The 253502-nt window shown below is 46.0% G+C and overlaps 2 protein-coding genes and 2 long non-coding RNA genes across 4 annotated transcripts in view; 2 read left to right on the top strand and 2 right to left on the bottom strand.

Annotated features, from left to right (window-relative positions):
• Positions 1 to 11757: 11757 nt before the first annotated feature.
• Positions 11758 to 83470, top strand: LOC105094277 (uncharacterized). The gene is made up of 6 exons (XR_004133823.2): positions 11758 to 11992; positions 14001 to 14117; positions 23129 to 23275; positions 76617 to 76775; positions 79891 to 80042; positions 80964 to 83470. It is a non-coding gene; the product is annotated as an uncharacterized LOC105094277 (long non-coding RNA).
• BARX2 (BARX homeobox 2) lies at positions 74671 to 138951 on the bottom strand. Its single transcript, XM_010986276.3, has 4 exons — positions 138743 to 138951; positions 86845 to 87142; positions 83466 to 83550; positions 74671 to 75623 (listed from the first exon to the last, which is right to left on the bottom strand). The coding sequence occupies exons 1-4, from the start codon at positions 138927 to 138929 to the stop codon at positions 75357 to 75359; spliced, it is 837 nt and encodes a 278-aa protein (XP_010984578.3). The 5' UTR covers positions 138930 to 138951; the 3' UTR covers positions 74671 to 75356.
• A 60966-nt stretch (positions 138952 to 199917) lies between these two features.
• LOC116150123 (uncharacterized) lies at positions 199918 to 201890 on the bottom strand. The gene is made up of 3 exons (XR_010379003.1): positions 201614 to 201890; positions 200350 to 200442; positions 199918 to 200203 (listed from the first exon to the last, which is right to left on the bottom strand). It is a non-coding gene; the product is annotated as an uncharacterized LOC116150123 (long non-coding RNA).
• Positions 201891 to 202207: 317 nt separating this feature from the next.
• Positions 202208 to 253502, top strand: part of ARHGAP32 (Rho GTPase activating protein 32) — a 174967-nt gene continuing 123672 nt past the window's right edge. Inside the window, exon 1 of the mRNA XM_064482217.1 lies at positions 202208 to 202590. The gene's annotated coding sequence lies outside the window, so the exon portion shown is untranslated. The remainder of the gene's footprint in view (positions 202591 to 253502) is intronic.

Below are 253502 nucleotides of genomic sequence, written 5' to 3'. Positions count from 1 at the left end.
AGTGTTGGAGCAGGAAGGTCTGCTGACATCATCTCAACAACCCTAATTTTGGGAGGTGATATGAGCTGTGATCAATTTTTATTCATCCTGAGGCCATCTTTTTCCTTCAATAATTAATCCAAAGAGAATCTGTTAAATGCACAAATTGAGAACCAAAGCAGATGAAATAAACAGATGTGTCACCTTCCCTCTACAAGTTTAAATTAGCATGTATAATTAAATTATAATAAGAGTCTATAGTTAAGTTAAAGAACACATACTCACAATGGGGAAATAAACCCTGGATGGCCTTAAAGAGCCCTGGGGCCAGAGTTGATACTGATTGTATCCGGGCCTCAGGTCAGGGGGCTTTGGGTGTGCTCAGGGTGGGGTGAGGACTGTGGGATTAGATACGGGGCAGTGCTCTCAGCAGGAAGGATCACGATGCCCTGTCAGTCAGTCGGGAAAGTTTCCATGCTGGGGGGAACTCTAGGAAGTCAGCAGGTTGACATGGCAACTTGGGAGAAGAGGTGGTGCTGTGGAGCAAAGAAATAGCTCTTTAACTTGTAGGAACTAACTACTCACTCTGTTTGGAGCCTTTTTTTTTTTTTAATTGGAAAGTCATTTCTCCATTAGAGAAATCAATTCAGTGTAGCTGCAAAAGGATCACTTCTGGACTCAGGGCCAACCTAGTGATGTGTGTTAGTGAGTCTGGCTGTACTTCCAGGCCAGGAACAAAGCATTCTTGACACTGTGAAACAACATAATACGATGAAATGATGGGAGTTTCAGTACAAACAATGGTTAGATTGTGCATGTTAAAAGCAAATTTTCAAATCTTTTTTTGGGGGGGAGGTAATTACACTGATTGATTGATTGATTGGAGGTACTGGGGATTGAACCCAGGACCTCGTGTATGCTAAGCATGCATTCTACCACTGAGCTATTACTCTCCCCACCAAAAGCAAATTTTTTTTAAAAAGCATGCCATTAAGCAGCAGTTTAGAAAGTAAAACACAGAATTCAAGCGACCAATTATTTGTTGCTTTGTACATTTGCTGACTGCAAGCAAATTTGTGCAAACAACTTGGCAGCAGAAGCATACATCCCTGGATTTCTTTCTCAAAATCATCACAAGCCCCTAAGTTTCCTCAAAGTTCTACTGAAAGATTCTTATCAGAAGGAACGCTAAGATTCCTTAGAAAAATGCAATTCTGCTTTCTACCCATTGTCAAACATATAACGAAAATCATTAAAAGATAGAAATGGTTTAATTGGGTCTTGCATTGCAGTGGTGGGCTTCTGTATTCTTCTGTGTTGCCCTGTTGGGCATCTGTACATTTCATAAGGCTTCATACTGACTTGCGTACAGGTACATCATTTGCATTTAGTTAGCTGTGGCATTTGTGTCATTTTCTATAAAAAGTTGGTCATTTTCTGCTGGTAATCATGTGGGTTAGTTTCTACTGGAAAATCTGATTCACCTTACAACATTTTGACTTATAGCATCCTTGCCGGGAATGGAATCTGAGTGTGCAAGACTGCCCTGTTTTCCGCCAGGTCTGTAGAGGCCTGTTGGTTTTAATGGGTTACGTGTAGGACACAAGGATGTGACTCACCTCTCCACTTAGCTGTCATAAAGAAGTACACAGACAACTCATTTTCGGTCATAACACTCGTCGTGCAGACCACATGGAATGTGCATTTCCAGTTAGTTGTTGTGCCTTTAGAGGAAAATGGGCATTGGTGCCCAGTGAACATGCAAAATGTCTTTAATTCAATATCATCAATGCCATTAACGTAGCTGTTTTCAGTAGTCCTAGGACAGACGTGCTGAACTGTAGGCTGTCACCCGGACGTCTCTGACATCCCCTACTGATGTCTCCCTGCTTTGTAGAAAGAGAAGCTGGTAGCTGCATTTCCTGGAACCCCTTCTCTGTGTCGTTCCAGGAGAGAGCATCCAGTGAAAGGCACTTACATGAGGAAGTGGGAAGAGAAGGAGGGGCCATTATTCTCCAGAGGCAGATGGAGGCAGATACAGAGAGAAATGCAAGGTTCCAACAGCGGTAGACTTTTTGAGAGTCACCTATGTTGTGCTGCAGGCTGAGATGGTTGGTGGAAGCATCTCAGAGATTCGTAAGTTGTGTAGTTTCCCAGGTGAGCTCTTCGGGATCGCAGGCCTCAGTGCTGCAGGCTGAGAGCAGCAGCGATGGCTTTCTTGACCTTTGCTTCCCCAGTGGTTGCATAAGTCTTCCTTTCCCATCTTAAAACTCTTAGCGCTTGGAGTATACAGAGTGGCTTCTAAGTTCCTGATAAACCCTTGATTAATACAATAAGTAATTGTTTAAAAATTTAATACAAGATTAGGAAGAACAATGCAGAATGGATGAGAGAATTATGTTGTGTTATAGGAACACCTGTAAGGGGAATCTAGTCCAGAATCGGGGGATGAGGGGGAGAGAGACTTCCTGGGAAAGTGGCCTCCAGACTGAGACTTGAAGGATCAAAGTGGGTTAGGTAGTCAAAGTGCATGGCGTGGAGGAGACAGGCTGTCTTCAGTTTGTACAAAGACTCAGAAGCCAGAGGGGGCTCAGAGAGCGTTTTGATAGGCGCCCCATTGGTGGGGGTGGAGGTAGGTGGTAAACACTGAGAGCAATGGAGAGATACTACAGAGTTTTTAATTGTACAGTTTAGGATTTCAGATGATCACTCTGGCTGTAGGATTGAGAATAGATTTCAAGAGAGCAAGATTAAATGTAGGGAGACCAACTAGGAGGCTGTGGTGAGGGTCCACCACAGGAGATGTCGGCAGCCTGGACTTGGGTCCTGGCAGTGGGGACGGAGAGATGTAGCAGAGACAAGAAACATTTAGGAGATGACTGGTAAGAGGTTAAAGAAAGGGAGAAGTCAAGGATGACTCATTTCGCATATGCGGAAACTGAAGCTCAGCGGGATTACACAGCTCACCTGAGGTCACGTAGCTCTGAAGCAGGATTCAGACCTCAGTTTGTCTAACTCAGAGCCTTTGTTGAACTCTAAGCCCTGGAGCACACAAGTAAGAACATCGTCTTAGATACTCAATTTTTAAAAAATAATGAGAATGAGGTCCTCACGCACACACGCTTACCATTTTATATGAGGATGACACATTTTTCTTCTGGGCTTCCTTTGTCTCTTAGTCTAATCTACATTATTCCCTAGTTGACTGAATTTATTTTCATTAGTCTTTCCTCTATATTTTAAAATGTTGCAATTAAAGGAAAAGGAAGGAGTAAAGAAGATTTCTCTCCCTCGCTGAAATTTCCATTTTAACTAAAGTAAAACCAAAAGGCATTTCTGTCTCATTTTTTGAAGTACATACGTCTGTAATCTCGAAACTTCCAGAGGCTAAAAACCATAACCAGCTGTTCTGTTTGCCAAAATGACTAAGATAATGTGTACAGTTGGTAAAGCAGTAAAATAATTATCCCCTATTGCTCCCAAACGCCCACCTCTTCTGTTGTGTTTGAGATGTGTTCAACAGGTCCGGAACAGTAGGAAGCAAATACTGACTTGCCCGTAGGTCTGACTCCCAACTCTTTGCTGCTGAGTCTTGAACCTCCATCTCCGGGTCAGACCCCTTTGCTGAGCCCCAGATACCGGGGGACGCTCTCAGCCAATGACTCGGGCTCCTTAAACTCTCCTTGTTCCAACCATCTCACCCCGCCCCCGCCATCCTGCTTTTCTTCCTGAAATTTTATTCATTGGAGGCCTCTTCAGAAATGCCAACAGCACGCAGCTGCATAGCCTTAAATACATGTAGAGAGAGCAAAAATGTACAGAATTATGAGGAAAAATTCAGAAATCTATAATCATGTTGGGAAGTTTAGAACAGTGTGAGTAATGAGTTTGATCTAAACAAAAGAACTTGGTTCCCAACAATTAGAGAACAATTAGAGAACAATCTAATTGTTTCAAACATTCTGGAGTATTTATAAAATGTTATCACATCTTATGTCATAAAGCAATTAGGAAAGTGAAAATTAAAGTAACAATGAAATTTTATTTCAGGCCATTGGTTTAAAAAATTTAGTCTCATTATGTTAAATGTTGATAAGAATTTTTTTTTGGAAATCGGAAGGTTTTATTCTTTGCTGGTGGTGGCATATATTGGTTCAACCCATTTGGAGAACAACTCAGCAAAGGTAAAGGTGAAGATGCCCAAACCCTGTGACGCAGTCACCCCCTTCTGGGGATCTCCTCTTGGGAGCCACTTGCCCAAGTGCCCAAGGAGACATGTACAGCATGTAACACAGAGGCATTGTTAGGAAGAGAAAAAAACTAGAAACAATCCATTTGCCTCACATCAGGGAACTGTCCACGGTTTTACCAGGGTAAGGCTTGGAGGTTAGATTGGAGAACCAGCACTGAAGTGTCACGGGGTGCCCCAGTAGGAGTTCCTATGGGACCCAAAGGAGGGAGTGATCACATCTTCCTGCTGGAGTTGGGGTCGGGGGCACTCATTAAAGAAGATGGCAGTAGTGTGTTTTGAAGTATGAACAGGTATTCAAAAGTCAGAAGAAAGACAAGACAATCAAAATAAAAAGAGGGGGGACCAGGCAGAGGGAGACGGCCTGGCACATGGGGACTGTGGGAGTGTAGCCGTGGCAGGAAAGAGAGGGAGGTGATGGCTTGTTGGTGACAGCACAGTACAGAGAGTGGGGGCCAGACAGTGATACCTAAGATGTTGTGCAAAGAAGTTGGGACCTTCCTACACCATAAATGAAAATGAGCCAAAAATGGATCAAAGACCTAAACGTAAGAGTTAAAACTATAAAACTCTTAGAAGAAAACAGAGGAAAACCTTCATGAAATTGATTTAGCAATAATTTCATGGATGTGACACCAAAGCACAAACAACACAAAAGAAAAAAAGGGTTAATCATACTATGTCAAAAGCAAAACTTTTTTTTAATAAGTAAGGCAAATCATCATTTATTTTAAGGATGAACATTTCTTTTTTTTTAATGTTGTATTTTATTTATTTATTTATTTATTTATTAACACTTTTTATTGATTTATAATCATTTTACAATGTGTCAAATTTCAGTGTAGAGCACAATTTTTCAGCTATAAGGATGAACATTTCTTAATTTTGGAGATTTAAATTTTCTCGTATCATTTTCCAAGCTACTGTCATTTATCAGTCATCAATATTTTAGCCTTGAACATTAAGAATCAAATTAATGTGTAGAATTGAAATAAACCTTAGGAATAAAAATATCTAGAAAAATATGGGACCTTAATCCTGTAGATTAGCAATTCTCAAACTTTTTGGCTCTAAGACTCCTTTACACTTTTCACAATTATTGAGGATTCAAAGGATTTTGTGTTTATGTGAATTATACATGTTGATATTAATTATATCGAACACTGAAATGAAGAATGTTTAATATTTTGTTAATCATTAAAAATAATAAACCCATTACATATTAGCATGAATAACACATTTGTATCGTCTAAGACAAAAAAGTTGTAAGAAATATCTGCTTTAGTAAAAGATAGCTGGATTCTCATATATGTGTCCAAGTTTTTACAATATGTTGCTTTGGTCAAGTATATGAAGAAAATCTTGCTTCACACAGGTGTGTAGTTGGAAAAGAAAGAAATATTTTAATAGCCTTTTTAGAGAATTATGAATATTCTTTGACACCACACTGCAATTTGACACGTGGCAGTTTCTTAAAGGTCAGTTGCATTGCGGAATCTGAAGCCATATTAATGAACATTATAAATTGTTACATTAAAACCCACTGGTCCATCCTGCACTTGAATAGATCTTTTTTTCACTTATGCATGGTTTGTAACATCAACCACTGGCCATTTGGAAAATATTGACTTACTGAGTTATGTAATTCTTCTGAATGTTGACACATCTCATTACACAAGATCCAAGACAAACCCCATATATTTGTTAACATCACCATTAATCTCATCAGAAAAGTCATTAAGTATTGGGAAGCTGTCATGCTCACAGTGGCAGATGGAGGTTTTCCAAAACTCTAATGTTTGCTTGAAAGATCCAATTTTTTTCATTGGTCACAAACTGTCAGATATTTTTCTTAAAAGTGACAAGCTCACTTCATTAATTTTTAAGAACATGTGCCAAATACAACAGCTTGTTCATCAGTCCTGCTTTCATGTAAAAATGGAGTTAAGTGAGGTGGGGAGGCTAGTTTAGCTTGCAACTCAAATGATCTCACCGGCGCTTTTCTCTGAAACAACCGTCATACGTTGGTACATAGCAGAATGGCTTTCTGTGTACTTTTGCCCCATCAGTGCAAATAGCAACATGGTGAAAAAGGTAAATGATGTCTTACTATTGCAATGAACATAGTTTTGACCTTGTAGACCTCCTGAAAGCTTCTTGGGGTCTCTTACTAAGAACTGCTGCTAGAGAATGGAAAATCCTGGGGAGGAACATGGTCAAATATGCAATTTGGGAAGACCACTCTGACAGCAGCATGCACGGTGAGCCGGATGGGGGCAGCCTGGAGGCAAGGAGACAATGGCAGTGTTCCAGGAGAGAAGATGAGGGCCCTGAACTGGGACAGAGGCTGGATAAGAAAAGTCGTGAGTCCAGGATGACGCTCAGCGTCCATGACTGCATGGCAGGATTCCCTGCGGTGGGAAACTTGGGAGAAGGAGAGTGTGGGAGCACAGCACCTAGAGTCCAGCTTTGGGTAGGGGGACCCTGAGGTGCTGTCCACAGGGAGATGCCTGGAGAGAGCTGACTGTACGGATGAGATATGTATTTGGAAACTAAAACCAGAGGAAAAGATAACGTCTTGGAGGATAAGTCTAGAGCCGAGAACACAACCTACCTAAAGGCAGGCTTTAGTGACAAGGTAGAAAGAGGAATGCACACAGGAGACTGAACGGGGAGGGTACAGCTCAGTGGTAGAGCGCCTGCTCGGTGTGCACGAGGTCCTGGGTTCAGTCCCTGGTACCTCTATTAAAAAAATAAATAGGGCACAAAGGAGACTGAGAGGGAATAATTTAAAAAAGGAGAATCACAGGAGCCTGGTCATGGAAATCAAGAGAGTGTTTCCAGATGACAAAGCTCAACGGTGGCAAATGCTATAGAGACCTGAGAACTAAAAAGAGCCCCTGAAACCGAGACTCTGGGAAAGCCTGTCTATCACTGTATCTGTGGGCCTGGAGCAGCGCCTGGTTCCAAGGAGATACAAACACAGTCTTGTTGACTGAATAAATGAGTGAGTCCACTGGATATGGCCATTGAAGGCTGTCGGTCACCTTTATCATAGTGGTGCTATGGGTGCAGAGACATGAGTCTGGCAGCTGTGGATGGAAAGTGAATGAAAGGAGAGGGTGAATGCGCATTATTTTGGAGGGGGGACTTGGTTATCAAAGGAAGGGAAGCGATAAAGGAAGAGTTCGCAACTATCACAGGGTGAGGGGAGGCTTATATTTAAGTTGGGTCAAATTTCTTTTTTCAAGGATGAAGGAGACTTTTGAGTATGTTTTATAAGCTCTGGGGAAAGAGCCTTGAGGAAGGGAAAGGTTGACAATCATGATGAACCTGATCCTTTATTCGCAACTCCGTCTTCTGCAACCTCCTTAGTCCTCAAAGCCACAAATGTCTTGAAGAAAGTTTCTCCTTGATTCAAAGCGCATCTTGGGCGAACTTTTGGCTGCGCCTATCACCCACAAGGCAGGCACTGCTGAGAAATTATGTCCCCTACTGTCCCCTCCTGTGCTCACACCAGACTGTAACTGCTCTCCATCCTTCGCAGCCTGGGCCTCTCTGCCTCCCACCTGGATTTCAGGGCATCCCACCCAAGACGCAGACCAATGTCTAGCCTGAGTCCAGGCACAGGGACTACTTCCGGCTGTTGGGGAGTGCCTTCCTCTCTCTCACCCCCAGGCTCCGCTTCATCTCAGCCGGCTGAGCTTTCCACGCAGGTGTCCTTCCCTCCCTGTGCCTCCTGTATCAGCACATCCATCACAGTAGTTCCTGAATTCCTATGCACCACCCTGGCTTCCGCCACTAGGCTAGGGGCTCTGTCAAGGTAGGTGCTGCGTCTTGCTCCCCGGTATTCCCAGCGTCTAACACGTAGTAAGGCTAACTAAATGTGAGTTTCACAAATGAATGAATGAATGGGTATATTCCTTATCCTTTGTCATCCTGACTCTTCACGGAGGAAGAAGACCCAGGCAAAGCAGCAGACTCAGAACCCAAAGCTCCACTCTAGGTTGTGTGCCACTTCCCTCCAGGGTCCTCTTCTCCAGCTGCAGATTCAGGCTGCGAGCAGCCTGCAGACTTGGAGGCAGCGAAGACTACATCATAATAACCGTCTATTAAACTTCAAAGGGGGAAAAATTTAAAACATGAATGGAGCTAATTGCTGGCTGCCACAAATTGGTTCCTGGGCATTATAAATGGTTTAATAGTTGGTCTAGATAGCACTGTGAGGTCGGTGCCGTGTATAAATACAAACACAGAGAGACGCAGAGATAACTGACTGGAGGCTGTGACCTCATCAGGTCATGGCTCTACAGCCTAAAGGGAAGAATTTTAACTGTTCTGTGTGTTTGGCATAATTATCTGTCACAAAGTAGCCAAAAATTACTCTCTTGTTTAACAACTACGTTACCTAAAGACTGGAGTCAAGGTGAAACAGATGAAACAATTACTATCCTGGGCTGGGTGTCAGGATGCCTGCGGGTCAGGCCAGGCTCTGCACCCAGCTGTGTGCCCACAGTCACCTGTCTCTTTTACTCAGTACGCTTGGGTTCGTGCATTCACTTATTCGTTAATTTAATACTTATTATGAAGCACTCCCTGTATTTCTGGCACCACGCTACGGTACGGGGGATACCAAGAGAAATAAGGCTGAGCCCCTGATCTGTCGCAGTCCACTCGAAGGGAAACGCAGAGAGCCTGAGGAATACGGCGTGACGGTGCTGCTGAGGTCTGTCCAGGCGCGAGGTGGGGGGCAGGAAGGGGTACATGGAGCTGCTGGAGAAGACAGGTGGAATCTTGAGGGGGGAGGTCTTTGAAGAAGGCATTGAATGATTAGCAGGAGCTTGTCAGGCAGAGAAGAGAAGAAATGTCATTCAAAATAACAGGAACATGGAATCAAAAGTATCTGAAAAGTGCTGAGGGCACAGTGAGTGTTAGATGGGAGTAGTTAGACTGTGAGGGACCGCCTGGGGTCACTTAGTCGTGGAGAGGTGTCTGGGTGGCCTCTCCGAGGCTATAAGGCAGTGGGTCTCAAACTGGAGGGAGCACCAGCATTACCTGGAGGGCTTGTTAACACAGATTGCTGGGCCCTTCCCCCAGATGGGGCAGGTCCAGGGAGGGCCTGAGGACTGGTGTCTCTAATAAGCTCTCGGGTACCAAAGATGACCTAGAAGGGACGGTGGGTTCAAACCCAGACTGTGCCATACCCTGACGGCATGATATTACCCAAGTCACTTCATCTCCCTGAGCTTAGTCTCAGTTTCCTCCCCGGTGAAATTGGGGTTATTGAAACCTGCCAGGCAGCGTTTCTTCTGGTGGCTGAATTAAGGGAGAGAATGTGTGCATGAGCTCTTGGGATACAGTAAGTGCGAAGCAGAAGTGCTGAAGATCTGTACATGCACACCTACAGACACACCTGTTAGCACTTCCAGTAGCACCAACACCCTGTAAGACTCTTAATGAATCCAAGAGGCTTGTCCAGCCTGTTGAGTGGTTGCTATGCATGTGTGAGAGACAGGGAGAGTGAGACAGAATATATGAGTGGCAAAAGGAGGCTGAAGTTAATTCCACTTTTACCTGTGAGTTTTGTTCTCATTTCTGATAATATTTTAGAAGGTTTCTAAATTAAAACAGATCAGAGGTTAGAGACATTTTGTTAGGGATTTCTCCTCGCTATCAAAAATCTTTCCTGGGGCCTTTAGGGACTTCTGGGGTTCTCTGTGGAATATTTGCACCGCTTTCCACAAGCCCAGAAACAGGCAGGATTGATCAGGCTCGGACTGAATGCATCCAAGTCCTCTAAACCAAATGAATGTCTAGCCAGTTCTAGGAAACTTTTTCTTAACCTTGGTTTAATTCTCCACCTCCAGGGTATTGCCAGGCCCGTTTAAAGAGCTCTTTTAACTGAATATGATTGAAGTTTTCCTCTCATCAGGAAGGGCCGCAGAGGCTGTAACGTGCTATTCTGGAGAGCGCTGGCAGGCACTGCCTGGAACGGCAGGCTATCGGCTTACCCACACGTGAACAATTGCCCGCGTGGCGTGCTTAATCGCAGCAGCTTCACCGCGGAAAAAGAGAAACAGTACCCTTCCCGTCTTGTCCCAAGGAAAAGAAAGGAGACATCCACCAATTTGTAAGAGGGTAATTTCCTAATTAACCCCATGAAGGTTGTTATTTCTGGTGGGTCCTTAAAGCAGGTGAAATTTGATCCTCTCTTTAGTGATGAGAAATGTTAGTGTAGGATCAGGTTTTCACAGAGTGTCTCCCTCTACAGCTGAAGGAGGCATCCGCTAATCTCCTCCAGGCATCCGTGGAGGCAGCTGGCGTGGGCAGAGGAAGGTCCCCGAGTGGAGAGCCCAGAGCTGGAGCACTTCAGGTTGATCACAACGGGGTTGTTTAATTACTTGGAAAACCTTCCTCCTGAGTGCGAGGAGGCCCCAGCAGAACACATGACTCATAGCATACTAACTTCTGAATATTTTAGAAATGAAAGTTGCCTCAGTTTTCAGCTACCATTAAATTCCCCTCAAGGCGTCTTGTGAAAACAGGAGGGGTGTTCTGGTAGTGATTACCAAATCACAACCAGTCCTCAGCCACACTTGGGGCACTCCCAGAATGTTGCCTGCTCCTCAGGAAAAGAAACTAACTTTTCCAGAGGACCCACCACGTGGCGTGTACCAGAGTTTTTCCTTCCACTACCTCCCTGACTCTTCACAACAACCCCATGAAGCAGGTGCAACAGCTACTATTTTAAAGTGGGGAAAGTGAAGCTCAGGGTCTAACTACCCCAACTGAGGAGCTGAGGAACAGTGCTCAGTCTCACCCCATCACAGCGTTTGCTTCCACAAGGGGGAGGCCACCATAGCAGCGCGCTCCAGGCAGAGCCCCGATCCTCCGCTTTCCTGTTTTCCCCTCCATCTTACAGCTGTGGGTCAGCAAGCAGGAGACGGGGAAACAGAGCGGCCAAGGGGAGAAGGTTTAAAACTGGGAGCAGGGAAGAAAACTCGGTACCACCTGGATGTGGAGAAGGCTTGGCCTTGGAGGGAGAGCCAGGACTGGTACCAAGAAGAGCCAAGCAGGTGAGATGCGGCTTTGTTCTCCACGCTACACCAGTTCCAGAATGCCCTTCCGCCAGCCCCGGGATCCGGTCATTAACTCAGCAACTATTCCCTAAGCACCTTCTAAGTACCAGGAACGCTGCTGTGCACTGGGGAGATCGCAGCGAACAACCGCACGCAAATCCTCCCTCAAGGAGCCGCCATTCTAGGGGCTTCTATCCAGCCGCTTCAGGCCATCTTAGGAGGCCTAGGGGCCCCTATTAGGGCGTCCCCTTCCGGGTTCTATTTAGACGCACTCGCGCGCCCTGCCCGCCGCCTCGCAGCCCCTTCTCGTGCTCACGCACACAGGGGCTCGGATACGCGCTCAGCACGCACACGTGCGCACAGCGCCCCGCCCGCCGCCTGGCAGCCGCCTCTCGTGCTCACGCGCACACACGCGTACGCACACGGGCTCATATACGCGCTCACGCGCACGCCCTGCCGGGCGCGCAGGTGCGGGCGGCGCTCCCTGGCGGGGTGGAGGGCAGGAGGCCGGCGCGGGGCTCGCCTGCGCTCGCACAGCTGCACTTTGCGCCGACGTGCCGCGCGGGTCCGCCCGGGGCGAGCGCGGGCAGGCGGGGCAGCGTCCCCGCACCGCAGGGGCCTCGCCGGGCTGCCGGCTCCCTTCTCGGCGATTCCGTCCGGGCGGCCGGATGGGAGGAGCGGGCAGGTGCGCAGAGCGCGGGGCTGGGCCAGGCGGGGGGGGGGGGGGGGGGGGGGACAATGATCAAGCACTTTGGGAACAGCCTCGGCCCTGGGTCTGTGGCCGAAACTTGGGCTCAGGGCCCTGAAACGAGGCCGAGGGCCCGGCCCTCGGGGCTGTGGGTTAGCGCCTCTTCCAGGGCGTTTCAGGCGGCTGTCTGCGCGTTCCCACGGAGCCGCCGCCGCCTCTGCCCCCAAACAGGCTCGGTTCTTGCTGGAGCGCCTCTCAACTGCGCTCGGATCTGGGGCGGCTCCCTCCCCGCCAGCTTGGTTTCCTTGGGCCAGTCAGTACTTCTGAGCAGTTGCCCTTAGGCCGTTCTCATCTCCCTGTCCTGCCGAGGAGAGAGACGAGAGTGGCTAGGCAGCAGGGGGTCCCCGTCCTTGGTCAGGATCCCTGGCTCAGTTCAGAAAGCCCGGCTCCGAAGGGCCCGGTCCATGTGGAGGGTATCCGTTCTGTCCCCAAGCGATCGGGGTAGTCGTGCTTTTGGGGTAGGGGGTGTGGGTGGGGAGAGGCAGGCTTCTCAGGCACCCCCCGTGGATCAGTGTCTGCAGCTGGACAAAGAGAACTCAGGTGAACCTGAGCGGGGAGCCACGGACCCGGCACCTGGGAGAATTTCCCGCATCACCTGTCTGTTGGTGCCGGTTCCTCGGACTCTCCTCACGCAGAGACTTCCCACAGTGACTGTGTTAGACGTGTATTGCCATCCTCGTTTCACGGGAGGAGAGCGACTCTCAGAGGGGTTAAGTGACTTGATAAAGTTCGTGTATAGCTAACGTGGGAGGCGAAATAGGACAAGCCAGACCACCTTCAACTAGCTTTAATTACCAGGAGGAATTCATTCTCCTGGTTCTTGCAAAGCAGGATAAGTTTGGGAATTAGGATGCACTTTCTCTGCTCCAGACTTGCCGCTTTCGCCTCTGCCCTATAAACAGGCCTTCTACCCCCTGGATTTCTCTCAGAGCTTCTCTAACTTGGAATGCTGCCCCCCGTGCGACTCCTACACACCCGTCAGGGCCCAGCTGACAGACCTCTTCCCGCACGAGCCTTTTCTTCTCCCTCAAGCCTTCCTCCATCGCCTTTTACTCTACTCCAGCGCTTACATTCTGTGCCTTAAGCTCTAACCCTGCACTGTACGGCTGCCTCTTCTCATTCTCTCATTCATTCACGTTCATCTGTCTTATTCCAACAGACTGACCTCCATAAGGGCAGGGACCATGGCAAAGGGATTTCCCTTTTTTACCCCATGGTTTCCAGCTCGGTGCTAGGCACCAAGTCGCTCTCAGTGTCTTTCGTTTGGCTGATTGACCAGACACATTCTCAATCAGGCCTAATATGGGTCATGAGTTTTTGCTACCAGACTTGAGGGGTGGTACTATTGGGCTTACAGCTATTAATCAGCTAGCAGCAGCTCCCCCTCACTGGGTGGCTTGCCCGCCTGGTTCCTCCGGACTGTCAGGAAAGATTGCACCTGGATTCCCCGGGAAGGAGAGACAGAGCCCCATTGTGTTCTCTGTTCACGCGAAGACACTCAAGGACTGCTCAGCTCAGGGGCTGCTGCTTTAACCGTGCCCATGGTGTGCGGTGATGGAGGGGGCCTCAGTGAAATGCAGACAGCTAGATACACAATGTGAAAGATCTGGTCTGAAACTGGAAGAGAACGGACAAACAGAAGGTGAATGAAACCCTTTTGGAGGAGTAGTTTTGTGTTTTGTGTTGAGGGTTTTGAGTTGGTTCAGATCCATCATCTGAAGCCAGGTCTTTTCCCCGTCACCTCAGCATACGTAGTGTTCCTCTCAACCTGGCAGCTTATGACGTGCTTGCACATTCATCACCTCATTTACTCCTCACAAAACTGTGAGAGGGAATAATAGCAATAACAACAATGTTTATGAAATAATCTATTTAATAACCAGTATGTCCTAGGCGCCCTTCTGAGGACTTTACGTTAAGTCATTTGTTCCTTCCCGTTTTACAGGTGCAGAAACAGACACTGAGTGCCAGCGGTGTGTGCTGGTGGGGATGTCCCCAAGGCAGGCGTGAATCCAGATTCTTTAATGATGAGAGCGCCCTGGAAAAGAAGAAGATGCGCTGAGTAAGGAAGCCAGCGTTGACCACCTGCTCTGCCTGGTAGTCAGGCAGCTTTGTGAGCTCACCTCTTCTTCACAATAACCTTTAAGCTTTCAGTGATAGTTATTGTTGCAGCTGTCAGGTGGGTGGTTTGTACCCAGAATGGATTTTAAGGATGAAGGAAAAGTTTATGGTTAGAAAAGGGGAACTTTTGAAAGCATGGCAGAGGCACCCCTTCACTGCCCCTTTTTCTCACCTAATCTTCACGATAACCTTTAAAGTTATTGTGTTGTGACCTGCCCCCACATTTGGAGAAACTCAGTCTCACTGGGTCAGCTGGCTGCCACAGGCACCCAGCTACTGTGTGGCTGAGCCAGGATCCAAAGCCAGGTCTGTGGGTTCACATGCCTATGCTCTCCACGCGCTGCGCAGAGTGCCTGGGATGGCTTAGCCTCCTCTGGCTCTTTGTTTCTCCTTGGGGTGGGGGAGGCAACGTTTATTTCACTGGCTGGGCAGGTGAGATCTTTATCGCCCTTAAAAAACAAGTATTAAATCTCTGATTGTATGTGGTACCGAGCAGAGCACTGAACTATTCTGTATACAAAAGTAATTGTCAAGTGCACAGAGTCTCTGCCCTCTGGGAGCAAAGGCTCCCCAATGCGTGAAGGGGGCAGGATGGCCTGAAGAGCAAGGGCCCCAGAGTGCTCCCTCCTTGACAGAGGTGTGTCCCGGCTGACAGGGGGAGGTGGTCCGGGGTGTGGGAGCAAAACGCTCCCAAATCCGTACCCACTTCTGGCCAGTGCCTTTGAGCGGTTAAGACTAGAGGCAGGTGGAGTGGGTTTGAAGCCTTCTTAGTAGCTGTGTAGGCCTGGGCGAGTTCCAGACCCGCTCTAGGCGTCATTGCCCACCTGTGGGATCGGACTGAACCCGAGCCACCCTGTTAAATGAGATACGCTTAGTGTCCTTAGTACAGCGCCCAACATACACTGAGTTCTTAGCCATTGGTAGTTACTGTTACAGCTGTTTGGGTAGGTGGTTTGTACCCAGAATGGATTTTAAGGATGGAGGAAAGGTTTGTGGTTAGGAAAGGGGGACTTCTGACTGCATGGCAGAGGTACCCCTTCACTGCCCCGTGGCTTGGTGGCTGTCCCAGGCAGTGAGGCCCTGTGTTTCCTACCCACTCCTCCTGAGATGGTCAGCGGCTTGGCCGTTCTGGAACAGCCCCTCAAATGTCTGTCTCATATTCAGTGACTGGCCTTTGGTTCTTTCTTTCTTTTTTAAACGGAGGTGCTGGGGATTGAACCTAGGACCTCGTGCATGCTAAGCATGTGCTCTGCCACTGAGCTAAACTCACCCCCCAGCCCTGGCCTTTAGTTCTTTGTTCTGGAGAGGTGTGGGGCTCTAGAAGGCAGGAGACACGGGGGAGAGGTGACAGGCAGCACCCCGAGCCCAGGTGAACGGCACACGGTAGGAGTTCGGTACGTGCTGCTGGGCTGGGGTGTCCGGGGCCCCGTCCCCCCAGACCCACCGAGGGGGCTGCCGTCCTGGCAGTACATGCTGCGGAGCTAAGGGCAGAGCCGCAAACCACATCTGGGTGTGGATGGGCTGCACGGCAGGTGGAACGCTCCAAGGTGTGCCTCTCAGCCTGGGAGAGTCCCCGGAACACGCACCCTCTGCTCGCCCGAAGCTGGACGGGGAGTGACCCAGGGCACACGCTGCGGAAACTCAATTTTGTTTCCTCTTGGCCGAGCCCCTGTGCAACACAGACTTCGTGCTTAATGGCCTGGTGGGGGTGCAGGGGGGGATCTGCAGAACTAAGAAGGAAAAGATTAAACTCATAATAAAACCAAACCCAAGCATCACCGCCCTCCCTCTCCTTACATACGCCAGCCCTTACATATGCCCGTGAGCTGACTCCCAGCCAGTTCCCCTCCCAGGCAAATAATATTTATTCCAAAAGGCCCTGACACACCGGGCCAGAACTAGACAATGCTTGATTGTTCCTTCCTTCCCCCTGCGGCAAACGACGGACTGGAGAAAAGGGAAAGGAGCAGCAGGCCTCTCTCCCCGTGGGACCGGCTCCGGGAGCTGTCAAAACAAGCCAGATAGGGGCAGGGGAGGGCGGCGGGCCCGGATTAGCGCTGCTGCTGCTCCCCGACCTGCTCGGAAAGTTTCGCTCTTTTACCCAAGTTCCTGGCAGCTGTGGCCACTTAAACGGCTTTTACTTCCATTAAAGAGGAGAGTCATGAAGTCACGGAGCTTAATGAGGCTCTGAAGGGCCTGGTAGTCACTCCTCATTGAAAAGTGCCAATTCATTGCCTGGTGGATAAAACCCCAGGAGATTCTAAGTCACAGGTGAGGTGCCCTGTGGCTGGGGATTGACGGCTGACCCCCGCGTGACCCCAGGCCGAACAGCAGGCTGTGTGAGTGAAGACTCCAGCACTTCTGATGCGGGGGGGAGGGGGGTGACCACCCCGAGAGGGTTGCTTTGCTGGCCTCCCAGATTCTCGGCTGCTTTCTGGGCTCCAAAGATCCAGAAAGTTCTCTCCGTCATCGGTCCTTCTCAGTCAGATGTTTGTTGAAGGCCAAGTCCGTGCGTGCTGTCCCGAAGTGTGTCCCTCCTGAGCCAGGCGGCCGCCGCCGCGGGCTGGGCCAAGCAGTTAGCTCTGCTGTCCCCCCTCGACGTGAGGGGGTTTGTTCGTTGCTCCTTTGAACAGTGCCTGGCCCGGTGCTTGTAGAATCAGAAGAAAGAGGAGAAGGGCCCGAGAGCCTGTCCCTGGCCTGTTTCACGGAGGCTAGAAGGCAGTCAGGAGAAGGGTGGAGAGGTCGGGCTGAGGCCGTTCTCAGCAAAGGAGTGCTTTCCTTCCTTCAACCAGCAGTTTCACTCTTGTCTCCGGGCTGGACTGGGGGATGGGCTGCATCTGCCCAGAACCGTGAGCACGAAGACATGGGAACTGGAGCGGGGCAGTTGCCTAAGAAGGGCATTTAGAGGACGAGTGGCAGCTCCCGGGGGTGCTCGGCTCCCTGTGTGTAACCCCGTGGTGGGGGCCGTGAGCCTCACGGCTGCCCCGTGGATGGCCAGCCTCCTAGAAACACTGCTCCTTACAAGAATTGGGACTGGCTCTGTGATCTGGGACCCTGGCTGGGAAAGTTGGATAACTGACAGTCTGGCTTATCCCGTGGGGATTACTCAGCCTGTAAAAGCCCTATTTGTTAAGGGAGGGGCAGATCCCTAACCCATCTGTTGACACCTGGACCGCAGAGCAGAGGGAGCTGCACCTCTTTGCCCATCCCAGCACCCCCTGTGGCACTCCCTGCCAAGCTGCTGTAGTTGCTGGGAAGAACACCTGGTGGGCGAGGGACGGGAGAGCCGCCCGCCGGCAGCTGCCACCTCTGCCCAGAGCCATGATCGTCACTCGGAACGGAAGGCCCAGACAGGAGGCCTGAGAACTCTGCGCCAGACACGTCTTCCTCAGAGGCCTGCCCCCGAGTGGGCCTGACCGTGTCGGTGAGACCAGGCGTATCCGCTCCCAGAAGCTGGCTCTCCAAGAACCTCTCTGAGATTTCCCAGCATTTCTGTCCATGGCTGTGTTAATTTTGGCTCCAAGACCAAATGAGTCGAAGATTCGGGGGTTTTGAGTCTTACGTTACAGGTCTGAGCCGGGCGCACCACCCCTTCTCTCCTGGTGTCGGAGGATAGGAGAGCAGAGCGGAGAAGCTGGCTAATGTTTGAGTTGGTGCTTTACCTCATTTCAAGGTGCCGTCAAAGAACAGATAGTTATTGTAAGAATGTCTGGCATTGGGAAAGAGTAGGGTCAGTGCTTAAGAGATGCAGGCTCCAGTGCTCACTCTGGCATGAACCAGCTGTGTGACCTTGAGCAGCGAGTTAGTCTTTCTGAGCCTCCATTTCCCCACCAGGAGACAGGAAACTGGGCTGACGTCTCCCAGAGCCCCTTCCAACGCCAACATTTTACAATTACACAGCTACTAACCTCAGTACTGACATCCTTCATTTGCAAAGAAAATGCCACTCGCAGCCCCCGGGAGGACGTGTGCTGTGAGAAGTTCTTCCTGCTGTGTGGACGGATCTGCGGAGCCCCCCCCCCCCCCCCCCGCCAGCCCGAGCCCTCTGTCCGCCTCATTCCTCCTGCTGTCCTCTGCAGTCTCTGGGAGGGGGCCATCCAGTGGCCGCGCCAGGCTGGGAGGGCTGGGGCTCCGTTCCGACCTCAGGAGCTGACGTGCCAGGTGGCTGCAGGCCGACCTGGCTTCCCTGAGCCTCACCAGCTAATGGCACAAAGAGCCCTCCCTGGCAAAGTGCTTCGGACGCTTCAGCGGAGGAAGCAAGAGGAGCCTGAAGCAGCCTCGCTGTGGAGGCCGAGTATGGAAGTCCCGCAGCCTTTGGGGGCCAGCGGACCTCTACCAATGGGCCACACGCTCAGTGGGGCTTAGCCTCCCAGTGTGCATGGAACTCAGGCCGCCCGGGAGGCGCTGGGCGACTTGCCCGCGTGCATTGTGAGCTGGGATCAGGACGCCCTCTTCTCGGATTAGTTCTGGGCCCATTTGGCAGCATCTTGCTGGGACGGTAAATGGCTCTGCAGTGCCTTTCAGTGAGTTCTTTACAACCTCACGCATCAGGCCTTGGAGAGCTCTGCTTCTGTCAGCTGACTCGGTGTGGCTGCCTTGCTGGCAGCTGCTGGGTCACACAGGCAAGGCCCATTACCAGCTGGATGGCTTTCCTGGACCCACCTTTCCGGGTTAATGAACTCACAGGTTTAATCCGAGAGCTCCTGCCTCCTCTTGTGCCTTCACTTCCTTCCCATGCCACCCCCCGGCTTCTGGTCCTCAGGCTGGAGCTCTTGAGCTGGGAAGCAGTTAGCCAGCTCACATTTCAAGACTCTTCCTAGAACAAGTCAAGCAGTGGCCTGATAAGCCAGGAATGAAGGGGTCCCTCTCTGCAAGAAACCCTTGAAAGGACATGAGTATTAATGGGGAGGCTCCTTGAGAGTCATTTAGAATTACCTGTAAGTTACCAAATCTGCTGAGTTCTCTCCAGCCTCTGTGGTATCAAGTGGGCGTTTCCTCTGCCCAGAATCTTCTTCCATTCCCACCTGCCTGGTTAATTCTTACCTGGTCTTTAAGATTCACTTCCTCCAGGAAGTGAACCATTCATTAAGTGTTCATTAAACACCTAAGGGGCATCAGGAACGATTCTAGCAGGATACAATATCCAAAATTCCAGCCTTCGTAGAGATTACCGTGAAGCAAGGGCAGACAGACCACATAAAGTATCAGCTGGTGATATGTGCAGTGAAGAAAAATAAAGCCAGTTAAGAGGACAGGAGGAGGGGTAAAGGAGTGGGATTTTGGTCAAGAAAGCTCCCTGAGGCAGCAACATTTAAGCAGGGGCCTTAATGAAGGTAAGGAGGAGCCATGTGGCTATCGAAGAACTTCAGGTAGAAGAAGCAGTAAGTGCAAAGACCCTGAGGCAGAAGTGGGTTTGGTATGTTTAGGGAAAGCAAGGATGGAGCTGGAGGTGAGTGAGTGAAGGGCAGGCAGAAAGTTGAGAGAAGTAATGGCGACAAGGTCACATGGGGCCTCCTTGACCCCTGGAAGGACTCTGACTTCCTCTGAGAAGCCATCTGATGTTTTTAAACAGAGGGGTGACATAATCAGACTCGGGCTTTAATAAGATCATTCTGGGTGCTTTACAGAGAACAGACCACAGGGAACTTGGGTGGAAGCAGGCAGATCAGCCAGGAGGCAGCGTCAGTCATCCAGGCTGAAGACAGTCATGGCTTCAGCTAGGGCAGCGGCTATGGAGATGAAAAGGGGTGGTTAGAATCTGGAAATACTCTTATGAGCCAGCAGGATGCTAAGAGATGCAGGAAAAACAGAAGAGGGAAGGATGGCACTAAAGTACTTGGTTAGAATAATCGAGAATGGAGTTGCATCAACTGAGATAAAGATGATTAGGAGTGAAGCAGGTTTGGGGGCTGGGGAAGATCAGAAGTTCAGTTTTGGATAAGTGAGGTTTGAAATGCCTGTTAGATATCCAAGTGGACAGTAGACAGAAGGTGAGCCAGTCTGGGAGTGGTCAGACTTGGCGATGTGAATGTGGGGTTGCTGATACATGGATTGTATTTAAACAGGAAGGATGGATAAGATCGCCCAGGGAACAAAAGCAGTCCAAAGACTGAAGTTTGGGGGCCTCAACTCCTAGAGGTCAAAGGAGTCAGGAAGATGCTGAAGGAGACTGTGCAAGGTTAGCAAGTGATGTCCTGGAAGTGACGTGGAGAAAGTGTGTCTTGGAGGAGAGGTGATTGTCAAGTGTAGCTGAGATGTCAAGGACTAGGGGTTGACTGTTGAATCTGACAGCTCAGAGGGCGCTGGTGGTCGTGTCCAGAGCAGTTTCAGTGGTTCAGGAGAGACCTGCAGAGAGAAAATTCATACGAACCACTCTTGAGGGATCTTGCTGGAAAGGTGATCAGAGAGATAGGTCACAAGATGGAGGAAAATGTGGGTCAGGGCAGTTTTTTAAATGAATGGAATTAACTTATTAATTAGTTAAGGAACTATGGGGCCATTGACATGAATTTTGAGAGCTTAGCCTAGGGCTAGGAGAGGAGATTGGGATAAGTTTTTCCATCTTTTCCCCGCAACTCCCGTCACCCAGTTTTGTCTTCTGTCTTTCACTGAATGGTGAGCGATGTGTTCATTTTTGTATCAACTTCTTATGCAGATTTCTAGTCTCTCTGGTATTGAGCAGACCAAGGAGACCAGCTGCCGCTCTATATTGGCTGCATATGTAGCATGCCACGTCATCTCTTCTCTGGAAGACTGACATTTGGCCATCTAAATCATTGGACGCATTGATGATGCCTGGTTCATGTATTATAATGTAATCTGATAATTATATGGTGAAGTGATGCATCAGTTCCAGGGGAGGCATAATATGGTTTACAGTATTTTACAGTAATCAATAAATATGTTGCTTCAAGGAACCATTTAGTCTTTAAGTGTCAGATTCTTAACCTTTTTGTGAATATTCATACAGTGACTAATGTATGATGGAGCGCGCACCAGAAGACATGCCTTCTCCACTCCTTAGAACCCATACAAATGCCTGATCGTGTATTATAAACTTGAGGCGAATTCTAGAAGAGTGTACTGGTCACCCACAACATCAGTACCATAAATAGTAACATTAACGTGGGAAGGGCTCATGTTAGAACTGACTGGAGATGATTTTTCTTCTCGTAACAAGACCCATGGTTTCCCTTCAGAACCTCTCAACAACAGCACACAAATAGGCATCACTTTCCCCTTTGCATCTTGGTAGAGTAGCGGAAAAAAAACAAACCCCACGAGCTTTGGGGTCAGTCAGATCTGTATTAAAATCCTTAGTTTGCTGTTTGCTAACTGAGACCGTAAACAAGTTACTTCTGTGAGCTTTGGTTTCCTCACCTGTAGAACAGGGATGGTAACCCCGACATCACAGTGTTGTTATGAAGTGCGACTTAAGTAGAGGATCAGTGTCAGCTGCCTGGCGTGGGGTCTGTCATGGGACAGATGACAGTAGCGCTGAGTGTAGTTGGCAGTGTGCACTGTGGTGGCCAGGGTGGCAGCAGAGCTGGCAGTGATGGGTGCGTAGCCTTCCCGGGGTGACAGTGTTGATACTTCCTCTGTGCCCTAATCCTACCGGCAGATGGAAACGGGCGTGTCCCTCGTCCGTGTCGTTCATCCATGTTGGCTTCGTGCCTTCCTTTAATAATTTTTTTATTGAGAGCCTTGAAAGTTCCAAGCAACGAAGTCCCTGCCCTCTCAGGGCTTATGTACTGGTGAATTTTGGGAAAAGCTCTGTGTCACCCCAGATTTAATAGAGTTCTTTCTTATTCTCCATCTTTGTTGCTTTAAATGACCACCCAGACTCTAGCCAGACCTGCTCCAGGTAGGAAGAAACTGAGGCAGCTTGAGTCGTTTATAGCCACACACCAGCCACTAGGGACTTCCTTCCTGTGCCAGGAGCCAGCCAGCTTGGACTCCGATTTCCTCCAAGGCGATTTTCCTTTTTCTCTGAGTGGGAGGAATGTTCCCCCCGATGAAGGTATGAATTCAGGTCTCTCTTCCGTGTAACCGGGATTTGGGGCAGACTGAGAATCACCACTTTGGGCTGAAGTTGTCACATAACTCAATGCTTTGTTGTCGACTTTTACAGGAAAAATAAAAAAGAGGAAAAAGCTAGGCGCCTCTGCGGCAGAGAGTGGGGAGGAGGCCGGGCCAGGGGACGGGGACAGAAAGGTGGACCCGTAGAGCGTGGGCTCCGTTTGAAGTCCCTGTGCTCCTGGAAATGGATCATGACAGTATTTCATAAAAAGTTAACCGTGTAGTTGCAGGTGATCGCAGCCAGGTGTTTCTCTGCTCAGGTCTCAGACCCGAGTGCGTGTCCCCTGGCTGTCAGCGTGAGCGGAGTCAAACTGCAGCCCTGTCAGTGTGCGCAGTGACGAGGTGGCAGGAACTGGTTTGACACCACCATGAACCCTTCACCTAGAACTCAACTCAACCCTAGGGATTTCTGAGCTGTCGAAGGAAGTTTGATGACTTTCTTTGCTTAATCGGGCCCTGTTAAGCTCCCTTGAGGCTAAGGAGGGAAGAAGGGGCGATGGATTTTGTGTCTTTCTGTGGGAAGGTAAATTTCCAAAAGCAACAGCCCTTCCTCCAAATAAATGTGTAATTACAAAATAAATACGGTGTTCTCTCTTTGTAAAACTCGTGTCAGAATGCCCTCCGGAGTGCCTTCTTCCAACTAAAACATTGACCCTCCTTTATAGAAATTCTGGAATCTAGCAAAGTAACAATATTCACAGTAGTTTAAATATACGTGTTAAATCAAATTAGGTTTCCCTGGTTCTGCCTCCTCATTTCTTTGTTACCTGTCATTTACTTCCAGTATGCACTGGTGGCTGCTAGGCACTCAGGGAAGATCTGTCCCAGTGCCCGTAAAATAGCGGCTCTGTTTCTCTGACTTGGTGCCCACAGGGACGTCAGAACAGGAAGGTACATCTTTAACTGAACACCAGTGATGAAGGACTCAGCGAGCTCTCTGTTTCGCCAGCCCTTAAGTCAACAGTCTCCTCATTCTTCGGCACGCGGTCTCCTGAGTGATAACTGCTGCTCTTCCCACAGGTAAGTTTTTCTAGGGAAAAAATAGTTCAGTATTCAGTAACTTTGGTCAGACAAAGAGCACCTCAGGCCCTTCCCCCTACCCGATTCCAGGGTAAACTGCAAATCAGTTCCACCGGAACAGAAAGTCATTGTATTAAAATCAAGGTGATTACGTCCCCTTCCCCCGAAAGGAATAGCATTCTGTCATATATGGAGGTATTACCAGGTGGTGGTTAAAATCCTGGACTCTGGAGTCGGACCTGGATTTGGATCCCTGCTTTGGGCCGGTCACTACCCACGTGACCTTGACCATGTAGTGTGGCTGCTGTACGCCTGCCTCAGGGGGCGTTGCTAGACTTGTGTGAATGAGACAGTATGTTGCAGTGTTTTGATGATAGCTAGTGCTCGGTGGTTTAAAAGAAAACTATGTTGATGGTGGTGATTATAGCTGACATCAATATGAGCAGCCAGCAGGGATTCACACAGAGAATAAGAATTTTCTGCTCTAGGGAAAGAGAAAAAAAATCGGTTCCCATCACAAAAGACCACGTATTATATGACTGCGTTTACCTGTGTATGAAATGTCCAGAGCAGACAAATCCGCAGAGACAGAGAGTGGATTAGTGGTTGCCTACGGCTGGGGGGTGGGGTATGGGGAGATATGGGGGAGTGACTGCTAATGGGTACAGAGTTTCTTTTCGGAGTGATGAGAGCTTAAATTGGTTTGTGGTGATGGTTACACAACTCTGAATACACTAAAAACCGCTGGATTGTAGACCTCACGTGGGTGAATTGTATGGGAAATGATTGATGTCTCAATAAGGCTGTTATTAAAAAATATATTAGCTCCCATTTATTGCTCAGTTAACCTTTGTAATAGCTCATGGTTTTACACTACAGTCAAGAAAACTGAGTTTAAGATGTGTTAAGCAGCTTAACCTGGCCCATGTGAGCGGCATGCAATGGACCCAGGATTTGCCATTGATTGATTTGACTGGATCTTAGTTTGAGAGAATCAGATTGATCGTAATCATTGGTTCATGGCACGTTATTCCCTTTGGTCCACCGAAGGCCATCTTTTCTTTCACTTGATTTTAGGTATGTCTGCATGCTGAATGATGGACATGTCTGACCCCCGCCGCCCAAGCCAAGGCCAGAGCGTTACCAGTAACTTACAGCTCCCTTTGTGTTTTCTTTCCACCGTGGTCTTCTCCCCTGAGATAAGCGCTACCCTGAACATTGTGCTTAGCGTTTCCCTGCTGCTTTTTAGAAGCTTTTCTTTTCTTTTTTTTAATAGCAATTGTGCTTGCCTAAATGGCCTATTATTTAGTTTGGCTTAGGTTTAGTTTTAATTTTGCATAGTTTTTGAACTTCATAAAAAGTCTGTCAGGTTAGATGTGGTCTTTTGGGACTTGCATTTTTTCGTTCAGTATGGATTCATCCATGTGGAAGAGGGCCTCTGTGGTTCTCTTGTTTTCATGCCACATTTTCATTCCATTTTCTGAGCATACTGTGGTTTATTTACACATTCTTCTTTCAGGGGGTATTGAGATTGTTTCCAGTGTTTTGCTGTTTTGATAAGTTCAACTATGATTGTTTTTTTTTTGTGTATGTGTCTTCTTATTAAGTTTTCTCTTGGGTTTAACCTCACAGAAATTGGGGGTGTGCCTAATAGATTAGCTGGGTATACACACATTCAGCCTTGAAAGAAGACGTTAAATGGTTTCTTAGTTCCCACCAGCAATGTGTGTGGGACCATGTTGATATCCAACACTTGGTATTCTGAGCTTTGTCAATCATATGGGTGCAAACTGGCATTTCATGGGGACAAAGTGTTTCTGGCCTCTTCCTCATCATTGGTGAGGTGAACACCTCTTTATAAGTTTATTGATCATATGTGTTTCTTCTTCTAAAAGATAAATAGGAAACTCAACTTTTACTTAAAACTTCAGCAAACCCCAAATGTTGCTTCATTTTCTCTCATTAGCTCCTCCGTGTCTACAGGCTGCCCTGGCTGGTTCCATATGTGTTTCTTGTTCTACGAGTTGTTTCTTTATGGGTTTTGCCCATTTTTGCCCTGAGTTGAGTTTTTCTTATTTGTAGGAGGGCTTTAGATATTTTTGAAAGTAATCTTTTGCTGCCTGTGTGTATTTAAAATATTTTCTTCAAGTTTGTAGCTTGAATTTTTACTTTAACTGGAAACTATCCTGACAAACAGAAATTCTTAGTGTTGTAATCAAGTTTATGTATCTTGTATAATTAGTAATGTTTGTGTCTTGATTAAGAAACCTCTTCTTATTCCAGGCTCATTAAGATAATATTCACTGTGTATTTCTTCTGAAAGTTTTCATATTTTTCCTTGATGTTTGTATTCTTGATCTGTTTGGTGTTGATTTTTGATGGTGTGAGACAGGGATCCTTTCTCATTATCTCCACGTAAAATGCCACCTTCTTCCAGTGAAGGGGGGATTTAAACCTAGACTTACCCAACTTGAAAGCCCATGCTCTTAATCACTTTGCTGTCCCAGGGAAATAACGGTGACATTAGACTCTCTGATAAATGAGGGGGCCCTGGGGAGGGAGGAGGAGCAAGGCCCCCAGTATCAGGAGCTGAGGGCTGAATTGGGTCTTTCTTTCAAATGATTTCTTCTCCTTCTAAGTTTCATGGTAACATATTCCAGGTCATCTTTTGGCATTGGCAGCTCCACAGGGGGGTTCCCATGGGAAGCTCTGGGTTCCACTTTTTTTTTTTTTAATTTTATTTTTTAAACTGAAGTAGAGTTGGTGTGCAGTATTACGTAAGTCACAGGGGTACAACCTGGTGATTCATATTTTTTAAAGGTTATACTCCATTCATAGTTATTACAAAACACTGGCTATAGTCCCTGTGTTGTACAATACATCCTTGTAGCTTATTTTATACCTAATAGTTTGGACCTCTTCATCCTCTACTCCCATATTCCCCCCTTCCCTCTCCCCTCTGATAACCACTAGTTTGTTCTCTGTATCTATGAGTCAGCTTTTTTTTTGTTATACTCACTAGTTTGTTGTATGTTTTAGGTTCCAAGTATAAATGATATCATACAGTATTTGTCTTTCTCTGTCTGACTTATTTCACTTGGCCTAATGCCCTCCAAGTCCATCCATGTTGCCACGGACAGCAGAATTTCACTCTTTTTCATAGCTAGTACTATTTCATTGTGTGTATATACAGATTCATTGCTATACCTATCAAGATACTAATGGCATTTTTCATAGAACTAGAACAAATAATTTTAAAATTTGTATGGAAACACAAAAGACCCTGAATAGCCAAAAGAATCTTGAGAAAGAAGAACAGAGCTGGAGGAGTCATGCTCCTTGACTTCAGACTATACCCTAGAGCCACAGTAATCAAAACAGTGTGGTACTGGCACAAAACAGACACATACATCAATGGAACAGAATAGAAAGCCCAGAAGTAAACCCACACACTATAGTCAATTAATCTACAACAAAGGAGGTAAGAATATACAATGTAGAAAAGACAGTCTCTTCAGCAAGTGGTGCTGGGAAAACTGGACAGCTCCATGTAAAAGAATAAAATTAGAGCATTTTCAGGGGATGGAGGCCTATAGCTCAGTGGTAGAGCACGTGCTTGGCGTGCATGAGGTCCTGGGTTCCATCCCCAGTGCCTCCGTTAAGGGGGGAAAATATTCTCTGACACCATATACAAGAATAAAGTCAAACTGGACTAAAGACCTAAGTGTAAGACTGGATACTGTAAAGGTCCTGGAGGAAAACACAGGCAGAACACTCTCTGACGTAGACTGTAGCAGTGTTTTTAGGGATCCATCTCTGAAAGCAAAGGAAATAAAAGCAAAAATAAATAAATGGGACCTAATTAAACTTAAAAGCTTTTGCACAGCAAAGGAAACCATCAACAAGACGAAAAGACAACCTACGGAATGGGAGATATTTGCAAGTGATATGACCAACAAGGGGTTAATATCCAACATATATAAACAGCCCATACAACTGAACATCAGAGAAATAAAAAACTCGATTAAAAAATGGGCAGAAGAACTGAAAAGACATTTTTCCAAAGAGGAAATGCAGATGGCCAACATCGCTGATCATCAGAGAACTGTGATTTACCACAGTGAGATATCACCTCACACTGCTCAGAATGACTATCATCAAAAAGAACACAAAAAAATGTTGATGAGGATGTGGTTAAAAGGGACCCTTCGTACACTGTTGGAGGGAATGTAAATTGGTGTAGCCATTGTGGAAAACAGTATGGAGGTTTCTCAAAAAACTAAAAATAGAATTACCGTATGACCCACTCCTGGGTATATATACGGAAAAAACAAAAACAAACTAATTCAAAAAGATACATTCACCCCAGTGTTCATAGCAGCACTATTTACAATTGCCAAGACGTGGAAGCAACCTAAGTGTCCATCAACAGATGACTGGATAGACCAGATGGGTTCCACTTCCTTATTGTTTCCTTCGTTTCCCAGAGGTTAAAGTGACGTGGTGGGAGAGAGCACAAGGCTGAGAGCCACACAGACCTGGTTTCAAGGCTCAGTTCAACCACGCGTAACCTTGGGGAAGGTAAACCTTTTTGAAGCTCAGTCTCTGCCCTGTGTGTCCCCACTCAGAACGCAGATCCTCTGTAGGAAGGTTTAGCGCCCTCATTCATTCCTCTGTGGGGGTGAGGGCACAGGAGATGGTGATGGCCAGCCCCTCCAGGGCCATCTGCTCTGGGGAAGGGTGGCGCCCCTTTGGGCTGACAGTAATGACAGATGTCCACTGCTGCCTCCCGGGACACTACCCTGTCTTGTCTTCTTTCCCTCTACTTGATTAGAGGATCTTGTCACTGTGGGCGGCCCTCAGCCTTCAGCTTCTTCCAGGGACCTCCCGCACAGTGCTGTGTGCACAGCAGCGCCTTCGTCAGTGACCTCTGCTGAATTAAGAGGAAAAGAGACCCTGCCCTCAAGCCTTTTGGTTTTGTTTGCATTTGGTTTCCCAGTAAAAACAAAAACAAAAGCCAAAAGCTGGCCATCAAAACAGAGGAGAGAGAGGCCTTTCTCCCCAGGCTTCCCCAGGTGCCAAGCACTGCTCTGAGGAGCCCGGGTGTGACATGCGGCCTCCCACTCCGTCCCTCACTGACCCCACCACCTGCTGGAGTGTTTAGCGTGGGTGCCTCTCACCCCTTGGCAGGGAGGACTCTGCGGTCCAGCACCCGCAGCAGGAGGGAGAGGGAACAGCCCCACGGCGCCCTGGGCGCCAACCCCGCCTCCACCTCCCATGTGCTCTGCGTGCAGCCTGGTAATTAATCAGCAAGCGCTGAGGCCTAGGAGCATCACTAGGTCCTGTCGCTGCCCAGGGCACTTTGCATTGTCACTGCATACATTTTTCAGCCAAGCTAAATAGAGGGCTGGGTGGGGTGCTGTTTCTTTCATTGTTTATAGGCCCCTGGGATTTTTCCTCATCCCTGAGGACCGCCAAGGGAACAGGCTGACTTCAGCAATTTCTGCGGTGAGGTCATAGGGCCCTCGGAGGGTTCCCTGAGTCTTGGAGACCGTGCCCAGGGCCGCCGATAGGGATGGGGTTCGCAAGAAAGAAGTGCAGGAATACGGAATTCAGTTCAGCGAAATCTAAGACTCACTTGAAGTGTCTTTGGTAAGTTTCCAATCGTGCTTCTCAGCAGAGCAAAGTCTCACAGCGTTCCCAGTGTAAACGCTGGAAAGGGGCTACGGATGAAAACGACCAGGTGACAGCGAAAGCCAGAAAGAAGCCAAAATTGGTCTTCAATATTGAACTGCCTCAGGCTAAGTGGAGTCTGAGTGATCAGCCTGCTGGAATCAACATCAGGTTTCCTCTCACCGACACAGAAAACTCTAGAACTTGACATTAGGGAACCTGGGCTTCCGTCCCAGGGGCACTGCCTGCTGGTGACGCGGTCCTGGGCTGGTGGCTTAGCCTGTCAGTGCCAACTGCCAGCACCTGTAAAATGGGTGGGTCCAGCCTGGCTCCCTCAAAGGCTCCTGTGGGTTCAGAACGCGCTTGTGTGAACGGGTCTCCCTGGAGCTGGCGCCTCATGGGGTCCGGGCGGCTCCCACACACGCCGTGGTCCCTGTCTTATCTCTCCCAAGAGCTTTGCCTTTACTCCCTCTCCAGGGGCTTCTTTTTGAGATTCCTCTCCTCCCATTCTAGGCCTTGCTTGGGTTTTCCAAAGGTATTTCATGGATTGCCAGACCCCCAGTGGCCCACGACCAGAGGGGGTTCTGAGGACAAATGAGTTTGGAAACAGTGAGCTGTGTAACCTGCTTCAGAAAGTCATGGTTCTGCTCAGGGCAGTGAGGAGTCTTGCGGGAAGGAACCTCGTCGACCTTTGCCCCTTCACCCCTTAGCATTTCCCCCACGAATCTGACCCCAGAACCCATGCTTCAGATTGTGCCTGGTCACAGCCCCACCCCCTCAAGCACAGCTCGGGACGTGTCTCAGATGATGCGATTTAACAGTGATGCCCGTTGGTTGGAGGCTTATGACATGTCAGGCGCCCTGGCAGCTGTTTGTCAGCATCCGACTCCCAAACAGCCCAGTGGGGCAGGCACGTTGCTCACAGCTGGAAAGCGGGGCTGTGACTACGACACTGGCCTTGGTGTCTCTGTTTTACAAATAAGGCAAATGAGTTTCAAGGAAGGTCAGCATCTTGCCCAAAGTCACAGAACGAGTGAGCGGTGGACGGGGGCCGTGACCCAGGCCTTGCCTCCAGGTGTGTCCAGCTGTAAAGGGCCCGCCATCACTGCACATGTGGGCCTGGCCTGATGGGTGAACCTTCAGACTGGAGCGGTGGCCGAGGCCTGCCCACGGAGTCCACGCGATGGAAGATGGATTTGGGTTGGCGGGCAACCAGCAGCCCTGGGGCCCGAAACGGGGCAGCCACCCACTCTCACCGTGCGGGAGGGAAGCCCAGGCGCAGGAGGCGGAGTGGCTAGGCCCGGCAGGCGTCCGGAGCGCTCCGAAGTCCGTGCCGCCCGCGGACCTCACCCCGCCCCCCGCGCTCTGGGCCCCGGAGCCATCCTCCCGTGTTCGTGGTGCCTGGGCTGCCCGGCTGCTCCTCGCTAATTGGAACCTCAGGGTGCTGTTGTGGTGCCTGTTGCTATAAACACTGCCAATTTGCATAAGTATGTGACATTGTAAAAGTTCCTGAAAGATCTTATCCACATGGCTGGCACCCGGCCCAAGGAAAAGCCAGGTAGAAAGACAATGGGTGTGTTATTTAAAAAAAAAAAAAAAGGTTGTTTTTGTTCCCTGTGCAGGTGAACAGGATAGGAATTGGAAAATGTATCCAGTGCAAGGCAGCGCCCGCAGCTTGCTTTGTTTTGTTTTGAAATTGCTTGAGAGAGATTTTCCTTGTACCTCCTAAGCTGCCTCCTGTCATGTTTGAAAAGCCGGAATGGGACTGTTGAGATTCCGTAAATGAATTTATGTTTTGGAACACCGGGTTCTTTGCAGGGCGGGAAGGGACTTGAGCGATCACCAAGTCCCACGTGTCGTTTACAGACGTGCAGACGGAAGCCCGCGACCGGGGCAAGGTGGCCGCAGGGCCAGCCGTGCGTGGAGCCGGGGCTCGTGACTTCCATCCCAGGCTCGCTCGCTCTCTCTCTCCAGAACACTCCAGAGCCAGCCAGCTCACACTCACTTTAAGCAGAAGGAAACTCGATTCGATGCATCAAAGACAGAACTGACTCCTTCCCAAGCCTCGGAGCCCCTGCCAGGCCTCCCTGACCTCTCCGTTCGTGGTTGGGGCCAGCCCCAAGCACCAGCCCTGGGCCTGGAGGACACCTGCTCCTTACAGCCTTCACCCCGGGACTCCTCCAGGGGATGGGTGTGGTTGTCTCTGCATTTCAGTGTGGAAATCAAGGCCCAGAGAGGCTGGCGAGCCTCGGTTACACGCTGGGAAGTGCGACTGTGATCACAACCCAGCGCTGGCTGGCGGGCGCTTCCTAGGGCTGTGGAAGAGAGTCAGAAAAAGCGTCCACAGAGCCGTGGTGCAGTGCCCTGCACACAGTGGGTGCCTCCAGGGCACTGGGTCCCACCCCCGGCGTCTTCTCCGAGTCCTCTTCCACCATCTTTCAGATCCTGTAGAAACAAGAGTCTCGAACACGCAGATTTATTGCCTCCTGGTTCACCTAAATGACCTGCTCTTGTAAATGACCCAGCTCAGTGGGTTCACTCCAGTAGCCCCCCAAACACTCATTTCCAGAGTGCTGAAGCTTGCTGGCTGGCACTTGAGGGGGTAGAAGATGGTAGTTTGCAACCAAGAGGCTAAGAAGCTGTTAAACCGTCAACACTTAAGACAGCCTAAATGTCCATCAACAGGTGACTGGATAAAGAAGATGTGGTATATTTATACAATGGAATACTACTCAGCCATAAAAACTGACAACATAATGCCATTTGCAGCAACATGGATGCTCCTGGAGAATGTCATTCTAAGTGAAGTAAGCCAGAAAGAGAAAGAAAAATACCATATGAGATCGCTCATATGTGGAATCTAAAAAACAAAAACAAACAAACAAAAACAAAGCGTAAATACAGGACAGAAATAGACTCACAGACAGAGAATACAAACTTGTGGTTACCGGGGGGTGGAGGGTGGGAAGGGATAGCCTGGGATTTCAAAATTGTAGAATAGATAAACAAGATTACACTGTATAGCACAGGGAAATATACACAAAATGTTATGATAACTCACAGAGAAATAAATGTGACAATGAGTGTGTATATGTCCATGAATGACTGAAAAATTGTGCTGAACACTGGAATTTGACACACTGTAAAATGATTATAAATCAATAAAAAATGTTAAAAAAAAAAAAGATTCACAAGGAGGACTGTTCCTCCGGCCCGTCTCTTAGCCAGGAATGCAAATGCGCATCTTGTCTCTCCATGCAAAGCTCTCGGCATGGTTGCTTGAGCCCTACCAGCTAGTCTCCCTGGACATAGTTTTGGAGGCCTCCTGTTGAACAATTACGCAGCACTACTTAGCGTGTGAGACAGCTGGGGGAGAAGAAATAAGGAGCTCAAGAAGCCCAGGGAGCCAAGGGTTTGGGCCGAGGAGGGGTCGCTCCCCGGAGGGCTGGGAGGGTCAGCTTGTGTCTTCCCGCTGGACGTGTGGGCCTTTCTGCACCTCACCCCACGCAGGGGAGCAGATTTGTCCTGCCGCCCCTGGGGCTCACATCCCTAGAGCCTAGTAGAATGGTGCTCATCTGTCAGGAGAGCCGATTTGTCCCCCTGCCTCTCCCCTCCCGGCCCCCAAGCCCACCCTGCAGTTATTCCAGGGCAGGATGCCACAGCCTGGAAGAACAGTGTCCAGAGGTGGAGGGAGGAGACTCAGGGAGGAGCTGCAGCCATAGGACCACAGAGGTGGTGTGGAAGGAAGAAGATGTGGCGGGAACCAGTGTTTACTGAGCACATACCGCATGCCAAGAACTTGACACGTGTAGTCTTCTTTAATCCCCACAGAAATCCTGTGAGTTAGGAGCTGCTATCCTCTTTGTGCCAGTGAGGATATAGAGGGTCAGCAAGGTTAGGTAACTTGCCTGAGGTCACATGACTACTGAGGTGGAGCCAGAATTTGAGTGCAGGTCCTCTGATTCCAAATCCTGGGTTCTTTCCACGAGCACAAGTACCCCGTGAGCTCAGTTCCAAAGTGCTGACTGCCACTTGTCCATGCTACCCTGTGAACTTGGGCAAGCTGCTTAACTTCTCAGCTTCCTGGTCTGCAAAATGGGGACCCCACGAGGACCTGCCTCGTGGAGTTGCTTAAGGGGCAGGTGAGCCGTGCGTGTCGAACACGGGGAAGCGGTACTCCGCGGGTGGGGGCTCCTGGAGGGGCAGCCCCTGCGTTTACTTCACCGCTGGTGCTGCTGTCCCTGCTGCCTTGGGAGAGGCACGCGCCCTCTGTGCCTCAGTTTTCTCATCTGTGTAGTGAGTGGCTGGGACTGGATGATGCCTGATCTTTCGGCTAGACGGGGTTTTCCCACCCAGCCCGCCTCCCTCTCCAAACTCCCCGCTGGGGTTCCTTAGCTCTTACCATCGCACCCCCAGCCTGGCAGCAGGCGGGGTTTGGCCCCCGCCTGATCCCTTCAAGCCTTCACTCCTGCTCTTTGCCCTTCTTTGATTATCCTTGCTCTCCTCTGCCAATTTGAATTCTATACTTCTTTCAAGGCCCAGATTAAAACTCAACTCTTCCATGAAACTGTTTCTGGCAAACCCCACCCTGAGATGACTTCCCCTTCGTTTAAAATTCCCTCAGCTATTATGCCCACAGTCTGAGTCACACTGACTCCAGATGGTTTATATTGTCTCATTTAAGTCTGTTTGATTTGCCCAATTCCCTAAAAGTAAACTCCCCAAGGGCAAGGCCCTTGTTTTCTGCTTTGGTGTAGCCTCCGTGATGCTGGCACCGTCCTGGGTACCCGTTTGGTGAATTAGCAGCCCCTGTGTCGGTCCTCGCCTCCTGTACCCCTGCTGCTGGGGAGGGGACTGTCTGCAGGATGCTTAGGACTGTGAGGACTGCAGAGGGATCACCTCTGCCCTCGAGGAGTTGCGGAGGAAGAGAGGCAGGTGTCAGTGCAGTGCGGTTTCGTGGGTTGCAGGGATGCAGGGAAGGGGAGGCTTCTGAAGAGGAGGACCTCAAGGATGATCAAGGGCCAGCAGAGAGAGGAGGGGAGGGCACTGCCCAGGGCCTAGCCAGTGGGGAGACGGGCTCCACTCTGGCTTGTTGAGGTGGATTAAAAGGCATATTTTAGGGGAGGGAAGCAGACCAGGGACAGTGGTAGGAACCGAAACTGGAAATGCAGTTTTCAGTTATTCAAAGGCAAATGCAGAGACCCCCGGGGGTCTTTATGCCCTGGGTCCAAATGAGGACTGTGCCAAAAAGAGAAAATTAAGAGCCATGAAAATAATTTATTTGGCATTTGAAGTGCCCTTTTTAGTAAAAGAAACCATGGTGATAGCTGTTTGGTTTTTTTATTTTGTTTTGTTTTGTTTTAGTGTCTTGACTTGACAAAATAAAGATCTGGCAATTCTATGCCAGAAGGGATGTTTCCAGGTCCAGATTCTTGGAGCTATGGCTAGAGAGTCACTGAGATAAATGGAGATAAGGAGCAAGTGCAGTGTTGATTTAGCTCCTAGGAGGACAGACAGATTTAGAGCCTCTGCATAATTTGTGCTGATGAGGATGGCAGACGTAGCGATGCCATAGGGAGGCCGAGGGTAGACACGGTTTGATTTGTCTTGATGGCTTTAATCCCTGCTCTCTCTCTCGTGAGAGGTGTGAGCTATTTGAGAGCCTCCCCGCATCCTCCTTTGCTTTGTGCCCCTCCCTGCTCCCCGGGAGGGTCTAGAACTTGTCCATACCCTGCGTGCGGCTCAGACGCTATCGTCCATCTTCCTGCCTTTCAAAGCAAGGACTGACAACTGTGATTTCTCATCTCCAGGTGCAGAGGAAATTGCCCCTTGTAAGTGTCTGCACATTGCAGGGCCCCGTCCCCCAGGGTTGCTTCAGTGCCTGTCAGTTGAATTTGCACTCATGAGATTAAAGTAGGTGTGTTGGAACGTTAAAAACTTTTTGCCCAGATCAGTCCCAAATTCCTAAGATGAGAACTTGCCTAAATCAATATTGTAATTTCAAATCTTGAGCTGTCCCTTTTGGGGCATTTCAGTCATTTCATGGAAAGAAGAGAGCAATTGGGGGGCCCTACAAACAAAGACGTGTGAAGACGGATGTGGAGTGGGGGCAGGGTAGGCTGCTCAGGTGGGGAGGGGGTTTCAAGTCCTCTATGGCCACATTCAGTTTGCTCGATGATTTCTTATTCTGGTTAGGATTTTACTCCACAGATGGCTTGCCCAAGGCCTCACGGCAGTTTTGGTTGACAAAGCAAGCAATCATGACAGAAGGAAGAGGGGGTCCCAGAGTGCAAGTGAGAAGATGCAGCGGGGGGTGGGGTGGGGGGTGGGCCTGGCAGGGGCTGATGACAGAGGGCTGCTCCTGACCTGCGTTTTCAGATCTTCAGCCCCAGGAGGGAAACAAGGCAGAGTTACTGAGTCAGTTGGAAGTCCTGGATGGAGGCTGGCGAGGAGGGCACAGATGAGAATCCGTTGCTAAAGCAGCCATAGCTTGGAGAAGCACCTGAGGCTTGAGGAAACAGCAGAGACCTGAGTTCTCATCCTAGGTCCACTGTGTGACCTTGGGGAAGTTGTGCCATCCTCCTGGACCTCAGTTTCCTCAGAATATAGTTAGGGCAGAGCACCACTGAGGTTCCTTCCAGCTGTGTCCTCTTCAGAGACTCGAAGCAAGAGTCCTGCTTCCTACCTCTGCTCCCCTCCGCTGTGAGCTCCCCAGGGAGCTCCAGACTCCTAGGGAGCAGGGCCCTGGGGGGCGGCAGCAAGGGGCCCAGCGGCAGACGCACTGATGACAGACAGCTCACCAGAGGACCAAGAGCAGCCCAGGTGACGGGCAGCATCCTGCAGGCCAGCACTCCAGAGCAGGCGGTGCCCAGAGGCAGCCCCTTGTGCTGGACACACGAACAGGTGACATTTGGGACGCTCAGCTAGCCGTGGAAGGATTCTCCCCGTCACTCAGATGCACACACACCACACACCGGTCTCCGTTCCTGTTCTCCTGTGGGTGAGCGCCTCCCGTTTGCCCCTCAGCCTCTTCCAATTTCACTCCCAGACAGAGGCCCTAACCCCTCGTTCAGGGCCCTTTTTCTTGTGTTGATGGCTGTTGTGGATAAAGCAGAGACAAGTTATGTGCCTCCCTGTGTCCTCTCCCCACTACATGGAATGACCTCCTCGTCTGGATAAACAGTTATTCATTGTCTCCCCAAGTGGCAGGATGTTGGGTGAAAATCAGAAGGAAATCCTGGCGCGTTACAACACGGATGAGCCTTGAAGACATTATGCTAAGTGGAGTAAGCCAGTCACTCAAGGACAGATATTGTTGACTGTACGAACATGAGGTCCCTAGAACAGTTAAATTCATAAAGACGGACAATCTAACAGGTGCCCAGGGGCTGGTGGCGGACACGGCAAGCGGGGAGTCAGTGTTTCATGGGGACAGAGTCTCTGAGAAGATGGAGAGGTTCTGGAGAGGCTGGTGGTGATAGTTGCACAACAATGGGAATGTATGTACCTTATGCTTTAAAATGGTGAATTTTATGTGTATTTCATGCTACACAAAGTGGCGGGCTGGTCCCTGCCCCAAGGAGCCTGGTTTTGTCCTCCGCTGGGCTTCTTCAGTTCTGAAAGTCTACTGACCTTTTATTTCTTGTGTTTACCACCAGGTCCTCCCATTTGCTTGTTAGTTAACAGGATGTGCTGACACTTGCTTGGTTTTGAATTTTTGATGCTTTTTTGTATGGTGGCCATCCCTAGGTCCCTGATACCTGTCACCACACACAGCAGTGCCTTGCCCACCAGCATGGGAAGGCGGTCGTGGCTCAGTGATACAGGAGGTGGATTTGGAGGGTGCAGTGAGAGGACAGAAGTGATTGGGATTGATGGAAGTGTGAAGCCGTGCTCTAATGGCTGAGGAAGGGAAACTGCTGTGGGAAAAAGGGACAGGGAAACAGGAGTTAAGGATGCCTGTGTAGGTGGTGGGCACACCTTGTTGGAGGCAGCCAGTTCTAAATGTGAGTGACTCGTATTTGCCATCCACAGTGCTGGAATTCCATCAGAACCAAGGTTCACTGAGACCTTGGGAAGATGACGCTGTCTTACTCCTTTACTCTCTGTCTCTGATTCCTGTCCCTCCGTGCCCTTTCCCATCATCCCTTTTCGTTGGCCCGAGGAAGCTTGCCAGGGGCACCCTGCTAATTCATTACCTGTGAGCACAGGTGTGGTTTCGTCAGGATTCCTAAGATCTGGGGAAAAACCAGTTTTCGGCTGTGGTGGCATCCCTGCTGGTCCTGGTTCCAAGAGCCTTTCTGCCTAAGGACTTTGCTGGGGTGTCAGATAACTGTGCCGTCATTTCATTTAGTGTTTATTGGACACCTCACTTCAGAGCAAGAAGTGACCTTGGAAGTCATCTAATCCAGCGCTCCTGAAACGTCAGCGTGCTTGTAAGCCGCTGGGAGAGCTTGTTAAAACACAGCTTCTGATTCAGTAGGTCTTGGGCGAGGCAGGGCCCGAGGTTTGGTGGCTCTGACACTCCCAGGTGAGGTCGAGGCTGCCAATCCCTGAGCCACACTCCAAGCAGCAAGAATCTTGCCCAGCGATTCTCAGCCCTGACGCCACACTAGTATCACCTGCTGAGCTTTTGAAAAATATGGGTGCCTGGGCTTCACGCCCAGGTCTTACTATTTAATTGGTCTGATACAGCCAGTCTTTATGGTTTAAAGAGCTCCCCAGTTGATTCTAGTGAGTAGCAAGTATTGAAAACCATATCTCTGATCAATTACCTTGGTCAATTATGTGATCAATTACCTTTCTTATTGAAATTATCAGAAAAAAATCCCACCTTCCCTGCCCCGCCTGTCCCTCCATTCGACCTGGGGTTTAACTTCCCATTGTGAGTAATACCATACAATAATGAAACATAACAGCTATTGAGTGTTTATTGAGTATATACTATATGGTAGGCATCCTGTTAAGTACTTTAAATCTCCTAATAGTCCATGAGATAGATAACTATGATAATCATCCTCATCTTTTTTATAGATGTGAAAACTGAGGCACAGAGAAGTAAAGTAACTTGCTGTAGGTCACACAGCCAGTTAGTAACAGAGCCAGGACTAGAACTCAGGAGGTCTGCTCCCTGGGAGACTCTCTTAGCCATTACATCCCTGAGTCCCCTGTGCAGTGCCAAAGATAGCAGCAGTGCTGGACAAGGATGAATGAAATGTGTTCTTTTCAATTAAATCCTGGGGGGGGGTTTGATATGCTTTTTTTTTCAGTCTGAGTTTTTGTTGTTTCTATGGATCAAGTTCATTTCAGTTTCAGAAATCAACAGCGATGCAGAGCTGTGTGTGTGTGTGCGTGCACAGGTGTGTGTCCCCTTTCTGTCTTCTGTTCCATCTGTCCGTTCAGCAGCCCTTGCGCCAGAGAGGTGTGCAGCAGGAATACATGAATGGGAGCCTGACCCAGGTCCAGGACAGTGTTCTGAGCAGGATTTCAAGCTGCATCTTCCCCTCCCACAGGGTTTGAAGAATCCCACAGTTTCCAGTCTGGCGAGACTTATTTCTCAGGTAGCCTCCGGCATGATCTGGCTCATGCGTCCCAGCGATCCCTTCACATACACCTCTCTTAAACAGAGACATTCCCCTTAGCTCATCATTCGTCCCAGCTCAGATCCCTCTCAGACTCTGAGCTATGTGGCTTGGTTGCCAGAAGTGCCAGGAGGTCTTCCTGTTAGCAGGTCATCTGTTTCTTGTAATATCTCACGCAGTGTGGTATCCACTGGAGCAGGAAAAACCTTCAGACGACTAGTCTAAATAAAGCACCATGAGATGCCCCCAAACCAGACATCCAGTAAGATAAAAATCCAGTTTGTACGGCAAATTGCTGTAAGTTTGGATGTTATGTGTGATTATGCTGCTTCTTTGGTGCAGATGACCAAGAACTGACTGGAGAATTCTCAATTTTAAGAGGTCTTACTGGCCAGAGAGGGGAATGGTGGCAATTTCATGTGGTTCAACCAGAATAGGTTCGGAGAATTTCAAAGTTGGAAGCCTGGGGTCCAGATCAGTCCCTACCTTCCTTGTGCCCATCAGTCAGCCCAGTGCTGCCTCCGTTCCAGGAGCCAGCACCAGCACGTGCCACCTCTGCCGCCATGGAGGTCTGGGGTAGCTCAGATGTTTGATCACCCAAACTCAGGTAAGAGGTATGTCCAGTCTCTCCAAGGGAATTCCTTTAATTCCCCAGGCCAGGACACACACGCTTTAAAGGAATCTCTTGCCCTACAGAAGACACACAGGAGATGCTGCACTGGCTAATATTAAGGATCCTTTTGAATCCAGAAGATAAGGACAAGACAAAAATTAACATCTAAAAATTGCTGCCTGTATGAGACCTTGGCCAGCCCCCCTGCTTTGAAGCCATCTGACCCCTCTGTATTCTTTTGACAACTTACGTGTCTCTTGGGGTGCACTTATATCATTCTACTTTATAGTGGAAATAAAATCCATTTTGATTTGTGTCTGGCATGCTTTAGTGGGAAAAAAAAAATACCTTGGAGGTAAACAAAGAAGCTGAGTTCAGATCCTGGCTCTGTAACTAGCCTGCTATGACTTCGGGCAAGTTAAAATCTCAGAGCCTCAGTTTCTTCATTCTCAAAATAGGAACACTAAAGAAGAAGTAAAACTGTTACTGTCTGCAGATGACATGATACCATACATAGAAAACCCCAAAGAGGCTACCAGAAAACCACTAGAGCTCATCAATGAATTCCGTAAAGTTGCAGGATACAAAATTAATATACAGAAATCAGTTGCATTTCTACACACTAACAATGAAATGAGAGAAAAATAAGGTAACAGTCCCATTTACCATTGCATCAAAAAGAATAAAATACCTAAGAATAAACCTAACTAAGGAGGCAAAGGACCTGTACTCTGAAAACTGAGACACTGATAACAGAAATTGAAGAAGACATAAACAGATGGAATGATGTATCATGTTCTCAGATTGGAAGAATCATTACTTTAAAAATGTCCATACTATTCAAGGTAATACACAGACACAGTGTAATCCTGTCAGATTACCAATGACATTTTTCACAGAACTGGAACAAAAAATTTTTAAATTTGTATGGAAACACAGAAGACCCCCAAATAGCCAAAAGAATCTTGAGAAAGAAGAACAGAGCTGGAGGAATCATGCTCTCTGACTTCAGACTATGCTACCAAGCTACAGTGATCAAAAGAGTGTGGTACTGGCACATAACAGACACATACATCAATGGAACAGGATAGAAAAGTCCAGAAATAAACCCACGCACTTATGGTCAATTAATCTATGACAAAGGAGGCAAGAATATACAATGAAGAAAAGACAGTCTCTTCAATAAGTGGTGCTGGGAAAACTGGACTGCTCCATTGAGAAGAATGAAATTAGAGCATTCTCGGGCACCATGTACAAAAATAAACTCAAAATGGAAAGATCTAATGTAAGACCAGGTACTGTAAATCTCCTAGAGGAAAATATAAGCAGAACAGTCTTTGACATAAATTGCACCAATTTTTTTTTTTTCAAACCAGCTTCTAGAGTAATGGGAATAAAAGCAAAAATAAACAAATGGGGCCTGATTAAACTAAAAGCTTTTGCCCAGCAAAGGAAACCATAAACAAAATGAGAAGACAGCCTACTGAATGGGAGAAAATATTTGCAAATGATGTGACTGATAAGAGTCTAATTTCCAAAATATACAAACAGCTCATACAGCTTAATATCCAAAAAAACAAACTACCCAATCAAAAAGTGGGCAGAAGATGTAAATAGACACTTCTCCAAAGAAGACATCCAGATGGCACAGGAAAAAAAGGTGCTCAATATTGCTAATTATTAGAGAAATGCAAATCAAAACTACAGTGAGGTATCACCTCACACCAGTCAGAATGGCCATCATTAAAAAGTCTACAAGTAATAAATGCTGGAGAGGGTGTGGGGGAAAAGGAACCCTCCTACATTGTTGGTCAGAATGTAAATATTACCTTGGATAGTAGGGACATTTTAAAAATAATGATTCTTCCAATCTGAGAACATGATACATCTTTCCATCTGTTTATGTCATCTTGGAGGACAGTATAGAGGTTCCTCAAAAAACTAAAAGTAGACTTGCCATATGACCCAGCAATCCCACTCCTGGGCATATATCCAGAGAAAACTAATTTGAAAAGGCACATGGACCCCAATGTTCACAGCAGCACTATTTACAATAGGCAAGACGCAGAAACAAAGTAAATGTCCATTGACAGATGACTGGGTAGAGAAGCTGTGGTGTGTGTATGTGTATATATACAGAGTGGAATATTACAGCCATAAAAAAGAATGAAATAATGCCATTTGTAGCAACATGGATGGACCGAGAGATTATCCTACTTAAGTAAGTCAGGCAGAGAAAGGCAGTTATCATACGATATTATTTACAGGTAGAATCTAAAAAAAATGATACAGATTTTATTTACAAACCACGAACAGACTCACGGACATAGAAAACAATGGTAACCAAAGGGGAAAGTGTAGGGAAGGGATGTATTAGAAAAAAATTAAATAAAAATGGGAACACTGAAACCTCGCCGGGAGGTTGGGGTGACAGGGAAGCTGACAGACACAGGGCCCTCGGCACCTGGCACCGGGGTAGTCCACTCGCTGGAGACTGTCATTATTGTCATCATCTCTGACTGGGTCCCTTCCTGACTGTAAGCTCCCCGACGGGCTGACTGCACCCCAGCTACCCACGTACCGTCCCAGTGCTTACGTGCTTCTGAGCACAAGTGTAATTGTCACTAACACTGAATGAGAGTAATTTTGTTAAAGTGAATTGATAGTGGGCTTTTCAGGAAGAAAGTCAGCATTTCTGCCTTCAGCTCAGGCTGCTGGATTCGGAGTCCTTGAACTTTTCTGTTGGTGACCTGCACGCGGGTTTGTGCAGGGTCCACGTTTGCTTTTTATTTGGGGTTGGGCGTCCTCCTAGGCCAATGCCAGGGCGGCGCAAAGAGAGGAAACTAAGGTAGGAAGTGAGGCAGAGGACCTGCGGCAGCAAAATTTATGCAGAATATAAAAATATTTTCTTCCTTGTGAAGCACCCGCAGACTCCTGAAGTCTCCTTTGGCGCCGTCAGGGGCGGCGCAGGGCTGCTGTTGAGGCGGGAAGCCCCATAAAAAGACCTGCAGGACCCCTAGGCAGGGATGCTGCTCTCCTCTTAGAACCGTCCGGTTCCCTGGCCCAGAGGCTCTATCTTACTTTTTGCCTCTAAAGCGGCTAACTTACACCTAGAATTCTATTGGTTCCCTGAGCTCACTTCTGAATGGTTATTTCCTTCACTCCTGATTGGTTATTACTCTCACTTCTGATTGGCCCACTTCCCTAACTCTGACTGGTCCATTTGTAGTACTTCATTTGCATGGAACTGACTCCTGATTGGCCTATTTCTACAAAACTTGTTCCTGGTTGGTCAACTTCTGTTGTACTTTATTTGCATATGATGTTGCAAAGTGTAAAACTGGCAGCCTATAAAAGACCTGTGTAAGCCTGTAGATGGGGTCCAGAGCTTGAAGTGTTAACTTGTCTAGGCCTGGTGGGGTAATGAAGCTGAGTTCCGCAATCCTGCGAGTGCTGCTTGGTCTGTCGCCCGGATTCACTGAGCTGTAACACCAAGCTGTAACACGTTTTTTCACAACATTTTGACCTGCAAGGCGGCTGCACGGTGGCCCCGTGCACACCGCTCACCTTGGTGGTGTTCAGACAAGCCAGTGTTTTCTGATGGTTTCTTGTGGACTAACAGCTATTAAGGACATTGGAGCTAAGTCAGGGGTGGCTCTTGGTCTTCAAGCATATGCAGTGTGTTGAGAAGACTAGACTTCCAAGCACAAAGTGACTAAAGGAGTAAGAAAATTCATCATCTGGCAGGCTTTCCCCGAATCCTTTGATTTGGATAAGTTCCTTTGTTGTCTGCGCTCACATGCTCCTCGCTTCCCCGTCTTAACTCTCCTACTTGGAATTCTTTGTTTACTTTGTGTTCCCTGCTCTCGTCACCTCCGTGAGGCTGGCCCACGTCTCCCTTCCTCTCTTGGTCGCCAGCACCCGCTGCCCTGGTTAGGCGCTCACTCAGCCCTGCACACATGGAGCCATTGGTCTGGATCTAGAGTGTGAAGTTCAGCCTCTTTCTGACTCTGTGCCAGAGGAAATTGTTAGAGAATTAAGGGAGGGCTTCCCTGAGCAGCAGACTCAATCGAGGATGGAGTTGAGAAAGGGGAAGGCAGATGTGCAGAGGTGAGGGAGGATGCTGTCCCTGTGGGAACAGGAGCTGCTGGCACTGGGCCTTGGGCGTAAGGCGGACTTTCTGTGTTCAGCCTGGAGACAGTTCATTGAAGTCTGTAAGGGAAGAGCGGATGAGGCGAGGGTGCTCCATTCAGTCTCCTCGCTGTCTCTCACACCCGGTCACCCCCCTGGAGGCCACTCTGAGGTCCCGCCGAGGCCCCACACTGGGAGTCCAGCTCAGCTTGTGGCTCCTGCTCACGGGACAGCCTGCGTCTGGCCTGGAGCAGCAAGGAAAGCCGCAGGAGACCGTCTGGCAGGGTTGGCATCTTTGTTTGCTGGCAAAGGGAGGGCTGACATAGTAATTTGTCTCGTTACTGGAGAACCTCATGGCAAGAAAATGCGAAAGCCATCAGCTTAGCTAGTGGGGAATCAGGTCCCACAGAGAAAGCTCCCCTTTTTGTCAGCTTCCTCCGTCTGTGACTTGGCACCCCTGCCTGCTCACCTGTGCTTTGTCCAAAATCACCATCCCAGCCACATAAAGCAGCCAGCCCAGTGCAGCGTCACCCTGGCAAAGCTGTCTGCTCTCCTCGGCTCCGCGGCTGGTCAGGTGTGTGGCCTTGGGCAGATGACAGCCTTTAGTCCTGTGCCTGAGAGAGAGGAAACACTCAATCAATGTGACTGTTACTGTTGATAATAATGGCATTGTTATTATCATAGACAGCTCTAGAAAGACAGGCAACAGAGGCACAGGACAGATAACTTTTGTTAACTTTCTGTATCTGTGTTTATTTCTCTATCCTGACAAAAGCTCTCTGGGTCAGAGAAGGGACCTTTTATTTCTAAATCTATCTGTTGACAACCATGAATTCATACCCGTACTTCCATTTCAGGCTGACACCACAGGGTTTATTCTGTTTTTCTCCCTTCCCTTGTTTGTAACTGCCTTCTACAACAGTGAAAAACTCATTCCTGTTGTACTTAATACATTTGCTTATTTGGCCAGTCCCGCTGCATCCAGCCAGCCTCCAGGTGCGGCCCCTTCTTCCCCTCCCGTGCAGGTGTCCTTACCCACCTCGGACTCGGACAGCCTTGCTGGGTCACCCCTTCCCCACATGGACACCTCCTTATCCTGCTCAGCCTGACTCTGCTCTGGGCCGCTGCGGCTCCCTCGTGCCTGCCCCACGCCCCTGCATTGATGCCTGACCCTGCTCAGCCCTCTTGATGGCTTTAGTACTGACTTGCTCAGAAAAAAGAAACAGGAAAGGAAGAGCCCTGAGTCAATGAGACACACGCACCCCTGCCCCAGATTTTCCAAGGACCCAGAATAGAAAGCAAGCCAGTGAGGGGAACAAAAACCAGCTACTTACCAACAGGCAAAGCCAGTTAATGGTGGTCAAAGTCAAGACACCTTTAGAGAGGGAGGAAGACTCTGAAATGGCCCAGGGTGGGTTCTGGGCTGCCAGTAATGTTCTATAACGTAGTTGCCGTTGGCAGATAAGGTCCTGATGAGGCTGGATTGCCAGTGTCCTCTCGTGGAGAGAATGGTGTTGCAAATAACGATGAATGATGTGTGAGGACAGGTTGAGGCAGGAGAGACCAAGGCTTTCCCACTTAGCCGCACGTGAAGTCTGTGATAAAATCATGGTTGCACCTGGGACCCGTGTAGCCATTTACAACTGAGGAAACTGAGGCCAGAGAAACGTAATGATTATTCAGCCTCATGCAGATGGGAGCTCAGACTTCCTGACCGCTAAACGGGACTCCTTCCACTGTAGTTCCAAAACCAATACTTCTTTTCCCTTAAACTTTTCCCGTCTGTCCTTCATTTGACTTTACACTTTATTCTCACCCTTCTCCCTTGTAACATGCTGTCCTGGAAAAGTATGGTTTTTGGAGTCAGACAGACGAGCCTGAATCCTGGCTCTGCCGTTTACTTGGGAGACGCACCCGAGTTCACCATCCCAGATGCTGAACAAAGACGGCAGACTTGGCCTCTCCCAGCTGTTACAGGGAGTGAGTGGTCCCGTCTGCCCACAGCACCTGGCTGAGCCTGGCGACTTCCTTCCCGCTGCGTACGTTGGAACCTGTTCACTGTGCCAGCGCCCCCTCGTCCCCCACTTCCTCCCGCCCCTTCAGTCCTTCCTTCCTGCTGCCCCGCTCAGATTTGTGGGGAAGGACTCCGAGGTTCTGGCCTCGTTGTGCCGCACACCTGGCAGCAGGACCTTGAGCAAGGCCCTCGCTGTCCCTGAGCTGCAGTTTCTCCACCTGTAGAAGAAGGCGCTGCAGCGGGCGACCTCCGAGGCCCCGTTCCCCCGAGACACGCGGCGGGGAGAGGCGTTCCGAGGTCGCGTCTCCTCCGCAGAGACTTCTCAGCTGCTGAGAACAGTGGCACTTCTCTCCCCTTCACCTGCATTCCGCTGCCTTGTCTGAACACGTCCCTTCTGTTTTATTTCTGCTTTTTGCACTAAAAATGCTTATCCGTAGGATTTGTGTCAGAATGGCTGGGGGCCGGGTGGTGAGGTCATTTCTGCATGCCGATAGGGAGGGTCTTAGCTCTGCAAGAACAGAAGTGCTGCCCTCGAGGGAAAGCAGGCTTGTGGAGCTTGTGTCCTCTGCGCCCCCAGCCTCACAGGAGCCTGAAGACAGTGCTTAGCTGAGTTCCTGACACAGCGAACCACCCCGAGTCCTCTCCCTTCCTTCCTTCCTTCCTTTTTCTTTCTGTTCTTCCTTCCTCAGTGTAGGCTCACAAGAAATACACAAAAGTATTTTGCCAAAATTCAACTCTGTAGGTTCAGTTTGATCTATTTATATGTTAATGCATTCTTTCTTTCACTTAAGAAATTGTTACTGAACATGTGTTATGTGTGAGACCCTGTGCTGGGCTTCAAGGCTTAAACATGAATAAGACATAGTTCTTGCCTTCCAGGAACTTAACTGTCTACTTAATTTATTCATTTAACAGATGTTTTATTATAGTATGTCATGCTGGGTTCTCTGGAAGCAGTCAGTGAGGCAGAGTTTGGAGTGTGAGATGTTTAGTAGGGACCGAACTCTGCTAGAGGAGGAAGAAAGAAAAGTTGAACATGATTCAGGCCCGACAGAACCTCAGGCACCAGCGGAGAACTCTGCAGTGGGAGCCCCTCAGTGGCCATGCGACAGTGGCCCAGATGGAGCCCTTTATGCCCCCGTGTCTTCATTTCCTAGGGGTGCCGTGGCCAGTGGCAGCAACAGAATTTATTCCCTCAGTTCATGAGGCCACAAGTCCGACAGCAAGGCGTCAGCAGGGCTGTGCCCGCCTCCCCAGCGCTCCGGGGGAGCACCTTTCCTCACCTCCTTCAGCTTCTGGAGGCGCCAGGTGTTCCCTGACTTGTGGCTGCATCACGCCAGCCTCTGCCTCTGTCTTCGCGGGGCTTCTCCTCTGTGTCTCAATCTCAAGTCTCCCTCTGCTTTTTTCTTATAAGGACATCTGTCACTGGATTTAAGGCCCACTCTAAATCCAAAATGACTTCATTTCAAAATCCTTAACTTAATTGCATCCTTATTTCCAAATAAGGTCTCATTCACAAGTTCTGGGGGGTTAAGGCATCATCTTTTGGGGGCCACCATTCAATCCACCACCTCCTGTTTCACTCAGTCACCAAATGTGAACTGCCCCCTGTGAAAGGTATGACCTTCAGAGACGCTGCTCTCGGCAGCCGAGGTGGACCCTGAAGTTGCTGACAGCTGGAGGCTGTCTGCTGTCTGTGTTCCCCTTGAAAGGGGTCCGGGTGGCGCATCTTGTCTGTTCCCTATAGTGAAACTCTACACCAGGAATCAAAGACAGAGTAGTGACAGAACCGGGGGGCTTGCCTGCCCTGACCACGTTGCCGTCTAGCAAGGGAGGCAGGTAGTCACTCATCACGTAGCTCCCGGTAAAACCCCTGTGGTGGTTAGTGCTGCCAAGAAGAGGCGCGAGTTACTGTAAGAACATGTAGAGGGGGGACCTGATGCTGTTTGACTGCAGAGCGGAAAACAGTTACTAGAAGGCATTTGCTCATGACGTCTTTTGTTTTCGTCCTGCGTTATGTGGATTCTCACTTCTGGAGAAGTGAAGACGCTGCAGTGGCAACGCCGCACCATCTCCCTGAGGGCCAGTGCTTCCTCGGCCACTCTGGTAGGCCAGCTTGGCCTGGAGCAGCCTCACAGGTGGAGTTTGAGGGCTAGTCTCACACTTGGGCCCCCTTGCGCTTTGTGAAATGCACTGGGGGAGGGACGTCGATGGAACACAGAGATGGGCATTTGATCCTGGGGGACTAGCCCCTTTGCCCGGCATCCTAACGCCTTTTCGTCCAGTCTTTCTTGCCTCCACATGCTGCTTTCTCCAGGACCCATGTGGGCTCTTACTGGACTAGCACAGAACTAAGTGTCAAAGGACCCAAGTTCCAGTTCACGTTCTGTCACTGACAAGCTAGTGATCGTAGGCAGTTCACTTAACATCCTTGCCTTTAGTTCCTAATAAGAAAAATGAGAAATTTGGGCTCCACTGAAAAATCTCCCCAATGGAAATAGCGTACGACTTACTGTAAAGTTTCCGGCCTGTCAGACTCTCGCCAGCCTTCCACACGAGCGTGCTTGCTTTCTCCAGTTTGTTTTTCTACCTTCTGTCCCTCACTGGGCAGTTACTCCTCCTTCCCATCCCCACCTCACCACTGGCTTATCCCCAATCGTAACAGGTGAGCCACTCGAGGGCGGGGTAACATCTGGATAGAATCTGCAGATTAATAAGTGATTATCATTATTGTAATAACAATTACACCTTTGTTTTCACCCTGATCCTTTGAGATCAAGTTAATCCTGCCCTGCCCTCCTGAGTCGACAAGCAAGCAGTTGCTCGGACTCTCTTCGTCAGGGGGTTGTGTTTCCCAGGAGTCTCACGCTGCCCGTGACACCTCGTCGGTATCCTCCCTAGTTCACTGAGGAGGTGACAGGCCCCTGTGAGGGAAGAGGGTTTTTCAGGGCCTTGCAGGGATTCAGTAACTCCTCCCTGCTCCTCTTTGGCTGTCACAGGAGGCCACGAACGGCCTGGAAGGAGGATTTGACTGGGTTTTGGTGGTTCTCAGCTTGGTTTTGCGGGAATATCTTGGTGTCCTTGGGCAAGTCACGTCATTTCTCCAAGCCTCACTGTCTTCATCTGTTGTAAGAAGGGAGGAGACCAGGTGACTGGTAAGCGTGGACCTTGGAGTCACACAGATTGCAGCAGATCTGGGCTCTGCCACTTTGGCAGCTGCATAGCTGTGGGGTCATTAGCCGCTCTTTGGCACGTTTCCTCCATTTCCTAACTGTCCAGCCTAGGTTAGATCTTTGGCTAAATATTTGTGTCTTAATTCACTCTACCTCATCTCTGTCACAGCGAACTCACTCTTCTCCCACCCTCACTCACCATTCTTCCTTTCCCCCCTCCTCCCCGTCCCTCCTGCTTACCGCCCCACACCTGTTCTCACACCCCTTGGAGTCACACAGACTCTGGCTTAAAGCTCACCAGGGCAGCCATCCTTCCTCATATGCCCAACGTCAGCACCAAGAAAGTATACAGCCAACTAGTAGTAACCACCCCCCTCCACCAGCAGACTTCGTGAATGACCGTCCAGTGATAAGAAGCACACAGCTGCTGAACCAGCCTCTGCCGTTTTCGGTCACTTCTCTCTCCATCTTGTCTGCTCCTTTCAGTGGACTAGCTTTTGCCATGTGCTGAAAAACATGCCCTTTTAGTATTTCATCCTATAGCTTCACCTGCAAGAGAGGAGACGGCTTTAATTATCTGGATCTGAATTATTGTTAAGTCTTGAAGAAGATAATTGCATTAATAATAATCTTGGAGAATAATATATTAATACTATTAATATAGTCTTGGAGGAGAAGACAGTTGTCCTCGCTGGGTCAGGTGAGAACATGACAGCTCCTGGAATAGCCGTACAGATGGGATGAGGATGTGTTTGCCAGGAGAAGGAGGGCAAGCTTGGCTGATCGAGGGGAGTTGTATTTTTCAGGGGTGTTCATTCTAAAGTCACACAAAATGCAAAAATTAAATATAGCATTGATCACCCTTGGAAATCCCTTAAGGATTCACTACTGTATTAGGGAATGGAAGCCAGTGTCTTTGTAAGTCCAAGGTCCCCAGTGCCTCCTCCCGTGTTGGGACCTATTGCTGCTTCCTTGGTAGATGATTCCCGTGGGTTATGTCTAGTGACCATGTGCTGTAAAACAAAACAAAAACAAACAAACAGAACCTTGAAGCAGGGATCTGCATTTGTCTCGCCAAGATGCTGTGTGGGGGACACATGTAGGCTGATTGCTGCTCAGTGGAAATCACTCAGGACTGCTTGTGCCAGTGGAACAGCAATTCTCCATTGCTCCCTCCTTCATTCTTTTTTTTAAATTTTTTTTTTTATTGAAATATAGTCAGTTTGCGATGTGTCAATTTCTGGTGTATAGCACAGTGTTTCAATTATATATACATATATATATATATATTCCTTTTCATACTCTTTCATTATAGGTTATCACAAGGTATTGAATATAGCTCCCTGTGCTGTACAGTAGGACCTTGTTGTTTATCTATTTTATATATGGTAGTGTGTATCTGCTAATCCCAAACTGCCAATTTATCCCTACGCTCCCCCTTTTCCTCCAGTAACCATAAGTTTCTTTTCCATGTCAGTAAGTCTGTTTCTGTTTTGTAAATAAGTCCATTTGGGTCATTTTTTTAGTTCCCACATATAAGTGATAGCATATGATATTAGTCTTACCCTTTCTGACTTACTTCACTTTAGTATGACAATCTCCAAGTTCATCCATGTTGCTGCAAATGGCATTATTTTCTTCTTCTTTATGGCTGAGTAGTGCTCCATCGCATACATGCACCACAGCCTCTTTGTCCAGCCCTCTGTGAGGGAAGTGCAGGTTGCTTGCATGTCCTGGCTGTTGTTTGTGGTGCTGCTGTGAACATGGGGGTGCACGAATCTTACAGTTTTAAATGTTTACGTCTTAAATGGTTATATAAGTACCTAGTTAATAGCCTCAGTTTCGCCTCTCAGCCATCCCTCCCTCATTCTTTCTCTCTCTTTAACGTGGTCTTACAGTTGAATTCATGCAAATTAAAAACATGGAGAAGGCCTTTCCGCTCTACCTCTGCAAGCCCCTCCAAAGAGCCTGCAGCCTGATCCAGAAGACAGATGTGGGCAGTGGGGTAGTTCCCACCGTGGAAGCAAGTAGAGATCATGGGGGGCCACTGGAGAGGTGCCCAACCCAGTACAGGAGGGTCAGGGGAGTGCCCAGAAGAAAGGACAACCCACCTGAGACCCAAAGGACAGCTGAGAGTCAGCCAGAGTAGGGAAAGTGACGGCCCAGGCAGAATGTACCACGTCCCGCATGTCACGCTGGCTCAGGATGGGCTTTGCCTGCTGGGGGAACATGGGAGAAGCAGCGGCCTGATGATGCTGGAGAGCCTTGAATGCTGTGCTCAGGAGTTTGCAAATCAGTCTAAGAGCAACAGGGAGCCATTGAAGCAGGGAAGAAACATGCTCAAGTTGTGCAGTAGAAAGGAAATTCTGGTTGTGATTTGCAAGTGAAGTTGAAGAACATCAATGTGTTAGAGCAAGAGATCAGTTAAGACCATCGCAGCAGCCCAGGCAGGAGGCTACAGTGGCCTGGACCCCTCTGCCGTGGCCGCAGAGGGCATGAGGGAAAGGGATCGGTGACGCTGATCAGTGATGCCCAGCGTCTGGCTTGAACAACCGAACGAATGGTGGTCCGTTTACTTACGTAAAGAATATGAGTAGTTTCCCAGTTTCCAACTGGTTCCAAATTACTTTTCCTGTTTCCTTTCCAGTCATCTCTTTTCTTCTTCCTTCTCCCCAGTTCCAAGTGATGGAGACCAGGACAGCGAAGGCTTTCCTGCCTTCGTTGTGGAGAAGCCTGGACAAAAAGACCTCAAAAAGAAACTTCTAGTTTCAGGGCCTCTGGTTTCTTTATCTCTGCAGTGGTGACGGGGTGGAGGCAGAGAGAGGGTGGGGCGTGATGGGACACGGAGAGAAACCTGCCGATGGAGCGGAGGGTATCACCTGGATAACAGCCAAGGAGCAACTGCTCTCCCGCCTTTTCCCGTGGTGCCTCAAGTCCTGCCCTGCCGGTTTCCCTGCAGTTCCCAGTCTGTCCACGTCATGGCTTTCCTGGTGGTGGCCCTCCTTGGCCACGGTTGTCAGAGCCTAGAAGGCCTCCTGCCCTTCACAGGAGGTTGCCACACAAAGAGCCATTGAGAAAAGTCTAACAGGTGAGGCCTTGCACACCATGGCTTCCTCCTGACCCTCCCCTTTCTGGTGATAGACAAGGGAGCACACAGGGTCCCAGCTCTTAGGATTAAGAGATTACCTTTAGAAAGAGAAAGAAAAATAGACAGTGTTAATTAGTTTTTGTTTGTGGCCTCCGCCCTCTTCCCACTCTCTGTCCCTCCTTTGTCTGGTCCCAGGGAGAACCAGTGGGAGAGGGACTGACGGCGGCTGCTGTGAGCTGCTCTGCCTGGCCCCCCCCCCCAGCCCCACCCCGGCTCTTACACAGCAGCCAAGCAGGCAGGTGGGGAGTCAGGCTCGTGTTTTTCTTTCTGAGCTCCCAGGCTCCTCAAAGAACCCCTTTGTTAGTGAATGTCAGCCTCTCCCCAAAGGCCTGAGGTGACGGCCAAGGAGGCCAAGCCCAGAGCAGGCAGAGGCTTCCGTGAGGGCCGCCAGGTGGCTGGGGACGTGCTGGTGGCCCCTGGGGGAGCCTTGGCATGTCTGTGTTATCCTGGGTGAGCGTCCTTGGTAAGACTCACCTCCTGAAGGAAGCCCTCCCGATTACTCCCATTCCCGCTCCAGCTGCGTCTGCACTGGGGCGCTCGCAGGCTGGTGTGCACGTGGCCCCTCTTCCTGAGGCACTTGAACCATTGAAAGGGAAAACTGAGGCCACTGAAACAGGAGGAAAAAGGCACGTGGTTGGGTCAGAGACAAATTCAAAGCTAAGGTTCAACCAAATCCTGTGCCCTTTCTGCCACACCGAGCTCTCTGGTCCGCTCAATACTCCGGAAGCAATTATTTAGCTTCAGATGCCCGAGGGAGAGGTCAAGGCCACGTGCAGGCCTTGCAGTGCTCAGGGCTCCCTCATGGCTTGAAGTCTGTCAGACATGGTGGATTCTGTCTTTCTGGAAGCCTGGGGTGTTTTAGGAGCATTTGGGTGGAGGCCCTCACTGCTCTTGGCCACAGCACCTTTCTGATTTTATCATTCCTTCTTTATTTATTAGTCTTAATAATTCTGTAAGAGATTCTCCCCCTAGTTGACTCTCGGGTTAATTTGAGGCACAGTTACTGTGAGGAAGGCAAGATAAGTGCTTGGTACTTCACCTTTATTTGCCAGTGTTCCAAATAATGATTTGGTCCACTAGCATCCTCCAAGTGCACCAGTAAGATTTTTTAAAAATTTGCTTGTTTCATTAAGAATGTGTGGGTTTAGTGGGGTGGGAAGGAGCACAGAGGCAGAGCGCGCACGAGATCCTGGGTTCAGTCCCCAGTAGCTCCGTCAGATAAATATATAGATAAATCTAATCACACCCCCCCCCACAAATAAATAAAAATCTTAACATTAAAAAAATAAGTTTGAAAAAAGTGAAACTTTAATACTGAGTTGGCCGTTGTTTTGAGGGCCTTCTGGTGGACAGAGCTATTTTAAGAGAAAATACATCACAGTTCATACTCGTGTTTCCAGTGCAAATTCGGACGATACTTTCTTGTCTAGTGTAATGACGTATGGTCTGTCGGAGCAACTGTTTCACTGAAAACAACTATGAAACTTGGATTTAAAAGGAACAAAGCAGCTTTGTGGCGCTGGAGGAAAACAAAGTCAGCCGTAACTCAGGAGCCGCACTTCCGAGACCAGGAACACACCGGTGTGAATCAGATATTTGCCAGCAGCTTTGCCCCTCCGGACATTTGCTGCGAAGGAAACAGAATCCTGGATGTTTTGTTGCCTCATGGAGGACACACCTGGTGTCAGAGGTTCTCTAGTCATTTTGTCTTCAGATTTCATCCTCGAGCAGATTCCTCAGGGAGGCCACTGGAATATTCCCTGCGTTCTTGCATGTTGATCGCAGTTTGTCTGAAGCCTTAATGTTTAAAAGTGTGCTTGACTGGATGTGAAATCCTTGACTCATACTTTCTTTCCTTAAGTGTCTTCAATGTGTTACTCCTTTGTCTTCAGGTATAAAGAACCACTGTCAAAAATTGTAGCAACAATCACTGCGCCTGTCAGAGTCTTTAGAGGCAAACAGCAGAAGCTGTTCTGGCACTTTAAGCTAAAAATATGGTTTAAGAATTTTAGGTAACTCATCTAATCTGGAGGCCAAAAGAGCCAGACCCTGAAGGTGGGCAGCAGCACCCAGTTTACACCAGTTTACACCCAGGAACCAGCACTGTTGCTGCAGAAGATCTGGAGTCTTCTGCTGCTGCACCTGCTTGAAGAATGGCTGCTCTCGTGTAGCCGTCTCCCCCTTCTTCTTACTTCTGAACACACGTCTCATGAGCATGTGTCTGTTTGCCAGAACGTAGGTCATGTGACTACACTGTAGCTGGGTGCGGCATGCAGTTGTGACGCTTTTCTGGTATCTACCTTGGAAAGAGAGGATTCGTAATATGGTAAATTATCAAAATGTCAGGAGGAATTGAAAGTTGTAGGATGATCACAAATAATTAATGTCCACTATACTATGCGATAATTAATATTACATATCCATTTGCAATCACTGTTACCCTAGTGCACACTTACGAGTTAATATATACATGGACACACAATTTCAGTTGCCCAAAGATCTCTGAGATTTGGGGATCAGTAGGGGCCTCAATTTATATTTTTTAATCCAAATGCTACTTTCCTCCAGTAAAATGGAAATGCAGGTGATACAAAGAAGCCAAGTTAGCAGACAGTGCAGTCTTGCCTGAAACAGGAGGGAAGACGTGGTGCCGAGAATGTCCCTCCCTCCTTGAAACTCCATCAGCAGAGGAACCAGTGTGCAAGACTGCAGCCAGGGTCACTGAGGCATGCTGCTTATGAAGCAGAATTTCTGGGTGGAAGAGCCTCGGTGAATATCAGGCTACCTCTGTGCCAAGACAGGATGAGGGTTCTCTGCGTCTTGATCATACCAATTGCTCCCAGAAGAGATGGAGGCAGGCTATGGCTTAAATGACAGTGTCCAGCCCCACCTGACCCCAAGTGGCCAGCCCGTCACGCCTGCTTTTGGGACAGCTAATGTTCCCTGCCCCTTGTGGGGAGCAGGTGGCCGGGGACTGCGGCCAGGGCTCTTCTGCACGGTGATGTGGACTCCGGGGCTTGCAGCAGAAGCAGCTTCACCTGGGATTAAAGGATTGCTGCGTCTTTAAATCTGAGCTCTCTAAGTTATTAGTAGGCTGTTCTTTGGCCCATTTTTTTCTACCCTCAGTCATTCAGGATTATAATCTGAGCCGGAGAAATAGATCTCTGGGTTCAAGAGGATCGTTTCAAGCTAGAGGGTATTTTGGGAGGATCATCATCAGCAAGACGAATCCAGTACCTTATTCCCAGGTGCTCTGCCAGGACCCCACCCAGGGAGGAGCAGGAGGCACACCCCCTGCCTGGGGGGCTTATCCTCCGTGCAGACGTGCAGACGTGGGGACTTGGGCCGGTCTGTGAAGGACAGACATGTGGTGAAGAAGAGCAGGGAGCCGCTGACTCGTGGCCAGCCCACAAAACACGGGGCCGACGTCAACCCCACTGCTCTTCACCTCCTTGCAGGTCCTCACTGCCTCCCCCCAGAGCAGCCTCCCCACCGTGTCTCCAGCTTCAGCAGTCCCTTCCTCACTTCGCCCCGAGAGTCCGTGACTCTTCTGCTCAGAAGCCCCCAGGACTGCCCGGTCATATTGTAATTGTTTCTGCTGGGCAGAAACTCTTAAGCTCAATGTCCCATTTGTTGTTTTTTGCTTTTCTTGTTGGTGCTTGTGTTTGTGTCATACCCCAAAAAATCATTGCCAAGACCAGTGTCAAGGGCTTCTTCCCTCTGTCTTCTTCTAGGAGTTTGATGGTATCAGGTCTCACGTTTAAGTCTCTGATCTGTCTCGAGTTCCACCTTTGTGAATGGTGTAAGACAGGGATCCAGCTTCCATGTTCTGCATATGGTTGTCCTGTTTTCCCAACACCTTTTGTTGAAGACACTGCCCTTTCCCCACTGGGCGTTCTTGGTGCTCATGTTGAATGTCAGCTGACTGTGTATCTTACAAGATGACCCCTGCCTGGGGGGTCTACAGCCTGGGAAAGGTGGGAGGGGCACGGGTGAGAGTCATCAGCTAAGGGACAGTTGAGGTCTGTTTCGGTGCTGGGGAAGATTGGAGCAGGAGGTGGCTCTGCAAGGCCAGGGCTTTACGGAGAAGTGGAACTTGGCTTTGTCCTGTGAATGGGAACCCAAGAGGGGAGAGGAGGGAGCTGCCGTGACAGCAAGGCGGCAGCCTCGTTGAGCATTACCAGCCCACAGAGCCTTGTCTCCTCAAGAGAGAACTTATCTAGCCTTGCCCCCCAAAAGAACTTAACTAACCCAGTGAGGAGGGAGTGAAAGGCAGGTGTGTGCAGAGCTCTGGACCTGGGCTCCATAGCTCTGCCGTGTGTCCGCAGCTTAGCAACCTACGTGCAGTCTGTGCAAGTGGAGCAAGAACCCGGGGGCCTGGACTCGGCAGCCAGCGCTGCTGGGGCAGCTCGCGTGACTCCACTGAGCCTCGCTTTCCTTATCTTTATCTGAGTGACAGCAGTCACATCTGCCTCACAGAACAGATACGACTTATCAGAACAGATAATAAGTGACTCAGCTCGGCCGTCATACTTTCTAAACTTCTCTCTTCTCAACCTCCTGGTCCCCCGGTTAGAAATAACCACTCCACCCTTTGTGCTCCGTTGTACTTTGTAGAGATTTCTGACACTTTTTTTTTTTTAACGTGTTTGTATTCCTCTACAAGACTAAGAGCTCCTTGAGGAGAGAATTGAATCTTACTCAGGTTAAGTTCCAGTGCCTAATGCGCTGCCTCTTACAACTGAAAACTCAGTAAATATCGGCTGAAAGACAGAAGGAATGAATACGCTTTATAATATAGAGAGGTATAATGTATGTATAAATATAAAATATGTAATGGGTATATTATATAATATATAGTATAAAGCATTATAAAAATGGTAGAAACTGCTTCCATTCCATCTTTGAGCTTCCCCCTTTTGCAGTATTTCTTGTGCTACTAATGGCCAGGTGGTATAATGACCAAGTTTTCACATGACAAAGGAATTTGATAAAAGAGAATTCAGGGTAAGGACTGAAACTTTAAAGCCCCCCTCCCTTAAAGCCCCTTGAATCTTTGGGGTAGTGAGAGAGAATCTTTTTGTGAGACTCCCTGATGTCCTGTAATTAAGGGTTAGTATAAAGACTGCTGTATTAAGGCAGCTACCACTCAGACCATGACATTAATGCCGTAACGATTCAACAAAGGCTAGTAATTAGCAAGCGTATTCGCTGTGCTTTAGTTTATGTTTTCATCACCAGAGGCAGTTATTCACTTAAGTAAATATTTTGGCCTGATTATAATAATAATACACAAAAGTGTACTCACATGTCCTCAATATATCTGAAATTCACGAATCTACCCAAACATTTGTTATCACCTCTAATCACAGTAAAAGCCTTACCTAAACAGCTAATTGGCCTTAAGAATAGAAGGGCAAATGGGACCAAGATTTGTGAATGTGTTAATTATCTTTTCTTGCTATGGCTATTAGGTGACCTGCAGTTTTCTCTGAAGCTGGAAGACGCCTCAAAGATAATCTAGTGCAACTTTCTACCCGATACGTAACCACCTCCGCTCTATCAGGTGGACGGTGATCTGGCCCCGAGAACTTCCAGTGACAGGGTGCTCCCCTTTTCAGATAGCTGTCGTCATTATGAAAACCATCCTTGATTTGGCAGAGACTGGCTAAATGTCAGCAAACCCATTTCCTCTTCTTCCCAGGAACCAGCAAGACTCTGTTTCCTGGGTTTGCTTCAGTTAGACACAGCATGTGACTAAGTTCTAGCCTCTCCAGGCAAAGGGTTGTATTCGATTTGCAGGCCTGGAACTTCCACTGTGTTCTCTGCCCCTCATTTGCCCTCCTGATGCAGAGGATTCAGAGAGGCATTAAGAGAAGACAGAGCCCCTGGAATGAGGTCCCTGGGGGTCAACTTGGAGGCTCCATCAGTATATATAGTCTACCTAGGCTAGGTGGTGAGTTTATGAATATTGATTATGTTTTATAATTTACATAAGTGTTACATTTTAATTATATGCACATACCTTGGTTAATAATAATACTTAGTCAAGAACACACTACCATCATTGGTTCATACAATTCATTTCTTAAAAAAAGATTAAGAGGTCTGGTGCCAGGGTCCATGCTGGATTGAAAAAGGAGAGCTAGTGGAAGCAGGATACCGCCAGGAAGGCCAAGAAAACAGTCCAAGTGAGAGAGGACGAGGGTCAGACCCAGAGCAGCAGCCCCGGGAATGAGAATGTTGGTGGGTATGAGAGTCAGGACCTCGAAAACATGCAGAAAATGTTCATGCTTGATGATCAGACTCACAATAGCAAATCCTGAAGTCTTTGTTGTAGTTGATGAATGGCTAAAGAAATTTAATCAAAGCTCATTCTGTACTTCTACAACCCTAGAGAACTGTTCTTGAACATTAATTGTCAACTCATTGAGTTAGTTGATATTAATGACAGATCAAATCACCACATCTATTGCCTAACTACCCTCTAAAACACTTCTCTAGTACGTGGAACAACAACTTCTACTTCAGATGTGATACTGAAAAGCCTATTTTAAAAATAAATATGATAATAAATAAATAATACCAAAAATACAATCATAGAAGCTCTCATTTAAATATTTATGCTCAAAATTTAAAACTGACTTAGGGCACAACCACTAACCACATCTTTAGAATTTCAAGTCCACAAAAATAGCCAGCTTTATTCTATGGTATGAAAAATTCAACATTTTCTCACATTACTCCAGTTGTATTTTGTTGAATAATTTCAACCTAGAGTTCTACCATCAAATAAAAAATAAAGCATATCCTTCTCTGGGGAACTTCTTAGTTTGAGGACTTAAGAAATATTGATGTTAAAGAAAAACCACTGAAAAATATTTTTAAAAAGTGATTTATATATATGAATGTATAGTCTTTATAAGTGACACCAGATTCTCATAAGGACACAAAAAAAGTGAAATTAACATTTGACTGGAAAATCTATGTTAGACAAATAGTTTCTTATTAATTGCACATACAATATTTCTAAAAATTGATAACTCGTATACTGCAGAGCAAATCTTAACAAATATCAAAAGAATTGATATGACAAAACCGTGTTCTCTGACCATAGTGAAAGTATTTTTTTAATATTTAAAACATACTCCTGAGTACTTCACGTGTCAAAGAAAAAACAAAGATTGAAATTATAAAATAATTAAAACTAAATCATAAGGAAAATAGGATAAGAACTTACAGGATGCTGATAAAGCAGTAGTTACAGGAAAGCTCATAGCCTAACATGTATATATGATAGTGAAAGATATTCTAAATGTTAATAAGGTAAATAGACAAATAAATAAACAAAATAAAAGCTTGGCCAAAATTAACAATTTTCCAGGAAAATAGGATTTTTAAAAAACTGATTCAAGAAAAAAAGAACATGAATCAACCCGTAGTCATTAAAATTGATTCAGTAGGAAGAAAGAAGGGAGATCGGAAAGGATAAAACAAAACTGCTGTTGTTTTCCAGGAGATATAATTGTTTATTTGGAATACTTGAGCCTACAATCCCGATATTAGTACTAATGAAAGAATTTTAGAAACATTGTATATAAAATCAATATGTAAAAATCATTACTGTTCTTACTGACCAAAAATTATCAAATGGGAAGTATAATCCTGTAAAGAGATTCCATTTGCAACATCAGCAAAAACTGTCAAGTACCTAGGAATAATTCTAACAATGATGCATAAGACATTTGTAGAGAAAAGTATTTTTAAAATTATTAAAAGGAACTTAAAGAAATTTAAAGAACTTTAACATAACTTTAAATAGACTATATATCTTCCAAATTAAACTTCAATGCAAAAAATAAAATTACTGGTAAGTTTTTTTTTTCCCACATGATTTGTCAGGTCATCTAATTCTAAATTTAATGTTTAAAAATATCCAAAGCAATTGTATAGATGAAGAGACGATGGAGAAGAATTAATCTTACCAGATAGACTCACTAGAAAGTAAAGTAATTAAATGAGCACGGGACTGTAACATGGATATGCAAAGACAAACAAAGAGAACAGAGAACCCAGACAGAGATCCAGGTATGTGTATCCCTCAGCTCGGTGTCATGACAAGTCAGTGGAAAATGGCTACTTAAGGAACGATGCCTATCTGAATGGGAGGAAGGCTGGATCCCTATTCTAAATAATACACAAAAAAGGTATAATCCAGAGGTATTAATTTTTTGAAAAGAAACATTCAAAACTTAGAAGAAAATATAGAGAACATTAGAAACACAAAGTGAAGAGAAAAGCTATTCAGTGGGAAAAGACTTTTGTAACACATTATAACTAAAAAAGGATTAATATCTATCATACATAAACAACTATGCAAATTAGTAAGAAAAATGAACAAAGGATATTTTTACAAGCAATTCACAAAGAAATGAATCTGAACAATAAATATGTGGAAATATGCCCCACCTCACTAATAAATAGAAAAATGCAAATTAAAATGATAATTAAATATCATTCACAACAATTAGATTGTGAAACAGCAAGTGTGATTACACTCCCACTCACTGCTGTCAGTGGGTATACACAGGAGAGCGATGTGGCAATATCTGCTAATCCGGTGATGTGCAGTCTAGCAGACACCGGCAGTTCTAGGTGTCTGTTCTAGAGACACTCGCAAACATGCTCCAGGAAACATACGCAAGCACCTTTCCTGTGTTTTTGATGTTCCAGGCTTTCATGACCGTTGTCTTGATGTGGGTCTTTTTTTCATTCATGTTCTGAGCGTATGGTAGGCTTTCTTCATCTAGAAATTAATGTACTTAAATTCTTGGAAATATGACCACATTTATTTCTTTGATAAATTCTTTCACTCCCAACAATATACAAACATAGTTTCCCCCCAGAAGAGTTCAAGTCCATGCCTGGAAACCCTACAGTAAATAAAGCCGACTGGCTGATAACCCTACCCGCAGTTTCCATCAACTACATGATACATTGTTTCCACGGTCAGGCAGGGATTATGGATGAGGATGGTCTCCAACATGAAAGACAGAGACAAAGCAAACGAAGAAAAGAAGGCAGAAGAAAACAGACAATGCAGGGCAGGCAAACAAGCTCTTCCCCTGCAGCGTGTGAATCAGGAGCTGTAGTGGGACTTGGCATCAGTGTTGCACAGGGTTCTCCAGATAAACAGAACCAATAGAAGGTACAGATGATCCGTGGGTAGCAATGATAGAGAGATGAACTGGTTCGTACAGTCGTGGGGCTGGCAGGTCCTAAATCTGTCAGGCAGGCTGCTGGGCTGGAAGTTCCAGCAGGAGCTGATGCAGTTTGGCATCTGGAGGAATTTCTTCCCTTTTGGGGGCCTCAGTGTTTTTACTTAAAGCCTTCAACTAATTGGGTGGAGCCCACCCACATGATGGAGGATAATCCACTTTACTCAAAGTTGGCTGCTGATTGAAAATGGGTTATTTTTTTCCTGTAGTTTGCCTACTTAAGATTTCTTTTTATTGAGATAGAATTGACACGTGACATTGTTAGTTTCAGGTGTGCAGCATAATGATCGGATACTTGTATATACTGCAAAATGATCACGGCAGTAAATCTTATTAACCACCATCACCGTACATAGGCACAAAATTTTTTTCTTGTGATGGGAACTTTTAAGACTATTTCAGCAACTTTCGAATATGCAATATGGTATTATTAACTGTAGTTACCATGCTGTACGTCACATCCCCAGGACTTATTTTACAACTGGAAGTTTGTACCTTTTGGCCACGTGCACCCATTTTTACCACTCTTACCCTCCACCTCCAACAACCACCAGTCTGTTCTTTGTAACCATGAGCTGGCTGTTTTTTGTTTTTTGGGGTGGTTATTTTAAATTCCACATATAAGTGAGATCATATGATCTTTGTTCTCCTGTCCGACTTATTTCACTTGGTGGCTGAATTATATTTTAAAATATTTCACATTTTCTTTATTCATCCATCCGTCAGTGGGCACTTAGGTTGCTTCCGTATCTTGGCTAATGTGAATAATCCTGCAGTGACTGTGGGGGTGCAGGTATCTTTTATGAGTTAGTGTTCTTGTTTTCTTCAGATAAATACCCAGAAGTGGAATTTCTGGACCCTTTGGTAGTTCTGTTTTATTTCTTTAAGCAAACTTCATACAGTTTTCCAATGATTGTTAAATGTTAATCACACCTAAATATATTCACAGTAGCAATGACCAACCAACCGAGCACCGAAGCTTAGCTAAGTTGACACGTGAAGTACATCATTACAGGGTCTCACTGCTGTTTGTGCTCCACGTATCAGTCACATAGCCCTTACTCTGCACTGGGCACTCGTCCGAGCCCTTTCCACATCCTCATAACAGTCAGCAAGGTATTTACTGTCATTATCCCACTTTTCAGATGTAGAAACTGATGTGCAGAGCGTTAGGTTGTACAGCTGGGTGTGCCAAAGTTCCGTCTCCTCCTTCTCCTCTCTTCTTCTCAACCCCTTTAAAACAATAAAGCCATTCTTAGCTTGTGATCTGTACAAAAAAGCAGATGTCCAGGCCTCACCTTCCAAAGATGTTAGTCTTCAGATGTGGGTACCCGACTGTGACATGCGCTTTCCACTTGCTCCCTGGTGACTCTGGACCATGCTGAAAGGTGCGTGGCAGCAGGCTGTCGTTCCTTCCTTCAGTCATTCAGCATGTGTTTATTGAGCTCCTATTTGGGAGACACAAATGTGGGCAAGGCAGACATGGCCTCTGCCTGGCGGAGCGTATAGCCCAGCCGGAGAGACAGACCAACCTGTGCTTTAAGTTCATGGAGGCCTGGAGGGCCTCGGTCAGGGACTAGGCCTGGAGCTTCCGGGGAAGGGAGTCTTGGCCCAAGCAGGCTGCACCTCTAAGGTGCGAAGGTCATCTCTGGGCCAAAGGGATATCCTGTCTTCGTGTTCTCCGCACGTGGACCCTTCCGGCTTTATGCTGGTCTCCCACCGGCTTCACAGCAATTTGAATCTACTATTTTAATACATTTTCCCTTTTCAGCTCTGCTGTTCAGCCTAATCTCAATTTCAAACCTGCCTTAAGCCTGGAAGTATCATGGCATGATTTTAAAAGAATTCACTAGGGAGGAAAAGTAGTGGAATGGCTGACCTGGGAAAATCATAGAACGTGTAGAACTTAGACTGGGAAAGGGCTCGTGGCTCCTCCTGCCGCTGTGTGCACCTCTGCACCTCTTTGAAAGTCCTTATATTCTCATCCCTTTCCTTTTAGTTCTGAACAAACCAGGTGAAAAGACACACCGCAGAGCTTGGGGCAGGTCTCACAGACGGGTGTCCAAGCAGGGTAAAGCAGTACCCAGGGTTGTGAGTTTCCGAAGCCCTGCTTCACCCAGTCTGACGCTGGGGTCTCTGGAGGCCAGCTCTGAAAATGCCCTGCTCCTCTTTTATAACGTGTGTGTTAATTACAATCACGTCTCAGTCTCAGCTTCTTTCATTTTACTTCTTCACGTTAACAAATGTGGAAAGTGAGGCCCCAGAGGGATGAAGGATGCCCTTACGTGGCTGGGTACGTTTCCTCAAGGGCTGTGTGCAAGTCAGGTTTTTCTCAACGAGGTGTTATTTTTCCCTTGAGTGTTGGGCTTACCTCATCCCTTTACGTTAGTGTAAAATCCGTCAGTGGCAATGACTCAGGACGGCCCAGCGGGTCGTGGTCACCTGGCTCTGTTTGGTTATCTCTGTAACCTGACCCTGTGTGCTTTCATCTGCCGCGTTCTTCTGGCCATTAGTCAGAAAGGACAACCCCGGGGAAGGTAGCCAGCGGCGAACGGGTGACACACGACAACTCTAGCCTGCCGCTCACCGGACACGCTCTGCCGCCGGCCGTCTGGGCGTGGAGGGAGGAGCCTGGGTTTCCTTCCCCGCAGCCTTGCTGTTTCCACAACAAACAGCAGCAGGCAACTCTGTGCGTCTTTGCTCTCCGCCACCAATTTGTCTTCCAAGAACTGTTGGCTCTTCTTCCACACGAGCTGCTCATTTTAATGTTTTCTCCATCTTTTACCGTGACTGCCATCACCTCCTTTTCTCAGATTCCTTTACAGGTCTCCTTCTGAAGCCACTTTCTCTAGGTTCAAGCAGCGTCTTTCTCTTGCCTTAGCCATCCTCTTACCTTCTGCAGAAAAAAATGAAACTTTTATCCATGCATGAGTATCTCCTCTCCTTCTTTATTCTTCTGATTCCCTCGACTTTCTAAGCTGTTCATACCTGAGCCTCATTTATTCCTTCTATGTTTCCAACTCCTCACTACAGAAACACAAACTACTGGAGCTTGAAGAGAGTTAAAGGAATGCCTGTTTCAACCCTTTTCTTTTACAAATGAGGAATCTGAGGCCCCGAAATAGTTCATGACAAGCGTGGTTTGGGGCAGGTGATTGGTGGAAGCAGGACAAAAATTTGGTGTGTGCCTGATGGCTCCTTGGCCCCCTGAGTGACTGGGTCTGGAAGGGCAGGATGCACTGAGTAAGGGCAGGACGCTCTCTCCACACGCTCTTCCCACACCTCTGCCCAAAATAATTGACCATCTCTCGTTTTACATCAGCACCACTTTTCTCTTTACTAAAAGGTGTCACTGTCACCCTGTCCCATTCATTCACTCAACAGACATTTCCAGGTACCAAGATAGGCTCCCAGGAAACAAAGACGAATGTGGAAAGTGGCTCCTACCCGTCTCAAGGCTTCATAGTCTTGGTGGGGATGTGGGATGCGGTGGGCACAGACATGTAAACGAGTAATTAGAAAACATAGTGGAGCCCAGCAGGTGGGCAGGGCAAGCCAGGTATCTTAAGAATCAGAAACCGAGAAGCAACTTAGACCTGAAACTCCAGAGAGGGTTCCGGGAACTGCAGGCATTTTAACGTGGCTGAAGAGTGGGGTTCTTGACGGGTGGGCGAGTTTGGAGAAGTATGTGAACCTGGGACCCAGAAGGAGGGCTTGTGAAGGCCTGGTGGGGCAAGCTAGACATTATCTCTCAGGATATCAGGGGCCTTACAGGCGTTTAAGCTCTGGAGTTACATGTCCAGATACGTGTTTTAGAAAGATTACTTTTAGGGCAGAGTAAAGAATGAGTAGGAAGGAAGGAAGACAGGAGGCCAGGAGATGGATTAACAAGCTGTTGCAGCAGTGAAAGATGATAAGGGCCTGGGCCAGGTGGATGTGACAATCAGCAACTGAAGATACATTTAAGAGCGACTGACAGAACTTGGTAGCTGTTTGGACGTGGGAGCATAAAGCAGAGAGAGGAGCTGAGGGGAGCTCCCAGGGTTTTGATAAGAGTGGTTGTGGTCTGTTTATCAGAAAGCACAGAAAAAAGAACAAGTTCAAATTAGGAGGAGAGAGGAAGGGGAAAAAAATTGATGTCAAGTTTGAAATACCGATAGGGCATCTAGCTGATGGCATCCTGTTGGCAAGTGGAGGTAGAGGCTCTCAAGAAAATGACCCTGACTGAAGGTGGCGGTTTGAGAAACCTGTAATATAGGTCATAACTGAAGCCATGGAGCAGGATGAGCCTGCCCGGTGCAGAGAGGCCTGAGGCCGGTCCTGGAGAACGTCAACGTGAATGCACTGATGGAGGGAGAGAGTGTGAGGAGGAGATGGAGAAGTTGTTCAGGAGTGCAGGGGAGAAGCAGGACATGGAGACCACAGAGGAGGAGCCTCAGGGGAGAGAGGGTGGCTGATGATGTGGGGCCCGTGGAGAGGCCATCAGAGAGTCACGTGTAGCCAGCAAGAATGGAGGAGTGCCAGCAGAAGACCACGCGCGGTAGATTTGGGAGTGGATGGGAAGAGACGATGTGGAGACAGTGAGTCTAGACAGCTCAAGAAACCCAACCATGAGAAGAAGAAATGAGAACAGTGGCTGAAGGAGCATCCAGGCTGGGTCAGCAACTGCTTCTTGAGGCAAAACCCATACTCAGTGGCCCAGAGAAATTGCCCTGAGGTCTGCAGTCCCCCAGATCACAACTAATGGTAAAGACAACTGTGCTCTCCCAGCACCAGCTGTAATGGGACATCGCAGATCTCTGAAAAGCACTAGTAGCCTCGAAAAGCCTCATAAACGTCCAATGCTTGAAATTCCCCTTTAAAATTTTATCTTTGTCTTTTAAAAAAAAAAAAACTTACTCCAACTTGATTTATAGATTCAATGCAATCCCAATCAAAATCCCAGCAAGTCATTTTCTAACTATCAACAGACTGATTCTGAAGTGTATATGGGAGAGGCAGAAAACCCAGGGTAGCCAAGGCAATGTTGAAAGAGAAGAAAAAATTCAGAGGACTAATACTGCGCGATTTCAAGACTTATTATGAAGCTTACAGTAATTAAGACAGTATGGTATTGGCCAAAGAACTGACAAATAGATAAATGGAGCAGAATAGGGAGAAATAGTTCCATACAGATATAAGCAACTGATTTTTGGCAAAGGAGCCAAGGCCGTGCAGTAGAGAAAGGACAAGTCTTTCTGTCAAGTGGATCAACTGGGTATCCATGTGCTGGAAAAAAAAAAAGGCATCTAGACACAGAACCTTAGCCTTTATAGAAATTAACTCAAAATGGAGCAGAGACCTAAATGTAAAATGCAAAACGGTAAAACTCCCAGAAGGTAACAGGAGAACATCTCGATGACCTTGGGTTTGGTGGTGAATTTTTAGATACAACACTGACGTCATGATCCATGAAAGAAATAATCGATAAGCTGGACTTCATTAAGATCAAAACGTCTTCTTTACAAAAGGCCTGACCAAGAGAATGTGAATACAAGCCACAGACTATGAGAAAATATTTGTAAAACACGTATCTGATAAGGGATTGCTGTCCAAGATATATAAGAAACACTTAAAACTCAACAATAAGAAAACAAACAACTTGATTAAAAATGGGACAGAGGCCTTAACAGACACCTCACCAAAAAAGATACACAGAGAGCCAGTTACTATTCTGACCAGTACTCGCATTATCCCACTTTTAGTCAGTGGACACCTCTTCAAGTTGGTTTCTATGTCCCTTACATCCTTTTAACATGGCCTGGTGGTGTTTAATATTTTCACTGCCTTCCAATGCAAGCAGACATCCCAAGACAACCTTATGGAATTCCTTCCCCAGACCCGGAATGAGCCATTTCCAAGATTCCTGGTTTTCTTTTAGTGGGAAAAAAAAATGTGGGAGCCATCATCTAGGTGTCCAGAGTTTCCACTGCCACTGGGTTAATCCTTGTTTCTTGGTCTTTTCTGAAGGCTGAGCTAGGAATACTTTTTTTAAAAGATAAAATATGTCATGGATTCATACTGATGTCAATCTCTTTAATGTGTAGAAACAAAACATCCAATTGGCAAGTGGGAAAAAAGATGAAAGAGAGACCATTTTATAGATATAAAAAGACTTAAGGGACATACCATCCCTTAAACTTGGACTAATAGCCTCGGCTCTGGTCAAAAAACAGCTATACTTCCCTAACCCCATCTTCCAGAATCGAGACAGCTGCTTCTTGAAGTCTGGAATGGCAATAAAAGAAATTAAAAAATCCTTACCAAATCTACTAAATTTTACCCCTTAATTTTATCGACACAAATATGATTCATAAAATATTGAGAATCCTTAATCTGATTGGTTTGAGGAACATCTGAGGGGTTTAACTGGACAGTGGGTGCAGTGCTAACTCTGGCAAATGGAATTTCTCGTCCAAGACTGAAGAGAGATGTAGACATATTAAGTGTGGCTTGGGAAATATACACACCCAAAACTCCACTTCGGAAGTGAAAAGAAAAGATTTTTACCTTCCTCTAGAGTGAAAGAATAGAACGTGGAAAGGAGACTCAGCTTTCACTTTGGTTCAGTCTAGATGGCTGTAAGATAATCAGAGAGGATGGAAAGCTTCCGGGCTCTGTCTGTGTGTGCAGCAGCAGGAACCTCGCTTCTGCTGTGAACCTGCTTCATGTTGTTTCAGCAGCTCTGGTTTGGTGCCGGCTTACTCTGGGCAAACGTTTCCATTGATAAGCCTTCCCTGTTCTCGTGGAGCTACATTGTTTTCTCTGGGGTTTTGCATTTGACTTGCTGAAAGTAATTGACCTGTGCCAGGGTAATGATGGGCTGGAAACTACCCCAGACCCAGGCTAATTACTAAATCTTGCTTATAAGCCAAGAAGGTTACAAGCTGGGCATTTCCCTTTACACATTTCGATTCCCCAGAAGAGAGTCAGATTCCTCTAACTACAAAAATATGGCCCCAAATAACTTTAAATTTAGTACTTTTTATTTCAGCATGTGTAGAATAATATATAAAAATTTAAAAGGTCCATTGAGCATTTTTTGTAAATCTTGAAAGAAGTGAAAAATGAGATAAATTCAACATTAGACACTCACCTGAATTGAGCTCACAAAAATTCTCTTATGCTATTTTTGTAATTACTTTTTCTCACTTTTCTGTATGCATAAAGCTAGCTTTGAAGCACAGTGTGTGTGTCGGCCAGTGTTTTAAATAGTTAGAACTTGACACTCAGTCTAAAACAGGCTCGATTCTGCAAAGCAAGTCTTGTACGGTTGCCGCTGTGTTTGCCTTTTTTTTGTAAAAGAAATAGGTACTCCTCGAATGCTTTGATTGCCATGACTGGACCCTGTTCCGGGGCCCAGACAGGCACAGTAGCCTTGGTAACAAAAGCAAATATTTGCCATCCTTAGAAAGCGGTACAAAAAATACAGTCAGCTTCAGCACAGCTCAGGCTTTTGGATGTGTAAGTGAGTACTCCTTCTTGCTTCATATTTGCTTGTTGAACATCTGCTTTGATTATATGTTGTATCTGTGAACCTTGCTTTGGTTCATAGTGACTTTCTCATATTACGGAATTTACTTGCACTGAACATACACTGCAAGTAAGAAGAAAGAAAGGCTGCAGGAGCAGCCTGGAGTGGAGGACAGGGAGGAGCAGGTAAAGGAAGGCTGGCTCTGGGGCTGGGGGGCTGAGGGGTGATGATCTGGGTCCAGAACTGGAGCTCCTGGGCTGACCTGGACCTCAGTGGTCACCCAGGACGGCTGAGACGGGGCAGCACCCGCGTCAGAGCTAGAACAGAGGACTCGGCACTCCAGGCAGTCCTGCTGAGGGTCCGCCAGCTCCTACTGTGACCCTCCCGCGTTGGGGTAGAGCCGGTGTCCCCAGCACTGCTGGTAGTTCTGTGGTGAGGACACTGGCTGTTACTCTGCTTCAGACACGACCCCTCCCACCGAGCTTCCTCCAGACGTGAGACCCCCTTTCCAGGGCACTGCAGGTGACCACACAGCCCAACACGAGGACTATTCCCAGACTCTGGGGGCGCAGTAGAGGGGGTGGGGCAGGACTGCTGCAGGTCCGGGCGGGCGGGTGGAGGGCTTGATCGCTCACACTCGAAGGGCAGACCGAGATCTGCTCTCTGCACCCCACACTGTGAGGGCAGGTGTGAAAGGTGCCCCAGTTACAGCTGTGTGGGAGCAGGGGCCTAGGCCCTGCAGGGGATGCTGAGGGACACAGGGGTCTGCCAGCCTCAGATCAGGCTGTCCCCTCAGCTTCCTTAGAAGGGAATGCAGGCCGGTTTGGGGTCATTAGGGAGCAGTGCCAGTCACTTCGCCGTTGTCTCAGCTTCACCCCTGCTGCGCGGAGATAGTAACAGTGCGGCCGTGTTCGTGGCTGCCCAGGTGGTTAGATGGGATGATGTAAATGGTCCTCATGGCGAGGCCTGGCATAGGGTCAGGGACGGAGACCCGGGACCAGGGTCTGCTCTCTCGGCAGAGCTACGTGTGGGTGTGTGTAAGGGGCCCCCAGGTGTCTGGGAAGAAATGCCACCTGGAGGAGGGGAGCCCTGGCCGAACCGGGAGGGTTCGGATCACAGCACACGGACTGAGGACTCCCTGACAGGCCTTGGGGTTCTGGGCCACCACCTACAGCAGGTGCACACAGCCAGGACAAAGGAGTGAACTCTAGACCCCGCCATCCTGCAGGTGGGATGACACATGTCTTGACAGACAGGGTGAACTCGAGGCGGCGCCAAGGCCGTGATGACATTCTTGAGCGGCAGGAGAGGCGCCCCTTGAGTTTCGGTTGTTCCTGGCCCCCTCACTGCCCTGGGGCGCTATTTCCCTGTCCTCTCCTTCCCCCGTCCCTCCCCACCTTCTTCTTAAAAAATGTTTGAAGGGTTTTGTCAGTGAATGATCTTATTCATGAAGCAGGCGTGATGACAGTTTGCAGAGCTAAATGGGCACTTAGCTGTGTGTCTAATAAATCTGTAACCAAAATAAACAGAAGGGAAGAGGGTTTGGGAAGGAAAGGAGGTCAGGTATGAAAGGAGCCTGTCACGGAGACTTGCCAGCGCTCTCAGCAGGCAGGGTGCGCCCCGCTCCCTGGTGGCCCCTGCTGACCTGGAGGAAGGACGCACACCCAGTGGCCGCTGCCCTCTGGCCAGGCGAGTGCGGGACGCAGGGAGGCCAAAACAGGCTGGCGCCGAGCCCTGTCCTTCCCGGGATCCGCACCCGGATTTCGGGGGCTGTTACCGGGACCTTTCTGCTGCCCTAAACCACCCTCTGCCCAGGATTTGGGCGACGGTCTGGGATTAGAGGTGTATTCAGGCAAACTGATCAAACACCTGTTGTCCCAGTGGTACCCACCCTCCCGGATGCACAGGGGGCCTGCCTGGGAGACTCACCCTCTCTTAGCGGCTCAGCCTGCTGAGGACGTGTGTGGAGACGTGTCTTCCACGAGTCACCTTCCCTGCCTTGGAAGGACGCCATCTCACAGGCTAGGGGCAGGTGTACCCACCACAACACTCGCCCTCGAATCCCTGCCCTTGCTCTGAAACTCACTGACGTGTAAGGTCAGCAAGATGTTGTCTTATTTGAGGGCAGAGACGTGTCCCCTGCGCCCCGCCCCCAGCCTCCGTGCCCTGAGCACTAGCACAGGGTGGGCACCGGGGAAATGCCTGCCGACTTGAATCTGGGAGGATGCCACTTGGGCCCCTCAAGGCCCCGGGCACCCTGCTTTCTGAGGGCAGAGGACTGCGCTGGCTTCTGACCTGGCTGGCTGGGCCCTCTCTCAAGGGGCTGCCGTCTCTCCCAGATGCCCCCTCTGCAGGGGGAAAGGATGTGTCTGGTGCTACCCGTCCCAAGATGCTCAGAGCTTGGCCCCAGGGGCAGCTGTCACCTTCCCACCATTGCTGCCCCTCGTCCCCCTCATCCTCCAGAACGCCTCATCCCCCTTCAGCCACCTTTGAACTTTGCTTCGTGAGCCAGGTCACACTGCCTCCCAACCCACCACCAGCTACAGATAGGGATTGGGTCTAGACAGGACTTTAATTTTGTTTGAGACAAACATCTTGGTAAACGTCTTCCTCCCAGACTGCTGGCTGCAACCCCACCTGTGATCTCCTTGGGGAAAATCTTCCAAGGGCATCCTCCCCAGAGCCCCGTCAACACCTTTTCCCCAGAAGAGTTGGCAAGATGGGGTGTGAACTGACCCCTGGCCTTGCAGGCCACCAAGTGGGGGCCCCTGTCGCCCCCCACCCTCTGCCCCTGTGGAAGCAGCCTGGCACTGCTTCCCGTGGGTGGTGGGAATGTATCTACAAATGACAGAGATGCTTTGCTGTTCTTTTCCTCTCATCTCCCAGCCCTGCAGCCAGTGAGCTGGCACCAGCAGTGGTCAGTGACAGGAGAGTTGCTTTGTGGCCGGGAGCTGGACCCGCCCTTCTGCTGAGAACTCAAAAGCTCTGGGCCAGGAACCATGTCAGCAGGAGGCCACAGTCTCCGTGCAGAAAGAGAGACTCAGAACATAGAAACTGAAAAACAGCCTCAAGGAATTTACACTCTATCAGGGAGACAAAACAAATCCGTGTTCTCTCTGGAACTATGGCAGGACCACAGTGATGATGACAAAGGATGCATTACCAGGAAGCAGCGAGAGAGGAATGAACAGGTTAGGCTGGGGCAGAGGTGAGGTTAATGAAGGGACAGGAAGAGGTAGCTTCAGACTCCTATGCTGAGAAGGGAGAGGGAGAGGGACCGGGGCAGGAAGGAAGAGGACGTTGTCTCCTGGGCACAGGCAAGGCCGGGGAGCAGCCTCCCCGAGCCAGACGGGAAGGTTCAGAAGAGGAGAGAGAAGCCTGGATGAGGCAGCGCTTGGCAAGGGCAGCGGAGGGGTGTGTGTGTGTGTGTGTGTGTGTGTGTGTGTGTGTGTGTGTGTGTGTGTGTGTGTCTGCACGCAGAGCAGTGCTTCCCACCCTTCAGTGGATCCGTCACATGTGACATGTGATGGGGACGAGACTGAGGTGGTGTCTGTGGAAAACGGCCAGGGATCAGGCAGGAGTGTGCTGCTGGGGGAACCCGGGGACAGTCTGGCTTGCTCCTGCGAAGTCCCTGCTCATTTGCTGCCGAGTGGACGGCACGTGCCCAGGCTGACGAGCACGGCTTGTTGAGGAGAGCGCTTCGTGCCCGGCAGTCCAGCGCCAGCCCGGGCCTGGCCCAGGTGTGGGGCGAGGCCGGGTGGATGGAGTGGAAAGGCTCTGAGAAGGGCAGGGGAACCCTCAGGGCAAGTCACTGACGTCCCCAGAGCCCCCTCTCTAAGATGATTCTAGAACTGACCAGTCTCTGAGACAAACTTCCGGTTGGTTCTGAGAGATCTGTTCAGCCTAGTTCAGGGCTGGAAGCTCGCAGTGTGACCCCCCTGGGGACTGAGTCCAGCCAGGTGAGTGTTGTCTCAGCAAACCTTGTTCATGATGGAGACGCAAGTCGGGGGAGCCGTGCCCCAGACACGCACGCATTGTTGGGCCAGCACCGAGGGCCCAGGACCTGCCCCAGGAATCCAGGCGGTGGGAGCAGAAGCAGCTGTCCCCGGCTGCCGCCCCGTGTCACTGGCAAGGGCCCCTTCTGAACCTGGCATCAGGGCAAAGCTGAGGGCAGGGAGACTGCTGCTAGAAGCCTCCCCCGTCCCCCTGTCCCCCCATCCCCAGAAAAGGTGCAGACTGGTTTCCAAGGCCGGAGGGAGGGCACGCGAAGCTCCCGGGCTTGGCTCTCAGCCCCGAGGGGGCAGCATCAGCTAGAAGTGCTGGTAAAGAGCCCGCCGGTCCTCACAGGGAGAGACGGTGCGAGAGTCAGGAGGCTGAAGCCTCGCGTGGTCACTTCCTCATGTGGTCAGATTGCCTCGGTGTCTCCCTTCTTCTGGGAAACAGAAAGCAGCAGGTGACCAGACTGCAAAATAAGACTGACCCCTCAGGGTCACCATCCCAGATGCCGGAGAAGGGAGGGAATGTGTTTGCTCAGCAGGGTCCTCAGAGGTAGATGACTTGAGGGGGACCTGGCCCTCGAGAAGGAGGCAGAGAAAGTAAGGAAGTGGCACCCCAGAAGAAATCCGTGGGGCTGGTTCTGGGTGCCGGGCACAAGGCTTGGGAACTGGAGGGAGAAGGGAAGGATGGAGGCGGAGGTGGAGCAGGGCTCGGCCCCAAATCAGTGCCCACTTGCATTGGGAAGGCCCAGCCCTGGCCCACCTTTGAGCCCCAGGGCCGAGCTGTGCTGAGCTGAGGCCAGAGGACAAGCCCTGGGCCTGTCAGTGGAGGTGACCTTGGGCTCGGGGCTTCCAAAACAGGAGGGGAGATAATCCAAGCTCTTAAGTTCCCCACTGATCCCTTCAACCCTTAGGCTCCAGAAACAATACGAGAGATGGCAGGCCAGGGGCTCAGGGCTGGGGTTCAGAAACAGCGCCCAGCACCCAGGCTCGGGAAGGCCAGGTGTGTGTACCTGCGCGGTGCCAGTCACGGTACACACGCAGGAGGCGGCCAGTACGAGAGACCAGGGCCAGAGACCGAGAACCATTATAGGAGAACAGCGTCCGGACGAAGGCCTTCCTGGGGTGGGGAACGGGGCAGAACAGTTCCTCAGGAGGGACCACGCTGGCACAGACTCACCTGCTCACACTGGCCGCTGGGACGCCGCCTGGCAGGCAGACCATGAAGCTGCGTGGGGTGGGCTGGAGCTGAGGGAGGCAGCTTCCCGCGGGCCCAGAGCAAGACACTCTGCAGACGGCTGGGTGCGGTCTGCACAGACTGGTTCTCAGAGGCCAGATCCTTACCTCCTTTGTCTATTCAGAGAGTTAAGAAAGAGACTTTTCTCTCTGTTGCTCCCAACGGCCAAGGGAAGGCAGGCACAGCCTTGGCCAAGTCCAAACTGTCCACGTTAATGGAGGGAAGCCAGCAGCCAGGTTACTGAAAACAAGCAGCTCCTTCCTGCTTAACTGTGAAGGGAATATGATTTGTTCTACAGAACGCGGGACAGGTGTGACTTCCCAGGTGAGGCCATTATTAAAGTCAGTTTCTATTTCCCAAGCCCACACTTGGGAGTTCCTGTGTAATTGCTAGTTGGCGGCCCACAAGATGGGCACCTGCCCCACGGACGTCACAAATGCACACATCAGGGGAACTGTGACAAAGACCCCCTGTGGGATGGAGCCTCTGGGCCGGTCTGTGGGACAGTGGAACAAGACACAGGGTCAGAGTTCTCACTTTAGGAGTCTGGAAGCTACCTCTTTCCTGGCCTTATTGAAAGTGGGACATCATTTTAAGTTCAGAATCCTAGAGCACGTGTAGCCAAGTAGTTCTCAAATTCTCCTTTGTTAAGAGTTGCAGCCATCATCCTAATGGCTGCTTAATACAGAAAAAGCCACAAAACCCAATAAAGGTGGTTCCCTGCAGGGGATGTGGGGATTGGGTAGAGGGGCAGGAGGGAAGCAAGACTTTTTATATAGCCTGATTTTTGAAGCCTATGAATTTATCACCTCTTTGAAGAAGCTTTTAAAGCTGGACGCTCCAGCAGGGCCCCAGCTCCCCTGCCTCTTGGGGCTGCTTTGGTTGCTCTGTATTTGGACGCCAGTGGCCTGGCCCAGTCGTAAGTGTTCTTGCTTGGGAAATTAAAGCCCAGGGGGCTAGGCCATCTCTGGGTCTCTCTTCCCTTAGGACATATTCAAGAAGGGCTAAATACACTCCCCAGAAGAAACAACACACCCAATCCTTTTGAAAGATTTATTTTTAATTAAAAAATAAAAGTCATCTTAACATTGCAGTTATCTGCATTGCAGCTTCAGGGATGGCAACTTAATGAAGCAAGAAAAACAAGGTTTATCAAGTTCTTGGGTCACCTGACCATCTTATAATGGGTACAAAGGCACGCGTGTCTTCAAACAAACAAACTTTATTCTATTAACTCAGAACTCCCTTCCCCCAAATCCTATTTCCCCACCCTCACCAACCCCCCCCCGCCAAAAAAAGCCAACAACAACCAAAAACATTAAATTCTGTTTGAAAACGACAGAAGTAAGTGCTGAGTCAGCAGGGAACCCGGGCGTGCTGCCCAGGCCTCCGTCTCTTTCTGCTTTGACGACCGGCTGCCCAGAGGATGGAGGGGAGAGCAGACAGCACCCTCCACCGCGCCGGGGGGGGCTTGGACCCCGGCAGCCCCGCGGCTTCCCCCCAGCTGGGGCAGGCAGTTCCAAGGCACTGTCTCCCTTAGTCGGGGGCATCCGGGGCTAAAGTCTTCCCCAGATGCTCACGCGAGACCTGTGGGGAGGAAGCCGGGAGCCCGCGGTGTCGTCTCCCCCAGGCCACCCGGCTCCTGGAAGCTTTCCTCCCCCCGTTCTCCCTGCCTTCTCTCTTTCCCTTCTTCCCAGTCCCCTTCTCCCCAAAAGGAGCTTTATCTTAGCTTGATGGTGGGGGTTCTGAAGAGGCTACCGGCAACTCCTGGGGCTGGCTGGGGGGCTCGGCCACTTCTAAGGGGACACCGCATGCTTTCGGTTCCTGCGTGTCACAGATCCCCTCCTGGCCCTGGGAGGGCTCCCTGGGCTCCTGGCTCTGGGCCTGGCTGTTCAGCTTCTCCTCAGCTTCGATCTCTTCTGATGTGGGGATGGAGTTCTTTTTAGGACGACCTTTGGGTTTTGTGGGCGCTTCCTGTCCACCTTTAAGAACCTACATGGAGAAAAACAGTCATCAGATCTAAGAAATAACTCCTTCCTGCCACTTTCCCACTCACGGGGCACCTAAACCATCCCTCCCCAGCAGTGAAGTCACAAGGTTTGGCAGAAAGTATTCTCCACAGGTCACCTCCAGTCTGCAAAGTCAGCTTCATCGTTTAAAGGCTCAGTGCACTTTTTAAATCAATACCACATCTATTGGCATTAAATACAGTGATCATAAACACATTGAAAAATCCAACTTCAACAACAGGGAAAGACATGGAAACTAAAGTAGGAATGTGATAGCAAGTTGACAGGTTTAAAGACAATATTTGTAACAAACAGGAAAACACTCACATGCTAGTGTGAAAGTATAATTGGTTACAGCTTTTCCAAAGACAATCTGAGAATTTAAATCAGGTCTTAAAATGTGCACTCTTTGGCACAGAAATTGCACTTTTAACAGCTTAGCCTGCGGAAGTCATCAAAGATTGAGACAATGATTGATGTACAAAAATGTTCATCACAAAATTGGTTATAATAACACAAATTTGGAGAAACACACCTAAAGCTCCACCATGTGATTGGGCACATAATTGTAAGGTGGAGAGAGGACATGATAACCACTAGTCATCACATAGGAGAGTGTGAAGTGACACTAATGTATTTTCGTGCAAAACGGGTTCTGAACCAGCATAATTCAATTTGGAGGCTAGGCAGCTACATACCACCCTGTCTGCAGTCTCAGGATCGTGAATAACTAAACAGTTTTTTAAAATATTTTTTCTAATTTTTCAACAACGATCACGTATGAGTGTTTCTGTACTCAGAAAAAAGACGGTATAAAACATGGTTTTGTATCCTTCGAAGGAGCAGCGGCGCTTGGGAGAGTGTTCTTGCTCTAAAAGTTACTTATCCACTTTGTCTTTGGGAGAGTCCTTTAAACGCCGAGCAGTTTACAGTTTCCTAGTCTGTAAAATGGAGATGATCATACTTTATTGCACAGGGCGACGGTGAAGGAGACCAACAAGTAAGGTGCAGGAAAGGGCCAGGAGCGTCTCTGGCAGACTGCCTCTCCTGAGCGTGCCTCCCACCCTGCTCGCCGGGTTCACTCAGCTTAGACGGTGCTTCTCCTGGGGACCTTCCCTGGCCTCCCACGTCTAAGGTAAGTGCCCTCCGCAGTATGCCCTGTGAGCGCCCCGTACTCCCGCCAGCGGAGCACTTTCATCAGCGACTGTCACTCTGTGTTTCCTTGCCTGGCGCTCTCACTCAGTCCCTGCACACAGCAGGCATTCAACAACTGTCACTGAATGAACTAACCTCTCTCAACATGCCTGTCCATAGACTTCAGGAAGGATATAAAGTAAGCAAAATAATAGTAACCCGATGGCTTTCTCTGACTTCAAAGGACTTGCACACTTGCTGTCCCAATGTGTGACGCAAACAAGAGCCCCATGAGGTAGGCAGGGGCAGTATTTTAAATATGTACATGTTACTCTGGGTATAACAGACACTCTGTGTCCTCCACTGGCTCTGAACTCTAGCCGGCGTAGCTGCTGGTTTTCTAAGCAGCTGGTGAGAATGGCTTCAGGGGGACAAGGACGGGCACAGGTGGTTACGAGTGGGATCTGTTTTTGCTACTTACGCACCTGTTGTGATCTTCGCTTCTTCATTTGAACAGAAGCTCCTAGAAGGTAAATCCTGCATCTGCGCCTTGCTTTGTGCTCCAAGCATCGGACTTCCAACTCACTCTCTATGCGGCCACGAAGTACTTACTGACTGCATCTCTCTCCTCTGAGCGGCAGAGGACGGCCAAGTGCTGACTTACAACAATGAATGTAGTAACTCGATAAACCATAAATTCTCTTTTTAAATAGCTTTATTGAGATACAGTTCACATACCACGCATTTCACTCATTTATAGTGCACAACTTAGTGGTTTTTAGTAAGTCACAGAATTGTGCAGCTGTCATCAGAATCCAGTTTTAGAACATTTTCATCATTCCCAAAAGAAACCCCGTACTCATTAGTGGCCCCTGCCCGCTTCTCCCCTGCCCCTCAACCCGAGGCAACCACAAATCTGCTTTCTGCTTTTACAGGTTTGTGTGTCCTGGACGTTTCATAGGATCATAACAATGTGTCGTCCTTTGTGACTGGCTGCTTTCATTTTTGCATCCAGGGTTCATCTGTGTTGTAGCACACGTAGGTTTTTCATTCCTTTTAAGGCCAAGCGACCTCCATTGTACGGATAAACCGCATCCTGCTTACCCGCTCATTAGCTGATGGCCACTTGGGTTGCTTCTATCTTTGGGTTACGGTATGGTGAGTAATGCTACTGTGAACTTGGGTGTGCAGATATCTTTTTGCTTTCACTCCTTTTGGGTGTATAACCAGAAGGGGAAGTTCTGGGTCATACGGTGACTCTGTGTTGAACATTTTGAGGAATTTCCAGACTGTTTTCTGAAGCAGCTGCACCATGTTCCACTCCACTCAGCAGTATCTAAGGGCCCTGGCTCTCCACGGCCTCGCCACACTTGGTATTTCTTCCTCGTTCTGGCCATCCCGGTGGGCGTGAAGTGGCATCTCATTGTGTTTCTCACTTGCACGTCCCCGACAACTAATGAAGTTGAGCGTCTCTTCATGTGCCTGCGGGCCAGCTGTACATCTTCTTTGGCGATAAGTTTGTTCAAATCATTTGCCCATTTAAAAAGTGGTTGCCTTTTTTAGTATTGAGTTATAAGAGTTCTCTACCTACTTTGGATAAAAGTCCCTTTTCAGGTATAAGACTTGCAAGTATGTTCTCCCATTCTGTGTGTTGCCTCTTCACTCTCTCGATGGTGTCCTTCATAGCACAGAAGTTTTTAATTTTGATGAAGTCCAATTTTTTCGTTGTTATGGTTGTTTGTGATTTTGGCGTCATATCTAAGAAGGTTTTGCCTAACCCCAGGTCATAAACATTTACTCTAAGAGTAAATATTTTCTTCTACGAGTTCTATAGTTTTAATGTTTACATTTAGGTGTATGATTCATTTTGAGTTAACTTTTGTAAGTGGTGTAAGAAAAACCGTAAGTTCTCAATGAGCACCTCCTTTTAGCTGGGAATCTGCTCAGCCACTGTACTTTCAACCCAAACAGCCAACACACAGATGTGAAGGGGACCTCTAACAAGGTATGGATGCTGACAGAATCCACCACCGGGGAGAAGACATCCCTATGTTCCTTTTCATTTAAGTCAGGATCTGATTTTGATTTCAGTCTGAGCACAGGCTGTTGAAAGCACCCATATGTGCCAAGTTGGAACTGACATGTTGAAAGCAACTCTGCTCGGTATGAAAGAGGTTATACAAAACCGAGTTGCCCCATGTAGTAATCAGGTTATAAAAGGGCAGGTCTAAAGAAGCCACCTAATTGGCAAAAGAAAGTCCAGCCCAGCAATTAGAGAACACCACCCACACGGCTTGGACAGACCCCACCTGGCTGTTTTTCTACCCCGTGAAAAAAAATCAAAACAATCAGACCATTTTCTAAATGGAATAAAACATTCCAGCACAAGCAGCAATTAGGAGATAACTACCCTCTTGGCTGCTCTCCGCACTCGGCCCCTGGCCCCCTGCCTGCCAGCACACCTGGGACATGCAATTATCTCACGATCACCCCACACCGGGAGCTGCACATTCACATGTACCCTGTGACCCTTCTCCCGGCACCCCTCCTCCCCAGTTATCCCCAGAGCCAGCGCAGTCCCCTTGGTCCAGAGAGACAGACAACCCGTGAGGTCACATACCTCTCGGAAAGAACACCAAGCACACCGCCTAGTTTTAGCAGCCGGGCCCGCTGGCCGCCCTCCTCTGAGCTCTAAAACTAGGGACTCCAGTGTCCTGCGGCTGGGGAGTCAGGGCCAGGCCTCTGCGTCCTTCCCGGGGTGCACAGGTGGGTGGGGGACAGGCAGCCTGACTGGAGAGCCTGGACGTCAGCAGACAGACAAGCCTTCTACCTCCCCGTTTCTCAGGCAGGAAACAGCAGGCAGAAATGGTCGGTGGTGGGGGAAGAGCCAGCCAAGGCAGAGCTGGGATCTGAGCACAGCGCCCCGACCATTCGAATCTAACACTCTCACCGGTGGGTGTTTCATTGTGTAGAACGGGCAGGGGTTACATAAACCCTGCACTGTTACCTCTGACGCCAGTATTTATCTACAGTTACCCGACCTCCCAGCAGACCCTAGACCGCAGACTCATTAACTCAGTGCTTTTTCTGCCCCCTTCTTCTCTCTCTCTCTGCAGCTCTGTGGAACAGTGAGAGCCACGCCAATGACGATCTTCCCACGAAGCTAAGAAGCTCGCTGTCTCTAGCACAGGCCTCTCCCCAGCACGCTGTTGAGCAGATTTTCCATCTGAAGGGGAATGTTCCACTCAGCTCATGCCCAAACGCTAAGGTACTGACCCGGGGAGGCTGGCGGGTGGGGAACAAGGAAGCAGAGACACCCAGGGTGGCCTTCCCCCGCCTCCCTGAAACCTGCAGAATTCATTTTTGGGTTCTTTCTCCTGGCCTCCAGAAGTTTAGACTTTTGTGGAGAGGTAAATAATGTTAAAATAATAATGAGAAAAGTAACAGCTAAACTTTCTTGGCCCTGAGTCCTGCAGGGACTGGCTCAGTTACTGCATCCACATCCCTAATCAGGTGTCCATTAGGCACGTACTGACGAGGAAACAGGCACACAGAGGTTAGGTAGGTAACCTGCCCACGATGACACAGAGCAACCGGTAGCAGTTTCACAGAAGCGGGGACGAGCTGGAGACTTTCTGTGTGAAGGATGCCGGCGTCCAAGGTGGGTGGCCCACCCAGCTCTGTGACTGGGAGGGGAGGGCGTGGTCCATCTGGACCCTGGTACTTTAGAGCTGAAAAGTAACCCCGAGTGATGGGGAACTTCCGGCCCACTGCAAAGCCCTGTGGACCTACTGGAACCCCAGGCAAGCAGAAACTGAAGGAGGGTGCAAGTCCCATCGAACGCGTGCGGTCCCATTTACCCAGCCTGCTGTGGGTCACAGGTGCTGACCGGGAAAGCCCAGTCAGCGGTGCTCTCTAGGTCTGGCAGCGCTGTCCCTGGCAGCCGGGTGAATAGCTCTGCGACTCAAGTGCTAATCTGTTTCCAGTTCCAGTGAGGTTACTTGCCTGGAGACCTCTTTATTACCCAATTATCGTCTTCTTTTCCTCCCTACTTCCCCAAAGAGATGGCCCTGAAGGAGCTTTACCAGGGAAAACGAGCAGCAAGCGGGACCCCAACAGGGCCGTGCGGCTCCGGGGAGGTCAGAATGGGACCCCAATCCGAGGCGCTTTGCTCTTATTTTCGCTGCAGCCGTTCTGAGGTCCTCCCAGCGCCCCACGTGCTTCTGTACCTTCCTCCTGCCTGTGACACCCTTGCCACCTTCACCTGGCACGTCTGTTCACCTGCTAAACCCAGTTTAGATGGCGCCTCTTCTGGGAAGCCCTCCCTTCTCTACATTGACCCAGAGCCTCATAAGTCCTTCCACAGTTGCCCTGATCACGCTGTAGAATTACTGGTTCACAGGTCTGTCTCCCCACTGGACTGAGTACTTTGATTTTTATTTTTTAACAGATGGGTTTGTGTCTTATTGTATCTCCATTGCTTGGTGAGAGTGAGTACTCACCAGACAAGGTGAGGTGGACTCTTGTTTCCCAAAGGGGCCCGCATGCGGCTGGCCGGTGGAATGCTCTCAGAGGTGAAGTCTGCAGCGTTACCTCCATTTTGTCTCCCACGACACTGAGAGCCGTGGGTCCCGGCCCTCGGCTGCGCCCGCGGCGCGCGCCGTGGCTGGTGGAAAACAAGTGGCGTCAGCGGCAGAGGCGCACGCGCCCCCTGGGGCCCTGGGCGGTGCTGGCGGAGACGGCAGGCTGTCGGCTCGCTCATCACCTGACTCATGAAAAGATCGCTGATAACCAATTTAAACAATGCCTCTGCCGCTCGGGAGACATCGATTTCCACGACGATGATTGACGAGGAAGGAGGTGGGTGGTGAAAGTTGCACAGAAAGCGGTGAAGAGACTTGCCCAAAACCAGCTGGGAGGGGCAGGCCTGGGAACGCTGCCCAGTGCTTCCAGCTCCCGAAGCTGGTTCTTTTCGACATCAGCCCCCCGAAAGGCCCACGGGCTTCTTAGCATTCTAGGCATTTGGGAGCGACGATGCATTGAACTGAGCCTTACTTACACTTCAGCTCCTCCCTGCAACCTTTCCTGATACCTCTCCTCCAAGCTCTCCCAGGGTTCCATCTATAAGCAGAGAACCAGCGCTCAACTACAGCGTGCTCCCCAGCTGCCTCCTGGACCTCGGTTCTCCAACCAGATCCATGGAGACAGGGTTATATGTTGTTCCGTTACTTCCTATGGTGCCCAGGACCACGCGTGGTTCTCAGAGACACTGAGTACGCATCTGCTGATGTGTGGGCCGTTTGTGTGTCTGTACGTGTGCCGGCACCGCCACCTCACCAGGAGCATGTTCACGGGCCAGGCCGCCTCTCTCCCAAAACCCTTCCATCTCGGGGGCAGGGACCTGCCCCCTCTGCCGAGGGAATTAGCAGATTTGCCCAGGAACTTTTTTCTGGGAATGTAATCATTGCTGCCTTGACGGCTTTCTTCTAATCTCCCCATTACTATGCATTTGTAATCTGTTTATTTTTCTCATTCCTAGAAGGCAATATAGCAAGAACTAAAGTTTTCAGGAAAAAATATTGGCCAAAAACACAAAATTGAGAAAATGCCTCAAAATCTGTTATCAAAAAATACCTTTTTTTTCCCCTGAAAACTAGGCAGTGGAGGGACCTTAGTTTTTTGGCAATTGTGAAAAAAAGCCATATTCCAGCCCTTGAGACACCGGGGAACATGGCTTGTGACCAGATGGCTTAGCAGATCAGAAGTCATCCAGGTGGGCCCGCACCGCCCGGTCCTCGTGAGGGGAGGGCGGGCCTGTAGGGCTCCGCGAGGAGGTGTAGAGGCCTGGGTGCCAGCCCACGGTGCACTTGGTCTCTGAAGAATGAGAGCAAGGCTTCTTCCCAGCCTCCTCCCAACCCTCCTCTTTGCTCTGGGCTTTGATCTTATCCCCTGGGGTTTACAAAACTGGAGGTGAAACTCAAGTACTTTGAAAAATTTGGATTTAACTGTACTTTTCAAAAAAAGAGGGGTGGTAAACCATTATGAACTAGAGTTCCTCAAAACGTAGAGATGCTTGTTGTTATTTTTTTAGAGCTGTTTACAAAGTTCATTAAAAAAGCAAATGTGGAACAATTAATCAACGAGGCACGTGAACAGTATTAGGGAAACCAGTCATTGTACCACGTGCGTCAGAGGAACCTGGGGGCTGGTTAACACGTCCTGTCCTGGGACAGGGAACCAGAATCCTGGGAGAGGCCTGGAGTTCTGCCTTTGTACCTGCTGCCCAGGTTACTCTGATGCCCCCTAGTTTGAGAATCACTGCATTAGGGGACACACAGCTGTGCCCGGTATGTCCCACAAACAAAGAGTACTGACTTCTATTCTTAGCTGTGTGTGGGACATGGAAGGAAGTTCTTTGAAAGGGCAAGCAGGTGGGGTTAAAACCAGCCACTGAGGAGCCTGGGGGCTCTTTTTCTTTTATTTCTGATTCGACTGTGGAAAAGAACATCCCTCCGGCCAGGAGGAATGGCTGATCCTTTTGTTCAGACAGCTTCTCTCTCAGCATCTTAAAAGGCCCTCCAGTCTCTGGAGCTCAAACCACCAGAGGGTCCTCCCTGCCTTCCCACCAGCTCTGCTGTAAGAATTCTTCTCGTCACACTGGGCCTCTGGGAAGACTTCCTCTCTTTCTTACCATTTTCTTCCACTTCATCCTGCGGTTCTGATACCAGGTCTTCACCTGCAGTTGAGTGAGTCCCAGAGACTGGGCCAAGTCCAACCTGGAAGGCACAAGACACAGAGGGAGGATGAGGCAGACGGGAAGGGACGGTGGAGACGGGGTCCCGCTGACGAGCCCCGGGCTCCGCTCCAGAGCAAGGGCCTCCCCTTTAAACCCGTTCCTCCCCAGGAAGCTCCGCTTTCCTTCCGAGAATCCTGTGGATGAAACTCTGGGAGGCTAAGAAGTAGGTGCCCACGCCCAAGGGCTATCCACACTGGGCCTGAAAAGGACTTGAGCCTTCACTGCCGAGTCCTCTTCCTGACCCCCGGCCTCTTTACTCTGATCCTGAACAAAACGCAGACTGTGACCCAAGATCCAAACTGAGGAGAAAAGGTAAAGCCTTATCTTCCTCATCAGAATCCCACTCATCACTCAGATCCGACTCAAGCACCCGCTTCCCATGGGCGCCCCCCCAGTGCAGGTTGCCTCCACCACGGGGGTCAGGCGGCTCCACGTTCTCAGGAGCGTGGCCTCTGCTTCACCCGAGTTACTTCTGCCTCCCTAACTCAGCGGCCAGAGCGGTGGGTGCCTTCTGCTTCTGTTGCAATCACGAGAGCGCCTATCTCAGTCTAAATCCAGAACAAGGACCCCAAAATACCTCCCGGCAGAGAGATGCGGCCACTGTGGCTGCCCCCACCTGCCATAACGCCAGATTCCGGAAGAAACACCGCATCGTAGCAGCCCCTCCTGCTTCCCAGTCCTGCGGGTCTCCGTAGCCTCCCAACAAGCCCCGAGGGTCGGAGCCGTCCCGGGAAGCGTGCAGCCGGAGCACGGTCCAGCAACGCTGTTTCCTGAGCCCCGCTGCATCCCGGGCTGTGTGCTCGGCCCCTGGCACGCGCCCCCTCACGCGTCCCTTTCTTAGCCATTCCTTCCGGCTGTGAAGGAGGTGCCATCACTCCCGTCTTACAGACGAGAGTCTGGAGCTCAGGCTCCCATCTCCTGGCAACCGTGGCCAAACCCTGTCCACTACCTGCTTCTGTAAATAAAGCTTTACTGGCACACAGACCCGCTCCCTCGTTTCCACACTGTCTCTGGCCGCTTTCACGCTACGGCCTCAGAGCTGAGTGGTTGTGACAGGCCATTTGGCCCCCAGACCCTGCGCAATGACCCTCTGGCCCTGCACAGGAGACTAGCAGGTGGGCCTAGAGGAAGAGGCAGGATTCAGGTCTGCCCGAGCCCTCCTCCCGCACAGGGGCTCACGCCTCTCACCGTATTTTGTACAAGTTGGAGCTGTCGAAGGGACGCCCTTGCTCAGGCTCTTGCGGAGAAAATTTGGGGATGCTACCTCCCGGGGAGCAGCAGCCTGAGCGGAGCACGTGGAGTGGGAGGGGTCCTGGCTTCCCACCTCAGGCCCGGGGGCTGCTGCTCCACGTGCTGACCTGTGTTCATGGGTAAGCGCTCCAGGTCCACCGAGCGCCAGCTGCACGGACCCCCCCCTCGCTGGAAGGAGCCCACACCAGCTGCCTCCCCGCGTCCCAGCAGCTTGGGATGAGCACCCCTGACGCAGCCTGAGCGGCGACCACCACTTCTGGAGGCCCCCAGGCCACCCGAGGAGCAGTGAGCAACCTGTCACGGCCAGGAAGGCCAGCAGGTGCAGGCAGCGAAGGTTCCAGGTGCTGTAACTCTCGGCCCTCCAGCTGCAGCTGCCCAGCGCCCCCCCCCCCCACCCCGCTTTGACTGGAGTGCCCAATTAAAGTCTCCAATAAGAAAAACCGAGTTTTCCTTCAAGGAACTTTGGAACCTGGCTTAAATCTGCATTCACACACACGTGGTTGTCCCAGCAAGAGGGCTACTGGAAGCTGACAGTTTTACTGAAAGTGATTAGCAGACTGAAGCTAATAAATCCCCAGTGCACGGCCGCTTACCCTCCCCATGAACAGGGGCGCCCACTGCATGGCGGCGGGGAGGGGGCATCCCATGGACTCCTGGTCTCCCACGCCTCCCTGCACTCCGCAGGCTCTCCTGTGCCCTCCCGCCCAGTTCACCTGAGGCCATCAGGTGCATTAGTCAGTGGAAGGTTGGATGCACAACTCTGCACAGGGTGAGCTCACTTGGGAAAAATGCGCCCCTGACTCACTCTGGCTACAGAAACAGGCCTCCCTGTCATCAGCTTTCTCTCATTACCTGCCACCGTTACAAATTCTCACTTCCCTGAATATTCACTTAAACAGGGTCACCTAGGAGACAGGGAAACAAACAGAGGGGAAGAGGGAGGGAGCCGTGGGAGGAGGGAGTGCTCATGGCCCCGGTCACGTACAGGGTGAGGAGCAGCTGAGCGCGCCCATGCCAGCCAGATGGTGTCCTCCTCCCCAGGCGAGTGAATCAAGCCTGCGTGGGTCACCTGAGAGGTGCCCGGGCAGGTATTAGGAAGCCCCACGGGGGTTACTTGGAACGCACGTTTCTGTGAAAGTTTCCGACTTCTAAAGTGAGCCTGCAGTGCTACTTGAGCACGCCGAAGCCCTCTCTGCACCGCCACCACGCGACTCATGAACCAGGATGCCCACTCCACCTGGGCGCCCAGCACGTGGGGCTCTCCGGTACAGGCCGGGCCTTCAGAAGAGCCATTTGATTCCTGAGAGCCCATCAGTTGGTCCCCAGTTCACAGACCTGTCTCCACAGGAGGGGCGGGGGGGGGGCACCCGAGAGCCTGAAGGCACCCCAGATGGCTCACGTCCAAACAGAAGGCACTGTTGCCCCACCAAACCTGCTCTATCCTCAGCCTCTGTTAGTGCTTGTCCCCATTTACCTGGTGGCTCATCCCGGGAACCAGAATCCTCAACTCTCGTCTCTTCCTCACGCCGACGTCAGCTCTATTCCGTTTTCAAAACTGTTCTCCCATCTCCTCTCTCCTCTCTGCTCCCACATCACCACCTTCACTCCGGTCTCCAGAGATGCTGCCTGGACTCTCTCCTACCTGGACTCTCTGCTCCACCTCTCCCCTCTGTGATCAGTCATTTATGGTGCCACCAATGCGAGGATTCTCAAATCTAAATCACGTTGCTTCTGGCTCTTAATGGCTGCTGACCATTTGCTAAACTTCACCTCACTTGTTGTTAACTTAAAACATGGAGACACAGTGAGGAGTACAAATTCAGCAGCGGTCGTGTCCCCGGGGCTAGGCGTGCTGCATCCCCGCAGGTGGGCAGCAAGGCTGAGATGACCTGAGCCAAGGGCGGAGCCAAGGGGTGTCCGCATCTCTAAAACCCTGAAACCCTCCTCGTGGCTCTCCGTCCCACCCCGAGAGCAAAAGGAGCCCCCACCGCACCTGCGGACAGTCCCCTCCCCGCATCCGCACCTGTCTGGGGTGGACAAGTACTTCTGCTTCTGGAACTTCTTCTCCAGGCCCATGAGCTGCAGCTCGGTGAAGATGGTGCGGCTCCGGCGGGGCTTCTTCTGCCGGGGCGTGGGCTGCTCTGCCTCTGACTCGCTGCTGCCCACGTTCTCACCGGGGGCCTCCGCGGAGGTGGCCTCGGTGGCTGGGTGGCGGGACAGAGCCTGGGCGATTCCCGGGGCAGCGGGGACCAGGTGGGAGATGACTGTGGGCTGCCGGGTGATCACCGACAGCAGAGGGTATGCCCGAAGGGAAGCGGGGCCTGGAAGACAACAAACGGGAAGCAGGTCACCCGGGAGCAGGCGCGCAAGGAGGCCAGGGTGCCAGAGGCCCCGTGCTGAGACCTGCCGGTCTGGCGGGGCCTCCTGTTCACAAGGTGTACGTAGAGGAACAGAAAGAAGGAACCCCAGACCCATAACGGCCGAGTGGGCAAGACACGTGCAGATCTGCTCAGCTTGGGGTGCGAGAACATTCAAAATCCCACGGCCAAGAAGACAGTCCCGCAGTTCTTCTGTTTTGGTTTTTTAAAATTTTTTAAACACTTTTTTTTGAGTTATAGTCATTTTACAATGTTGTGTGAAATTCCAGTGTAGAGCACAATTTTTTCAGTTACACATGAACATACATGTATTCACTGTCACATCTTTAATTTAATTTAATTTTTTTCACTGTGCAGTTCCTCTGGTTTTAAGTGAATCTTTCCCCATCTCTCCCTTCCGAATCCCTAAATTCTGGTTTCGGAGATACGGTCAATAGGACTGAGCAGATGGAAAGAAGTAGTCAGATAAAGCTAGAAACACATACTTAAGAAATCCAAAACAGATGTGTAATAGACAAAGTGCCTGCAAACCACCTCGGGTCTTTATCAAAATACATGGTTGTAACTAAATTCTTCTGAGAAGTCTGTACCTTGAATCATCGCATTTTTCATAGCTGGAAGGATGCGCAAAAATCACTTAATTCAACTCCCTCACTTCAGAGACAAGTAAACAGTCCCAGAAGGGTTCAGGGACTCGATCATGTCACAGACCCAACAGCAGGTTCTGGAGTCAAACCAAGTTCTTCTGGCTTGAAGTCCACGGCTGTCACCCCATCATGAATCCCATGGATGCATCATTTAGAAGAGGGGGCCCAGAAGATTTTAATTCACATGAAGACCCAGATCCAGTACACCCCGCTGCCCCCAGCACTAAGATCAGGAGGATTCCGAGCCCCACTGCAGAGTGAGCTGCGATTGATTAGCAATGTATGCCAGGGGCAGGCAGGGGTGGTGGGGTCCACACTAGGTCTTTTCCTCTTCTGCTTTAGGAATTTCAAGGCAAGAATCTGTTATATTTCTAAAGTTCAAGTGAAAAAGCTCTTCCCCTTCACTGTTCCACAGTATCAGGTTTATTTTTTTGTTTGTATTGCAGTAGAGTTGGTTTACAGTGCTGTGTCAATAATTTCTGGTGTACAGCACAGTGCTTCGGTTAAGCATAAACATACTCCTTTTCATATTCTTTTTAATTACAGGCCATTACAAGATAGTGAATACAGTTCCCTGTGCTCTACAGTAGTACAGTAGGGGGCTTAAAATGCCATGACTGTTACCTTTATAAATCATTGTATCCCTCTGGGCCTCAGTTTTGTCCTTCAGTACAGTGAGTAAGAGTAGGTAATTCTGAAGAAAGTTTCAAACCCCAATATGCTGATGTCATAAAAGCACCTTTCACCCCAAGCCCACCTTGAAGCCTAATGAGCACAGAGAAGATACCGAGTCCTGCCCTCCGGGACTCGGCCCAGCCCTGACAGCTCACTGCAGGGCAAGGCGAGTGTCTGAGCCAAACAGCACTAGCCTCGTCCTGGGCTAAACCCGCCGCCATCACAGAAGCGCCCAGGTGACGTGTGTTCTCTCTCTCCTCTGCGCTGGCATTTCTCTTCTTACTCATTTCCATGCTTCTGCCGTGGACCCCAGTCACAGTTATTAAAGCAGAAAACGTCTCTTGTTCTTTGACCACACATCCAGTGAGGCCCAGCAGAAACCACAGATTTGTTAAACAATAAATCACCAAGGGCTTCGACTTCCATTAACTCTCCAGCCAACGGCTAACACTTGAGGCTTTGTGCTGTGGATTCTTTCAAGAAAGAAAAAACGAATCTGGGAGGGGTATTTTAAAGGAAGAACGTCAGGACGCCTGGGACAAGGGTCTTGGATCTGCGCACGTGATGAAATGCTGCTGCTTCAAAGGCGTCTCTAAAAGCTACTCTTACGGGCATAAGATGCTGCTCATCTCAGATCACTGTACTCCCTTCGTTCTTTATTAAACAGGCTTACGATCTAGACACCTCGGAGCTCGTCAGTATAGGAAGTGGCCGGTCGCCTCCCCCTCAGTAAGGCTTTGAATCACCAAAGTTGCAGCTTTCTCTCTTTTGTAAGAGAGTTAACTGTTTTTGTGCCTGACATTAAAAAACACCTCAGAAGGGTGGTAACACCTGGTGTGGGCCAGGATGCAGAGGAGGGGTGCTCATGTGTTGTTGCTGAGAGCATAAAACAGTATGATCTTTTAGAAGCACAAACCAAGCAGCATCAATCAAATTACTGACCAGGCCCTTCCATTATTTGAGTCCTGTCTGCCTGCCGCACCGAGGTCTGCGTACGGACGTGTTCAGGGCAGCAGTGTGGATGATGGTGACGCAGGGGAAACACCCCAAGTATCTATGAACAAGAAAATGGCTAAAGAAATTGTGGTACCTCCGATCCATAGTAGGGACTACACTGTGACTGTTAAAAAAGTGTCTATTTTAAAAATACCTAAAAGTATATAAACTGACAGGTGAACTACATATAAACTAACATGGGACCCTATCGAAAATATATGTCGATAGTGAATAATTTTATGGTTACCAGGGAAGGGGGGTGGGAAGGGATAATTTTGGGAGTTTGAAATTTACAAATGTTAGCCACTATATATATAAAAATGGATTTTTTGAAAAAGTTTCTTCTGTAGATAAACAAGATTGTACTGTGTAGCACAGGGAAATACATACAGGCTATTGTGGTGGCTCACAGCGAAAGAGAATGTGACAATGAATGTATGTATGTTCCTGTATAACTGAAAATTGTGCTCTACACTGGAATTTGACACAACATTGTAAAATGACTATAACTCAATAAAATGTTTAAAATAAAATAAATGCAAAAAAAAAAGTTTCTTCTGTATAGCACAGGGAACTATGTTCAGTATCTTGTAATAAATTTTAATGAAAAAAATATGAAAATGAATATATGTATGTATATGCATGACTGGGACACTGCTGTGCACCAGAAATGGACACACTGTAATTGACTGTATTTCAATTAAAAAGAAAAAAGAAAACACGTCGAGAGGAAATTAAGGTATAGACACATTTGCATTATCATTGAAAAAATCTGTGCGTGTGTCTGCATTTACAACTGCATTTTTAAAAGAAGTCCGGGTAGTTAGTCACCAAACTATTAACACTGATGACGTGTGGAGAAGGCGTGGGCGGGGGAGAGGGTGAGATGGAAGGCCCCCGTGTTAGTCCAGCCCTGCGTTCCATCCTGCCATCCGTGTGTACGGAGCACCTACTGTGGGCTGCACTCTGGTCTTGAAGCTGAGGTCAGAGCTTGCGTTCCTCTCGGGGAGATAGACGGTGAACAAATAAATAAACAAATAATGCCAGGTAGTGATAAAGTCTCTGAAGAAAACGGCAGATTGTGAAGGCGGGGCCGTGAGGAGGGCAGGAATTTTACGCGGGGGAGTCAAGGAAAGGCCTCTGTGCCAGAGGTGACATTTCAGCAGGTTAGTGACTCAAGGGAGAGGCGTGTGCCCGCAGGGAACCAGCTCCTGCAAAGCCCAGAAGAGGGAAGGAGCTGTGTACAAAGAGAGAAAAGGTAGAGCAAACAAGGAGGGAGGCCACAGGAAATAAAACCTTGGAAAATCTGCTGCAGCCAGATCACGTAGGCGCTCGTCAGCCAGACCAAATAATTTGGATTTTATTCAGAATGTGATAAAACCATTGACGAGAGGTGAGCTGGGGAAGGACCTGCTCTGATTTAGGATTCCCCTCGCTGCTGTAGGGGGGTACCGACTGCATGCACGGGTGAGCGCAGGAGCGGAGAATTAGGTTTTGTTCTGCAAAGGATACCGTTAAAACAAAAAGATAAGCTACAGACTGAAAGACAGCACAGACCTCACACCTGACAAATGATCCGTATCCAGAATACATGATGAAAGGAAGAACGAAAGGACTCTCAACATTCAACAATTTAAAAATAACCCCATACGTAAAGGAGCAGAAGTTCTGAACAGACATTTCACATGCAAAGATGCTTTTATGATTAGTCATTAGGAAAATGCAACTTAGGGCTGTAATACTCCTCCACGTGTGTCAGGATGGTCTGAAACATTTTATAAGCTGATAGCATCATGTGCTGATGAGGTTGTAGACCAGCTGGAACTCACAGCATCCTGGTGGGAATGCAGAAGGGTGCAGCCTCTTTGTAACAAACTGCCCGGCTGCTTTCCGAAGTTAAACATACAGCTTTCATATAATCCAACAATCCGCTTCCTAGGTGTTAATCCAGGTGAAAAGGACACAAAAACTTCCATGCACATGTTTACAGGAGCAGTGTTAGTGCAGTCCTCCCTCGGTGTCCGAAGGCCACTGGTTCCAGGAACGCCCCGCCCCCACCCCACCAAAATCTGGGGATGCCCAGGTCCCTGAGATAAAATGGTGTAGTATTTGCATATAACCTACACATCCTCCTGTACACTTTAAATCATCTCTAATACTTCTAATACTGGATACAATGTAAACACTCCATAAACAGTCTCCAGTACACGGCAAATTCAAGTTTTCCTTTTTTGGAACTTCCTGGAATTTTTCCCCTCAAATTTTCCATCTATGGTTGTGTTGGTTGCATCCACGGATGCAGAACCTGGGATTATGGAGAGCCGACTGTAATGATCAAAAGCTGGAATCAATCCAAATACCCCTCAGCCGAGGATGGGGAAATACACTGTGGCACGTACATACAAGGCAATACTACTCAGGAGTAAGAGGGGAACAAGCTTGAAACACGCAGCAACGCGGGTGAACCGCAGATGAATTTTCCTAAGGGAAAGAAGCTGGACTCAAAGGGTTGTATGATTCCACCTGCATGACATTCTGGGAAAGGCAGAGCTAGAGATGGAGAGCAGACGAGTGACTGCCAGAGGTCAAGGGTAGGGGAAGAATGTGGCTACAGAGGAGTAACGTGAGGGAATTGGCGGGGCGACGGGTAACATGATGAGACTGTTCTGTATCTTGATTGTGGTAGTGGTTATACAACTTAATGCATTTGTCTAAACTCATAACCGTACACTAAAATAGTGAATTCTTACTGAATACAAATCAAAAACAAATTAAAAACAAGTAACAGTGAATATTTTAACTGCTCTTTTGTTTTTTTGTTAAAAAAACCCAATTTGTTAAAAAAAAAAATTTAAAACAATTTAGAAATATATAAAATAGAGGTCTCCCCTCAGTTTTCAACCCCAAATCTTAGAAATAAACTTCAGTAATTGTTGCTATGTATCTACAAACATGCCCATGTTCCAGATCTAGCAATATGCACTCTAATCTACTGAAACACATAGTTACAAAGTGTTTTGTAAAATACAAATATGTCATTTTATTTTTTCTAAATGTATAGCCAACAATCCCAAAACCCGACATTGACTAATCTATGACTTAAAATGCCAGCTTTAAGATACATTAAGTTCCCAAAGAGATGACATTGGTAATTTTTGTTTATCAGAATTCTGAGAATTTCCTGCTTTCTAGGAAATCTGTCAAACTGGGACCAGAGCCACCCTTCCTGAAGGCTGTCCTCTGTGGGGTTGGTTACAAATAGGGAACACAGTTGTGGTGCAGGTACGTGAGGGTGGGGGGTGCGCGGAAGGAGCGGGGGCGGGGAGGTGAGAGCTCGGAAACCAGGTGGATCAGAGAGAGGGGCAGAGTTGTTTGAAGCTGCCATGAGTTTGCAACTTTGGGGAGAGGGAAAGCTGCTTTGAGAGGACTTCTGAAACACATTTTGGGGGTGTACTGGGTAAAATCCAGAATACATTCCTTTAAGAAGTAAAGATCTTCCTGTTCAAGGCTTCTGTAATCAGATTTCTGTTGTCTTTGAGTCTAATTCTACAGTTACACTGGGCCACATGGGGCTCTAGGAATAGCTGGGGTATATTATGTATTTGCATGTCTGTTTTTGGACTCTGAACTAATATATGATCCTATTTTAGGACCTTCCCACTCTTACTACAGTGGGTTTTTAGGGAGTTTTAGTATCTGGTAGAACAAATTTCCCCTTTTGATTCTTTCTACAAAATTCTCTTGGCTATTATCATTGATTTTTCCAGCTGAATTTTAGAAACAACTTGTGTTAGTTTCTAAAAAAGCAAATCCCACTAAAAATTTATTAGACATACACTGACCTCACAGATTCATACAGGGGAAGGTAATTCTTTTGGTGATCCTATTCTCTGATGGTTTGAAAGCAATTGCTGTTACTGCTAAATGGCTTTTATGCAATTTGGTTCCATAAAGTTTAAGACCTAATGAAAACCTTCCTTGGAAAAACAAACACAAAAAAACCTCTGAAGAATGGTAGTGACTGAAGGCAACATCTTAATCACCAAAATCCACAGTTTCAGGAATCCTGACGCAGTGTTCCGGTGCAAATTCAGTGACAAAACTGCACGGTGCCCCAGTGGTTGAGAGCACTGATGTCAGAGACGCGCACACGAGGCCACGGTGATGCTGAAATGTCTGGGGGTTCAGGAGGACCCTCACTGTAAATAAATACACCTTCAGTGAGGCCCTGAGTTTGCTAGGAACAAGGTTAGGGAGGAATGAGCATGGCTGGAATGGGACGCAGGGTGAGTACTGTGTGTGCAGCAAAGTCCCCTGAGAGGCAAACCCACGGGAGCAGAAAAGTGAGACCAGATACACATTGGCCAGCTGCTTGCTGTCTTTCCTTGTTTTAATATATGACCCGATTTCCAACAAAATTGCATTGGCCCAGAGCTTTAATTTCACAAAGGACTCGCACACCCCCATTTCATATCCTCATGAAAGTACTGTGAGATAGTCCAGCCATGTATTTATATTTTGGCTAAACATCAATTTTGGGTTTTAAAAACAGAGGGAAAATACGTTGTGGGGGGCACTCTGGTTACTGAGAAGGCAGATGATGTGTAACTCTACGTATGAAGTAGGCCTTTCTCTTTTCCTGAGAATTATCACTATGTGAAGCTGTTGACTGAAGACAGCTGCCCTGCTACCCTGGCTCATTTACATCCACTTGTGAAATTCAAGCACATTATCTGCTACTGAGAGGGAGGAATGCCTCTAATAAACCAAAGACACTGTTTAAACAAACACATTTCTAGCTGACAAAGGAGTGTAAACATGACCGCAATGAATGCATCTTCAAATAGGTGTTTTCCTTCAACCCCTCCCCCAACCAAGGCTTTGCTGCAGGGTGGGTATCACATAACTGTGTGCCGTACACCTGGACAAATGTTTGAGAATCTGTTCTGGGACTAGAAAACCTGAGTGTATTCGTGGTAGGCTGATGCCAGGGGACGCTCCAGGGAGCCTGGGGAGATGAGGACATTTGGGAGGCTAACAGGGGATGGTCTGTTGCGTTGATTCTGCAGACTCAGTGCAGTCCGTGCACATGAACACGTGTGGGCCAAGCACAGGCTCGAGGCAGGGCGGCTGATTCTAGGCACATTTCGCCCGGCGAAGTCCTCCCTCCCAGTGGAAGCCAGTCCCCTCCGGCTACAGCTGGACTTGAACCCCAGAGCAGAATCCCCAAGGAACAGTGTCTGCTCCTACACATCTCCTGTGGCTCCCCTTCCATTCCTCCAGCATACCAGTCCCCAGACTGGCTCTCCACTCCCACACTTCCGGTTGACACAAGCGAGGGCCGAAGGTCTGAGTGGGTAAGAATCTCTAAGCTGCCTGCTTGACTGATTTATGTCCTGGGAATGTGTGACCTGTAGCCGCAGAAGGCTTCAGAGGCGCACAGGCAGCGCACACAGGCCCGGGAGGGACGTATCCAGTTAATCTGAAAGGGAGACTCGGTGGAACAACTAGGTAGCTCGGGCTGAGCTTCCTGGGGAAAAAAATCATACAACCACCCACACGGAAATTGTCCCCAGAAGCCACAGCCAGACCAATCGGCTGGCAATTTGGGGCAGCGGGAAGAGCAGGACCTCACTGAGCCGGTTATCAAAACCTCCCTAGTTTCCAGTTCCTCTTCCGTAAGTAGGGCTACTCACGGTCGCCCTGGTAGATTGCCGTGAAGACTAAATGCACCTGCGTCTGCGATGCGACTCACCCGGAGGGCACCTCCTTGCTGTTGGTCCCCTTTTCTCTCTTTCCACGTTGGTGGCTGGATGCTCTATGAACGAGCCAAATTAAAGTAGACGGGTTTTTTTCTTACCAAGAAAGCAGACCCAGTGGGGGGTGGGAGGGTAGAGCTCAGTGGTAGTGTATCCTTAGCGTGCACAAGGTCCTGGGTTCAATCCCCAGTGCCTCCACTAAGAAATAACTAAACAAACTAATTACCTCTCCCCAACCCCCTCTCAAAAAAAAAAAAAAAAAAAAAAAAAGAAAGCAGCCGCTGGTGAACTACTCGGGTGTATCTTCATAGCCTCTGTGCATTTGTAGGCAAAGCAAGATTCAGCCACGCTGGAATCTGCCTGCTTCCCTTTGCCAAGTGGCGGTCTTTACCCCGGCCTCCTGAGGCTGACAGCAACCAGGGAGCTGAAGGAAATGAGTGACAAGGCTAACCTGGCCAGCCACCCACCTCAAATCATCGAGGCTCCAGAAATAACTATGGTGGTTTTGCAGAGCTGTGCAGAACAGTCCCAGCCCTCCCCAAGGTTAGTCTTAGGCAAAGAAGGATGAAGTTGGTGGGACACAAGATGGCACCAAAGTCAGTTTCTAAGAACTGCAGGGATAACGGAGATGGGGTGACAGAGGTGGGGTGGTCAAAATTAACGTGCCTCGTCTTACACTGAATGGGACTAAGGAAAGGCTGAGCTGAGGGTAAGTGGCAACCAGACGTGGAAGTTCAGTACTTGTCTGTATGGATAACCTGTGAGCAAGGAGGGGAGGAAAGGAAATATAAAGAGGCTCTGCTTTGCCTTTTAATTTGCGACACACTGAGTTTCTAGCCCAGCGAGAATTCATGGAACAGATGCTCCCTTTACAAGTTGTGGCTTTGTATGACTAAAGGAAAAAGAAAATGTTTTAAGAGGCCAACTCAAAGGCTGAAAAAACATCTTGGCCATTAACGACCTCATTAAAAAAAAAAAAGCTGGTGGGCATTTTGATGAGTTAAGTGTAAATGAATTAGAAACATGTGGAATACATTTATTCCAAAATCCTCATGCACCTGCCAGAATGTAGACTCTGGAAGAAGCATCTCATTAAATCGAAACCTTAAGCAAGTTCACAAAGGTTGAAACACAAAGGGATGGAGTGGGGAGAAAACATTTTAGAGACTTGGGAAAATGAAGATTGGGGAAATAAAGGACACAGCGCAGCCCTGGTTGGCTGGACTGCATCACGCCATCTTTTCAGATCCCTGATTCTGCAGAGAGACAGGCCCAGTCTCATTACATTCAACCTGTAATGTCATCACAACTACAGATGCCCACAGAGCGCTGGGCTGCACCGGGAGCTGCGTGAAATCAATGAAGCTGGAGGTTTACAGACCTGCCCGCCCTGCCTAAGATGGTCATCGTCCACCCAGTGTGGTCACTGTCCACCCTCTAGCCAGCACTGCCCCGCATCTCCGTCAGCCGAAGAACACACCGGGAAGGGCGCTGTCTTTGCGCTCCTGGTCATTCCGCCGTTACCTTCACCTACCTGCTTTTGGCCCTGCCTCCCAGTCTCTCGTGGAGGGAAGGCCTCCCTGAGCAGCTGCTGTTTGACAAAGACCGAGTTAATCACTCCCGCCTCCACGCACCCACAGCTTTTTGTGTGTCCTTATTCAGCCTTACTTAGTTCATTTGTTTCCCCATCTTATTATTTCTCAGCTAGACTGCAGACTTCCTTAGGACAGAATTAATAAGTGTGCCTTCCTAGAGTTCCATACCTTACCTGAACTGATTTTACCCAATCGGAAGATTGGGGCTGGAGACATGGTGCTGACACCTCTGGGCTCTGCGGCCTTGGTCAGACCACAGTTCCCAAGCTTCCACTTTCTCTTCTATCAAATGGCAATAGTAGTACTCCTGCCAAGCTTGCTGAAGGATAACACTGGATCATGAGTATAAAAAACTTCCATAAACAATGAAGACCCACACCAAAGAAGGCAGGCACTTCTTCCAATGGTCAAAAAGCACGCATTTTCCATGTGTTGGAGATGCCTCGGTTCACTAAGAAGTCTACACTGCTCTCCTGTGCTGACCGAGCCCTCCCCGCCTTTGTCTCGTGGCTTGTACGTCATCTTTTCTGGTTGAGGTCCTGCTGTCACAGGGACAGAGTCCGCACAGAGCTGACCAGGAGGAGTCCTCTGATTTGCTGTCGCCATCAATGCTGAATTCTACCGAACGGCTGCTCAGCTCTGAGCCAACTGCTAGAGAAGGAGAGACAATTCCCCATCTCTGCCCTCAGAAGCTGATTATCTAACTGGGGAAATGAGACGTTAAAATAAGAGGCAAATAAGAAAACAAAGAACCGCGTGGCAAATGCTGAGTGGCCCAAGAGCCACGGGCCTTCGGGACGGAGCCAACAGTGCTGGTGCTGAGAAGAGGGGGAGCCAGCTTACGAAGGGAAAGGGAGGAACAGACTCCCGTCACTGCCGAGGCACATCCAACAGGACCTGGAGACCCCCGAGGTGGGGTGGGAGACGAGGGCAGGCATCCAGATGTGGCAGAAGACTCAGACTCCAGCGGTAACTGCTGGAATCGGGGCACCTCGGCCTCTGCCAGGTGAGAACCTTTCGGTAGAAAGGATAAGGCTCGCAGAGGCTTAGTTTGAGGTAAAAGCAGATGCTGAAGTGATGGTTCCTAGATGAGTCCCGAAGGACTCGAGATGGGTGTGTGGATTTTACCCAGAACAAGAGTTGAAGGGTTGAAAGTAGAATTCCTCTCCCAAGAAGGAAGATTTAAGACCAACAGAGGATGGAGGATGGGGCCTTGGGTTTGGTACATTTTCATCAATGGAGCCAAAAAGAAAACAGAATCAGCAAACGAGACAGACCCTGTAACCTATGAAGCAAGCAGCAGCAGCAAGAGAACCAGGCCAGTGAAAAGGGCCAGAGGGTTTCAAGAATGAGATGCTTTCAACATGTTTGTTCACTAGAAACTCTTCTGACATAGATTTTGAAAATGACCCCCCTTCTCTGATGCTTCCAGGGCACCAGGCAGTTTCAAGGAAAAGCCACAGGAGGTGACTTTCTGCAAGTGGCCCCATGGGTCACAGGACGAGAACTGTCTGCCAAGCTCAGAACAGCTTATGTGAAAATGTAAATTTCTAAGTCCAATTTAATTTCCCTCTTCTCCCTATGCATTCTAATCCCAGCTTAAATATATTCTCTATAGTTTGCCTTTAGTTGCAAAGAGTTAGAAACAATGTGGGCTACAAGAGAGTGAAATTCAATTCAATTTAACAAGTTTTGGAATACCTAGTGGAGATACCGTGCCAAGAACTGGGAATAAACAGTACACAAGGCAGATCAGGTCTCTGCCCACCAGCTGATGGTCAAGATGGCAGACAGTTGAGAAGCAAGTAATTCAGGGTGTCTGAGGAGCATTCAGCAAGAGGATTAACCCAGGGTGAGGCAGTCGGCATCTCCCCGTAACAGTGTCATTTAAACTGAAAGATGAGGATGGCATTAGCTGAGATTCCATTCAGAGACAAACAGTGGATAAAAAGAACCAGGTAAAGTATACAGATTTGCCAAATAGTAACTGTAAAAAATTTTTTTCTTTAAAACAAAACAAAAAAAACACAGGCTAAAAAGGCATTTGGACCTTACTGAAGATTACCTAAAGAGTTTCTGATATCAAAATTGGTTCTGCTGATTGTGGGCAAGTGGGGAGAGTTCTTTGCTGGAACAGAAAGGCAGAACATTAAACTGGAACCTCTCAAATAACCCAGTGTCTGCGAAGGCCCCCCCAGTCCAGTCAGGAACCAGAACATTTCCCTCTGCCGTGATGATAGGCAGAAAACAGGCATTTCCATCAGGATGCCACGATGTCATGCAGACGGTCATGTGACGTCTACGGAAAGCTCTCCTCTTCCTGGGATCCCATTGTTTTCTGATAAAAGTGGACCCCTTAAAACTTACGCAGCTAACGTGGCCCAGGGACACAGAACTACACTGCAAAAAGGATGCAAGCTTTGGAGGAGTCTACCCATTGAAGAGAGGAGGAAAAAAGCTCTGTATTTGGTGGAAGGCTCTTGTTGGAGAGAATGAAAAAGTTCCCCTCCGTTTTATTCAAGGTGTTAAGATCAAATGGCAGCCGTGTACCCCCAAAATTAGCGGGAAAATTATACAACAGACACCCATATTTACTCGTGTTTGAGCCTTGCTCTTGTACGTAACAAGGGAAAACAGTGTAAGGAGTAATAGTGAGGTGGGAAGCCCCATGAAAAAGGCAGGGCCCCCAGGCAGGGTCACTACTCTACTGCCAGCACCATCTGGTTCCCTGGCCTAGTGGCATTATCTTGCTTTTTAAACTCTGAAACAGCTTACTTCTAGGAAAGCGGATCTTATCCCTAAGATTCTATTGGTTCCCTGAGCTAACTCCTGATTGGTCCATTTGTGGAGCTTCATTTGCATGGAGCTCACTCCTGATTGGTCCATTACTACAAAGCTTGTTCCTAATTAGTCACCTTTGTTATACCTCATTTGCATACAATGTTACAAAATGTTGCAAGGTCTAAACTGGTAGCCTATAAAAGCCTGTGTAAACCTACAGACAGGGGTCCAGAGCTTGGAGTGTTAACTCCTCTGGGCCTGCTGGTGTAATAAACCTGAGTTCTCCATTCTCCAACCCTCCGAGTGCTGCTTGGTCTCTCACGCAGATCCAGGTTGCTGTCACAACTGAGCTATAACATTGAGCTGTAACACGCTTTTCTGCAACAATAGTAGGAACCACAGCAGTAAGGTTCTACAACACAATCACGTGGAGCACAGTACCCAACTGGCCAACCAGGACCAAAGCTGCTCCCTGTACGGGGCCACATCCTGTCTTTTTAAGATGCAACTCTACCCTCAACAGTGCCGTTAGGCTTGCCTGAGCCTCAGTCCGCACTGAGGCCTCTCTTTCTCTGAATTCTCATCTGTAAATGGGGGAGTTGGCTGGTTTTTAAGGTCCCTTCTGGTACCAAGATGGAACGACTTTATGAGCACCCTCAGAGCCAGTGAGTGTCTCCTACATTTCTCACCTCAGTCATAAAGTCTTTGTCTTATACTTCTGTTTCCTACAATGTACTTCCCATACTTTGCAAAGGATACCCAGTAAACAGACGCCAGCTGAATTAAATGATGGGCTAAGAGCGAGAATATTAATGCATGCAGGGAACTTCTTCGGCTCTACTAAATCTTGTCAGTTCACGAGGGAGTGGAGTGATAAACTCTTCACTCATCCGATAGCCTCATAGGTCACACAGATCATAACTATAAAAGGCAAAAGACTCCCTTTGCATAAATCTCACCATGCACAATTAAGACTTGGAGGCTATGTGATTTATAGCGAGTGACACACTGAATAACAACACACAGAGATTGCTCTTTTCTAACCCAGCCTTTGATGGGATCAGGTGTTAAAGTCACACAGAAAGTCGACGTCTGAACTAGGACCAGCGCTCAGATCTCCAGGGGAACAGGAACAAATGCTCCGTCCACGTCACTGTGTGCCTGTCTAGGCAAGAGCCACCAAAATGCTGAGTATTGTTTGGCCTCAGATATTTCTTTTTCCTCATTCGTGTGATCCATGTTTTTTTGTGGTTAACTCTTTTATCCTGCAACCCAGTGTTAAAAGCACCACAATTTTAACAGTCTGAGAAGACATGGTAAACATTACCTTGGAAGTTTCTGGGCTTTTGCAATTTCTTCTTTTCTTTTCTTTTCTTTCCAGCTTTACTAAAGTATGACTGGTGAATAAAAACTGTATATATTAACAGGTGTACAACCTGATGATGTGACCTATGTATACACTGGGAAATGATTACCACAATCCAGCCAATTAGCACACCCATCACCTCACATGGTTACCTTCTCGGTGCCTGGTACGAACTCTTAAGAGCTACTCTCTTCACAAATTTCAAGTATACAATACATTATTGTTACCTAGAGCTCCCATGCTGTGCATTAGGTCTCCAGAAAATACTCATCTTGTAAGTGAACGTTTGTACCCTTTGACCAGCATCTCCCTGTTTTCCCCAGCCATCAGCTCCCCATGACTACTCTTCTATGACTTGTACTATTTTAGACTGCACCCTTACGGGAGATCATGTAGCATTTGCCTTTCTCTGTCTGACTCAGCACAGTGTCCTCCAGGTTCGTCCATGTTGTCACAGAAAAAGTTCATCTTTTTCAAGGCTGAATAATATTCCATTATATATGGAATGTATATGTAGATATTTATCTCACATTTTCTTCATCCATTTATCTGTCGGTGAACACTTGGGTTGCTTCCATGTCTTGGCTGTTGTGAATAATGTTGCATTGAACATGAGTGTGCAGCTGTCTCTTCAAGAGAGTGATTTTATTTCCATTGGATACATACCCAGAAGTGGGACTCTTGGATCATAGGGTAGTCCTATTTTTAACTTTTTTAGGAACTTCCATACTGTTTTCTATAATGGCTGTAATCATGTGATCCATTTTTTAAGGAAGCTTGTGTGTATCAGAGGTGAACAGCTAGTTATATGATACTTCTGCCAGCCAATCTGAAAGACTTCTGCTTGAAAATTTTCTCCTAAATGGGGCTAGTACAAGTTTAGGGAGAAAGGAGGAAGTAAGGGTAGACCTTTGATTATGTTACAACTTTGACTGTATTATATATGATTATACTATACAACTCGATGTCTTGCAACAAACATTTTGTTCATTAAAAAAAAACAAAAACAAAAAAACACCTCCCCTTATGGTAAGGCTCTTAGAAAGGGTCAATCTCTTCAAAAGAAAAGAGACTCAACAAGCTGCTAAATCAATCTCACGTCCCTTCAGTTCCACCCACAATGTCAAGGCAAGGGATGGACGGGCACAAAGGAAGGACAGTGTACTGAGCATCACCGTGGGCCAGACCCTGCACACACACCTCTCTCCTACTGCTCACAAAGATTATCTGATAACGAGGGCAAGTATCTGGAACCTGACCAGAAACCTGTTTCGCTCATGGCCATGCGCACAGTCATATGCTACCTTCCAAAATTCGAAACTACAAGTTCCCAGGGACTTGCCTTTCTGACCGTCTGGTGTTGCAGACAGTGGAGGTCCGTTCGTGCCCCCTGAACACCCTCTGCCTCTTCCAGGGTGTACTCTTGAGTTAGGCGCAGGCATTGGTTCACGCTGCGTAAGAACAGTTAATACTTATCTCAAGGCCCCGGAATTTTCATGACACGGGGCCTCCTCCTCCCAAAAAAGACAGGCAGAGGATACAGCATTTTTGTTTCTTCTTAAATCACATTAATTTTTTCCCAATAGGAAGCAACATGCTTCAGTGTAGAAAATTTAAATCTACAGAGATAAAGACACCAAAAAAAAGTTACGTCTACTCCCTCACACAGAGAAAGCGTGGCTCACAGATTTCTGAAAGGTCTAGGTGGTCCTAACTGGAGAGGCTCTGCTCTGCCTGGAAGAAAGATGGCGCCATGGTTTCAGTCCAGCCAAGAACAGAGCATAAACAGTTGTGTTTCCTGGGCAATAGCTTGGGTTGAAACAACACAGGACCTTCTGAAACCCATCTAACACAGAAATAACGAGCCGATTACCGAGACCAAAGAACTGCGCCACGCCGTACACACGGGCAGAGCACTTGGATCTGTAGCCAGATGCCCAGGAATTTTCTCATTTTCCATGAGCCATGTCCCCACTGACCATGTGAAAAGTAGAGACACATTTTTATGGAACCTGCAACCATTATTCCTAGAGATCAATATCCACCCTGCTTTTGGTTTCCCCTAATTAGTCAAATTTATTTCCCCAGCTGGTAACAAGTTAACAAACGCTGCAGAGAAGTTGTGAGGACACAAATAAATTCTCTCTCTCTCATTGCTAGATTCTGAGTTCAGGACTGTTGGTTCAAAAGTTGTCATTCTATTGACAGAAAAAAAAGTAAGGTCAATACAACGCAGGGTAGAATTTGACCAAGATTATTTAAAAGCACAGATTCTTTATTTTTTAACTGAAGTATATCAATTTATAAAAACAGGTTTTTAAAGTAAGTACATATTTTTAAAATTTAGGATTTCTTTTGCCTATTTAATAAGATGAATATCAGAATAAGGCTTTGACAAATATATGTATGTATATGCATGACGGGGACGTTGCGCTGTGCACCAGAGATGACTGACATATGGTAACTGACTATATATACCTCAATTTAAGAAAAAAAAAAAGGTTTAGAAATTTAATCAGAAAATGGAAAATCAGACAAGTGTCAGTGTAATAACTGATACATTTCACTTTATGTAAAGTGTTAGAAACTGGAAAGGGCGGTACCAGTGTGGCTGCGGGTCTTATCCGACGGGGGCCCCGGCCAAGCACAGTCCACCGTCCGGAGCATCTCCCCTCTTGCTGTCAATGTCACAGAGCCCGGTTTCCCCGGGCACAGCTAACCACCAGCACCTGTAATCCTGTACCAGGCCCACCTCCCTCCAACAACTGCAAGGTATTTATCTCTGCTCTTTAGATTTGGCACAAAAAAGAGGATTTCTGATAAAAGCAACGTTCCGGCCTCAGTGAGTAGAGCACACACACAGCTGGCCCTGCAGGCAGGAGCTCCGCTCACCGGCCTCAGCGCCCGCTGCCCGCCCAGGGCCTTTCAGGCCAGACCCGGCCCTCCCCTCTCGTCACACATCTGAGAGCCCGCGATGAGAGCTGCCCCAGTGGGAGTGTCTGTCTCCCCATCACGGGAGCGAGGCCGAGAGGGAGTCCGGGCCCAGCGGGGTCCCTCTCACATCTGCTGTGTCCTCATTATGGTCCCACGACTCAGCAGAGGACTGGCGGATGGCAGGAGTGTTTAATGTCGTTTCAAGTACAAAGACCTTGGACAGATATACTCCTCGGACACTGCAAAAGCCTCCAAAAATAGCCCCCAGCAGCAGCCAGGCGGCACCCCAGCAGCGAGCGTCCGTTCACGAAGGAGCGGGAGGGCACAGTCAGGCTTTTCCGTTTTCAGGCCCATGGTGACGTTTACTGGACTCAGGGTCAAGCGTCACCTTTCTAAGGAATTCACTAAATACAAACTAGTGGTGACCACTGGTTAACCCGCTCACTTGCTGCTCAGGGCTTCTGGCTGGTCAGAGCTCAAAGGGGGGATAATCAGCCCCAAGACACCAGCGCCAGGAGCTGACAGACCCCTCAAGTTCTCCTTTACCAGCAAGGACCTAGACCATCCTCGGTTTCAAACTCTGTGGGTGTCACAGTCAAAGAAATTGTTCAGAAACACTGAGCCAGCTCACTTCTCCTAAGGAATCTCTTTCTTTTTAAAAAATTTTTATTATTACTTTTTTATGGAGGTACTGGGGATTGAACCCAGGACCTCGTGCATGCTAACGTTGCGCTCTACCACTGAGCTACACCCACCCCCCCATCCTAAGGAATTTTGTGTAGGAAAAGCCTGTCCTGCCAAACTTCTCCGTCCCCCAGCACTGTTCCTCCTGCTCTGCACACTCACATTTGCTGCTCTTTCTTAACCAATGTTCCCACCTCCACCCCAACCTCACCCTCCTCTCTCCACAACCACCACCAGCGTCACCATCAGTCAAGGACACAGACACGGCATGACACCCAAGCGCTGACACAACTCAGAGTCACAGGTAAGGATTTAAGAAGCACCTGCAGCCTTATCCTTCCTCTGTGCCAGCCCCGGCCCGGAACCCGCCTGCAGACCAGATGGGAAGGCCTTACACTGGGGTGTCCACACAGAGGTCAGCCACCTCGTCTCATCCGATCCTTCCCACAGAAGGTGAAACAAGGGAGCTTTCTAAAAGTCCCACACCCCCGACCCCGGACAGGTCTCTCTGAGTGTGGACTCTCAGAAGCCTAAGAAGGGAGCCCAGGGGATGCTGGAGCTCAGAGGAAGCGGTCTCAAGAAACAGTATCGCTGAAGTTTCAGGGAAAGCGGTGGGACTTCAGCCACACTTTGAATTTAGAAACATCTAGGGTCAGCTACCGCTTCAGAGAAGACCTAAAATGGCATGTTGGTCTCTTTTCTGCAGGAGGAGGAGAACAAAGGAGAGTTGGGGTGAAGGAAGAGGAGTTTATTAAGCCAAGTCTTGATAAATGTCTCATCTAAACATATCTTGCACAATGAAGGACGAGTTTGCTCCTCAGTTTACGACTCTGAACAGTTTCATTGTAATAAGGAGCCAGAAGGGTCCAGAACCTGATGCCCTATGATCTGGGACATGGTCTGGCAGCATCTGGTCTTTCCTGATGAGAGAGGAGAGATGCTGAAGGTGATGGGAGAGGCATATAATATACAAGTTGTAACAAATGGGCTCCACAGAGCAACCAGCATCGCTTGTCTGAAATCTCGGGGCAGCTGGAGGAAGGCAGGCTTGCTGCCTGGAATAGTTCTGGGAGGGCATTTCCTAGGACATCTTGGAGGCTCAGCTACAAAAATAAGGTGCAAGGCTTTTCCTGATGCTTTTGGATCTAAAAGGGGAAAAGGGCCACAAGGGGGAACAACTGGCCGGCCGGCCACACACCATGAAGTCACGGAAGCATCAAAGGGTCTGTCTGACGAGGCGATGCTAGCACTTAAAACATCGTTCTCATTGCCACCATCAAAACACGTATCAGGAGCCCAGTTACGAGGCCTGTCCCGGGGAAGGAAAGGAGAAAGTCACAAAGCACCAAAACCCCTCCTTCTCCTAAGGTTCATCGTGGGGCGGGCGGCGGGGGCAGAATCATCTAACTTTGTAATTAAAATAAAAGGCTTGATATTAAATTAAAATTAGAAGTAAATCAAAAGTAAAATCACTAGCAAATATAGGTATAAAGTAACTAGTAAACACAGGTACACATGAGCAATGCTGCACTAGTCATCATGAAACGCCGGCGCCCACAGGAGCAATGCGTCTGTTCATCAGTTTCTATCTCGTTATTCCAGAGCCTGGTTGACAGCTCTATTGTTCACGCTAATTATTTTTGGCCCAAACATGTTAGCCCTTATGAAAATCATTAGTAATATGCATTTGAATTTCCCACACCTCGTTCAGGTAGCATTTTCACACACCCAGGATACTCGTAATCAAGGTGCTGGGTCTTTCTTAAGCCAGTGCCGGACACAGTCACAGGAGAGCCCCAAGCAGACCTCGACCCGTCCCCTGCTTTTCTCTGCGGTCACTCCACCCAGGCTAACACAGGACTCGAAGACACATGTATTGACACGGCACACGGAAGCCCAAGAAACGATCAGGAGAAGTTTCCTATCCAAGACTCGGAGAAGGTCTCATTCAGTAGAGAAAAGTCTTGGGTTTTTAAGGAAAGATCTGGACCCAAGCTAGGAGCTGTAATTAATATTAAAGAAAAGAAAACAGGGAACTTGGGCTTATTGGCAGCTGAGAAATATGACCAGAGTCCTGCTTCAGAATGAAAGGTTGAACTTACATAATTCCTTTATCTCAGAAGCTCTGAGATGAGCCATGCAAAGGAGCTTAGTCACAGGTCTGAATTAAATACTATCCAGAACTGAACTGAATGAATCGAAGGTCATACAAGCTTCACGGGCTGAGAGCTAGTTTACATAAAAGGTAAACAATTTCAGAAAAATTGCCATTGGCCTTTTTCTTCAAAGAAGGAAGCACATTCTCAGCTCCGAAGCCCCCCCACCTCAGTGCAGCGTAAGGAAATTCAGACTCTGATCAAACCAAAATAGCCGCTGAGGTATTTATTGTCCAGTCCTACAGGCCCTGCCATCCTTGGGCATAAAGCACAGTCCTTCTCCGAAGTGCCTTCCACCCTCCCACCCTTCCCCTCCGTCACCGACCTTGTGCGGGCAGGCGCCTCCGCCTTCACATCACCGAGACGCCTTGTGAACCCGTATCCACGTCTTCAGCTTTTAGGTCTTCCTAAAAAATGCTCTTTATCCTTGCACTCCCTGCCTCCAAACCCTTCAAGGACTTCTCTGGGTCCAGATACAAAGTTAAATTTCACGTAATGGCCATCAAAACCCCTGATCAACTGAACTGGGTGCCCTTTCCCACCGTTCCCATCAAAGATCTACTTGGCCTGACCTGCTACTCACTCAACGTGCTAGAAATAAATACACTTGGCCCATTCTGGCCTCCCTCTGGTCACGCAGGTCCCAAAGATGGTGGGTGTAAGGCCAGCTCGAGAACCACACCACTCATACAACCACTGCATACCTTGTGTCACCTGTGACAAATGACTTTAACCTCGATAAGCCTTGGTTTTGCCACCTGCAAAAGACAGAATAATAGCATGTAGCTCAGCAGTCACCGCGAGGACCGAACGAGATAATTCACGTCAAGTGCTGAGCATGGGGACTGGGAAGAAGCATGTCCTCGTTTGCCTTTTAAATTATAAAACCGAAATTAATTCTCTGCAATTCTCTAAGGCAAAACTCAGATTCCACCTGCAACTAGAAACTGTTTCCAAATATATGTAAGGATACAGCTCCAGACTCTTAGAAGGGCTTAAATTCCCAATCATAATTTAGCAGCCAATAGCTCTCTGGTTTTTTCAGACTTGTTTTTTTTGTTTTCCTCTGCCTGAAACAGAAGTTTCTGGTGTGTCACTCTCTGTTTCTCCTCCAGCGATCTTTTTCTCCCCTCTCCCATTCCGTGATGGTTGGTTAAATGCTCCTCCTTTGTGACTGTGTAACATCCTGCAAGCATTTCCATCACAGCACGGTCACACTCTGCTGGTAATTTCTGTTTAATTATGTGTCTTTCCTACTAGACTGAGCTCAATTTCAAAACTGCATCTTAGTCCAGCACGGTATGTGTTAGAAAGCACTCCTAGTAGACTGCTGAAAATTCAGGAGGTACTCACAACTGACTGAGTGACTAAATGACTTCAATACACACAGCACAGAAAACACCTGGTTTAACCGCTGTCTGTGGAGTGAGGATGGGGGAAAGGTGGGATGGGGGAAAGGTGGGATGTGGGTTGATAACAGTTCAAAGAGCCAACGCAAGTGCAGGCTTGGCTCACAGAAGCACAAAGCACAGACTGTGCAGGGATTGCTGGGACCTGTTGCTGAAACCAGCCTTTAAGTGGGCCTTGACTCTCCAGGAAAGAGTGACAGGGACAGAGTAACCAGAAACAGCCTGACATCAAGAACTGTGGACTGAATTAGACTATGAACTCCTAGAGGGAAAAAGCCGTGTCTTGCTCTCTTTTGTATCCCCAGCAAATAGCATTCTACACAAAAGGTGCTCCGTTTACATTCACAGCTTTGCTCAGTGAAGACACAGAGAGCTGGCCCAATGTGACTCAGCAGGGGTACAAGAAGGGCCTTCACCTGGAAAGTTAGGTTTACAGCGTGTGGCCCCAGAGAGTGAAATGAGAACCAGGAACGGGCTGCCGGGTTCCTCCTCCCCCGGGCCGTGCGCAGGCAGAGCTGGACCCCCGTGGGGACTCTGCGGAGGAAGGAAGGCCCTACAGCGTGTGCGAGGCTGAACCACGTGGCTCTCAGGTCCCATCCCTCAAGCTCCCGGACTCAGAGAGTCCACCCTCAAACGTGAGAAAGAACGGATCGCTGTGCCCAGAAAATCCTAGAACATCCTTTTGACGAACCACTGTCAATTTTTCTCATTAGAGGCCCACCCAGTGCTTCCTTCGTGTTTCTTGGATACTTGGAAACAACAGAAACTCACAGTCACATTTTTTTACCTGACTTTAACAAATTCTTGCAGACGCTACTTCTTTAGTCTCTCCCATGGTCTCCCTGTCTCTCCATCTCCCTCTCATCATCTATTTTATGCATTTTACAGACTACCTATATCACCTGAGAAACACAAGAATCCCAACACGTAGGGGAAATGCCACTGTTTACCATGAAACGCAGACGAAGGCGAACTAAGACCTTCAGAAGGGAGAGGCATAGATTCAGTCATGGCTGAGAACCCCGCGTCCGCCCGGCTCGCAGCCCCCCTTGGACACCGGCCCCGCCAGCCCCCTGCTCCCCAGCCTGGCGGGCACTCCCCCCCCCCACCGAGCCCATCTCACCGCAGGGCAGCTGCACCTACATACTGTCTCTCCTGTGGCCAGCAAGCTCCTGAGAAGCAGAAACAGGTCTTCACTCCCCTTGTCTCGAGGGACAGCACAGCCAGAAATACGAATGAGGGGCTTTGGAGTCAGGCTCCACCACTAACCAGTTGCATGGTCCTGGACGAATTCCTTAATCTCCCTGGGCCCCGTCTCCCTAAACTGTGAAATGAGGACAAAAGTAATGCCACCGCCATAGGATGATTGTGAGAAGTAAGTGACACTTTTGTGATTTTTATTAATGAGGCGCTCCTAAAACATAAAATAAATAAGCTGCAAGGATATTATTGCGCAGCACAGGAAAACACAGGCATTGTTAGATAATAACTTTAAATGGAGGATCATCTATAAAAATACTGAATCACTAGGCTGTACACCTACAACTAATATAAAACTATAAATCAATTCTACTCCAATGAAAAAAATAATGGGCACAAAGAGAGAGAAAGACAAATACTGTGTGGTGTCACTTATAGGTGGAATCTAAAAAAAAAAAAAGTCAGGTTCATAGAAACAGAAAGTAGACTGGTGGTTGCCAGGGGCTGGGAGGTGGGGAAAATGCGGAGACGTTGGCCAAAGGGCACAGACTTTCAGTTATCAGATGAATAAGGTCCGAGGCTGTGACACATAACACGGCGGGTACAACTGCCGACGTCGTATCGTGTAACTGAAACTTGCTGAGAAAGTAGAACGTAAATGTTCCTACTGGAAAAAAAAAAAGGTAAATATATGAGGTGATGGATGTGTTCACTAACTGGATGGGCGGAATCCTTTCACAACATATACATGTATCAACTCATCACGCTGTACGCTTTAAATCTCTTATGGTTTTATTTGTCAACAATACCGGTACGTTGGAAAAAGAAAGAGTGGGCACAAGGGACAGATACTAGGTGAATGTGTGGCCACCATGGTTGGTACCAGCCATTTGCTTTTTAAAGTATTTATGTAGAAGTTACCTTATGCTGGGCACTATGCCATGCTCTGTAGGTAACAAATACTTTGAAGGAAAAAAAAGACTCATCAACAGACAACTGGTTTAAGAAGATGTTGTGTGTGTGTGTGTGTGTGGTGCACGCGTGTGCGTGTGTGCGTGCGTGTGTGTACAGTATGTATGTATACAATGGGATACTACTCAGCCATAAAAAGGATGAAATAATGCCATTTTCAGCCACACAGACGGACCTAGAGATGATCATACTAAGTGAAGTCAGGCAGGCAGAGAAAGACAAACAAACAATACCACTTACGGGTGGGACCTGAAAACCAACAGAAATGAATCTATATACAAAACAGAGATAGACTCAGAAACAAAACAAACTTACGGTCCCCAAAGGGGGAGGGAGGGGGAGGAAGGACAAACCAGGAGTTTGGGATTAACAGACGCAAACTACTAAACGTAAGACAGATAAACGACAAGGATTCACTGTGTAGGAAACTATACTCAATATATTGTAATAACCTATAATGGAAAAGAATCTGAATATAAACATAACCAAATCACTTTGCTGTCCACCCTAAATGATACAAACACAGTATTGTAAATCAACTTATAAGTCAACAAAAAATAGAATAAATGAAATTAAAACCCTTTGTCCTGGAAGTCATAGTCTAGTAGGGAGACAGGGAAGAAATATACAAAGGTAGCTGTTAAGCCAGGCACGCAATGAAACGTGGACTAAGGATTCTAAGGATGCTGGAAATTCAGAAAGGGGAGTGTACACTTCTGCCTGGAACGTTCGGGGAAGGAGACGCCATGAGCTGCTCTGATTAAGAGAGGATTCTGATGGGCAGGAGGAAGGAACGCAGGCATCCAGGCAGAGGGAGCTGTGTGACAGAGACACAAAGGCAAAAGCCTACAGGACAGGTCAGGGAGGAAGGGCCATGGAAGGTACCCAGACACTAGCCTTAGACTGTGACACGGTTTCCAAGAGTTGAACCTCTGCTGTCTCGGGAAAGTCACTGTTTCTCCTCTGTTCTCCCAAGAGTCCACAGGGTAACGTGTGTGCTTTCCACCCTGTCGTATTTCGTATTGTCATCCAAACAATTTTATCGTCTTTAAACATGAAGTTATAGTTGCAGTTAGGAAACAGTTTCCTTAGTCCTGGTCAGCGGCCTGAACTAAGAGTGTCCATGAAGAGACAGACAAAAGAGAAAGCTGATGGAGACTGGTCAGAGGTCAGGAGACAAAATTCAGGACCCTCCAGAGCTTCGTGCCTGTGAGCTGGCAAATGGTGCACCATTAAATAAATGACAGCTATCAAAAGAAAGACCTGTTTGGGAGGGAGGGGCACAGGACTTAAGCGTAAAGTCATCACCTCTACTAGACAATCATCCGTCTCCTACCCGCCAGAGGGTGAGGAGCCTACCGCAAGCACACGAAAGAGGGCTGTTTTATTACACTCGGAATTATTAGAGTTGGAATGTCTCAGAACTGCTGTGTGTCCAGGGGAGAGAAATGCTTCTGCCCAAATGCTCTGAGGCCTTAAACCCCTCGAAGCATTAAGGGACTGGCTTTTACTGCATCCGATGGAAATCTCTCTCAGATCAAGCGATGGTCACAGGGATGCAAAATGCAGATCAAGAGGATATACGTACGAATGTATATATAACCCACGGATTTTTTTTTTTTTTGCCTACTTCCCAATTGCATTGTTTATGCAGCTGTTCACAAACTCGGCTTCTCTGTTTATTTTTGTCCTTAGAGGAAACAGAGAAGAGGGTTCTGCCTATTAGGCAAGGGAGATCAAAGAGTCCCCTCCCCAGCCTGAGAGGGGAGCCCGCTAAAGCCTTCCATCTGAGCAGAGATCAAAACAAGCCTGGTGCCCTCCGAATGCCTCCTCCACCAGAAGGCTCCCAACGGCACCTGTCGGAAGCCTCCTCTCACTGCTCACACCAAATGGACAGGCCTTCTGTGTTCCTGGGGAGGAGACGCGAAATACCAGCGAGGTTCTCCAAAGAGAAGGGCATTTCCCACCAGCTTCATTAAGACAACATCACTCTCGCTGAGCAGGTAGCCTCTCTGCTGTTTCTGAGCCCAGCGGGAGAAGGGCCCCAACAGGTCAAGCTGACAAGCTAAAGGTGTCTAGCGGTGTGCAAGGGGACTCGGGAGGCCGGCAAATGGCAAACCCTTGCTTTCTCTCTTGGGCCAAGGGGGGGAAATGGGCGCCCTCTGTGTCGTCCTTCCTGGTCTCTGCTGTGCGTCACCCTCTCAACTGGTTCTAATCGCCTGGAGCAAGGCAAGAGGAGTGACATCTATTCCTGGCACCATCTTGGCTGGCACACGAGACAGGCCTGCCCTTGCAGCCCGTGAGTGGGGCATTGTTCCCGAGACGGCCTGCGGCCTCCCGCGATGACCTCTCCCAGCTGCCTGCGCTCACTTCAGGATGTGGCAACAGCTCTCAGAACTGTGACAAGCACGGCGCTGTCAGCATGCGTGGCTGTGGGTCTCCAGGGTTCTCCTTCTCAAAGACTTCAGGGTGAATGGATACTAGGTGATCTCTCACGGAAGCTTTGATCAAGTCGTTACTGAGAACGGGCATCTGGTCCAGCAGCCCAGCCCTCGCTCTGGCGCTGGCCTTACCCCTCCTGAGCTTCCTGTGCCTTCAGAAAAGCTCAAGTTGCCATGTGATTCCTAAACCCACTTTGCAGGGGAAGCAATCAAGAGCGATCGAGCAAGAAACAGGCGAGGAGGCTAAGCTACTGCTCTCACGTTCAGGCCCCCACGGTCCGACACCAGATCCCCAGCAGAAAATGCCAGTCGGTTGTATGGGAAACACAAGAACCAGACGTGGCAGCAGAGACAGGCCTCCCACGTCACCACCGGCTAGGGACAGTCTTGTGCCCGTGAGCACGGTGGCTAAAGGTGGACAGCATGTCAGGAAACGTGGTCCAGGGTGGAGGCTGCCGCTGGAAGGATGAAGGCTGAGACACTAGCAGCCGCCTCACAGGTGAACTGGGCCTCACATCCAGAGGCAGATGCAAACGTCACGCCACCTTTAAGTACATCCAAGAATTGATGCAGAAAGCCCCCAGCTGCCGTGATACAAATTAAGTTTGCAACACTGCCCTGTTACATCCACTTCTGTCTCTCCCACCATCTACCCTGTAGGCAAGAAGTAGTGGAAAGGGAGATTTCGAGGTAAGCGACCAATGGTGATGACCACCCCAAACCCACTCACTCCTGACAAGAACCGTAAGGAGGCTGAGGAAGCCCCGGGGCTCAGAGCTTGGTGACGCCCGGAGCTGCCAGGGAAGCCGTGGCAGCTCAAGGATGTGGCCACTCCACGGACCCCGCTGGTCCTTGCTGATGCCAATTTCTCCAAATATGGTGCCCCTACACGAAGAAGTGATTTGCAAATGCTCTCCGCCTGCTCTGAACAACTTTTTTACCCTGAACGGTTTGAGCTCCTGACTTGGCCAGAATCACCTTCTCCCTGGACTGTCTTGTCTCTGTCCAACATGAAGCTCTTCATGGATTTTTGTGGTTGTTTGCTTGTTTGTTTTGGGTCTCCCTCAGCATCGAGAATGTTCTCTCACATAGTTTGACATTCAATTAGCAATTGTTGACTGATTGATTGATTTCTCCTTTAGAGGATCTACTGGAAAATTGTCACAAAAGGAGGTAATCAACCGGTTAATCCTCTGACCACTGAACTCTCAGTATTTACAAACATTGTGACATGTTTCCGGTAACGTCTGAAACGTTAAACTTCATAAAAGCGTTTCATAAATAGCTTGTTTTTCTCTTTATAAAATCCTAGAAATGACAGGGCACTACAGACGGCAGCATTCCAGTATCAAACAGCCTGCCGAGCCCGGGCTGATTTTTACACCGACTCCCTCATTCCTTCAAACAGCTGTTGTATCACGTCTGCTTGGACACCACACCCAGGAGTTTACACACACACTTTCTCATTTAATTGCTGGGTTAAATTGCCATAGTGGGTATTATTAAGCCTTTTCTAGAAATGAGGAAACGAATGCCAAGTGTGTCTGAATAACTTGCCCCAAGTGACACGCTTCATGGTGAGGGACTTGGACTTCAAACCAGATCTGTGCCTTAAAAAGCTGTAGGCTTTTATTAACACACAATGTATTATTAACACACAAGGTTTCCCAAAGAATCCTTGAAAATCCAGAACTAAACTCCAAGCCTCAGGACCTCAGAGGAGCAACCATTTCACTTCATCCCACACACAATCATTTACATTTGTTCAAACACTTCTATGGAAGGATCTGTCTTTCACATATTTGCTTTTTCTTTTTCTACCTCCTTATCATAAACCTCAATCTTCTTACTCTCCTTTAAGCCAAAAAACAGGTGCTCAAGTCTTCACCATGCTAAAAAACAAAAGCGTCTTCCTGACTCATGTCTGTCTCTAACAATGTCTCTTTTCTAGCTTAGCCAAGTTTCTCGCAAGAGGATATTACCTCCACTTCCTCGTTTTACGTTAACTCCCAAATTGTCTGCCGTGTTGATTCTGCCCCAGCCGTTCCCATGAAAGCCACGTGTCCAGGTCATCAGCGATCGTCTCCACATCCAGACTGTGTCTCTGGCACTGCTGGGCCACAGACCACTGCTCTGGAAACCTTTCAGCCTTTAGTCCATTGGATCCCTCAACTGCATTCAACACTGCTGATCACCCATTCCTTTTGAAATTCTCTCCCTGACACTGATTTTTCTTTTCTCTCTCTGACTAGGGCTTTGCTTAGATTCCTGACTTTCTCCTGCCCATGAGATGCTGGGTTCCCCCTGGGCTCCATCCTTGGCCTCTCCTACCACTGCCTGAGTTCTTTACCTCATCCCCTGCATGATGTCAACAGCTTCCTAACTGGTCCTCCTGCCTTCAGGCTTGTCCCTGTCAAGGTCACCCTCCATGATGATTCTCCCCCAACCCAAATCCAATCGTTATTCCCTTGCCAAGACCCCTGCCACCAGGGGTCTCCACAGCCAATAGAACCAATCTCCCGGCACGGGCCCCTCCTTTCCAACCCCTCCTCTCAGCACCTGCTCTCTGCAGTCATATCCTATTCCTACTGAGCTGCCCACGGTTCCCAGACACATCCCGTGCTGTCTCAAGCCACTTCATCTCTGGGCATATTTCTCCTCACCCCAGGATGCCCCCAGCCTCGCCCTAGGAGTCTTGTTCCCCTGGCGAATTCTTATTCATCCTTTAAGATTCAGCTTGGGTTTTCTCATTTATAAGACCTTCGCCAGCCTCTGCTGCCTCCTACACAGACTGGGCTGAATCCCTTGCTTTGTGCTCCCGCGGTGACTCCGCACTGATCGTCCACAGCCCTCTCCACAATGTTTGCACTGACTTGTAATACGTTACTACTCGGTAAGCTCTTTAGGGGGACAACGCATTGTTGTAGCTGCTCCCTCAGCCTGGCAAAGAGTAGGTGCTCGTTGAATGTCTTCTGCCCTGACTCAGACCTCTGTTTCTCCTCTGCTAAATAAAGATGCTTTGGATGACCAGCATGAGTACATTTCGGCCTATGATTCTAATCCCAGAACCACAGACTCTCCAGATCCAGGAGAAGCGGCAGCTGGCTTAGAGTTGAATTTGTTCTCTTGGCTCCAGAATCACTCGTCCCCTCACTTCACCCTTCCGGTCGATCGGAAAGTCTCTGCGCGAGAACAGAAATCCAAATGACGAGCCGTCTGATTAACTGCACTCCCAGAGAGCCTGCAGCGCGGAGGCGCCACGTGTCACAAACGCGGTGCTGATGGGCTCATCTACCAGGTGGGCGTGAGCTGGCCCCCGGACCAGCACAGAGGTGGTCTGTACGATGTTCCCTGAATGGCTATCGACAAAAGCAGTTATGGTTTTTGTCTTTCTGAAAACATTCTTGGGGTTGAACTGCAACCCAGAATGGCAGATTGTCGGGGGAGGGCACAGTACAGGGGTAGAGAACATGCTTAGCATGTGCAAGGTCCTGGGTTCAATCCCCAGTACCTCCTCTAAAAGTAAATAAATAAATAAGCCTAATTACCTCCCCCCTCCCCAAAATTAAAAAAAGAAAAGCTAGGTTAAGGAGTTAAAGTAATCCAGCCTGATTTTATCTGAGCCACTGTGTTTCTTTGAAAACACAGTTATCCTTTCTGAGGACAAGAAAACTCAGAGTTACACAGCCCCCTTCACCTACAAACCCTACCACAGCCACTTGGCTCTCTTCAGGTTTCATAAGGCAAGTATCTGAAATGAAATCAAACTCAGCTTTTGCAAATGGTGCTGAACTGTGTTCTGTACAAAGCAGACTAACACATTCCTGATCTCGCATGCAGACTCTGATGAACTTAGCCAACCAAATGATGGCTACACCAGAATCGAACATACTCACGCGTGAAGCTCTGAAATTCCAATGAGAACAGCAGTGCTATATTTTTTCACCTGTTGCAATCAGGATTTCAATATTTTACAATGAACTGTGAATGGTTAAATTCTCAATTAAATTTACCTCAGGAAAACCTTTACTGGGCATCTGCTTGGAGCAGGCAAACATTTGTACATATTAACCATACTTTGCATTTTCCTCAGTTTCCTATGTTATATTTAAGAAGCTCCAAGTACTTCACCAATGAGCATAGTATCTCTGCTGGAAAGGAAAAGAGTTCAAAAGAAGTGAAACAACTCACCCTTGTCCCTCTGGGGGCTCATCACAAAATTAAAAGTAGACTCAGTACATCAAATGAACCTCCACTCTTGGTAAAACACAGAGCCCCACCTTCACCAAGAGACATGGATACTATCCTAACCCTCCAAGGCAATAAAGAGGAAAAGGGGAAGAACAAAAGAAAACGGTAATTCACCCGAATGGTCTGCACTGTCCTTCCACGACACAAGTGTGAGGCTGAGTTCATGCAAGTTTATTTTTAAAACACAACTTTCTTTTTAATTGTAGTTGATGAACAACGTTGTGTTAGTTTCAGGTGGACAGCAGACTGATTCAGTTATACATATGTATGTATGTTCTTTTTCATATTCTTCTCCATTATGGTTTATTGCAGGGTATTGCATATAGTTCCCTGTGCTACACAGTCAGACCTTGTTGCTTATCTACCTTCTATACAGCAGTTTGTATCAGCTAATCCCAAACTCCCAGTTTATCCCTCCCCCCACCCCTCCCCCTTTGGTGACCATGAGTTTGCTTTCCATAAAGCACAACTTCTAAAGAGGCACTGTAGACAGTGTTGCTGTTAATATTCTACTAATTTGATTTGACATCTACATTTTATACAGACTGGTGATAAAAATAGTCACCCTGAAGGTCGTAAGATTTAACCAGCAAAAAAAAAATGTGCAGTTATATTCATGACTTCAGGACAATGAACTCATTTTAGAAACGTGCTGGCTGTGCGAGAACACTGCCCTCAGCCTGCCTCTCCAACCTGCGGTCTGCCCTAATTGCTACCCCTGTCCTGGCCTAAGTTAGGTGCCCCTCAGCACACCCACCTCCAGCATCATGGAATGTGTTGCGCTGGTCACTTCACAAGTATTCAGCTGCCTCTCCCTCCCACAACCACGAGGGTAGAACCTTGATGCTTGGTCACCATCATAAGGACACTCCTAGCACAACACCTGGGGGTAAGTGCTCATTAATTTTTTTTATTAATGCACTCTAGTTGAAACAGTAAGTGCTGTTAGATTTTCTTTGTTTTAGTCAGAAAGTGTATAGTGTGAATCACTCCATCATTTAAGCGTTAGATTTAACTCACTAAGGTTTTTAATGCAGGCACTAAGTTTTTGATAAACTTACTTAGAATCAGATTTTGTATAAAATCCCCCCAAAATCACAGCCATCTGTACAATTTCCTGTGCACAAAAAAGAAGCGATTCATTAATAATTTTTATTTCCAAATGGGTCCGCACTCTTAAATGATGCTATAAACATTTTTAGGGCATTTTTCGACATCCACTAGCTTCAACCAGATTCTCTCATGAAAAGATGTTTGATACCAGTTATGTGCACCAGGTGACTTAACTTCTTTCAGTTTCTTACCACTTTTTATCTCTGAACATTTTGAGAGGTTCTGCAGTTATTCCAATCATCAGCTTTATGGTTCAGGAAGGTGGCAAGTCTATGTGTCTCTACCATATGGAACTTCAACTGCGGAAGAAAGGAACGGGTGTGGTGTGACAACGGAGAGCAACGTTCCCCGAGCTGTGCAGGAGCCTTGCTGGTAATCCCACCAGCCTTTCTCCTGGGGCACCGAGGGGCTGAAGGCTCGGGGGCTCTGGTCTTTGGAAGCGCAGCCATTGTCTACAACTGCAAGTTCCATCCCGTGTCCTGCAGCACTCCGCGTCCTCGTCAAATTCCAGCATATTCTATTACTCCGACTTCTTTTTCATGTTTAAGCCGTTGTGAGGAGTTGCTATGCACTGTTTAACAGCTGCCGTTGAACTCTGGTCCCCCACCAACTAGGTTACACTTTAGTCTCGTAGATTAACTTGAAATGAACCGTTATCCCTCGTGGTGAAGTACAGTCAGCACAAACTCAGAGAATTAAAAAAAAACAGTGGATAGTTAATATAGATAAATAAGGCCTTCAATTTAAGGATTCTCCGGACAGAACAGACCATTCCAGATAATACAGTCTATTAGCTAAGTGTGGCGAGCTGCAGATTATAAATTCTTAAGACCCAAAACAACCACCACCACAAAAGTGGGTGTGGGAGGAGCAACACCTGGAAACTGCAGGTGTAGCATCGGGGTGGTTCCTGGACGGGAGCAGGTTCAACTCTGTGGAGGAAGCACGGAAAGCTGAGAAACAGAGCAACACATTCTAACAGTAAGGCAAATGAGTAAAGACACGCTGGGCAGGCTGTGACTCCAGCCATCGCTGTATCTCCGGCTTTTCACAGATGTGTTCCTGGCTTTCTGATGCAGAGACATGAGGAAATGTAGGATTCATTTTTTCTCTTTTTTTCAATTTTTTTCCCTTCCTTTTTTTTTTTTTTTAATGGAGATATAATTGACATACAGCACTGTATTTGGGGGGAGGGGGTAATTAAGATTGATTGATAGATTTAATGGAGGGACTGGGCCCAGGACCTCGTGTTTGCTAGGCACACACTCCACGGCTGAACTATATACCCTCTTCCTGGATTCTTTTTTCTTTTCTTTTCTTTTCTTTTTTCTCTTTTTTCTTAAATATATTTCAGAGGTGAAGTCCTGTGCCCATATAAGATCCAGGAGATCTAGCCCATTCGACCTCCATGGCAAACCCACGAGCTTCGTGTTTTTACACCTACTTCCCCACGGAAAAGGAGAGGCCCAGCAAAGCACAGGGCTGCTCCCAAGTCACCGGGACAGTAGCAGCGCTGCGAACTCCGAACTCAGCCTCCACGACGCGGCCCCGCGGCCCGTGCCGTTCCCATCAGGTTTTTCAATCCGACTCCTAAGCTTTCAGAGATTCTCCTTAAAGGCGGAGAGTCAGAGCCCACCCCCGGCACACGCGGAGCTGGCCCGCTCCCGAGGATGAGGCTGCATTTCTTCCGCGCCGAAGCAGGGCTATTTCAGGCCGTTCAGGCCGGCCGGGCGGACGGGGAGATTCCAGGGACATGAAAAGCCTCACACCCAGCCCCAAACGCATGGCCTAATCCCAGTGACCTCATTAAGGTCGCCCCTGCAAAGCTGCCGCTTCCTGCGGAGGGAAAGCCCAGGGCCGCCCGGGGCACCAGCCGCCACCGCCCCGCGCGCGCGGCCACCCCTGTCCCCACGACCCACGACAGCAGGGCCCCGAGCAGCGCCGCGCGGCCGCGGGTCGCAGGCAGGAGGCCTCGTCCCCGCCGGGCAGCAGGCGCCGCGGGCCAGTCCCTGCAGGTCGGCGCGGTGCGCAGGGTGCGGACAAGCCACGGCAGGAAATCAAACCCCAAATGCTGTGGTAGAGTGTATTAAAGGTCTTTTTTAAAGGACGCTAAATAATTGAAGACACTGAAGCCAAAAAAAAAAAAAAAAAACCAAAAAAAACCATTATGAAAAGTAGCTGTGGCTTCTCATTTGGAAACGAAACTAGAGATTCATAGAGCTATTTTAAAGAATTTGAATTTCAAAGGCATGGCACATGAAAAAGAATAAAATAATGCCATTTGCAGCAACACAGGTGGACCTGGAGGTTGTCATACTAAGTGATGTAAGCCAGACAAAGAAAGACAAAAACTGTATAGTACCGCTTATATGTGGAATCTTAAAAAAAAATGACACAAATGAACTTATTTACAAAACAGAAACAGACTCACAGACATGGTTACCGGGGAGAAAAGGGAGTGGGGAGGTGGAAATTAGGAGTTTAGGATTAGCAGATACACATTACTGTATATAAAATATACGAACAAGTTTATATTGTAGAGCACAGGGAACTGTATTCAATACCTTATAATGGCCTCTAATGGAAAATAACGTGAAAAGGAATCTATATGTGTATAACTGAATCACTATGCTGTACACCAGAAATTACCACAACACTGTAAACAGGCTACCAGTCAATAAAAAAAAAAAAAATTAACGCGTGGAAGGCACGGCAGGTCTCTGTGACTGCGGTTACGTGATCGAATTACTCTGAGTTTTGGTCTTCTTCCCAGTCAAAACCAGCTGGGTGGATCTGGAGCCTTACCTGCTTTAAACCTTTGTGCCTTGGCACAACTCTGTAAATGATTTCAAATGCTTTCCAAGGCCTATCTTTTTAAGTTGAAATTTTTTTTAAAATTTATTTTCTAGACTACAAATAATCAGGAGTGGGCAAAGACCATCTTACCTACATAATGCAATACTGCTTGTTGCTCTGGATGACAAAAGCTTACTTAATGTTTAATTTAGAGAAGAAAGTACTTCACATTCAAATGAAAATTAGTATTTTCAATTTTGTTTATCAAAATATTTGCAAAACCTTCATTGTAAAATTGGGCAGAGTTCTTTTCTTTTCCAGTGATTTTTTTTTTTTTTTACAATAAATGCTTTGATTCACTTAGGGAAAAAAATATATACATCATTGTCAATTCTGGAAAAAAATTTAACCCTAAAAGCAATGAAAAATAAACCCATTTAATAGGTAGTGTGTGCCCCCAAATGAAAACTGTATCTGTGCAAGGAATAGTTATTCATTTTCATTTAGCTCTAAGACTATGCTTTTTCACAGAAAAACTAATTAAATGAGTCCTCCTGATCACTGGTTTTAAAAACGAATTTAACAAGCACTGTTGAAGCAGCAATATCTATAATAACTGGAAACAACCCAGAAGCCCATTAAAGGAGTGGGTACAGAGACTGAGGAGTATTTATGGCCTGGATGCGATACTGGAGCGAACGTGAGTGAGCTGTAGCCACGCATCCCAGAGAGGACTCTTGAAATCTTTGTGATTCCAAATCTTGGATGCAACGTGAAAAAACAAGTCACAAAAATACACGCAGTGCGGTAACATTCAGATAAAGTTCAAAACCCAGCAAAGCTAAGCAGTCTGTGATTTAGGGATACGAACATGGTAAAACTACAGAGAAAAGCAGGGTGTGGACTGAGAACAGAGATGCTGGTACCTCTAACGGACAGAGCCGGGACGGCGCCAGGGAGGGGCACGGGCAGACCAAACGTCCTTTCTCTTAACCTGAGTGGTGGGCACACAGGTGTTCGTGTACTGTTATTCTTTATAGCTTACACATATTACATAAATATTTTTATCTACCTAACATTTAATTTTTTAAAAATAGTTTACCAGTCAGGTAAAATTTACTTAAATCATACCTAGCCTGCAACAATAGCTAAGGCAGCGGAGCATGGCAGATAATAAAACAGTGAACTGCGTCCATCCTCAACTCACTTGGCAAATCTGGGCACTGACACACTCCCTAGGGCCTCAGCTCTGCAAGAACTTGACTGTTTCCTGGAAAGAAACATGTCCTCATCATTCTAGGGGTGTTTTTATAGCCTAGAAATAAGGAACTAGGTAAGGAAGGTCAAGTGAGTTGTAATGTAAGAAATTTTTTTTTAATGTTACTGAAGATCTATTCTGTACCCAGCACCATTCTTTTGAAAATAAGAAGTTCTTCAGGCATCTAAGCTCCAAATGAGGTAACAACATGTCCCTATGTGTGACAAGGTTTGCATTTCTCCTCTGCTCTTCCTCCCATATTTTTTGAGAAGGGTTTTTGTCTTTCTATTAGCATCACAGAAATCAGAGATTATCCCTTAATGTACTCAGTCTCTATACAACCAAGAATCTTCCTTCCTCTCCTCTTCCTACTGTCCCACCCAAGAAGAGGTCTCTCTCCCTGCTTCTTTCCATCTGCTTCTTCATCTATTAAATGAAAGAATAGCATCTCACATGATCATGGTGGGAATTAAATACGTTAATTCACAGAAGGCATTCAGAGCAGTGCCTGGTATGTGGTAAGTATCATGTGAGTGTTTGCTGTGATGTTCATTTGTTTTTATATTTATGTTGTTTATCATTATTATTGTCATTTTGTGAACTTCAACTCCGATGTGGAGTAAGGAAATTAGATGCAGCGTGGACCACATGTACACCTCTTCCAGGGAGAATTTTTACCAGCAACATCAATCATCTCCTCCTCTGAAGTGACTCCACCTTCTACTTGTCCTCACCCTTCTCCACTTCATCCCAATGTCAGGGGCAAAATCCAAGTTGCTGGAGAAACCCAACAATGACTAGGAAGCTAGCACCGAATCAGATTCATTTCAGTGTCCCGCTTGCCAAGGGCTTCACTACTCCGGGCTGCTCTGGAAAACTGAAGCCTCACCCGGACCTAAGTGCCTTAACCAAAGTGAGGGTGGACTGAGGCCCCGAGAGAACCATGCTTCATACTTCCTGAAAGGCCTGGCAGCCCGGACTGAGAGCTGACAGTTCCCAGAGGCACCTATAGATGTGCATTTGCACAGCAATTAAGTGCTTTATCCAGCTATGCAAACCCTTCCGGGTGGGGCTGTGCAAACGTGATTGCATAATGTTTGCTATTATCACTATTATTTCAAAAGACTGGCAACAAATTAAAGTCAAACGAGAAGCCTATAAAAGTCACCCAAACCTCAAACTAGAAAACGTCAGGAACTGTGATGCTCCCAGCCTCTCAGAAGCTGTCGTTCTCAAATTTCCTTTGGGAAAACCAGAGAGGCTTAGGACCATGAAGAAAAGTCCCCCAAATTCAGTGGCACCACAGCCACTTTACTGCAAATATTTCTGACCCCTCTCTCTGTGCGGAAAAATCGAGTGTTGTTTCTAGAAAGGTTTGGAAATGTGTCCGTTTTGCTAAGGGCTGACCTCAGTCTAAGAGAGTCCTTGCAGAACTCTGCACGACGCTCCCGCGTTCAGGTCTCCCGCGTCACAGGGTAACACAACCGCGGTCTGGGGTTTTGCGCCCCGGAATGACATCATACTGCGTGGATCAGGAGCAACTTCATTTCACAGCCCAGGAACCCTGCTGCCAATAGTCCTGATCAAGAGTTTGCAAACTTGTCCTGTGAAGGGCCTGAGAGAAAATATTTTAGGTTCTGCAGGCCACTCTCTCTCTCTGGCAAAACGACTCAATATGGACACAAATGGGAGGGACTGTGGGCCAGTAGAACTTTAGGGACACCAATATCTGGACTTCACAGATGTCTCACCTGTCATGAAATGTTATTCTTCTGATTTCTTTCCTCCCACGCACAGGTGTGAAAACCACTCTTAGCTCATGGCAGAAAGAAGACAGAGGAGGTCCAAATTCGGCCCCCAGTCTGGTTGCCCAGAGAGCGCAGTGATGCCCGGGACGGCCCCGAGACTGCTCAGCTCCCTCCCGTGAAGTCTGCTCGTTCACTGCCGTTCATCTTTGCAGGGCATTAAGTTGAGACTCCCTAGTTAATCACTCTTCCCCAAAACAACACCGGGGAGGCGGGCGTGTTTTATCAGCAGCAGAAAGTGAGGCCATGAGTGGGAGGAGGGCCGAGAGGGAGGCTTTCTAACAGGATTTCCACCTTGAACTCTGCTCTCACGCTGCCTTCTCCCCTCTCGAGTGCACGTGACTTCCTGCACGAACACTGTGACTGCATTGTAATGTAGTAACCACCGGGATGCTGAAACTCTGGAGTGCATCATTAACATCTATATGATAATTAGGCAGCCTGGGCAGCTGGGCAGGCCGTTGCCCCATCCCAAGGCATCAGCCACTGTCAGTTATGAGGAACGCCTCTGATAATAAGCATGTACTCATGAGGCAATTTCCAAAATGAAGTGTTCCATTCTCATTTTCAAATCTGTTTTCCCACTGCGGACAAGAAATGCTGAACAAGCATGTCAGGATCCCGTGTTGCAGGACAATGACTTGCTTCCTTCCCCACCTCCCCTCCCAGATACCTGCCGGCTCCCCCTCCTGCTGGAATGTAAATGCTTTGCCTCTCTGAGTTCACCAGGTGAGCAGAATATTCTCAGCAAGCTGCCAAACACCCACATCTCCAACTGAGTCCAATTTCCACGACGGTTCTGAGGCGTCTAGGGGACCCGTCAGTGTTCTCTCCACAAAGCACTGTGATGACAAGTCCACCTGTCCTGCCCCCACCTGCCCTGAACCTGGATGACGTCACTAGAGACTGCTCGTAGGAACCCTCACTATACACAGGGGATGGGGGTACTGCCCTGGTCCCTGGGGCTTCCTCCACACCATGAGGGGGGCTTCCTTTGCCTCATCAAAAGAATTTTTCTAAAGGGGGTGGGAGGGGATAAATTTGGGAGGTTGAGATTTACAAATGTTAGCCACTATACATAAAAGTAGATTTTTAAAAAAAGTTTCTTTTGTATAGCACAGGGAACTATGCTCAGTATCTTGTAATAACCTTTAATGGAAAAAAATGGAAACGAATATACGTATGTATATGCAAGACTGGGACACTGGGCTGTACACCAGAGATTGACACATTGTAACTGACTGTACTTCGATCAAAATTTTAAAAAAATATATCACTCCTAAAAAATAAAAAGAACTTTTCTCTCCCTGTGGAGGGGAGTCACCAATGCAAGCATTTCATCAGCAGATACTTGGCTTCCTAAGACACTAGTGACTAGTTCAACACAACTCCAGGAAAACAGCCGTGCAGAACCCTGCGCGTGCAGCCCTGCACGGTGGCCAGAACGCAACCGTAAACAAGCCACGCCAGCACCTGCAAGTTGTCATACAGGGGCTTCCTTCGCAGCTCCCTCTGAATCACTGGGACGCTAACATACTAGGACGATGGGCACCGCCCCACCCCGCTGCCTCTCTCCACACCACCCGTTAGAAAAGCAGGTGCCAAGTGAACTCCTTTTCTCTCTCAGCACTTGAGATAAAGGGATGAAACTACTCGTATCCTCCCCCCGAAGAAAAGACCGTCCCTCTCGCTACTCTTCAAAGAAAAAGACAAAACTAACCGTGCTGAGACGTTCTGCCACTTTTCTTCGACGGTTCTCGAGATGCACAGCAGTGTGATGACACAGCTCCTGGGGTGCCTGATCCCGGGCTAGTCTTGTGAAAAACGAAGTAACAAAGCACGTTCTGCGATGCCACAGTGCCTGGCCTGCTTGTGCCCTCATGTGCGAATCTACAACCTTCTGAATTCACATCATAGAATAGAAAGGTGGGGGGAATAAAACATACCTATTCATGAAGACGTGAACGTAAACATCTCACAGACCACCCAGGTTGCAAGAAGCCTTAAAAGGCATCCAGTCCAGTGGCAGAACCCACAAGAATGCCCCAGGGTGAAAGGGTTGGTTTTTTTTTAAGGACATTTAATTTTTCTTGAGCTTCATTCACCAAGAATAGTCATCTTTCTCTGAAGGGCTGTGCTTCAGCCAACTGAGATGAGGTTATTATTATAAGGTAATTATTGGTAATAGAAGCTACCAATTACTGAGCACTTGCGTGCCAGGAACTAAGCTAAATGCTTTACACATCATCTCACTTAACCTACATTGCTAACCCTCTTAGGTAGTTATTACCAAGTTCCTTTTATAGATGAGGAAACAGTGTCAGAAAGGCGAAATGACTTGCCTAAGGTCACACAGATAATAAAACACAAACACCACCAGGATCACCTGACTCAAAGTCCACCCACTAGAATGACTTTACTAATGGCTTCATATATTTGAGTCACAGGATGTACTCCCTCAATCTTACCTGTAAGCTGTCATCGACACTATAGTGATTCCCAAAGCTGACTTTTCATTTTCATCTTTTTAAAAATAGAGACTCACAGAACCCACACCAGCCCAACTAGACACGTGAAAACAATTAATTCCTTATGCTTTTGTTTTAAGTGATACCCAACTAATGGCCAGACTTTTTCCCCACTGAACCTAATAATGAGTATTTCATGAAAAATATTCCAAGTCTTAACTGTCAAAGCAAATGGCTGGTATTTAGTGGTTAAGCATTTTTTCTCTGTTCACAAGAATGAATGAATGAATGAATGAACGGGAATCCCACTCTTGACTTCCACAGAAAAGTTTTCTTCAGTAACCACAACCCATGGAAGCACCGTGACCACAGGAGCCTTGAGACGCCACCCAGCCACGGACACTGACGTCGGAGGCAATGGGTGAGCTCACGGTCACCCAGGGGATGGCAACAGGTCTCCAATCCTCCAGCCACTCACTTCCTCCAAAGAAAGCACTGCTGCTGGGGGAGGGTAGAGCTCAGTGGCAGAGCGCGTGCTTAGCATGCACGATGTCCTGGGTTCAATCCCCAGTACCTCCATTAAAGTAAATAAATACACAAATAAGTAAACCTAATTACCATCCAGACCCCCCGAAAAGACAGCAGTGCTGCTTAGGATTCGTATGGAATTGCTCAGAACCCAAATAAACACAGGACATGAAAGACACACTGGCACACAGAAAATGGTCATGAATACGTGTAAAGGAGTTAATGGGTTCTACGTGAATCCGTAGGGAGCTGGCACACTCACTGCACCTCTCTTTACATAAAGCAAGGAGCCCCCATGGAAGGAGACAGACTTGACTTCTAATCGACACCCCTCCGTGTGATTATGTAGAGGATGGAGCTTTGTATGGAAAGAGACAGACCTGAGTTCCAGTGTCAGCACTGCCACCTCCTCACGTGACTGTGTTGCCATTTTCTTAACCTCCCAAGGTTCCCTTTCCTCACCCGAAAAGCAGTGATGATAATAACCATTTCTGACAGGCCCTCCATTTAGTTTACAAGACTTCATGCAGACAAGCACCCAGTGCCTGGCACACCGTTACCCTTTGTAACTGTTGTTATTTTTATTTTGCAGTCCCCTAAAAAGTGGCACATGTTCTGTGTATGCAGCTAACTGTGCTAACTACCAAGGCTCAATGTCCCAGTAAAAAAAAAAACCAGCCCTCCACCAGGGTCTTCCTTTCTGCCTCCTCTGAACTGAGGGCTGAAAGCGTGCTTCCCAGATACGCAGCTGTCTCGCATGCTAAGAGCAATAATGCGTTGCTGAAATATCCAGGAATAACAAAATTAACAACATCCTCCCCCCAGAAAACCATCCTCTGGGCTGATTCACCAATCATTTCAATAAAATGTTCAGTTGTGAAAAAAGAAAAGACGTGGAACTTTATTAAAAATACGTCCCTTTCCCACAGGGAAACGTGTTCAAAGCTGCCCTAAATATCCCACATCCTCATTTGTCCTTTCCCAAGTAGTTCCAAAGACAAGATCCAAGGTGCACCTGTCAAACGGGTCGCCAGTGAGCTGACTGCAGAGCAGCAGGCTTGCGGCCAGATTTTATCTTGGACAGACAGCCGCAGCCCTTTGGAACATGTCTCTCGATGGTGTTCACTCTGTTCACAGCCTTGAGCCTGGCCAGCCCACTTCATGAGGGCTAAGATTTCACTGGAGGGACCCAGGAGGGGGACAGAGAAAGACACAAATGAAGTTCCAGTCTGTTTGAGTCACCATGGCCATCCTGTGTGTCCATCCAGGGAAGATAAAATGCAGAGGGCCTCGCTCCTGCCACCCTTCCTGAAGGTCTGTTCACTGGCAGCAAATCTGATAGGTCCACCAGCCCTTCAGTCACGTCCAAGTCGGCCACCCGCCTCTAGAAGCGATCGTCAGCCCCTGCTGACCACAGCCGCCCTGCCCAGTACCCAGGAAAGCACAGCGACCCTGGCCACCGGCGGCTGGGGTGGGACATGGCCCTGAGCGCTGGGAATCTCTTGCTTCCCTGTTCCTGTGTGTACTCAGACAGAGAGAGGTGGTCTTGGAGGGGGAAACGCTTTGGCAGCCTCCTGGCTACACACACTGTTTCATTCACACCAAGGAGTCCCTTCCCTATGGAGGGACACAGAAAGTTGGTGCTCCCGAAGGGCCAGACTTTTGTTAAAATATCTTAAAGCAACATTTATCAACTGGAAGTATTTTGCAGAGAAAAGACGAATGTCTTGGCTATTAAGACACGCTGAACAAAGCACCTGCCACCACAGATGTCCCTGGAGAGTAATGTGGTCCAGGTTAACCTCTCCAAAGCACAGGACCACCGCTTACCATCCCTGATAGACAGCGCGCTGTGTGGTTACCACGGTAACGGTTCTCCTCCCTTCCTACCAATCCTTGACACCACACATCGAAGTTTTAAAGTCAAATCATGGTTACAGAAAAATAAAAAGAACTCAGGCAGCTTATATGCCAATATGGACATGACTGGTCCCTGCTAAGAAGCTACATTTTAACATTTTTTGATTCTTTGGTATTCACAGATGTCCCTAGACAATGTTTTAAGTTAAACTGTCAACAGTAATGACCACTGGTCAAAAGCCAAGGCTGGTTTATCACATGAGCAGATAGGTATAAAAGCAAGTGCAACCAAAGGCAATTAATTGTGTAAATGAATATGTGTATGTACATGCATGACTGGGACACTGCTGTACACAGCGATGGGCATATTGTAACTGACCGAACATCAACTTAAATAAATAAATATTAAAATAAACATACATAGGGTTATACATTTTTGCTATTGTAGCCATCTACTTACTGTTATACATTTATTTTCAATAAAAAGTAAATTCTTTAAAAAAAAAAAAAAGGCAATTTACTGTGACTTTAAACATCATTAAGAAGAAAGGAAAAAACCTAACAACTCTGTGTGCATGTGTGTGTTCCAATAAAACTTTACTTACAAAAGCAGGCTGCAGGCAGGATGCGGCCTCTGCTCTGGAACAGGAGCTGGAAAACTGGCACTCGGGCCACATCTGGTCTGAGGTCTTGTTTTTGTTTCTGTTTTTGTTTTTAAATTGAAGTCTAGTCAGTTTACAATGTTGTATCAATTTCTGGTGCACAGAATAATGTTTCAGTCATCCATGTACATGCATATATTCCTTTTCATTACAGGCTACTGCAAGATACTGAATATAGTTCCCAGTGCTAGACAGAAGAAACTTGTTTATCTATTTTATATACAGTAGTTAGTATCTGCAAATCTTGAACTCTCAATTTATCCCTCCCTACCCTCTTCCCCTCTGGTGACTGTAAGTTTGCTTTTTATGTCTATGAGTCTAAAACTAACAAGTCTTGCTTGCATGATCATCGATGTGTATTTGGGGAAAACAAACACCACACACACTTCACCAGCAATTCCTTCCAGCCCTAGCACGCAGCGCGGAGCCCGTTTATTCACATGCCAAAGCATTACTTGGGGGAAGAGCGGTTACCGTGGTGATAAATGATGTCCCCGCCCAGTCGGGGAGGTGAGTGAGATCCAAAGCCAATTTCAGAAGCTGCAGTGGTGGTTTTAGGGTGAGCTGGACACATGTGTCTAATTAAGTTCTTCTTTCGCCACTGTGAGACTGTGCACAGGAATCTCTGGAGCTAAAAGCTTCTGTTTCACGATAGAAAGCTATTATGCAAGCCCTCAAAAGTCCCCCAAGATCAAGTCTCACAGATATGTGGGGTCTCCTGTGCCATTGTTTTGATGTTTGTATTCTAGAAAATATCAAACATACAGAAAAATACAAAGAATAATGAAATAAACATCTGTGTAACCATGAACAAGCTTTGTCAAATCTTAATTTGACTTACATTAGGCCTTTTCTCTTCCTTAATAAATAAATTATTACACAGAAAAGTAAAAATCTATGTGTAGCCCTCCCAGTCCCATGCCCTGGCCTCTCTAAACAATACACAGTATTAGTCTGCATGTTTTCAAGCATTATGTAAATGGTATTAGACTGTTAAGTATCAATCTACAACTTTTTTTTTCCCCTCAGCCTTGTATTCCTTAATCTTATCAGTATTAATACAAGTAGATCTGGTTCATTCATACTCATCACTGCACGGAATTTCACTGCATGAATTAACACGTATGATTCCATTGTTTTCCCTCCGAAGGGCAGTTAGACAGCCAGAGATCTTCCACTATCATCAGCAGCGCAGAAACGGGCGTCCCTCCCCCAGGGCCCTTTGCACACGTGCAGGGATGGCCGAGGCACCAGCACGGGCGGGGCTGCTGAGCGGGCAGCACACGTGTTTCTGCAGCTTCGAGGTGTTGCCAGGCTGCTCCCTGGAGCAGCTGTACCAAACCACACTCTCACCGTCAGCAAACGACCAAGTCTGTCAGCCAGACTCTTTCTAGTTTATCTGTCTGATGGTTCTGATGAGATGGTACCTCATTTTCACTTGTGTTTTCCTGACGACCGGGGAGGCTGAACATCCTTTCACGTTCACGGGACACCTAGGTCTTCATTTCTGTGAACTGCCAACCTGTCTTCTTGCCTTTCTTCACGTGGTTTTGTAAAAGACCTTCATATACGCTGTGACTTTGGGAAAGTTACTTAACTTCTCTGCTTTCCACTAATAAAATGAAGAATTCATAAAAAATAATTGGAAACCGATCATAACACACCTAGTCCAGGGCCTGTTACATGCTGAGCACTCAAAAGAAAGTCACTATTTCTATTACTGTGATGAGTATGAAGAAGGTTCGGGGTACAGAGTACGTGCTTCTTGCATTTCTCCCCACTTCATAGCTCCCTTTGGGATAAAAGCTCAGGACTCAGGAGCTCTCGGCAACTCTCCCGGCTCCGCTTTCTCCGCCAGAGTCAGAGTATCAGGACTCTGCTGTTTATAAGCCACCATCAGGAGAACGTGCAAAGTCGATGCTCCTGGGTATTGCTTCATCTAAACATCGAAGTTTCACATCCTTCAGTCTAGGCTGTGACCTTGTCTGTGAAGTGACCACGATCCTGAATTTCAACAATGGTCATGTCACTGGGTGAAAGGGATTCTGGAAAGAGGGAAGCCTGGCAGGTAAACCGGTGTTAGGGACCTGCTGGGTATTCCTGGGGTGGAAATACAGCCATGACTTGATGAGATGCCACCAGGCCCAAGACCGCCGCAGATCACCACAGGTCGTAAGTGACCCTCGAGTAAGTGAAGGGACAACCATCACGTCACTACTGCACACAGAAGTGTTTTCTAAATAATGATCAAACGCGCACTGACATCACCTTGGTGGCAGGCACGCTGTGGAAATACTTATCTATCCCAAATATCCAGAAGACCGTGTTCCCAAGGGCACCGTGGGCAGTAAGCTAGAGAGATGCAGTAAACATGAATCACGTAAGCTCTGCCTGGACTCTTAACAGATTCAGTTTCATGCTGAGATCCTCCCAACTTGGCTTCTACTCAGTTGCGTCCGGCCTCTCCCTGGAGAAAGGCCATGCTCATCTTTACGAACACCCCCCGTGCATCAGGAAGCATAGAGCTGACCCCCAGGCCTAGCGGGAGTCCTGACTTTGGCCTCCGTCAGTGGCTGGCAGGGCCCTTTTCAGATGCACCTGCACATCACCTCTCACGCAGATTACCTCCCTCCATATTCAGTTTCAACCAGCGCTAAAGAAACCAGAGACTTTCCCTGTTGACTCTCCTCCTGTCTTCCGCGGAGCACTCGTGTGTTAAGAGTCAACTCCAGCCCAAATATAATTAGACCATCGTCTGGTATCTATCCAGGTGCACTGCTTTCTTCCTTAAATGTGTGCCAAGTTTCCACTTTCAAGAACTTAAATTGCCATATAAAAACGTCCTGGTGATGATAAGTAATTAGACGCTGTAATGGAAAATTAACTGTGTTTTTATTTAGAGCATTAATTGTAACAAGACATCTCTTTTTCTAACTGTTATTAAGCTACAATAAAAATAAATTCAATCCTGAGGGTCTGCAAAGGTTTTCTGGTTTGAAAAATAAACAAACAAAACAAAACAAAACCTCCCTTCCTGGAAACAGAGTATTTGTTATTTTGTTAATACCACCGAGCTGGTTCAAGGTCCTTGCCCAAACCTTGTTATTAATAAGTTCTAGCGCCAATTCTCATTCTGTCATCTGTGCCCTGGAAGGAGGAACAACCCTTCCAAACTCACAGCAGCTGAAACACTGCCAGGCGGGGCAGAGGGGCCTCGCCACATATGGGGAGTCTCTGCCCACATGTTCTCAATCCTTCTCTTTTTTCTCTTTGTCATGCTCCTTCCAAGAGAAACGTACCACCTGCAGCAGGGTGGGTCCCATCAGTCCAGTGAGCACCCATGGGCTTTGGAAAGTTCTGGATGAGAAAGCAACTCATCAGCTGTGAGTGGGGTCCACTCTGATACCACAGTAAAAACCCCGCATCCACAGGACCCGAATGGAAAACAGCATCTCCAAGAGTGGATGCAAAATGAGGCTTCGATCTGTACCTCTCCTCTAGGGTCCACAGCCCTCTAACCCGGTCCAGCTACGAGCTCATCACTGGGTTAGCCACAGGACCAGTGCAAGCAGGGCCCGGCAGGCCCCGTGACACCCACAGACGATCACAGACTTCATACAAATGGGGGAGCCTCAGGTGGCGTGGACCTGACTTCCACCTCTGCTCCTCTTCCTCCTGACCTCAAAACAAAGTCCAAACAGCACCTGAAAATGCTTCTGCATTAACACTGACTCAGTCCTCTGAGGCGAAAGCTAAATGCTGGGTGGGCCCGGCCTCTTCCCTCAAGGGACCCAGCAGGTGTCCCAGTAAAATCAACTTGAGTCATTTACTATCTGTGCATGAACAGAAGTTTCAGAAGCCACCTTTGGTTTGCCCCTCCGGCCATTGTGAAGGGCACCACGCTACCTGCAAGGCACAATCTAGTGGTTTCAAGAGTTTCCAAGAAACCCACTCTTTCTTTTCCCTATTCCTTCCCTTTTTTCATTGTAATCTCTCTTTACAATCTAAACAAACTTTAACTGTCCTGTCCTTCCTGCTCTTCATACAGATTCCTGGGATGTACACACCCAACAGGCTTTTCACTTAGACTCCTGGCGTCTGTTACCACTGGCAACTTCACACTGTCCCCTGGTATCACAAGTTCTATTTTGGATCCAGAGGCACAACCGACACGAGCCCAGCTGCAGGAGACGGGTTTCACAGAAGATTTACTACGGATACCATTTCAACTGAGTGGTCCTGAAGGAGGGTAATATGGCAGTTTGGGTGCTGATAATACCTTTAGGTGGAGTTCAAAGAGAAAATTCCAGATTGAAAAGGATTAAACTGTCATGACGCTCCCCATCCGAATTCCACGTTGCCCACATAGACTCCGGAGGACGACAGAGAACTTGGCAATGGTTCTCCAGATGCGTCAGAGAAAAGTTTCAAATACATTAGTCAAGATTAAGATTAAACTTACATGTAATGGCGGTGCCACCACCAAGCAAGCATAAATATGTGTTGAATTAAACTGTTATTGAATCAAATGGGACTGAAGATCACAGACCTTTGGAAAGGCATTTTAACTTGCCAAGTTTCAGCACATTTTCCCATCTGCTATTAGAACCGTCAGAACCAGCGAAGAAACTGCTGGCAAACTACTCACTAGTTAAAACTGACCGCGAAGGAAGCCCAGCACCTCTGCTCAGCAAAGGCGCTAGAAGACTGAAGGAGTAAGGGGCAACAGCTGAAGAGTCCAGAAAAGCTCAGCTCTAAATACATCCTGACCCTGCTGAGTCCTATACCCTGTGCACCCCTCAATTTATGTGCCCTCAGAATGGGAACAGGAGAAGCAGTTACGAGTAATGGCTAATAAAAGCCTATTTGCCCCTGGCAGAAACCCAAATGCTTGTCGATAATGCTCATTTTCCCAGGCCCCCAGTTTATATTTCTCCATTAACATTCCAGGGCCCGACTCTCAGGTTCTCAAAGCCTACGGGGTTTGGTCCCCAACTAAAAGACCAAGCTAAGATTTGGAGAATCACTGGAGTCAACTCGTGAATCAGCAGCCGGCTCCCTAACTCCCATAGAAGTCATCACACACGTCCACACCTCATTTCATTTTTCACCGGAATGACACCCAATTTTTGTGATAAAAATGAACCAAAGGACACCACCCCAAAGAACTTGTTTCGCTTGGACCCACCAAAGAATGAAATGTTCTCAAAGCCACCTCCTTTCCCACATGCCCCTTTTAATTGGCTGGTTGACTGTCCCTTGGGTGTGACTGCACGGATTCATCCTGGGTGTGTAACCGAGTTGGGGCAGCCTTCTTGATTTCTGAGCACCCTAGTAAGAAGGGCAGCGCTGTGCAGTGTGGACTGAAACTGCATTTAAGCGCTGACGTGACCCTAGCACATCACAAAAGAAAGCGTGTTCTACCTGGGGAGGTTGGTCTTGATCTCTATAACCCCTTCCAGCTCCAAAATTCAGCAGTCAGCTCCATGAGACTGGCCACTGGAGGTCACGGAGAAAGATTCAACAGAATCCTTCTGCCCGAGAAGAGGGAAGGAATCAGACTACAGGTGTTAGTGAAATGACTAAAGTCGTGTACTGGTCACGGGTTGCAAAACGTACGAATATCCATGTTCACCTCCCCCTAAACGTGCATGTTTAAGTCTCGTGTAATTCTAGGTTATAAGGAGAAGAAATTTTAGTAAGTTATAAGTAATCATGCACAGCAGGTTGGTTTCTCAGTATCCTCATATGAACACTCTTAGGATCAATGTTTTTGTGAAGCAAGCTACTGGTGTTTTCCAAATGCCCGTCAAATTCAGAAACTCTGCCTGTTTCTGAAGACCAAACTGAAAGAGAGATCCTTCAAAAGTAACCCGTGCGGATATCTCTGCAGTCTGTTCCGTCCTGAGAAGCCAGTTCCAGTGACTCTTCCACCAAGAAACATTAATCACAACCAGAAAAATAAAACAGCGCACCCAAGAGTTAAATAGTATTTATGATCTCATAGACTGCACCTCATTTTCGGCTTTCAATCACTGTCAACGTTCCAATGTTTACGAGAGATCATCACTGCCTTCTGAACAGCAATATGTTTCCATTCTGAAGGAGGATTGCTATTATAAGATTTTAAAATAAAATTATAGCCAACATGCTATAAACTAAATTAATTCTAAACGTGTTTCACACCTCGTCAATGGTCTGAATGACAAATTTTTATTTTTCCAAATGGAGGCTCTTTTCAGGCTTAGTTTGGTTTTTTTTTTTAAGTTTTATTTAAAATTTAATGCCAATTGTTCCTTTAGTTTGGCTTTAAGAAAAGGATCCCCTTTCTCAGTGACGTAGGATATCCACTGGGAAACACATCAATTTAGAGAGCTTCTGAAAACTAAAATTACTGTATTTTAATAAGAAAGGGCCTGCTCATATAATAATTTTTTGGAAGATGAGTATTTCATCAAAGTTAGAGTGTCTAATAACCAATTACTGTCACGTGATCATCCCCCTGATGAAAATGTTTCCATTTCTCAGCTTACTTGAATACATGCTCTTCTGCCCGAGGAGATCAGTATCATAACCTGACATCTGGATTACTAAATCTAAACACGGATTGCTTAATTATGCAGATGCTTTTTAAACACTGGAGCTGTTTTTTCCACAACAGTGTTATGTACTTATTGTGCAGGGGGTTCACTTTTTTATCTTAGTTTTCATTATTTTATCTGATGAAACTCACTTTTGTTAGTTATTTAAATCTTAAAACGGCAAACCAAAGGGTGAGAAAGTTCACTAACTTTAATTCCAGTGCACACCTTTCACTTGATTTGGACATTTTATGCGTTGGTTCCACGGAAAGTGCTAAATATTTATGTCTATCCAGAAAAAAAATTTATATATATATATATACATATACATATACATATGTAGTTTCGTTATGGATGCCAGCAACATATTGCTGTTTTTTAAATTAATCAAGTTCATCCAATCTAAGATTCTTGATCCTGAACGTAACTGTTGAAAGCAACCAAAATGCTTTGAAAGCATGTTATTTGCAAAACCTCTGAGAAGTCACTAATGGGGCTCCCATGATCTAATACACGTAAGGCTTTAACTGTAATCGTAAACCCCACTGCAAGCTTATGGTCTGAAAGTGTGGACGATTGTAGCCAGTATTTATGAGTTTAATTCCACTGGAAAATCCCAGTTTCTATATTTTAAATCTCAACGAGAGCAAAATCCCAACACATTTTCAAAAGAGCAATCTAAAGAAATCAAGCTTGGGGAGGGGGCGGACAGGGCAAGAGCACCAGGGCTGGTACCGCCCTCACCCACAAGCCGGCAGAGAATGGCAAAAGCACAGACTTTCAGTTCATGAAGTACACGCAGCTCACTTTCAACACTCACAAAAGTACATATGAATCATTTTATTTTCCTCTGATTTATGTCCCACACAAGGTTCAATAAAACACAGAACCTACTCAGCCTCGACTGATGACTGGATCATTGTCTTCTGAGGCTATTTATTACTCTTTCTCTGGCATGATTTCTTCTCTGATCCAATTCTGTGACTGCTAAAAGCCAGGAAAAGCTGCCTGCAAGTCGATGTGTGGCACAAGGTCACTACAAAGTTTGCCGGCATCAGGCAAGGTGTTGAGAAGAAGGTCTTCTGCTTTGTCTAGGAGCCCCCTTCGCGGGGTGCACAGAGGCTTTCTGACTAAAGCAGATCCTCTCTTCTTCCTTTAAGGGACTTGAGTTCTTGTCGCAAATGATTATTTATGCTCAAAACAAGATTCAGCCTATCTCCCCTCTCCAAGATCTGTGTAGACAACTCACCCCAGGCTTAACGCATGGCAGACACACACATATAAAGGCATCAACGTCAAGAACATCCTTCTGGTTTCTTGTTTTGCATACTCCTTGGCTTTGAAATTACAAGTCTTACTGTGGGCGATCAGGCCTAACGCCACGTTACAGACAAAATCCAGTTCACAAAGAAGCAACTGGAGATAATATTCATTTCATTACCAAATACATGTAGGAACAACGTGGTTGTAAAAGAACTTTACTGAATGTACTTCTACACATATTTACTGATTGTCCGAGAGAGACTAACAGTGGAACCAACGGAACACACAGTATCGCAAGCTCTGGGGACTAGCAGCTCTGGGCCCGAACAGTCCCAAAACATCTTCCAGGAACACTGCCAGCTCTTCACTGTACTTTTTCAACGTAAGCCAAATCAAATTAATTTACTTCATGCCACCCATGCAACAAACATAACCCCAAAGGGTCTTTTGGTTTGGAAATCCTCAATTTTTACCTTTAGTTGAAAGTACAGTCAATAACTTTTTTAATAAAAAATGCTCTTTTTTTGACTATACCCACATTTGGATCACCTAAATCCTAATAATGCCAGGGCACTATGAAACTGGGAGTTTCTCTTAATGCACTCACAGGTTTCAAAAAATACCTTTGGATTTATTTTCTACATAAACCTACGGCTTTCTTCAATATATTTATTCAGCGCTCTTTAACTTTACTACGGGTCGGAGCTCTGGTGGTGCAGGGAAACCAGACTTGAGGAATGTTTTTATTGTGAGCCCTGTTTTTCAGTTACTTAAAACTAACTGGGCTGACCTCTGGGCTTGCGCCGCGACGCGAGACATTCCAGGACTGCTTCCCCAGAAAGAGATTCTTTTAATAAAGTTCAGTGAATTCAGGGTTTTGCTGGGAACCTCAGGACACCGACTGACTTGTAAAATTCCCAGTGGAGACACGAGGAGGCTGGACGAGGCACCTCAAAGTGGTGAAGCAACGCCACTTCCTGAAACAATGATTTAGGTGCCGAATCAGGTCAAGGGTTTGAACTTTCTGACTGAAAACCACAGCGGCGCTGGGGAGGAGGAAGGCTCTCCCGCCCGCGGAGCACGGGCGCTGCGGGGCGGCCGGCTGGCCGCGGGGCTTCCTGCCCTCGGCATCGCCCACCGCGCCGTCCGCACCCGGCCCTGCCTCCCCGCGCCGCAGACGCCGCCGCCAACGCCGGCCGCGGACGGGCCTGGACCCCTTGCAGGGCACAGGCGTGGCCCCGGGGCCCTTCCTCGAGCCCTCGGGTGGGAGCACAGAGGCGGTAGCGCGCCCGACACCCCCGCCAAAGCTACCGCACCCATCCGCCCCCGGCGGCCTGTCTTACCGGTACAGGAGTGCAGGGGCTTGGGTCGCACGACCAGCGACGGGCACACGGAGTAGAGGGAAAGTTTCTCAAAGTAGTCGCAGGTCTCTTTGGAGAGGATCTCGTCGATCATGAAAGTCTTGTAGCGCCGCCTGGCTGCTTTGAGCTGGCCGGGCGAGCTCAGCCTCAGCTCCGCGTGGCAGTGCATGGTGAGCCGGGGCGAGCGCCCGCCGGCCCGGGCCTCAGCCCGGCTCCTCCGCGGCCGGGAGGCGGTGGGGCTCGGGAGGCGCGCGGCGGGGAGCGGGCACCGGGCGCGCCGGTCGCGCGTCTAGACCCACCCGCGGAGCAGCATCTTCGCCGATCCTTTTGGGGCCGGCGCAGCTGTCAATCAGCGCGCGCTTCCTGCACGGCCGGCGGCGGAGCCGCGCGGAGAGTCGGCCGCCGAGGGGCGTCGGCGCCCACCCCGCCCAGCCCGCCTGTGCCACCCCGGCGCGGACCTGCGCGCCTCGTGCCCGCCGCTCTCGCTCGCCTCCTCCCGCCTCTCAGTGGCTCGCGCTCCTCTGCCTGCCTATTTTAAGACTCTCGCTTTGGCTCTCCTCCCCGCCCCCCTCCTGGGACGAGCTCCAGGTGTGTGTGCTGAGTGTGCGCGCCCGTGTGTGCGCGCCGTGCGGGGAGCGCGCGCCGCCCCCGCCAATTAGGCCCTCCCGGGCCGCTGCCCCGGCGGAGCCCCCGCAGCGCCCTGACACCGGGCAGGCCGCGCTCCCGGCCCGGCTCCCACCGCCGGCACCTGGCGGGCGGGCACGTCCAGGTCTCTTGCTAGAAAGAAGTCAAGTCCTCCCAGAACCTCCCGAGGCTGCGGCCTCCCGGGCCGGCGCCCTCAGAGGACCCGGCTGCCTTCCTCCCTCCCCGCGTCGACCCCTGCGGGCCGTTTCCCGAGGACGGCGGCCTCGCTCGCAGCCCGCGCGCTCCGGCACCCGGCGTGTGCGCGGAGGTGGAGAACTTTACGGCCCCCGGGAGATCACAGACTGTCGACCCTTGCCCAGTCCTTTATTCCAAAAGTAAGCGGGGATTTTTTTTTAAAAGGAATCAACAAAAGCATGTGTTCTTTTTTATTCTTTAAGTCTGTCTATAAACTTGTTTTCATCGCTGAAAGGGCCGGCGCGGCGCGACTGCTGGGTTCGGCCGGCCCTCGGGCAGTCACCCCTGTCGCGATTTCTGGCGCCGGATACTGGGGCACCACGGCTTTCGTGCCCCAGGCTCCTGACGACGCATAGGGGTCCAGGGGCCGCGAAGACACGTTTTTTTTAGGTGGTTTAATTTTCTGCTTCCTAGACATGTAGCCTCCGAGTCTGATCCAGTCAGTATCTGAACGAACTTTCGTTTTCAGTCGGAATTTTTGGTTGAGGAGACCCCCACCCAGCCTCGGCGCCGACACCGTCCCGCAGTGCGCGTCCTGCCCCGCGCCCCGGGTCGGCGGAAACTGCCAGGTGCGGCTGGTTTCGCGCGATTTGGTCTGGGAACCCGTGTGCGCGGGACGGGAAGGGAAACGCACGGTAGGGAGACTGAGAATTGCAGACGCGATGGCCTTCTCCAAGACCGAGTCTGGGGCTGGTGACATCTTTCCGCCCCAGGTCGCCGCAGGCTTGCTGCGGAGCTGCTCGCCCTGGAGCCCGAGTCGCCGCGGACACAAGTGGACGCGCGCGCCTGGGCCCGTGTTTCAACTCAGAAGGGACCCACCTGGAGAACTAATAATTGGGCACTTAGAGAAAATAGTAATAAACCGAATCAGAGCCAAGCATTAGACGTGGTCTGCGACGCGCCTTTGAGGAACTTCGTTCCCGAGGTGTTTGCGTGCGCCCTGGCTCCTCGCCTCTCCTCTCCATTTAGAATAGTTTTCGTTTACCATGTAGAGCGGTTTTAATTTGTTCTCATTTTATCTCTTTGGGCTAATTCTCTTCCCGCGAGAGCTGCGGCCAGGTGTCCCGGTGGTGGCGCGCATCCCGCCGCAGGGCCCGGAGGTCGCCGCGCTGGGCCTGGGCGCGCCCCCCGCCGTGGCGGCGGCTCCCACGGCCTGTTCGCCGCCCGGCGCCGGGCCGAGGAAGCTCCGGGCTCAGCCCGGCAGCGCAGCCCGGCGCCACGAACGGGAGGTCCTCCTGGGTGAGAGAAGAGCAAAGACCCGCTGCGCCACGAGCCGGGGACCGTCCCAGGGGCGCGGCGTTCGCGTGGAGGACATGGTAGGTTGGGGAGTTACATTTCCCTCTGGGAAGTGCAGCGCCCTAGGCATAGCTGGGAAACTAAGTGTTGGGAGGTGTGGATTGGAGGGCGCGGCGTGGGAGCGACCCCTGGATCTCTGCGTCGCATCCGGCGACCCTGGGGAGGGACTGAGCGTTAGCCGTTTGGACACTGTCGGGCCCTCACGGGATGCGCGCACCCCGTTTGCTGTTAAGGCCTGGCCTTGCCCCACCTGCCTCTTCCTCCTCTAGATTTCCTCTTCCTCTTTCTCCTCTAGATGTATCCCCCACCCCAGGCTCTTCCCGTTCCTTTTTCACCGCCACTAGCCCTTTCCCTCCTCTTTCGCCGGTTTCTCCTTCCCCAGCCCAATTGGCGGCCTCCTCTGCTCGGTCGAACTGCCCCATCTCTCCTTCTCCTCATCTTCCATCCTGGTTTCTCTTTTTCTTTCTTTCCTTTCTTCTTTCCCTCTCTTCAGACCCGGATCTAGAGCCGCACTCCTGCGCCCCGGAGTCGCGGCGCTGCCACCCGGACCGCCGCAGGCAGCTCGCAGGCGGGGACCGCGCCGAAGCCCCAGCCACCGGCCGGCGGGAACCGGCCTCGCCTCCACCCGCCGCGCCCTCCGGCCTTCTCTTCTCCTCGCGTCCACGCAACCACAGGCACCGCAGTCGCTCAGACTCCCCCGCAACTGGCCTTTTGGTTTGAAATCTGCGGTGTTTTAAATATCTGAATAACAAGTTAAACAACAGCTTCTTGGATTTTGCATCTGTCCTAGTTCCTACCATAGAGGCAAGAAATCTCAGAGGGCCAAGTCCCCCAGCAACCGCGGAGGGAGATCCCGACCTTGGAGCCTGCAGCCTCCGGTTCTCTGTCGCTTATGATCAAAGCTGAGCCTCAGTTTTTTTCTTTGCAAAGGATAATCATAAAACCTACTTCACAAGTTTGGTCTTTCACAATCCATGCCTTTACACAGCTCTTGCCTTCAGTGGGAAGGCCCACTGCACCCCATCCTCTCCCTCCTTCGCTGCCTGAAAAACTAATTCAAGGCCCATCTCAAATGTCACCTCCTCTGGGAGAAATGTCCCCATTCCCCAAGTCTGTTAATGCTGTCCCTACCTCTATCTTAGCGGCCCCTTTACTGTATTGTTTCTTTCACCCTCTGGGCAATGCCTGCTGAATCTGCATAGCGCCTGGCATAGTAGGTTCTCAGTAAGTGTGTCATGAAGGAATTAATGCACCGGAGCTGGGATACCTATGTGGTGTGTGTGAACGACCCAGGCCCGTGGTGGGAATCCAGATCTTCCCTAGCTGTGCTGAGTTTGTCTCTCTACTTAAATGAATCTCTCCTTCCTTTATACTTTTGGTTTTTCAGCATCTAGCCCAATTCCCATTTTGCTCCCATGTCTCTCTCTTTTCACGCCCTCTCTCCTGATCTCAGACTGCACAGGGCGTCTGTGGGAGGAAGCACACCCCAGCTGTCAGTCATGAAGCGGGGCTTTGGTGAGGAACAGTCAGGGGTTTAGTTTCCAACATTAATGAAGTGGCTGGAACAGCAAACATCTGCCAAAGAGCCTCAAACCTTATCCAGCTGCTGGAGACCCACAGACACTTCCCAGTCTCCTGTGACTGTACCAGGCAGCGTCTGCCCCTCTACTGGGAGGAACACACACGGAGAGGAAAAGACCCGGCTGCACCCAGCCGCACTTGCTCGGGCAGGCATGGAAGGGGATGAAAATTCACAGCCCCTGGAGGCTTCAGGAGATCAGTCCCCCACACCCCAATCTGGCACCTGATTCCTGGGGGTAGCGCCCAGCCAGAAAGAAGGGGGCACGGACACCTGGGCAAAGTTAAAAGGTTCTGACGACGAGAAACCAGAGAATCCTCTTTCCCGTTCCAGCTCACACCCAGTATCTCCACACGACTGAAACGCATGACACGTAATGAGACAGAATGGTACTTAAACGTCCTAGGGTGGCATTTAAACAGCATTCAGGATCTAACCCCAGATGAGTGAACTCAGCTTCATTTTAACTCTCCTTTTATCATCTTGGGCTACCTGTCAATGCAGATGCCCTAAGCAGACAGGGTGTAAGTCTTAAAAGCACACAAATTCATTCCCAAACATCTTTTCTCCAAGTGGGGGGAGGGGAGCGAAGGCGTTCCTTACACTCCAGTAGAGTGTGTTTAATAACCTGTACTTCAGTCGCTAAGTTTTGAAATAGTTTCAGACATGTAAAAGCAAAATAGGGAAAGCCTTGTAAGTTAATATTCCCCTGGGCCCCAGGGCCAGACCAAAACTGCTGCCCTCGGAGCCCAGCCTGGCCGCCTTGCACAAGAAGTCAGAGGAGGGGGACAAGGAAACCGGCTTCTTTTTAATGATGATATTAATTTACAAAAACTGCTCTCATCCACTGTAGAGTATCTTTTTAAAGAGAGGGCACAAATGTAGTCCACTTGACAGATGGGCTTGGAAATGTCTGAATAGGTCCTGCTTTCTCAAAATATCTGGAGGAAAAGTTTAAACTGGGGGAAAAAAAAAGAAAGATAATGGCTGTACCTACAGAGCTCTCAGCCTTTACGTGAAGAGTGACACTGCGGTGAATCATCCAAATGTTTGCAAATTTTGAGAAGCTTGGTACACAGATTAAAACCATGTGTTAAAAAAATGAAACGATTTGCTGTGCTGATTACCTACCTTTTTAAATTGTGCCATCCTGACATTAAACAGCCTGATTTTTGCCCATGTGCCTCAGTTATCCCACCTGGTAACAGACAGGAAAATAAAATGTGATCACTCCCATCTTTTTCATAATATTATAGAAATAGATATGCATGTTTGCAGCATCACTGCTTTAGGCTTTTTTTTTTTTTTTGTATATGATACCCCTTACTAATGAGAAAGCTGTCATAAGACAGGAGAATCACTTTTTTTTTTAGAGAACGGCTTTGTTTGTTTTTTATCTGTTTTTTTTTTATATAGTGGTTAACATTTGCAAATCTCAAACCCCCAAATTTATACAGAATGGGTTTTTAAAAATTCTTTTTAAAATAACTTTAACCTCTTTTATTTTTTGTTTGTGTTTTTTTTTTGTTTGTTTGTTTTGGAAGGGGGAAATTAGTTTTGTTTGTTTGTTTTTATTTGATGGAGGTACTGGGGGTTGAACCCAGGACCTTGTGCATGCCAAGCAACCACTGAGCTCTACACCCCACTACTTTTAAATTTGTAATGGAGTGATGGCCTGGTTGTCTGGGGTAAGTGGAAAGAACTTTTGAGTCAGGCAAACCTGTTTTCCATTCCCAGCCCAATCACTTAGTAACTTCCCTGCCCTCTGGTCTTCAGCCATAACCCGGCGTGAGGATGGCCAGCTCAGGTTTGCTGGAGGACTCCACGGAGGATGGTGTGCCCCACGCTAACTCATGAAATGCCGGTCTTCTCGCTGCCTTTATTTTGACCTCAATAAATTATGCAATTTGCTATCAAAAGCCATTACAAAAGGAAACTGCATTAAAAAAAAAAAGCATCAGAGCGCTACTGTTTCATGCATGTTTGAGGTTGGGTTTTGCTCCACTTTCAGAACCCAGAAACCACCGAGATACAAAGAGTGGGAGGAGCTAGCAGCAGAGTGAGGGACTGCTGTTAACTTAAGGAAACAGCCCTGGCCACCAAGAGTCCCTAAGTGCTCCTTAACATCTGGCACCTGCGGCCACGGACTCAGCACATCTGCAGGCGTCAATCATCCCAACAACACTTCACAAGAGACGGGCGCGTTTATAGTTGTCATGTGGTGGTGTCTGCAGGAAAAAAATGCCATGATCCTGCCCCCACTGGGTGACATCACAGCCAACTCATCCCATGAAGTATTTTTATTCTGTCCTCGGCCTCAAGCAGGCCTCGGTTAGGTTTCATGTGAGTTCTCAGTAATCTTCCCTAACGCAGGGCCGGCCAGCAACCTACCCAGCGAGGCAGGATTTCAAAAGAACAAGCGGTCGGTTGGCCATTATCAAGGACGAGAAGGTTCCTGTGTCACCCGGCAAAGGGAGAGACTCGTGGAGCCAGTCTGCCTTCTGCCCACATGAAGGGGCACAGGGCTGGCCTGCGGAGCGCTCTGAATGACTAACCTGCTGACCTGACTGTTGTTAGATGCTTGCACAGAACCTCATTTACCGAGAACACTGGGTGCAGAGTGCCAGTCAGAGGACGCAATGGTCTCTGCTCTCCAAGTCCCTAAGGAAGAGGAAGTTTGCACAAACTCCTGGATCCAAGTGCTAATCACCTGTCTGGGTCTAAAGGAGCTGTTGTGTGTTTGCACACCTGCCTGTGCCCAGATTCTGTAAACTTACTTTTTCAATATTGGAATGAAGAGATGGGTAGGAAAGGAGAATGAAAAAAAGGAGGGGAAATAAAAGAAGAGACATTTGAAAACCTGTTTACTAAACAAAGTCAAGAGGAATCCTCAACCTTAGAAGAGGGGAGAAAAATGAAGCTGAGTCTTCCAGCCCAAAGTCTGACATTTGTTGTATCTTTGCGTCCTGTGCTCAGCCTAGGTTAGCAGGCTTTTAGGCGTGGAAAGACATGGAGCCTGCTTCCTTTTCTAAGGAATAAACCGTAATTTGAAACATTTCTTCTGGTGATAGGCTTATTAAAGGAAAGTTGACCTCTGTGACTTATTTATAATGAGTATTTTCATCATCATTAGCAATTAGAACACAGCAAATGTTTGCTCAAGGCAAAAAAAAAAAAAAAAAAAGAGAGAGAACCAAAAAATAACATGGAAAACTCTGGTATTAAGCATTCCCATAGAAAACACTCAAAAACTTAAGAAAAATGCAAAGGTATCATTTTCTAGATAATCTGAATGAAACGAAATTCTGCTCCAGTCTTTCCATCTGGGGGCTTTTATGCGGAGAGTGACTTCATCGTGCCTTCAGCAGATAGCCTCACAGAGCATTCTCATAGAGCTTGGATGCTGAAGCTTTTCCTTCAGAATTACAGGGATGCTCAGATCAAAACAGGCTATAAATTACCAAAGTAAATGAATGAGATGGTGCCAGAGTCTATGCATTTCAATTACACAAGCAGCCTGCCTTTTAAAAAGGGATTTGAAGTCATCACAGAACAGAGAATCCCCAGTTCTATTGCCAGTCCACATCCTGATACGTTTACTTTAGTCAATTACTGGGTCTCTTAGATTATGTCTACATAAGCCGCCAAAACATCTGGTCATTTCAATCAGTTCAATAAAAGATTCTGCCAAGCCAGGGGGAAAAAATTAGTCAAATTAGTCATTTGTGCAGCAGAACAATGGGTTGTTTTCTCAGGGTAGACAGTAAGTGGATATAGCTCAAAAGGTTTTGGTTTTCTTCTCTGAAACCAGTTCCTGAAAGAGGCTGTGATTTTTATCAGTTAATGTTTGGAAGGTGTTCTGACAGATCTTCAGTCCAAAATGTCACGGGGATGGAGATGGCTTAGCCGTGTTTCTGAGGCAATTCTGTGCTCGCTTGAATTCCACGTTCACAAGGTTGGGACCACGCCAGAATTAAGCCAGACTGGTGTTTGCTAAATGTTGAAAAATAAAAGCAGCAGTGCTAGAAATCGCCGAGCAGTGTTTATTCCCCAGGAATTTACTAGCATTCCTGTTGGTCTGTGTCCTCACTTTAAGGAAATCTGATACATTACTTGAAAGACCAAATGTAGGTGAATACAGCTTTTTCCTCTGAATCGCTGTTGCACAGAATGCTTCTCTATAAAATCAAAGCAATACAATCCTTTCATTTTTTTCAGTCTAATATGAAATCATCAATGAATATTTGAAATTTCAAATCACTGTTTTTCTGGATCGCATAGAGACAACCTCAAGGAGAAAGAAACGCTCCGAGAAGGGAAGAGAAATTTTCCGATCCCAGACCAACGTGCTGCTCATATTAACCCGTTTTCCTTTCGCATTCATGTTCTCACTCATGGACTAAAAATCCTCTGATCCAAAACAATTTATAAAATGATTTGGTTCAGAAAACTGCATTAGATCGCAAGCTGTCACTCGCATAGATGCGATGGAAAGAGAAAACACTTTCATATTCTTTTCGGCGACATGAAATACAGATAATCTACCTCTGTCTAACTTTACATCGCTCTATTCTCTGCGCAGAGATTTGCAAGGTTTTTTTTGAAAAAGACACAGACAATTAGAAATAATTATTGTCATAACTGAATAATGTAAACTTTATATCAAGTCCGCGATGACTCACCCTCCTACTGAATATTTCACAGTACGTGATCTCTCAGGCTGATGTCTGTGTGTAACTTGTGAAATGTCTGTAGCTCAACTGCTAAAGGTTCGTTGTTGAAGAATTGGTTTTTTTCCAAAAAGTCTCTCTGTCTCCTTTAGGAGAGAAAATAGCTCTTTACTTCAAGGATGAAGGAATTCAGAGAAATCCAGCTTGTTACGTAGGAGGAAGATGGTTTTCAAAAAAGAGTTTTATTTAGAACTTTAGTAGGAGGAGAATCTTGCTTTATAAAATTTGGGGTCCAGGGAAGGAAAGATGTTCACGCAGTCAAGAGGGAGGATTTTCGTTTTGACATGGGGAGACTGGAAGTTGGTAGGATGGAGACTTTTGGGGGAATTCAGTCGGACTCTGGCTTAAGACTAGGATAAATTAGGGAAATCAGACAGTGAGTGGAGGGCGGGTTATAGCTGACTTCTTGTGGAAAGAACCAGAGTTTGTTTTCTACCTAGAAGTACTAATTATGCAGAGTTTATACCATTTGTCCACTCTAATTTTAGAAAAGTAGGTTTTACAGCCCTGAAGATAGTAGCTTGGAGACCAGAAAGGAATGGCACGTGAGGGAAGGTGCTAAAGAGATGGGAGAGAAAGAGACAGTGGCACTGAGCAGAATGCACAGACAGGGGCCTGAACCTCAGAGTAATGAACACACTTGAGGAAAAGTGCTCAACCTCAGATTCAAACTTGAGCTCACACGCACGCGCACGCTAAATAGCCTATGAGTAGGTTGCTGTCCCGATGACAAACTAGGAAGCCATCTACAAGGTAATATTGTGGAATACAGAGAGATCCAAACCAAAGAGCCTAAATTAGTCACACACAATTTGTAGCAATGTAAACTGGTTGACATTTCTGGAGTGCAGTTTGGCCTTATGTCTCAAATTCAACATCGACCCAGCAATCCCAACCTAAGAATTTAAACCGGGGTTGTGGTTCTTAAACACGATCATGCACATAACAACCTCCAGGAAGAGCTTGTTTAAAAATTTCCAGCTCCTAAGTCTCTTCCCCAGAGACCTGTAGGTGTGAGAACTGACATTTTAAAACAAGCAGCCCTCTTGCTTTGGCTACTAACAAGCAGGGTGCTAAAGAGATCGTAACAGAAGTAGGAAAAGCCATAAGCAGAAGCAAATATGTTAGTTGTAAGATTTCTTAAAATTGCAGGAAATTGTAAAGCCTGTTATTTTAGCTCTCTGAACCTCCGTTCCCTGTCTTTACAATAAAAGTACATACCCAAGGGGGGAGGGTACAGCTCAGTGGTAGACTGCCTGCTCAGCATGCGCAGCGTCCTGGGTTCAGTCCCCAGGACCTCCATTCAAACAAGTAAATAATTACCTACCCCCTAAAAAAAAAATTTTTTTTTTAAAGTACATACTGGATGCCACTGCTGTGATATTAAAGAAGGATTGGCTTAAAAGGCTTAGACAATGCCTGACACATTGTTAAAGACCAGTAAATGTTAGCTATCATGCAATGTCGAGCGGGAGGAAAAAAGCATTTAAATACTAGACTGTATCATATAATTTAATTTTTGAAACATTATGTATGTATGCTAGTTGATAGTGGATATGCACATACAGAGTTGTGTGAAGCCATGTTCAAATAGTAACAGTGACACTTTCTTGATAGCAGAATTCTGAAGGACTCACTTTCCTTTCTGTCCTTTTGAGTATTGTTTGCAGTGCCTTACAATGAACATTTATCATTTTCCCTCAAAAACATTGCATTTAAGTTCAAAACTATAAAGTGCATTTCAATATCTTACATGTGCAGAACACTTCCATTTACAGAAAATGTCCAAGCGCCTGACGTTACGGGAGGCCGACAAAAGTCCTGTGAGGGAAGAAGGGCGTCTCATCACTTATGTTTCACAGAGGAGGAAACAGGGTAAGTGGTTCACAGCCCATGAGGTTTCAGATCCTAGTCTCAGACCCAGGTCTTCTGAGTCCAAGTTCGCCATACCTTCTGCTGGACAATGATTCCTCCCTGACCCCAGTTATAGTTGTCAAGAAACAAAAAGGTGGGGGGGGGGTGTTACGGTTTTAGAAGGGTCTGTTTTTCATTTCTCCCCCACATTTAAAAAAAAATGCTCAGCACTTGATAGAACCGAGATAAATCAATATGAAGAAGGCTGATATGAAAACATACTAAGGTCAGGAAATATCTAAGGTCCGGGAGGGTAACCCTAACCATCTCATGTGTCCTGTGGCTTTGGTTACTCTAAATATAGACAGTCCCAATCACCTGTCAAAAGTTAACAGAAGTTTCATGAGCAAGGGAAGTGAGTCGATAATCACGTAGAGTGTAGATGGCCAACAGGCCTTCTCTGCGTTCTCCCGAGTTTTTCACCTCCTAGCCGTCGAGCCCGGCGCCTGACGGAGCTTTAGGGCCAAGCCGGCTTGGCTTTGGAGCGACCCTGCCCGGAGTCAGGAGCAGATTCTCCGGGAGCCGCGCTGTCTCGGGCCGGCGGTGTGGCCGGCACTGCCCCCTGCCGGACCAAAGGCAGAGCTGCGTCTACGCTGTGGAGTCACGTCTCCCCCTAGTGGCAGGAGAAAGTCCGCGCGGTCTCAGAGCATCACCTGGGCACAGACGAGCTCCCGCTGCTGTTCAATGCACACGTTTAAGGAATTCCCCTCAGTGGCTAACAAGTTCCCCTCTGCTCCGCCCCGGGGGCTCCTTGACCCCAATTCTGTGTCAGAAGTGTCTCTAGTTGCTACTTTTTCCTGAAATAGTAAAGCAGATAGAGGGACAGTTTTTTTCTTTGCTGATCCTAAACTCTAGTTTTAGTCCTAATAGTCTCTCCAGGATTTGAATTCTCCATCTAAAATAATTTTAGAATAGATAAACAAGTTTATACTGTACAACACAGGGAACCATATTCGGTATCTTGTAGCAACCTATGGTGAAGAGTATGAGAACGAATGTATGTATGTTCCTACGTGACTGACGTATTGTGCTGTGCACCAGAATTGACACAACATTGTAAACTGACTGTACTTCAATAAAAATATATTTAAAAAATAAAGTAATTTTAGACACCTTAATTCCACTTCTAGTTAATCAGGGCATTCAGCAAAGGAGGATATAAAAATAGCTCTTATTACAAGCAGAAAGTCCATGCACAATTCCAAGATCCAGGACTGAGCTGCACACGGTGGGTTAAGAGAGAGTGCAGCTCTGTCCAGCCTCAGACTGGGGACCTCAGCCATAGGTAAACGGCCCACTTTCCCAAGTTAGTTTGTCTCAGAGATCAATTAGCTTACGGTGGTAGACATGTCGTATATTCAGCAATGTGTACTGCTGGTACTTTTACATTTTAATTACCTGTATTTGTCTATGTTAGACCATATTTTAAAATATCCAGCTTTTATGGGTGGGGCGCACTTACAGTACTCAGAATTTATAAATGACACCCGGTCTTCTTTAACTGAGGTTGTAAACATTCTTTTAAAAAAAAAGATTAGAGGGTCTGACTGAACAAGGAACACGTAAGAGGTAAAATATTAATCACAGGATGAACGTAATGGAAGAGAAGTACTTTATTCATCTACGGTGTCTGGCTTCTGTCACTGGAAATTTTGTCTGGAATTCAAGCATGTTGCCTACCTGGCAGTTGTTACTGATCTGTTGCTGTGTTGTATGAATGTAACACCTTTTATTTATCCATTCTCTAGCTGATGACTATTTTGGGCTGTTTCCAGTTTTTGACTATCACATATAAGGCTGCTAGGTTACATTCATATGTAAGATTTTGTATGATCGTATATTTTCAATTTTACTGGGTGTGTTCTTAGAAGTAGAATTTCTGATTCCATTTCTACTGTTTTTGAGAAGAGGCTAAACTAACCTATAGTGACATAAATCAGAATCCTGTCTAACGTCGGCACATGGTACTGCCTGGGCAGTGGAGGAGGGAGCGTTCTGAGGCGCTGGACGTGTTCTCTGCCCTGACCTGGGGGGAGTTACATGGGTTTGCAGCTTTATAAACGTCCAGGGAGCCACACACGTAAGATCTGTGTACTCTGTGTGTGTGATAGCTCAATTTTCAAAAATGTTTTCAACATGTGGAATCTAAAAATAATACAAACAAATGTATATGCGAATGAGAAACAGAGCCACAGATACAGAGAACAATCTAGTGGTTACCAAAGGGGAGGGGGAGGTGGGGGCGGAACCAGGGATATGAAACTAAGAGATATAAACTATTATGTATAGAATAAATAAGCAACAAGGATATATTGTAGCACAGGGAATCATAGCCACTATCTTTTTATAACTTTTAATGGAGTATAATCTGTAAAACTATTGAATCACTATGCTGCACACCTGAAACTAACATAATACTGTAAACCAACTACACTTCAATTTTAAAAATAAATAAATAAAATGTTTTCAAATGCCCTGAGAAGTTAATAACTGGCTTATTTAGGCAAATTACAGAATGAGTGAAATACCCTAGGGGACTTGGGGGAGCCAGCTTCAGTTTTGCCTACTGTGGACCGTACAGATGGTCACTGTAAATTGTTGTCTTTGCTCAGGCATCCATGACATTATGCCATAACCTGGGTAGACTGCACAATGGGAATTTGTTTCTCACAGTTCTGGAGCCTAGAAGTCCAAGATCAAGGTACCAGCAGGGTCCATGCCTAGTGACAGCTCTCGCCTTGGGTTGCAGATGGCTTCCTTCTTGCTGCGTCCTTACATGGCCTTTCCTTGGTGTGTGAGGATGGAGAGAGAGCAAGCAAGCTCTTTGGTGTCTCTTCTTATAAGGGTATTAATTCCATCATGAGGGGCCCATCCTCAAGACTTGCAGAGGCCCCATCTCCAAATACTATCATATTAGGTGTTAGGGCTTCAATGTATGAATGGGGGAGGGGAGCACAACTCAGTCCACAGCAACAGTGCCAACACTGCTCCCAAAACAGAGGAGTCTAAAAACAGCCTGGGGAAAAAATGAAAGAAACAGATAATCTTCATCATATAAATTCAGGGATATTTACCAAAGGACACAAAAATGTAAAATAATCTTTGGCAAGTGTGATAGAATTCTAAGATGTCCCCAAGATTGCTGCCCCCTGGTATACACACCCTGAATAGTGCCTGGCACTGTGATTATGATGGCATATCAACTCTGGGATTACATGGCAAGAGCAATTTTGCAGATATAATTAAGTTCCTAAATCAGCTGACCTTAAGATAAGGAGATAATCTGGTGGGCCTGGCCTGATCACATGAAGCTTTAAATTGGGGCCAAAAGTCAGAGTCAGAGACTTGAAACACAAGAAGAGTTCAGTGCATTCTTGCTGGCTTGATGACTGAGAGGGCTCTGCAGCCAGGAGCGTGGGCAGCCTGCACAGCTGAGATCAGCCCCTGCATGGTTGCCAGCAGGGAGTCCGGGACCTCAGATCTACAGCTGCAAGGAACAGAATTCTGGAAACCACAAGACTGAGCTCAGAAGCAAATTTTCCACCAGAGCCTCCAGATAAGAATGCATTGCCACCTTGATGTCAGCTTTCTGATAACTTGAATGGCGTCTACAGCCTTGGCGTGCTGTACTTCTGACCTACGGAACCACAAGCTGAGACACAGATGCTGTTCTAAGTGGCTGCGTTTGTGGAAATGTGGTACACAGCCAAAGAAGACGGATCCAGCAAAGTCGTCAGAGGTTTAGAAAATGCATACGTCAAGCACCAGTACAGTGACGGCACCCCGGAGTGGTGGCTGTGATCACCAGGAGAACTGACGATTCCAAGGAAGGACAAAGACTGTCAGGGAGGTAGGCTTCCACAAGGTGCGCTGGGGAGAGGAGGGGTCCTAAATCCTCCTGGGGAATTCGTGAGACGTTCCCTTTAGAAAGTCGAGTTGAGATTGATGAAGGAGTCAATGTGTGTAAGTCATCTTGGCCTGAGTTGTCAGGAAGACACAAAGAACTGGAAGCTCTGTATTTGTGGGGCATCAGGTGAAAAGTGTTCCTAAGGAAGAAAAAGCAGGAGACGTAGATGATCAGGTGTTCAGGGTCCAGCTCTTCCCTGCTTCAAGCTGTCCCCTGGAATAAAACGCATACCCCTCGGGCACTACCAGAGCTGGTTAGTGCTCTCACCTCCCACCTCACCATCTGCCCCGTTCTCTTCAAGTGCTGTTGTAGATTGCATGATTGGCCCCCAAGCTTTCTTTTTATTGAAATATAGTTGATTTACAGTGTTGTGTTAGTCCCAGGTGTACAGCAAAATGATTCACTTATGCATATGTATGTATATATTCTTTTCCAGTATTCCAAGATACTGAATATAGTTCCCTGTGCTATACAGTAGGACTTTGTCGTTTATCTATTTTATATATAGTAGTTTGTATCTGCTAATTTTAAACTCCTAATTTATCCCTCCCCCACCCCCTTTCCCCTTTGGTAACCATTAGTTTGTTTTCTATGTCTGAGAGTCTGTTTCTGTTTTGCAAATAAGATCGTTTATATCATGTTTAAGATTCCGCATATCGGTGATACCATATGGTATTTGTCTTTCTCTGTCTGACTTACGTCACTTAGTATGACAATCTCCAGGTCCATCCATGTTGCAAATGGCATTATTTTATTATTTTTTATGACTGAGTATTATTCCACCGTGTACATATGCCACATCTTCTCTATCCAGTCATCTGTCGATGGACATTTAGGTTGCTCCCATGTCTTGGCTATTGTAAATAGTGCTGCTATGAATATTGGGGTGCATGTGTCTTTTTGAATTAGAGTTTTTTCCAGATATATGATTGGCCCCCAATCTTGACCTTCCCTGTATCCCTGCCACTTGTCACGTACTTTTTCAGCATCTTTCCTGTCAGTGATGTGACTTGTTTGGCCAACAGAATGACGCAGAAGCAACGGGTCTGTCTGGACTCGAGACCGTTCCCGTTTCTACTTGTGCTCCTTCGCCTCTGGTCTCACCTGAGAAGAGCAGGCCTGTCCGGGGCACTGCTCCCAGAAGGAGGGTGGGGGCCGTGCAGGGGAGAACCAACTACCCAGCCACGTTCAGCCAGGATCCACCAACCTGCCAATCCACGTGCATGGCTGATTGCTGTTTTAAGCCACTGGGTTTTGGGGTGCCACCTGTGACAACAGCTGGTGAGAAAAGGAACAGAGGACTGAGACTTATGAGCCATAGGATTTCCTAGGTGCAGTGGTCACAGATTCTTTGCTGTTTCTCTGGTCAAGAAGCTGAGTCTATTTCCTTTCTGCCATGAACCGAGTTGCCTTTGACCCACTGTGACAGAGCGCAGCGGCACAAGTGCCCCCGGGACCCACTGTGACAGAGCGCAGTGGCAGAAGTGCCCCCGTGGCAGCACTGGGCTGGCACTCGAGAACCGGCAAGTCCACTGGTTCTCTCTGGAAGCCCCTCACCACGTAAGAAGTCCGGCCACCCTGACAGACCCCAGGGCCGTGAGGAGACCCAGATCAGCCGTGTGGCGAGAGCGTGGCCGCCTGGAGGGGCCCCAAGGAGCCGGGCACGTGAAGGAAACCCCTGTGAATTATCGGCCCAGCCCCGCCAGTGACCTCCCAGCATGGAGACGTCCGCGGAGCGGCTGAACCGCCGGCCAGGCCCTGCCTGCGCTCGCAGCCCTCAGGAACTGGGCAGAGCAGGGCACGGTTGTGAACCGCTGATTCCGGGTCGCTGCCCGCACAGCGGCAGGTGGCCGGGGACACGCGGTTCCGCGCGGCGCAGGCCGGGCCCGCAGACGCCGCTCCCGTCCTGCGCTGGCAGCCGCGCTGCGGGCCCGGGTTACACTTCAGTCGCGCAGCTGAGACTGCGTTCGAGGCGCGTAGCTCAGGGTGTGTCATCGCCTGGCGTCCCGCAGTCGGACACCCGTCTCTGCCCAGGCCCAGCGGCAAGCTGGCCGTATTCTCAAAAAGAGAATGCTTGTTGGCAGCGGAGAGCGTGGCGCTGCCCTGCGGGAGCCGGCCGGAGGTTGCGCACGGCATCCCGCCTGCCAGAGACACCACGGCTTGAGGTCGGCTGGATCTTACAGTGAAACTGGTGGGACAGTAGGAAACGAAGCCGGCGCCTCCGCCAGGACGCCTCGTTTGGGCCCCGCTCACGATCGGCGGCCCCGAGGCCCGCCTGTGCACGCGCCGGGGCAGCGCAGGAGGCGCCAGCCGTGACTGCAGGGCCCAGAGGCCCGCAGACGAGCGCGCTTCCTTTGAGGAGAGCAGCGCCAGGCGCCTCGCTTAACAGGGACGCGCCAACGCGCCCCGGGCCACAGAGCCCCGGGGACTCGGTGCAACAGGCGCTTTTGCGAGCCCAGCCTCCAGCGCGCGTGCGTCTTACCAGAGTGCTTTCTAATTCTTTCTTCCAGGTGCGACTAGAAAAATGCCATCGAGGCCAAGGGCCAGCGTGCTGTCCTGCGGGAGAGCAGGATGATGGAGTTCTTCTAGGCTACCTTGTGCCAGAGAACAGGAGACTGGACATGGCCCCGAGACAGGACCGTAAGGTAATCCTTTATTCCTCCCACTGGAGGACAAACTGCTTCTGCTTACTTTTCTGACAGGAGTGGAGGTGTGGGTGGGGTGCTTGGTCAGTGGTTGCCAACCAGCAACCAAGAAGCCGCGCTGACTTGCTCCAGGAAGGACGCTGTGTCCAGAAGCGCAGCTCTGTTCAGCATCACTACTTGACTAAGTTTGCCTCATCTATAATCATTCTCAACGATTCATTTGGCTCTTGTACAAACTAAGCATGCAAGTTGGACAAGGATATGGAAACGGGAAAGGTTATGTAATGACAGCCTAGTGTTTCACTCTGAGTCCCCACATGGAAGCAGAAAGAGTAACCAATAGGAAGACCAAACTGATGGACAGCATTTGCAGGGAAACTAAGTGACAAGGTAGCCCCATGAACTACCAAGTGCAAGCACTGAGGGCGACCCAGCCACAGCACAAGACCTGCAGGGCACTGGCGTGTATGCAGGGGGAAGCAAGGGGCTATCTGACGAGTTGGCCAAAGGTGAACCCCCAAACAGCAATTGGTACTCCCTGACAAGTGCAATGGTCTAACTTAAGAACAGCACGCAAACCTGAGAAGTTTTAACCCCAAGGTGGTACCGTTTACATGGATAATAGTTTAGCCCAACAGTAGGTGAGGGAAAGGAGTCCAAGGGAGAAATGGCAAGGTCTGGAGAGCCCAGCCTCTGGAGCCCTCAGAACTGACCCTCCAAGACTCCCTTCCAGAATAGGACCCACACTAAGGAGACAGTCTCAAGAGTGAAATCAAAATTTCACAGGACAGGGATAATAAAGACAAAGGAAGAGAAGGCCAAGATAAAGTAGAGGGGAAGGAAGAGAGAAAGGAAACCTCAGAAAGCAAGCCACCACATTTGCTAACACCGCTGTGAAGCCAGAAAGCCACTCTCAACTGAGCCTCCTGAAAACTTAGGAGAACTAACTTCACATTAAAAAATAGCAACAGAAAAGCATCAAGGTCAAATCCCATGGAAATTCTTACAAGATTAAAAAAAAAAAAGAATAAGGAACAAAATAACATCCCTACAGATAAGAAAGCACAGCAAAGTCTTATCCACGAAGAGAACTGTGCATTTCTATTTCAAAATAAGTTTCAATACACTTTTTAAATAATATAAGCTTACTTCCTTCTTAAATAACTCAACAGAAGAGCTACCAGGCAGGCCCAAGCAAAGGAGGAGGTTGGGCAGAGAGGTGGTGTAGCAGGTGGTTGAGGACAGAGTGAGGAAGGTGGCCAAGTGGGACCCAGGGGGTGAAAAGATTGGTTGCACAGGATATTTGAGCAAATAAGCGAAAATATTGAGGATACTGGGAATCACAGTTTTCATTGTCAGAGAAGGGAATCTTAAATTTTAAAAGAGGGAAAGCTCCAAGGGATACCCTGTTGTTGGATTGGAATTGGGGGTTTATTTCCCACAGTTCTAGAGACTGGGAAGTCCAAGATCAAGGTGCTGGGCTATTCAGTTCCTGGTGAGAGCTATCCTCCTGGCTTGCAGAAAATCACCTTCTTACTGTGGGGGAGAGAGTGAGAGGGAGAGACAGATCTCTTCCTCTTCTTAAAGCCACTAATCTCATCACAAGGTCCCCACCAGCATGACCTCATCTAACTGCTTTCCAAGGCCCCATCTCCACATACCATCACACCTGGGGTTAGTTCAACATATGAATTCAATTCAACATATGGATTTAGGATGGACTCAATTTGTTGCGGGAAAATGGGGTTCGAGATGATGGTCGTGTCCTAGGTCTTGGGCAAGTCCCTGGGATGCACTCTGCCAACTGAGGGTCCTTGGCTTTGTGCAGAAAAAATTCAGGAGCCAGCCACAGTAAAGTGAAAGTAGATTTATTCGGGGACATACACACTCCACAGAGTGCAGAACATCTCAGAAGGCCAGAGAGGCCACAAGGCGTGGGGCTGTTTAGTTTCAGTGGGCTCAGTAATTTCATCTGCTAACACACAAGAGGACTATTCTGACTGTTTTGGGGAAGGGACGGGTTTCCAGGAATTGGGCCACTGCCCACCTTTTGGCCCTTTATGGCCAGCCTTGGAACTTTCATGGCAGCTGTGGGAGTGCCATTCAGCAGCTACTGTATGACAATGAGCGTGTAATGAGGCTTAAGGTCCACTGGGAGTCCAGTCCTCTGCCATCTTGGGCCTGGTTGGTTCTAACCAGTTTAAGTCCCACCCTCAATTGCTGTGTCATTCTTTTAATGGTTGTGCTCTGCCCCTTTCCCTCCTGTCTCAAATTCAGTCCATAGCAGTATGTGTGTGTGGATATACATATAACTTCTAGCTTTGTCTACTAAGACTGCTTTAGGGAAGCAAGACCTCAAAAGCAATGAGCCCGCTTAACGTACCCAGACCTTGGCTTCCAAATACCATTCCCCATGTAAAGGAGAAGTGGCTAATTCTAGGGCTGGGGCAGACAAAGTACAAGATGAGCCTGGAGCATCCTGTAGCAACTAAAACACCCATGGGGGCGTGTCAAAGGGCTCAGGGGCCAGCAGGGAGGGGCTTCTGCTAGACAACAGTGGGACAAATTGAAAGCCAAAATAAACAGTAAAAACTTACATCCCACTGCATAGAATGAAACTGGATGTCTACCTTATTCCCTACACAAAAATCAACCCAAAATGGATTAAAGACTTGATTATAAGACCTGAAGCCATAAAACTCCTGGAGGAAAACTTAAGGGGCAAGCTTCTGGACAGGTCTCAGCAAAGATTTTCTGGCTTTGACACCAAAAGCAAAGGCAACCAAAGAGACATAAATGAGTGGGGACTGCGCCAGACTAAAAAGCTTCTGCACAGCACAGGACACCATCCACACGATTAAGAGATAGGCTACAGAATGGGAGAGAATGCTTGCCTATCATCTATCTGACAAGGGGTTAATATCCAAAATATATAAAGGACTCATGTACCTCAACGGCAAAAACCAGTCTGATTTAAAAAATGGATGGAAGAACCGAATAGACATTTTTCATAAGTAAATAAATCTAACAGTCACTAAAAAAAATAAAAATAAAAGTAGAACTGCCATGAGATCCAGCAATCCCACTTCTGGGTAAATACCGGCAGGAATGAAAGCAGAGCACGGAAGGGGCAGCTGCACCTCCCCGGGGTTTATTATTCACAACAATGATCATTCAAAATAGCAGAGACATAGAAGCAACCGAAGTGTCCATCCATGGGCGGATGGATAAAGAAGTTGTGAGATATGTAATACATATGTAGATATATATATAATTTAGCCATGAGAAAGAAGGAAACTGTGCCATTTGCTGCGAAATGAGGGCGTTGAGTCTGACGGAAAAAGACAAATACTGCATGGTATCACTTATATGTGGAATCTTAAAAAAAAAAAAAAAAAAAAGGTCAATCTCATTCTTACAGAAACAGAGAGTAGAAAGAGGCTGCCCGGGGTGGGGGCTGGGGAAACAGGGCGACATTGTTAATAGGTACCTCTTCCTGTTACTGTCATTTGCATAGCTGTCTGTCTAATTTTATTCCTGTCTTGTTCAGGGTTGCATCATGATTGTTGTGGCTCCTAGGCATTTTTGCTTTCACAGACGTCTTCCTCCATAAAAATACCAAAAAGTCTGCTTTTAAAATATTAAAATTGTATTAAAAATTTGCATTGGCATAAAGCTGAATCTATTAATTTTACAGAGTAAACATTTTCTTCCACCTAACAGTTCATTTTTTGTTCTGATTTTCAAAGAAATTAAAACATTTTCATGGGTCCCTAGAAGTACCGTGGCCTCCAGGCCTCCAGGCACCCCTGGATTAAGCCAGCCCCAGTCTTTCCGTCTCTGTACTCAGTTCCCGGTATTGAGCACAATCAATAATCAATACATTTTTGTTGATGAGGTTAATGGTGTAGACCAGCCTACTCCAAAATCTTGCGTGAGAATCCAATGAGGAAGTAGTTTCAGCAGATATTTCTAAACCACGAGTTCTGTGCAAATAAGGGGAACTTGGAAAAGGGAGAGGGAGGTTAATTTGGTGAATGGAATTCAAGTTTTCATCCGGAAGAGGGGAGCACCAAGCTGCTGGCACCGCTGAAAGGCAAAGCAGGAGAAAATCGAAGACAGTTTTCTGCCTCCTGCAGTATTTTGCAAAGGCCTGGGCCTGCATGGATCTCGCCCCTGGATTTGGACAGCTGTCAGGAAAATCAGCGGGAGTCGGGAGCAAACATATGTCAAGACACGGGCAACATCAGCGGATGAAAGCCGGCCCACGGGCCCCGCTCCACCAGATGGCAGTGTGTCAACGGGGAGTCAGGGCGAGCGCTTCTCAGAGGCCCCATGAAACGCCCCTGGGTTGATGCCAAAGTAGGGGTGCTGTTTGCTTGGATTATTATTGATAATTTTCCTCTTTACTATCTCATGAGGATTTCTTTAATCAACATCAAAGAATACATAAAGGAGTACATGGTAGTCCTTGCCAACCATAAGACTACAATCAAGATAGTTAGAGACACAACATTTTAAAATGACTATAACTCAATAAAAAAATGTTTTAAAAAAAGATCGTTAAAGACATGCAAATAAACCAGCAATATTTATCGAGAATCCGCACACACAAATTAAATCCCCATTATGATCCATTACAAAATACTGTTGGTATCAGCTTTTCATTGGGCTGACATCGGTGAAACTCTCTGCGAGCCTTGTGGATGGAAATTGATTTGTGGGGGCGAGGCTGTCCACTGTGTGGGCACAGCCCAGGATGATACTCATTCCAAGAGTGGTCCAGGGCTGGAGGGGGGCCGTGGGGTCAGAGGCCTCTGCCTGTGCCAAGCTCAGGCCCCAGCCTTCCCTCCACAGCTGAGGACTTGCAGAGAACTCCTCCCTGGCACCCTGGCCTCATCCTACTAACCCGCAGGGGCGGTTCTGAGAGCATGGGCCTCACGGCTGGGACATCTGTGTTCGTTTGCTGGGGTGGCCATAACAACCTCCCACAGCCTGGGCAACTCACACAACAGAAATTTGTTATCTCACTGTTCTGGAAGCTACAAGTCCAAGATCAAGGTATCAACAGGTTGATACCTCTCTGCTTGGCTTGGAGATGGCCATCTTCTCCCTGTGTCTTCACATGGCCTTCCCTCCGCAGTTATCTGTGTCCAGTATCCTCTTCTTACACAGAGGCCAGTGAGATGGGATTAGGGCCCACACCACTGACCTCCTTTTAACTTAATCACCTCTTTAAAGAGCCGAATACAGACACATTCTAAGGTCTTGGGGGCTAGGATTTCAACTTACGAATTTGGGGGTATAAAACTCAGCCTGTCCTCATCCTGGCCCTTCCACTAACTAACTGGGTGATGTAGTAACGCCGAGCGAGTCACTCTCTGGGCCGCAGGCTTTTGGCTATAAAGTGAGGTTCTGGGATTATGTCATCTCTGTGGTCAGAAAGTCTGTGATCACTACAATCAATACAAGTCTGAACTTTGCAAGACCAGGATCGGGATGATTTCCAAACCAACCACAAAGGACAATTGTTCCTTTGCATGGAAACTGGCATGTGTGTGCACACAGACGTTTCTGTATACTCCTGTGCGTAGAAAGACAGCTTTCATCGACTTACAGAGGCCACCTTCCACATACACACATGTCCTTCAGGACAACATCAGAACAAAACACAGTAAGAATATGTTTTCTCCAAGTAAGTTGGTAATTTTCCCTTTTTGCATCTTTGGAAGACAAAAATGCATTTAAGGATCCTACAAGTAATCAGTTGACAGTTAGTTTCCCAGTCACCCCATCCTGTTTCAAGAGTCTTTGTTTATGCATGTGGTATCTCTCTGCATGGATTACCCTCTCCCGTACCTACCCCTGCCCTGTTTCTGCCAGGCAAACAACTATATCAAGACTCAGCTCAAATGTCACCTCCATAAAACCTTCCAGACCTCCCCAGAATCATCCGCTCTGTCTTCTTTGCCCATAAAGCACATGGTATATTCATCTGTAATAATAACAACAGTTGCCAACACATACATAGCACTTACTCTGTGCCAGGCAGAGGGCTCCATGCTCCATGTATAACCCACGCAGTCCTTGCACCTGCCCTATGAGGAAGAATGATACCATTATTATACCCGTGTAACAGATGAGGAAACTGAGGCACAAGGAGGTTAATGAACATCCTCTCCAGGTTTTCTCAGAAAGTGATGGAACTAGGATTTGAAGCCACACAGTCCACCTCTAGAGGCTGAGCGAGCCTTTTAATACTAGATTCTACACCACGTTGTTCTGTAATTAGTATGTATTTACCTTTCTGTCTCTCGTTAGACAGAAAGTTTCTGGGGACAAGGACCATTTCTTATTCATCTTCTTTCTTACAGCCTAGCACAGGACCTGGCCCATGGTAGATAGTTTAAAAGAGAATCAGTGTATTTGCCACTCAGTCACTCTGCCCTTTACTGAGCACGTGGTCCCTGGCACCTGCCCTCCTCACTATGTCTCCCCAGTTCCCACTCTCGTCCTCACACTGCATCCACTATTGCCTCTTTTCTCCAGAGTCCTCAACTCCAAACATACAGTCAAGTGCATCTATCTACCGCTGGGGTCGTCCACAGGATAAGAGATGGGTCCAGGTGACTTCTAATAAATGCAGTACCTAATTCGCATGTCTCAGCTTCAGGTTTAGAAGTGCCCCCTCCTTTCCCTGTTCTTTTTGGTCCTCCGTCTGCTCACTGTCACTATCACCACAAGCTGTTTTCCTAAAATTATCAGAATAGAGGAGGGGAACAAATAGATAAGTGAGACACTTATCCAAGGGGCCATTCATACCAAAGGAACCCCACCCAAATGGAAAGTCTTGTCCCACAGCCCTAAAAATACACATTTCAAACATGTGGTTTTGTTAAAGAGTTAAATGCCCTAAGCTTTACACACAGAAAATGCTGACATGGCTTTGGCAACACATATCCTGTTTCTCTTACTGTAATAAGCAGCTCCATTTAACTGATGTCCAACCACTGCATTAAAGCCTCTACGTGCATTATCTTCTCTAATTTTCATGAAAATGAATAAGGAAGCCTCTCTGTTTATCTTCGTTTACCAGTAAGAAGCCACACACTCGGAGAGCTTAGGTAATTTGCTGGGGATTCCACAGCTAGCAAAGGTCAAGCCCAGGGTCTGAGCCCCCAGTCCAGAGCCCAAGTGCGCAACACGTCTCTCTGCAGCCTCCTCGGTCACTCTCGGTTTGCTCCGAATTTTTCTGTCTGTATTTCATCTACATGAGAGAGAAACACAGGGAAAGAGCAAAGAGTGATGGACAGGAGGAATAGGAACCAAAGGAGGGGGAGCAGATGAAGATGGAAGGGAGAGAAAGGGAGATAAGAGAGAAGACATGGGAAGAAAAAGAAGAAACAGCAGATGGCTATGGCGGCACCTCTGACTTGCAGTAAAGTCCAATGTCAAGCGTGGGAGTGGGTGTGGCTCAAGTGGTGGAGCGCCTGCTCAGCATCCGCAAGGTCCTGGGTTCAATCCCCAGCACCTCCTCTAAAAATAGGTAAGTAAACCTAACTACCTCCACCCCCCTCCCAAAAAAAAGAATGACAATGTCAAGTGGGAAACCACCAGGCAAGGCTTTTTCCATTGGGTTTTTTTTTTTTTTTAGGGGGAGGTAATTAGGTTTACTTATTTAGCTTTTTTTTTAGAAGAGGTGCTGGGGATTGAACCCAGGACCTTGTGTGTGCTGAGCATGCGCTCTACCACTTGAGCTATACCCTCCCCCTCCACTGATTTTTAAATCACAAAATTCTGTGACTGAACCGCTGTGAGGCTGTGACCCACAGGAGCCAAGGCTGTCCCTGCAGACGTGCCCCGTGGGCAGGAGGGAATCCCAGACTCAGGGAACCAGAGACACTAACCAGCAAGGTGGATGAGGTCATTCCTCCTAAATTTCCTTCCCCTCTATTCTCTCTCTTTTAATGTGACTGCGTGGAAGTGTAAAATTGAGTCATTAGTTATCAAAAGTAGAATTAATTTATGTAATCTTCTGTGTAGACCTGCAGGGTTAGATCAACAAATGTATACTGGTATCAAAAACAAAAGACAAAAACCCTGCAGTCACTACACTAGTGTTTAGGGCAACACAATATATCCAGTCAGAACCTGGTCCCAGTAACAAAGAACCAGAAATGACCACTCAGGGCTGCACGCTTCCGTTCTGTCCCCAAGGCTAGCCTTGCTTCATTTCAGAATATGCCAAGGAAGTTACTTTAAAGGTAGGTCAGCGCCCTACCTTCTCTGGGGGGTACATGGAACCAGCACTGCATTCATTCGTCCAGGGGAATCAAATTAAAAACACGACGGTCTCATTCCGCACTATCCTTGCTCTCCCCTACCCGGACGAGAACATCAGACAGACGTCCCAGGGAACAGCCGGACAGAAAGCATAACCAGATGCAAACCAGCCTGCTCTGCACCCATCTTGTGCTTTTCTCCCGGGTGTCCTCCGCGCCAGTATCCCCCAGCTGACGGGGATGCTGTGGCAGAGAAAGGCCCTGAAGTCCAGGCTCTGTGCGGTCTTCACAGTCGTCACAGAAGAGGCAGAGTTGCTGTTCATTCAAAGTGTGTACATCTGTGACACTCAGGGCAGGCCACCCTGGAGCTCTGAGGAGAGACAAAGGACTGGGAGTTCTGGCACCGAAGACAAATTACACAAACAAACGTCGAAAGTCCATGACAAGGCAATGCGACATTCTCTAGAGGACCAGCAGCTGCCCAGCAATTAGCTGTGTGACTGCAAGCAAGTCAGCAACCCCTCTGGTCCTTTCATCTGCCATAAAATAAAGGTTGAACTCTATGACCACCAAGATACTCATCTAGCCTGGAAGCCTGGTTCTGCTAATCCATCCCAAGGAAGTTTTTCTGAAGAAAGAGAAATTTTCAAGACAAAGGAATGGAAAGAGGGAACTGAAGCCTAACTGCTTTCTCTTGATGGAAAGAGGCCAGATTCACAGCAAATTATCCTACCAGCTGACCAGGAATAGAAATATAGATATAAGCCAGTTATGTATAGCTCAGCCTTTTGCTAGTGAAAATACTTGCTTGTTTTAATTGAATTGAAGACTGAATTTGCTTAATAGGCTGGCATTAGAATAAAAGATCTAACATGCATCTCTGTAATTTATCGTTTTTTATTCTGAATTCAATCATACATTTTGTATAAGTGCAAATGTAAAACATTTTGAGGCAAAATTCATAGAACAGAAGCCTGTTAAAATCAAATTAAAATGGAATCTTTTTCTTTGACAGCTACACTCAATAACTTTAGCCTCAAATTTAGTTTAGAAGCTGCTATTTGAAAGAATTTTAAGCACTGGGCTATGGGTCAATTGAGGAAGAACTGTGAGCAAGGGAAAGATGATCTTCTGCACCCCTCCCTTCCCTGCCACACCCCACGCCTTCCCTCTTAGTCACCCGGCTTGAATGACGTCTCCAGGCACCCCCTGCTCCTATTTTGTCCTTGCTTGGGGGATCCCTTCCATTTCCCCGTTTCTCCACCTAGGATAACTCCCAGCTTGGCTTTGCCTTTCCCCCTAAACCTCCAGTTCCCCTGAGAGTTCTCCATCCTGCTTTCATCAAAACTCGGCCACCGGTCCTCCATCACCCGAGGGCTGCATTCCTGAGAATCCGCAGTCTGCTGTGGCGGCCTCCCCAAGATCTGAGTACCCTGCAGGTGCGTCAGTAGAAAACAAGAAAGCAGGAGACAAAGGAAGTGATTACCCCTGCTAGTCTGTCCAGGCGAACCTGCCCTCAAGCCCGAGGCCAATTCCTAGTGCCCACCTTAAAGGGGTTATCAATAAACAGGAGGGGTTTCAGGGCAGAGTGCTCAGACATTAATACAAACAAATAATCAAAGAGAGAACACTAAGAAAGCTTGTCACCTAAGAGAAAATTCAAGGAATTAGGAGTGTTTCTCATGCGAAAGAAGAAACTTGGAAAACCAAAGATGACACAGGAAGAGGTATTTGATTCGCGGGGTTAACCCCAGTGGGTGAAGTTGGGGGAACATCTGAAAGTCATAGAAAGGCAGATTTTGATCCCGTGTAAGAAGAGTCTCCAAAGGAACTGGAAGTGTCTGTTAGTGGAAAAGGCTAGTCTGCGAGGTCAGACACTTGCCCGGTGCTGCAGATAATCAGGTAGGGTGAACCAGTCACACTGACGAATTATTTCTGAGGATGAAAACTTGTTCATTCATTGAATATTTTCTATGGTCAAGCACCGGGCTACCTTCTAGGGAGGTAAAGCTAAATGTGCTACGGTCTTAGTGCGACAGAGAAGAGGCATCAACAAGTAACAGCAAGACGAGTAACTTACGCTTTCCTGGCCTCACTGGCCTGGGACAGCAGAGCGAGAGCCGCTTCCTTTTTATATACTAACCTTGTTTCAGCACCCCCCCCCCACCTGCTTAAATTCCAGAAATAAGCCCCCTTTAAAGTGTCTCTCCAGCTGTTTCTCAGTCTCCCAGGATAAAGCCATCTTATCTGGCCAACCAGGAAAAGGAGGCTGAAGGACAGAAAACCGTGGCCATCATTACAGAGCAAGCTAGGGAGCTACAACCACAGCAGGAGAGGGAGCTTGTTTGGGAAATTGGTGTGGAATCGGAGGCCACTGGGTGAGGCCAAGCAGGATACTTGGAGGGTAGGGAAGAAAGCTGCAGAATTTAGTGGCTGAGTGGATGCAGGTTACCTGAATCCCAACCCTAAAGGACCTGGTTTACCCAGAAAACTGGGCCCAGAATGTTGGAAGCACAGGGGAGGAGGGTGGGCGGGAGGAAGGCACCCGGGTGTGGTAAGCTTTGTGTAGCAGACCACTTCCAAGTCAAGGGCGGCCACTCATCTGTCTGTTCGACCTGCAGATTTCTCCCTTTCTTGTGCACTTTTCACGGCCAATGGAGCAGAAATGTGTTGAAGACACCATCCTGCTGTGGAAGAAGAAGAGAGCAGACCAGGTCAGAAGGCTGGAGACTAATGAGGACCAAACTCTGACCGTAGAGGGTGGAGCTGCCCAGAGCCCGGGCCAGGGAGCCTGCCCCCACGGGTCGCCCCTCGCTGCTCCGCCACGTCCGTCAACAACTGAATTTTCTGCAGAATTGCCTGGAGGCCTTCCTTGCGGCATGAGAGTGACTTGCCCAGACTCAGGGGAGGGAGACCGGCCAGGGCCGCCCACTCCAAGCTCCTGAATCTCGGCCGTTAACGGGATTTTCTCGCCTCGGGCCCTCCCTGCGCCGCTCTTCCTGGCATTTACCCACATCACAACTCAAACGTGAAGCTGTAGAGTCAGCACGGCCTCTGCCAGTCCAGTTTCCCTTCCCAGTCCCGACGCGTCTCCTGGGTCAGGATGCCGACCGGGACAGACGGGATTCCTTCAGCAGAAGTGACCCCGAGGCTCCGTTGTGATCCTGAGGGGGGCTTTCGTTTTACTGTTTGCAGAGCAAACAGGATGCCACCTTCTTCAAGGACAACAGAATAATAAACCTCACAGAAATGCCAAGAAGGCCTCGAGGCGGGGAAATAGCCTTGATTCTGGAGAAAAGGAAAAATTGTAATAAGAATCATATACTACCCCCAGAGAAACCACTTAGAGAAGTCAGATGATTTTCTAACGCAGAGAGGCTGAAGTAAAACAGCACGAACTAGAAGGGAGGCCAAAAAGGAGGTCTCTTGAAAGAGTCAGTATTGCAACATTAATATCCAGATGGCTCCCTCTGGGGCATGCAAGTTCTGCCGGAGAAAGAAGTGGGTAGGAGGGAGGGTGAGAACGGCAGTGTTCACACCAGGCACGGAAAGGGAAACACGAATTCAATTTTAACCCATCCTCCCTGGTTCCCCACTGCTTGAGCCTCCCAGAGAACAGGGCAAGGGGAAGGAGCAACACCGTGGGCTGGTGTGTGTGTGTCCAAGGATCTCTGTCTACACGGTTCCCACGTGTTACGAGGGCGGTGGATTCCAGAGGGATCCTGGGGAACACCAGCTCTTCTTCTTTGAGATGTTAATCTGTGTTATCACTGGGGGATGAAGGGGAGGGATGTCCTGTGATCAAACCATTTCGGAAATACTGGATTTATCAGCATTTTAAGTGTTTGTTTACTGCAGGGTTCGTGGACTGATTTAACCAGTTAATGGACATCATGATTTTCCGAATGGGAAATGTGTGGCATTTCTCAAATATAGAGGATGAATGGATACTTCTCGAGGAGAGCTTCCTGGACCTAGCGTTCTAGAAAATGCTGCCTTGGAGCATTTCAAAAGCAATCTCTTACCCCTGTCTCTGATCTGTCATTCAGTCTTGAGAGCTGTCTCATGGCCATGCCCCTCCTCCCTTCCCCTGATCCCAGCAGCAGCCTCCGGGCTGGGCTCCCTGGGCCAGGTTCTTCAACTCAATTCTACCCTGTCCACTACCCACCACCTCATCTGACCGAGCCCAGTCTAACTCCCCCATCTGCCTTTGAGATCCCACAAAATCGGCAGCAATTTGCCTTTGGTCTCACCCGAAATAAGAATGAACATTTCCTGAGAGCTTTGTGCACAGAACTGTTCTCACTTTACTTCCATTAGCTCATTCAATCCTCCCACGGCCTCTTTTGAAACCTGACAAGTGGGAAAACCCAGATATAGAGAAGTTCAGTAAGGAGCCCAAGGTCACGCGGCTCGGCGGCAGCAGAGCCCAGAAGGAACTTCTGCAGTCCAGCTGCAGAGCCAAGACCCGTCCGCTGCCTCCGCCACGCCTCCCTCCGCACCCACCGGCCTCGTCTCTGTTTTCCCAGGAAGCCTCCCCTGTCTGGAGGGCCCTCGCTCCGGCCTCCTTCCTCATTCCACTGCAGATGGGGGATGAGACTGGCTCAGACCTCCAGGCTCTCCTAAGCCCTGCTGAGGGGTTTGGACTCTGTCCTGAGGGCAACAGGAAGCCACCTGAGGATTTGGGAAGGAAAGAGACAGGCTGTTGCTCTCCAGAGAGAGAGGGCAGAGTAGACTGGGCAGATTGACAAAGTCCAAAAAGGGGAGAGAGTAAGGCTAATTAATACACTTGGCCCATAAATGAATGAATTGATTCAATTCTCGCAGCCTTACAAGGCCAGGGTGCTGTCCTCATCACCCCCATTTTATAAATGAAGGCATCAAGGTACAGACAGATCAAGGAACTTCCCCAACATCACCTAGTTACCGAGCCAAAAAGTGCGAGAACCAGGATTTGCGCTGAACCTGTTTCTTCCTAAAGTGATACTCAAAATTTCCACAGTGAGCCTTACTGCCTCTCCTGAGAGTTTTTACACTATTCTTTAAACTTTTCTCCGGGCTCAAAGTATTCCGTAACTGTTTTTAAGTGGATCAGAAGAGGGCAGGTTGGCTGCGGAGAATCTGGGAGGAGCTGTCGCTGGTGAGTCCCCTAGGGGCATCCTCATGGGGTCCTCAGCTCAGGCAGAGGCTGGGAAGACGCGGACAAGTGAACAGACTTGAGAACAAACCAGGAGGGAGACCCCACAGGCACTGGGGTTGAATGAGGTATGAGGAATAAGGGAGAAGGAGGAAAGACTCAAGCCCTGTGTTCAGGTTGGAAAATTGGGGGCCACTCAGTTCTCGTTGCCCCGTGCAGGGATTCGTACAGCGACCTGCCGGCTGGGCCACCTGGCTCCCGTTTCTTCAACAGAAGTTCTCTTCTGCGTACAACTGACAGCCTTTTCTTTACCAAATGATGAGTCAACTGGGAGTATTTACAAAGCACCTATTATTTTTAACAGAAAGGAGGCTAATATTGTCTGCCATGCACAATACTGGGGACTAGAGTGGGTGGATGTAGACGTAGATAAAAGTACTCAAAAAACAATTCTGCTCTATTGATAGCCTGGAAGGTCGACGGGAGACATGGCTGCTACCATGGAGTTTTCTCTGTCGCCAAATATCCCCTACTGATGCCTAAACCCCCCATTTGAGTCCACAGAACCTCCAAACAGGAGACCTTGCAGCTCACATAGTCAAAGGTTCTAATTCTTCATCTGAGGAAACTGGACCCAGAGAGATTACGTGATTTGTCCAGCATCCCCCAGATTGGTACTGGACCCAGATTACCTGAATGCCCTTGTGGTTCTCTTTCTAGAATTTTCTTTGGTAATGGGAATCCTTGGAGGGAAGGAGAGGCAATATTCTGACATTCCGGGGACCTTGGAGTGAATGAATCCCTGAAGGACTTTCCTCTGCTCCCAGAAGAAAGATTGCACAGGAAACCGCTTAAGAGGCCACTGATATTTCACCAGAAGAATCCCCTTCTCCCCTGCAGGCGGCCGGGCAGCTGCTCTCAGTCCTTCTGCAGGTTGCAAAGGGAAGCCGCTGAGCCCTACGCCCAACTATGTGGGGGGCAGTCTGCAGACGTCCTTCAAACACCTGGAAGGCTGGCTATGCCTTTGCCCAAGCAGTTGGGCCCCAGTCATGAATCATAAATCTCCAGCCCAGCTCCCTGCCTTGAGATATTTTATTAGCCCTAATTTTACAGATCAGGGCCTGAATCCCAGAGATGTTAACCGACTTGCCCAAGGTCATATCTCTGGTAATTAGAACAGTCACTTAGGCTATTACCTACTTAGAATCCTAGTGGCAGAGAATATCCGTGCTGAAAGCGATCTTCTAAGTACAGTGACCATATTTTCAGAGCCCAAAACTAGGACATTTAGTCTGACAAACCCAAGTGCACTTACGGAGACAGCGAGCAGATTGCTTGAGTTGGTGATGACCCAGAAAAGGGGGATTTATGGCTGTGGTTCTTAGACACCATCCAGTCAATACCCCTCATTTCACAGTGGAGGCAACCAAAGCCCAGAGAGGCTCAATGACTCCTGGAGGTCGTAGGCAGAAATGTTTTCTGTTTTCTCAACTCTGAAGGTCGAGGCAACAGGGTGTGGGTGGGGAGGACAAGAAGGGGCCATTGTTCCAGGCGGCTTGCCCTCCAGGGGACTGCCCTGACCCCGCAGGGCCTGCTCTAACCCGGAGTGGGTGCGGCCGTCCCCTAGACACCAGAGAAGTAACAGTCGAAGCCACATAGACCTCGGCGTCTGGAGCCCCTACGGACCTGGGCGGCGAGGCCGGAGAGGAATCTGGAAACTGAATGTGCTTTTCCTGCGGGGGTAGCATTTCCCCCAGGGGTGGCTTCCTGTGCAAAGGAGAGGTGATTTTTCTGGGGCTTTCTTTATTTTTCTTTTCTCCCAGAAACAAGATGTTAAAATGACAAGTACAAGCGATTAACTCTTCTGACTTTCGAAATTCTAGTGTAAATCAAAGAACCAAGTCAAGTTGGCAGGGATTTAATAAGGATCTGCATCAGCCCTGAAGTGAGCTGGGCACTATAAATATTTATTAGTGAATCTTCAGTTTGCCCCTAACCCTTGCTCCACGCACTGTGTGGCCTCATTTTATATTTAGTAGGAGAAAGGGAGACAAAAGAACCAGCTGGAGGGCTCAGGGTGAGTCCGCTCCGAGCCAGCTCCTTTGGCCTGGAGGTCCCCAATCGCTCGATCAACACTCCTTCCCATATTAAAAAGTGCATTTCATAGTGTCCTTTTAACACTGCGGCTCTCCAAATGAGGACTCCAAGCACAGATGGACGCCTTCCAACAGTCTGCCTAACTGCTCCTCTATGCAAATGCAGAACTACTCTGCCGATGGAGACACTGCTTCCCGGAAGACCGATTTCCTCCTGATTGTCCTGCAGGCTGCTGGGAGAGACCCCGCGGGGTAGGGTGGGCCCCCAGGCTGCTTATTCCCCCCAGAAAGAGGAATTGCTGAGAACAAGTGGCCCAGACCGAGATTCAGAAGGCGCGTCTGAGTGGGAGCTCTGGTACCACCCCTCGGTTTAGAAGTTGTTTTCCTGACGCTTATTTTCCATTGGGTTAGTTGCTTTGCATCCTCTGGGGCCTGGAGCTGTGTTCTCAAAGCCTTGTCGCCCACGATACACCCGCGATTGTCAGGGATCAACAAGTGTTTCATTCATTACTTCGCTCATTCATTTCCTCCGAATTCGTTTCCAAAGAACCGTAACCTGCCGTTCAAGCCCACCCTCTATTCCACTGGCAGAGAATCAAGACAGGAGGTGAATGGCCAGACTCCACAATGTGCTCCCCAGCTCCGTCCAAAGGAGAGCACGTTTCTATGCCCACCGTTCACCCCACCCTTCAGCCCTGCCTTGGGTGCCGGCAAAAGACAGCGAACTTGAGAAGAGCTGGTAAAAACCTGATCTCCCAGATAGCGTCTTCCTGAATTATTCAGAGAAAGGGACAGTCTGTTTAAAAACCCTTCCTGTTCCAGTTCTTTTGTTAAAACTCTCTGAGAGTCAGTGACAGGTGGGGAGCTGATCGCAGGAAGGGGCTGGCACTGTCGAGGGGGTGCCGCTGGAAGGATGCTTTCTGGATGTGAAAGGAAGGGTGATGCAAAAGTCCCTTTGTTTGCAGGACAGTTATGCACACAGTTTCTTTGCCAACCAAAAATGTCAGCAGAGACACTTTATGTATTTTAAAGAGCCAATCGGAGAAGGCCAAGAGAACGGCCAAGTCTAACTTCTATGGGAACTCGCTGGCGCCTGTGAATGCAGTAGAGAGAGCATGACCCTGGGAAGCAGGTTGAAGGACTGGTTCTGCCACTGACTAGCTGTGTGACGTGGGATGGGTTACTTAACTTCTCTGACCTTCAGTTTCCTCACCTATCAAATAGACTTCATAATAGTCACTCTATAGGGGTGATTTGAGGGTAAGATAGAAACGGCTTAGGGAGTACCTGATACATGGTAAAGACAAAATAAATGTTATCTTAAACATGAGTAGGGCCCTCAATGAGCTGGGAAGAAAGTCAGCAGAGTGACCAAACGGACTGGTCTAACGCTGTTTCTGGTGGATTTGTTTCCTTGCTGGACTTTACACCCTGGAATATGCATTTGAATTCCTCACACAAATTTAATAAATCTGAACTTAATGAGGATTAGACACTGCATTCAGTGGAAGCTCTGGGTCTTCTGATTTGAGGTCAGGGAAGCAAATTTGGCTGGAAGCTGGACTCAAGGAGAGAGACAAAGGCTGGGGGGCAGAGCAGCGCTGTCTGCTTACACGTCTTCTCAGCAGATGCGGGGAGTTTGGAATCAACTCCTGTTCCTTCCTTGAAAGAGGAAGTTCTGGGGAAAAGGAGGAGGAGACGGCTGATGGGAGGGTGCAGACTGAGGCTCAGTAGCTGGAGAATAAACAAGGAGAAGGGAAAAAAGACAGAAGCACACTCCCCAGTCGGATCGACAGCTGCCTCCCTGCCCTTTCCTGACCCTGGTGGGTGCAGCAGCCTGATGCTGGCAGTACTGACGAACGCCCCTCCAGGGCAGGGCGGCGTCCGGTCCTGTGGGAAGTGATGGGAAGATGGATTTCACTCACTAACTCCTGGACAGGGCTCACCACGTGCGAGGCACCTTCCTAAGAACTCTATAAATATCAATCCGGTTAACCTTCAAAACAGCTCCCTAGGATGGGCGTTTTATTGTCCGTGTTTGACAGCTGAAGCAATGGAAGCCTGGCCGTAATAACTGCTTTTTATTAACTATCTGCAATGTGGCGGGTTTTGATGTATCTTACAGGCCTCAGAACTCTATAAAATGGAGTGATTATTACTTGCCTTTTACAGTCGACGAGCTGAAGTTCATGGAGGCCCAGTGACTTGTTTGGGGTCATGTAGGCACTGGGTGGTCTGATTCCACAGCTCTGCACACCCCCTGCACCTCCAGGACATGTGCACTACCCTCAGGAAGCTCAGATGAGACCAGGGATAACGGCCTAAGAGACCCAAGAATGTCCTAAGTCTCAGCCTTCCCTCCCTTTCCCGTCACCCCCGGCTCGGAGGATTGAAGCCCTCATCTTGCTGTGGGTGGGATGGAAACAATCAGACTTACAGAAAATCTTGAAGTGAGATCCTGTCTCCTCCGCCCAGAATTGCTGCCTGTCCTGAAGGTTAGTGACAGGCCTTCCATTCCATTGCTGTCATCATGGTGACCCAGCCCCTCGCTCCCCAGCCCAGGCTTCCTCTGCCCTTTCTCTTCTTTTACCTCTAAGTCCACGGAATTAAAGAATAATCACCTCTGGGGAGGGGAAGGACCTCAGTGAGGCAAGAGAGGAAGAGGATGGGTGAGAAGGGTGGGGAGCCAGGGCCCCGAGGTGGGGCTCCCAGTCATGTTCCCTGGGGGACCGCCTATCTCCCGGGGTGAGGCCACAGCTCGCGCGCTGTGACAAACTACGGCTTCCAGAGTTGCCAGGGAAGCTGGGGGCTCGCCCTGGCAGGCGCCTCCTCCAGGGCAGGACACCAGGCAGTTACGGGGCAGGAAGGGCGGGAGGACGGCCAGCGTCTCTGAACTGGGCAGCGGTGCCACTCCTGCGCCCTTCCCCTCCGTGTTTGGCCCGCGCTGCTTTGAAGACTCGCCCTTTGTCCATTCCCCAGGGGCTGAGGCAAACCTGGGCGAGCAGGTTAGTGCTGGGGCGGAGCCCTGAGCCTGCCCTGACCCAGGGCAGCTGTTACCTGAACCGGCCGGAGTGCAATCAGAATCCCGTCCCACCTGCTCTTTGCATGCCCTTCCCCCAGCACAGGGGCTGGGGTCCTCCTGGGCGGGGCTGGGAGGGGAGCCTCTTAGCCAACGCTTGGGGATGATGAGTTCAGCCGGTGGGAAGAGGGGCAGAGCGCAGCAGCAGGTGGAGTTAGCAGGGAGTAACCAGTCTGGGACAATTGCCTGGAATAAACACCATTGTCTGCCACGGGCTTTTCTGTGCCAGCCCGGGCCTGCTGGGCTGACCGTGTTTAAAGGGCCAGTTGCCGGAGGCAAGCTGAGATCAGTCCTGGAGGAGCTGATAGTAGCCGTGAACCTGAGGGCAGGAGCCTGTGGGAGCAGGAGGCATCAGGAGAAGGGAAGTAAGTAAGAAGGCGGAGCGTGGTCCGGGAGGAAGGCTTGGTGACAGGTCATTCTGACCAATGCCTGGCTGCCCAGAGTCCTCTCTGATGGTTCAGTTTAAAAGAACAAGACCTGACCGGAAACCCAGCAGCCTCTCCGGATATTTGGGGCTGGACTTGCCAGGCACCCACCGCTTTCTCAGGCTGCGCAATTCCCGTGCTGCCTGCGGCCGCCCCTACCCAGCTTGCCCCTGTGATTCCTTCCAGTGTTTTTCTGCCTCCCAATGGCTATTTGTCTCTGTCACAGGAGACTTACATCCTTCTATTCTTATCTTCACAACTGTGAAGATGAGAGATTTAACCGTATTAAAATCCGCACTCTTCCCTCCTTTTACCCATAGTGATGGAATCCATCTCCTACTTCCCAAGGGGAGGTTCATGGCCTCGTCCCTCTCCCTGAGTGCTGGAGATCTGTTACCTGGATTCAAGGCCCATTGACGAGGGTGCTGTTTACCTGGAAACAGGTTTGCAGGAAATGTGCTGTCTGGATCCGAATAGGGACTGGTTGGTCTCCAGGGAAACTGGTCGCCCCTCCTTGCAGCCCCCCAGCCCCGCCCTGAGGATGTTTTAATTCAGGGACGGTAACATGGGGTGTCCTCCAGCGCAGGGCTTTCTTCACCACCGTCAGTCAGGTGGGAGTCCATCTGGAGGAAGGAGGGTGTCCTGTGAGGGAGAACCAAGGAGAGCTACTTGTATTGTCGGAAAGAGAGCGGCAGAGAGACAGAGACAGGAGAGAAGGTAGAAAGAAAGAGGAAGAGAGAAAAAGAGGAAGGGAGGAAGAAAGAGGGGGGAAGGGGGGAAGAATCAAGGAAAAGTGTAAGAACACGGGGTTGGCGGCAGTGCCACGGGCTCTAACCGTCTGCCTCCTCGCAAGCTGCAGTTTTCACCTGAGGGTTGTTACCGACGAACAGGAGCCAAATGAGGCGGAAGGAAATCACGGGAGCCGGGCCGGTGGGGAACGTGGCTGGAACAGTAGGGTTATGCCCCCTTTTACTTATTTCCCAGCCAAAGCCCCATTGGTAAAACCCTTTATGGTTCCTTTTAGGAAATGTGTACAACTTGCTCTGTTTCAGCTTCTTTTCGTCTTTTGTGAGAAAGGCAGCCCGAATGCATGCCGTGTTTTCCTTGAAGGCGAGGGCCCGCCTGCCCGGCCTAATACATTGCATACAAGCAATTAATGAACGTTTCTAACTTGAGGACTCTGTGCTGATCTCCGGGCTCCTTTAATTTGGTTTCGCAGTAGCCTCTGTTATGACATTCCTTGGCTGGTGCTCACAGTCACCATTGCCACGTCTAATCTGGAAGCTAGTGACAGCGTAGCAAGTCTCCCCATTAAACTTTTTCGCAGTTTCTCACCTGCCAGGCAGGGTAGGTACTGCCAGTCCAGAGGCTGGCACCAAGGCGCTCAGTGAAAAGCAACTTCAAGGTTTTTTTTTTTTTTTTTCACCATATATTCTGGCAGAAGCAGCTTCCTAAAGGACCCATGTGCTGGTTATCGTACTAAAGTTTTGTGCTAAAAGGAGAAAACTAAATATGGTGTCTGACGCCCCAAAAGGCTCTTGGAAAAGTTTTTGCTGCCAGAAGTGGGTCTTTCCCTGAGGATAGGCTCAGCCAATCAGACTTTTTTCTGATGATGTAATGCTCTGCCAACAAGTTTTATTGGTGGGGAAGCTCTTAGGTGCTGTGAGGGTTTAGATTTTCCACTGCAGCTCGGGGAAAATGGTCTGTGGCTTCGTTTAAGGCTCCACAGAATTCCATTGTGCTTATATTTCCAACCAATCTGAGCTTATATTTGGCACTTGTTAGAAATTTGGGAAATCAAGACACTTTCCTTCCCTCTGTTGTCAAAGCTGCTGATCCCTCCATGGCTGTAATCTACCTGTGCATACATTCAGCAGAGGCCTTGGGAAGCTGACCAGCGGGGCATCAGAACTTGACAGTGGGCAGGAAATGATGCCATCACAGGTCAGGTTGTAGAAAGGAACCTTTTGGGTGGAAAGGACGTTCGAGAGCAGGCTATGCGCACATATATTTCCATCTGATGAATTCGCAGGCGTGCACATGCCTGAAGTCCGCGCTGCACGGAGAGGCAGCACTAAAAATAGCTCCAAGCTGATTTCCCTCCTTTCGGATGTGTCGTCCCAGCTCCCCTAGGCAGAGCCCTGCTGTCTGCCAGGCTGGGCTGGAATTAGCACACCGGTGTCTGCTGCTGGGGGCTGACGCTGGTACCCTTCACCTTGAGCTGCAGTGGAATCCCTTGGTTACTGCATCCAGGAGGCTGGGGGCACCACCCTTAACCACGTGCTAAAAGGATGTCACCGACTGACTCAGGCTCTCTGTTATTTGAAACAGCAGGCTGTTGCTGCCCCCACCACCGCTTCACCAAATCGCAGCCTTTCCCTCAGGATAATCAGCTCCACCCTCACCTCATCCAGGAAACCTCAGAGGAGCTCCTCCTGCCTTCAGCCCTCCCAACCTTCCAGTCAGTTCCTTTCTCCCAGCTTTTATTGTTGCCACACTTCTTTCCAAAATGTGACAATTACGCTGTCTCTGACTCAGTGACTCACGAGCATGTTTACATGTTTCAGCTTCACTGTACTAACTGTGTTTACTCCGCCTCCCCATCCCGCAGCATATTAGACACAGTGCTGGGCTTGGACTTGGGTGCCCTGGGATAATAGTACTTATATTGGAGGGATTTTGTGAGATTAAATGAGATGATATATACTTGACACATCGTAGGAGCTTGGTGAATGTTAGCTGAATCTGAATCCTAGGATGTCAACTCTTTATAAGTTCTCCTCCTATATATATTTTTTCTGTTTCCCTCAGTGCCTAGTCCCCTGAGAATAAAGACATTTAATAAATGCCAGCTGACATGCCTTGATTTTTCAGGTACCTGTTTGGATCAGGCATCCTCTGCAAATGGGTAGTTTGGGGCATCAACAAATTCCAAAGACAATGAGTTAGGGCCATTTGAAAATTAACGACAATGAGTTAAAGACCATTTGAATATGACACTGAAAGTGCCATGTTCAGGACCAAGGCGAGGCGAATTACAATGAGCGCGAGCACGTTGTGATGCACTTACTTGTCACTCCAAAGGCCCTTTCTCTGGCTACTTCCTCCTACCCTTCTGACCTGTTCTTACTTTTAGCTGACACTCAGCTAATTCAGAGATAAGGCATGACTGATAGGCATTAGGTGATAAAGACTTGAGGACCCAGCCTGGCTCGTTTTGCCAGGCCTCCTGTCACATCTGCAAACTGGCTTCTAAAACCCTTTGCAGTCTCACAGGAAACATTTTACCTAGAGATGGGCTGGGGAGGAGAGGTGCTGATCATCCCTAAGGCTGGCTTGGCAGCTCAGAGGCAGAAGGAGGTTTTCTCGGCCAGGAATGGTAGGCAAGACTTCTCCCAGCCTGCCCTTCTGGTCCTTATGGGCCTCTCTTAACCTGCTGCCAGGAAGCCGGACCACATGAGCACGGTCTGTTGGGCTTCCCTTAGCCCCTCCATCACCTCACTTCTCAGCAGCTTCTAGAAGGGTTGCTTTCAGAGATCTGACCGTTCTAGACAATCCTTGCCCACTTCTCTTACTCCCGGGGTCCCAGCCGGGATGCCTTTTCTGAAAGGCGCACTGGACTTGCACATGGTCCAGTCCTCGCATGACCCTGGACTGAGCCCCTCTTTAAATTCTATGCCCTTGGCACCTCCTGTGTGTCGCCCTAATCCGAGCTCTGCAAAGTTGCCGGGTGGGTAGATACCCACACACTCCTCATTTTCCAATTATGTTGGAACATTTAAAGCACATCCCTAACCATTACTTCATTTGGTCCTCACGTTCAGAACCGTAGTGGAATTTGGAATCTTTGGTTCCTAATACAGGGCTTTCCCTCCACACCATGCTGTCCTGGCCACTGAAACCCAGGCATCTGTGCACAATGGATACATTTAGCTAAAGAGGTAAAAAGTTCCAACTTTTCTTTAAAATATTCTCTGTGTTTTAAAATATCTTTCAAGGAGACAAAACATGGGGTTTGGGGTTTCCAGCCAAGGTATTCAACAGACCAGGAGCAGTAGCTGGGTGGATGATAACTTGGCCAGCATAGGTGTTTCCTCCTGCCCTAGGTTTCTGTGTCAGTAACTAATGGTCCCCAGCCACCGGGACACCGTGCCGAGTAGGGAAGGGTGAGCGGAAGAGCCTGTTTATAAGGCGGATAAGCTACTTACAAGGCTATCTTAGAAAAATCTTTCTGAACTGACGGACAAGTTCTGTTAGTAGATCAGAGTCCAGTCTCACTACACCTGCTTGGCTTCAGACACTGATGCCTTCTGTCCATGGGCCCAGCTCGAGTCCATCCCCAAGCCAATGCGGACCAAATTTGGCCAGAGAGAGGCTGCCTCCTCTGTGGATCTGTCTGTCCTACTCCAGGTACTCGCTTTATCAGAGATGAGCCCCTGGGCAACCATATGCCTGCAAAGGTGCGATCTCCCTTCCTCCTCGACCCCGATGACTCTTTCCTTGTTTTCCTCACAGGTATTTCAGTTCTCCTTCTGGGGTGGGACCTGTTGTGAAGCCCTTCCCCTTAGTAGGACCCCAGTCACAGTATCTCTTGCTAGAAACTTAAAACAATTTTCTTCTTTGTTTTCATTATTTTGAGAGGGGCGGTAATTAGGTTTATTTATGTTTGGAGAGAGTACTGGGGATTGAACCCCGGACCTCATGCATGCTAAGCATGAGCTCTACCACTTAAGCTACATCCTCCCCCATCTCTTGCTAGAAACTTTTGAGGAGCTAGACCCTGCTCTCCCGATTCGCAGCCACTTGCTGGGGTCCCGATCCAACCATTCAGCTCACCTGGAGTAACTTCTGCCTTCCTGATGTCAACCATCCTTCCTCACTGTCTCCACAGTCTGCCCTAGTCTGTGTCCGGTATGATGCCCGATTCAGCCTTATGTTTCGCAGGCAGCTCTAATCCCTGATGTAGACTGTGGGCTCTTTTTGTGGGCCATGGTACTGCTAAGCTGGTTTCTGCATTTCCCAACATTTCCCAGCCTCCCTCGCAGGGAGGTGAAGGCTATGTGCAAGTTCTGACAAGCCAACTAGAAAGAAAAGTGTGTTCTCTACCCTTCTTCTCCCTGGCATTGATCTTGATAGCTGCATGTTGAGATGGATCCCTGAACCATCTGACTGACAGGGTCCCCACTGACCCACATTGGATTTTGCATGAATAAGAAATATACCTCTGGTGTTTTCAGGTGCTGTGATTTTAGGGTTTTGTTTGTCATCACAGCATAGCTTAATATTAACCAATGCAAGTGGGTGGGGGGTTACTCCTGCCACCACTCAAGAATTGCTTTTTAAATAACTTAAAATTTATATCAATCATATATGTTGATCATGGAAAATTATACAAATAAACAAAATAGAAGAAAATAGAAGTCATTTATAACCCTATTAACCAGAGATAAACACTGCTAACATTTTGGTGTGTGTACTTCATGTTTTTCTAAGTCTATATATAAATGTATGTTTACTTATTGTTCTGGAATCTACTTTTTTATTTGACAAAGTATCCTATACATTTTCCCAAAGCAACAAATATTATTCTAGATCACAGTCTTTAATCATTGCATAGCATTGCATTATGGCTGCATCATAATTTGTCTGCTGTTGGAGTCTGTCTTCCTCTACCTAAATTGCTTCAGTAACATTTCTGCTCCTTTTCCACATATTTTATCTGTTACTTCCCCTCCCACTCACAGACTTGACTTAATCATCTGCATTCATAGAATGCAAATGAGACATTCCAAAAATAATTAAAGTGGCCATGAAATTCACAAGGTGATATTTTTGGATGGGGAAGGAAGAAGCAAAGTTTTTGCAATGTATTCATCCTTCTAATTTATTATTCTTCTTATTATTATTATTCTTTGCTTGGAAAATCTTGGTTTTTATCCTCTGAATAGTAACAAATGACTTGGAGGGAGCGAAGGAAATGTCAAGATGGGTAGCAAGAGGAAGTTGTGTGGTTGCAAGAAACAAAAACCACAACAAACTCAAACTAACAGTAGCCTAAACAAGCAGAAGTTTATTTCACTCTCATATAAAAGTCTGGAGGTAGGAATTCCCACATGGTACTCCATGGAGTATCAAAAGCCAGACTTATTAAAAAAAAAAAAATAGCCAGACTTGTTCTAGTTGCTCCCCTGAGCATTTTTTTCCATTCCCAAAGTCACCTCACAAGCTTCAAATGGTTGCTTTAACTCTAGCCATCACATCTACATTCCACTCAGAGGAGAGGATATGAAAAAAGGAGAAGAATATGTCATTCTTTTAAAATGCACTTTTCTTGGAAATTGAACGTATCATGTCTGCTTAGGTTCTTGGCCACCTACTGATGCGTGAGAGGCTGGAAAATATAATCTTTATCCTAAGTGTCCATGGTCCATGTGCCCAGATAAAAATCAAGAATGCTATTGCCATAGAAGAAGGAGAGAATGGATGTTGGATATTGGGGGACAATCAGATATACCTCCACCGTGAGAACCACCAAGTGATTAATAAATGTCAAAATTTTTCTAAAGCAAATAATTTAATCGTAGGTTGTTTAGTTGAATGTAAATATAAAGCTATTTCAGTCCCTCATGGAGGAGGATCAAACTCAAGGAAAATATCGATTACATTAACAATCAACTGTAATCAAACTCTTGCAATGAACAGATGGGCTAAGTGAATGCACATTCAGTGCTTTAATCCCTGCTGGATTTCTGAAATCAGCCAGCTCCTTCTGAATGAACACGTGCTCAAGGCAGGAACAGCTGATAGCCCCTGGAGCATCTTAATGAGCACCTGGTTTCATCAGAATGGTGCTATGTAATACACCAGGAGCTGAGAGCTGCAGATTCCATGGCATACCCAGGTCTAATTTCCAAATCCCTCAGAGAAAGGAAGTGAGAAGAGTAGACTATAGAGAGAGGGAGAAAGGCAGCCACTTTTACAACCCAGTGCCTTTGCTCTTGCTGCTTTAACCGTCTGGAATCTCTTGTCCCTTCTCTGTATGAAGAACTGCTGCTCTCCTTTCTCATTGTTTAAAGCAGAAACCTGGTGTTTTAATTAACACTTACAGAGCTCTTACTGTGTGCCAGGCATTGTTCTGTTCTATGTGCATTAAGTATGATTCTTTCAAGTCTTATAACAATCCCATGAGTTATAATCTCAGTATTACCTTATTTTACAGATAATGAAACTGAAGCACAGAGAGGTTAAGTGACTTGCCCAAGGTCACACAGCTAGTAAGTAGTGAAGTTAAAATAAACACACATTTGGTGCCTCAGTGTGAGTCTGGCTCTGGTGTGCATGCTTCCCTAATATGCCAAGTTTTATTAGGATTCACACTACCTGAATTTCTAGTATTTAATAGGATGCCTGGAATGTAGTAGGTATTTGATAAACATAGGTTGAATAGAAATGAGCTGGCTGCTTGACATTGTGCAAAGAGGAAATTGGACTGGGAGAGATCTCTGATCCCTTGAAACTCTAAATGTGCTCCCAGTTCACATACTAAATGACTTAGGTCTGGAAGAGATGTGGAAGGATCATCTGATGGAGCCCTGCGGCTTAGCCCGGCTCCCTCTGCAGCAGGTAGGTGGGCATTCCTTTCGTTCTTCCAGTTTTTAGAATGTCCCCCCTTTTTGAGACTGAGGAGTGGGTGATTCTATGACCGATGTACTGTAGCAGGATACCTGGGATCTCTAAAAATGTCCCTCGATGGGTGGAAAGGTAAAGTGCCTACCTCTTGCTTGACAGCAGTTTTGTAACAAAAACCCTTTTGATCACATTTCACTTCAGGTTTAAGAGGCCTTAGATTATGTTCAGAACGGCCCACGGCCTCGTAGTAGAGGGAACACGGTAATGCTTCTCAGACCGCTAGTCTGTGTCAACCTGGCCACCAACAACGCATTACCCCCAGGGGACTGCTCTAAATTATTTTTGTTCCGTTTACGCATTGTTCCCCAAAGGCCTCAGGTTACACCGCCAGACCTCTGACCAAAGGCCAGCAAAATCCCCGTCGTCTGACCCCGTGCCAGCTTCGGTCACTGTCCTTTGGCCGGTCCTCTCCCCCCGGCGGCGACAGTTGGCCGCCACGCCGGCCTTCCCCACCCGGCCCACGCTGCCCGGTAATCCCCGAGCTGGCAGGACTGCCCTCTCCGGCGAGAGGCGGTCAGGCGGGGGCCCGGCGCTGGGGAGCCCGCCGGTGGGGCGGGGCCCCCTCACCCGCCGCCCCGCCGGCAGGCGTGGGTGCTCCCTGCGCGCCGAGCTCACAGGGCGCAGGACCGGGCGCGCCTGCGCGGGAGGATTTCGCAGACTCCCGCCGGTTTCGACGACGTGCTGGGCTCCGAAAGCCTCTGCGGTAATGACTTACCACTTGCTGAGGCAGGAATTGAACACGAGCCCTGTGAGACGGGTGTGAAGTTCACAGTGAGCCCCTCTGCCAGCTGGGGAGCCTCGTTCATCACCTAACACCTGGGCGTGGCTCTGGGCGTCCAAGGGTTGGTCTCCCCCAGTTTTCTTGACAACCCAGTAAGATTCTTGCTACTATTACCCTCATTTTATGCGTGAGAGAATTGCATGTTCTAGTGCTATTCATACACTGAAAAACACCTGGAAGTCTACAAGTGTGTCCTCTCCCCCAGAGTGCACTTCGTGGGGACGAGAGGCAGGGACACACTTGGTTGCGAGGTGAGGTCGCAGCACACGCCGCGGTGTGAAGGCTCTGCTCTTGACGGAGTAATTTCTTCCCTTCATCCCCAGTGCCTACGTTCATTCCTCTCCTCCATGAACTGTTGTAAATAATGTAGCGTTCTGGGTGCGTGTGTTTTTAGTTTACGTTAAGTGGCTTTATTGGGCTTATATCTCGTTCGCCTTAATTTTTGAATTCAAAACTAGGTTTTTAATATCTATCCATGTCACTAACTGCATATCTAGTCCAATGCTTCAAATTGCAGCATATTATTCCATAGGATTAGTGTTTTTAGTTATCCATTCCCCTAGTTATGGGCACCAGGGTGATTTTGTGTATGTACACATCATACATATATAAAATATATGCATCTCTTAACAAATATAATTTTTAATTAATAAATTTTAATAGCAAAAAAATTTAAATAAAAAGTAATTAAGTTTTAATAAAAATAATTTAAAATATAAAAAAATACGTATCTCGTACCTATATATGTGGAACTGATGTGGCATAGCACAGATGCAAAGCTCGCTTTACCGAGTACTGCCAGATGGCGTGCTGAGCGATTGTACCTGTTTATACGCCCACCAGCAGTGCAAACCACATTTATGATATTATCCATCAAAGTTTTATTTGAATTGGCTTTCTGGTTTTCTTAGGTTTTTGTATGGATGGACACTTAATTGGAAGTATTATCAAAAGAAAGGTAGGGGGAGCTGGGTGCATTATGACCCCCCGTCTCCTCCCCCCAGGGTTGTCTTTCTCCCATTCTCCTAACCTCCCCTCTGTTCCAGAACCTGCTGGAAGAAATTTTCTCTCTGAACCTTCTTCCTGAACAGCTTTTCTTCTTTCTCTCAGAGTTTTCACCACACCTCAGCCGGGTGTCCTCCCTGTTCTCCGCTCTGAGAATCCAAACCCTCCCAGCTTTTACGAGGTCCAGTTTAAGACCTGGTTCCTGCATGGCGCCCTCTCGAACGATTCTAGCCCACATGTCTCACCACATTTTGACTGTATATCTCTCATTTCTGGGATTTGTTTATATTCAATTTAATTTTCGTTTATGTTCTATGTTGTTTCCAAAAAGAGAGACCAGGCAAATGAAACATGTCATCTTTGGTCAACCCGGTCACTAGCTGCTTCACTGCAGCCTTCATGTGACTGACACTCTCCCAGCACCTGTGGGAGAATCAGATCTTCCCGGGCAGCTTCACCTCCCCCCTCAAGTCAGTCTTCCACAGGATTATAGAAAGATTTCACTAACGGAAGAAACATAGAACCAGCATTATGTCTGCGAAGTATGCATCCAGGCAGCCGTACAGTTTCCTCCCACTGCTGTACATCTCTTTATTGACTCAGAAGTTGAGGAGTTAAAGACTGGGAGGTGAATAAACCCCAGGTGCCTCTGGAGAGCTCTGCTGAGCTTCAGTCAGCCCCGTGCTGCCGCCATCACTGATCTGTCAACAACCACTTGCTCCCTTCCTGAGCAACCAGAGTTCCCAACAGAAAATAATCTCTTTCTATCTCTTTCCCAAAATTAAATGAATTGGGAAAAATACCCTTTCCCACCACTGTTACACCACACTGTGTCCCAGTCTTAGTTTTTACATAAAACCCCCACAATGTAACAAAAATTACTAGTTACTAGACCAAAATCGACTTTCTTCTTTCTGACAATCAGAACTTTGACAGTATTCAGGACAGCATGACTCTCGCTGTAGAAGTACATTTCCCAGTCTGTTTGGCAGCTGGAGTTTTACGTGACAGTTATTGCCATTAACAGGAAAGCCAAAGTTACTGCACAGGACTTTCAGTGATGTTCTTGAAAGAGAAATAACTCAGCAGGCACTCACCACTGCCTCTTGTCCTTTCTCCTCATTCCTGCCTAGACTATGCTCATGATGCCTGGGGATGAGGGTGGAGCAGGTGCCACTTTGGTGTCATGAAGATGGAGACAACACACTCTAAGGATGGCTGAATGGAAAGTTAATTTCCATTCTGGGTCTCTAATGAATCATGGTGCTGTGTAATGTAAGAAAAAAATAAAACCTCTAATTTGTTCAACCACTTTTTTTTTGGTGTTATTTATTACATGCAGTCAAATTCAAATCCTGATTGTCATTTATTTGTCTTTGACAAACCTCTTTTCCAGAAGAATCTTGCACTGTTTCAAAGGCAGCCTGGTAGGAAAAAATCTGATTATCCTTAAGGAGAGCCCAAAGGTTCTCCAGGTCAGACCCCTGGTATCCACATACCAAGCTGTCACGCCCTGCCTCTCTCTTCCATTTCATAAAACATCTGTAGGTGATATGGGATATCACCCAATGATTTAGGTGTTTTTGGCAGAATCTTTCTTCCTTGCCAGTGGAGAAGTCCTCCAATGATAAAGGCTGAAAATGCCACATGCTTACCTTGCTAGTGTCCCTTGCAGTGAGGGTGTGAGCACGTGGCCTGCTTCTGTCCAAGGAGATATGGAAGGGGAAGCAACTAGGAAGCTTCTCAAATAAAAAGGGACACATGGAAACAAATGTCCCTTCGTCTTCACTGGAAAGGTTGCTTAGAAATGCTGAGTCATCTTGTAGTCAGTGACATGCTGAGGATAGCAAAGGCATGGATGGGAAGCACTTGCGTCCTTGATGTGCCTCCAAGTCACACCACCAATCCTGGACACGAACTGCCTTTGGACATCTGGTTACTATTTACTCCGCTTTTAAGTATATTCTGTTACTGGCACTTAAAAGAGCTCTACGTAACACGGAGGTGTCAGAACAGGACTGGCTGTCTTCCGAGTTTCTGGATCTGTTTCACTTTTTTTTTCTTTATTGGGGGGCTAATTACATTTATTTGTTTATTTTTAGAGGCGATGTTGGGGATTGAACCCAGGACCTTGTGCATGCCAAGCATGCATTCTACCACTTGAGCTATATCGTTCTCTAGATCTGTTTCTTTAAATTGAGTTCCTCAGTTGCTTTGCCATGTAGATCTCTGAACAGCCTGTGTTGCTGTTCATCAAACGTGCCGAGACATGACTGAATCTGCAAGGAGTATAGTTCAGGCTTTGTGCTGGGACTCTGCTTTTCAAGCTCAATGTAATCCCTATTCTGATTCTTGACTTCTTTAGTGTTGTAAATTTTAATACAATAACCACTGGGTGGTATGCTATTTTTTCAAACAGTAGAACAATTTGGATGCTCGATTAAAAGTATTTACAAGGAAATGGGATTGTTATAAAAAAAAATCAGAATTATATTTTAAAAATCCACTAAGGAATTAAAACATGTGGAGTCAAACTTCTACTGCCTAATTGAAAGATTTGAAAATATTTTGCAGGTTTTTAGGAACAATTAATAGCCTTCAAACAAGATACTAGAGGATAAATATTTTATTTGCTAGAAATAAGTATCATCTGATTTCCGTTGGTACGTCCCAATATATCTCCAGCTGAGATATTTGCTCCTCATTAATCTGGTGGTGTTAATTTACATTTTAAGTCAGGTAGGGGCTGCAGCATAGATAGGCTGAATAGTTAATATTTCCATCCAAACCTTCAAGATGCATATAAATCTTAAATCGTTCCTCGGTCTCTCTTCACAACGTGGCAGGAGTGCTGCCTAGATGGTCGGTTCTAAAAACCAAATCAGTCCGACTCTATCTACATGCACAGAATTCTTGAATGAAATGTGAAAATTTCAGTCAATCATCTGACTAGCTTCAGACTCAGGCAAAGCATTGGAATGGTTGGATTTTTCACTTCTCACTAAGATTTGGGCAAGTTAGTGATACAGTCTTTGTTTTTGTTCCTGGAGAAGATACCAAAGGACCAAAAGGAAAGTTCCAGCCTGTTATAATTAGGGAAAATAATCCTGTATCTCTGTGTATTTCAACCACACATTGTTACCAAGAATGTTCAGCTTCCTGAATGTTGAAGTGGTGTTCCAAGAGGAAAAGACTGCTGAATACAGATTTGGAAATTATCTTTTAGAAGAGATTAACTAATTTAGTAAGGAAATAGTGGGTTAGCCTAGGATGCTGGGTCAGTCAGAAACCAACCTTGGTCTCATTAAGAATTAGACACATTCTTTGTGCAGCTCTGTGTAGCCTTGTGCAGGCTTTGACCCCCACTCAGACCACCTTTTGATTTTTATTCTACTAGCAAGAACCTCAGGGAGGGGTTGAGTGACTGGTGTCACTAATCTAAGCCCCAGTAGCGACACTGCCAATATTAAACTAGTTCAGGGGGCATAAGAGAACGAAGACCTTCTGAGATTTGAGCGTGATGTACGTTCTTTGGAGATGCTCAGACCACGGGAGAGCACGTGACTGAAGAACGGTGGCCGAGGAACCAGAGCAGAAAGGACTCCAAGCACCTTAATTTCCACAAATGAGGAATCACATTCAGGGTGTTGTCCAGGCAGATTCTGGATGAAATCTCAGATCTCTTGATTCATTCACTTCCATGGTCTTTCCATATACCATTTGACCAAAAGGCTATGAAGAGACAAATGAAGGGGAAAAAAAAACAAAAGAAAAAGAGATGCTCCAGCTTTGGGTATCAATGATATACATGAATTTACTCCTAAGGACACTGGAAAATAGAAAGGAATTTGCTACAGTTCTCAAATCTAAGAAAAGACTTCACCCAAAATGCTAAAATATATTCTCCAAAATGACAGTCTCACTTGGGAGTGAAGGACTACTACAAACGACATGATCATCATGATTGCTGTGACAAGGTTGTTGGCACCTCCCCACCTTCTGGGTTCTGGCCAATGGTTATAAAGACAAAGGACTGGGCTAAACGGGAGTCGAAGGATAGCATCATTAGGACTTAGTGATGGAGAGATTGGAAATGCCGGGTTGGGTGTAGAGGAAGAGAGAGTACTCAGCTTGCTTGATAGGAGCAGAGACAGAGATTGATGTAGGAGCAAGCATGTGGTACCCAAGTTTCAAAGCAGGACAGTTGGTGAAAATGGATGTCAGACTCTCTCTAATCTCACCAAGGCAAGGCACTCTCCTATTGCTTATCATGGGTATTATTGCCTATCATTTAAATAGACAAGGCAAATTGCCCTTCCTTTGTCTTTGTTTTGTTTCATTTCGCCTTTCAAAAATGATCTAATTACTTTCAAGTTTGTTCTTTCAAATGACCTTGAGAATTTTCAGAAAAATCATCCAAATTCTAGCAATCAGGCACGGGTGAGCAGCACACCCTTTTAATATCATGTCACCGTAGGACGGCAGCGGCATGTACGCAGTCCCTGGTCCACTGTTGATTAAAGGCTTAGTGAAATTACTCACTAAACTCTAGATTTTTTTCTGGTGGAGTTGCAGATAATTTCTGTCTTGTGAAACAGATCGTCTCTAAGATTTATGGCCTGTTGAGAATTAATCTGTTTTTTTTAAAATCAAACTTGTCAACCTTATCCTAGCATTTCTTTGTTAAATTGATTCAACACACTAAGGTTTTCAAATGTTCTCTGAATCAATCATAACATCTTACTGGTTCCCTCACAAGTGATCTTTGACATGCGTTCCTTCTGTATTTGCTGGATAATTATATTACCTTCTTGAAAATTATCTTTTAACAGAATCCTTTTTTCCCTGGTATCCCTCCAAAAAATATCTCATTGAGATTTTGATTGGAATTCATTCCATTCATAAGTTCTTTTGGGGAGAATTGACATCCTTACAATATGTTTTGTTTTGTTTCTACCCAAGAACTAGTCTTTTTTTTTTTTTAATATTCCTTAGTGTTTTACAGTTTCCCTCATTTAGATATGACACACTTTCTTGGTTCAGTTTATTCTTGGGTAATTTATGTTTTTGTTGTCATGGTTAATGGGAGTGGTTTCCATTTTTATTTTCTAACTTTTTTGGGGGGAACATAAGAAAGTTTGTGTGTGTATTTATCCTCTAACCTTCCATCTTACTGAATTCTTAAATTATTCTATGACTGAATTCTTACATGATTTCTAAGTTTTTAAGTTTTTCTAGATATACAATATTATAATCAAATGATGATAATTTTGCTGCACCCTTGCCAATAGTTGTAATTCTTATTTTATTCACATAAAGCACATTTAGAACAGCATTGAATAATAACTTGGACAGGGGGCACCTTGTTTTGCATAACATTATCATACTTAGTTTGAGGTGCCATTTTCAAAAGGCACTAGAGAAAAAGCATATTTTTAGTACATTGACACAAAGGAAAGGTCTCTTCAGACAGCTCAACCTCTGTTTTCACCCCGTTCTCTCTTCCTGTTAATCACACCTCAAACCTGGACGCCTCCGGGTACCACAGCCAGGTAGCGAACTTGGCTGATGCTCACATGCTAACATGCCCGCTTTGTTCTTGTCATAATCATCAGCTTCACATAGGGCAGCTCTGGTGCTCTCTACACTTACCTGGCATCTCCAAAAAAATTGCTGCTTGGAGGGGTAAAAGAAGGTTTTGTTTTTTTCGTTTTTTGTTTTTTTTTTTTTTAAAAGCTGGACATGTCCCTAGAGGAAGTGGTTGGAACAGGAAGCACCACTCCTGTGGCCCTGCCATCATGGTGCCCATCCAGGTGAAGGCAAGGGGCCAAGCAAACAGCATCCCACGTTTGCCAAATGGCCCTGGTCAGTCTTTGGCCTTGCCAAGGGCAGGGCCCCCACTACAGACTCTGCGGAGCTGAAAGCTGAATACAGAATACTTTTCTGTGCCTCCGGCCTGTGGAGCAGGCTTGTCTGGCCCAGATCACTCTTGAATAGATGAAAAGAATCTGTTTTTGCCTTGGCCCGGGGCCTGCGGTGGAGGCCACAAGGGCTCGCACAGACGCACAGGAGTGGCAGGGCAGCAAAGAAAGGGAGGAGAAGACTGAGGAGATTTTAAGAAGAAATAAACAAACCCTCCAGAACATTTCCAGCTGATGTAGATTATGAGTTATTCAAATGGCCCCATTGCTGTCATTTGGAGAAATGAAAATTGCAAAGAAACTGGTAACAGCCTCCTGTGGTTTCACTGGAATCCAGTCTTGCAACCTCTTTCGGGACATCTAGGTAATAGAGAGGCACAGGCCTACAGGTGGGAACCTGGGAGATGAGAAAACAAATCGTGAACGAGACGGGTTTCTCCCCAAAGGTTCACTCAGGAGTTCAAGAGTTTAACCAAAGTAAGGGAAATTCCGGTTCAGGCACAGTAATGATGCTGGTGGTGACTGTTAGCAACGTGCTTTGTTTGGTGGGTGTGTGTCTTCAGAACAGCTGGGAAAGCAAGTCCTTACTCTCCTTCTGTGCTGGTTAGAACCAGTGAAATGGGATTTTTCACATCTGAGAAATGACTGTGCCTGAAGTTCCTGCCTGGAGAGCTTTGTGGAATACATTCCCAGGGATGCCCAGGGCACATCTGTCTGGAACCCAAACCCGGGCCTCAACAAGGAAGCAGGGTCTGCGGGACCCAGGCTCAGGAGGGGCTCCATCCTTCTGCTTAGTAGATGGGCCACTCTTGGCTGCTTCCACGTGGCAGGAAACATGTGTTTGGGGGAAAGGTAAGTAGATGATCAGGACTATCAGAGACTATCAGGTGAATCCCTTTCTATGTTTTATCCTTCAGTTCACTTCCACCCCTGTGGCCGGTGTGCTCGTTTCTGGCCTTTGCTGCCGTGCAGGGGCATGTTGTGGTTTATCTGGCATGGGGACCCAAGAGCCCTTGTCAGCACCACCTGAGATGTTGAAGTGCAGGCTCCGAGGCCCACCCCAGTACTATTGAGTCAGAATCTCTGAGCCGGAGGAGGAATGTGCACACTTAATTATCTCAGGTGTGAGAAGAACTGGGGCTCGGAGGGGACAAAGACCCACCTTTAAACCACAGCGTGGCTGGGTATCGCGTGGTCTTAGGCAAGTTGGCGTCTGTCTCAGTTCTCTGGGCTGCAGAGCAGGGGTAATTATACCTACTTGACGTTGTTGTAAGCATTCATTAACATATTTTTAATTAATGCACACAGCCGCATGGAGCAGAATAAGTGTTCAATATATGTCTGCGATTGTATTTGTTATCATCTCAATAAAGCCTGAGCTCAGAGCCTCCTGGATGGCTGCAGGCCAACTGGCTTACACCTTACAGCTCTGTCCCCCTTTGCCCTTCAATAGCCAGTCCCCCCCGCCCCCCACACCCTATCTTAGCGAGCAAGCAAGAGCCGGCTGAGAGAAGCCCTTGTCCCAAGTACTTTCGCAGGACGCCTCCCCGTTAGTGCTTGACCCCGCTGCTCCCTGCCTTGGTCTTCTTGTCTCTCTGCATCATCCCCACCCCTACCACCGCTCTGTTCTCTGGCTTCCGTATCTGCTGCATTGCTCAACTTGGTGGCCTCTTCAGGCTCCCTCGGCTGGCTTGTCGCTGCCTCTCTGTGTCTGTGTGCTGTCTTTGTTTGGCATGACTCACAACTCCCTGTGGAAGACCCTCAGCCATTCTCTTTCCTGTGGATCTCCCAGTGGTGCGACTATGTCCTCAGTCCATTGCCAGAGGAAGGGAATCTAGAAAACCACACTGTAAGCCCCAATTCTCTGTGAATAGACACATACAGAGCCATGGGAAACAACTGGAGTATTTGCTTAAAAATACTGGTCTCCCAGAGTCAGACCCCTTGGTCCTTACTCCAGTTCATGAAAGACTTTGCATTTCCTTTTAGACTCCATTCCACGCTTCTGCCTTTCAGAGCTGAAAAGTGGGTCTGTGCTGAGCCTTTTCAGGAAGGAAGGTGTGCTCAGTAGGGTGTGTGAGAACAATTAAAACAGCATTGTAAGCATGACAGCTTCCAACTTAAGGAGATGATTATTAACTGCTCAAAGCTTGAAATGCCAAATATGTGCGAGTGGGTGGTTATGATTTTGCTCTCTCTCACTCTTTCTTTCTCTTTTCTTATTATTGTGAAGCTTCAGCAACTGAGTTCTCTTCCCAAGAGAGCAGTATAGAAAAAAAAGTCTCCAGCAAAGTGGTCCTTCCTTAATGGTTGAGTGAAAATCCAAGTGATACAAAAGGAACGTGAAGTAGTAACGTCTTCACTGAACCTCCAAAAGCCAACTGTAAACAAATTCATCCTTACGCCTTTGTAATGGAAGGAGGCAGAAAATATGACTGTCCTTGGAGTTCAGGTGTAAGACTGAAGGCACTGGAAGCATTCAGTCATTTCCCCAAGGTTGCTCTGTGAGTCTCTGGTGGAAACAGAATTTTAGTAACAGCAGCAATTAGCACTTAAGTACCGGGGAGCCCTTGAAATAGCCGACCCCGGGTCTCTGGAGATGGACACCACTTGTCATGAGAAATCTCTCTCTCTCTCTCACACACACACACGCACATTTGCGCAGAAACATGGAACTTCACTTCTCCTTAGACTCTGCATTTTACAGAGTAACCCGTATATTTTGATAAGACACTTCAGAGACACTTCTCGGGATGAAGCAAGTCCTGGATGTGTGACTAAGAACTTCCCCATCTCCATGGGGATCAGAGTGCCCCAGACTGCACTTCTGGAGACCACTGATCAGAGTTACACTGCTTGGAAGTGAAATAAAAATGAGGTCTCAGTAAGGTTAATTCTGTACCTATGTAGTAATGAAGATAGACTATAAGGTAAATAGGTTTATATTTATGGAAAACCGAAAAATAGAAAATATAAGAAACATGAGGATAAAATTAACGAGTATCTGGATCAGGTATTGAGGGAATAAGTTAATACCGAGCATGTTTCCTATAATAAACTAAATTTAGGTAGTAATTAGGACTAGACAGCATTAACTGTGTTTCAAGCTGCTTAAGGATTTTTGTCCCTTAAAAAATGTAACAGTTCCCCTACAACCTGAGTGGACTTTGGAACTACTCTGGGTTGATCAGCCAAAACTTGGGGCCAAGGCCTGAGTGTACAATCCATCTTTGGGGCCCTTCTCAGGACTTCCTAAGGAAAGATGGGAAATAAATGCTGGAGAGAGTTTAAGGAGCACCTCTCCTGGGGGTCTCACTTTTTTAAAATCTGTTTTTGTATCTAGTGGCTAACATTTGCAAATCTCAAACTCCCAAATTTATCCCTTCCCACCCCCTTCCCCCCAGTAACCATAAGATTGTTTACTATGTCTGTGAGTCTGTTTCTGTTTTGTAGATGAGTTCATAGTGTCCTTTTTATTCTTTTTTTTTTTTTTTTTAGATTCCACATATGAGTGATATCATATGGTATTTTTCTTTCTCTTTCTGGCTTACTTCACTTAGAATGACCGTCTCTAGGGGCTCTCACTTTTTAACTAAACAAAATCCTTAAGCCAAAGGGCAGAGGCACTGAGTATGGAATTCCAGGCATGTTAGTAGGTGAGGGGAGAATTCTATCTCTCATGGGTCCATGATGGGCACCCACATTTAGCATCAGAGATGACCCATCAGTCATGGCTAATTAGAGCAAAAAATCACAACCCTTGGAATGTCCAATAACAGGAGAATATTAGAGGAAGTTTAGGATGGACAGATGACCACATACAAATGATGTAGATAAATACTTATTAACATGAAAAGTGAAAAAACTTGTTAAGGAAAAAAAGCAGATGGCACATATTATTTTCAATATGATCTGTTCAAATTTTTACATATATGCATGTTTCTAAAGCTACATAGGAGATATGTATCAACTTCTTATTAGTGAATGTATCTGAACTGGAAGATTATGCATTTTTTTATTTGTCTGCTATTTCTAATTTTTAAACAATAAGCTTGTATTGTTTTTATCTTCTTAAAAACCTTTTTTTTTTTTTCAAATACAGACCACTACCCATAACGTTCCTGAATAAAAATCCCATTTTTATTTAAAATAAGCACCAAGGGCCATTTTCCTTTCCCCTTGTCAAGTAAGGAGAGATTCGCGGGCAGCTTGGAAATTCATCAATCATTCACATCTCTGTTCGTGTTCCAGGTGTCGAGTGTAGGAATTCAGGCTAAATAAAGCTGTGACGCTTCCCGAGTCCGTCCACAGAGAAGGCAGGAAATTTCCACGCTGCTGGGCTGGGAGGCAGAGTCTCCAGTGGCATTAGGCTACTGTTTTCCCTTGAACTTCCCCCGGACTCATGTCGAAGAGAAAGATCCTGTTTGAGGCGGAACAGTTCAGGTCACCTCCTTGGGTTCCTGCCGCTGCTCCCACGAGGGTGGTCTCTGACCCTTTACAATCATTTACTGACACAAATGCCTAGAAGCATAGCCTGCTAGATAAAAGTAAGTCTCTGGGAGGGGAGAGGGTATAGCTCAACTGGTAGAGCACCTGCTTAGCATGCATGAGGTCCTGTGTTCAATCCCCAGCACCTCTATTAAATAAATAATAAACCTAATTACCTACCCCCTCAAAAAAACAGAAAACTTAAAAAAAAAAAAAGTAAATATCTGAGAAACAAAGTCACTTCAGCCTGAAGACCTGGTTTAGAAGCAGGGCATCAGCAGACAACCGTTACATAACAGTTTGTCTTGGTTGCTCCGGCCATATGTGACCTTTCCCTCCTTCCGGCTGACACCATCCCCAACAGAAAAATACAATCTGTTTAGCCTGATGTACCTCCTTCCCTCCTGAGCCTTTGCAGAGAATAATAACAGCAGCTGCATGACTTCTTCTTAATGTAAATGCTTTATTTACTTTTGTGTTTAATTTATGCATCTGTCCGATGTTTGCCCAGCTGTTTGATGTCTGTGTCCCCATAGATTAGCCTTTGCTGACTTGATCTGTCTTAAACTCTAAGCTTTAAGAAACAGAGGAGGCTCTCCGTTGACTCTTCTTTGCCCAGCCTCCCATGTGATACCATACAGATGAAAACTTAATGAAGGATTCTGAGATTCAGCCATCTCCTTGAAGATATCTTTCTCCCTTGGTAAAATGAAAAGCCAAAATTTCCTGCTCTGCTCAGGGAAAAAAATGACACTTGACTTCATTTTCCTTGTAAAAGGACACAATTGTTGTACCAAGGTAATGCTGAGGAGGGTTTTTCTCTCCCCAAGCTGTACCAGATGCTTTGGGGAGGTGTAGGATGTGAGAGCCAGCCAAGAAGCAGGGCTACTAATTACGAAACGGGTTGGGATGGAAGCACTGATCTTACTGAGGCTTACTTGCCCGCCACAAAACTAAGAAAGGGCTGGGCAGTGAAATGACAATGGTTTGGCTAATCTGTATACCGGACCTTAGTTTGCGTTCCAGTATCTGAAGTTGGATTTGATTTCTATGCTGTCTTGTGGGCGTGGGGAGAGTCAGGGTCAGCTGTACCAGGTACAGTTACTAGAGGCAGTGGTGGGAAAGCAAGGGCGAGGACGCCCTGGTCTCCCTCTTCCAGTAGGAGAGGGGAGGAAAGAGGGCGAACAGGGACTTTTCTGTTTGGATGGGCTCTCTCCTGTAATGTACAAATGACATTATCCTTCAATAATCCTTTTGTCCAGTTTTATGTGACCTGGCCATCAACATCCATTTATTTGAAAAAAGAGAGAGATAATAAAGATCAAGCAGAGGTTGAATTTTAGGCAGAATTTGAATCTCTCCGTGCCTCAGTTTCTCTCAATGTTAGTAGTGCCTCATATTGGTCGATAAAGGCTTAGATCTTCCATTGAAAGGTGCACCACAAAGCACAGAAAACACTGAATTATCTAAATTATGACTTTCTCAGCTGCTTGACCCTGCCCATCAGTGGTGCAGTACTCTTCAACAAAGTATTTTTGTTACCATGAATAAGATAGTTGCCATTGCTTTTTTTGTTAAAATCCATCAAGAACTAAAGAGAAATACTTTCAAAATCAGATGACGACTCAGGAAAGAGGGAGTGAGCTGGCCAGTCTGAGTCTGCTATCTGCTTGAGACTGGCCTTGTGTATTGCTCTGAGGAGCAATGCTGTTTGTTGTCAGCGTGAATTCCATAAGAGAAAAAAATTGAGTAGGGAAGAAGGGAATCATATTTTGATGGGATAGCTTTATTGTTTTGTCTGATATACTATGACCCCAGCCTATTCAGGGATCATTCACACTTAAATACAAAATAACGTCCAAAGCCAAGTGCAAGAGATTTAAAAAAATAAATAAATAAAATGGCATATTGGATGATTCTTCTCAAGTTACCCAGGAAACCTAGCGTTGACTGCGTTAAGTTTCAGAAACATAGGTACATTCTCAGCCAACATGTATTTTGAATAGAGCAGGGAAACACAGATGGCTTAGACCTTCTGAGTTGCATTAAGTCCTGGAAACTGGAAGCCATAAAAGACAAAATCGTGGGAGGGAAATGGCAGGGAGCACCCTGGGAAAGCAGCAGCCCTGGAGCTGAGTGACCTCTCTTTGATCTCTAGCTTTCTCAAGTCACTTTCCCATGCACTTCCTCGACGCTGGTTTCAGTTCTTTAGATCTAATAAAAGGCTCTCGGGTTGGGGGCACCAGCCCACGGCTGAGGAGAGTGCCGATTCAGGCAGCGCCCTCGGTGTGTTTACAGTGGCATGTGGTGTGAGCGTGAGTGAGCAGGTGCGCGCGCGTGTGTGTGTGTGTGTGTGTGTGTGTGTGTTTTCTCGTAAGGAGTAGTGATATCTTGCCACTGTCATGGCCACCCACCAGTGGGAGATTTCACTTCCTTCAAATCACCTCAATTAAATGTACATTTTAAACAAAGCAGCATGTGTCCTTGACTGATGCAGCTTCAAAAACTCCCCGAGACCCAATTCCCTTTCAAACATTTTACTGCCCCTTAAGGATCACATAGAAATGTTAGAGTCGCCTCTGTTCATCTTTCATGAGCTGCCACATAATTTTGCTTCGTAAGAAGTGGAATTAATACTTTATACAAAAGCTTACATTTCAGTGTGGTTCCTTTCATTTGATCTAATGTGATCTGAGTTCACATCAACTGTAAAACGGATTCTATAGCGCTCAGGCCGTGGGAGATACACTTGGGCGGCTCTCCATTTCTTTGCCACCTCAGAACTGTTTTTTCCTGATCGTTTTACAAATGTTGAGTGATTTTCATGACTTTTTAGTTGTATTTTTAAAATGTACTCATTTCTTCCCCATTTCAAAATATTAGACAGAGAAGTTTTGGAAACTCAATAATTATGGGTAATTCCAAATTTCCTGTCTTCTAAAGCTTTTTCATAATAATGGGAACATTCTAGTTTTATGATACTCAACTAAAGAAGAAATCGAGCAGGCCCATTTTACAGATGGAAAAACCGAGATGTTAATGGACTTGTTCAAGGTTACGTAGCCTCTCCTAAAATGTATCACATTCCTTCCCAACATGGTGATCATTTCAGTTGAGAACGAAAAGGCACTTCATATGATTTGCCTTTGATTTTCTGTGCCTTTAACTTCTATATGTTAAAACCTAACTGCAAGGTTAAACTATGACCTTGCCCTATAAGCACTGAATTACTCATTAATACATACCCCTCTCCGCTGAATCTTGATATAGTCTTAGATTTTCAGTATAATTTGTTCTGATTTGGTTTGCAGTGAATTGCAAAGTATGTAATTTTATAATTTGCACTTGTTCCCACCTGTAATGAGTATAAAGATACATTCACAGCAAGAAACAGCAGCAGATAATAAGTGATAGGACACAGATTCTGCACTCTGACGGGACCATTTATGCATTTATTTTGGCAATGCGGATACAGTGGTGAATAACTGAAGCCCTGCCCTAATGGACTGCTCCTTATAGTCAAAGAGGTAAATAATAAATCAATCACAAAACACAATAACGTAGTGATAAGTCCTACTAAGAAAAAAAAAAAAAAGCAGAGGAAGACAACAGAGAAGGCAAACTATTTTAGATAGTAGTTGAGAAGGTTAATTGAAGAGCCAGGAAGAGGTGGTTCTGCCTAGTTTAAGGGATAGTTGGAGGCCGGCCACATAGCTGGAGCAGAGCGAAGGTTAAGAGGTAAAGGCTGGAGAGGCGAATAGTGGCAGAAGGGACTGGCGAGGCTGGGGAAAGGACTTTGGATTTTATTGTAGTGTAATTAGAAGCACAGAGCACTGAAGAGTTCTGAGCAAGGAGAATGACATTGTACTAATGTTTTAAAAGAAATTCTCTAGTTGCTTATTTGAGACCAGACCACAGAGGGGTAAGAAAGGAAGCCGGAGGCCAGTTAGTCACCCAGGGTAGAGGTTTCAGGGGGGCAAACATGGGTGTCAGCAGTTAGAAGAGAGGGAAGAGATTGGATTCAGTATATGTTTTGAAGGTAGAGGTGGAAGGATTTTTCCTGCTAAAAAGAATGTGGTGTTAGAGAGAAAGAGTTGTTTTTGTCCTGAGAAGGGGAAGACTTGAAGGAAGCAGTTTTGGGTTTTGTTTTTGATATGGCAAGTCAAGAGTTCTTCTTCGGACACACGAAGTTTGAGATATTCAAATACTGATGCCTCGGAGGAGGGCTGGGTGTGTGAGCCGGAGTGCCGGTGAGAGGTCAGGGTGAAAGATATACATCAGTGAGTGGAGGCTATTTAAAGTCAGGGGCTGGAGGAGACCGCCCTGGGAGGGGGTGTAGAAAGAGAATAGGAAAGGACCAAGGTCAGAGCCCTGGGGCAGTCAACATTTCAAATTCTGGAAGTGGAGAACCACCCCCAGGAGGAGACAGCAAAGGAGCTAATTTCTGGCTGAACATTCAAAAGCAGGTATGTAGATGGCACAACTGGTGTTAAGGTTTAAAGACTGAAAAAAAAAATCTTTGTAGGAGAACAGCCAAAAGTTCTAAATTATTGTAATAGGGGCTCATGAACCAAAATGTGACTGGAGAGGAGAGAAGATGGAAAGTTTATCATTTCAGTGAGTGCCCTGGAGAGTCAGCCTTACTGACCACTTCCTAAAGTGTTGTCCAATAGTAGTTTTTGGTTGTAAAGGTTTCAATGTTTAGAGGCTACACCAGGGGCATCCAGATTAGCTAGGAGAGTGCTACACACAGACAACACATCTTTTCCAAAAATCTATTTCATTATCCTGTTGAAGGGGGACACAATATGGAGCTGGCCTTTTGGCCAGGAAGAAAAAATAAATAAACAAGGCAATGTCAAGTGTCACTTTGGAAAAATTCTCTCTTAAGCCTGGCCTGCTTTCAGCAGCTCATTTCTCTCAAGCCAGCTGTTGAGCCTTCAGTTTGAGGATGAAAATAAGCTTCCTCTCTCCCCCTTGCTGAAATTCCCAGGCTCTCTGTAAAACTCAAGGTGAGGCGGGCGGTGCAGCCCTCCGTGCTGGCTCCACTTGTCTGCACCGCGACATGGCTTCAGTGCCTGGAGGGGACTGCAGTGCAACAGATCTGAGATGCCAGGAGTGAGCCCAGATGCTGCCGTCCGGAAGACGACAGTGCCCAGGTTGGGAAAAGAGGCCAGGCTGAGGCCTCCGACAGCTTCAGAGACAGCAGAAACTGGCCTTTTCCCCTCCCCTTCTGCTCCTCATCTTGAGAATACTGAATCAAACTAGAACAAACGCAGTTATTTAACATGATCTTCCAGCCAGACAAGCTTTCTCTTTTATTAGGGGATGTTGCAATGACCAGGATACACGTATGAAATCACGAAAGGTGTTATTAGGACAGAGGTAACTGGTTAGAAACTCACAAGCACCAAGTTCAGGTGGCTGCAGAGCTGCCCGGAGACCACAGCCTGCAGCTCATCTGCAGTTTCGGCAAGAATAACTACTTATTCATAGGCTATCCGGATGCTTCTTTCCAAGGAGAGGGAGTGCTGGCTCCGAACAAGAGGGAGGAACATCAGCACGCGTGTTGCTCAAACGCCCCCGACATCTGGAACACACAGAAGGAGTCCATTTGTCCTTTCTCTGAACTAGATAGAATACCAATAGGGAGGAATTTACCCAAATGTTTTGAGACTCTGAAGTAAAATATCTGTGTCATGCAACAGATGCATAGATCCCAGCTCCTTTATTCACCTTCTTCACCAGCTGAGCATAAACCGTTTAATATTCGGTCAGTGCAGCTGAATTTGGGGGTGTGGTGGCAAAACTCTGGGATGTGAAGGCTTTCTGAAAAGAACACAGGATGTCATTATCTTAGCTGAGAGTAGCCAACAGACAACAGACGAGCGCCTTGGGCAAAACTCGCTTCCCACGGTGACTTGGTTTAATGTCCCACATTGACCTCTTCTTGACCTCACGGGAGATTTTATATTTAATGCTCACCAACCCCAGGAACAACACAAGCTATTGAATCTCTCTCTGCATATTTGGACCTCTCGGACAGAGATGGCTCTCTGGTCAGAAGGTCAAAAAGTGAACCCATGGGGCTGATGCAGTTTGGAGAGTGATTTTTAAGCTATGGGTTGGTGTGAAGGTGCAGACCTCTGGTTTTCCTCACTCACCTGGCTGTTTCTCCAGCTCTTAGTAAGTACCCACTAAGACCATTACAGATCCTCAGTGCACCTGTTTCCAGTAGGTGGCTACCATACCGGGATACACTGATTCAAAATACATGTCTTTATATTTTTCCACCTCAGTCTGTGCCTCTATGCAAATCTTATTACATCCCTTCCCTCCTCTGCTACAAAACATCTAGAATCTCGGTCTTTAAAGAAACTTTAGTAACAATGAATCTGGCAAGAATGAGATTATTGTACATGTGCACTCCCTAATTTCTCTCCAGGATGTGGTGAAATCCGGCTTCACGTCTGTGTTCTTAAAATTCTGCTAACTATGGTCAAGGCCACGTTTTATATTCAGTGACTCCCACTGAAATGACTAAATGCTGAGTGGACCCGAATCGCTGCAGCGACATTAGATGGTGCAGTATTTGGCATGGGTAGGTTTGAGGACTCAGTTAAATTACGTAGGTTAACCCCATCCCCAACATTTAGATACCAAAAGAGTCAGCAGTGAAAAGTACATGAATAAAAGAAAAAGATCAAAATAGTAAAGGGTAGAATGTCAAGATGTGTTCGTTACACGGGTGGTTGTTGCAGGTCCAAGTGCTGCACAATCTTTAAAGGCTGAACAAAAGAACAGGGGGAGAACCAAGGGCAGTGCCATCCTCAGACAGGGGTTCTCGAGTCTCCTAGCCACGCATCTTAGGGGTGTGTTACTCTTTCACCCTTTCTTGTCCTTCCTCTCCCTTGCCAGGTCACTTCCCATCTTCTGATCCTTAACTCTGAATGAAGAAGACAACCAAAGGAACTTTTAGGCCCAGATCCCAAATAATAACCTGTGAGAGTTGATTTTTTGACCAAAATGCGCAAGAGATGGAGAGCCGAGGAGCTTCCTGACTTGGGCAACGCCCCCTCTCCTCTCCGTCGCCGCGCGGTGACAGCAGCCAGGGGTCAGCTGGGAGTGGAGAGGCGCCACTGCCGTAGTCCCGGAGGATGTCTTCCCGGCGGTACCGCTGCTGCGGCAGGTTTTGTATTTTTGCACCGCAGCACGATGCAGAAGCCGAGGCAGCAGAGCTCGCCCGCACCCCCGAGGACGCGTCTCGGCCCCCTTCCCGCGCCCCGCGGCCCTCGCGCCCCGGAGAGGGCGAGCCGCGCGCCCCTCGCCGCACCGCCCCCCACCGCGCACGTGCGCTCCCGGGACAACGACAGGCGAGGCCTGGGCGCGCCCCCGCCGCCCTCGGCCGCGCGCGCGCTCCGCCCGCCCTCCTCGCGCGTGCTCGTGCCCGCGGCCGCGGCGGCGCGCCTCTTCTCCCCGCTGCGGGCGTCGCGGGCGCAGGAGGAGGCGGAGCGCGGGAGGCGGAGGCCCGGCCGGCGGCGGGCTCCGGCGGGCGCGCGCCGCGAGCGGGGAGGGGGCGCTGCGGGGGCGGCCCGAAGACGGCGGGTGAGGGGCTCGGAGCCCGAGGACCGCGTCCCCGGGGCCGTCTCCGCCGGGGGAGGGCGAGCGCGGTGCGTGTCGGAGGTGGGGACTCCGAGGCCGCGGCCCGGAGCCCGGCGTCCCCGCCCCCGAGCCTGACGGGGCGGCGCGGCGGGATGAGGCGCTGGCGCGGGGGGCGCCCGGCCGAGCCCCCGCGGCTGCCCTCGGAGGCCAGGCGCTAGGCTCGGCGCGCGGGCGGTGCTCGGCGGCGAGGACGAGGGCGACGACGAGGAGGAGGCGGAGGAGGAGGGCGTCGGGCCCGGCGCCCCGCAGGGCAGACACGGAGCGGCGAGCGGGGCGCAGCGACGCCGCGGCGGCGCGGCGGGGCCGCGGGGCTCGGTAAGGCGGGGGCCGCGGGAGGGCCGGGGGCGCCGGTGACGTGGGCAGGCGCTTGGGGGAAGGCTGTGGGGGCCTGGCTAGCCTTTCGGGAGGAATTCTTTTTAAAGTACAGGTTCGGGATCGAATGTTCTTAGAAGGCCATCTCGGGTTTCCCCGTCCCCCGCGGGCTCCTTCCCCGGCCTCCCGGGGCGGACCGCGCTCGGGCCGGGCCGCTTCCCCGCGGCCTCGGCGGACGGGGCCCGGCGGTTGCCGGCCTGCTGCAGCGCTCCCGGCCCGAGGCGCGGGCCGGGCGGCCTGGGGGTCCCGGGGGCGCGGGCGCTCTCCTGCGCCGCCCACGGGCGCTCTCGCCGTGCCCGCCCCCCGCCGTGCTCGCCGGCGCTCCCGTGGAGTTTTCCCTCTCGTCTTCCTAATTGGCTGAAGTTGCTGCTGCATATTGGACGGGGCTGGTGACTTGGTGCTTTTCTACCCCCTTGGACTCCCCCGCCACCACCTCCCTTCTTGCCTTTCTCATTTTGTTGACTTGTGTAAATATTTATGTTAAAAAATTTCGCCCACAGATCACAAGAGACAGTAGAGCAAGAAAGTCAAACCTGATTTTTTAGCTTCAGTCTACTTCTGGACCCTTGATAACTCCACCTTCTGTTGCTGAAGCTTAAAGGAGGTGGAGGGGAGGAGGAGACCCACGGCAGGATGCTTGGGATGCGGTTTAATAGTTATCTTTTAGGAAATAGAATTTGGATAATTATAATTATGATCTGCATGCAGAATTGCAATCTGCTTTTAAACTGCTTGGAGCACTGCATGATGCTATATGGGTAGCTGGTAGCTGGGCCACGTTGCATTGTTGTCAGCATCTCTTTTATTTTTCATTCTTTCAGAGTTTTATTTGGCACAGATGTAGACCTTTTAAGTCGGTGTGAATGGGAGTGACTTCTGGTACACTGGTTGCTTTTGTGAACGTTGTCTGTATTCACATTTCTATTGGAAGAAAGAAAAAACATATGGTGTCGGAGTACCATGGCTCAGAGTCCAGAAAATGTGCTAGTGTGATTCAGTAATTGGATTTGTTGCTGTAACATTTTTGGGTGGTGATGGTTGCGATTCACCTTCATGTTTTTCGTTATTGGGTGAATTGAAATCTAACTGGGAATCTTGACGTTTGCCTCTTGGACTTTGGAGTGAAGGAAATAGTAGCTTTAATTGCTGCTACAACGTGACCTCAAAGTTTTTCAAGTGCTCATTGGTGTGAATTCTTTTTTAATAGGGCTGTTCGTGAAGATGGGATATTATGACGTTGTGATTCCCATTTTCAGGAATATCTGGAGTCTCCTTCATTCCTGAAATTGGGTGTGTGGTGGTGCTTTGTAGGTTGCCTCTAGAATGGCGTGAAGTTGGAACGGTGCTGAAGCGGATTATCGTCCTACCATCGTCCCTATCGCAGTCTGCGGAATAAAGCAGCACTTTGGACAGAGACTTGTCCAGCCCCAGCGCGGGTGGAAGCCCAGTTCACTGTGCGGTGGTGCGCGCTGAGGTGGGCGATAGGGTGTAAGTGGGCCAGAGAGGAAATGCTAGTTGGAGGAACCTTCTTTGGTTATGTAACTGTTTTGTTTTCTGGGGAGAGACCTAGAAGCAGCCAGGCAGGCTCAACTGTCATTAGAGTCTTTGATGTTGGTTTGAATTCCAGCAGTTATGTTCCTTCTATTTTCTTTCCTAACCCCCACATTATTTTCCAATCACCAGAGGCTATCCTCCAGTTGGACTGAGACTTTAATGGCAGTACATTCACTTCCATTTCTTCCTCTCTTTGCCTTATTTTCTCTTTAGATGACTTATTCAGCGGTCTTTCCCCTTTCCAAGCTGGCCTGGGTGTGTTGCCTGCACGGCATACATAGAGTCACTATTATTGACTGTAAATGCCTTTAAGAAATACCATGGAGTAGCAGCTGCTTTCTTCAGAAGATGGTGGTAGCAGAAGAAAAATGGAATGAAATGAACTAAACACTGGCACTGTATTTTAAAAACTATGACTAATATGTTTAAAAATGTTTATGGTTGAACCCATTCATGTGAAATTTGATGTCCGTGGAAGTAGTTAAGAGGCAGCAAGGACTTGAAATTTGGTTGTGGTTGCATTTCTGCCACTTAGAAGTTGTGTGGCCTGGGCCCTTCTTTGGGCAAGTTATTTGCATTTCTTGGCTTGTTTTCTTTATGTGTAAAATGGGAATGAGAGGGCTTGCATTATCTTCCTTATAGAGGAAGGATTAGATGAGAGAAAGCATGTGGAAATGCTTTGTAATACTTCTTATACACATGAACTATTATTGTCATTGTCTATAAACTTAGTATTTAATTGTCTTAAATATCTTAACATTAATTTAAAAAGAATGCACATAGTGAATGGGAATGTGTTAGCTCTCTTTGAGCTTCAAAGGTTTGTGATTCTCATTCTTAGGAAATCCGTATGTAATATCTACAGTTGTGGACTCTGGAATTTTTGATTATTTTGGACAGGTTTCAAATTTATTGAGACTTTAAACTTCTTTAGAGTATGAATTAAAAATATTAAAGGCAGTTACAAGTTAGGAGTTATGAGAAAAGCTGTTTAGTCAGAAATGTTTTATATTTGTCTGCATTATTTAGGACAAATGTTGGCAAAATTCACCATGTGGGCTACGTCTGGCCTGCAGCTTGTTTTTTTTTTTGTATGGCCTGTGAAACTAAGAATGATTTAAACATTTTTAAATGGTTAAAAAAAAAAAGAATATTTCATGATGTGAGTTATGAAATTCAGACATCAGTGCTCATAAAGTTTTGTTGGGTGGTCACACCTCTTTACGTATTATCTGTCTGTGGCTGTGTTGGCGGTACAACAGCAGAATTGATTTCTTGCAGCAGGAACAGCATGACCTGTAAAGCCTAAAAATTTTTTTATCTGGCCCTTTACAGAAAAAGTTTGCCAACCTTTGATTTAGGACTTAAAATTTTTTGCTTTACTTAACACAAGTGTTATTTGCTATCATAGCTTTATAGAGGTTAAGACCCCTGGAAAGGTACTAAGTTTTTGCTTTGGAGTCGGATAGACTTGTGTTTGAATGCCAGCTGTGATACAAACTTTGATCCTGGACAAATGAATTAACATCTTGGTGCTTCAGGTACCTCCTGTGCAGTTAGAGAATAACAATAGAATGTGTCTTAGTAGGTTGTGGTGATGATTAAATGAAATGATACCTGCCAAGACTTCATACAATGTAGGCATAAAGCAAGTGCTCAGGAGATCATAGGTGTTGGTGATCGTAAATTCTAGTATAAACAGTATACCTAAAATATTGTGTATCACTTCGCCTCAATAGTAAGAGTTGTTCTCCTGAATTTTCTCCTTTACTTAAACCATTAGTTTAGTTAACAGCTGATAATTGGAATAACTTGAGAAATTTCCCTTATGTTTTACTGTATTTTTGTTAATCACTTGCTTATTTAGGTGATTAAGGATGGGCAGAAAGATAATTCTGCTGTTTTTCAGAGGTCCTGGTTCTTGATAATTTCTTGGTACTAGTCTGTGTTTAAGAATTTAAATACTTCTATTTTGGTATTGGTATTTTTTGTTTTTTTTGTTTTTTTAAAGAAAGTTATATGAGAAAAACTTTAAATTAGGCCAGGGTTAGACAGCTTTCTAATGTATATGACACTCTAAGTCTTTCTTATGGTTTGCATTAGCATCTTTATATTACCCTTTTCAGAGTTGGAATAATAAAGCTTATTTTTTTCTTGAAAGATAGACCTAGGTTAGTATCTAGAAGCTTTGCTATTGAGCTGCTTTTTGAAGTGTTTGGTTTAAGTTATCTTACAATTGATAAATTGGATGTGCTGCTTAATTTCAAGCGCTGGTTTATTTAACATTCATCCCAAACTAAGAGTGCGCAAATAAACAAACATCATTGTTCTGAGTCAGACAAAACAGAGGTGGGGCCGCTGTGGCTCTTGCCGTCCTACAGATTGCGCAGTATCACGCCTTGGATGTTGCTTACATGCTGTGGGATGGCCCAGGGGTGACGTGGGAGGGTGTGAGTGTCCCATGCTGTCCTCGGTGGAGCGTGGGGATGGAGGCACCGGGCCTTTCCTCAGGCCGCAGCGCAGCAGCCCCTGGGAAACCACACCGCAGGGCTGATGGCAGCGCCTTGCAGGGGGCAGCGGTGTAGAGAAGACCCACTGTCAGGAGGAGACTGTGTTCTTTTGAGGCTAAAGCATGTAAACAACAAAACCAACCAGAGGTTTCCTACTCGAAGGGGTGAAGATTGAGAGGGGATATTCCTCCAGTACTAGAATGTAAAAATTTAGTGAAATAGATGTTTATAGTTTCACAGTGTACCTGGACACGGGGCCGCCCTGATATTTAAAAGGTTGTTTTAAGAAGGTAAAATGAAATGAGAAATGAGATGTTTGGTTTAATTTCTCATAAGAAATACTTGAACCAGAATGTTCAGAATGGAAGTAGGATTCTGGTTTTCAGGGAGACCTGTTGTCTGGCTTACGATCACATGTCCATTTACTGCTTGATTTTATACCGTGGCTCATAATACATAATAGTATTGGTGGCTGTGGAGATGAAAGGCTTTGAGAGGAAAAGCTTGTGCGACCCATGCCTTGTGGGATCGCTGTGATATGTTTACATCGTCTCTGTCAGGAAAGATAGGTGCCACATTCTGGGAAAGAATTCTAAAGTGGATTTTCCATTCATTTGCTCTTAAAATAGTCATCTTTATTATCTGGGATTCAGCCTTCTGGTCTTGGGCAGACCATTTGACTGCACTGTTTTTATTCCCTTGTATATAGGACGGAAACAGTAATTCCTGTTCCTCTTTTTATTGGTAAGAGATGTGATGTGGTAAAAAGACTCCTAAGATGAGTAGCATTTTCAACAGTTTTGAAGAACATATGATGTGAAGTTTAGTAATTCCCCCGTATGTTAAGTACAGATGAAAACGCTGTAACAGAGAAAGGAGATTTGAGCTTGAAGTCAGAGGTCCTGGGTTCTTGTCTTGGCTCTGTGTAAGTAGTCTGTGACTGGGCAGGTAATTCATCTCTCTGAACCTCATTTTCCTTATATCCATGATGAGGGCGTCAGACTAGAGTTCTATAAGATCTTTACTTGCTCCAAAATTCCATGATTCTCTGATTTTTTTTTTTTAAAGTAGGGACCATCCTCTGTACTTGCCCAGTTCGCATTGACCTTCTGTCTGAGGAAGAGCTGACACCCACTGGTCTTCCAGATGCAGTAGCAGTCCTAGTTCCGGTAGGATGCGGGAAACCAAACCTCTTTATCAGTGAAACGAAAAGTACCCACTGACTACAAGTAAGTATTTTGCATCATGCTAAACGCAGTGAAAAACAGATACAGAACAAGGTGGCATTGAGTCTCTGCCTTAGGAAGTGTTCATTCCTTTGGGAAGATAACCTGTATTGTGAAAAAGAGTATCATGAAAGAGTAGATGAGGGAAGAGTGGGATGATCCTTGACCTGGCAGTTCGAGGACTGGGTGTACTCTTGGGGAGGACACTTTGTGGCCTCGTGGCCTCGAACACTTGTAAAGTGAGCTTTGTGGACTGCCTCTAGCTCTGAAATTTGGTCATATTCTCTTTGACAGAGAAACAGCATCTTTGAATCAGCCTCTTAGAAGACAGCTCAAGTGAGGACTGCCCATTCTGGGCTAGATTTTTATACTCATTCTGTGTAGTTGCTTGATTTACTAGATGGAAGGAAAGGGTTACTTTAATGTGCTGGAAATGCATTCAAGGGACAGTGTTTCTTCTGAAAAGTCAAGGGGGTGAGAAGTGACTAGGGACCAAAGTGACTGCTTCTGGGGCAATAAATCTGCCCTGGATCTCATTCACTTTTTTCCTGCTTAAGGCCTTCACTCCTGCAGTGATTTTTCCCTTAAATGATCATTCTTAGTGTGCAGACATGCCCTGTGTTACTTGCAGCAGTGATGATTAATTGTTCACCAAATGCCATTCTCTGCAGCTTCATTTCAGAGATAGAGCCCTCAAGCTTTATCTGGCACCCGGATGCCCAACTAGACTGCACTTCCCAGCCTCCCTCTTTCAGCTGGTCGTGGCCACATGATGACATTTTGGCTAAATGGTTATGACCAGAAGTGATGTGTGTGATTTCTGAGTCACGACCTTAGAAAGGAAAGCAGGTTGTCCTCTGCGTCCTCTTGCCCCTTTTGCGGGGAGAATGTAGTGCTGGTTCATGTTATGCAGCCTTGCAGGTGAGCGCGGCACTGTGGGGGTGGATGAGTCAATAAGTTGGATCCTTGGGTGACCTCGTGGAGCAGAGCCATCTATTACTGCTCGTTTGTCCTTGTGTGGGCAAGTCAGAGGAGTAAACTTCTGCCTTGTTGGGGCTGCCAGTGTCTTACTGAGTAAACCACCTCCTGTTAAACCACCCTCTCCTCCACCTTATGATTCTCTGTAGCTGCTGCCCAACTTCTTTGTTCCCTTTTGCAGCACACGTTTATGTTTGCATGTCTGCTTCCTTACCACCTTTTCTCTCTTTGGCCTGATCCATTTGAGCTCTTTTTCCACCACTCACTGAAACTGTTCTTAATCAAGGCTGCCGTGACCTGTATCGTGTCAAAGCCAATGATCAGTTCAGTGTCTGTGTGTTAACTGGTGTCTCACCAGCATTTTACATCGGCCGACTACTTTCTGTGACCTCTTAGCTCCTCACTGTCTGTGTCTTTTTTCAGCTTATGTCTACTTTCTTATCTGCCCCCAACTCTGAAATTGTCCCTGGGCTCTCCTCAGGTGAGTTCATCCATTTTCATGGTTTCAGGTACCATTTATACTGAGGGGCTCAAATTCCTATTTTTACTGCTGATTTCTTTTTCCATTCTTCTCTGGACTCATCTCACCCCATTCCTCCACTTGGATGTCTAATAGACACTTCAAATGTGACATGAACAGGGCAGGACTATGAATTACTCTTTCTTTCATTTACTTCCCCCTCCACCTCTCCCAGGTCTTCGCTGTCTCGGGTGAAGTGGCTCCGTCTGCGCAGTCGTGCAGCCCAAAACCCCGGGAGTCGGCCTCCGGGTTTTTCCTTCTCATCTCATATTGGGTCCTGTCAGCTCCGCCTTCAGAATATAAACTGGACTTGACGATATCCAGTCGGTTTTTTTACACTGTTAAAACCTGGGCTAATAGCCTTCCTGCCCTGGAAAACTGCCAGCAGACTTTACTGCCTCGACTCCCTGTCCTATACACAGGAGCAAAAAATAATGTCACGTGTCAGTCACATCATATCATCTGTGTACTGGCTTTCCAGTACACTTAACACTGAAGCTGAAAAAGTTTTTATTATGGCAACAAACCTCCACCGTGGCCACTTAGGAGGCCCTGTATCAGGATTTTCAGTCAGGGAAGATTTTGCCCTTAAAGGACAGTTGGCAGTGTCTGCGGCCATTGCTGGTGGGCAGGATAGGGGGTCGGGTGGTGGTGGGGCGTGCTGCTGTCCTCTAGTGGGGAGAGGCCAGGGATGCTGCTGGGTGTCCTGCAGCGCTCAGGGCAGCCCCACAGCGGACAGGAATGTAGTCCGAAACGTCTGTGGTGTGTGGCCTGGCTGCTGGCTCCCTCTCCAGCCTCGTCTTCCTCAGTTCTCCTCTTTGTTCCCTGGGCTGCAGTCTCAATGATCTTCTTCTTCTTCTTCTTTTTTTTTTTTATAGACTTTATATTTTGAGCACTTTTAGGTTCACAGCAAAATTGAGCAGAAGGTACAGAGATTTATTTCCCGAATACTGCCTGCCCCCACATAGGCGCAGCCTCCCATGCTGTCGACATTCCCCACCTGAGTCGTGCGTCTGTTACAGCTGATGAGCCTGCAGTAACAGGCCGCTATCAGCCGCAGTCCCTGGTTCTATTAGGGTTCATTGCTGTTGTACATTCTGTGGGTCTGGACAAATTTGTAGTGACGTACATCCACTATGATAGTATCATACAGAGCAGTTTCACTGGCCTGGAAATCCGCTGTGCTTTGCTGACCCATCCCTCATCCCTCCTCTTCCCCCATCCCCTGTCCTTTTTGCTGCCCATGGTCTGTTTAATGGCTCTATAGTTTTGCCATTTCCAGAATGTCATATAGTTGGAACCATACAATATGTAGCTTTTTCAGATTGGCTTCTTTCACTTAGTGACGTGTGTTTAAGTTTCTTTCATGTCTTTTCATGGTTTGATAGCTCATTTCTTTTTAGCACTGAATAATATTCCATTGTCTAGATGGACCAGTTTATCCATTCATCTGCTGAAGGACATCTTGGTGACTTCCAAGTTTTGATAGTTATGAATAAAATTACTATAAAAGTCTGTGTGCACGTTTTTTGTGGACATAAGTTTTCAACTCATTTGGGTGAATACCAAGGAGTGTGATTGCTGGATTGTATGGTAAGTGTATGTTTTGCTTTGTAAGAAACCGCCAAACTATTTTCCAGAGCGGATGCATTCCCACCAGTGATGAGTGGGAGTCCCTGTTGTTCCACATCCTTGCCTGCATCAGGTGGGCTAAGCGTTCTGGAGTTTGGCCCTTCTGATAGGTGTGTTGTGGGGGATGTTCTTTTTTATCCCTTGAACAAGCTGAGCCTGTACCTTTCCAGGGGTTTATAATTGCTGTTCCTTTTGTTTAGAATGCATTTCCTTCCGACCTTCCTGTGACTGCCGTCTTCTACCCTAGAGATGCTGCTGTGGTTACCTATATGCATTCAGTACCCCAGTCTTTCCGTGTTGTCTCATTTCTTCTATATTGTCTCATTTCTTTTTTATTTCCCCCAGGGGAAAGCAAAGCATCATTTATTTTCTTCCTATTAGTTTTTATTTATTTGCTTAAGTTTTAAATTTATAATCCCTTTCTCTGCAAGCTATTTGAGGTGCACGGACTCTGTCTAGGTATGTGCTGTACCCTCTGCATTCCTATTTAATGTGTATTTGTTGATGACAGAGAGGTGCCATCCATCATGGGAATGGAAGACAAGCTTTTCAGTGATAATGATAAATCAGAGGATCCTGGAAGCAGCAGGGAAGGTTATGGTTTTCTGAAGGATGGAAAAATCCCTGAGACAAGGCTGCTTTAGTCTTATGTAATTAATTTTGTAGAACGGAGGAATTCACCTCCATTTTTATGAGAAGGCAAATGGCAAGAGTAAGCTGACAGCAGGGACTTGTTAATAGAGAAAGGTTACCCGAGGGCTTAATTTCCATTTTGCCTTGTGTCTCCTACCACTTATCTCTGCACGTAGAGCTGCGTGTTCATACTGCAGGTACGTAGGCCTCTAGGTAATGTGTGGTCTTACCTCATCCCAGGGCCAGAGTTCCTTCCGCGTTATCCTTGGAAGATAAGCACATAGCCTCTGCTTCTGTATTTTCAGTGTCTGAAAACTCAGTTACTCACCTGACAGCCGGACTCTTTTTAAAATGAGTTCTTATTGTTTAAAATTCCTCATTATAGGGACTGTTGTTTGTTAGAGTGGAATGTACCTGCCTGCATTTCCAGCACCACAAAGACCTGCTCTGTGTTTCACACGATGGCCTTTAGCTTTCATGTGAGAAGTGGCTGGTCCTTTGATCCTCCTGCCAGCCTTTTCTCTTTCCAGGCTAAGTGTGCTCATTTTCTAGTGTTCCTCCTATGATAAGGTTTTTAGATCCTTTTCCAGGCCCATCCCCAACGTTTTTGGGACTCCGGGCAAGAATACAAATGGAAGGCCACATGCCATATGTCTAAACATTTACGAGTTATTAATCAAGCTAATTGATAAAGATGTTCCATTACCTACCTTAAAAAGAAAACTTCATAATGACCTAAATCAGAGTCAAACAGTGAACTCTCAGATTCCTCTGAGTTCTACTCCAGAACGTAGTAAAGGGCAAAGAACCAGCCTGTAGTGCAAGGTCCCCGGCTCACTCCAGGCTCCTCGCACGAGGGGCTTCCTGCATGTGCACATATGTGGGCGCTCGAGCCTGTGCATCCCCGTACACCCTTCAGACAGCAGCTCTTTGATCATTCTTTGGGCCTAGGGATGGAAATGCTGTTGGCAGGGGGTCACCTGCCCTTGGGAGCATCTGCTCAGGGAAGAGGTCTGAGCAAACCCTAGCAGTAGGCAGGGAATTCTGGGGTCCTGGCAGGTTGAGGGCTGGGATGTGTAGGCTGCAGTTGGGCATACCTTTTAGGTCCTGAGAACAACTGGCCACATGGTCAAGGTGGAGAGGGAGGCCAGTGCATGGTCCTGCAAAGATCCCGGCCTGGGACAGGCCCCGTTGCTTAGATCAAAGGTAGCGCTGTTCTGTCGTGTCAGACTCTGGTCTTGATTCTTTTTTCTAGAGCTGGTTATTGTGGAAAAAATTAAATTCCCTCTTACAGTGCTCCAGCTTAGACATCGCATTTTATCTGGAGCTTCCTAACCGGGGTGCCAGCTGATGTTCTGAATGTGTTGCAGGTGGGGCAGAGATACTGACCTCCTTAGTCCTCAGAGAGGATTGTCAGTGACGGAGTGGCAGGAGCTTCTGGCTGATCACCCTTGGCCACCAGCACTGTGGCTTCCTCCAGTGTGCCTGGACCAGAGCTTTATGTATATGTCCTAAGTGCAAAAGATTGGGAGACCCTGCTCTAGACTGTTACATGGTGACCCTGCAGGTGTCATGATTTAAGGTGTTACATTCAGCTTTGAGAGCATTTTTTATCAGCCATCAGTGTTGGGTCCTCCAGACAGTGTTGGAGGTGTCAGAGTAGGTTGGTGCCCTTCTTATTAATGAGGCTGTAGATCCAGGTCAAGTGGCTTAATCTAGCTCCATATTCTCGCTCAAGTAGGGCAGTTGAAATGAGAACTCCATTCTTCTGTCTCTTATTTTGGTGTATTCTCTCTATTAACCCAAATTGGTTTTCTTGTACCTTTGTGGTTTTTTGGACAGCCTATCATATCTGGTTCATTAGGGCACGCAGGCAATTACATTTTTCAGAGTTTTTCTATTCCACCTTTATGTTGTCACCCATTATTGTTGCTTTTTAACCGAAAGACTCAGCTTTGCATTCAATCCTTACTAAATGGTACCATTTTTATGTGATTCAGATAATTGATCCAGCATCTTGAAACTTGATTTGTGTTACCCACTTTGATAGCTCCCTTCCCTAGATTAGTGTCATATTTAGTTATTTTAGTGATGTTTGTCTGAAATGGTCAATGTGTTTGAAACTCAAAACCAAGGGAACAGAGAGCTTATATTAGAATGCTAAGCAGCCATCCTTCAAATCTGTGCTTTAACCATTAAAAGACACCTCCAGGTTGTTTATAAAAGGTTAGATTACATTAAAGCAGGAAAATATATAATACATTTTAGAAGTATTTCTTTCATAAACCAGTTATAATAAGAACGTTCTGGCATATAAATGTAAATTCACTTCCCTTTTTATTTAATGCCCATTTTGTATTGATCTTTACAAATGTTATTTTATTTAAACCTCAGAAATATGTGGTCACTTGCTCAAATTACATAAGTGGTGGATTGATTCTGAATTCAAATCAAGGCCCGTTTGACCTCAGGGTACCTGTGCTTTTCCTCATTACTACTCTGTACTGATGTGAAATGATTTCTAAACATTTAACTTGAGCTGAGAAAGGACTGTTTCCAAGATTCATATTCTTACATTTAGAATAACTAATTCTCTGTTACTCATGCACAGGACTCTCCCTCGCCCTGCCCCCCAATCTGGTTGAAAGGCCAGTAGTGCCAAGTTGAGGAACCCTGCTCTAAGGGTTTTAAGTAATCAGGGTTTTACTTTGTGTGTTGGTGTATTTATCATGGTGATAGGTAATAGAATGTGTGAGAGATAATTTGTCTTTCTCCCTACTTGGGAACAGGTTGTCAATGAGAGCAGAGAATGATGTTCATTCATTTCAACTCTGTTGCTTCTAGATGATCCAGGATTTAATGGTAAAGGCTTTCTGAGTGGTGAAGGGTTAGGCTTTTTATAATTAATGTTTATTTTTATTAGAACTTGTGATAGGGATGAAACTTGTGAAATACATGCAACTAAGTTGGCTTTTGGGTATTGACTGCTAACCAACATAGCTTCTATGAGGAGGTGTGTTTATTGGTTGAAGCACAGATTTGAAGGGTAGTTGCCTAGCATTCTAATACAAGTTCTCTTTTCCCTTGTTTTTGAGTTCCAGGTCATGACTGGAACATCGCTGTAGCACTTTCCTCAATGTCTTTGTGTTACTTCTCCCAGACTTGACTTTGTGTTTGATCTGGTTGTCATACCCACCTCCTTAAACGTAAGTTTTGTTGTGTTTACTCTAATGGATCAAGAACCATCAGAGGTTCCCTGTTCCTACTATACTTATTAAATGTTCTCGCTGCTATACTTAGCAAACTCTCTTGCTTGGTTTTCAAGGAAAGCTTTTTTATAATCTTCAATTCATGATTTAGTTTCACTAAATGATACAGATCTGTCTTATTAATATGATCAGTAGCTACTGTTACTGCCAGCATTTACTTATTTTTGATATGCCAGGAGCTGCTCTGGGCCCCCCCGCATGTATTATGCGGTTTATCATCACAGTTGCCCCATAAAACAGTTACTCGTGCTAATTTTTTTATTGTGGTAAAATTTACATAACAGGATTTACTATCTTAACCATTTTTAGGTGTTCAGTAGTTTTAAGTATATTCACATTGTCGTGAAGCAGATCTCTAGAACTTTTTCATCCCGCAGAACCAATAGTCTGTTACACAGCAGCTCGTTTCCACTCCCTGCAGCCCCTGGTACCCACCATTCTACTTTCCGTTTCTATGAATTTGACTACTTTAGATACCTCATAATAGTGGCGTCATACACTATCTGTCTTTTTGTGACTGACTCATTTCACTTAATGTAATGTCCTCAGGGTTCAACCATGTAACATGTGACAAGATTTCCTTCCATTTTAAGACTGAATAATATCCCATTTATATATAAATTATGAGTTTATGTATGCATAAATTAGGAGTTTGGAGTTAGCAGATACACACTACTAGATAGACCATAGATAAATGACAAGGTCCTACTGTGTATCTATAGTCAATATCCTGTAATGAATCATGATGGGAAATAATACATATGTATAACTGAATCACACTGCTATATACCAGAAACTAACACAACTTTGTAAATCAACTATATTTCAATAAAAAATAAAAAATTCCGCTGTATGTATGTATTACATTTTGTTTATCTGTTCATCCATTGATGGACACTTGGGTTGCTTCTGTCTCTCGGCTGTGGTGAATAGTGCTGCTGCAAACATGGGTGGCAGATTATCTCTTTGAGATCCCACTTCCAGTTGTTTTGAATATATATGCAAATGTAAAATTGCTGGATTGTTTGGTAATTTCTAACTTTCTGAGGAACTACCACACTGTTTTCCACGGCAGCTGTACCATTTTACATTCCCACCAGCAGTGCACAAGTGTTCAGTTTCTCCACATCCTCATCAGCTCTTATAATTCTCTCTTTTTTTTCCTTTTGCTAGGAGCCATCCTAATGGATGTGAAGTGATATCTCATTGTGGTTTTGATTTGCATTCTTACTGATCGTGGCGTTGAGCATTTTTTCATATACTTGATGGCGATTTTTCTAGCATCTTTGGAGAAGTGTCTGTTCAAGACCTTTGTCTATTTTTTAAAACCAGGTTTTTTTTTTGTTGCTGTTCTTCTATATTCTGGATATCAGTCTCTTACCAGATACATGATTTCAAGTATTTTCTTCCATTCTGTGGGTTGCCTTTTCACTCTGTTGGTGGTGTTCTTTGATGTACTAAAGTGTTTAATTGTGATGAAGTCCAGCTTTTCTATTTTGTCTTTTGTTGCCTGTGCTTTTGGTGTCATATCCAAAAAAACTGCCAAATCCAGTGTCATGAAGTTTTTTGGTTATGTTTCCTTCTAAGAGTTTTATAGTTTTAGCTCTTTTGTTTGGCTCGTTGGTCCAGTTTGAGTTAATTTTTCTATATTGAATAAGGTATGTGTCCAGTGATTTTTTTTTTTTTGTGTGTGTGTGTAGGTATCCAGTGTCCCAATTCCATTGTTGAAAAGACTGTCCTTTTCCAACTGAATGGTCTTGGTACCCTTGTTGAAAATTACTTGCACGTATACGCAACTACTCATACTGATTTTATAGTTGAGGTGATTGACATTGAGGTGTGACTGATAGGCAATATTAACACATTTTAAAAAAGAATTAGTTAAGCCCAAAGTAATTGTAGTTGGTATAGTACAATGAAGGAGGTTCTTAGGGTTGTGAGGTCTTTTTTATGTTGTAGTCTTCTCCTAGAAGAATTAAGTGTCAGTAACTCTGCACCCCAGTTCTGATAGGTTGCCAACTCCATGCAGTATGCCAGTGATTTTTCAAATTTTCTTTTTAGCAACACAACCCTTTTTTACCCCCTCAAACAAAATCATAGGTGGACCCCCAGTGTTTCTACTGATCATTAGTATTTTGTTACTATCTATTCATCTAAAAAAATCAATGTGTATAATATTTACCTTTTTTTTTTTCTTTGCTAGTTGTTGATAACACAAGATCCTGCATTTCTGGTTTCCACTGTGTCGAAAACATAAATGTATTATGGTTTAAAAAATTTTACAAACTTTTACAGTTTCAAAAATAGGTAATGATGTGTGGGAACACTTTCAATTCAAATGTTTGCAGATGCCTGAAGCTCTCCCATGGATGTCAGTGTGACAAACACTAGCTCATTTAGTATCTTTGAGGTTCAACTTGTGATAATGGAGAACCGTTTTTCTCCGTGCAGAGTAAGAGAGGTAAATATGAGAAAGTCTTGACTTCTGTACTGCTGAGATGTGGGGCTAATTTAATAGCCTAACAACTAGCCCAGACACTTATTTTCATATGTGTACTAAGGATCTAACGATAGGTGTCAAAAGACACCTCATTTTCCTGTGTGTCCTAAAGTGGTTTAAACTTAAGGCCAATTTACATCTTGTATTTTAAGAGACTGAAGTTGATAAAGATACCAGAATTTTTGTAGTTGGAAGAATTTTATTCTTTGAGATTTTATTTTAAGTGTGTCAGCAGCATTTGTTAACATTGTAATGGAAGATAGTAATTTTGGGTTTTAGCATTCTTAGGTAAAGTAAGGTCTTCGAGAAACAAATTGTTCTTTTTTTCAAGAAGTTCTTTTTCCTAGTGGAAAAAGATCTCCCACAAATTTACTGTATTTCTAATGAAATACACTGTTTTTTAAAGCTGTAATCATTACCTCATTATTGTGCAGTAGCATTAAGTAATTTTGCAGAGCTCAAGATACTTGAAGATTGCTGTAGCTGGGCGATAATTTAAATTTAGCAACAGTGAGAACTACTATTTAGGATGTATAATGCAAGTGTTGAAAAGGTGGGTTTATTTATTTTTTTGTTTTTGTTCACTGTCTTTTATACTCCTTTTTTTTAAAAACCTTTCCCTCTGTCCATTTTTATTGAGATATTGTTGACATGTAACATATATAAGTTTAAGATGTACAACCTCATAATTTGATACAGTATATATTGCAAAATAAGTACCACAGTAAGGTTAGTTAATGTCTCTGTACCCTCACACAGTTATCGTTTTTTTGGGTGTGATGATAACATTTAAGATCTACTCTTTTAATATCTTTCAAGTGTATAATCCATATTGTTAAATGCAATCATCATGCTGTACGTTAGATCCCCAGAACATTTACACTTGTTTTATAGCTGGAAGTTTGTACCCTTTGACCAGTATCTCCCAGTTTCCCCCACCCGATCCCATGGCAGCCACATTCTACTTTCTATTTCTATGAATTTGGCTCTTTTGGGTTCCACATACAAATGAGAACTTACAGTATTTGTTAAGGTCCATCCATATTGTCACAAAAGGCAAGATTTCCTTTTATATTTTTTTATGACCAAGTAATATTCTGTTCTGTACACACCCCCTACCCCCCCAACAGCCACCCCACGTTGTCTGTTCATTCATCCATCGATGGACACTCAGGCTCTCTTCATGTCTTGGCTGCTGTGAATAGTGCCTCGGTGAACGTGAGGGATTTAGGATTATGGACTTCAGTAGAAGTAGGAAAAAAGAATCTCTTGGTTCAATAAGCCTATAAAGGCACTAGTGGTTTAGAATTATTTCTCATTTACCAAAGTTTATGCAAGAAACTCTGGAGTAACTTTTCCTTTACCTTAGATCCCTTTCATTTGTTTAGCCTTGTCCAAAGCCAGATTATGCTGTTTCAACAGTATTTCTGTATTCCTATGGGCGTTGTTATTTGCATTTTGTTTCTTGCTTCTTTAGCTGTATTCCTTTCTACTGTATGCTCATTAAAATAAAGAAAGATATGAGATTGAACCCATTTGCTCTGAGGAGTATGGTTTTTAGCGCACTGTTGGTGTCTCAGTAAATTTTAAGAAGTATTTCAACCTTCCAGAAGCATTTCCCTTAGTTAGAATCAGATATGGAAAGTTTTCTGTGTGGAGGAATCTGTCTCTCATCTCTGTACAGGCCAAGTCCTCTTGGCATCTCAGCAGCTGATTTGTGTTCATTTAGTTCTTGGCTCTGCTGCTAAAATTTTATTTCAAAGATGCTTATGTGATTCCTTTTTGATTACTTATTAGTTAATTTTTGGGGTAATTATTTTTTGATTAATTATTTAACTATAATAACAGAATTTTATTGTATGAATAGATTTTGAAGGTTGCTGTTAGCACATGAAAATAGTAGGAATTTATTTAAAAATTGGTTTAAATGGAGAGTTTTAATAAATGACTTTTATGCTTGAAGGGTTGTTAAAGTATATAAAGGTTAAATTACTTGTATTCTAAATTATAATACTACATTTATATTATTTTTACTAATACATGTTTTTTAGACTCTTTTCTATTTTAAAAATACATTTTATAACTTCGAGATTTCTTATTTAGATATATTTACTGTAACATTTTAGAAAGAACTTTTGGATTTACAGCTCTGTATAAAATCCCATAATATATTTCTCCACTTTTTATCATGTATGATTTAAAATAGAGAAAAGCCAACAGGGATGAGAAAAACCCTGAAAAACAGTCTTTAGCACAAGCTTTACAAAGTCATGTTTTAAGAAGTATGATGATTCTGACAAGAAATCATAAGACCATTACTGCCAGTGATGTTCTTTGTGCTTGGCTAGAATCAACATTCATTTATGACCAGGTAAATAAATTATTTTATTTCACAAAAGAGATTTAATAATTTAAGGCTGAAGTGTAAATGAAATACTATGGCCCTTCAGTTAAGTAATGCACATGCAGGCCTCAGATGTAAAAGTTTGGTCAGTGTAGTTGTTGCAGCCCCTGTCACTGATGGAATGGGGACAAAAGTTTGTTTGTAACTACCATGGAACTGAGTACAAAGACGCCAGTGACCTTTGAACTCCTGTGGCTGTGCATCTGAACGAGGAATTGTTTGAGGATGGGAAAAGTTGCCAGTAGACTTGGGATGTGCTTTTCCCTGGCTTTCTATGGAATTATTGAATGACCGTCCTCCAGAAAAACAAAAAAGCAAAAAGTCCAAACAACAAAAAGCTTAATTGGAAGAAATTCTTATTAGTCTCAGAAGACTCTCATGTCCACACAGCCAAGTCTAATCAGATGTTCATATTTCAAAGTGATCGTCTCTGTAAGGATACTGTCTCCACTCAGGAAAACGGCAGCGTTAGTTACCGTCGTTTTATGCACTAAGGCTGCTGGACGTTTGCGGTTTCTTCCTCTGCAGTTCTTGCTATCTTCTTTTTAAAAGCTATCCTTCAGCTTTTCTGGTTGAAAAGTCCTTTTGTATCTGGGTCACACTAATTCCTTAGCTTTCTTTTTACATTGCTTAAAGGTTGGGCATTATTGAGACAGTGAAATCCATAAATATTTGTCAAATGAATGAGTGAGTTAATAAATCCACAGGAAAAGTATTGTTTTCTATGTGAGAAAGTAGGAATAATGGCATTTGTGGGAGTCTTACTTTTTTTTTCTTTCTTCCAAGGTGATTGATAAAAATCTGGTAACATATCACAACATGAGAATATCATGAACATAGCATCTGTTTTGCAGATATAGAGTAGTCCAGCCTTTGAATTACTTCTCTTGGTTACACTAGCCAGCCCTCAAACTGGGCTCAGATAACAGAGTTTTTTTCAAATCTTGTCCTTGGAAAGTTTGAGGAATCAATACTATTAGTATTACCATTTTGAAGAAAAATCTGGCTCTGGCTTATATTGTTGCATATCTCTCTTACCCGTGATTAATAAAGCAAGAAGTTTGTATTTGAAATTAATGCACTTACTGTTAAATAGAGCATGTGCTTCCCATCAGTAATGTGCTTGTGCATTTCTTTTTTAAAATTTATTTTTAATTTTTTAAATTGAAGTACAGTTGATTTACAATAGTTTGTTAGTTTCAGGTGTACAGCAGAGTGTTTCAGATTCTTTTTCAGATTCTTTTCCATTATAGGTTATTACAACATCTTGAACATAGTTCCCTGTGCTATACAGTAAATCCTTGTTTATCTGTTTTATATATAGTAGTGTGTATCTGTTAATCCCACACTCCTAATTTATCCCTGCCCCCCCCTTCCCTTTGGTAACCATTAGATTGTTTTCTATGTCTGTGAGTCTGTTTTGTAAATAAGTTCATTTGTATTATTTTTTAGATTCCACATGAAAGTGATGTAATATTTGTCTTTGAGTTAACTTCACTTAGTATGATAATTTCTAGGTCCATCGATGTTGCTGCAAATGGCAATATTTCATTCTCTTTTTATGACTCAGAATATTCCATTGTGTATATATACCACATCTTCTTCATCCAGTCATCTGTTGCTGGACATTTAGGTTACTTCCATGTCTTGGCTATTGTATGTAGGGCTGCTGTGAAAATTGAGGTGCATGTATCTTTTCAAATTAGAGTTTTTATCTTTTCCAGATATGTGCCCAGGAATAGGGTTGCTGGATCACATGGTAACTCTATTTTTAGTTTTTTAAGGAATCTCCATACTGTTTTCTATAGTGGATGCACATTTGTGTATTTCTTTTCATATACATTTAGGTAGTTCTCTTTCTGATCAGTGGTCAGCACCATGATTTGGTTTATACGTAATAATATGTGTGGTCATATTGCTTAACTGGAGTCATTAAGATTGAGTGTCTGACTTCAGGAGGAGCTTTGTCTTTGTGAGTGAAAAGAGTTAGGGTGGGAAAAATTAGTATGGTAGTTATAAGAAAAATGATTGACTTTTTAGCAACTCTTCTAAATACATTTATGTTATATTAGAATCCTGATTTACCAGGAGTTTAACGTAAATCCTTAACTGATTGATACTTGGAGAATTTTGTTCATTACACTTACATGAAAAATTGCTTAGAAGATTTAGCATTGAGTCTTGGTTTATCAGCTACTCTTGTGAAATACAACAGTTTATTGCCAGAAGTTCTTCAGACTTTTTTTTAGGCCTATTTAAATTGCCTAAGATGAGCATGGCCTCTAGGGGTTGGCTTTCCTGGAGACCAACTCCTCATCAAGGTGGGCATGTAGAAAGAGGGGCCGGTGGCTGTGAAGGGAACGGGATAGCTGAAAGAGAATGAGGTAGGAAGGGGCTGGCTGGGGATAAAAAGCAGGACAGGGAGGAACAGAGAGCGGCAGGCGAGCAGCCTCCCAGTCCCTACTCTAGAGGAAACAAGAGAAGGAAATTGGAACTAGCAACGTAGGCACCCCGCAGAGGAGACAGTCCTAAATGTTTCAAAGATTAAAAAAAAATTTCATCTTCCTTGGGTTAATCGATGTATATCTTGTATTCAGTTTTAGCATTGGTTTATTTTAAAGTCTTTACTGTGATATGTATTGAACTTGGTTTAGACTTTAATGTGATAGTTGTTTAAGACAGAAAAAGTAAAACCTTTGCACAAAATAGAGACTATATTTGTCAGAATGCTATAAAATTGCAGTGTAACATTTAGTGAATTGAATATTCCCCTTTTTAAAATTATCTGTGAAATGTATTGTTACTATTTTAGACGAATAGCTACTCTGTTTTATTAATAGTGGATGGTCTCTGCAGGGAAGAGAGCGGGACTGACGAGCAGGGAAATCCTGGCTGAATCGTGCACACCTGCCACCCTGAGAGGGAGCGTGTGTGTTCTGATACCTGTGTTCCAGCAGGAGAGCGCTGTGCTGCTGGATTTCCTGAGATGGCAAGTGCCAGCTTAGTTAATTGGGATGGATGGTGGATAATGCTTGAAGTCAGAAAAGGGCAGACTGAGAGTTCATTGTTCATTCTGAAAAATTTGTCAGGAAATAAATACTCTTGTCAGGATTTAAGAAGTTCTATTGGTTTTTTTTTTTTTTAAAATTCATTATTAACTTACTACATATAAGAACTGAGTATGTTAGAAAATTTTATTCAACTTTTTTGTAGTTTTCTGTTTAAAAGATTAAAACTGAAATATGAAAGGAAAACAAGCTGGACATTGACCTCTAGCTGAAGAGATGGTGGCGGTGCCTGGCCTCTTAGTGTTGTAGAGCCTGGACTTGTACACTTCTCCCCGAGGGACATAGTGTGAAAAACGTTCTGGAAAAACAGTTGCCAGAGTTGTAACACCACAAATTGCCCCTAGTGCCATGAGCCGTAAACTTGTTAACTGCTAGATTAAAAAAAAGTATTAAATATTAGTAAAAACATCAAGTACTCATCATAGCTGTGGCAGAGATTCCTAATTGCCTATCCAGTATCCATTTCCCCTCGTTCCCTTTCCAGTAGAACGTAAGTTTTGTCAGAATCAGAGTGTGCCTCACCGGAACAACTGCATTTCTTAGCCTCCTTTCCAGCCCGAGCAGCCACGTACCATCGTCCTGGTCAGTGACATGTAGCAGAAATTTCTGGATGAAAATTTTTTGAAAGCTCTCTACCTGTTTCCTTTCCCTCCTGCTGGAGATTAGACATGATGACTGGGGCTCTAGGATTCTGGAGGCCTTTAGAGGGAAGCCAGGAGGTGTGCAGAGATCTTACCCTGTATGTTCTTGAGCTGCCAGACCCGTGTCAGCAAGTGCCTCTCTCTGAACTTCCATTTGATGAGAAGAGTAAACCCCTCTCTTGCTTAAGCCACTAAAATCTGGGCTTCCTGTGATGTGCATAAGAACATTATTTCTAAGTGATGTAATAATTTACATGCCCATTATGATCTACTTTCTGGAAATTTGGAATCTTCTGATTATAATTTAACAGGGGATTTTATTTAACTTCAATATTCAGAAGACCTTGGGAGTTTTGGAATTATTTCTGTCTTTTAGACTTGATTGGACCAGATGGGTATCCAGCTGGATGGATATTGGTTACTAAGGAGTTCTGAAGGAAATGCAAGGAAGTATTCATAAATAGTCTAGCGTTTCCCACTGTCATTTCATCCTCTCTTTCATTTCAAGTCCCTGGCTTCCTCTGGCTACACACTCTGAGTGGAGAGGGTTTCAGGTAGTTAGAGCACAGTTAGGGATCTGACTGACGACCTCATCTCCCTCTGCACCAAGGTTAACTATGGAGATTGTTTCCCTTTTTAAAAAACTTATTCTGGTGTAATATACAGACAGGAAAGCTACACAGATCATACATGTACACCTTTGTGACTTTTCACAAACTGACCATATCTGTGTAACCAGCATCTTGACCCAAAAACAAAGTTTCTCTCTTGCCCTTGTGTGTCATCAGTGTCCAGACTTCCGACAGCATAGATTAATTTTTGCCTGTATTTGTGTTTTATATGCATGGGATCATACAGAATGTTCTCTGTTGTGTCTGGCTTCTTCTGCTTAGCAGTCTCTGAGGTTTGTCCACATTGTTAGGTGTCATTATAGATTATTCGTTCTCATTGCTGTGTAGCATTCCATTGTGTGCCTGTGCTCCAGCTTGTTTATCTAATCAGCTGTGGGTGGGCATTTCCAGTTTTGACTGTTATGAACACTGCTGCTGAGAACATCCGAGTGCGCGTCTTTTGGTAAACATAAGTAAGTATTCTTCAGAGTGGAATTGCTGGATCTTAGGGGGCCAGCAGTGCTTGAGAGTGTTAACTTCTCTGCATCCTCACCAGCACCTGGTGGTGTCGCTCTTTGTAACCTAGTCACTCTGGTGCTGTGTGTTTTGTTACGTGCCTGTTCCTCTTTTGCCTGGATTTCTACTGAGTTGTATGTCTTTTCTCATTGTTTGGGGGGCTCCTTTTTATATTCGGGATGCTAGTTCTTTGTCAGATACTTGTATTGTGAATATCTTTTCCTATCCTGTGGTTTACTCTTTCACTCTTTGTCTTTTGAGGAATGGGTCTTTATATAATTCAATTTGTCATATTTTCCTTTATGGTTAGTGCTTTTTGGGTGATGTTAAAAAATATCTTTGCCCGCTCCAGCATTGCAAAGATGGTGATCTGTATTTTTTCCAAAAAAAGCTTTATTGTTTTCCCTTTTATGTTTAGATCTGCCCTCCTATCTAGAATTGATTTTTGTCTAGATATGAGGGAGTGTGTCACAAGATATTTTTTCCATATAGATGTGTAGTTGAGTCAACACCACTTATTGAAAAGATTATCCTTTCCCTGCTACACTACAGTGTTAGCTTTGTCGTAAATCTGGTGACCAAATATGTGTGGCTTGTTTCTGGACACACTTCTATTCTGTTCTGTTAGTCAGTTTTTCTACCCTTGTGCAAATGCCTTATTGTCTTACTTACTATTTATTTTGTATGCATTCTAACTTCTACCATACACATCCCTCAACCAGCTGACTGAAATACTGGCTTAATCCACTTGGCTATCAAGAGAACCCAGTTAGGACCTCTAACCTCTTAATGGATTTTCAGATTTATTGAGTAAACAGAAAATAATTTCTTGGTGCACATAATATTCATCACATTTAAAATCAGTGCTCGCTTTTAGCATAAATCACTGCAGTGTGCAGTAATCAAATATTTAGTTCAAATGTGTATATTTAATTGCACTGAAGCTTAATTTTCTCATTTGTAAGTAATCAGCTGTTTTGTTTATTATGACCAGCTCTGTAGATGCTGTGTTTGGGATCAGTTTGCTTCAAAAAGATGAAACAGGAATAGTGAAATAAAAATAAGACGAATCCATCTGCAAGAGTGAATCATCTGTGCGTGACATTTAAAGGCAGTGATCTTTGTTAGTCACAGTGTGATATTGTCAGTTAGAAGAAATTTCTCCTCAATATCCTGCTTTCTTTTCTCTTCCATTTCATGTTAATTCAGTTGAGGAAAATCGTAGGGCTTTAAGGTAAAATAATAGTTATTTTTCTTCAAAATTGATCATTTGTAACTTATTTTCTTTGGGAAACAGAAAAGGACAGGAGGGAACAGGACAGGAGTAAGGGAAGTAGGGAGCCTTCAGGTGACAGTGACTGTGCATTCCAGGTTCCCACGTGACACATGGCATCAGGTACGATACGTCACAGTTGACCCTTGAACAGTGCGGGTTTGAACTGTGTGGATCCAGTTACACGTGTTTCTCAGTGGTAAATAGGACAGTGCTACGTGGTCTGTGATTGGTTGAATCCATGGATGTGGAGGGCTGACTATAAAGTAGATGCTGATTACCCTTGCATTGTTCAAGGGCCAGCTCTATTTAAAATTGAGACTATCTTGGGAAATTGAAAATATATGAATTACTACCGTAACTTTGGGGAACCTTTTTTCTGTTTTTTAAAATAGGGAGCCAAACATTTGCAGCAATATGGATGGACCTAGAGATTATCATACTAAGTGAAGTAAGTCAGACAGAGAAGGACAAATATCATTTGATAACACTTACATGTGGAATCTAAAAAAAAAAAAAGATACAAATGAACTTATTTACAAAGCAAAAAGAGACTTACAGACATGGAAAACAAACTTATGGTTACCAAAGGAGGGAGGGGAGGGATAAATTAGGAGTTTGGGATTAGCTGAAACACACTAGTACATATAAAACAGGTAAACAACTATACGTACTAATGTGTGGCACGGGAACTACAGCCAGTGCCTTGCGACAATCTGTAATGAAAAATAACGTGGAACAGAATGTATGTGTGTAACTGAGTCACTGCGCTGTGCGCCAGAAACGAGCACGACGTTGTGAATCAACTAAACTTCAATTAAAAAAAGTAGACTAGATGATCAGAGTTCTGTATACATGTGGGCTACATGAGTTTTTATTTCCCCTTTCAATTAATAAATAGTGAATATAAGGTTTGTCTTTGATTCAGAAATTGGAACTGAATGCAGGTGAGGCATAAACCACACCCTATTTGCTTTTAGTTATAAATATATACCATTTCATTTATAATGTAATTTAACTAATTGAAGTATAACTGATTTAAATTATTGTGTTTCAGATGTACAGCAAAGTGATTGGTTATACATATATATGTATAAATATTATTTTTTTGGATTCTTTCCTATTATAGTTTATTATAAGATATTGAATATAATTCCATGCACTGTACAGTAAATCCTTGTTGTTTATCTCATGTATATGTGGTAGTGTGCGTCTGTTAATCCCATATGCTCAATTTATCCCTCCTTCCATAATGTAGTTTTAATATAATTAAACTTGAACAATTAAAAATTGCATAGTTGTATCCTATATTAGAATAATTAGCCAACCCAAATTCGCTCTGCTCCCTGGCAGCAGTCCCTTTGTACAACCATGTGATGGGCAGAAGTTCTCTTTTAGTTGATCCGGGACACATTTTTGCCTAAAGATCTCAGTGGCAGCATTTTTTGAACATGTGTTTATTGAGTGCGTATTGATTTTCAGATACTTCATAAGTACTGGCAATACAAAGCTGAGCAAAATAGATGTGTTTTTTGCCGTCACAGTACTTTCCAACTTGAGTTGTGTGCTTCAGGCTTATAACTTGGTGTATTTACCTACTGGTAACAATAAATAATTTTTCCAGCTTTATTTTTGATGTATAATATGTAAGTTCAGTGTGATGATTTGATGCACATGTATATTGCAAAATGTTTGCTGCATAAGGTTAGTTAACACATCCTTCACCTCTCAGAGTTACAGTTCTTTTTGTTCGGTGAGAATATTTAAGATCTACTCTCTTAGCATCTTTCAGGTGTACAGTATAGTATTGTAAGCTGTAGCTACCATGCTGTACGTTAGGTCTCCAGAACTTACTCATCTTGTAACTGGAAGTCTGTACCCTTTGACCAACATCTCCCCACTTCCCCTGCCCTCTAAGCCCCTGGCAACCACCAGTCTACTCTGTTATTATGAGTAAGTGATTTTTGATTGCCCTCGGAGTTTTCAGGCCTTCTACTCTAGTTAAGTATAAAGTACCTAGTATAATGTGTTAGTCTCAGAGTTTTTACGTGTTGTGGATTGCTTTTCCTCAGCACATACTTAGTAGTGTGTAACTTCCCTGCAGTTAGCCCTTTGCACTCTCTGTGCAGAGCATATTCTGTCTGAAAATATTAAGGCTCTGTTTATGAGTACTCCTGGGAATGAGTTCCCAAAATGAATGTGCACTGAGTATTCCTTAAATATCACATTTCCTTATCTACTCCTCTTTTTGCTTGGTTTGGAGAAGTATGAGACTGTGTATACTTACCTGCTCATAAACTGTGGCCATACTGGTAACAGAGTATGTCCTCATCCGTAGATATGCTCTGTCTACATATATCACTGAGTTCCTGTTAAAGAAGCGAGCAACGTCATGAACAGGGAGAGGGATGGATCGTTGTCTGACAGTTCAGGTGATCACTTCCTAGGCATCCGGGAGAACGAGGGCCTAGTGGGAACCAGTTACAGTCACAGGTGGGCAGGTTTGGTGCCCCTTTCCTTCCCTGTTGTCTCTTATTTCCCTCTCGGATAACCTCAAAGATCCTCCTTCTGTCTCCTTAACTTACCCTCTGGCTCCCCAGTTCCTTCCCCTACAGCACACTTGGCTTTTTAACTAACTACATAGTTAAGAAGCACAGACTTTTAAACCTTTTAAGTCGAATAACTAATTTGTAATGGTGATCAATATTTTCCTCAGTTCAGCAAATACCTTTGATGAGTTGGAATCCCCTGTTGAGGACAGAAGTTGCCAGGTAAACTGTTAGTCAAAAGCAGTATGTTAGCATTAGGCAGAATCCTGAAAACAGTACAGTGAACACCGGTGCCGCCTACTAATTAGCTGGTTGTTGTTTCCTCTTAATCAGTTTGTGACAGTGTATCTCGTGGAGTGTGCTGCTCTTCTCCATTGATAATCGAAGCAGACATGGCTGCAACTGAGAGTAAAGCTGTTAAGCTGGAAGTAGAGCAATTAGTGTAAGTGATGGTAAAGGTGTTACAGAGAAACGTGTGCTGTGTTGTAAAGTTAATGTCAGTTTAGAATTGGTTCCAGATGGTGAATTACCTCCCTTTTCTGTGGTGGTGATGAGACAGGGGTGAGACGTGTAACCACACTGACATGTTTGTGGTGAATGTCTTTTGTTGTTGTCATCCTTAACCTTCCATATTTTTTGCTCTATTTCTTCGGTAATATTTTAGTTATAAATAGGTGTAATTCATATATTGTTGATGTATTTCATTCAGTAAATTTCTGTTAGAGATAATTTTAAAATACAGCTGGATTTAAACATTGAGCTTAAGCAAATGAGATGTCGTTTTCTGTATTTTCATGAATACACTTATTCATACAGTCCACTTACTTTTAAAAGTTTACCGTTCTCTGCCGTGTGTTTTTTACATTTAGAAACACGTTTTCTTCTCAGAGAAACTGTTTCAAGATTTTGTGATGTAGGCTGGTGGAAAAACGATTCATGTAAGAGCATTGTATTTTACAGTGAGGATTATTGGAGCGTCTCATATTTCATTAAGGGAGAGATGCTTGGGAAAAGGAGGAGTCTGTAAACCAGATAAAACTAGCAGTGTCTGTTAACTTCGTTATCTTATCACCATCACCTTTGGAGTTACTTAGTGGTGCCTCATCAAGATAGGATCAGTTTACTTTCTTGTCTCCTGTTAAGAATGCTCTTAACCAATATCTGAGAAATCACAATTTGCCAGTTTAAATTATAAGATAGTTTCTGGATCTAAGCCAAATTCGAGGGTGGATCTTAGCATTCAGTATAATTTTTAAACATCTCTTCCTTGAATAAATAAGCCATTAAAAGGCAAAAGTAATGTAATCCATACACTGCTGTGGGTGTGTTAAATGGTGTGGTTTTTCTGAGGGGTAACTTAGGAATATGTGTTAAGAGCCTTGAAGTGTCACTTTTGACCTAGTAATTCCACTTTGAGGATCTTAAAGATTTACCCAAAGATGCTCGTTGTAGTATCGTAGCTAATGGTGAAAATTTGGTAAAACATAAAGTTCAACAAAATAGTTATGGTGTATCTATACAGAAGAATATTACTTAGCCAGTATAACTTTTCTTTCTGAAGACCATCTAATAACTAGGGAAAACCATGATACAAAAGTGAAAAAGGTATGAAGAACTCTAAGAAGTTGAGCTCTATCAAGCGATAGCTAGTAGTTAGAAGCCTGGGTCAGACCTGTATGTGCAGACCTGGAAAGATCACCAAGCCACATTAAATGCAAAAATGCAAGGTGTAGACTAATATGCACACATGCACAGAAAAATAAGTTACTTATGAAAATACACTAAATGAACCGTATTTATATTTGTGTATTGGCATGTAGAGGCATAGAAAAAAAAAGTCTGTCTAATAAAACTATTAATAGTGTTTGGAATTGGAGACAAGAAGAGGCTCACTTTGACTCCTACTTGAATTTTAACAATGAGAGTATATTCATATATTAATTTGTAATTTAAAGTTAAGAATAAAAAACCCCTGAAACTTAAAAATAGACCCCTGTCTATTTTTTAATGAAGAAAAAAATTTACTAAAATTTAAGCAGTGGTTATCTCTGGAAAGTAGCAGTTCAGATAGTTCTTAGTTTTCTTTGTATTTTTCTGTATTTGCCAGAATTTTGGCAATGAACAGGTATTTTTATAATCAGAAAAAGCAGTAAGATTTTTTACAAAGCTGAAGTCACAGGTAGTAGCAGCATGGCTTGGAGTAAACGTGGTTTGGTTCCGATCCTGCCTGTGCTCTTCTAGAGCCTTGTGACCGTGGGGCAGTGGGGGCGGGGGGGGGGGAGCGCTGCTTTACTTTTCTCACAGGATTGTTTTGAAGATTAAATGAGGTATGACATATGTAGGCTGCTTTTTATGATGTCTGGCAGGCATTTGGTGCTTAGTAAACATTAATTTCCTTCCTTCTTATATTTCTCATTAATGACATAATGGTTAAATGCTTCAAAACAGGTGGAAAATACCATAAAACTATTAACAAAAACACAAACATATTCAATAATTAGACAGTTGAAGAGCTTATGGCATGGTGGTTTCAGAAATAATTCTGTTTCAGGATAGGAAGTGAGAATATTCATTAGAGCAAAACAAAGAGGTGTGGTGTTTCCCTTCTGATGATAGGAAGAGGCGGGTGTGAATCCTTACTGTTTTGTATGAACCAGTTGTTAGTTAGCAGTGACATGGTTTTTTCTAAGTATTGTTTAAAAATTCTTCACATTTCAATCTGATTAAGTTTTTAAAGCTGTGTTATAGATAAATTGCTGTTTTTATTCATCATGGCTATCAACATTAAGAAATGAAAGTTTCAGGATTTCAGGATAATAAATCTTGTATTAGTAAATCAATTTGTAAAGTGAGATATCTTCATTAATTTCAGAGGTTCTATTTCAGTGACATAATTGGGGCAAATAGACACCAACATGAAATTTTCAAAGCAGTTAACGATTTTATTCGTCTTACTCATGTTTGTTAGACATCCAATTGAAAATACAGCCATTTGCTTTTCCCTGTTTTGCAGAGGAGATGTCATAGGCTTAAAGAGGAAGATTAATTGGTATTAGCCGATGAAGTGAAGAGTAGGATCTCATCCTAGGTCCACTGGAATTAAGAAGCACCAGCACTGCTGTCTCTCATATTGCTGCTTCATCTGATGTTTTCATACAAGGAAGTAATTTTTAAAAACACTAATTCAAAAAGATATGCATCTCAATGTTTGTAATAGCATTACGTATAATAGCCAAGGTATGGAAGCAACCCAAGTGTCCATCAACAGATGAAGGGATAAAAAAGTTGTGTGTACGCGCGCGTGCGTGCGCGCGCGCGCACACACACACACACACACAATGGACTATTACTCAGCCATAAAAAGAATGAAATTCTGCCATTTGCAACAACCTGGGTGGACCTAGAAATTATTATGCTTAGTGAAAGTCAGACGGAGAAAGACAAATACTATATATGTGGAATCTAAAAAATAAAGCAAACGAATGTATATAACAAAACAGAAACAGACTCAACGGATACAGCAAACAAACTAGTGGATACCAGTGGGGAGAGGAAAAAAGGGAGGGCAAGATAGGGGTATGGGATTAAGGGGTGTGAACTACTGTGTATAAAATAGATAAGCAAGGAGGCTATTATATACAGCACAGGGAAATATAGCCATTATTTTATAATAACTGTAGATGGAGTATAATCTGTAAAAAATGCTGAATCACAATGCTGTACACCTTAAACTAAACTAATATAATAAATCAGCTATACTTCAGAAAAAGGGAAACAATTTTTTTTGAAGGCTTAGAGGTTTGGGTAGGTAATTCTATTACTTCATTTGTTTCCTTATTTAGTCATATTTCTCAAAGGAATAACTTTGATATCATGTATGGCTGTGTTTCTTCTTACAGTCTTTCTCTTGAGTTCCAGCCCTTCGAGAAAGCCACATACTGAAAACCAGTGTGGGATAGGTTTCCATGTGGTAGAAAGTGAGTGTACTTTGGGAAACCGCTCCACTCATGTGACTCTGAGTCAGCAGCGGGGTCTCGGCTAGGAGTCTGCAGTTATGGCTTGGCGCGAGCGCCTCTTTTCTTGAGTATCTACTAGTAATAAAAAAGTTAACATTAATTCCAAGTCAGTGCTTTTTATAAATATGTGAAATTCTTTTAGACTTGAGCCCTCTGAGTTCATTTTCACTCTGGTATACATATTTTTCTTTATTCTACATGATTGATCTTTTTCTAAAAAGCTAAAAAAATCTGGTAGAATATACTACCCTTTCATATCCACGTGCCTCTTTACTTTGTAGATTGATCAGTGATCGGTGTTTTTGTGTGTTTCAATAATGTCTTTGTATTTTTAACCATGTAGTTGTTTGACTGATTATTGGTTATCTAGGAATTTTGCTTTTAATGAATTTTAGAATCGTTCTCTTTTGACTCTGAGCCTTATCTTAATGGCATGCTATCAGTTTCCTTATCTAATTTAGTGTATTATTGTCACCCTTATGCCACATCATTTGTAAGAGCTAATCTGAGCGGCATTGTGTTGGTTTGCTAAGTGACTGAGAGAGGAAGTGGGCTCTGGGCTCCAGGAGGGCAGAGACCAGGTGAGCTTTGCTCACTGTGTTCTTTGTTTGCACAGCAGCTGGTCCACGTGGGGACACAGTGAAGCAGTACTTGAGGGCGTGTCTAAGCACAGATATAGCAGAAGAAACCTTGGGGTTAGAGTTAACTAGTCTGAGTCATCAGTGTATTTGGGGGGGGTGGGGCACAAGAAAAGGAGCAGAGGGAAGATTCAGTGGGGGTTTTGGAAGTATGTGATGAAACAGGTAATAGTGATAATATTTTTGAAGACTTATATTCCAGGAACTGTGCTATCAGCTTTAAATGTAGTATCTCTAATCTGTAGATAGTATGGACAAAAGATTGCATGCCATTCCAGTAAATAATATTGCCCCCATTAAGCCATCAGCCACTGCAGCCACTCCATGGTGTGCCTTGAGGGGAATTCCAGATGGAGGAGACCAGGATTAAGAAATAATGTCAGTGCCCAGACTCTTGCCTCTTGCATGTATAGAAAAGCACTCAAGTCATGAACCTGAGATATCTGTTCGTTTGTGATTAGCAGTAACCTTTTGATGTTTCATCATGTTCTTTTTTTCTTTCTTTCAACAATGGCTCTTCTCTTACCACTTCTGAATGGTTCCTCAGAGCTATTTGGAGAGGCTGTCTTCCAGGCTATAGTCCTCAGTAAAGTCCTGGAATACAACATAATTTGCAACTTTAAGGTTGTGCATTTTCTTTCGTTCGCCAGTGTGTACGACAACGGCACAACAAAGGGAATAATGGGAAGATAGGGAGGTGTCTGGTGAAAGGATGCTAGCGATGACGCAGAGGTGGGGCACGGCTTCCAGAGCTGGTTTGTACGGAGTTGCGGGGGTGCTGGGGGAACACAGTACAGTCATTTTCAATTAGATTTTGGTTAGAAGTAAATTTTTAAAATTGCAAATGATGCTGTAATCAACACAATGAAAGACAAGGCATGAATAAAAATACTCTTTGGATCTCATCCCTAGAAGTCGTTCTTGGTGTGAAATGCTGTGAGGTGGGCATTAGGGGACGTTAGGCTCACACAGACTGCAGAAGGAAACAGGTCTTCCCGAGAAGGCTAGGTAGCCTGGCTGAGAGAGGCTTTCAGAGTTTCCTTTCACTTGGATTCTGTGATTCAATCAGTTAGTTGTACATCATTTTGAAGGAGTCTGAGTTGTTTCATTTGCCTTTTATTAAACAAATTTATAGTTAATTTAAAGTGAAGATAGAATAAATGATTAAAAGGAACATTTCCATTGACTCAGTTTAATTTTAAGGAACTGTAGAGGGACAAGTCCTTTGCATTCCCCTTCCACAAATACTTTGAGTTTTCTAACCTATTTGTAGGTAATACTTCCGAAAACATGTAAGTCTTTTCCTGTTTTGCGGTTGCAAGAGCATTTATCTTCCGGAAAGCATTTTTATTAGATTGCGAAGGTTGTGCTTATAAATCTTGCAGTGTTTTAATGTGTTAAAAATGACCTTCAAAAGATAGATGGAAAATTGCTGTATCATACCTTTTATATGTTGTGAAAAAAGGTCTTTTTCCTCCTTTACTGTAGAATTGGAAGATGAAATAAATTGATTTTTAAGATAAACTTATTTGAAGGCAGATGAATAAAATTTGGTGCATTTTTTTCTTCTGAAGGAAATAGTGTCAGAATAGTTGTATTTTTCCCCTCTTTTGGAGTATCTTGTTTGTGAGGTCTCTTTAAAATCCTTTAAAAAGTCTTGTAGGTTACTTTGAAGTCATCAGACAGGAAGTGTGAAAGCATGAGGAGATAAACTAATGAATGGGTTTAATCAATCAGTTTAAAGTCTTATGACTGCTGGCAGCTTACCTCATATCCAGCTTTGAATGGTGAATAAACTAGATCTGCACGTCATGTACGTTGTCAACGTACAGTGCCTTGGTCTCTAACTGTGGGTTGTTTACATATGAGCGTGTGATAATTGTTACTCACTTCTGTGAATTGTGGAATAAGCACTTTATTGCTGTTTTAAATCTGTTTAATATACATTAACCACTTACTAGGTGCAACACACTGTAGGGCCTATAGAGAATGATGGGTAAGAATTAGCCCTAGCTTATCAGTGTATTTACAATAGAGTGAGTTAAAAAAGGGGGCACTGGGAGGGAGAGATGCTCCCTTTGAGCTGAAAATAAAGTCAGCCACCAGCAAGTTTCAAATTGAAACATTGATGTTATGATACAACATCTTTTAAAAGACCTATTTTAGTAGCATAGTGGATGGTAGAGATGAGTTTGAGAGGAAAACAGGCCAAAGGATAGGATCCTTTAAATCCCACCCCAGTGTTATGACAGATCACCTGGGAATTAGTTTGAAATGTCTACAGAGCTAGAGGGATGAATTAGAAATTGCTAGACTGAATCAGACCAAGGGTTTAATCTCGGTGTCTAATTGACACTTGTGACCTACAGTTAGAAATATTTCTACTGCTGTGGGACAGCGTGATTTTCATCTCTGATAGTAGCTTAGAGGTTAAGTTTGCCCTGTTCCTTTGAGTAGTGATTTATAGCTTTGTCTCAGTTGTTACTGGAATATTTTGGGTTCATTTTATTCTTCTATTTATTACATTTGAGGTATTGGCTTTCATAATTTTACTTCATACAATAGAAATACAACTTATGCCTTTTTCTTATTTATCTTATTCATCATCAAAGGATCCTACCAATTTGATGGTTTTGGATTTGATGAACTCAGATCTGTGTAAAAGCGTTCATGATTTCATAGATTATTTTGTCCCAACCATTATCGTTTCTTACTGAAGACTTTTATCTTTGGATTCCCTTTATTTGATTATAAGTTGAACTTTTTGACCCTTCATTAGTTCTGTCACATTTGAGTATTTCTCTGTGTGAAATTAAACACCTCCTGTTGGAACCAGTACTAAAACCAACATAAGAGCAACTCCTCTTTAAATCATGGTTCGTGAGCCAACTCACCCAAGCTCAAGCTTTGATGTTTATAAAGTGTGATCCCTTTGAAGTCAGGAATTGTATTTTACTGATTTATGACCAGGGGCTTGCATAGTAGCTGATCCTGGTGGGCTGTCAATAAAGGTTTATTGAATAAGTGAATGGATATGGTCAAAAGTTTAATGAATATTTGAGTAGGTTAAGAACTTGATTTCCTTTTGTCTATATAAATACTGTGAAGTAACTCCCAATGAACTTTTCAGGCACGGTGTCTCTTAAAACATCATTTATGACGATAGCGGTAACTACCCCAAAGCCCTGGTCATAAACCCTGAGAGTCCTGTTATTTAAGATCAAGAATTATGCATGTCGTCCTTCGCCTGCTTGAACCAAGAGAATGGGGAAGTAACGGTGATGTGCTGGGTCAACAAGGAGGCAGTAAGGTTGTTACCCTCGTACGTTGTCAGTGGTTTATAAAATGGCTGATCCTTTTAGAAAACATTTAAAAGTATGAGAACCATCAAAACATCTGTAGTGTTTGACTCAGTGTTGTAATTTTTAGAGTCTAATGAAGTAGTCCAAAGTAAGGAACTTGCTATATATAGAAAGATGTTAATTGAAGAATTATTTATACAGTCGAAGAATATTATAGTGTTAAACTCTAAGTTAATTATCTATCTGCCTCAGTCTTCTTATCTATAAAATGGAGGTAATAATAGTACCTTCCTCATGTTGTGAGGAAGGAATGGAATTATGTGTGTATTAGAGTAGTATCTGGCATGTAAATTTGTAAGAATCAAACAGTTTTTGCCAGCCCTCAAGTTTAGCAGAGAGAATGTCACAAGAAAGGGAACGGAGGATGCCTGCTTTACACAGGATACCCAGAGAAGCCTCTGTGACGAGGCAACCTTTGAACAGAGACCTGAAAAAACTGGGTGAACTACAGGGGTACCTGTGGAAAGCCCGTCTGGGCCAGGGGGGCCCACAAGTGCAAAGACCCTGGGGCGAGAGCAGCTTGATGGCTGGTGTGTGCAGCAGAGTGAGTGGAGTGCCAGGAGAGAGGCTCCAGAAATAGGGCCAGACCAGGCGGGGCTTTCCAAGTTGTGGTAAGAACCCCTGAAACAGCGATCTACTAGGAGGTTTTTTGTGAAAGAGGAACGTGGCCTTGCTTATATCAGAGAGGATTAATCCAGCTTCTGTGTAAAGGCTAGTCCCGAGCAGGATACAGACCAAACATGGAGACGTCTGAGGGCTGCTGCCTTGGTCTGGTCAAGGGGGTAATGGCAGCCTGATGGCAGAGGGAGGGGCCTGCAGGGAGTGAGCAGGGCCGGGGCAGGGACGAGGGAGTCTGCTGAGAGAGTGGTGTGAGCTGGAGCAGCAGAGTCTCATTGATTGACCCCAAGGCTTTTGATGACTCAGGGTAATTTTCAGTTTTCTCAGTCACAGTTCTGACTAATCCTCACTTTTCCCATAAGCTTAGCTAAAATCAGTTCTCCCTGAATCTCCCATCTTAAAGGCCAAGCAGTCATGGAATTTATTCACAGTCCCTTTGAGGACACAGAGCTCCTTTATGTGAAAGGATTCCTCTGACTTTCATGCCCTCTCAGGAATAACTCCTAACAACTAACCAAGTAAATGGTGCCTTTGCCCTTTCGTGTCTTTTCTTTCCCACCACCCAGTAAGAAAAAAAAAGCAGCGAGGAAGCATTGAGTGAAAAGTCCAGCAGTGGTCGTTCTTCCATCAGTAACTTCCCAGGCAGCTGGGTTTCCTCATCATCTCATGTCCCTCCACCACCACTGCCTGCAAACGTCACTAACAGGCGCTGTCACGCAGGTTCAAGTCACGCTGACACAAAGACGGATGAGATTTAAATCAATCAATTACCTTTTCATAAAACTAATTTTAAACACATGCACACACATACCTAAGACACATAATTAAGATTTTTCAATAGTGCAATAAAATGTTACCTCCATAATTTAAAAAACCCAGCATATCTTACACCTTGTTAAATAGTACAGACTTTCCTATTTCCCATGTGTTCTTTCTACCTCTAGCTTTTGCACTTTTCCAAAATGATATTCCTTTGTAACAAACATTTTTTGTGTGAGCACTTACTCTCTTAAGACATGTAGTAAGCACTCCACTGCGTAATTTCATTTATTCATCACAACAGCTCCCTGAGTACTACCATCAGCACCATTTTGCAGATGAGTAAACTCATGATTGATCGTATTACCAAGAGTGACAGAGCCAGGAGGTGTCCCAGTGCTGAAGACTCCAGAGTTCACGCTCCCAACTACCAGCACACTCTCTTTCTCAGTCCACCTAGGATAACCTTCCTGGAATACAGATTGGATGAGATCAGTTCCTGCTCAAGTAAAATACCTCCAAGTGTTTTCAAACACCTACAAAACAGAGCCCAACTCCTTAGCATGTTAGCCTTAACGTCATCTCCAGTTAATCCTTCTCATCGCGCACGTGGTTGCCAACACACACTACTGCCCGCTTTCCAGATACGTTCTGTTCTATGCCACCTGTGCCTGCTCCCACATTAATCCATCAAACTGTACTCTGTCTGTGGAAGCCAAGCCACCTCTCTAAAATCCACCGCAGATGCCGCTCTTCAAGAAACTTCCCCCAAAATTTACGAGACATACACACAATTTTTTTAAAATAGATTTTTCCCTCCTGGAGATCCCACAACATTTTGTAATTTTTCAGGCAACTATCATTCTGCCTTGTTCGTGCAAATTTCTTCTCTCACCTCTCCCACTATAAATTCCAAGGAAGGGACTTTTCTTTGTAAACTTCATTTCCTATGTATTACCTGCACATAAAATGCTTGTAGAATTAAATCTGGGCATAAAACTTAATTTTTCTTTTAATTGAAATATAGTTGATTTACCATGTTGTGTTAGTTCCTGGTGTGCAGCAATGTGATTCAGTTATATATAAATATATTTATTTATTTATTTATTTATTTATTTATTTATTTATTTATTTATTTTTATTCTTTTTCTAAAGTTAAGATTTTAAAGATGTGGGTCTCACTTGCCAGTTATACCTGTTGCAATTCTTATCTTAAAATCTGGCTTTCAGATAACTGAGTAGTATTCCATTGTATAAATAAGCCACAGCTTCTCTATCCAGTCATGTGTCGATGGACATTTAGGTTGTTTCCATGTCTTGGCTACTGTAAATAGTGCTGCTGTGAACATTGGGGTGCATGTGTCTTTTTGAATTACAGTTTTCTTTGGATACATGCCCAGAAGTGGAATTGCTGGATCATAGGGTAAGTCTGTTTTCAGTTTTTTAAGGAATCTCCATACTGTTTTCCATACAAGCTTTTTATGGTTAATATTTTGTGGTGTAGTTTTATTCCTTAGATGCTTTTTCAGTCTTCCATCTCTTAGGTGAGATAACTAGCTTCATTCTGTGAAATATAGATTTTAATGAACCAATAGGCAACAATAAGAAAACATGATTTCTCCTGGGTCCTCTGAATATGAATTAAGAAGGCGATAAGCTGTACACAATAGGCTCATAAAAACAGTGCTGCAGTAATGACCGATTAAAAACACCCAGCTGTCTACAGCTTATTTGATAAAGCACTTACGTCACTGTTCTGGCCATTACCTATAGAAAATACCTCCTTTGACTTTTCATACCCTCCGCCTCTCTCCTGTCCAGCTATGTAGAGAAATGTAGAAATATATTGTTAGGCAGTCAGTATGTGAGAAAATGGAATAGACATTCAGAAAATAGGGCAGTTAACTTGAATGTTGCCTTAGAATAAGCTGAATGTGCTGTGTAGGAATTTTGCAAATTGTCATTACGATTTGTGCAAATGTGAATGCAAATACTGGGTCCTTCTGAGGTTTGCTCTTCCAAGTGCTGCACACAGGGGCACACTGCTGGAGGCTACAGCAACAGAAGTACCATTTGAGACAGAGTATTGTACAAAAATACAGAAAATTGGAGAGCAGTCGCAGGGAAAGCAGTCCAGCAGGGAGCAGCCGTGTTTGCTTAGAGGAAGGTGTTTGACAAACCTTAGCTAAAAGAAACAGAGATTGCAAACTGCAATCTGCTTGCTATATCTGGGTGAAATGATTTATCATTCTTTCATTTGATTTCTGCATAAACAAATATAAAGGTGGTCAGTCACCAGTGGTCACCTGTTCAGTGTAGCAGCTTAGACCTTGTCTGTGAGTGTGCTGCCCCGAAGAGGACGTCGGCAGTTAGTTACCTGCAAGGCGGTGGAATGAAGAGGCTGGACTCAAATGCATCCTCTTTGAAGGAACTCTCAGGTAGTAAGCGAGGAAAACTTGTCCGTTATAGCAAATCAGCAAAAGGTTATTTTATTTTTTCAGTTTTTGCATTAATACCTGCTGAATCCTACATGTGCTGTACTGTCAAGTAAGCAAATGTGTCATCATCGTTTAGTGGTAATTCAAACCTAGGGAGAACTGATAACCAAAATCAGGAATGTGTTGGAATACAGCAGGCATTTTAGTTGATCTGTCTGTCATCTTACTGCTTTCAAATTAAATGCAAATTTCTGGGGAAAAATAGGGACCTTGTAAGTAGAACCCTATTTAATTATTTGTATACGTTTTTCTAAACTAGAGTAAAACCAGCTGGTGGTAGGGTAGTGAATCACAGACACTCTACTGAGGTACACCTGATGCCAGATGTAAGTTAAGTAGCTCTAAGTTTATTTGAAATTTCATATTTATCTTAAAAATCCACATGACTTTCACAATGCACATACCATAATATATTCAAATTTATGTAAATATAACAATGTTTATAATTGACCCCTCCTTCGAAGATGTGCCTTTTTAACTTTCTGTATTCCTTGGCACTTGTTACAGTACTTCCGTTTTGAAAAGTAATATGAGGGTGGCAGGTTTTTGATTGAATTGTCTGGTTTAAAATGTAATAGTCTGAAATGTCCTCCAGCAGGAAATATAACCACTCTGACGTCTGTGGTTGGGTGTACGAAGGCAGTGACAGGTCACGTTAGGTGAAAATACTCAGGCATCTAGCGCTTAGGAACCCCCCACAGGTCTTATTAAAAGCGAGTAAGAGCAGCTTTTTTTCTAGTTAAAAAACTGGACTATTTTACGAATCAAGAGATGGGCATGAATTGATACTGGTTGTTGGTATAGTTTTGGTATTAATAGATATAAATCTTTCTTCAAGCAGAAAAAAAGGTAAATAAGAGGAGAAATCAGCCAATCTAATTTATACGTATGTAAGATTATATCGCATTCAAAACATGAAAATAGTTGTTAACTTGATTAAACCTAATTTAAAATTGTTAAAAAGCTTCAAATAAGATTTGTCAGAACCACGGAGCAGCGTGCTCTTTGTGGACGATGTTTCCATCCGTGTTGTGACTGTACGTGATCGACATGACAAGAATGCCTACCTTGGGATAGTTTATCTTTGAAAAGTTACCACTGCTTTGTAGAATATATTTGTTTTTCATTATAGTCTTCTTTTATTATCTTAAAATTTAGAGTTTATTTTTTGAATAATAAATACATTCAGATGTTCAAAATTCAAAAGCAATAGTTTATAATATTCATTCCTTGTGTATCCTTCTAGAGATATCTTAAGCATTTGCAAATAAGAGTATAGTTATTTTATATATGTATATTTTTTCTTTTCCCTTCTTTAAACAGAAATTATAACCTACTATATGTATTGTTCTGTACCTTGAAAAAAAATTATTTATTTATTTATTTTTTACTTAATTCTGGGTCATGTAAGGTGTGTCCCTCACTGCTCTGTTTTAAGAGTGCCTGGTGTTCCCTTGAATGGCTGTGTCCTGGATTTTTAACTAGTGCCTGTTGTTATGTGTTCAGGTTGTTGCATTATTGTCTTGGCTCTATAAGTATTTTAGTGTTAAAAATAATTTGTTCCTTATTTTCAGGGAGAAATATGACAGAGTTATGAAAAGAGTAAAGAATGTTGGGAGCTGGGTGAGGAAGGGTAGTCTTTAGCCAGTTTTTGATTGTTAGAGGTAAAGAGTTCATGTAAGGACTTTTTTTTCCTACTTAAAATCAATTTCTTAATCTGCTTTCAAACACGTCTGCACATAAGTGACAGCAATCTATAGAAAGGGCTTTTAAAAAGCGAGGCCAGTCCTGGGCAGCACTTAGGCATCCACTGGGGGAGCCTTGTGTCGTGGAGCCGGAGGCCTGCGCTCACTCTCATTCATCCACTAGAGTCTGTTCTCTGGGATCTGCGGGTGGTAGAGCTGGTTCCCAGGTCTGGCTCCAGGCCTTTCCTGTGCACTTCGTCCTGCTGCTCCTTGCTCTGTGGCCATAACTCTGGCTCTACCACTGCCTTTCATCTTGCAGCCCCTGACACCTTGATTTTGGCCGTATGAGATCATGTGTTAATATTATCACCAACCTGATCAGAAAAGCTGTTCAAGCTCACAGTGTCAGATACAAATTTTTCAAAAATATCACTTTACTTGAAAGTTAAGATTTTATCATTTGCCACAAACACTGACAATTATTTTCCTTGAAGTGACAGACCCACTTCTTTTTTGAGAAAATATGTCAAATATTATGGTTTGAGTAGCCATAATTTGTTTGTCTTTCAAATAGAAATGGCATTTAGTGAAAAATGGAGCTAATTCATCCCTTATCTCAGTCTCTCATGTGATTTCCTAAGAGACAGCACCCTGTTGTGTATTGACGTCTCAAGTGTGATGTGCATGCTTCCATGTCATCACGCAGAGGACTAAAGAGATACATGGATTCAGGGGTGAAGGTTGAATACAATTAATAATTTTTACTGCTTCAAAAGTACTTTACGTGAAAGTGGATTTTTTTTGAAATTGTGAGTGCGTGCTAGTGAAGAATACGATAACTTACTATACTATAGTTTATTACACTGCCTTTGTTCATGGTTACATTTTTATCCATTAGGTTTTACACCATCATGGCAACACAGAGAAAAGGTAGTAAGTTATTATGAAAGTATTTCAAGCTTTTTCATTATTGTTGTATTTGTTATGGTGACCTGTGATCAGTGATCTTTGATGTTGCTGTTGCAAAAAGATTATGACTCATTGAAGGCTCAGATGATGGTTAGCCTTTCTTTAGCAAAAAATTGATATTAAATTGATCAAATATTAATCAGTTGATTAATAACATTTTTAAAGGCATAATGCTAATTGCACCGTTGGGTTTACATCCACGTTGGTGACCCCAGACTCTGTCAAGTGACACTGATGACAAATAAGACTGACTTTCTGCTCTAGTTACCCCAGTTACCGTGGAAACTGGGATGTGCTCTCAGCGGAAAAGGTTAGATGTGTGGATCTCACCCATGAGTGTGGTGTTTTTTTAAGTGGTTGAATCCTCGGTAGTTTTGCTGGTGTTTGGTTGCTGTGGTAAGTTGGATTCCTTTGGGAAGCAAACTCTATGGGACAGAGATTAATGTGAAGGAAGTTTATTAGTATGTTATTGGTATCAACACCTGAGGAAGAGAAGGGAAGAGAAGGGAAGGAAGAAGTGAGTAGAGGGAGAGGTTGGGCTGTGATGCATTTTTGTTGGGATATGGCCGGAAAGCAAACATAACTGACTCTGTAGGGGGTTCTCAGATGGGATGGCCCTTCAAAGCTATGGCCATCCATTAGACGTTCTTCTTCTGTCTTTTCAGGTACTTAGGTTTTGTTTACAGTTGATATTGGAGACAGGCAACTTGGTGGAAAAATAAAAGCTACTTTGCCATTACCAGAACCAGGATTTCCCTAGGTTTTGAAATTGAAAGTTCTGTATTTTTGATTTCTGGTAGTCTATCAAGCTTAAATTTGATGATGAAGACATTCCAGGTGTTTGTTTGTTAGTGTATTTAACGAAAAAATGTTTCTCTACTGAGCTTTCATCTGTTATCAGAAAACATAATTGTCAGCTACACGTTTAATAGCTGTCAAAACTTAGGGCAGGATTTCTTAACGTAAGGCAACAACATCAACACAACAGGGTAAATGTATGCATAAGAACAATAAAGTATTTATGTGTTATATAACTATGCAAAATTATTTTATATATTGAATATTATATTTTTAGGCTCTTATTTGATAGATTTTTACATTTTAAAGGTTAGCCAGTCATTGAATTGACTTGATATGTAGTATACGAGTTTCTGTTGATATCACTTAGTCCAAAGATACTTTAATCTCATTTAAAAAAAAAGTTTTCCTCTCAGTTCTCTAAATTGTGAAATATTACGCATGAGAAATTTCATTTAAAAGGTTAAATTTGATGTCACAAATTTAGTTTGGAGAAGACAAAAATGCCTAAATAGTTAATTTGCTTTCCTTCCATATCCAAACAGAAATGCTTTTACCATAAGATGTTTGTAACCAAGTAAAAATAAAAGTAAACAGAACAAACCAGTAAATATGTTATGGAATACAGTGCATCATTCACTATTCGTTTTACTCGCATCCTCACTGCAAACTTAAACGAGAGAGATCAGGGAGAGCAAAGATGAAAGCTTCCTGACTTCTGTCCAAAAACAATTACTTTTTCAGTAGCATCTGAAGCATTTCCTCAAAGATATGGATTGTGAGTATTCAGGAAAAAAATTAAGTGGTTTCTTTTAAAGTATGTTTTGTAAAATAATCTGGATTGGCTAGTCAGTGTAATGTTAAACTTGAGGTTCATATTTTCAGCATGTGTGTTACTCTAATTATTTCTTTTACAAGAGTGCCACCTGATGTTCCAGGTCTTAAGTAGCAGCTAACTGCTTATTTTTAGTTAGCAGCTTAGACATCATTTTTGTTAATTGCTATCTGGCCACATTAACGTTACGCACGCACGCACGCACGCACGCATGTATATCTTATTATGCCAAGTGTTTGATCCAGTTAAGGTGGTAATTAACATCCTTAAGTAACTTAATTTTAAAAAACTGGCTTACTTTAAGGGATTCAGGTACAATTCTTTTCCTGTGCCCCCGGTGTTGCTGACAGCCTCTCCACATTTACCTCTTGTGCCCTTGCCGTCTCTACAGACTTCCAGCCCTCAGTTTGGTCTCCGAGTCAGATAGATAAAGACCGCTGTGCAAAGAGGGTGTTACAGGGAGTCACCAGGTAGGTCCCTATGTTGAGAATTCCTTGGGAACGAAGCTTTGAAGCAGCTCCAAACCTCACGTGTCTGCCAGGCTGCTGGTGTTCATGGGTTGTTGGCTGTTGGTTTTCAAGGCTACCGTGGAACCGCAGGGCAGGGGTGCGGTTAGGGCAAGTGAACAGAACTCACTCTTCCTACTGAGATTCAGTCAATTTTATTGGGGGGAAAAGGCTTCCTGGATTGCTGCAAGCCTTTGGTTAATTTGGCTAATTTCCAGAAGTTTTAAAAAGTTGAGGAGAGAATGTTCAGAGATTCTTCCTTTACCACTTTCCCTGATGTAACTCTTAGGACTGGTGTTTAAACCTCAGTACATGTGAATTCCTTTCTTTGACTCTTATTGGTTTGATTTATTAAGTTTTTAATACCTAGCCATTCTGTTATAAGCTTTTATAATCTGAATGACTAGAGCCTTCTAAAATATTGAATATCTTGGCACATCTTCCAGTGTGATTCTGAGAATTCTGCAGCGATGGCCGAGTACGGAGCTGCAGTGCCTGGGACACTGGCCCTGCATTTCTGTCCTCACCACTTTCTCTCTGAACGTAAGCTTGCCGTGAGTGTGTGAGAGTGCCATTGGCTCCTCTGTTCTCTTGGTTTGCATTTTATTACTTCACCATCACCACGGAGCCTGTCAGCTCTTCATCAGAATTCAAGATGAAGGGTGGCAAATGGAGTTGGTGTCTTTATGTCCACACAGAAATTTCTGGTGTTGGCCCTTTATACTTATTTCAAGACAGTACCGAAGTGTGATTTGCTTCAAGTGGCATATACGGGCAAATGTCCAGTTAATTCATTCTTTACTTGAAACTTTGCTTTCAAAGTTAAGAAACCTTATTCAGCTTAGTTGCTTGATTTTCTTTGCTTCTTTGTGGAATCCTGTCACATGTACGAACCAGTATTGACATATAATTATTACCTTAGGTTCGTATTTTATTTGAGTCTTGATTTCTAATGTTCTTTTTCTGCTCCAGGATACCAGATTACCCTTGGCCATCATTTCTCCGTGGGCCCTTCTTGGCTGTGACAGTTCCTAGAGGTTTTAGTTTTGACGACCGTGGCAGTTTTGATTAGTACTTGTAGATTATTTTGTAGAACGTCCCTCAGTTTGAGTTTGACCTTTTCCTCATGGTTGGACTGGGGTAATGGGCTTTCGGGGCAAGAACGACTGCAGTTGTCTTTGAAAACTTGCTTCTTGAGCAACAAGCATGAAACAAGATAAATATGAGTTATTGTTCTTCCCTTCAAGATTTTTATAATTTTTATTTAAAAAATTATTTAAAACATACCCACCTTCCCCCTACAAAACTAAAGCCTGTAGTCTGCTTCCCTGTCTTTCCTGTCCTCATTTAATGTCTCAGTTCATCATCCCTTTAGCATCTTTGGTAAGATTGGTCATTTTGGCTGCTACAGAGCACTGTATCTATTTGAAATAAATCTGTTTTTAAATGGCTTATGTAGTGTTATAACAATGTTGCATTATTAAAGTGTCATTTGCAATGAAATTTTAATTCAGGATAAGGCAACCTGTAACATTTGCAGGAGTTTTCATCGAATATGTACATTTCCATAAGGCACCTGAGGTGGGGCACACTGTTTGTGACACGTCCCGCAGTAGGTTGCTTAATTAGGGTTGCAGGGTGCTGTATGACTTCTTAGACTCTTGCATCTGTAACTTTTCTCCATTGCTATTACCTGCTGCCGATTGCAGGAAATTTCAGTACATTATTACATGCCATCATTTGCCTTTGGCAAGTGGTTCTGACAAGTGGAAGATTAAAATTTAGCTGCTGTAGGTTTAAACCACATCCTTTGTGTCAGATAAAATACCTCCCGGGGTATTTTTCTGGTTTAACCAAAGCAGTGATTTTGTCTATTTTCAATGAAATTGGAGTTTCCTTGAGCTTAGCAGCACGTAATGCCTTGGAGGCATTTCTTGATTACCCTATATCTCAATTTACATCTTTTAAATTTCAAATAGAACTTCCAGAATGAGTCAGAACATCTGAGACTTAGACAAATGAAAACTCATAGATTCTTTATAGTATTTTATTTGAAATGTACTATTATGAAATAGTAACCGTTGCAGTTTGACAAATAAAATTAAGATGTCATGTATGTTTTTTGGGGACAACTAGGTAAAGGCCAGATAAAAATATAATTTGAGATCCAAGTCAATCATATTTTGTAGCCCAAATAAGATTTGTTTGTATGTAAAATGAGCAAAATTTTAGCCCCCAGGCTAAAACTTTGTTATTTTCTTGTAGGTATGTTGTATCACAAATATTCAAGTAAAATCATTTAAGTACATAACATGCCATGGAGTTTCCTAGAGCATTTTGTATAAGCATACTTTGCTCTAACTTCAATCTAGAATGTTTATCGTTGTACCACCTTTTGTATTAGAGTAGCTATAACATCCTGCCAACTGTGGTAGATTCATATAAGCATTTAAGTAAGAACTATTAATGGAGAAATAACTGTAAATTATGTTGAGGTAAATTAAGCAGTATGGTTGGTAGTGGGTAGTATAGTAGTATTGGTAAGGCTTTAATGAGAATAATATGCCCCATTAGATCCAAGAACTCCAAAATAAGAAGTCCAAAGAAGATGGTGACTTTCCTTCTTTCAGGCGTTAGCTCTGGGCCAAGAAATGACAACTTCCTCCCTGTGCGTATATTACAAACACCGTGGTTTTCCTCCCATTTCCCACAACGAGGGACTTACTTGTATATCAGGCAACAGTCAGAGGGCACAGTTGATAGTTACGTTACTGCTTCCACTCGTGCAAGCCTCGTAATAACCACATCTCGTGAACACCCCTCCATATTTGAATTGATAAATTCTGAGTTATAGGATTCAAAAGTGACTTTATACAATTTTATTGCTTTTCATTTAGGAATGCTGTTTCTCTCACGTGAATTATTGGGCATATCAGAAAGTAAAAGCAGGTCATTTCAGGGGCTTGATTTTTGTGCCTTTTGCTTTCTTATGCAAATACCTGATCATCATACAGCTGGGCTGGCGGATAAATAGAATCAGCTGAAGAACTTCAGTACAGGGCCTGGAATCTGGACTCTGGAAATCCGGTAGGTCTTCTTGGGGATGGGGGGTCTGTTTCTTTTTTAAGTTCCTCGAGTGACTCTGCTGCCCAGTTGTGGGTGTTTGCGTAGTTCTTGTGCGTGCTTTCTGAGGAGGCCTGGCTTTGGTTCTGCACACGGCGTCGAGAGGGGTAGGGACTGGAGAGCTGTTCTGTTGTGTTAGGTGTCCAGTGTTTCTGATGACTGCAGTTTTATTTTGTAGTAAGGCTGACAGTATGTAGTAAATACTGATGCTGGTTTTAAAACGTTGTTTTTTATACAGTTGTTTTTGCTGTAATGTGACATACATAGTTTTGAAAAATCTTGTGACGTTTTACAAACCATCCACTAAAAATAAAAGGTCTGGTAAAAATAGGGTTGCACAAATCACTCAAAGACTGTACGGCTTTGTATGCAGAGAACTCATAAAAGCAAGAACAGTCCTAATAATAGCACAGTTAAAAAGATCTGTCAAATTGTGAATAAGTAAAGGAATGTTACAGTAAATTTAGGATTTTACCTTTTAAAAAGGGTGATGGTTGCTTGCTAGAAAGGGGTGGAATGGAGGATCGAGACTGCTGAATTACAGAGACAAGGGCCAAGTACGCCGAAAGGAGGAAGCACCTTGCAGAAAGCCCAACACATAGGGCGGGACTGCACGGAAGTGCAGCAGGGGCACTGGAGGGCGCCACCGGCGGTGCGCTGCCCCCTGCTCTTTGCCGCCTCGTTCCCCTGTGTGGCAAACTCTGTGCCTGGCTGACAACAGTGTGCGGGGTTGGAGGGGGGATTGTTACATATAATCTCAGTTATGTGACACATTCCCCTACTTACCACCCTCCTAGGAACTAGAAGTGACCATACTTGGTGGCTTTTTTGGGGGAATGGCTTAGTGGTTAAGTGAAGAATCTCAAGTCAGGCTCCTCCACCCTCAGGTCTTTTGGCAAATCACTTTACCTCTCTGTCTGTTTCTCTTGTATTTTTGAAAGTATTTTGAAAGTATTTTTGAAAGTATTATAGGAAAGCAGAAAGGATTGGGAAATAATTTGAAAATTTTTTGGTGGAAGAGACACTTTAACTGTTCCTTCACATATTTTAATGTAAGAAGTTGATATCACTGATATAGTGTGCCCCTGGGCAAGCTTCAGTTTCCTTATAAATAATTCAGGGATGGTGTTTTGACCACACCATCTCACCAGAGTTAATATGAGATCCTATGTGAAAATTTGCCATGCATTTGTAAGGTAGAAAAAGGAAACGTGCATTTCTGGAGTCAAGTTTACTCGCTGACTTCAGAAGAGATGGTCTTCAGGAGTTCTTCTAACTTTGAAAATGTTGGAATCTCTGGAACTTCTGAGTACTAATAGTTGTTTACAGTTCTGTGTTTTCTGTGACACAGTTGTTTCTCTGGCCCTTCATTCTCTGCAGCCGTAAGTAGCCACTGACCCAGTTCTTTACTCTCGTGTTGTGACATCTGCACCAGATACTCAGTTAGACAAATGTTCCTCATCTCAGAGAGGACAGCCTAAGAAGAATGTCAGTAGCAGCAGCAGAATTACCCCGGGCTGATTCACAGCCTGTGTCTGTGAGGTTGAGCACTCTGTCACTTTGGTGTCATTTCCAGAGTGTTTTGACGAAGGGTACTGCTACCCCTACTGAGATTCCCAGACACTCTGCTGAATGATTTATGTCTATTTCATCTGTGAATTTTTAAGGAGTTTTAGACAAAGTTTACTTTCTGCCTTCCGCTTTTTGCCCTCATATTGCCCTTAGCTGAACAGAGACTTCATTTCATCCAGCTCTTCCTCCCTCCCCATCCCTCTTTAAAACTAACTTTTTTTTGGTGCCGCCAATTCCAATTAAATTAAGTTCTAATTAAAATAATTTTCACCATAAGATTTGAATGCTCAACAAGCTTGACACTCTTAAAGATAATTTGCTTTTCAAAAGGTTGTTCATCAAAATAAATCTCTAAATAGGTTATGAGTCATTGTTCCTAATGAGTGTGTGCATATCCTTGAACTATTTTGGGGCAGAAAAAAGGATTGAGAATCTGTTTTAAAGCCACACTTGAAGAAATGGCCTCAATTTTTTCCTTGGAAAACAGTGCTGTAAGTGACCATACTTTGTTATTACTTTCCTGGAATGTGTTGTCCTGTTTTTATTATTAAGCTCTTTAATGTTAGACTGTGTAGTGATTGAACGATTATAGTGAATTCAATCCTCAAAGCTTTTTCTTAAAAGTTTAGCTCCCTAAAATCTGTTATTTTAGGTGTAAAATTCTCACACTTCACTTGGTTTTAGTTTCTTTGAGTCACTTGTTATTTGCTTTGAAATACGTCAGAGTGCTTTGAAAACAGTAAACCCCTGTGATGGTCTAAGGTGATATTTTTGTTGTGCTGATGTCTACTTTGTATTCTGTATTTGAAAATGACAGAATGGATGATAATCACTGGCTGGTTTTTTGACTTTGGTGGAAAAACCAGTGCATAATGAATTGTCTTTTCCATTTGTTTACTTAAGAGCTTCTTGTTTGTGGATATAGTTGATGTTTGTAGAATATTTAATTATTTTAATTATTCTTTGACTTGGAGATTCTGATACACTGGCCAAAGAGTTAACAAATGTTTTCTTAGGGGGAAGGGGACAGAGAGGAGAATATCTAGTTGTCCTTGGCAAATCTATGTTACTTGGTACTAAATGTTGGATTTTCAAGTTTATGAAGGTTTGATTTTATCCCTCTGTGTTACATTATATCATGAATCCATGTTCTCAGATATGCAGCCTGTTGTAGGTACATCTTTGACCTTGCTTTCTACTAATCATTTAATATCAGATGCTTAAGAATTGGTGAACTAGGTTTAATATACCAGAGTGGAATAGTCCTGCATTTCAAATGTTTTCACGTAATTGATCATATATGTTGGGATATCAGATGTTCCTTCTTCCTGCCCAGACAGGAGTGATTATAACGTTTCTGTTCTCTACTTTAAGGATATTCTGTAGTTCACACAGCTTTTATGTTGTCCTTCTAAAATAGTAGGAGCTGATTAGTGGCAGACACACTGCGTAGAGTGTTAGCATTCGTCAGAGAGTGTTCACTTGTGTGCAGTTACTGCCCCTGTCCTCGCAGGTTGTGGAGGAGGACACAGAAATGCTGTAGGTGATGGCAGAGGATGTAAGAGCCCTTTAGGGCTGGAAGTTAATACTGGGGACTTGTGAATGTGCTGTACCTTGGATAGCTACCCTGCTGGGCCTGGGGACGTCATGCAAGGATATAGTGTCTAGAGCCCTTTGGTTACTTTCATCTTTGTATTTTCTGTCATTTCACCATTTTCTGTTGACTTGATTAATGTTTATTTTAGAAGGCTGGCAGGTAAGGCAGAAAACATGACACCAGAGCACTCAGTGTGGCTTTTAGGAGCTCATGCCTGTGAAGGAGACGGGAGCTGGGGCGCAGGCAGCGCAGCAGGGCGGGAGGGGCGGTGCCTGCGAGGTCGGGCCTGCCAGCGGTCGCACAGGACCTGGCTGCTTCAGCAGATGCACGACGAAAAGGGAGGAGGGGAACCCTTCAATCTCAAGATTATTAACTAAATTGCTAACTAAAAACTTGTTAACTAAAATATCATGTGTGGACTTCCTGATTCACACAAACCAGCTGTTAAAAAACAGGTTTGTGACAGAAAATTTGTATGCTGACTGGGTATTTGTGCTGTTTCTTCAGGTGAGATAATGCTATTTTAGTAATTTATAGAGGAGTCCTTTAGAGAACTTTGATTCCTCTTCTAAAGGAGTTTAACATTTTTAGTAGATCCAAAACTTGATTCATGAAACATCTTTTTAAAAATTATACCTTCCATTTTTTTAAAACATTGTTTATTTATAAATGTTGTGTTCTGTAGGTACGTTATGTGTACCCTTTCATCCACTAATCACTTTGGCTGCAGTGTGATCGGGCATGGTTATTCTGTTAGACGAGGAGATGGAACTTCAGAGATCTTAACTGCCCAAGTTCATACAGGTAATAAGTGGTACACAAGGAATTTGAATTATCTGAGCTTCATTAAATTAAAAAAATCCAACATTATTTCTAAAATGGAAACCAGGGAAACTCAAAAGTAATACTGTTGTTTTCAGTTACTTCGTATATTTAACTTGAATACTACTTACAGTAGTGAAGTAGTAGCTTAATGAATTGCATGTCAGTGAGCATCAGGTTAGCTCAGTTCCTAACCATGCTTAGCTTATTGCCGCAAGGGAGTAGTGATGAAACAAAGATCTGAATTGACACATAAACAGCTTTATTATTTTGCAAGTACTGCTTGAGACACATCATAAAACGTGCTTTGCATTCATTGTATCTTTTGAAAACATCAGATGAAATGCACCAGAGATTATAATATTAATGTCTGGTTCTAGCCAAATCAGGAGAAATTGGCAGATAATTCTTAATTTGTCATTCAGATTTAAATATGAATCTGTGTATCACTTGAAGAGCTACCTATATTAACTTCATTTTACTTTTATATTTTACTCTTCACAAGAGTCACTTTATTTTATTTTTGCAATTGATAAAATTTGCCAGAATAAATTTAACAAAGGATAATGGGGAAAGTGCCTATTTCCTGAAATAAATTTAAATGAGCAGGTAGGGACTTAATTCTCCTCTCTAGGAAAATAAAATTGAAGAGTTATTGGTGTCAGGAGTAGAAGTATACTTATTTTAAGTAAGAATAGTAGATTAATGTTTAGAAGTATGGGTTTAGCATATGTTACTTGAGGATGATTGTGATTTGAGAAAAAGGCTTGTAATTTTGTAAGTAGTTGAATGTTCTCTGATACTTGACGTTCTCGTTGACTCCTGCTTTGACTCCTGCTACCAGTGCTGGGTGACAGCAAGGGAGCAGGCAGAATAAGTGTCATGCTGCTAAAATTGTCACCTCATATCAGCATGTAGTAGAGCGAGCTCTTCAGGGTAGGATACCAGTAGGTAAAAAGGTAGATTTAGAACGTTCGATTGATAGGCATTTCTTCAGTGTAGTTCGGTGGGGGAAGCTCTAGTAAGTTTTAAGCAATGCCCTGAACTTTTCAAGTATGCAGGCTTAGTACAACCTTTTTTTGGGGGGCGTAGCCCTAATTCTTCCCTAGTGATTTTATCCTAGTGCCTCCCAGATGTCCTTAAGACCTTCCACAGAGATGGAGATCATTTACT

The sequence above is a fragment of the Camelus dromedarius genome, chromosome 34, assembly GCF_036321535.1.
Source record: "Camelus dromedarius isolate mCamDro1 chromosome 34, mCamDro1.pat, whole genome shotgun sequence".
Lineage (NCBI taxonomy): Eukaryota > Metazoa > Chordata > Mammalia > Artiodactyla > Camelidae > Camelus > Camelus dromedarius.
The sequence above is the reverse complement of the archived record's forward strand: the minus strand, read 5'-3'. Positions and strand labels throughout refer to the sequence as shown.

Coding starts and splice junctions, on each gene's coding strand:
- BARX2 (XM_010986276.3), bottom strand. CDS start 138,929: ATGCACTGCCACGCGGAGCTGAGGCTGAGCTCGCCCGGCCAGCTCAAA. Junction 87,143..138,742: donor GCCCCTGCACTCCTGTACCG/GTAAGACAGGCC, acceptor GTTGTCTTCCAG/GCCCCGCTTCCCTTCGGGCA. Junction 75,624..83,465: donor GGATGAAGTGGAAGAAAATG/GTAAGAAAGAGA, acceptor TTCTCCATGTAG/GTTCTTAAAGGTGGACAGGA.